The following is a 214,231-nucleotide window of genomic DNA, read 5'->3' on the forward strand; positions in this document are numbered from 1 at the left end:
ACTGATCTGCCACTGCCACTTACTATTGGCTGTGGGGTCGCCCTTGTTTACAACGTGTTTATCACAGTCTTCAGCTGTTACCTCGCTGTGAGTATCCACATCTGCAACCACACGCTTACACGCTCACGCAGTTCTCTGCAGCAAGGACATGTCCTGTATAACCGACGCTATATCAAAGAGTTCATATTTGGCATCTCACAAAATCAAGATTTAAAAAAGCACTATGAAATTGTTGATACACTGTTTTTATTTCAGTGTAAACTCAAGAAGTATGAGCCACCTGAGAACCCCTACATGAACACAAGACCGGGAGGATTCAGACGACACTGACGAGATCAGGATCCAGCAAATATCAGCAATACATGACATCTTCCATTGACTGTTACATTTGTGCCTCGAGTCAGCTGAGCAGTACTGTCCGTCACACCAGATGTATTAAACAGTAATTGTTCTTGTATTTATTGCTGTTGTATATTTATACATGTATATATTTACACTGAAACACTATGACGCCCTGACTTTAATGGAAACCTGTGTTTCATTGATGCAAATATCTATTGTTCGGGAATCTCTTCAATGTGACTTGTGTATGATTTGAATTCATTTAGAGAAAAAATACAATCTTTTTTTGCACAAGACAATGAATGAATGTTCTGTTGTGGCTACAAGTATAGAAGATCCCACTTTATTTTTACTGTCTGTAAATACTGTATCTGTAATTACACTATTGCACTTACTATTAAAAATATATGCAATATCCAATCCTGCACCAGTGTAAAAAGCAACATATATCAATATGATTTGATAGTGACAGCAGAGACAGGAAATGACAGGAAAAAAGAATAGGGTGGTGGGTGGCGATAACCATTGTTCTGCAAAATGTCTAGCGAGATTCACATGCAGGATCTGTACCACTGTGTTTATGTTAACGATAACGTTAACCTTTGTAGTCGATAAAAATCTTAGTTTCACAGAACGACATGTAGCTTACAGTATGTGCACAACGAATGCATTATATCAAATGCTTTAAACTGTATTGTAAGTGCATAGTAGGTAAAACTCCTCAAAATTGTGATCCAACTGAATTCAACTTTGATACAATAATAAAAATCAGATTAAACTAAATGATATTTGATCATTCTTCCATTTTATGTCTTTAATGAAGAGCACTCCCAAGAGACATTCTAAGTTTTGTATTATGTATTACATCAAATGCTTTAAATTGTAATGCAAGTACATAGTTGGTAAAATTGTGACCCAACAGAATAAAATGAAATACAATAATAAAATTCAGATTAAATGTAATAATACTTGATCATCCTTCCATTTTATGTCTTTAATAAACACAGCTCTGCAAAGAGGCATTATACATTTCCAACACTCCTTATAATCTAACATGATGCAATAATGAACAAGTGATCAGCAGATACATTATGCTGACCAGGTATTGTACTAATTTCGAAAGCGCTGAATCCGTTTTCGAGTGTATATCTGATTTTAATAATTTCCCCAAATTCAGAGAGGCAAATAATCTCTTGACCACTGGGCTTTATGATAGGCTGAGAATCAAACCACACCCTTAACCAAATTTTCCAGTTCCACTGCTATTGTACTGTTTTTGCTCGAGTCTCATGCTCATTCGATTTTTTTCCCCTTGATTACACATATTGTGCAAATTGTCTACATTACTTGCAAAATTTGAGCACTTTACGGGCATTTGCAGTCAGCTTGAGGTTTCCTGCCACGTTACTGATGTCACAAAGCTTTTTCCAGAACTCACTCAAGTATAAAGAGACAGGGGGATACCTTCACAGTTATTATTACATGACACAATGATTATCACACTTATTAGAATCTTTATAATATTTATCCCGCTGGGATTCGGTAAGTACCTTCTGGGCTTCAAATATTTATTGTTGTGTCTTTGCTTTTCAGGCACAGATAGTAACAGCTTTACCTCTGTGGGCTGTGTGGAAAGAATAGTATAGTACATTTTATTCATAATTTTATTAATACTTTTTAATAATAAACTTTTTTTTTTTTTAGGATTGTATCTTATATTTTGTTATTTGACAGTTAAGATGTTGCTATTAATGTGCAGCAAAATTAAAGTGGGTCAAACTTTGGCCTATATTTACAACTTCCAACATGCTCCAGATCCTCATTTTCAGCAAGAATTCCTGTTGGAATATAATGAAGTTTAACTTGAACCTTGGAGTGCTTTTGTTCTAAATGTTAATTCAGACTAACACTCTAAACTGCTCTGTACTTTAAAAAAAAAAAGAAGAAGAAAGAATGTTATTAAGTTCAATAATCACCAAAACTTAAAAAAATAAAATTAAAATAAGTGAGTATAATGAGTATTCAGGCTATATCTGATGTTTCATTCATCTTTTGTTTTGTTTCCAGCCCTGCAGGTGTCTCAGCCTTATCGTGTGGTAGGAAAACAGGGAGAGGTCTCACTCCACTGCTCCTTTGGTCCAAAGTCAAGGCTAGAGGAAATGCAGGTTTCTCTGTATAAAGGTTCGCATGGTCGGGAGAGGATCTGCAGCGTTTTTGTCAACCTCTCTGAGCCCTACTTTACAACAGATGGCACAGTTAATTGCAGAGGGAATATTAGCTCTGGAAGAGTGGATATGATCATCAGTGGACTCAGAGGGGAAGACACAGACCTCTATCGTTGTGAGATCGAGATTCTCTTCCCACCTCCGTATGTCAGAGGGGTTGGGAAGGGCACTGTTGTTTACATACAAGGTTAGTCTTGTTTTCAGTCTCTTGCATGTGGTTTTCCAACAGTTTCACCTTTTTTGTACACAGTTGTTGATGTAGACGTCTGCGTCTGTAACGATAAATAATTTTGAATTTTTGTATTAATATTACTAACAGCAGTTATCGAATTAATTAACAAAAAGTGCATTTTAGAAGCCACTTAAAATAAATGAAGTATATGTTATCATAAATCTTTATCTCGATATGTTTTCAACGTACATTTTAATAGCAGATTTTACATCATGTTCACAGAGCCTTAGCCATTGTTCACTGTTTAAGCTCTAGATGGAGCTAGAGAGTAGGCTATTTTATAAATGTGCGAAGAAGGAAATGTTGTGGTCACCCGAAGACACTGGGTGGAAATGGGGCCTCCCCGCACGTTCAAATTTACATCACTTTGTGCTCTACATACATGGAAACTTTGACTTTACGTGTGAATGATGTTTTTCTTTGAAAATGTAGATTTCTTTATGACGCTAGTGTGCTAACGTAAGCTCCTAAAGACAAAAAGGACTGAAAAACAATCACCAAAGATGAGAAGGTAGCACTTAAATGCCACTAGCTTCCTGTTTTCAAAAAGAATAAGGCCCCATCAAAAGTATGATCTTGGTATAAAAAGATTAAAATGAGAAAAATGAATCACATAGCCCTATGTAATGTTTTCAGTGCAATGAAAGGGGTATTTATTGGGTGGGGTAGGGTGCCATCCAGAGGGCAACTTTAGTAATCACTGATTTTCTTTTTTTAGAAACCCCAAACTGCCCCACTGCATCCAGCCTGAGCCAGAGTCAAAGCCAGAGGCAGACATCCGAGCGGGAAGCTGTCAAAGATGATCTGGGCCCTCTTCCACTGCTATATGCCATTCTAATCATCACTTCCTGCAGCTTTATTCTACAGGTGAGAAATATGTCTATTCTAATTATTTTCTTTAAAAGATCAGCATGGCACTAGTAGTCTATATGCTGAGTTTTGAGTTTGAAAATAATGTGAATTGATGTCACTCATATGTCACTCATCTCTATAACACAGATTATCATCTGCAAATGGAGGGCTTCTTCGTCTATGGCACCTATGCTTTCACAAAAAGAGAGCTATATGAAATTCTAGGGGGGCAATCTCCCCATTTACATGTACTCACATGTATTCTCACCTGCATGTACCTGCATGTCATTTTCTCCTGCATGTATTTACATGTAATTTTTTACTGCATGTATTGGCATGTACTCACTGTATTTTACAGTTCCATGTATGTATTCTCACCTGCATGTATTCACATGTATTTACATTACATTTGATCATTGTCTTTTTTGTTTAGTTTTCTTTCATTTTATTAATGAAATAAACATATTTGTTTTAAAACAAAAATAATGTTTGATCTGTTTTCTGATAAAGAATTAGTTCTTATGTCTAGATGGTGTCATGATTTGTTTTCTAAGAATTCCTTGTGGTTATGATGACACTGTCACTGTAAACCCTAACGCTCAAAATAAATAATTGGTTTGAGTAGGACAAACTTAAATTAAACAAATTAGTTCAGTCAAATCAACTGTTATGAGTATTGAGCACTTTCTTTTTCTTTCAAGTTCACAGAACTGATACATTTTAAGTAAACTGAACTGTTTCATTGCTTTGAGTTTTATGAACTTTTTTCTTTTAGTTTAGACGAACTTAAGTTTACACTGATAAAAATGTTCACATTGAGGTTACATGAAAATGTTAAGTTAAATGTATGAATTAGTGTACTTAGACATTTCAAGTTAAGAGCAATTAAAATGTTTGAGTACAAAATAGTTCTACTTCCTTAAACTTTGAATTTCTTAACTTAAACATTTTGAGGCAACTGATTGCCTCAATTTTTTTGAGTTTTACCAACTTGTTCAGGTTTACAGTGTACACCTCATTAGTAAATATACAGTGGCTAAAAAAGTCCACACACCACTGTTGAAATTGATATTTTTTACACATTTAGCGTGATGCTGAAACCAACAAAATTCATGTAACAAACTGAAACTTTGGTTGCACTTTATTTTTCAGTATGTGCACTTTCAATACTTAGTGTACTTACAAAGAAAGTACTGAGTAATTTAAAGCAACTACATGGGTTAAGATTAGATTTAGGGGTAAGTTCAAAACTGGTACTAGTTATTACCCATTATTATAATTACTACAATAAGTTTATAATATGGTTAGTTCCTGTCCTTGATTCTGATTCAATAGCTGTGTTTTATTCACGATAAACTGTTTGTTCTCAGTTGATATTTTTCATTGAAGCTTACTGTATTATGTAGAAGAGTATTGAGAGAAAGAGATCGAGTGAGCGAGTTTATTACCTGCATTCAGATTTAACATTTTCCTTCAGGTCAGTCCTGTGTTATATAAAAAGTCAGTCCAATGTAATAATAAAAAATCTGTTAAAATGTCCGATGTATTATCCTGTCCTTTTAACAGTTAAGGGGTTTTCCCGTGACTGACAGCGCTAGTCAAAGCATTTGTCAGTTGCGTCTTGTTCCATTTTCAATATAAAAGTCTTCGCTACTGACTGACACACTCATAAAGACAGTCTTTGCCACCATCTAATGCCGTAATAATGTAACTGCTGTTGCTGTTCACGGTCAGGGACTATTTTTTCCGGTGGAAGGAAGGCTTCTAGAAAAAGTTTACTTCATGAAAGTTGCACTGATACATATTTCTGGCTTTAATATTTGTATTGTGTGGTAACCGTTTTATAAAAGTAATAAGGTACTCGAGGCTAGTGCTGTATCGTGAATAAGTCACGGCTGAAGGGGTTGCAGGGACTCCGCTTCACGTCGTGACTAACAACGCCCTTCAGCCGTGAATTATTCACGATACAGCAAAGCCTCTCGTACCTTATTGCTTACATATAGTATGTAGATGCGAAATAGGACTGTAAAATAAAGTGCTACTGAAACATTTAAGAAAATGTTTAAGTTACATAAGTGTGCTCACCCTTTTATATGGGGCATATTACTTTGTTTGGAATTAACCAACCGCATTCAAACCTGTACTGAAGTAGTAATTATAATCCTGACATGACTCTTATTCTAGCTGCTGTATTAAAAGCAAAGGGTGCTTCAACCAAGTTTTAGTTGAGGGGTGTGTACATTTGTGCAACCAGGTTATTGTAAGTCTTTAGGTTTTTTTCTTTCTTTTTTCTATTCTATTAATTTGTTACTTGAATTTTGTGAGTTTCAATATGACATGTAAGAAATTATATGACATTTTTTACATCTCAAAGCCCTACAAACTGATCCTCTTTGGAAACCAAAGTAAAATCATATGATGGTAATAATAATAAGTAATGCCACAAATGGTAATGGCTTTATAAGTTAAAATAAGTCAAACATATATGTCAGCCGTCATATCAATCTTTTTTTTTTTTCTCTCTATTTTTCATGTCGCCAAGACATGAAGAGGAAAAAAATGTGACAAAGTCATCACAAACATGTCTCAGCTCTGTAAACCTCAGCTATCCATCACAAAAACAGGACATGAGTACCTGATATCTTGCTGTGCTTTCATATTTGTAAGTGCTTCAACAGGATGTGGAACTGAAAATAGATTGATTTACAAAAAGTCTGTATCACAAACAACCCTCACCACAACTAGGACATTAACATGCTTCATTTATTTGGCTTATAGTGAAGAAAATAAAACCTGCTGAAATCATATATCTATTTGTAAAATCATGTATCTGATGTAAAAATCAGCTTCACACCAATTAGTTGAAGATTTGATCTTGACGTGTAAACAATATAGAGTATATACAGTATGATATATATACAGTGTGTGTGTGTGTGTGTATATATATATATATATATATATATATATATATATATATATATATATATATATATATATATATATATATATATATATATAATCATAGCATATTTCATATGAAACTAAAATGCATTTAAAAGTAAGTGGTTCAGGATTACTTTATTGCTCATTTAGTAAGATGTGGGTTTTTCCTAACATGGTTGTGCATCAAACATTTTCCTTTCAACAACTTCGAATTTCAAGAAAGCTGCCCACTCATTTCCTCACTGACAGACATGTGTCTCGTCTGGGACACCTTAAGCAAGAGGTAAAAACTCAATCACAGTTTTTAAATAATGTCCCATAATATGATTCATTTCACAATAATGAATCTTTGTGTGTTAAATGTTGCTGTTTTCCTTTATCACTTAATCAACTTCTCACACAACAACGAGTGACAAGTATGATGTGGGTGAAATTGATCACTTACCCACATACTTCCTGTGTTTTCTCACTCCAGTAAAAACAAAGTGAAGAGGCTCGGCCACCATCACACTGACAAACTGACGAGGATACGCTAACATGCCTGACAGGTTTACTCTGCTCACTCTCAGCTTTTCTCTGATCCTTCACAACGGTAAGAGTATAACCTTTCTCATGCTGTTGTCAATTACTCTTCTGTTTACATTCATGCCATTATTCTGGTATCCAGCAATAAGTTGGTTTTAACTGGCCATTTTTATGGTAATTTTTGCCTGTCATGTTTATTTAAATCAATAGAAAATATATAGGGTGTATTGAAATGAGACACTGCATTTACATATGGTCATATTCAGATTAATGTAAAAGTCCTGACTGCCAAAACCAGATTAAACCAATGTTCTGGTTTCTGAATATCTGAACAGCTATTATGTCTGTATTCATTATAAAGACCTTGTTCTGAATATCCACCATGGATGAATATTCATTTATACCCACACATGTCCAAATGAAGGTGGGTTATGCTAGATTAGACATTTTGCAGGTTGTCACATTGATGTGTGTAATTAAAATGACATGAATGAGAAATGACATAATAAATAGCAAGAGCATTTCAATACAAGAATAGCAGGTCTTATGTTTATTTAGATTGTCTATACATGAATATTCCCAATAACTGTGGAGCATGTAAATGTCATTTTCAGAATAAAGACTTAAACAATATTGACTTTAATTGGAAAACGATGTGCATGTAAATATTATCAAAGTCAAATAGATTCCTCAAAGTAAAAAAGAAAATATAAAATGTTTGAACTATAAATGAATTAATAAAATCTCTTCTTTGTTACCTCAGTTTGTAGTTGGGAAGTGAGTGAACCTCTCATCCATACGTTAAAAAATGACGATGGCTCAGTCAGTGTCACATGTATGTATTGGGCAAAAGGAGCAACTGGACTGGAAGCCAAGCTGAAAATGAATAATAAATATGTTTGTGAGATTTCGGACAAAGAAGATGGCAAGTGTAAATGGCGGCATGATGGCAACGCATTCACGTTCACCTTGATGAATCCTGAGGCCCTACATACAAATGAATTTTCCTGTGAGATATCCAAAATAGAGCCACTTCCAATCCAAACTTATGCAGGGCCAAAAATGAAGCTTTTCCGAGGTAAGTTCACCCCATTTCAACAACACAGTACAGTAATGTAGCCTATAAACCCAGAAATTATGTATTTAACTGCATATACATTTTTCTTTTTAGTTTGAATTTTTTTTTTTTTTTTTTTTTAATAACCTTTATATAAATAATTTTATTTTAAGGTTGCAGTAATGATTTGCCTTCACCAAAAATCAACTGTTCATGCCCTATCGAGGAACACACACCTAAAGTCAAGACCCCTGAAGACAAGACCCCAAATGAAGACATGTATACCCTTCTCATCTGTGGTCTGATCATAGTGGTGGTGATGCTCTCTATCTACAGCATTATTCTCACTGTATTCTACATCAGGCTGAGGGTAAAACTTATTTACAGAGTTTTTATTTTGTTTGTATGCGTTGTTTTATTGGTGTCTTTAAAGGGATAGTTCACCCAAAAATGAAAATTCTGTCATCATTTACTCACCCTCAGGTTGTTCCAAACCTGTATGAATTTCTTTGTTCTGTTGAACACAAAGGAAGATATTTTGAAGAAATTGGGAATCTGAATAGTTTTGGGGCACCATTGACTTCCATAGTAATTTTTTTTTCTACTATGGAAGTCAATGGTGCCCCAAATTAGATCCCAAATTATATCTTCCTTTGTGTTCAACAGAACAAAGAAATTTTTACAGGTTTGGAACAACTTGAGGGTGAGTAAATGATGACAGAATTTTCATTTTTGGGTGAACTACCCCTTTAACACTAAATATAGGCTATCTTGTTGCATTCATTTATTTTATCTAGAAAGGTTGTGCTATATTGTGATGAAAATGCTACATGTTGCGTTCACACTATGTCGTAATTACCGTAATTTCGAGATGACAACACATGACGTTCAACACTAGGCTTGTTCGAGATGCATCGGCGCTGCGCAGCATATGACATCAAAGTACCGCGAGAGCTATTTTAAAAGCATAAGAAGTCGTTTGCTCTCCAATCGGTCTCGCGACACTTTGATGCCATACGCCGATCGGTCTGCACAGCGCCGATGCATCTCCAAGAAGGTCTAAATGAATCTGCAGTGGGTACGGTAGGTAGTACAGCGGTCCTTTAACATCCATGGAACTTTTCCATTAAAAAAAAAATAGCCTACACCTTTTTTTATTAACATAAGAGCGGGCGTGGCCATTTGTAAATTGAATGTTTCTGGTTTCCCGTATCATCCGTTGTACAAAACAGCTTCTTATACTGCTTGATGTTGCAAATGTAGCCTATTAATTACCATATTATTGTAATGTATTGTCAAATAGCCTATAAACATACTGGTTTGTATCGCAAATAGTTTTACCATACTGTAGGCTACTTTGTTATTCTTCTAGACCAAAGTTCTACGGCGTGCAATGATTTTCAGGGAAACGCACGGCTAAAGTAGTTCTAGCAGGTCTTGACCGCATTACAGTTCCATATCACTTCGCCAAATGATTTCAGTTGTTTCAAAAGGTCCTTACAGCCTACAACCGCAAAAGAACCAAAACCCACAACGAAACCAACCAAGCAAATAAATATAGTAAACAATAGGATGAAAACGACAAATTATTTTGTCAAATTATTGTTGACAAATTGGAAATACACCTTTTTAAAGGGATAGTTCACCCAGAAATTAAAATTGTCACCATTTACTGACCCTCAAGTTGTTTCAGACCTGTATGACTTTATTTCTCCTGCTGAGCACAAAAGAAGATATTCTGAAGAACTTTTGTGTTCAGCAGAAGAAATAAATTCATACAGGTTTGGAAAAACTTGAGGGTCAGTAAATAATTTTTTTGGGGGGTACACTATCTGCTCAAAATGAATATTTTAATGCTGTTTCATATCTTCTGTCGTCAGTTGTTATACTTGTGTTTTGTCCTTTGTGTGCTAACATCACTTTAGTCTCCTGATAAATGGGATTTAAAGGATTAGTTCACCCAAAAATTTCTCTAATTTATTACTCACCCTCATGTCGTTCCACACCCGTAAGACCTTCGTTCATCTTCAGAACACAAATTAAGATATTTTTGATGAAATCCGAGAGGTATATGACTCGCAAAAACAAAACAAAAATAATGACTTTATTCAACAATATCTTCTCTTCTGTGTCATTCTCATTCATTGTTCACGTTCAGTGCTTCCAGGTTCTACGTCAGAACGGCGACTCGTTACTGGCCGGCTCCTGCATCAGCATCACACGGTTGTGCTGCTCATGTGATCAGTATTGGCCAAAGCTGATCACATGAGCAGCACGACCGTCTCGTCGCTTCATAAAATTAAAAATAAAATTGCTTTAAATATAGGCAACTTTATATTGTATATTGCTTTAAATATACAAACAACTGCAGTCACGTCGACTGTTTTAACGATGTCTTTAGTACCTTTCTGGACCTTGAAAGTGGTGGTTAAATTGCTGTTTATGGACGAGTCGTATACCTCTCAGATTTTATCAAAAATATCTTAATTTGTGTTCTGAAGATGAACGAAGGTCTTACGGGTGTGGAAATGACATGAGGGTGAATAATAAACTACAGAATTTTCTTTTTTGGGTAAACTAACCCTTTAATAAAGCTGTCAGCTTAGTATATATTTTTTTTTAAAAATCAATGTAAATTCCTTAATTTGAGATAAAACTGAATTAAATCCCATTCATGCAATGCAAGCATCAAATATGTGTTTTTCTAAGCTTAATACAATTACATTCATATCATGCTGTTAAGCTATTCTGCATTCATATATTGTCCTGTTTTTGTCTTTCTCTCCAGGTTACAAATCCTGAGCCTTCTGACAATCTGACCTATGTGCCGATGCAGGTAAGGGCTTTCTTCTGCCGTGCCAACACTGCAATATGACTGTACTGTACCTGTGGCTGTTTGGCACAATACTTCAAATGCAACTGATTTTACTGTGTTTCAGAGGAATGTAAAACGCCGTGATCCAGACAACACAGAATATGTGGACATGCGTGAAGTGCAGAAACGGGGAGGATCTCACAGAGATATGAACCACAACTCTCATCTGATCATCGTCTGAGCCCATTTCTAGTGGAATCAGTGAGCTCATGCTTTATCTGCTCTAGGACCCACTGCTGGATTAAATATAGTTAAGCTATACACTAAAGAATATTGCAGGACAAAACCATTGCCTTTATACCAGTGCCTGAATCTCTAAATTGCTGCTGCACCCCATTCAACTGCTCCCTCCTATTATACTGTATTGTTGTTCTCTGATGAAGATAATTTCATCTGCTGGCTTGTACACCCTCATGCTGAATTGTAGCTATATGCCAAGCTAAAAGTACATGAAATATAAAGTCTTTAGCTTGGGCATTTTTTATTAACATTTTGATCCCATGGACCAATAATTAATGATAATATCAGTTTTGTTCAATTCAAGGAAGTGCTTAATTGTTCTTTTTTCAAAAATTTTAACTTTTTTTTAGACCATTTGTATTGTTTTTTAAATATGTAACAAAGACTATATTAAACGTTGAATTAAATTTTCTGATTATTTCATGAAGTAAATAAAGAAAATGGCTGGATGGTGAGAAATGATTAATGCGCCAATATCAACACAATATCATACGAATTGTAATGTACTGGAAATCAGTTGTGTTTGCTCTTCAAATGACTCACTACAATTTGTTTCAAACTTTAAAGGGATTGTTCACCCAAAAATGAACATTTTGTCATCACATACTCACCCTCAAGTTGTTACAAACCTGAGTTTCTTTCTTCTGTTGAACACAAAAGAAGATATTTTAAAGAATGTTGGTAACCAGACAGTTGACGGTAGCCTTTGACTTACATAGTAGGAAAAAATGCTATGGAAGTCAATGGCTACTGTCAACTGTCTGGTTACTTTTGTGTTCAACAGAAGAAAGAAAGTTTGAAACAACATGAGGGTGAGTAAATGATGACAAAATTTTCATTTTGGGGTCAACTATCCCTTTAATACACAGAAATATCTCTTACTGGATCTAACAACAACTTACAAATACACACATGCAAGGTCACAATATGAGCATATCTGGTCATAACTCTTAAAAGTGGGAGAAAAACAGATAGCATGACTCTGAATATGTATACTCTTCCTAAAACACCATCTTGTTTATTTCACATTCACCATTCTTGATGGTCAACTGTTTAAAAATGTGCACTTTGGGCACTTATTGTTCCTCATAAATACAAATATATGCGTTTCCTCCACATTTTCAGAATAGATTGCAACAATGCACTGTAGTAAATCATCATATTGTATACAAAATTTGACACAACTCTTTTATACCTAAAGACTATATAAACAATTTTCCAAAATGAAGAATCTCTTGATGATGAACTAAATTTGGTAGCACAATCAAACCTTTGGCACTCTGTGGAACAAACTCAGAGTTACCCGTAAAAACAAGAACAACATTTAGGCCTACGCTTTCGCATCTCACTCTACATAATTTCCATATCATGCAGAAGCTATATGACATATGGACCAAGCAAGTTTGTTGACACAAATTTACAATATCATTCAACCTCAAACCACATCCACTCTCTTCATGTAAACATGCATATTTTTCATCTGTTCTTTCTGTCTGTTTTTGAGGACTGAAGATGCAGATAATTATCAAATATGTAAATCACCCACACACAGTAAAACAAATGAAAAACAGTTACTGTACCACAGTTACCACATACTGTAAAACTGACTTAATGTCCAACGGTTTGTTGAACTTAATTTGTTGAACTTAGTTGAACTAGCATCTTTTCTTTTATTTTACTATAATAATTCTCTTTCTCTAAGTGCAACAATGTTACAAGAAGAGAAGAGAAGTAATATAAATGGGTTTATTTATAAAAGTGACCTAACTTCAAAGAAGATCATAAACTAATCCACATTTGATATGGCAATGTCAAGTTATCTATTCAAATTGTACTACTAAAACCTGTATCATAAACATCAAACTGCTGTGAAACATCCGACTGTTAATGGGGTTCCCCTTTAGCTGTGACATTATCTTGAAGTGACCTTTTGTGTCACACACAAACATAAACATTTAGCAATTTTATTTGCTGCCTTTGTTGTTTGTTGCTGATGACAAAGACAGCAAATAAAATTGTCAAATAAAGCCAGAAAATAGTAGCAATTGCTTAATTTATTCATACTGCAATGCATTCTTGAAGTCAACATAGTAGGCCTGCTTGTGGTTGAGTACGGGTGCTTCTCAAACAGAAGGTTGCATCTTAGTGAGGCTGTGTCCTTCCTAGTCTAGTCCTTCAGAGGCTTGTAGACTAGATTCCTCCTCAGCATTAAACGCTAGAATGAGATGGTCTAAGTGCACAAGGCTATGTTCCCCCACGGTCACAGCACGAAAATACTATTAAAACGTAATTTCAGAAAAATAAACATCTTTATATTAACTGTCTTTCAGTACAGTGAATGACAACCATCTGTGGTTTCCAAATGTCTTACATTATTGGCAGTTTAGTGTTAAAGGGGTGGTATAATGCCATTTTTACAAGATGTAAAATAAGTCTCTGGTGTCCCCAGAGTGTGTATGTGAAGTTTTAGCTCAAAATACCCCACAGATCATTTTTATAGCATGTTAAATTTGTCAATTTTTGAGAGTGAGCAAAAATGCTCAGTTTTTGTGTGTGTCCCTTTAAATGCAAATGAGCTGCTGCTCCTAAGCAGAGGGCGGGGTTTCAAGAGCTTGGCTGTGTCCGAAAACCTAGGTAGCTGTCTTGCTGCCTCTCTGTCTTATAAGAGAATGACTTGTACGGCAGCGTTTGCGCATGAAGGCACCTCACGAAACTGACTTCTGAGGCAGCGTAACAGTTTAATGATCTACAGCAATATAGTGCGAGCTTTGGTGAGAACTAAACAAATATTTAATTATTACAGTAGTAATTTCTCGATAGAAATTATATCAGAATTGAAATATGTTGGTCAAAATCATGCATTTATACACAAACTGAGCAGCAAACGCAACTTTTGGACGCCATCTTTATTTTTCTAGCTCAACTGTCACAGAATGGAAAGCACAGCATTGTGTGATATCAAAGGCAGCTAAGGATACATCTATGCTTACTTCATAAATCGATCAGATTAAGGTATCTCAGGAAACAGGAAGTGAAGCTAACATTGGATTAGGACGTGCCTTGATGCCTTACTACCTTGAAATGTGTCCTCAGAAGGCAGCATTTTCCAGTTTTCGGACGCAGCCCTTGTGTTAGCGCTGATTACCTCACAAAGACTCACTGAAAATGTCAGAAACTGTTTTATGTTCAAACCGGAGTCGGACAATGATGGAGAGACTCAAGAAGAAGTGACAACATGTAGAATGCAACAGAACGTTTCTGAATGGTTAGCTGATGAATTTATGTAGCTGATGTGGAGATAACTATCTTAAAGCTATTGATTGCATATTCTGTCATGATAATCTATAAATCGCTCGTGTGGGAACTGTTGTAAGATCCTACAGAGCCAGAGAATATATGCTGCATGAAGATAGAACAGGTATAGTTTAGTTTAATTACGGTTATAACTTCTGTTGGCGTCTTGCTTTTATGACATGCAATTGCATTTGTGTTACGTAGTGTATTGCGATAACATGGCCTCACCCCTTTGTTGCGTGTTCTCGGGGGCAGGGTTTATGTAAATTTTAGGGTTAGTGATGTCACCAACCTGGGAAGAAGCTCGTTGTAGTCCCTACCAGCCGTTTGTTGTAGTCCTTAAACAGAGAATTCTTTAAAAGAAAATATCTCCCTTTGCTTTGAACTTTGAGCGTCCTAACTTTGCAGATGTTGTTTATGCTCAAACAGCAACATTAGTTAGTTAGTAACACTAACTAAAGTTAAAAAAGTGAAATCATAAAAAAAACACCCCTTTAAGTGATTAATTTACACCAAAAGACAACTCATAATGAACTCAGACAAGCTCAGTGCCCACTCGTTTACCTTTTTCCTGAATTGGAATGTATGCAAAGGATTGTGGTTGTTTTAAGGACGTGAAAGATACACTTGATGCATTCTTCAAAATGAGCTGAATGAAGGAAGCGAAGCAATGGGCCTGTCCTAATACCCACACTTGCGGTCTTGGCCACTTGAGAGCACGTGCACACAACAGGAAGTAAGTGCACAACAGGAAGTACGTGCTCAAGATTGTCCTAAAAAACGGCAAAGCTCAGTGACAGGCACGTGTGGGGGTGGGGTGGGGGGCTTTGGGGTATCAAGCCATTGGCCTTTTTTAAAATGAATCAAAAGAGCCCCTCTTAACATTTACCAAATATAATACTGTGGTTACTTTAAGGTGTCCGTGTCCGTGTTACAATGTAATTATACATTTAAGTACCGAGTAATTAACTATATGTACTTACAATAGGGTTAGGGTTAGAATAAAGGTTAGGTTTAGGGTTAATTGCATGTAATTATGCATAATTTATAGTTAATACGACAGTAACTACATGTAACGTGTAAAAATGACACTGTAAAATAAAGTGTTACCCAAATCGTTTAAAAGTCGAAAAAAAAAAAAATCCTGTTTATTTACGTAGGCTATCTGCCATCAGATAGTAGTTGTTATGGGATTGTGTCTTGCTTCGGACTTGATTGACAGACTGGCATTCTGACACTGCTTGCTTGCTAACCACTATTCACTTATTTTTCTCTTTTTGTCGTATTTGTTTTGCTCACTTTAAAAAATAAAATACAAGAAATATGTAATAGTCCAACATAAAAAGTGACCCCAACACATTTTATTTTGTTTTAAAGGGATATTTCACCCAAAATTTTATTTTTATCCCATGATTTACTCACCCTCAAGTCATTCTAGGTGTACATGACTATCTTTTTTCAGAAGAACACAATTGGAGATATATTCAAAAATATAGGCTACTAGTCATATTCACCTGAATGGCTTGAGAGGGAGTAAATCATGGAATAATTTTCATTTTTGGGTGAACTAACCCTTTAATAGCCTAATGTTTAATAGTCATTATAATTCGGAAAATTCCATTTTTTCAATGGGCCTGAATATTTACTTATTTTTTTAAAGGATTAGTTCACTTTCAAATGAAAATTAGCCCAAGCGACCACCTTCCATATTCAAGTTACGAAGAAAGTGTAAACTGGCGTCACTTCAGTTAAGCTTTTTCCGTAAGTTGAATAGGGAAGGCGTAGGACGTAGTGTAAGCGTTATGAACTGTGAGAGTTTTACACTTTCTTTGTACGTTGAATATGGAAGGCGGTCTGGCCTTTAATTCATAAATATTGTTAAATATGGATATTTTTTTTTACACAAATGCATCGCTTTGCTTCAGAAAGCCTTTATTAACACTCCGGAGCCGTGTGGAGTATGTTTATGATGGATGGATGTGGATGGAGACACTTTCTTCAGCTCATACTAGTTGGTCCCGTTCACTGTTATTATAAAGCTCAGATTCATCAGGATATTTATTATTATAAAATGGTTAGTTCCTGTCCTTGATTCTGATTGGTCAATATTTGTGTTTTATTCACAATAAAACACGTCTATGACCGCTTCACCCAACAGTTCTGTGTATCACTACACAACACCCTTAGCAACCACTTTTAGCAACGTAAACTGTTTGTTCTCATTGATATTGTTCATTGAAGCTTACTGTAATATGTAGAAGAGTATTGTGAGAAAGAGATCAAGTGAGCGAGTTTATTACCTGCATTCAGATTTAGCATTTTCCTTCAGGTCAGTCCTATGTTCATAATAAAAAAATCTGTTTAAATGTCCGATGTATTATCTTGTCCTTTTAACAGTTAAGGGGTTTTCCCATGACTGACAGCCCTAGTCAAAGCATTTGTCAGTTGCGTCTAGTTCCGTGTTCACAACAATTCAGTCTTTTCAATATAAAAGTCTTCACTACTGACTGACACACTCATAAAGACAGTCTTTGCCGCCATCTAATGGCATAATAATGTAACTTCTGTTCCTGTTCACGGTCAGGGACTATTTTTTCCGGCGGAAGGAAGGCTTTTGGTGAAAGTTTAATTCATGAATTTTGCATTGATACATATTTTTGGCTTTAATAATTGTATTGTGTGGTAACTGTTTTATAAAAGCAATAAAGTACTCGAAGCTAGTGCTGTATCGCGAATAAGTCACGGCTGAACTCCACTTCGCATCATGCCTAACAACGCCCTTCAGCCGTGACTTATTCACCATACAGCACAGCCTCTCGTACCTTATTGCTTACACATATCTCTGATTGTGTTCATCAGAAAGAAGAAAGTCATATACATCTAGGATGGCTTGATGGTGAGTAAAGCTTGGGCTAATTTTCATTTGAAAGTGAACTAATCCTTTAAGGCAACGGATTTCCTCTTACTTTTTTATGTAAAGTCAACTAATTTTTCACAATGCATCTTGTGATGGTGTTTCTGCCAACTTACCCTGGTGATGTACATGTGTGCAAAAATGCTATACCCATAAATCATCACTGTTGTGTACGCTTTTATTGAGGGAGCATCATAAAATGCTTCCCACCCACAGAGGGTTAATGTGCTCCTGCTGAACCGGATGTGATTCCTGCTCCGTCTCAGTGTTGTCGTTGCGTGGGCAATGGCGGACGGAGTCTGTGCGTTAGTCTGGTAAACGTAGCCTAAGTTTAGCACAAATATAGGCCCACTCGAATACCAGTCAGTCAATCAGATATTTTAATCGTGTTTTCGACACAGCTTAGATCTGCGCCCATCAGCATGGACGTGAATTTGACCATCTCTCTGATGCGGGGCCAAATGGGCGCTGTCATAGAAAAAGCCGTGAACGTCGCGGTGGAGACCGTGTTAGGAGAGATGATCCGGGTGGTCGGGCTCAAATTTGAGGAGATCAAACGGGAGATGACCGCTAAAGAGAAGGAGAATGAGAACATCAGGAGAATGCTGGAGACGTCCCGCTGTCAGATGAAAACTATGCGCAAGTACATTAGCGTCCTGGCTGCTAAGGACGCCAACCATAGACTGTATCATGGAGATGGAGACATGGCAGCATCCACAGGGGTGCACTGCAGAAGAGTGCCGACGAGCACTGTGTCAGTGTGTGCCAAAGCCCCAAACCCCTGTCCCAGACCGAGGGTCACTGAACCTGCCCCTGTGGCTGGACCCTCATGGGTGAGGCATCAGATGCACATGTCCAAAGAAACGTTAAGAAATGAGAATCACATTGCTGATTTCCATATTGAAGAGATCCATGGATCATCAGCTCATAAAGGTATGAAACGGCCCCTGATGAACATGTATGGGTGATGCAGTACCTTTTCATATTCCCATCATGAATGTCTTAATATATTTTCATTAAAATAACAAAGGTGAAATGGAAATCATGTTTGTTAGTTTTCTTTTATCACAGTATCACAACATATGGCTTATTTCTCAATCATTTCATTACTTTTTTCCTCTCTGATTGAAATGTTTTTTGGGGGGAATATCACTTAAATTTGCACATTTCCCTAAATTTTACTTTCAATCCTGCTACCATTCTGCAGGAAGTGGCAATTTTTGCTGGAGACAACAGTACAAATATCTCTAGTTAGGTATTAGCAATCGATTAGATGACTTTTGGGATGTTTTGTTGTGTTAGTAGGTTTGTCTCACTCTTTAAATATTCTATTATATTGAAATACATTTCACAAATTGGCCTGTTTTCAATATTTCAGCTTTAACTTCAGCTCTTTATTTCTATCCTGTTGGGTTCCATCCTGTTCATTTTCTTGCCATTGTGCAAATAATTTTCATTTCTTAAACTACACTTTCATACACTACAATATTTATAGCAGTAGCCTAATTCCTTAAATTATAACACAAACATACTCTACTCATTTTAAAGAAGTTACAGAGCTGCATAACAGGAATGATCAGTATGATAACATTGTCAGTATTGATACAAAAGAATATCGCTAGCCGCTTATAAGGAAACTTGCACAAAAACAAATGTCCATGAATATGCACGAAGAGCACTAAGGGGGTGTTTACATGAAGGAACCCCTTTTCTACACTACACTTTTATTGTAAGACCTCTTTAAAATACAACACAAACATATTCCTTTTTAAGAAGTCACAGAGCTCAAAAGGTGCTGAATAACAGGAATGACTAATACTGTGTCATTATCCATAATGACTGCAGCAATAGGTGTGGACTGGAGACATGCAGACATTCTCGCTCTGTTGGTATCTTGTTGAAAATTGATGGATTGCAGCCAGACACACTCAACACTGTAAAGTACACTACTACTTCACAAATACAAAATGTACACTGCACAATATATAGAAGTATACTACTGTGTATTTTAATTGTAGATCATTTAGTCAGAACTAGTGGTAGGCTAATGTTTTATTTTTTTAAAGGCCGACACTGATGTTTCGAACAGGGTGTTACATATACTATTTAACAAATGCACATATCATATTCACAAATTATTGAATTTCAATAAACATTTATTGGTTACACTTTATTTTACAGGATGTGTACTTGCAGTGTTGTTACCCAGGAAACTGGTAATACTATAATAAGGTAACTACATGGGTTAAGGTTAGGTTCAGGATTAGTACCTAGATATTAATTGCTATAATAAGCACATAGCATGTACGTGCAGAACAGGACTGTAAAATAAAGTGCTACCCGTTTATTTTATACAATATATAAAAATTCACAACAAAAAGCCACTGCAAGTGAGCTTACATAGTCACCTGGAGAAACATTTTAGAGTGTCATGCTGATTACTGTAATATTAGTGAACAGGACACTGCATAGATTTAAAGTGAGACAAACTAACTATTAATAGAGTTAATAAAGTCTTTTGCTTATGCCTTTTGAAGTTTGTTCTACACCTGAAATAATGTCACTTCTGGAGCACGATGTCATAAAGGAACTAGTCTCACGTCGCCAAACCTTCAGACTGACGGCAGAAGGTCTGGACTCCATTGCAGCTTTCATTGTCTCAGGACTGCCCAGAGGCCATCTGACTGACATGTAAAGAAACAGATAACAGTTTGTTTTGTTCTGCGCCATGTTTAGGGGTGTGTAAATGTAAAGTTGACAAGCCTATGATAGGTGTGCCGTGCACCTAATAATTAATTCAAGAAAGGTTGTGCAAGTTCACTGCATCAGCTGCAATGCAAACTTCACATACTTTTGAAAATTCAACTTTTATCTGATCCTGATAAGCACACATTGTCACAGATGTAAACACGGCGGCTTGCTTTTTTGCATGAGAGGGTTTGGCGTCACGACGGCTTTGTTTTTAGGTGTACTGTTGTACACACGTCTCCTGGAAATCCTGGAGAATTTAACCAATCAGATGCCATTTCATGTGCCATATGCATCAGATGTTCAGCCAATGTCTGAGGCTGAGACTATTAAGAAACATTTGTTAGTTAAAGAGTTAAACAGTTTTGTTAGTAAAAGTTTAACATTATAAAAGGTGAACAATGTTCACTGAATTGTGACAAAAGAAAACATATGATTTCCATCTCAATTAATGTTAGTTTAATAATTAATTAAATATATTATAGTCAGTAATTTTATCCCTTAAAACTCATCGTTGATCACCAAAGTTACATATTTAAATGTTTTTTCCATGCCTTAAAATAGCTTGAATGTAACTACACCCTTGCTTCATTTAATATACGCAGTTCTATGAATATGCAAATGAACCCCGCCTCCACTCACTCACACCAGCTCACAGATCCACTCGTTGACGATCACATGTTGACATGATTGGTTACAAGGTAGATTGTGACCTCAGAAACACCAGCGATTTCAAACCGTGTTTTGGTTCACTGCAGTTTTAAAGAGAAAATACTCAGCAGTGGTGTTGACTTATGAATTTGCACATGGTTTGTCCTAAGGCATATTAAATACACCACAGAGACATATAAAAAAATATTAAAAGCTTGATTTTGACCACAGGGGGACTGCAAAACGATTCTGATGGGGACATGAAAATGTATTTCATTACTTAAATTACCTGAATATATATATCTATCGCTACTTAAAAGTTCAAGGAGAACAGTTCAGGAGTTTTGTAATATGACTTATTTTCAATCAAGCAGTGTGTATTATTATTCTTTCCTAATGTTTTCCCTCAACTCAACAGAAAGTGACTTTTGTTTCCATAGTTGATAACTCGAGCCCTCATCTGGTGGACAGTCAGGGGCTTCTGTCTGAGACCAGCGATCCAATATGGGGTCAAAACCCTCTGGCCTCTGCAGACACTGGGCACACAGACATGCCGGACAGCAGCGTCCTCTCTGCACCCATGATGGCAGAAGAAAGCATGTCGTCCCAGACTACAAACACAGTGGCCTTTGGAGCACCATCGCTTAAGATCAAACAGGAGGAGGCGGAGGTTGAAATTGTCTGCGTGAAGGATGAACCCGCAGAAGCTGGCAGCATATCTAGGCTTGAATATTCCAACCCTGAACTTCACCAGCAAGTGGGGGAACCAGAGCTTGGGGTCTCACTAGATCTACCAGCATCCTTTCAAGCTCTTCAGAGTCCAGGCACTTCAGCAGACCTTGCAATCCCAGCATTCATCAACGTGGACCCAACCACCTGTAAGTATAAAATTAACTTTTTTACACTGGTTTATTTGGGATATTATGAACGTGTAGATAGTAGAGCCTTGTCACCAAGACATGTTTTAACTATTGCATAAAAGACTCACACTTCAATAAGAATAACTTCATTAAAAGCTGTTTTTTTTATTTTAAAATACTGAACAAGGGAATAATAATGTTTCTGTTTGAGTTTTTATAAAGTTTATTTTAATTAACCTGTTTGTTAAAGGGGCTATATGTAAGAATTTTCATATATTAATAGCTTTTTCTATTGCCAATGTGTGAACAGCTTGTAACGAAACTTAAAAAAAACGAGACATTCTCTGACTTTTGGTTGTCCATGAATGCCTGTAGACTAATTTCTATGCGAAGGACTCTGGACAATCCAAAGGATGTGACGTTTACGCGCTCCCAAGAGCCTCTCTTCTGTTCAATGACACATGAAATGAATGCTTATACAATGTTTAGGATAATGGCAAAAGAGCTATTTTTTTTTACTGTAATGTCAATGTGTCATGCAAAGAAAAGGGATTAATAGTCTCTTCAATCTCACATAGCCTGATCTATATAGTCTATAGTGTCAAATATACTGGTGCAAACATCCACATCGCTGTTGTCAGATGCTTTTTCAACTACTGTTTTCTCAACATTCTTGTTGTTTATTTTGTTATTGAGAAAAGTGTGCAGCACATATGTATATATTCATCTAAACATCGCTCTCAGCAGCGCGGACGACTTTGTGAGGTTTGTTAACAATATATTGCTGCAAAGATATTTTCAACTTTTTAACTTCTAAGCGAAGAACTAAAAAAGCCTTGCATATAAGTATATGGGGGCTTAAATCATGTTCAGTCTCTTGTGTGTACAGTGTTGCCATTTGGTTTTAGTTGAAAGTAGCTAAAACTGGTCGCTACATGTGGCTAGATGACGTCATACTGGCGAGTCGACTGGTCTATATTAATATAAATATAGATCAGTGGGCGAGTCACGGAATCTAGATAAGGTTTGTCCAAGAAGTTGCTAAATTTGTCGCTAGGCTATTGAAAGTCTCAAAAGGGGTGGGGAAGATGCTAAATTTAGTGACAAAATCACTAAATTAGCAGCACTATGTGTGTTATGTGTGCATGAGTGTGAGTACAGGCAGTAAGTTGCTGGCTGCAGTTCACTTAATGGCCACAGGTGTCACTAATAACAAGGTTTTCTGATTTCTGCATATAGCCCCTTTAATGAAGCAAGATAAATGCAAACCCAAAAATAAAGATTCTGTCATCAATCACTCACTCTCATGATGTTCCAAACCCATAAGACACAAATGAAGATATTAATGAAATCTGAGAGAAAAATACATACAAACTGAGCAATTTAAATCTAGGTTTTTATACACATAAACATTAATCAGTGAACATACAAATAGAGCTCTCAAATATGCTAAATGGAAGCTCAACCGTACGTATTAAATGCTTAATTATTATTTACCATATAAAAGTGATCATGACCCTTCAGAAGACTTGGATTAAAACACTAGATTCATATAGATTTCTTTTATGATCTATTTATGAACTTTTTGAAGCATCAGAGTTGTGGGTGAATAGTCTTTCAATGGAAGAAATTGAATTAAAATTATCTTCATTTGTGTTCTGAAGATGAACAGAGGTCTTTATTTTACAGCACATGTACTTACAGTGTAGTTACCCAAGAGGGTTTGGAACGACATGACAGAATTTTCATTTTTGGATCAACAAGCTTGTTTTCCAAATTCTTAAATTAAATCACAAGAAATTTGGTCAAACTGATTTTACAAATATAAGTGTTCAAGTGAATGTGCACCAAAAAGGCTTATGAAAATGACAGTGCGCTTGACTTAAAGGTAATCAAGACAAAGCTTTTATAGTTAGTCCACATTGTACACAGGTATTTTTATAAACAGAGTTTTTCCTCCTCCTTTTAAAAAAAACATTGTGTCCACATGAAAACACGCTATGAAGCGCTGTCAAGACCAACAAGTGGTGATATAACCCTAACTGTAAAGCCATGTTGGCCAATCAGAAGCCTGGAAAAAAGGTTATTACCAGTACCAGTTCCAATGTCACAAGCTAAAATCTCCGGTTTTACCATCTACACGACAAAACTGTAATCGGAGTTCCTAAAAATCTTCACCCTGGCTGGAGTTTTCAAGAATGTTGAGTTTCAGTGACCAGACACTGCATTCGCGTGTGGACGAATGGCCAAACCGCATAGAAAAAGCTGCGGTTTTGAAAATACCTGTGTGGACAGGGCGTAACCATGTAGAATTAACCAATACAATTTTGTATACAAGTATTTAGTATACAGATTTTGTACCCACTTTTAAGGAAATGTGCAAAACAATAAACAAATGTACACACACATGCTAGGAAACCACAAGTACATGCACATAATGTTTCCACCTCAGAAAGGAAAGTTTAGACAGTATGTGCTGATTCATGTACACAAATGTTAACAAAAATACACTTAAGCATTTCCCCCAAATTTCTTTAAAGCTATAGTTCACTAAAAAGAAAATAAATTTACTTACTCTCATGCCATTGAACAACTTTTTGACTGTATGACACAAATATCCCCCCCCCCCCCAAAAAAAAAAAAACATTCAGGGAGATATTCATCAATTTTCTGAGAAAATATTTCTGAGAAATAATCTGTTAGTGTGGTTAGAGGTATATTTTTGTTTTTGACACTTGGTTTTGATTCTGTGGTCCAAACCCATTGGCCGCAGACCTCTTTTCACATTGACTCTGAGCTGAGGTCCGTGAGCACTAGCAGCAACCGCTGTTTACCACTGTAGCAAAAAAAGAAGCCACTAAAGATGGAAAGCATGGTTATCATCACATGTACCAATGGTTTGTCACTTTGGTTTTACAATCAAAACTTGCAAACACCTGTTGATATTATGTTGTGAAAGAGATAAGAAGAGTGCAGGTTGCTTTCTGAAGGCAAGCGGTTCATTATCACAACTTACTGTATTCCTTTCACACCAGTTGCAAAGTGTACTGCAATCCACATAAACTGTACCTGTTTTTTCGAGATCAGGATTTTTCAGTTTTGTGGTCCGAATAATTTGGTGTATGGCACTGGTGCCGTTAAAAGCCATTTTTAGATTTACACTGAACTTCAACCCTTGTAACATTTGATCCTGAAACATTTCTGAATGCAATTCAGAATTAGGGTCATTACAGGGTTGAAATGGTCACGATATCTAAATTGTAATGCAACTCGCAACTTGTACATATGATGAGTTCATACATATCAAGTCATGCTGAGTTTAAAAGCATCTATTCATTTGGAATATGGAGAAGCTGAGCAAGTCTTCATATTGGATTCCTTTTTTCAGACACAGTAATGGCAAAAACAGCTGCTGAAAAACAGAGAGCGTACAGGGCGAGAAGGGATGCTGATCCTGCACGCAGGGAAAAGTACCTCAGGACTGAGCGAGAGAGGTGGAGAAGAGATGTTGAGACAGGGAAAAAGAAGAGAATTGGTGACCTGTGTGAGAAGGCTCAGAGATGGAGGCGCAAGCAGTGGAGAGATGCCAAAGAACGACAGAAGAGAAGGAAACCGTTTTTCAAAATGATTGCTTCCCCTCCGGACAGTCCCGAACCCAGTCTGATGGCGTTATTGCAACCCTGAAGAGGACCTCAGAAAGACTGATAAGTCAGGGTCAGGACGTCCCAGGTGCAACCCATCAGGGCCTTACACAGGCCAGCATAGCCTTAAAGCACTTGAGTCCATCAACATTGAGGCTCTATCAGGTGGTAATTCAGGCACCTAGTAAAATGACTTGTGACCAAGTCAATGAGCTGCACAATATTTCAGCTGTAACTGAAAGAGAGGAATGACTGAGATTCTGGGTTATCCAGAAGTGAGTGGGAGATGTGATTATTAACTGAAACCTGTGACATCTTGACATTTAAATTCAAAGATTTGTGGGTCATGCTAAATGAATATGTTACCATTTGTATTACATGTGTTCTGCACTAGGTACTTTGTAATGAGTTGTCAAAATTTAAATAAATGAATGAATGGATGAATGATTGAATCAATTAATGTATATTTGATTAACAGTAGCCACTTCAACCCTGCTATCATTTCCAACCCTGTTGAATTGCATTCAGCCCTGTTACTTTTTTCCATCACTGTGTTTTTGTAATATTCTGTGTATTTAGAGAGTAACTGAAGTAATCAGTAAATTACAATATTTTATTGCTGTAATTTTATTGTAATGCCTGGCAATGGCATTACTGAATATCTTTAGGATACTGAATCATGTGTTGAACTGTAACACACATGACATGAAATAACTAATTTGGGCCAGAGGTGAAAAATAATTCTTCATGAGACCAGCAATGATATTTTTATGCAATAATGAATGTTTATTATTATTTAAATGTTTTATTTAAAAAGGTCAGGTACACAGGGCATCCATTTCTGAGAGTTTTTGTTTACTATTGTAAAACCTTTTACTTTACATTTTTCACAGGCCAGATCTTGGAATATTTTGAAAGCTCCTATATATATATATATATATATATCTTATCTTTTTTAACAGACAGTGAATGAGACAGATTATCCTTTCTAATGAATATTCATGTTAACATTTTGTCATAAAATACACATTTTGTAAGAATTAAATAATTTTTTGGAAGAAACAAACATTTTTCCCCCTTTTGAGGCTGTTCATGTTTTTTACACATCACAAGTCATTCAGTGAAGGGGAATCACAAGAGAAATGCATCAACATGAACAGGTGAGTCTAACTGCTTTACTTGAACTTTAAAGGTCACTGTTTCCCATATTAAGACTTCTAATTACTGCACTGACATTCATGGTTTTTGGATTTGTTTTATTTTTGTACATTTTTAAACATTGTCAGACAGAATAGTGTTTTAAATGTATATTAATACACCGTTTCAAGGTATATTAATATAGGTTTGTATAAAATAATTTTTTTTTGCAAAAGGTAACAGGGCTGATGGTAACAGGGTTGAGTTTCACAGTTTAGTTAGACAGGAAAAGGTCATGACACTAGGTTCTTAGTAGGAGAATTGAGCAACCAGTGTTTACTGTACAAAATGGTAACAGGGTTGAAAATTGGCCCTACTGAGAAGCATAAAAAGGTAAAGTTATATTTAAAAAAAATTACTGCTTGAATGGATGATGTTCCCATATAGATCAAATCCAATAATATAGCATGATTTTGGAGAGAATTATGATGTCAGCAGGGTTGACATGAAACTTGAGGACACAACTTCAAACTAAATCGACATAAAGGCCTAATTCTAGCTTTTACTAATTTATATTTGTTTTGAATCTAATGTGTCTATTTGTTAAGCTTGGAGTTGGAAAGAAAGCTGGTGACTGACAAAAAGACAAAGAACAGACTAGTTTTAATTTTTTTTTGAACATATTTAGTTTTTGAAGTTCGGGTACGTTTTATTCTTACTTTGATTAAATAGTTTGATTGAAGTTGCTTTTTAACATGAATCTAAAAACAGCCAATAATATTTCTTCATGTGTGTTATGTTTTTTCTGAAAAAATGTTAATGCTTGTAAATTTGTTTTTACAGCTATGTCAGATGTGAGTCCGGGGAGTTTTGAAAATAATCAATGTACAGGTAAGTTTAATTCCTTCATTTACAATACATTTACAACAACATTTACAAACTCAATACATTTATAAATGTGACAGTCCCAACTAAATCACCTGTGGTATTGCAGCTGTAGAGAGGGCTATTCTTGAGTCGCAGGGAGAAATGGACTGGAAAATCAACCACCTGACTGCATTAGTTCAGTGTCTCGTGGGGAACAACAGCTTTGAACCCCCACTGCAGATGGAAGAAGAGGATTGTGTCTTGCCTCTGATGTCAATGGAGGATCTTGACCGGTTGGAGCAAAGACTTCTAGACAAAGGAATGATGCAAAAATTGGTAAGATTCTTTGGAATTATGTAAATAAATCAGTGACCAAAATGTCTCATTTTTTTGTGAATTTTATTTACATGCTCTATTCATTCTCTGTTTTAGGTGAACAGATTGTCTGTTAGTGGAGGTCAAACTATGAAAAAGACCATATGGAGAATTTGCAACAAGGTCTTTGCCCTCAACTTGGCCAAACAGCTCAATTGGTGCGGACGTGGAGACAAGCGCGGCATAAGAAAAACAAATATTGGAGCACTAATAATAGGTATGTCCAAAACTAATGGATTTCTTTTATTGATAAAAGTAGTGATATCATAATTACACATCTCAGTCAATTCACATATGAATACATTTCCACTTTTGCTCACTAAAATTTTACAATTGCATACATAAACACTGTTAGATTTGTCTGTTCAGATAAAGTTAAGTAATAAATGAAATAAAAATGTTAGTTTGTTTCTTGGTAAACTAATAACTTTTATCCATTTAACATGCAGCTGCAGCTATGAGGAATAATGTCCTCCTGACTCCCACAGAAGCAGAGGCAGAGAAATGTATCAAAGATTACCTGCGTTTGGCCCCAGGAAGGACATCCTCCTAAACTTTTGTAAAAAATGTCAGTTTTTTTGTATACATTGCTTGTACAAAGAATTACTGTATTGCATACTGTTAAATAAATAATTGAATAACTACTTGATCTATTGTTCAGAACTGAGTAGTTAATTAGGGTTTTTAAAGTGTCTACAGTCGGTGTCCATTTTTTGTATATTAAAAACAGAAAAAAAGAAAAATCAACATCAGGATTAAGTAAAGAATTTTAAAATTGGGTCCCACTTTATGTTAAGTGGCCTTAACTACTATGTACTTACAGTACATTTAAATTAATAATTTGATACAATGCACTTATTGTGTACATGTTTTTAGATTGTATTTGTATTAAAAAATATCTGCAAGTAATTACATCTGTAATTAATTTCTGTAATTACATGTAGAATTGCACTGTTGAATCGAGACAAAAAGCACACACATCATCAGCTCAAAACTGGATGCTCAACCCAAAAAAATTATGAAAAACAGGAAAAAAGTCAGCACACCAAAGCTACTAATTAAGCTGTCTAATTACACTGTTGACCCATCCCTTACACCTTAACCCACCCTTAAACCTACTCAAACCATCAAACCGGTCCCTAACCTAAAAAAAATCTCCCTAAGACTTCCTAGCTCATCCATCCAGATAGCAAAATTCTGTTTTTACTGTTATTTCTATTCCTTATGTTCTATTTTTATTCTTCTTCTTTATGTAAAGCACTTTGAATTACCATTGTGTATGAAATGTGCTATACAAATAAAATTGCCTTGCCTTGCCTAACCTTACCCGTATCCACCTCAATAGCAGAAAAAGTGTTCTGCAATACATAGTAGTTAAGTCCACCTAATATAAAGTGAGACCTAAAATTGTACTGTGGTGTGAAAAGTACACGTATTCCATGTAATCTTTCAAATATTATCATAAAACCCCCTGAAAACTATAAACTACATGTCAGGTTACACAGTAAAACCAAATGCGTTCTAAAAATTGAGCTATCTTGGCCTTTGTGCACCTGAAACTTGCTCAGCAGACATTGATAAGAAGATACTTGAGGTTACCAGTTATCAGGAAACTGACAGGATGTGATGTTGCAGTAAGCAGACAAAACAGTTTTCAGGAGAGGAAAGAGCTGACGTGTAACATTAAAAGCCACATATAGAAGCTGCGTAATGCACGGAATCGCAACTGCTCTGCCAGTTTGTGAGTTTCGTATGAAAATCTTTAAAAGTGATCTTTTGTGCCTCCCTGTGACTCTGCACATGTGATATTGTATTAAAGTGAACACTGCATGTTCATTAATGTGTTAATAATAAGCTAACAAAGGCTTCTGTAATATTTCACATTAGGTTTGTGAGTGTTTGTGTATTTTTTACTTTTTAGTTCTTACTTGAAATCATGTTAGTAGTTTTGAGATGGGCTTCAGTTGGCCTAGGACAAATGTTGAGTACTAAATGCACATATTAACATCATATAAAACTATAAAGGTGTTTTAAACAATAACTTGCTAGCATGCTGCTATTGCTTAAAAATTGTGGCTCAACAGTTGGTGAGGTTAAAAGATTTTTATTAATATATTTAATCTCTTACCTCTCTGCCCATATTTAGATGACGACTCTCCGCTGTCTGTGGCAGGGGTCCAAAAGCAGGTGCGTCCGAGACGCAAGGACCTGAACCTGTATGAAGAGTACAAACGCAGCCGAACTCTGAGTCTGAGAGGTCGTAACACAAACCGAGGGTGTAGTACAAACCGACGGCGTGAGCTGGAGCAGACTCTACCGCAGGCTCTACTTGCAGACCTGGTAAGGGAACGAAGAGAAAAGACTCGCCTTCGAGTGGCCCGCTGGCGTGCCAAACGCAAACTACAAGCCTGTTTGATGGCCTCGCAGGCTGCGCAGTTTAACGGGGCTCCAGTGCAGGGCTCACCTGCCCAGCGGGGCGGCCTGATCTCTAACCGCAGGCGAGGCGGGGCGCCGGCGCAGCGCGGTGGGCTTGGATTGAGAAGGGGACTGTCCGAGACTGGCACATATAACCTGCTGCTGCAGCTCGGACCCAGTCCTTCCCAATCAGCACTGGTACACGGCTTGAATGAGGGTATGATGCCGTCTGGCTCCTCAGCGCTATCACAGAACAGAACTACTGTACCTAGAACAACTTACCAATGATGCAGTGTTTATTTAGTGGTGGAAACTTGTGCTAAGTAATGGTGGAACTTGGGTTTGAAAAAGGTTGACGTCAAATGTTGTTCCTAAAACTATAACCTGCAAACAAAACCCCGATACTGATCAGTGCAAACCTCAATAAATCAATAAATTCAACATGTTCATCTTTAAAATTAATTCAAACTTTGGCTTAGCAAACTTAACCAAACAATTAAATGCTACATAATTAGATTAAGCATTTAACAACTGTGACTGTATAATACAATACATTCTACAATAAACTGTGTTGAATTAATGAAAAAGTACCAAGGTACAAAAAAGTACAAGGATACAAAAATTGCACTCTGCTGCTCTCAATGTTCACTTGAATGTCCTAGTTATTGTTGAAATGTTTTTGACCGCAGTGTTCAGGGTGTTTTTAAATAATAATTTGGTCCATTTGTTACAATATACATGTTCATCGTTGTGGCCTAAATTTAACTATGACGGTTGTTGATCAGAAAATTTGGTATGCCATTGCTTTCTAAATGAGCACACAGTGCAAATGTGCTGTATAAGCAGATTAGGGCGTTTGATTTTGAGCAGGCAAACGTGGTTTAACAGACACTTGTGTAAAAAGTGGTGAATGCTGTTTATAGTTTCGGGAAATGAGTCTCTGTTTTGGTGGCTGATGTAATGGTATGTTTTGGTATGGAATGTTTTACTGATAAAATGTTCAAATATAGTTATCGTAATGGGGAAAACTGTAAAGCACGAGCTGTATCAGATTTGGTATCAATTAACTTACAGCTATCTTAAGTTTTTTTTTTTTTTTTTTTTTTAACCACAGTGTCTTACCAAAAAAAAAGTGCAATAAGGCATTGTGACAGTTGCTTCCATAATTTTGGAGCTTTGAGGACCAACAGCCACATTCAATAACTGAAATACTACATTAACATTTCAAACTTGTTCTTGTCTTTGATTAAGAACTTTATAAAGCTTTTTTATATTGGTAAAGTTTACCAATTCAGTTTAATTGGTATTCTGAGAAGTGACATGGAATTACAATATAAAGGCAATACACAATGTGTTTCACAAAGAAATTTATTTCAACCCTCACAAATTTACATTACATGGACTGATTGGGTTTGCTCTCGCTTGTTTTATGTAATTTACACAAATGTTCATTTTTGAATTCTGTCATTTTGAATGTCACTACATAACCATTTCTAAAGTTTTAAAGCTCTACAGTATAACATTTCATTTTTTTACACTAGGTAGGATGTGATTAAAACATGTTTCCTACAGTTTTCATGTGCTATGTTCAGTGTTATGTTGTTTAACGATTATTAAATGTTTAATGTTGTGTATGTTACATTTGTTGGTGCATATTAAATAAAATATAAGATCTTAAGATAATATAAGATTGTTCCTAAAATCAATCAAGTTACGCTCCTGAGTAATCATCTACCTGCAGAGCAAGTGTTTAAATATGTGCTTCAAGATTTCAATGCATTAAAGCAACAAGAAGTTAAATTTGTGCTGCTCCATTATGTCCAGTGACTTTATATGGGTGTTTAATTACCCATTGACTATCTTACTACTGATCGCCCCTGGTAGGGTGTAGAAGATAAGAACCAGGAACAAGGTCACGATCAACAGCACCAGTCCAGCAATGATGTATTTCTTGTAGTTCCCCCAGATCAGGTGAAAGAAGCACTTGAAAGGATTCATAAACCAGGAGAAGGATGTATCTGGACGACTAGAGAAAAGAGAAATAACTTAAATAATTCACATATACAGTAGAACTACCCACACAACCCAAAACCAAACACAATTTCATTCAAATCAGTTTTTTAATATTTTTCTTATTAAATAGGCCTATATATTCTTAAACTGATTGACAACCCTAGTAATCATTGGAATGAACCCTAGGTATTGAGTGTATTAGTCCCATTACTTTGGTTTCTCTAGAGGCTCTGGCTCTTTTCGTGCACGGCCCACTGGATTTTTCTCTGCCTCTTCAGCGGTCACGAGGTGGAACTCTGCTTCTACCTTCCCCTTATAGATGAAAAACAGTTAAAATGCAATAATAGTTTTACTAGGTCACATGTTTGGGTGTACAGTCCCGTACATACTATTGTTTTGTACAGAACTAATCGTCCTCTTGGAATTATAAGGTTCAATCTGCATTTTGAGCAGTTTTGAGATATTGAGTTTCACAAGTTTTTGCATTCCATTCAATTTTGTAGATAGAACCTTTTTGTTTTTTAAATAAAAAGTCCCAAAATGTACACAACATAAAAAAAAAAAAAAACACACATAATGTAAACAAGTTGTCACACAATAAGAATATGTGAATAACTCAATTTTGACAAATGTCAGATAGAACCTTATAATTACAAGAGGACGAAATCTAAATGGATGATTTAACATGCCTTAATTTGTTCACTTACGTGATTGACTTTGACTAATGTATTTTTAATGCAAAGTTTTGATTGTTCATATGCTTACAAACATGTACAGTTTAATTCACTTTTTTTCTCCACTGAAATAATTTAATTCACATACTGTGAGTTCGGCAGATTTACTGAAGGGCCACCAGCCTTTGGAGCGTTTCTGCTGAAAGATAGAGATGTTCTCTGTGGTTTCTGTCAGCATTTCCATCTTACAAGCTTTAGCTGATTTAGCTCCACGTGGAAACCCATGCAGGTCCAACTCCACTGAGCCTGAGAAAAACATAAACATGACCATCAAGTATTAACAAATGTTGAGCCAAGGTTTTTGTTTGTTTGGTTTTTTTTTTAGGTATAATTTTGTATTTCTGCTATTGTAAGATAGCAGTGCTCTGGCAGCACTGATTTAATCCTATCAGGAGAAACTACAGAGCAGTTCTAGGGAGGATGTGATGCGTTCAGTGCATTCACAAAGTATTCGCAGCGCTTCACTTTTTCCACGTTTTATGTTACAGCCTTTTTCCAAAATGGATTAAATTCATTATTTTCCTCAAAATTCAATAAACCATACCCCATAATAATAATAAAAAAAAAAAATCACATGTACATAAGCAGCCTTTACTCAATACTTCGTTGAAGCACCTTTGGCACCAATTACAGTATTTTTGTGTATGATGCTACAAGCTTGGCACACCTGTTGGCAATTTCTCCCATTCTTCTTTGCAGGACCTCTCAAGCTCCATCAGGTTGGATGAGGAGCGTCGGTGCACAGCCATTTTCAGATCTCTCCAGAGATGTTCAATCGGGTTCAAGTCTCAAGGACATTCACAGAGTTGTCCCATAGCCACTCCTTTGTTATTTTGGCTATGTGCTTAGGGTTGTTGTCCTGTTGGAAGATGAACCTTTGCCCCAGTCTGAGGTCCAGAGCACTCTGGAGCAGGTTTTCATCAAGGATGTCTCTGTACATTGTTGCATTCATCTTTCCCTCGATCCTGACTAGTCTCCCAGTTCCTGTCACTGAAAAACATCCCAACAGCATGATGCTGCCACCACCATGCTTCACTATAGGGATGGTATTGGCCAGGTGATGAGCGGTGCCTGGTTTCCTCCAGACATGATGCTTACTATTCAGGCCAAAGAGTTCAATCTTTGCTTCATCAGACCAGAGAATTTTGTTTCTCATGGTCTGAGAGTCCTCCAGGCAGGCTGTCATGTGCCTTTTACTGAGGAGTGACTTCCGTCTGGCCACTCTACCATACAGGCCCACTACAGGTGAAGTGCTGCAGAGATGGTTGTTCTTCTGGAAGGTTCTCCTCTCTCCACAGAGAAATGCTGGAGCTCTGTCAGAGTGACCATCGGGTTCTTGGTCACCTCCCTGACTAAGGCCCTTCAGTTTGGCCGGGCGGCCCGCTCTAGGAAGAGTCCTGGTGGTTCCAAACTTCTTCCATTTAAGGATGATGGAGGCCACTGTGCTCACTGGGACCTTCAATGCTGCAGAAATTTTTCTGTACCCTTCCCCAGATCTGTGCCTCGATACAATCCTGTCTCAGAGGTCTACAGACAATTCCTTGGACTTCATGGCTAGGTTTGTGCTCTGTCATCCACTGTTAACTGTGGGACCTTATATAGACAGGTTTGTGCCTTTCCAAATCATGTCCAGTCAACTGAATTTACCACAGGTGGACTCCAATCAAGTTGTAGAAACATCTCAAGGATGATCATTGGAAACAGGATGCATCTGAGCTCAATTTTGAGTGTCATAGCAAAGGCTGTGAATACTTATGTACATGATTGTTTTTTTTTTTTTAAATACATTTGCGAAGATTTCAAACAAATTTCTTTTACATTGTCATTATGGGGTATTGTTTGTAGAATTTTGAGGAAAATAATGGATTGAATCCATTTTGGAATAAGGCTGTAATATGTGGAAAAAGTGAAGCGCTGTGAATACTTTCCAGATGCACTGTATAAACAGATGTTAAAGGGTCTTAAACCCAATATTTCTATGATTTTAACAATGTTATGTGTGTTGAACATGACAGAAGACAATGTTACCATCCGTTAGTTTTAATATCTAGGAGAAAACTATAGTAGTCAACATTTGAAGTGGATCAAAAAAGTTAATCAAAATTGTCCTAAGAACTAAGTTGTCCTAAGAAGAAGGTTTTAGGACAACTTTGATAAAAGATTTTGATCCACTTCAAATGTTGACTACTGTAGTTCATTTTAGTCTTTTTTGCGCTATTTTCTACCTCCAGGTTTAAATTCATCTTCAAGTCAATTGTACTGTAGTACGATGATGACTCATCTGTGTCTCATAATTATTCATGAGACTGCGTGTCCTTTTCCTATGAGAAGACGATTTGCTTAATTATTCACAAGAGCACACATTGATTTCCCATGACAGGGGCTTCAAACAGCGAGATCGCAAATAATAAGTGAAAGATGCAGTAATGGGTCAAAATGAGAGACAAAATAGTGTGTGAGTTTCTGCGTCACATATGTTCTCTCAAAACCATGTGTATTTTGTGTTGCATGTAATTGTAAATTGCAGAGTGCATTTGAGAGAGAGATTTCTTACCCAGGAAGTCATCAGAAGAAAGCCTCTCGAAGTCCCACACCTGCATCACAAGGACTGCAGGGATCTTCTGTTCAGTTTTGTCCAAAGAGTAGATGTTTTCTCGCTTTTGAACCACCACCACTTTCTCAGCTGGCAGGTAGTTAAAGGGGAACACAAAGCGCCAATTGAAGTTGCCCTCTCCGGTCAGAGAATTGTAATGGACATCAGTTTCCTGGCCGTCATCTTCAAGACCCTTTAACCACCTGAAGAACACATGAAATTCCTCAGATTTTACTGTTAGTTCTGATGTTGCAGGAAAAATATTCTTAAATCATAATGTTATGTATTAGGAATATTATAAACATACAGTTCCACCTGCAACAGTTCAGTATCTACACTAGAGTTCAAAAGTTTGGGGTTGGTAAAATTTTATATTTTTTTAAAAAGTCTCATGTTCATCAAGGCTGCCGGGTTTTTTAAATCAGAAATACAGTAAAACAGTAATATTACCATTTAAAACAGCTGTTTTCTAAATATTTTTAAAATGTCATTTATTCCTGTGATGTGATTACTTCAGTCACATGATACTTCAGAAACATTTCTTATTATTATCAATGTTGAAAACAGTTATGCTGCTTAATATTTTTTGGCAATCGTGATATTTTTAACGTTCTTTGATGAAGAGAAAGTTCAAAAGAACAACATTTATTTGAAATAGAAATCTTTTTTAACATTATAAATGTTTTAACTGTCACTTAAGATCACTTTATTGCATCATTGCAGATTAAAAGCATTAATTTACTGACCCCTAAACCTTTGAACAGTAGTGCATATTGAAAGACTTTTTCAATATATAAAGAATTAAGCATTTTCAATGATGATTGTAATCTACTAATGTTACCCTTTGACGTAAATGTCACTTGACTGCTGTCCTGTAATGAAGTTGGTGTCCTCTAGTATTACATCTTCAGTGTTCCAGATAATGATTCTCAGTTCATACCTTTATAAAAAAAATTTTTTAAAAAATGATTACACAAACCACTACTAACTTTACTGCACAACCCAGTAAAATGGTTTTATGGATCTTCAGCTCACCCTTTGGGTTTGCGAGGGGAAATGTCCACGGGAGGACCAGGATGAGGCATATCCATTGGAAAAATGTCCACCCACATCTGCAGATGGCCCTGAGGAACATGCAAATGGACAATTATTACAATCACTCCGCCACCTTAAATTGCTTATATATGCATTCTAAATGTATGTATAGTGAATTAAGGTTGCATAAGCCTCTAACACCACACATTACCTGGTCTATTCCTGGTTTGTCTTTGAGGTAGAGTGCACGAGTTTCAATATGCTCTGGGACAAGTTTACAGGCCCCACTGGTCAACTCAGACCACCTGTGCAGCACCTTCAGAGCCAAGTGCTCGAAGGACTCCACCATCTGATCTGTGAAGCAGCAGCAAGCACATTGCTCCTTTAGTTATTAATCAACATCATGATGTAAACCAAAAGAGTGACATACCTTCATCAGCAAATACAGTTTTCCCCGTGAAGACTTTGTTTCCTATGGTAATGTGTCCTGGAGAAAAGTGAGGGTTGTCTAGTCTGTTTTCTTTGCAAAGCTTAATCAACAGGTCCGTTGGCTTGATGCAGTCTCTCCATGCATTATAACCCTCACTAGGTGACATGAGATAATCAATTGATGCATCAAGAGTGGGCATCAAACGAATTTGAGAAGACCGTAAATGTAACAATATAAACACTCACATGGCATATTCAGCAGGCAGACCACAGGTAGCTCGATGCCTGCTGTAAAAACGGTTCTCCAAATCGATCTGTGTTTCTCCAATCAAATCATCACCACCAACAGTGTCATAGTCATAGATGAGAATAGTTAGCAGGGATTCCTTGGGGAAAGTGGCTTGAAATTCAAAGGATCTGAGCAGGAGAGGTAGATTGATAGAGAATGAAACACAATGAAATGAGCAGTTAATAGAATTTCAAAGTGAATTTCTCAATCATTGTGCTTGTTCACCTTCCAAACACTGGGTTGAGCTGCTTTGGGATGTAATTGACTCTGTCTTTGATCTCAGTTTTCCCAAGTTTCAGCACTATGTAAGGGTCTGCTTTGCCATCTGGATCCGCAGGGTGCAGGTTGAAGGCCTTAACAAGCATAAGAGTGTGAAATCACACAATCTTTCAGAAATCATTCTAATATGCTGATTCGGTGCTCAAGAAACATTTATTATTATTATCAATGTTGAAAACACTTTTTTTCAGGATTCTTTGATGAATAGAAAGTTTAAAACAACATCATTTATTTGAAATAGAAATTTAATTTTTATAAATGTCAATTTAATGCATTCTTCCAAAATAAAACTATTAATTTCTTTAAAAAAAAAAAAGAAACAAAAACTCTTGAACAGTAGTGTAAAGCTTATGCTGGTTGACCAGCATTAAAAGCTGAGTTGTTCTCGTCCGAAATCCATGCTGTTACGTTTTTGTTAGTGACACTAGATCCATTGAAATGCATGAACAAATGATAAGTAACAATTACCAAAAATCAACCAATATCAGTTTGCATCAATATTCCTGTATAAAAATGTGAAAGGCACTTACTGCAACTATGTACACACGGATCAGGACGTCTACTGCGGTGTTTGGAGGAATACCCTGGTTTATTTTAAACTGCCCAGAATCCAAATATCCATCCTCTTCCTCTTCATCCGTTTCTGGCATCTTGTACAGACAGAACCTGCCCTGATGGAGCAATCAATTATGATAATTCTGTGACCTGGATCTTAAAAAGCCTCCATGTATGTTATGGTTCTACATGCGAAACCAGTTTACCTTGAACTTCCCGACAAATCTCTCATCAGCAGAGCCGTCCTCCTCATTGGCCTTTCCTCGGTAGAGTTCAAAGGTTTTAACCCAGTCATCAAAAGGCCCAAACTCTGCCTCCAGCTCTTTGTCATACACCTGGAGTGATTAAAAAGTGAGTCTGCACATCTGTTTGATGAATAAATACAAATTTAATATATAGACAGTAATTGCATGTTTCACCTGTAATGTTGCAAGCCTGGGCTGTTCTATAACACTCTTGTAATTCATCTCTTTTTTTTTGTCCTTAAGACCTGATGCTAAAGATACCGCAGAAAATAACAGATCAAAATAACATGCACACAGTCTAACAGACAGTTTTTAAGAGATTAAAAGTAGATTAAAGAAGCAATTAAATATGTTTTTTTCACTTCCACCAAAGAGCAGTTTAAGTGTCTTCAACACCCAAAACAAACCAATCGGCTGACAACTTCCCAATGTACTGTCAATAACAGGAAACATAGGTAGCACTAATGCTTTCAAAGACTGCAAAAATTAGTAAGCTGTTATACACTGCCATTCAAATGTTTGGGGTCAGTATGATTTAAAAAAAAAAAAAAAAAAAAAAAAAAAGAAATTAATACTTTTTCATTATTCATATTAGAATTCATATTAGAAGGATCATGTGACACTGGAGACTGCAGTAATTACTGCTGAAAATTAAGCTTTGCCATCACAGAAATAAATTACATTTTAAAATATATTAAAAGAGAAAACAGTTATTTTAAATGATATTTCATAATATTTACTGTATTGTTGATCAAATGAACACAGCCTTGGTAACCAGAAGAGAATTCTTTCATTAACATTAAAAAATCGTAATGACCCAGCCCCAAACTTTCGAACGGTGGCGTATGTGCACAAAACCCCTAAAAAGGGGTGCAGATCTGGGCACACTGGGATTGCAAAATGTTGTGTGATCTCTTGTAAGCAGCATTTGCTGAAGTTTTAAATGACTATGTGGAAATTTAAATGTTCCATTCACATTTTTATGCTAATGCACAGTTTGCATAGGGAACAAAACATTCTGCAATCCTGTTGACCGCAGCAAGAGAGGAGGACCATGCAATGAACAGTCTCCCAGTCATTCTTACCCAGATTGATCAATCCTTCGGAAATAATGTTCTCCAGAGGAGTTACTGAAATACATCGTAATGTGGGCATGTTTGACTAAAGCTGGAGCATGATGTGACTACATGATCCAGAGGACAAGACTGATTCTGGAATTAACTCAGATATTACTTACCATTTTCAAAGAGCAGTGGAAATGGATTGTTTTCTTTTTGCTTTGCCTAAGAAAGAAGTTGTGTTACAAAACAACTAGTTAGCAAAAACCAAAAAACAAGACAAATAAAACTATCTGCTGCTAACAAACAAGTTTAGAAGCAGACCTGTTGGACCTTCTGCATTGATGCATAGTATTTCGACCACCAATCGATGACGTTATCAGCAGACTCATCGGCCGTGGTGCGTTTCTTCCTTTTAGTAGATCTTCTTTTGCTCTTTTTCGACACCTGGCATTGACGAAGGGTTTTATAGTACATAGTGTTTTTATATGCTTCTACTTGCACATATGTATTTCCAGGAATCAGGGGCATAGATTAAACTGGAGGGAAAAGCTGGAAGTTTGAGTTACATAATTGGTAACATTCACAATCTGATGTTTTCTCAAATGTTTAGTTAATCCAACTAAAAACAAACCTTCTGGTCCTGGAAGTCGGGCTCAGTTTTGGGGGGAGGGTGGATTATGTCCTCCTGCTCTATTTCAATGGCGATCTCCTCGTTTGGCGGTGGCACAACACTTTGCTGCAGAGACAGCAGAGACACTACAGGAGAAAAACAAACCATACTTTTAATTAGATTTAGGCAATCATTTTTATTGATTTTATTGATATTGATTTTATTGATACACTACAAAGCAATCCAGTCGAATGCGTTCAACCACTACTTCTGGAAGTGGTTGAAAGTGGACAAGCTCAAAAAGTTTTAAACCCTGTTTACACCTGTGTTTAGCGCCATCCATTTGCAGGGTTGTGGACTCGAGTCGCATGATTTGGACTTGACTTGGACTCGAGTCTCAAATTTGATGACTTGCGACTCGACTTGACATAATCAAAGATGACTTGCGACTCGACTTAGACTTTGACAACAATGACTCGCGACTTGACTCGGACTTGAGCCCTGTGACTTGGAAAGACTTGACCTACCTTCTAAAACCACAGATCAGAGTTGTAATAATCACTGTAGCACTGTATCATTGACGCATGATCATAGCGCTGATTAACGCTGCTTTCGCATGTTTGGCACTGAGCCAGAGAGCGCTTGATAGTGAGAGTGCGTTCAGCAGCGCGTGTCAGTTGTCATTTATCACACATTCAGACAGTTTTCAACCAAATAATGTTTTTTTTTTTCTTTTTCAGGCATTTAAATGCACAAGTACTAGCAAACCATTTATAATTTGAGAAAAAAAACACACTGATGTCTAAGTAAGTGGAAATAATAAACCTTTCATATATAATTTTGAGACATGTTTTTTTTCCCCCCACAACAAACGCACATTTTAGCCTATAGGTAACTATAAAGTCTTCTCCGTTCACCAGCCACTCACTTTCATGTCTTTCGGGAGAAATGGATGGATTTACGTTTTGTAAATGACAGGCACGTAGCCCCAAAAAGTGTCACGTGACGCTTGATACGTCGCCATGGAAATAGAAATAGAAATGTTCTACAATTACTCATAGACAGTAAAAGACACTCACATTGACTCTCTCTTAGTGTTAAGTACGGTAGCACAGCATTTTTAAATGACTGTCTTCATGAGTTTGTCTGCATCCATGTTGCATGTTTCCTCTCTCATTGATTTTGCCATTGTTAATAGGTTACCAATAAAATAGTTTTTTTTTTCACTGCCTTTTCCTTATTTTTTCACACGTAAGAACAATCCCTAAATTGAACTGAGATAGATGGGTGCCCTTAGTGAAAATTTATCGCAATAAATATGAAATTGAACTGCTAAGTCATGAACATATTTTAAAAGCCTTCCTGATATAAATTAGTATACATTTCATATAGTAATTAACACTGAGACACTAATTTGTGCAAAAAGCACTAATGACTTGTTTAAGACTTGAATCTTAAACTCGAGGACTTGCAACTTGACTTGGACTTGCCTGTCTTGACTCGGGACTTGACTTGGGACTTGAATGCAAAGACTCAAGACTTACTTGTGACTTGCAAAACAATGACTTGGTCCCACCTCTGTCCATTTGTGATCTAATCGACCAAAATGCATCCTAATTCCAGGTGTAAACAGGGCCTAAATTCTGCAGGATTGAGCATCCCTGCCCGAGTCCAATATATACCATATTATATTATGCATTACTGGGGGCTCTGGATCATAATATTTTCCCAAGACATTAAGTATTTGGTACAAGTTGTATAGGTTAGATCGTGTTCGATTTTTTGTTGAAGAAATCTGATGAGACATTAATGAAGAACTGTGGTCTTTGTTTGACTTGTTATTTTTTATTAATTAGGGCTGTTATTGTGACTGTAACTGGGATGTGCGTTACCTGCTATGTTTCTGGCCTCCTGTTGGGGTTGTTGGATCGGTGAAGGGATGTGCTTGAATAACGCCAAGTTGTTGATCATATGACTACCCACAAGTGTGCTCCGTCCAAAGGCCCTCCAGTCTACCACGGTGATGGTAAGAGGAGGGAGGAGGTGTTCGTCTTCAGGCAGCTCCTACAAAACAGCGGCCACAGACATGCTGAGATCAGCAGAACACCAGTGATGAGATCAACAGCGATGAATCACATGAGCAAGGCCATGGGGACGACACCATATATGTCAACATTAAACACAGAACCCTGTTGTTGAAGCAGTTGACTAACCACATCAAAGGCATCCACAAGTATTGTGAAGTTCGGGTTTTTCTTGTAACTCTGTATCACTGAGGAGTTGACGCCTGCTCCTGCGCACTTGATAAAAACTTGAGGCCGATCGACAGATAAGAGCTGAACTTTCTTCAGTTCTCTGAGGCCCCAGAACAAAACCTGCAGTGCACATAAATACAAACTCAACAATACTTGTACTCAAAGTACAGGCAAAACTCAACAATACTTGTACTCAAAGTACAGACAAAACACTTATAGTATACACTGAAAAAAGCTACATTAACATTGTCAAAATGGTAGATCCATGTTACACATACCAAAATTACAAATTTTAAAAACAAGCGTGACACCAAATAATAGTGAGACCTGATACATAGACCAAAGGACTATTTCCAACTATTATCATGCAGTTTAGTCTTGATATTGAGATGCTTTTAAAAGATACAGCAAAGAGGAATACACAACACTTTTGGGAAATGGTAGATGAGTCAAGATTATAGTAGTTTGATACCAGCAGAAAAAGCTGACTACAAAAGTTTTCTGAAGTAGATGTCCCAAGTTGACAAGTGAAAGATGATTTACACAGTGCAGTGTACTGGTGGGAGTTAAACCTGAATTATTTAAATCTGTATGAAACATAAATAAACATAAATAAATAAATAAAATCAATAGTTCATTAATGATTTTCAAGAATAATGATGGGCTAGAAATTCAAATAACAACCACCAATCTCTCTAAAAGAAAACACATATAAAGCATCCATTATCAATGTATGAAATTAAATGGCTGCAAAAATACAAATCTCAAAATCTGTCTCACACTATGAAAAGATATGTAATGTTTCCAATTCACTGCTTGAAATCTATGCATTTTTACAGCTGTCAGCTAAACTAAAGAACAATGCAATGTACTTTAATAAGATTTTCCCTTTGTTTTGCTTTTTTTTTTGTACTTTACATATAAACAGTAAGTTATAGATTTTGCACCTCAATTCTGTACTTGCAGAGCACAGGTCGGATGTATGAAGGTACAGGAATAACCCCTCCATCTGGCTCATCTAAATCAGGGAGTTTGTTCTCTCCTGACTGTGAGATCTACAGCATCATGGGTAAGACAAACAGCAGACACCATATTAGTTTCTGCATTAGATTAGACAAACTTGTAGAGCACATACATAACTTATTATTTTTAAGACTAGACCTGAATGAGTTCAAAGGCTCCCAGTATGTCTCCTCCTGACAGGCCGCCACAGAACAATGGACTGTACTGCAGCTGAGGAGGGGTGTATCGCTCCTCTGACAGTTTGACTACAGGAACAGCCACTGTTGACCCCAGGTACTCTGTACCCTGGAGAGAGCAAACAGGTCACAGCATTTAAGACAGACTGATAAATAATGCAAAATATAAAAGAAATATAGCTACATATCAAGCTTAATTCAATTACAGAACCATTAGAGAAGTGCTACATTTGTGGTCTTAGGTGAATGTGCTTTCCTTACCACTGCATCATCATCATACACTTCAATAACAACTAGCGGGGGCTCCTGGACTATTTCACAAAGCCCTCCATACAGAGACACATTATTTATCAGAATCAGCTGATTCCACGTGGGAGTCAATGTTTGCTTGATGATCTGAAAAATTACAATTCGGACAAATATGAATAACCTTTTCACATTATAAGGTTATTTGTTTTGTGGCAATTTTATCTTTTGTGACTAATTATCCAGAATCAAAGAATATTTGTGAAATAGGTGCTATAAATTTTCTAAAATATTCTTTGACAACAGATTCACTTAACTTACTTTACCTCAAAACCTTGTACTTTTTTTATAGAACATAATATTCTATGTATATAATATTCCATATATGGGTCAGTGACAAATATGGTGCGTTAAGATGAGAAATTCAAAAATCTTTTAAAAACCTGTTTTAAAAGCATGCATCAGGTACGTTAAAATGTATATAGTGTGTCTAAGTTGATTTTATGTTGATAAAAATGACATTTGCACAATTTTTTACTAAAGTTAAAAATGAATGTACCTAAAAATGTCAAATGGTGTAACCGCCAAAGAATGAGAAATATTAAATATTTTATCCACCTAGATGGCATATAAGCTTACTTATAGAAATATATACTTCAATTTAAAATATCAAATGAAAAATAATTTTATTAGAGTTATCTCTAAATGTAAATTTTAATGTGTTTTTGCTATATTTGGTGGGACACATGCTGAAAACACATCTGTTTTCTAAATAATCTTTGACAAATTATGTTAAAATTGTTTAAAATCATTTTATTACACTAAACTAGATGATTACATTTTATTCCACATTAACTTTTCTTTAAATAATTATATTTTTTATGAAAAATACTGGTTATGCCAATTGACACAAACCAGTTACACCACCTGACCATGTTGCTTCTACAGCCAAAGGCCATTGTTTGTTGAACAAATTGATACTGAAAATCAAGCATGACAGTCAGCAAGTTAAGTTAAGTGGTTTCAGTGATGAAAAACAACATCTGGCAACAAGAAATAATCATAGTACTGAACAGTGAAATCATGTCTTATATATTTTACAATTAAAGGGTTAGTTCACCCAAAAATGAAATTTCTCTCATTAATTACTCACCCTCTTGTCATTCCACACCCATAAGACCTTTGTTCATCTTCAGAACACAAATTAAGATAATTTTATCTCCCATAGAAAGCAACGAAATTACCCCTTTCAAGGTCCAGAAAGGTACTAAAGACAGTCGACGTGACTACAGTGGATCAACCTTAATATTATGAACAGACGAGAATACTTTTTGTGTGCAAAAACAAAACAAAAATAGCAACTTTATTAAACTATTTTGTCTCTTCCCTGTCATTCTCCTATGCTGTTGACATGGTAAACACACTGCAGAAACTCCAGGTTTTACGTCAGAACACCAGCTCATTATTGGCCAGGCCCTGCGTCAGTCTCACACGCATGTGCTGTGCTGATCACGTGATCAGCTTTGGCCAATACTGAGCTGGCATTCGGACATAAACAAGGAAGCCTTCACTGTGCTTACTGCGTCAGCTGCGTGAGGATAATGACAGGGAAGAGAAGAGATTGTTGAATAAAGTAATTATTTTTGTTTTGTTTTTGTGCACAAAAAGTATTCTCATCTCTTCATAACATTAAGGTTGAAACACTGCAGTCACGTTGACTGTTTTAACAATGGCTCTACAACCGTTCTGGACCTTGAATGTGGTCATTCCATTGCTTTCTATGGGAGATAAAAAAAAAAGCTCTCAGATTTCATTTAATTTGTGTTCTGAAGATGAACAAAGGTCTTACATGTTTGGAACGACATGAGGGTGAGTAATAAATGACAGAAATTTCATTTTTGGGTGAATTAACCCTTTAAAGAACAATATCTGATAACAAGAAATCATCAAAGTGATGATTTCTTAAGAAAAAAATATCTGATACCAGGATCAAAATTCACTGGTGCTCTGTGATGAGCCACTGTTTCCTTGCTTGAAACTATATCAATTTATCTATTGGGGGAAAAGGGGCTCTGTTATGTCGTTTTAATTATAAAATATTAGAAATTTAATTAATTGTATTTTATAGATGTAAATTGTAGTCTTTGGTTAAATGCACAATATGTAAGACTTTTGGATTAAAATATCCAAAAACCACTTGGACAATTTTATATATTTTGTTGACTTGTGTACTTATATTATGCCAGATGTTTCCAAGCATGTTTAAACCTAGAGAAATAATAACCAGGACACGAGCCGTGTCCATGCGTCGCCTATCAATGAGATCTAGGTCCACCAGGGGTCCTTCTTTGTGATATAATTTCCTGTCACATGGTTTTCTTGCACAATATTAACAAAATGGCTCCTTGAATGGTGATTACACCACCTTGACACTTCAGGAATTTGACTTGACGCCTATGATTCCCCAAATTATTTATAATATTCAGAACAATGGTGTTACATTTATTTTTATTTACTATTAAACTGTTCTAATGTAAGATTATGCCAAACTAGATAATATGGTGTTTTATTGAGAATTTCACCTTTTTTAAACAAGATAAATTATTTGGTACTAAGTTTTTATGGTTACACCACATTGACATTTTTGCAATCAATCCCCAAATATTCTCTCAAAATTTATTAAAACCAGAAATTTTAGACTTGGTCCTCAAAAAAGAGAATGTATGCAAGTAATTTTGCAATTTTTACCCTTTTAAATTTAATTTAAAAAAATGTCACGTCATTGACCCATATATATATATATATATATATATATATATATATATATATATATATATATATATATATATATCCACCTTATTCCTGACGAGTCTGCTATGTTTTGAATTATGGGTGGCACTTCCAGTTTGGGGAACTTCCATTCAAAAAGACTGAAATGAATCATTTCAAATTATAAGGTTGTCCTACAAATAAAGCTTATCTGTCAGTTTGACTGAATGTCAATTTTCCTTTCATGTTTTATTTTCAGACATCATGAGAATAACGTAACGATTGGTATTTTAACATGTGGCAAGAGCTCTTTTCAGTCGCTGCATTCTTTTCCTCATTATTATTTTCTTTTTTCCCTTTGCATTCCGCTGTTATAGTACAAAAAAGGATAACATAATACTGCACATTTGTGGCATGTTCTCCTGATTTAATTTGCAATATATCCCATTAATAATTCACTGGAATGCATGAAGAATCTCTCGATTTTCTCCTCAAATCCTCACGTCTCTTTCCAGGTTTGTTTTTTTTCATAGGTAAATACAATTTATTATCTGTCAAAATGATGGAAATCACTTTGAAATACTAACATGCAATGCTGAAGTTAATGAACATTCTTGATTAAGGCAATGTATGTTACATAATACAGATATATATTACTACAGTAATATTTAACCCGTCCGTTATTGCTGTGGAAAGAATCACGCTTTTGGGATTATTCATGGTCTGTTGAAAGTACCTTGTTGATGCTTTTACACTTTTAAATGTCCTTTTAATGATCGATGGTTGAAGGGTGAGTAGAATAATGTCATCTCATTGTACCCAGTTAAAACAAAATGTATTATTGCATTCATAGAGCAAGCTTTTCACTACTGATTTTTTTTTTTTTTACAGCTTAACGGAAGTCACACCTATAATTCGCGCAAAGCGTAATGGGGTGTAGGAATAAGGTGGATATATATATATATGAAGAGTTTGGTTCCAAAACGCGATAAACGCCATTTTCAAAAAATTGAGTTTCCACCAAAATCAGTATTGTATCTGGTCGGTATTGAAAAGTCATTTATTACTTTTGCGCAAAATGAGATATCCGTCGTGTTATTCTGTCATGTTTTCTCCCTTTCTTCCCAAAACGCGACAAACGCCAGTCTCCTTTTTCTGCAGAACGTGATATATCCACTCTCAACCAATCACAGCGCACCATTCCACACACTGTAAACATTAAAGCCTTTTACAAAAGCCGTTTTTAATACCAATGTACTCGGCAAATGTGTTTATTTAACAGTGCGGTGGCGCCAGATACTCTTTAATCGGTAATGACAAATAATTCATAACATTAACAAGATGACCATTTTGGGAGCGACGGCTGAATGAATTTTTAGTAAAATGGCTGAATATAAGATAAATATTGGCAAAGTTTAGACTCTGTCATATATGTGAATCAACTTACTTTGTTGTGTATTTTCAATTTGAAAAATAACTTTTATATTGATGGATTAATTGCATTTTGGGAAAAAAATAATACGTTTTTATAATAAACTTTTTAAAATCAAAATGTAGATTTGAATTTTTAATGTTTTTATATCCAAAAGATGCTATGTGAAAGTTTGAAACAGAAAATAGGGGTTTTCATCTTGCCAATTTTTTGGTAAAGAAAACACCTTTTTACTCAAAATAATCAAAATGAGTTATTGCGTTTTGGAACCAAACTCTTCATATATATATATATATATATATATATATATATATATATATATATATATATATATATATATATATATATGTATAGCACTTCTGGTTAGATGTTAACTGCATTTCTGTACTTGTACTCTGCACAATAGATCAAATAAACTCATGCTTACACCAGTGTTTTGGCTATAGGACAGAAAAGACACCCAGGCAAAGGGGTCTGAGAGGCCAGTGTTGTCTGCTGCGATGAGACCACGAGCCTGGTACATATGAGCCCTTAGCTGGAACATGTGCTTCTCTGTGTACCAACAACAAACAGGGCCAAACAGCAAGACAACATGCCAATCAATATCTTACAGAGAAAAAGAAACATAGACAAAGAAAAATAACTCTTCCTAGCAACATAGAGCGCTGAGCAATCTTGCCTGTGTAGCGTAAATACTCAGGAGGAGGGCCAGTCCTGTCCTTAGATGAGACGCCTTCCAGTTCAAAGCCTGATGGGAGATCGTTCAGCATGCAGGATGAATCTCTGCAAGTCCCCAGCCACAAGTACACATCAAGTTTAGCCTGGACGGTCCACCCCGGTCCACGCTTCCCTGGAGGCTGAAATACACATTTTTATGAATATGTAATGAATGTTTCCTTTTAAAAGTTACAGGTTAAAGCCAGAGTTTAGCTTTTGATATTAGAGTTCAAACCTTGAGGAACAGAGTCTTGATCTTCCCACAGTCTCGGCCTCTCTGCTCTGGGCTTTCAGAGAACAGCAGGTGACGAGCAGGGATTCTTGCATAAGCCAGACGCTTGTTATTACTGACCAGACACACAAACACATCTGGTAAAGTGTGCTGAGGCTGAGACAGGCAAAAGATGAAGAGTTATATTAGTAATGATGTAGACTTACACTACACATATGACAGTTCAAGGATTTGTATATAACATAATGACACAAAATAACAACCTCTTCCACCAGAAATCTCAGTTTCTTTTTGATTTTCTGGACTTCCAGCAGCATCTCTTTTACAGTCAAAGATCTCCTTTTGGGCTCAAGAAGTCCTCCTGCTACTTCAGTCATACTCTCCTGAAGAGCAGCAAATAAAATATACATACACTACCAGTCAAACATTTTAATACTTATTCTTGACAGAATTTATGTTCTTATGATCTTAAAAATCTTTTTAATTTAAAGACATACACTTAAATGCTTGACACTAGTTTTGCAGACAAATTTATAGTGCACCTACAAATTAATTTCATTACATATTTTTTATACAATTTTGGTGTTTTTGACTAAATAAGGGCTAGATAATGGAGTAATGACAACACAATAGACAACACAATAATTCATAGTCATACAGGATTAATAAAAGACAGAGAGCTCTTCTGAAGTTTTACAAATAGAGGTCTATAAAAAACAGCTTATGAGAGCATGTATAAATGAGACCCACCAGCTCCTGTTTGCACAGAGTGAGCCTCTTTTTGTCCAGTAAGGTCAAGTTGCTTCCCTTCACCTTCTTTTCAGCAAAAGCAATAAACTCTCTGCAAAAAAATGCCGTTAAATTCAGCATAAACATAATTAGGATACAGTTGTGGAATTTCAATAATGTGTGGACATTAGGAAGGAAGAAAGAAAGCCTTTATAAAAAAGGGATAGTTCACCCAAACATTCAAAGTATGTCATTATTTATTCACCCTTATGTTGTTCTGAACATGAATGACTTTCTTTCTTCTGTGGAACACAAAAGAATAATGTTTTCAACTGTTTTTGCATACAATGAAAGTCAATTGGGTCCAAAATTACATTAGACCACATTGACTTTCACTGTATGGACCAAAAAAAGAAAGAACCACAGAAGAAAGAAAGTTATACAGGTTTGGAGCGACATGAGGGTGAGTAAATGATAATGATAGAATTTACATTTTTGGGTGAACTATAATTTTATAGGGCTCATGAGCAACATTTTTTTATTATCTTGTAAAATAAAACACTGTTAACTTTCAAATTTCAGAACTTCTTCCACCTAAACTGACACAACAGTGACATCTACTGGGTGTTCAGAAACTTGGTTCACCATCACATCTATGGTACAATAATGGAAAAAAAAACTTAACTAACATTAAGTGGACCTCAGGTGAAAATAATTATAATAATACATTTCTTTGAGGCCTACTAGATGTAAAGTGTGTAATGGGATCTGCTTTTGTTCTGGTATCACTGATATATATATATATATATATATATATATATATATATATATATATATATATATATATATACATACAGTACAGTTCAAAAGTTTGGAACCACTAAGATTTTAATGTTTTTAAAAGAAGTTTCATCTGCTCACCAAGGCTACATTTATTTAATTAAAAATACAGTAAAAAACAGTAATATTGTGAAATATTATTACAATTTAAAATAACTGTTTTCTATTTGAATATATTTCACAAAGTAATTTATTCCTGTGATGGCAAAGCTGAATTTTCAGCATCATTACTCCAGTCTTCAGTGTCACATGATCCTTCAGAAATCATTCTAATATGCTCATCTGCTGCTCAAGAAACATTTAATGTGTACAATTGTACAAAATATTTGTGTACAATATTTTTTTTCAGGATTATTTGATGAATAGAAAGTTCAAAAGAACAGTGTTTATCTGAAATCTAATCTTTTGTAACATTATAAATGTCTTTACTGCCACTTTTGATTGATTTAATGCATCCTTGCTGAATAAAAGTATTCATTTCTTTAATTTCTTTTCAAAAAAATAAAAATAAAAATTCTTACTGACCCCAAACTTTTGAACGGTAGTGTATAATGCTACAGAAGCTTTGTATTTCAGATAAATGCTGTTCTTTTGAACTTTCTATTCATCAAGGAATCCTGAAAAAAAAGTACACAACTGTTTTCAACATTGAAAATAATCATAAATGTTTATTCAGCAGCAGATCAGCATATTAGAATGATTTCTGAAGGATCATGTGACACTCAAGACTGGAGTAACGATGCTGAAAATTCAGCTTTGCATCACAGGAATAAATTACTTTGTCAAATATATTTAAATAGTACACAGTTATTTTAAATTGTAATAATATTTCACAATATTACTGTTTTTTACTGTATTTTTAATTAAATAAATGTAGCCTTGGTGAGCAGACGAAACTTCTTTTAAAAACATTAAAAATCTTAGTGGTTCCAAACTTTTGAACTGTACTGTATATATACTGTTAATTCCCTTAGGGTCTTTAGACCTACCTGGCATCTTTTCTAAATTCCCGAAGAACATGGTGCATGAGAGACCATGCCTCTGGAGACAACATTTTATCCAATTCTGCCACCTTAGCGATTCCCTCCTCCTGACAAGCATTAATTGAAAATAACCACATGAACTACTAGCTGATCACACAGTAATATAATAAAACAGTCTTGTGTTGAAGGCTCACATACAAACATCAGGGCGATTGTGTCCAGCATGTTGGCATGATGGAGTCGGTAAGCTCGATCCTCCCAGCTGCTATAAACATACACACAGGGCTTTTGTGCTGTGATGGGTAAGTGCATGTAGTGCCTGCACAAAACAAGATTATGGGTCCAGTTTTGCACATGAATAAAGTATTCCCCATTATTTAATGAAGGTATAAACTTGTTTTTTGATCTGAGCACCTCTGTGCATCTCCGAAAAGAGGTCTCTCTGGTGTTGTCGTAGATTTGCACGTCATTGTTTCTGCGGTGTCCAGAAGAGGAGTGGTAAGGGACAAATCTTCAAGCTTTTTCTTCGAAGGAGGCGGTGCAGCACCGTCAATTAAATTCCCAAAGTTACCTGAAAAAAACAAGTACACATTTAAAGGGGTCATATACTATCATATTATAGTTAGTTCTTCAGGTGTTATGTAATAATGACATCTATCATGCCTTCTCAAAATGCTCACTCCTAAAATCATATAACAATATCATAATTTTGACACAATCTGTTTAAAGGTCCCGTTTTTCGTGTTTTTTTGAAGCTTTGATTGTGTTTATAGTGTGCAATATAACATGTGTTCATGTTTCGCGTGTAAAAAAACACAGTATTTTTCACATAATTTACTTATCTGTATACCGCTGTTTCCACTGTCATAAAAACGGGCTGATGACTTCCTTGTTCTATGAAGTCCCTCCTTCAGAAATACGTAACGAGTTCTGATTGTGCCAGCGGTTCCTGTGTTGTGATTCGACAGCAGCTTAGCGAACCTTGCCCGGAAAGGTCACGCCTCTTACCATAACGTGGAGATGCACGCGCTCAGTGTTACTGTAAACATGTCTTTAATTTTACCCTATCAATTTGAGCCGGAATCAGACCCGGTGATTGGACTGCGGGATGAAAATAACAGCGTTTCGACGACATGGCGACAAACACACTCTACAAACGCAACTCTTGTGTATTCCTGTGGGCGGAGGTTAGTCAAAAAACTGTTTTAGTGACGTCATTAAAGAAGGAAGTAGAGGGATGTAGTCCAAACTGGCCGTTCGATGTAGGCGACTTCTGTTAAATAAAATATCTCGCTTGGCATTGAACTTTGAGCTTTAAAATTTTACAGATTTTATTTATACTCTAACAACAACATTACACACTAACTAAAGTTTGAAACATGGGATCACGAAGAACGGGACCTTTAAATGACATTAAGTACGTTCAGTGTGTTTAATGTATTGCTAAGTAATTAATTACTGTAATTTAATTACTTTCTCTTGAAAAAGTAAGAAACGGGATTACTCAACACTTCTGTAATTTAATTTTTTACTTCTGAAGTAATTGCATGAAATATGTTAGACTAGAAGAATTCTATATATTTTGAATTTTTTTTTAATTTAACATCAAAATGTTAATGTTAAAATGTATGTTTTTCATGTAACCTTCTCCCTTTAATAAGTTTGGTCAGTTCAAGAATAAATTATGCAATTTAATATTATTTATTTGAAAGAAATAAAAGAGCAGTTTCATATCTATTCTTGTATTGTTTAACTGGTTGAGGTTGATATGGGATTTAGAAATTAATTAGTAATAAGCAATGCAATACTTTTTAGAGAGTAATTAGTATAGTAATCTAATTACACTGTTGAAGATGTAATTAGTAGCTAACAATACATTTTTTAGAGTAACTTACCCAACACTCAGCACATTATAGTTATTTTTATTTCTAAGTAATTTAACTGCAAAAAATATATTTATCTGTGTCCGACATATTGTGTGCGATCAGGTTACCACAAGATTTAGAACTGACGCTCAAAAAGAGCTGTAACCATCAAGCTCTGTTCAATCCTGTAACCAAGATTATTAAAGGGATAGTTCACCCAAAAATGAAAATTATCCCATTATTTACTCACCCTGAAGTCATCCTAGGTCTTCTTTCAGACGAACACAATTGGAGATATATTTAAAAATATCCTTAGTTCTCCAAGGTTTAAAATGGTTGTGAATGGCTGCCAAAATTTTGAAGACAAAAGAAAAAATGCATCCATCCATAAAAAAATGAATCCATATGACTCCAGGGGGTTAATAAAGGCCTTCTGAAGCAAATCAATGTGTTTGTGTAAGACAAATATCCTTATTTAAAACTTTATAAAGTAAAATAACGAGCTTCTGGCGCGACAGCCATACGCATTCGATGTATGTCCAAAAAGCGTAAACTTCCATGATGTAGTACACAATGCCATGATGTAGTACGCGTTATAGCCATTATAAACCTTGGAGGACTAAGGTTATTTTTAAATATATCTCCGATTGTGTTCGTCTGAAAGAATTTAGTGATATACATCTAGGACAGCTTGAGGGTGAGTAAATCATGGGATAATTTTCATTTTTGGGTGAACTCTCTCTTTAATGAAAACAAAAATTGCTTAAGATTACGCAAACTCCTAACTTCATTACTTTTTCTGGTCATGGTAAGAGTTTCAAACCCTATTTTGAACCTATTTGTGGATAGTGCCTTTTATGTTGTTGAATGTAAATTCTGTCATGTTTACCAATGGTGAACTCAAGGCTGATAGGTCTATCACCGATTCTTCTGTCAATCATGGAAGCCTCGAACACACAGCCAAAGAGCAGGAAGGTTTCCATGTCTTCATCATTAATCTAAATTTAAGTTAAACAATGACTTGGGTAGCTTAAATATAATGGAAAAGTATGTAAAAAGGATGGGGGATAAAAAAAACTGACAGATTAAAGAATGAACACCTTCTGTGTGGGCTCCACTGCCATCACCTCGGGTCCTATAGTTTTGGACTTCTCCTCCTCACCTCCAGCTCCCGTCCCAGTTTTGGGATCTTTCCCCACTGCTTTCCCTCCCTTGGTATCTTTCAGACTGATCTTTGAAAGCAGGGATTTAGATTCAGCACCTCCAGACAGGATGTCCACACCCAGTTCTATGTAAACCCTGCCTCTGTAGGACACCCCCTCTCCAACACCCTCGTTCAGCTCCTGGCTGTCGTCCACCAGTGTGGAATTACGAAGTGAGCCGTAGAGGTTGATCCATGCCGGTCCGAATGTGGGCAGGAAACCTTGAGAAGAGCAATGAACGATGAAAGAGTAGGGTATGTTGTATATTGTTTTTCTAATACAATAACATTCAGACATTTTTAAATGTGACCAAGGTGTCCAAATACTTTTGGTGCCACTTGGCCTATAATTCAAAACTACTACTTCTTTAACAAAGTAATGAAATGGCAAACCGTTGTCTCCATCATTGTCGTTTGAGATGGTGTGCAGATCAATGTAATGAGTCCCAATGGCCACATCATTCATGCTTCCCTCATCCAGAACCCGGATTTTCAGTCTTTGACACAGTGGAGGAAACATCTCCTTAAACACCACCTGCTCGTTCCATACTGGTTCTGCTGTGCTCTTCTGAGTAGACGTCCTGCCCTTTCAATCAGGAAAGAAAACGAGTGTCGTTAAGAGATTTCGGAAGAATCTTACACAGCTCTTGCTATAACCACACTTACCCAGGGAAACAAACAAACAAACAAAAACCAATAAAACCGCCAAAACACAGGTCGTTCACACAGGTCGCGTTCTTGTCTTAAAAAGCGCGCGAAGCCGCCCATCAAACGAAAAAGAACGCAACGCTCGAGACGCGTGACATTTAAACCTTCCAAACTTATTTGACATAACGTCTAATGCCGAAAAAGAACCGACTTGGACTAAGAACTATTTATATATTTATAAGTCATTTATATGTTACATTTTTGTTTTTGTCCTGCTCAAAATGACCTGTTGTTGTATGGAAGAAGATAGGCTACGTAACGATTTCTGATTTTTTGTGGCCTAGGCCTAGGTTTGAAATGACATGAGGACAGTGTACTGTTAGCTAAAACTATTAAAAATCGTTTGAGATAATAAAGAAATAAACCTGAAATAAAATTAAAAGGCTATTAATGAAAAACTTCAACTTAAAAAAAAACCCTTAAACTAGAGTTAGAAATGTTGTCTTGGCAACTAACTGATATAAATATGTTTAAACTAAAGAACTAAAATTACAAAAAAGGAAAAATGAATCTATATAGAAATATTTTAAATAAAAATAAAACGAATAAAAAATGAAAACAATACATAAAATGACTAAAATCATAAATACTAAAATTAAAATGAAAACATTTTATTATGAACTGCCCCTTTAAAGGGCTAGTTCACCCAAAAATGAAAATAATGTCATTTATTACTCACCCTCATGCCGTTCCACACCTGTAAGACCTTCGTTAATCTTCAGAACACAAATTAAGATATTTTAGTTGAAATCCGATGGCTCCGTGAGGCCTGCATAGGGAGCAATGACATTTCCTCTCTCAAGATCCATTAATGTAGTAAAAACATATTTAAATCAGTTCATGTGAGTACAGTTGTTCAATACTAATATTATAAAGACATATGAAAAAAAAAACAAAATAACGACATATATAGTGATGGCCGATTTCAAAACACTGCTTCAGGATGCTTCGGAGCATAATGAATCAGCGTGTCAAATCAGCTATTCGGAGCGCCAAAGTCATGCGATTTCAGCAGTTTGGTGGTTTGACATCTGATCTGAATCATGATTCGATACGCTGATTCATTATGCTCCGAAGCTTCATGAAGCAGTGTTTAGAAATCGACCATCACTAAATAAGTTGTTATTTTGTTTTTTTTGGAGCACCAAAAATATTCTCGTCGCTTTATAATATTAATATTGAACCACTGTACTCACATGAACTGATTTAAATATGTTTTTAGTACCTTTATGGATCTTGAGAGAGGAAAAGTCATTGCTCCCTATGGAGGCCTCACTGAGCCATCGGATTTCAACTAAAATATCTTAATTTGTGTTCTGAAGATGAACGAAGGTCTTACAGGTGAGGAACGGCATGAGGGTAAGTAATAAATGACAGAATTCTCATTTTTGGGTGAACTAACCCTTTAAGTGTGTTTGTTTTGTACCAAGCACTGGATTGTGAGCTTACAACTTGACCGAAGAATGACACCTCTACGTAAGGATCTATGAGGGCTGTCGTGTCTCCAACAAAGGCTTTGGTCACATTAGCCATAATACTGGAGTTTATTCTGGGAAGACCCTCCGCTCGGTACACTATCACGAAAAACCGAGCCCATGGCCGTTCAGGGCTTAAACCTTCGGGAAGCAGGAGGTGCCTGCGAGAGGACAAACATTTTTAACATCATGAGATACATTAGGCACATTCAACATCCAGTCTTTATTATGCCATAAAAAATGATAGATCTTACTTGTCTATCTGTTCCTCTGCATCACTGAACTTCTGGGATGGCAGTGCAACATCTCCCTTTCCTGACACGCTGATATCACACTTTAAGTGCCCTTTCACCCCTGTGCGGATGTCAGCGGGGTCTGTGAGCGTGGCCCACTTATTGATGAACTGATGGCCTGACACAGCAAGGGCACGATTTATTGTTTTACAAGCAGAGTAACCAATAATCCAAATCTGAGACCAGATCTAAAGAAAAGGTGCATTTACCAGGTTGGGAGTAAACCGTCCCGACATCAATCTTGAACGTTCCCACACAGAAGCTCTTCATGATCTTTGAGTGCATAACCTTTGAGAGAAGTACACTAATGTGAGCTCTGCCAGCTTATGCCAAGAAAACCATTTTGTTTACACATGTACTTACTGATAGTTTGATGACTTTGTCAAAAAAGATGTCTTGATTGCAAAAGAAGTCAAACACAAAATACTGTTGGGCATGAGAAGACAATTATTATTATTAAAATTCTTGTCATTAATGCCATTATTTCAGAGAGTGTCCAGTTGGACAGTATGATCACCTCATTGTAAAAGGGAGCGTTGGTTCCTTCTTTCACAGACGTCTGCTTTTTCTCATCTCCAATTTCAATCACGACACTAGGATCTATATTATCCCCGATCAGCTGCCTAGCCTCTGTTATATTGATGGAGATCTTAGGAAGAGCATAACAGGTTTCAGCAATCTTTCATTATTAAGGGTAACAATTTTACCATTTAAAAAAAACTGCAACTTTTACTAAAATTATATTGAATTCTACCTGGAAATGTTGTGGTTTGCTTTCAGCTTCCAAGATCCTGGCCACAGGTTTACACCTTTTAAGTACAAAAAAGTTAAATGAAGATGTCATACATAAACTACAAGAATGAACACTTTACACTGTGCAAAGATTGGAGAGGAAAATAGGAAGTGCCTCTTAGTATTAGCAATCTGTCTGAAGGAAAAGTGTGCCGAGGTGGACTCTTCAGCGAGTTCAGGCTGTGGTACGTCTACCACGTCTGGTTCGCCCGGAATAGTTTCATACTCAGCCTCTAAAATATAAAGATTAAACCAGCTCAGTCAGAATTGTTTTACAGGCATTTTAAACCTTCTGTAGTAGATAAGGATCAGCTGTTATATGTCTGAATTAATGGATTTAAATTGTGTGTCAACAAAAACATGCAGTTAATCCTCATTAAATGTTCTACATCTTTACTTACGTAACATCGTGTTTGCTTTCATGGTCTTACCTAGAGCGCTTTTGTTTGCAATTACAACACCCTTGTGTCCTTTTCTGTGTTTCTTCTTCCCTTTAATTCCAAACTTTTTGCTGCAAAAACACATTGGAATATCAGACCGTCAAAAAGCACTCCTCCCAGTCTAACCATATATAATTTTTTGCCCATTTATGTGACCCTGGACCACAAAACCAGTCATAAGTCGCATGGGTATATTTGTAACAATAGCCAACAATACATTGTACAGGTCAAAATTATCGATTTTTTTTTTTTTCTGCCAAAAATCATTAGGATATTAAATAAAGATCATGTACCATGAAGATATTTTGTAAATGTCCTTGTATTTATTTTTGTGAGCGGATATGCATTGCTAAGGACTTCATTTGGGCAACTTTAAAGGCAATTTTCTCAATATTTTGATTTTTTTGCACCCTCAGATTCCAGATTTTCAAAGAGTTGTTTCTTTGCCAAATATTGTCCTATTAACAAACCATACATCAATGGAAAACTTATTTATTCAGATTTTAGATGATATATAAATCTCAATTTCAATTTTTTTTTTTTTTTGCTTTTGTGGTCCCGGGTCTCGTTTTGTCTCTCTTTCATGCATTTTCCTTATAATAATGAGCCCTAGTAGTTAAAGGGGTAGTTCACCCATAAATGAAGAATGTCAGTAACCAAACAGATCTCATCCCCATTTGACTACCATAGTATTTATTTTTTCTACTTTGATAGTAAATGAGAGGCGATATCTTTTTGGTTACTTACATTCTTCCAAATATCTTCCTTTGTGTTCAACAGAAGAAAGAAATTCATACAGGTTTGGAACTTCTTGAGGGTGAGTAAATGATGACAGAATTGTCATTTTTGGGTGAACTATCCCTTTAAGAACTGGAAATAGCTGTCACCATTGGGCCTATGAGCAAGTTAATTCTAAATTTGTAAGTAGGCCTATTTATGTTGTTTTGGATAGAAGCATTTGCTAAATGACTATTTATTAGACATCAAGGTTTCTCCATTTCTGTCACATGATGGAGTTTGGGCTCTTTGTCACTGTTGCCTTTGGCTTGCTTAGTTGGGGATACTTCATTTGTAACAATATTACTGATTTAACTGCACTCACACTATTAGATGAGAACAAAACCTGAACTGAACTGAGTGACACTATTGTCTTCTGCTTTATAGCTGAATCAGTTTTTTTTTCTTCTAAAACTGATTTATTTTGCAACATCGAAACTATTATTGAACAAAACTGAATCAATATTGGACTCAAGCTGAATAAAAGCACTTTTGCCTTCAGTAAAGCTGCTTATAGCTGCATTAAAGGGGCATTATTTCATAATGAATGAACTTTACAGTTATTGAAGTTAACAAAATAATCACTGAACTGAATTGAGCTGAATAATGACAGAATGATCTTGCTACAGCTGCTTTACAGCAGAATTGGTCTCATAAGTTTGCATTATTAATTCTATTACTTTCCTGTTTATTATTGTGAAGCTGCTTTGAAAATTTCTATTATGTAAAGTGCTATAAAAATAAAGGTGACTTGAGTTGGCATGAAACTACCATTTCATTTATAATGCAATCTGTACTATTCAGAGAACCAATAAACACCTTTTTGAAAAAAGTGCTCCTAAGAGAGCTTACCCATGAGGTGCAGCGCCGTCTTTATCTTGGTCCATTCTTTCAGGAAGAGTTCATTCAAGGGAAAATATCCAACTCAGAAACTGTGACTGTAACCCACTCCATCCAGCGAGACAGTGAGTGCACTTCCTCCCCAGACGTCTGTTTGACTTTCTGTTGCTGAACTATTGCATTACAAACAAGGGTGGAAGATTGTGGCTTGTGTGTTTTTAGGAAACTCAGAGGCCATATACAGCATTTCGTATTTCAGAATTAAATGATTGTCAATACACCAAACACTTTGCAAATAAAGATTTAAATGTTGTATTGTAATGTTTAACATTTTAAATGTATAGTATTACAGTAAAAAAAAAAAAGAAAAAAGAAGAAGAAGTGTGTACTTAAACATTCTCCCTTATCAGAATGAAAATATCACTGAAGCCATAAAACAACATTTGGCACATGGAAGTCGACTGCATCCATACTTTGGTGGTGCCACTTTACAGTCAGTTAATGCATATATCATGAGCTAAAGAAAATCAGCCAATTTGACAGCATTTATTAATCTTTGGTTAATGTTAATTTACATATAAACATAAAGTTGTGCATTGATAGTACCTTAAAGAGATAGTTCACCCTAAAATGAAAATTCTGTCATCATTTACTCCCCCTCAGGTTGTTCCAAAACTGTATGAGTTTCTTCTGCTGAGCACAAAAGAAGATATTTTAAAGAATTTTGGTAACCAGACAGTTGATGGGCTCCATTGACTTCCATATTATTTTTTTTCTCTTCTCCATACTATGGGGAAGTCAACTGTTTGGTTACCCATCTTCTTCAAAATATCTTTTGTGTTCAGCAGAAGAAAGAAACTCATACAGGTGTAGAACAACTTGAGGGTGAGTAAATGACAGAATTTTAATTTTTGGGTGAACTATGTATTACTACAAGAATAGAAATGAACAAAGATTAAGTTTTATTAGTAGCCTACATTGTTACTGTCAGATCATGTTAACTATTACCTTACATAACGTTAACAAACAATAAAGTATTTAGTTTAATTTAGTTTGAACAGCACTCACTTTAAGTGGCAATGTTAGACATTAGTCATTGAAGTAGTTATAATAATTTATGTGACTTAAAACATTCGTTAGCAATTAAGATATTTAATGACAAAGGTGCTAGCTATATACTGAAATAAATGTAAATGTTCAAACTGGTCTGAAACAAAACATTTGATGCAAATTAGGTTGTTAAACTACATAGCAAGTTCTAAGAACTCAACATGACACTGTTTGCTGACAGTGAAAAGCAGGATGTACAAAGATCCTCCTCTGGTAAATATATGCACCAACTCAAACATTTGCCATTACAAGGCTGGATTATTTATTTTATTGTATCAAAATATTCTAAAAATAAAATATTGCAAATAACATTTTTTAAAATATATCAATTAAGCAGATTATATATTATAAGCCTTTGATGCAGTTCAGAAACACTGTTGTAGTATGAAGAATATATTTTTATAATGGCTTTATTCTGTAAGGCAGTTTTATCACTGTTGATTTGTTTCCATGCTGTTGAGCAGTGGCTTTCTAAAAGCCTTAACTTGCCTCAAGTTAAAATTTGTTCTTTTTAACTTTATATTAAGAGTCTTTAACTATTATGTACTAAGATTTAAAGGGGCCTTAGAATTAAATATTGAATTTACCTTGGCATAGTTGAATAACAAGAGTTCAGTACATGGAAAAGACATACAGTGAGTCTCAAACTCCATTGTTTCCTCCTTCTTATATAAATCTCATTTGTTTAAAAGACCTCCGAAGAACAGGCGAATCTCAACATAACACCGACTGTTACAGTCGGGATCATTAATATGTACGCCCCCAATATTTGCATATGCCAGCCCATGTTCAAACATTAGACAAGGGCAGGACGTCTGGATGTGCACAGCAGAACCTATATATCGGTGCATAGTTAATGATGCCCCAAAATAATCTATGGGGTATTTTGAGCTGAAACTTCACAGACACATTCAGGGGACACCTTAGACTTATATTACATCTTTTAAAAAGAAGTTCTAGGGCACCTTTAAATGAATCATTTGATACATCCGACATGTTTTTACACTGTACTTATGTTTTAAAAATACATGTAATTAATTTCTGTAATTACATCTATAATTACACTGTTGGCCCATCTATTGCTTACTTCTTAGCCTACCCGTAAACACCACCAAAAACTGCCCCTAACCTTACCCTATCCCACCTCAATAAAACATGAACACTGTACCTAACAATTATTTTTTATGTAAAGGACCTTTTTGTCTTTAAATATGATCAAAATGGTGGAGAGTGTCTATATCCAGGAGGAAAATATCTTACTTTAGCCACCTTGGTGCATCTGGAACTAAGAATCATGGATTCAATGCAGTCAAAGCCACTTTGAGCAAATCTTTCACCCAGAAAACTTTGACTTTAACAAAATAATATCAAAGTATTATCACTGTATTAAACATGTTTTGTGTGGTAAATTGTGTTATACACCAATTGTGCAATATAACACTGTAAATCCACTATGAGTAAGTCAGCAGGAACACCACAGTGAATTTTATGACTAAATGGCATGATAATCTGTTTATTTACAATGTGAGGATCAGGGGTCAAGACGGTTTATAACAAAAATGTTATAAAAGTTTATCATTATTACATGACAAATGTCTGTAGTTGTATCTAACAATTCAATTGATTATGTGATTGTAATTCTTTAATAAATTATACAAATATAAAATTATTTTTTTTTTCAAAATAAGATTAGACATGTTTAAAAGTGAAATATCAAATCCCAGAGTGCCCGCAACATTAAAAATATTTACACTTTCTGTCTTCAAGCATTCATCTTCAAGGCTCATAGTTTGCTTTGCGACAAAATTCTGGAAAACAAAATTACGTAAGAACAATCATCATTACTTTATTCTTCATTTACAAATGTTCCTGCACTCACAGTAACACATGATCTACACTAATGTCCATGAATGTTTTGGTCACAGTAATAGGAATAATCTTTCTCTTGGGAAACTAATATTTGCAGGCTGTATGAAAGATGTCTCCAAATACCTAAATAGTCAAAGCACTCCACAGCAAACATTATAAATGAAACAACGGATACACTCTCAGAAAAAATGGCACACAAGCTGTCACTGGGATGGTACCCTTTAAAAAGGTACAACACTCTTAAAAATAAAAGCTCTTTATTGGCAACATTCATAGAACATTCAGAAGGGTTGGAGAGTCAGACTGGTTGCTAACCTGAAGGTTGCGGGTTCGATTCTCAATACCAGCAGGAAATGACTGAGGTGCCCTTGAGCAAGGCACCTAACCCCCAGTCGTGTGTGTGTGTGTGTGTGTGTGTGTGTGTTCACTAGTCACCACTCCTAATGTGCGTTCACTAACTTGGATGGGTTAAATACATGGGACAAATTCCGAGTATGGGTTACCATGTTACTTATTAAGAACCTTTCCATTGCACTTTATTTCTTTTAACCCTTGTGCGTCAATTTAAAAAAAGTTACTCTGAGGTCCTTAGAGGACAAAATGTCTGTAAAAAACTCGTAAAAACTTTGAAGCTTTGGAGTACAGACTTAGGTTTGATCTCAATTTAAAGAAGACACTTTGCAGATTATTGATAAACATATGTATATACAAATGTATATTTTATAAAACATGCTGAACTCAAAATCTGCTATAAAATCAAAGCCATCTATCAAATCTAAAGAAGTGTTCAAAATTGACATCAAATTACACGCTCAACACACAAATTACTCTCAAATATCACAAGCACACACACACACAGGTTTGTTTTGCTATCTGAGTGAGGAAATTCCATAGGCGTAATGGTTTTTATACTGTACAAACTGTATATTCTATCCCCCTACACTAACCCTACTCCTAAACCTACCCATCATCGAAAACATTCAGCATTTTTACAATTTTAATAAAACATTGTTTAGTATGCGTTTAAAGCTATTTTAAATGTGAGGACTCATGAAATGTGCTCATATTTCAAGTTTACGTCGTAATACCAGTGTAATACCCATGTCATTATATAAATTTGTGTCCGCATAAAATCACAAAAATCCGCGCACACACACACACACACAAACAAACAAACCACACTTCCATCCATAATACACCCACACAATTTTAGCTGCATAATTTATCCAATTGGCTCGATAATACGCAGAAGCAGAAAACTGGAAATTTATGGAGTATTTGCTTTATAGGCCAAACCTGAGAAAATGCACCATCTGGCAAAAATAGTAAACATTTTAATTTAATTTAATTTAATGTTGAAGACTTGCCAACAGAACAGAATGAAAGCCTATTAACAAAGACTGCATCATTTTATAGTTAAATGGCTTTGGGATTAAAAATTACAGTTTTAATGGGTTTCAATGGGGACATTTTTGTCCTTAAAGGTGATACAGAGGATCTTTTCGTCAACTGAGAAACCAAAGACTGTTAGTGAGTTTTTGAAATGAGCGCATGCGTAAGAACAACCCCCCTCCTTCACAGCTCATTTCGAGGGAACGCCTCCCAAGACTCGTGCACGAGTATTGGAACACGAGTGTTTACCACCGGCATTCGCTGTGTCATGTTAGTGGATTCATTATGTCGAACTCACCACAGTTAACTCATAATCTGCAGTTGTTAATGTTACTCCTGTCTCCTGACAAAAACATTACATGCGGTGCCTGTGGAGTGTGGGAAGTTACTGGAGCACGCAGCCGCGCTCGTCTCTCACAAGGAACGTCATGGCAGTGATTGAAAAGCCAGTGGGCCAATCGTTTACGCGATGATCACGTAAACGATTGGCTGATGTTTTTAAGGCCCTACCTCGTGCACAGATGATGTATATTAATATTATTCCTTTCAGTGCACCTAATAAATAGTCTTTTATCAGTTAGTAAAGACAGTTTCAAGTAATATTGCAAAAATGTATAAAACAAAACATCATCTTTAGCACCTTTAAGGTCTTAAGTGTAAATAATTTGTGTACCTAAATAGATTTATGAAAGGAAATGAGGTTAAAATCTTAAAATTGCAATAAAAATAAATGTTGTATAATAATAATAATAAAATTAAAAAGACAAAAATGTCCTTAAGGACACACAAAGGTTAAAGAACTGTTGACTGAAAGGTTCTTTGGGGAACCAAAAATAGTTCTTCAATGACATCACTGAGAAAACCCCCTTTTGGAAACTTTATTTTTCAGAGTGTAATGTATACCACTTAGGATCTAAAATGTACACTTTAGGTAATAATATGTTCCTTTAAGCTACTAAAATGTACCTTATATTTACACCCTGTAGGTATAAATATAAGGTACAGTGGGTATGGAAAGTATTCAGACCCCTTTAAATTTTTCACTCTTTGTTATATTGCAGCCATTAGCTAAAATCATTTAAGTTCATTTTTTTCCTCATTAATGTACACACAGCACCCCATATTGACAGAAAAACACAGAATTGTTGATATTTTTGCAGATTTATTAAAAAAGAAAAACTGAAATATCACATGGTCCTAAGTATTCAGACCCTTTGCTGTGACACTCATATATTTAACTCAGGTGCTGTCCATTTCTTCTGATCATCCTTGAGATGGTTCTACACCTTCATTTGAGTCCAGATGTGTTTGATTATACTGATTGGACTTGATTAGGAAAGCCACACACCTGTCTATATAAGACCTTACAGCTCACAGTGCATGTCAGAGCAAATGAGAATCATGAGGTCAAATGAACTGCCTGAAGAGCTCAGAGACAGAATTGTGGCAAGGCACAGATCTGGCCAAGGTTACAAAAACATTTCTGCTGTACTTAAGGTTCCTAAGAGCACAGTGGCCTCCATAATCCTTAAATGGAAGACGTTTGGGACGACCAGAAACCTTCCTAGAGCTGGCCGTCCGGCCAAACTGAGCTATCGGGGGAGAAGAGCCTTGGTGAGAGAGGTAAAGAAGTCCACCAACGTTTACCATCCAACCTGACAGAACTGGAGAGGATCTGCAAGGAGGAATGGCAGAGGATCCCCAAATCCAGGTGTGAAAAACTGGTTGCATCTTTCCCAAAAAGACTCATGGCTGTATTAGATCAAAAGGGTGCTTCTACTAAATACTGAGCAAAGGGTCTGAATACTCAGGACCATGTGATATTTCAGTTTTTCTTTTTTAATAAATCTGCAGATTTATTTAAGGGGGTCTGAATACTTTCCGTACCCACTGTACAAATGTGTACCTTTAAACCCACTGACAGCTTTTGTACCATTTTCCTGAGAGTGTACATACTGAGATGTTTGCCGAAATGGAGGGATGTTCATCTGAGAGATGAATAAAGAGAAAAATACAGCACCTCTGCTGACAGCACTCAACAAAAAGGAAAGAAGTCTGGCTACCTGGAAAAAAAGGACTGGAAATGAGGATGATGAGGGAGTCCTTCACTGGCGTTAAGAGAAAAGTGCTTCAACGCCTGCAGGAGTCAAAACCAGTGCCTGAAGCAAATCAGAGAGCGAGACGATTCCCCTCACCACATCCTCTGTGTCCACCAGCACTAGACGGTGTACCTGAAAGAGCATATAGACCTTAATCAGAGTACAGTAGATGCCATATTTTACTTGATGTAATTAAAAACAAGCCATCAGTTCTTGAATACTATAGAAACACCCCTATAAAGTGAGCTGCCATGTTGTCACATGTTACATGGCAACTATTTGTTCTAATACCTCTGCCTCAGCGATGCGATCGATGATGGTTTCAAGGGTTTCGTGAGGGTAACACTTCAGAACCCCCTCAATGCAGCACCAGCGGCCCTGAATGGCCTCCTGCATCGTCATGTTCAGGTTGTTGTAGTTTTTCTGTGCAGCCAAATTCTGTTGAAGAGTCAGGGAAACATGTAAATGCAGAGGTACCTGCTTTGTTTGGTACATCTGAAAGTCATTTGCTGTAACACAATCATGGAAATAAGAGGTGTGGATGAGGGTGTACGTACAATGACATCAAATCTGGAGTAAAGTGCCACCACTTTCCCTACAGAAAATTAAACATCAGAAACCACTCAGAAGTAAAAGACACATGACATATAGTTTTGGTTGAGGAAAAACAAAGCCATACTCAGTACCTTGCTCGCTGATGACAGGCAGGGCAGAGACTCGTCGCTCAACAAATACTGATAAAGCGTCATAAACTGTTTCCGTCACCCTGATAGTTGCGATGCTCTTGAATGTTCCGATTTCCACTTCCTCAATCCGCTTCTGTAAGAATCGAGGCTTGGGGATCATAGAGCCCTGAGATTCATAAAGCAAATATTCAACATTCAGTACAGGGCTATGGTGACAGTCAACATACTGTAATAAGGACCTCATGTTACATATTAAAAGTGACAAAAAAGTGCTCTCATGGCAATTCATAACTTTCATTTTTCATTTTGGCGAATTGGTGGCTAATTCGCTTGAAAGTGCATTGGGTTGAAAGTGCACTCAGTTTGGGTTGAAAGTGCACTCAGTTATGTTTTGTTAGCAAATATTTACTTATGTTCAAACCTAGTGGCGAGTAGGCGGGATTACACAAATTGCAGTCAGCCATGATTACTTATGTCCAATAACAGTGCAGATTTTTGAGAGGTCATCATAATATGTCAGCTCCCATGAGGTGACCAGCTCCATTTAAAATAAAAGTGTGGTAAAATTAGCAAAATTTGCTGGCAAAGCTGCATTGTCTAATGTCAATAGTGTAGTGATGTACGAAGCACCAATCAGTAATTTTATAAAACCAATTAGCTTTCTGTTGGTCAATGTAGTAAATTTGCATGAAAAACTCGAAAATTTAAAACTCGAAAATTTGCTGAATGACAGCTTTTATTGAGCTACTCATATGACTGAAGATAAAAATAACTGAGTGCACCTTTAAAGCAAGGTTATATAAAAAGAACAACATAAAAGCTCTTACAAAGATGTGTAGGAACTTGAGGATACGTTTATGAGTGAGTATGTGGAGGACGTTCCCTGATTCTGGATCTATGACGGGTAGCCTGTGAATCTTGTTCTTCAGTAAAGAATAAATGGCTTCGAAGAGGCTGGCAACAGGAAACATAACTTTCTGTCAATGGAAAGATAAAAGAAAAAGAAAAAGCAAACAAAGTGCTGTAGAGATCCTGGTTTACCTGGAGTCAGGTGTGATGCTGATCAGGGAGTTGAGAGAGTACTGTAGATAGACCTCTGGAAGAGGGAAAACAGAGCTTCAAATTTAAAACATTACAGTGTTTATGGAATTACATATTTATCCTCAAAACTATAAACAATCACCTCTCCATGTTTCAATCTTGTGTTCCTCCAGCTCATAGATCTGAACCTAAACCAGAAAAAGAACATCAATGTTGAAGACAGTTGTGCTGCTTAATTTTTGTGGAAATCATGATACATTTTGTTCGGACTCTTTAATTAATAAAAAGTTCAAAGGAAGAGCTTTTGTCACATTATAAATGATTTTACTGACACTTCTATGAATTTAATGCATCCTTGCTGAATAAAAGAATAGCCATGAAAATACAGTATCTCACAAAAGTGAGTACACCCCTCACATTTCAGCAACCATTTTAGTATATCTTGTCAAGGGACAAAACTATAGAAATGAAAATTGTATATATTTTAGAGTAGTCAATGTGCTGCTTGTATAGCAGTATAGATTTACTGTCCTCTGAAAATAACTTAACATACAGTCATTATTGTCTAAATAGCTGGCAACAAAAGTGAGTACACCCTAAGTGATAACAGCTCTACGTCTTTTAACCATGCAAAGCCACATGTCCTATTCAACATGTTCATGTTTTTGTCTGCTTGACAGGACCATACAAATGTGTGGATCTTGTATTGAGCAGTTAAAATTTGGTGCTTTGAGTACAATCCTCTCATACTAACCACTGGATGTTCAACATGGCACCTCATGGCAAAGAACTCTCTGAGGATTTGAGAATTAGAATTGTTGCTCTCCATAAAGATGGCCTAAGCTATAAGAAGATCGGTAACACCCTGAAACTGAGTTACAGAACAGTGGCCAGGGTCATACAGAGGTCTTCCAAAACGGGCTCCACTCAGAACAGGCCAAAGAAGTTGAATCAAAGAAGTTGAGACCTTGTGCTGTGCGTCAGGTGCAGAAGCTGGCTTCAAAAAACAGATGCATGAGTGCTGCCAGCATTGCTTTAGAGGTTGCAGAAGTGGAAGGTCAGCTTGTCAGTGATCAGACCATACGCCTCACACTGCAACAAGTCGGTTTGCATGGCGGTCGTCCCAGAAGGAAGCCTCTTCTGAAGCTGGCTCACAAGAAAGCCCTCAAACAGTTTGCTGAAGATAACCTGTCCAAGAGCATGAATTACTGGAACCATGTCCTGTGGTCTGATAAGACTAAGATAAACTTGTTTGGCTCAGATCGTGTCCAGCGTGTGTGGCGACGCCCTGGTGAGAAGTACCAAGTACCAAGAATCTTGCCTACAGTCAAGCATGGTGGTGGTAGCATCATGGTCTGGGGCTGCATGATTGCTGCTGGTACTGGGGAGCTCTGCTTCATTGAGGGAAACATGGATTCCAACATGTACTGTGACATTCTGAAGCAGAACATGATGCCCTCCCTTCAGAAACTGGGCTGAACGGCATGATAATGAGCCCAAACACACCGTTAAGATGACAACTGCCTTGTTGAGAAAGCTGAAGGTGAAGGTGATGGAATGGCCAAGTATGTCTCCAGACCTGAACCCTATTGAGCACCTGTGGGGCATCCTCAAGCAGAAGGTGGAGAAGCGCCATGTATCCAGCAGCTCCGTGATGTCATTATGGAGAAGCGGAAGAGGATCCCAGCAACAACCTGTGCAGCTCTGGTGAATTCCATGCCCAGGAGCATTAAGGCAGTGCTAAATAACAATGGTGCTCACACAAAATATTGACACTTTGGACACAGTTTTGACATGTTCACTTAGGGTGTACTGACTTTTGTTGCCAGTTATTTAGACAGTAATGGCTGTAGGTTGAGTTATTTTCAGAGGACAGTAAATCTGTTCTGTTATACAAGCAGCACATTGTCTACTCTAAAGTATATACAATTTTCATTTCTATAGTATTGTTGCTTGAGAACATATAATAAAATGGTTGCTGAAATGTGAGGGGTGTACTCACTTTTGTGAGATACTGAAAAACAAGTTAGATAGTGGTTACCAAGGGAGATTTGTAGTAACGATGGAGAATGTTGATAAAGTCTGTAATGGTGAGCATCCCTGCAAAGACAGAAATAGCACAAGCAGAACATAAACATGAGCACTCAGATTTAAATTAAATTCAAATTCAACAGTTAATTCACAAAGCCGATCTGAATCTGACCAGACAGTAGTGAACTACAAGTTCTTGAGGAAATTATAGCATGAAATTAAAGTATCAAGAGGCTAACATTAGCATAAACATACTAACTCTCACTATGCACTGAAACAGGGACACGTTCCTGCGCCCAAGTGTCCTTTCAGTAGGAGGATATGCTTTCTCATTAGCTTGGCTATTATTACTCCCAGAGAAGGTTCAGGGGATTAGAGCTCTACCCTGCCATTTCCCACCAGATACCACTGACTAGAAGCCACACTAAACTTAGAAGCAGGCAGTAACGGAGAGGACGGGGTGCTGAGTATGATCAATCAAAGCTGTGTCAGCACACATATGTACAGTATGTATACATGATGTATCGTGTACACTACCATTTCAAAAGTTTGGGGTCTTTTAATATTTTTGAAAGAAGTCTCTTGGAGAATGCTCTCCAAGATTGCATTTATTTTATTAAAAATACAGTAAAAACAGTGAAATCGTGAAATTTTATTACAATTTAAAATAGCTATTTTGATGGCAAAGCTGAATTTTCAGCATCATTACTCCAGTCCAGTGCTGCCAATTTAGCGATTTTGTCGCTAGACTTAGCGACTTCCCCGTCCCTTTTGAGACCTTTTTTCAAAAGCCAAGCAACAAATCTAGCAACATCTTTAACAAACCTTATCTAGATTCTGTGACTTGCCCACTGATCTGTATTTTTATTAATGGACCAGTATGACTAGCGACATTTAGTGACCAGTTTTAGCTACTTTTAACTGAAAGCAATTGGCAACACTGCTCCAGTCTTCAGTGTCACATGATCCTTCAGAAATCATTCTAATATGCTGATTTGGTGCCTGATCCCTGTAGAAGCAGAAACTCAAGGTGATGATACACGGGGCAACTTTTTGAGCAATGTTGCTTGGGCACTTTCCCATTTAGAAAGGGCAACAAATTTCGATCTAAAGTATCCAGATAGAAATTGGTTGCCCATTCTCAATGGGAAAGTGAAAAAACATCGTTCGGCAAGACTGCCTGGGAACATTCCTCAAAAAGATGCCCCATGTATAATCACCTTTAGAATGTCAAATGTCATCCACAATCTAAGCATTTTCTATCCTGACTCAAAATCAAATGGATGGTAGAGCTGGGACATAGTGTTTTAATGGGATTGCTGAGTGTTTTAGCATATGTGAAACATGTTTGCATTTCCTAACATGGGTTTAAGATGTTGTAGTGACATTATAAGATTTCAGTAATCTGATGCAGGCTCACAGCTGACCAACCACACTTTAACAGGCTCAGCAGAACCCTAACGTTTGCTTACCTACGAAACACTGCAGCTTGTTGTCCCATAAAGGTGCCGCTCTGACCCCGTTTGCAACCAGTGCAAAGAATGCTTTCTTCACCTGTACACAACAACTCACATATTTCACTGTTTATGCTCTTTGAACATTTCAAACTTGAATATATATGAATATTTTTTATGTAAATCAATCTAAAACACTGTAGTACAGGATCTGACTTCAGCACATAAGCATACCTGCAGTGTTGTGTCAAAGATGACCAGTTTGGAGCTTGTTGGAATGGCATCGTAGCAGCAGTGACTCATGAAGAACTTGGCGTACACGTCTGAGTCAGGGTCTTGGAGAGGCCCTTTAGGAGGGAGACAGAGAGGGAGACCCCTGCGGCAGGTCGGTCAGTCTACAGCTGTGATGGACGACAGTCCTGCTACACTTGTATAATCATATGTACCCTACTGGTCAAACATCACTGCAGTCCAACACTTCCATTTCAAAAACTAACATGTTTAATAGTTTCATTTAGAATGTAATCACACACTTATCAAGGCATAAAATGTCCCCAGTAAAGATTTTTTTTCCCTTTACTGAAGATTATTGGAGCAACACAGTTTTTGAGAAAAGAAATGTGGAAAGAAATTTAAAAATAATGTAAATAAAATACAGCTAGAGGGGCCTTTTACTTCACACTTTGGACAAAAGGCAGCTACAGTGATTTGTGGTAGCAGTGATGGACACTAGGTGTTTTCACACAGTGAACCTGATTTCACCAAGTACAACATGTTCCTGGATTAACATCTTTATTGATCCTGGAACAACATTCCAATCAACCAATCAGATTTGAGGGACAAGTTTACAGTTTATGTCAAGTTTAGGCTTACAACCAGGGTTAGGTGCTTCTACATCAGTGTATATCACCTATCATTTCCCTCTGATTTTAGGGATCAGTTATGGGTAGGGTTAGGTTTAGGGATAGGGTTAGGACTACATTTTCAGAGGGGAATGTTGTTCCAGGATCAACAAAATATGTTGCTCCAGGAACATGTCTGTCTTGGCAAAATCACAGTGACTTTGTTCATGCCATGTTGGAAATACCGTTATTCCAAGATTTCGACTTGTAAAAAGCATTCATGTCTTCGTAGAACTCATGATTACAACTTGTAAACTCAGAATTTTCAGAGAGTTCCGACTTGTATCACATGACCACTGCTCAATCTGACACAATTGGCATTGTTGCCACAGAAACGCATAATTCCAAATCTATGGATGCACATCTCCGGGTAGAATTTTATGTCGTACATAAAATTGTCATAGTTGGTATTGGTGAACAAAAACTACAACAACTATAATTTTTGCATTCGCTTTTGCTCCAAAAGCAAAAGAAATAATCCACTATATCATTTGTATGACTTTCCCAAAAGACTGACTGATTAGGTCAGAATAAATCAGCCATTTTTTTGCAAAGTTTTTAGATTTAGTCTTAAACACCTTGAAGCAGAGCAGTTTACTTTTTACTCAAAAAACTTTGACTTACTATTACAGAAAAAAAAAAAAAACTAATTCAATAATCACATTTAATAGTTTAAAATTAGAAGAAAAAATTCACAAAATATCTGATATTTGAGAGATTAGCATTAGCTACACGTCAACATCATTTTACAAACGATTATATCAAATTAACAAAATAAATTAATAATTGAATAACTCAATAGACGATACAGTAAGTCACTGGACTTGAAAGCAGAATTTCAGAGACTAGCAAAGAAACGCACAGGGTGTACAAAAGATACCGATAGATACCTGTCCTCTTCATAGTGAGTCCCTCATCCTCCACAAAAGGAAACTAAAACAGAGAATACATGGACTTTTACTGTAAGGAAATGTTCAAAAAAGCAGTAAAAAGAAGTGAGGAGGAGATAGCATCACCTTATGTAGTCTATTATTAAATCAAAAATATCAAAAGGAAATGACAGCATCAGGTAGCTGAGTATTTTTTCACCCTGATATTGTTTTGTTTTGGTGGTAATTACTTCAAAAACTGACTAACTGAATAGTAACTGATTATATAACAGTTAGTTACGGTCCTTTAATTTGATTAGCCAGTTAAACCAGTCCAATAGAACTGGGGCTGTTCACTGTTTATATCACTCCGCTTGTCTGTTTGTTCATTCCAGCATTAGTTTTGAGGATTTTTCAGTGACTCTTTATGCAGGTTACATTGTTACACCAGTAGATGGCGACGAGTGACTGTCTTTATGAGTGAGTCATTGAATCATTCAGTTAACTTATTCGTTCAAAAGACTGATTAATTCGGAAATTAGGCACAGCTATGCGATGGTGAATTTAGACACAATCTTTCGAGGTCCTTAGTCTGTTTACTATGCATCACCAACAAAACCATTTCCAAACGAAGCCACAGCGGAGTGGAGTTGAATCTGTATTTTTGAATGAATCACACCGTCTACACCGGACGCGAGCGGCGCGACGTGTCAAAAGGCAATAGAACCCATTATAGTAAGTGATATTGTCCCTGTTCTATTTCTGACGTAGTCCAAGTGCTTTGAAATGTTCAGTTTGTCGCATTCAGTATAGACAGCATTTAGCTATTGCAGCACGACGCGAAGCGCCAATGATCGTGTCCGGTGTAGACACGGTGTGATTCATTAAAAAAAAATACAGATTCAACTCCACTCCGCTGTGGCTTCATTTTGAAATGTTTTTGTTGGTGAAGCATAGTAAACAGACAAAGGACCTTGAAATATTGTGTCTAAATTCACAATCGCAATAATTTTCTCCATATTAGCTGTGGCCTTGTGCCTACAGCCGAATCACATGCATAATGGATCGTGACTGTGATATTGCGGAACTGCTGCACTGTCATTCATTTTCTATACCGAACTGAAATCCTGCCACAGAACCATGCAGAGAAGGGTCTATTATCTTAACATTATGAACAGAAAGATAAAACAGGTAAAAGGTTGCATATAACATCCTCACATGATATATAATTCAACTCTAACCACTTCTCATGCAGACTCATACAGTACAATTGCTCTGATTGTGTATAATGTTTATGCTAAAGCAAAGTCTAAACCTAAACTTTACTAAAATGTTAACATTAGTCTTGTGCTGCCTTGCAATCACTGGTATTTTTTTTTCTTTCAGGAAAAGCTCATGTAGTTAATTATTATTAGAAATAATTATGTTTTCATGCTACATATTACTACCTCACCCTGAACTTGATCTCCACAGAGGCCTTGTCTCCATGCAAAGTTCAGATCTCCAAAAATAACCTCAAACATAAACACAATGTGCAAAGCAACCAGAAAGACTAGTTATTCATATGTTGTCTGTTGAACCCACTAATCCTGGATTGAAAACACTGAAGCAAGCCTGGTAGGCCAGTTTGTTGACTGACTTTAGTTCTTTAAACTTCAGCAAATTTCAAGATAAATGTTGATATACTGTTTTCAAGTTCAAGCTGTCACAACAGTTCCTGGAATAAGATTCACCGCATCAGAAACGTTGCTCTCTGGGTCTTACCTCCATCAGGGGGTCCATGTTCTGGGGTCCCACAGTGAGACAAATGTTTTCAGTGCTTGAGCTGGCCTGACCGGAGCATATTTCAGCTGTGCTCCCGTCCCTACGTGCAGAGCACAATCTAAATCAGGAGAGAAAGCCGGCCCAGGCACGCAGAGGGCTGAACGTGAGACAGGGGGAGGAGAATCACCGATGTTGCGAATGTGAGTGGTTGTGTATTCAAAACACCCCTGTAACAGACCTGGTCTTGGACAGCATAAACAGGACCTCAGTCAAAAGATGTATAAGATGACTCAACATGACCTATTTCAAAATTTAATGGGAATTTAAGACAATTATGACTTGCTAATTTATTAATTCATGTTTAATGGAAGATCAATCAGCTGAAAAGCATACTGTTGACATTAAAGAGCACTGCAAGGCCATGACCTGCAAAGTGATAATAAAAATGTCAAGAGTTGTCTATTTTTGTCTCCTGTGATCTGATGATCACAGTATGTGCCTTTGGACCTTGTGTTCATCATTTCGTTCTTCAAGACTACGTTAGGCCACGGAGCAGGTTTCACTGTCAGTTTTCTTAACTCATTACAGTAGTGTTTTTCTAATAATTGGCAATAATGTAGCAGAAAGTTGAGATAAAATAATTACTAAAGATACACCATGTAACTTCTAGCACTCTAGCGGTTAAAAAATAAAACTGCATGCATCTTGCAGAAGAACATTGTTTTAGCTCTGCTTCTCTGTGTAAATGAATGTGGTTCGGAGCACAGGTGTAAAAGTCTAAAAGATTACATCCTCACAAACCTTATACTGTATATCTTGATTTTGTTACAAATTTACTGTCATATAAAGTAGGCCACAGATTCATGGCTCACGCCTCTTTTATCTCCAGCTTTCCTCAAGAGTTGCAACTTCTGCCCAAATATGCCTCTTTCCAACGATGGACACGATCACTGCCCATAGTATTTAGAATTCAACATCTAAAAGATACTTTGACTGATCTGTGTGAGCACTGTAGTACGCTACCAATGTCAGAGAGACAACTTTGCGTTGCTGAATTAGATCCCAACTCATCTGTTAGCCCAGCTCAACAAGGTTCAGCCCTGCTGCACATTCAAAAGCATTGTGCGTCAGCAGCAACTGGCGCATCATGGACAAAGAGAAAAATGTCTGAACACTTTCGGTCAAAGAGTGTTGCTTCCCTCTCTTCAGAAATGTCAAAGATGAAACGTCTTCAATCTTTACAACCCCTGGTGCTAGCCATGCCTACACCAGTGGATGAGGGTGACTTTCAACTTCCGCATACTATGGATTTTGATGCCCTTTTTTTGTGTGCATCCAATTTGCTTTTTTGGAGAATTGTTGGAACCTGCCAAACAAGCCCCCGACAAGATGTTTTCCCCAGCCTGTCTGCTGCAAGTGACTCGAGCTGTGGGCCCTTTGAAGGGGTGGATTCTGGAATCCACTGCCGCTTCAATATATATCTTTTAAGTTATTAATCAACATTTATATTTCTGTTAAAATATTTGAATGACTTCTTCAATGTATGTTAAAGCATCTATTTTCCTCTGTACCTCTCACTGAGAGAAAAGAACATGTTTTGGGAAAGTTTCCTGCTCAGAGCAGATCTCAGATCAACTTCAGCCTTGAAGAAGCTGTGAATCGTGTATGTGTGCTAAGTGTTTTGTGCAGGTCCCTTTGTACTGGACAACTGGTATTCTGCTTGAGACCAGCAGACACCATGTCATGACCCCAAAAGGACATCCGGTACCTAAATCCAGGGTCCCCCTCGTCATCACCGTGACAAAGGGAGATATGCTTCTTACTATCTGTCCACGGAAAATTTCTAATCTTGTCTATTTTTCTTAGCCAATCAGAATCATTCAACCTGAAGTAATGACGTAGTTAGTTGACTCTGTTAGAGTATAACTGTTATGGAAATGTGATTGTACAGAGAGCGGCCTACGAACTCCTTGTGAGACTTGAAGCTGGCTTCTGCTGATGAAACTGCAAACTATTCTTCATTAAATTTTTCTTCATTTTTTTTTTTTTTTTAAACTCTGACTCTGGGTCTTTATTCAACATATCTGGTTTCAAGGGTCCTAAACTGTTTATCCCCAACACCTTACATTCATCAGGAGTAGGTTCATCCTCTCTAGATGACACATTGTCAGTTCTAAAGGTGGTGGTGGCATATTTGAGCCTTGACAAATAGCTGACTTGGTCAATTCAGACTGTGTTTTTCAGACAAGCTTCTGATGCATTTGTGTTTACAATGCCATCGTTTGAGGATTTCATGACAGAATTCACCAGTGCACTTACAGGTTCAAATGTGCCTAGAAGGAGGTCAAAGACAGCCAGTACTCTAGCTTCAATGTCCGAGGATGATTCCATTGGAATTGGGCACTCAAGATCAAACAGCCAGTAGCAGCATTGGTGATACTGTCTGATAAAGCACTAAGAGGCAATGTCTGCCCAAGTGCACTATCTGGACATAATGGCACATTATTGAAGGCGTCATACGGGTCAGTAGCTTATTTAACTTGAGCAGAGACTACTATCTGCCAGCTGCTTCTTGCCTGTAAGACCACATTAGGGCCGTTGAATGTGGAGCCTTCTGTGCCTCAGTTCATACAGACTGCTCTACTGACTATGGGTCATGTGACTCGTGAGCTTGGGACACTCTCAAAGTCCTCAACACCACACTGCTTCTCAACTTCTGACACCACAATGACATAGAGGGACTGAAGAGCATACTGAAATTAAGGGTAGTGTACCTAGCAGTACAACACTTTGATAAGCAGCTTTGATAAGTTGTCATGTGCTTGTCCGGTCAGACAATACATTGACTGTCTTTCATTTGAATCATCAGGGTGGCACCAGGTCTTTTGCATCTGTACAGCTTACTTGCAAGATCCTCAGATCATTTCTGTACCAGCTGGCTTCAATAAGTGTGGTTCATTTCCCAGGAACGGAAAATCAGTGATGGTTGCTGGGTCCAGGGATATGCTACATGCAGGGGAATGGAGGTTTCACCCGGATGTAGTGGTTGATTTGGCAGCGATTCGGCAAGGCAGAGGTGGACCTATTTGCGTCAGAACTGACCACTCATTGCACTTGGGTGGTTTGCGAGGTCTGAGAAGTCCAGCCCACTGGGACCGGATGCATTAGCCCATGAGTGGCCATGTTGCCTGCTGTATGCATTTCCTCCATTTCCACTGCTCAAACACGGGGTACTTGTAGTGGAAGTCCAGCCCACTGGCCAGGCCATGGTTTCCTTTTCTTCTGAATCTTTTGCAGGGTCAAAAATGGCAGCTTCCCATCAGAAGGAATCTATTCTCTCAGCTGAAGAGGTGTGCTTGGCATCCGGTTCTGGCTCATCTTCAGCTTTGGGTCTGGCCACTGGGCCAGTTCACTGTTATTGTAATTGCAATAACAGTGAAATTGATCAAGAAATTGATACTGTGCTGAAAGTACTGAGTTCCTTACAACATCTATTAGAAAACAACAAAGTGGCAACAAAGTGTATGTTGCAGCCATATCTGCTCATCATGCTCCAGATGATGGTCCTTCTTTGGGATCTAATAACCTTGTTAGTACTTTTCAAACAAGGCATTTAAAGCCTGTTTGTTTTATGTCTTTTCCTGTGTGGGACTTATCTCTTGTACTCAAATTCCTTTGTGCACCACCATTGGGTGTCACGGACAGGTGGGTGGCATTCCTCATGACTGTTGATGACACATACCAACACTAGTGCTTAGCACCATCTCTGGCAGTTAGGAGGAATGAAACAGAATGCTAGTTACGTATGTAACTGATGCACAGTCAAGGCTGGGCACCGAGCTACTGTGGGTTATATCCTTGCGGCTTGGTCTACGTCGTGACGTGACTGTTGTTATTTCATAACTTAACTGGCTGACGCTGTGATAATCCACTTCTGTTGGTCATCCAGAATTCACAGAACTAGAGTTACACACGTAACTAGCATTTTGTTTGTTTGTTTTTACAACAGCTGATGCACCGGAGGTTTGCTGCTTTGCATGGTCAATATTTCTCACCTGTTCTGATGACAAAACTTCCCCCACACTTTACAGGTGCCAGAAAATATAAATAATTATTATAGGTTTAAGAGTATCTAAATAAAGTGAAGACAAGGTTTGGAAAATGCATTCTTTTTGCACTCACTACAAACATTTAGTTATCTTTTAAAGAGTTTTTCCTAGCATCCGACTATTTTTAACCAATAAATTTACATGAGATTTTCAGGTCTAGAAATAACTTGGATAAATGGGGTAGCCTATATTTAACTGTTTTCCCAAGACCATGGGAACCCAAACTCTTAAAAAAAAGGAAAGAAGAAGAAAAAAAAAGAAAAAAAGTTAAAATAAGAAGTTGGAAGTTTGCTGAGGCTCCCAGACCCCTGGTTGAGAACAACTGCTGCACACTATGAGCAATACTAATTGTACCACTTATTACAGAAGTAAACACATTAAGAGCACTCAATAGTAACTACATGCATACCAAAGGGAATCTGCCCCTATGAAACACTATTCCTGTAACCTACACAGGCAGCTGAAATACTGGTCAGCCAAGTAGTTGTTGCATAAAACAGTTGTGATATCCTCAAAATAACCACAAGCACAAGTGTGATCAAGATACACAGATCACTCTTAAAGGGTTAGTTAACCCAAAAATGAAAATATAAAATATAATAAATGCTTTATTCAGCATTGTCTTCTCTTCCTGGGAGAGAAGACAAAGCTGAATAAAGTCGTAGTTTTTGTTATTTTTGGACCAAAATGTATTTTTGATGCTTCAACAAATTCTAACTAACCCACTGATATCACACGGACTACTTTGATGATGTTTTTATTACCTTTCTGGACATGGACAGTCTACCGCACATACATTTTCAATGGAGGGACAGAAAGCTCTCGGACTAAATCTAGAATATCTTAAACTGTGTTCCGAAGATGAACAGAGGTCTTATGGGTTTGGAACGACATGAGGGTGAGTCATTAATGACATAATTTTCATTTTTGGGTGAACTAACCCTTTAATATTCAACTCACTTTTGAGGACCTAATAAAAATAATTATGAAAGAATTAAACAGTCATATTTCAAAGCAATTTTAATTTAAAAACCCTAGCCTGAGCATGTTGTCTCCCTTCAGCCAGGCATGCAAATGTCATTAGAAGACATGAATGTGATTTTTATTTTTACAATAGTATCTCTTTTCCAAACTTCACATTTCATCCCACACATTTAAAATAATCTGCTCTAAAGATGCCTGTACTATACACAGACCTTTGATGTAAACAAAGCCGAATTATGTATAGGCTCATATGGAAACAATTAAAACTCCAAACAGGAAGAGCTCTTTCTTCCTGCCACCCACATGCACTGTGTATATACACCTGTATGTGAGTTCCAGCATCAAAATACGGCTTTTAACACTCATCCATTTGGCCAGTTATTTTATTTAGTCTGTTTTCCAGTCTTCTTTCCCTCCAAATGCTGAAGAACTCTAAGAGATCTGCTAGGAGCTTTAGCTGAGATGTGATGCATACACACAGTTCAGAAGCTCTGAACGTCCAGGGTTGTTGGGGTCTAGCTCAAAGGTCGTCATGTGAAGGCAGGCTGTCACTGACCAGGCTGGAGCTGGAGGTGGGACTGGGGCTCAGGCTAACGGTACTCAGCAAACTCATGTCTGGAAGACTCATAGTGACTGACTGAACCTCGCGATCAGACAAGTCCTCATCTTCAGCATCAGATCTCTGACTGACCAGCACACTGAGAAACAGAGAGAGCGACATGACATAAGAATTAGAGAATAAGGTCATGAGAATAAGGTCAGATATTTGTTGTCAGTGAACGATTGTAGGTGTGTACACATACCTAGATCTAGTCAGCTGAGATCTATGTCCATGATACGACTTGGAAGACCACTATGAATACAAGCACACGTATATAAAAAAAATTATAGTAACTCAATTTAATGATTATATTATCTATATTATCAAGCTTACTAGTAGTTCATTATATTAGGTAAACATGATTTAAAAAAAAAAAAAAAAAAGAAAGAAAGAAAAAAAAGTTTCGGAGTTGATGGGGAGAGCCAAGAAGCATGACTTCAGTTTTTGGAACTATTCAAGCACAGGAAATTGTTAGACATCCTTAATTTCCGAAATACAATTGGAAAGATGGAAAATGTCCACGTCTTGACCCAGTTTTGAATGTAAATCTGGGTATCGTGAGCATAAAAATGGTAGTTAAGGTCAAGAGATCTTAATAGTTGACTGAGTGGGAAAATATAGATGCTAAAAGCCCTGGGGGACACCCGTACTAACAGGACCAACTTCTGATCTGAGGCCATCCATAAAGTGTCCGTTACACCAAAGACAGATTCAAGTCGACTAAGTAATAGAATGTGATCGACAGTATCAAAAGCTGCACATAGGGCCAAGAGAATAAGGACTGACAAAGAGCCAGAGTTGGATGCTAATAAGTCCTTAGCGACTTTAACCAAGGCCGTCTCAGTACTATGCAATTTCCGAAACTCAGACTGATGGGGGTCGAAGAGGTTATTAACCATTAAATGATTGTGCAGTTGGGAAGCAACAATGCAAATTTTTAGCCAAAAACAAAAGTCTAGTTAGTTTTTTTTTTTTTTAGCTAGATTTAAAGACTATAGTTTTTATTTTAATCTCAATTATAATTATAAAAATACATCAAGTTTTACTAAATGAAAATGAGAAATGTTACCTTGTTTCTTTTTTTTAAATTTCATTTAACATTTTATTTCAAGTAATAAAGATCGTTCTGATTTTAGTTAACTTTAATAACCTTGATTCATCACATTACAGGATTTCATGGTTCATAAAGCACTTTTCTATAGGTATTGTATCCAAGACCTTAAATTCCAATAGTGAAGCCGTATATTACAAGAGTCTGTTAAAAAACAGCAGTGCGATTGCACTCTCATCAGTACTTACGTGATGAACAGAATCTGCCAGGTTCCCCAGGTGCACCCTCTTCTCACACAAATCCCTCAGTAGATTGATACCTAAATGAAGTAGGAAAAGAGTCAAAACGGATAGCTACACAAACAGAGACAGAGGTACAGATCACAGCATGGTGCAATGCAGACACACCTTTGCTCCTGCTAAGCCAGTATTTCTGTTCCCATTGGTTGAGGAGGATATTGAGGTAGCGCGGTTGCTCAAAGAAGCGGAGGTACCGAGAGGAAGCATGAGAGGGAAAAACTCGCTCAAAATCTCCTTTACGACTCAACTCGTCCTCACTCTCTGCCAGGACACGCACATCATCAGGTGTCAGCACATCCAAGATTGTGGCAGAGAAATCCTACACACAAAAACATGTTTCATTAAAATTAAGTGACCATCAATGATAAATATATGATAAAGACAGGGTGTGTTGGAGTACCTGGTCCCCAAAGCGCTGGCTCAGATAAAAAGCTCTCTTTACTTTCTCATCAGTCGAAAGGTCTGATCGCCATCTATCTCGCACCACTCCACATAAACTAAATGAAATAGAGTAAAACTTCAATAAGAGGCAAAAAGGAATCATTCCAGAAAATCAAGAAATAAATGAACAATGTTCATTTACACTACCTTTCACAAGTTTGGGGTCAATAAGATTTTTCAAATGTTTTTGAAAGAAGTCTCATGCACACTAAGGCTGCATTTATTGGACCAGATATACAGAAAAAAATACTAATATTGTGAAATATCATTACAATTTCAAATAACCGTATTCTAGTTTAATATATTTTAAAATGTAATTTTTTTTTCTGTGACGGCAAAGCTAAATTTTCAGCATCATTACTCCAGTCTTCAGTGTCATATGATCCTTCCGAAATCATTCTAATATGCCGATTTGCTGCTCAAGAAACATTTCTTATTAGCAATATTGAAAACAGTTGTGCTGCTTAATATTTTTGTAGAAAACGTGATACATTTTTCAGGACTCTTTGATGAATAAAAAGTTTAAACGAACAGCATTTATTTGAAATATAAATCTTTTGTAACATTATAAATGTATTTACTGTCACTTTTGATGAATTTAATGTGTCCTTGCTGACAAATCAAGTAGTAATAAAATAAAAAAAACAAAACAAACAAAAAAAACTAAAACTTTTGAGTGGTAGTGTATAAATATACAGCAATATAAAAGTCAAAATAGATATTTTGAAACACAATGTAAAACCAAAACTGACCTGCTGGTGGAGCTGCTGGCGCTGGAACTGGATGGTGCACTGTCTTCTCTCATTGGCAAGACAAAGCCAGCGAGGTTCAGCAGATCCCGTATCATCTGACCCTTGATGCTGACATCCAGTGGTGTGTTTGAATGCAGGCTACAGAGAGACACAGGAAGAGGAAACATTATTATAACAATATTTGGTACACATGACAGGATTCAGTGGAACACAACAGCTGGGAAAAATAAAATTATGAAACTAAATGAACATCTTTTATGGGGAAAATCCTCTGGTTCAGTGCATTTATGAGCATTACTAGTGACACTACTTGAGAATGTATTACTTAGTGTAAATTCACTTATTACAGTCCATAAGAGTTACACTCCTTTGTGTGCCAAATAAACACTAATAAATAAAGGCTTGACCTAAAGTTGCCTGACAACTATAAATAGCTTCAGCTGTAGGATTTCCTGTATGCTGTACCTGGGTGAGATGTTCACCTCCAGCACCCATGGCTTCAGATTCTCATCCAACATGATGTCAAAGCCAAACAGCTCATGACAGCTATAGGGAGAACGTACATGCATCTTCACCAGAGAGTTCACATAGGGGTCAGACCTGCCAGAGGAAGAGACAATAATACACTTGAGGTTCAGTTCAGAGGAACATAGTGTGCACATACACAAGGACAGACTGCAAATAGAGAACTAGACTAGAAATACAGGACACTTACGCAATGATGGTTTTGATGACCATATCTTTGATTTTCTCCCAGATGAGAGTGGTGTTGATACCCTGAGAGCCCAAGTACTGCCACAGTGCCTTCAAAGCCCTGCATTAAATAAAACCTCAATCATTAGACTGTAGTACAGTTCTTCTAATATTTTACTTATAATGGTTACCATGAGGCCATGAGCTGGTAGCTGATTAATTCACAAAACAACTTACAAGTACACTCTGAATTCTTGTATTAACTCTTTATTCTTACCATTTATGGCCCTGACAGGCCTTGTCATCGCTGTTACTCTGATACTCAGAGTTCTTCTTATTTACACTGTAGTTTGTAAGGTGCATAAACTTGTTGCTGAGGGTCTTCATAGAAGGAGAGTATCTGTATTACATAAAAATCAGAAAAGACCAGTTTAAATGAGCAAACTCAACACATTTGCGAGTTTTTAAATGCTTTGCTGAATGACATATACTCACTTGCAGCTTGCAAAACGTACTAGTCCATCGTTAAAGATGTAAACACGGAGTGGGTCATAAGAAGTCACATACACATAGATGCGTAGATCAAACTTATTCCCACTGATGAGGTAGGGCTTGTGAAGATACCTGCAGAAATACAGACCACATCGTTTAACAGATCAGAAACCGCCCTCAACGAGGAATAAAATATGTTCCAAGGTCTTCCAACTAACTTCTGCACGAGGAGCGGTCTCTTGCGTGGCATTTGGCTCCACTTGTGAATGACCTGAATGCCAATTCCACGAGCAGATGCAGGCTAAATGCGAGAAACGGCAGCACGTCAATGTCAAGAATCTCAGAAAGTAATTTCACAACAACTCTAGTAATGTAACGGTACCGGTTTGACGATCCATTTCTGCTTGCTGCCTCCATCCTCCCAGGCCTTCCTCAGCAGCTTGATATCCTGTGGGAGAATGAAGGAGCGTGGGAAGAAGCCAAACTCTCTTTTGCCAAAGCGTGCCTGCATCTTGGACAGGTTCCTCCAAAGTCGGTCTTTCCGGCCGATCTGAAAGGAGCCTGGAAAGTGGTTCAGCTGCCAAACAGAAATGCATGCTTGTTAATACTCAGCTGACAGGAAGTATTAGGCAATTAGGAAAGGTATCAAAATAATACCAGCAACTTGACAGATCACTTCCAGGTCATTAAATATGAGAAACAACCTTGATGGATTTTTACTACACAATGGTAGTACACAGATGATAAAACACTCAATCTTACCTTCTGAAACTCTCTAATAGCCTTGAACCCTGGTGACTTCATATGGTGACCCCAGCAGCCCAGCCAATCATGACTCTCTAGAATTAAAAGCAGCACATGACACAACAGACTGCAGACTGTAGGTTGGAATACATTACATAACTTTTGCAGTCTGGACGAGCAAGCACCAGCTGCTGAAAATCAGAGCCAGTCTGCAGATTTTGGGCAATCAGAGTTGGCAGATTTCACAGAAAATTGCACACTGTACGATGGGCACAGATTTAGATTTGTTTGTCGTCAGACTATAATTCCAACCAGTCAGAGGATGTTAAACATGTTTGATATTTAGTGAGTTCAGAACACATATTGATTCAATTTGCCATGCATTTTCATACATTTCTTCTCTCATCTAGCTTGATTCATAATCTAGTTGTCAAATAAACCTGGCATTGTATAGTAGTAATATTGTCGGCTCCTTGATGAATGGCTTTGTTCTTCTCTTTTAAGTTTCTTTGGATAAAACCGTCTGCTAAATACATAAATGTAAACGTAATGTCCTAGTAACAAGGTGCATGTTTCTGAGCGAGTTTGTTGTGTTTGGAAGGACATGAAAGTCTGGTAGTGTGTGAGCCGCAGTCATTTAGTGTATGATGCCCAGTTTTTCGTCTGTAATCATTTATAAGAGAATGATGTCTAGCATTTTAAAATCTGTTTAGATTTAAAAAGTCATGTAGTGTATTCCAGCCTTAAAGGGTTAGTTCACCTTGGATTTCATCAACTTGGATTTCATCAAAAAGATGAACAAAGGTCTTATGGGTTTGGAATGACACAAGGGTGCAAACTTAATGATATAAATTTAATTTTTGGGTGAACTAAACCTTTAATGCAAGGAGAAAACTACTCTACTTGAACATCGCTAAAACCAACGTCCCAAAACAGCAGCTGTCAACTCACTTTTGGTAGCTCTGAAGTGTGATCTGGAGATGGTGTTTTTCACCACATTGGGAGTGACTGTAGTTATCTTCCATTTGAGAAGCTTCCTCTGTTCAGCAGGCAACAGCTCCACTGTGAAGTGTGAAGAAAATGTTACAACAGTGTTTAAAACACAAGAACTATTATTTAAAAGAGAAAAATGTGTATTTAATGATCTGTTTATATTGTCAAATTTGTTTCTGACAGTGGTAATTACGAATCCTAATGTAATTTAAATGAAAGATGCATTAAAAGTCAGAGCTTTTGTGTGTGCCAACCTCTTTCATTGGCAGTGCTGAAGTACAGAGTGGAGGGTATGTGAGGGAAGAGACTGAGAACAAGTGCGGGTCTCTCCACCAGATCCCCCTCCGCATCAGGACTAATGGGCTCCTCCACACTAAAGAGAAAAAAGACCCCACAAAAAATATTAGCATTTCAAAACCACTACTTAGAAAGATCTACACATTCCCCAACACTTAACAATACTTAATTTATTAAACATTTCGGCTCATTTAAAGATGCTTTCAGCTGCCAATAATAGTGTAATTACTCAGCTATGTTGAACATATAGAATTACTGAAGAAAAAAAAACCCCAAAAAAACAACTCCATCTGACATATCACAATTGCAATATGATCACAAGATGGGTAAGAATCGCAAATCTTTTTGCAAAATACGCCTAAAGATTCTTGTTCTGTTTTAAGCATTTGTCATAATCCAGTTTCCTCACTTCCAAAAAGAACCTTCACAAATGATATTTAAATCCGACACCCAGACAAACATACAACATAAGTCAACTTAATAAATCAGTGGAAAACGGATTCAGAAAAACAACATAACTCACGTGACAGTCATGTAGAACCGCTGAGGTTGATTCAAAATGGGCCTTTTACGCTCAACATGGGCATTTACTTTGAGTGGGAAAAGCAAAACCAGAATACACCTACTACAAACGAACCCATCAGCGGGACGTCACTTCATGACAATGGCTCCACGGGCCTGACACAATTCACTAGAGACTCATTTTCCTGTTATAGAGGGATAGTTCTACTTCTATCACACAAGAACAATTGTGGGACGTTTCTACAGGCCTCTGGCTTTAAAGCTTTTCTCTGACAGCAACCACTAGAACAAACAAAAACTGTCAGGTCCTCCTCTGTGTGTTGGTCATCACCATGGTAATGTCAGGTGACTAGAAGAGAAACATGTAAAGTCATAAGAAAAAGTATATAAGAGATGTAATCTAGCTTACATAGTCAGCCTTACTTTGCACTCAAAATCTCTGTCCAAAGTAAGCCTTTGGCAGATCACCAGCAACCAGCACAAAGCTGGGATTAGCTAATAGAAAGAGATCTTTGAATCAGCAAAAAGATAAAAAAAAAAAAAGAAAAAAAAGAAAAAAGAGGGGATTTGCCAAATACTGTAGCTGAACTAAACTTCTGATGAAAAACTCAGAAAGACCTCAGTGTTTATAGGGAATATTTTGTGCAAGATGTATCACTCGAATACACCTTTCGTGGTAAAATTCAGCCCCTTGGATTTTATATAGACTATAATGTTCTCACATACACTTGTACCGTTCAAAATTTTGGAGTCAGTAAGATTTATTTTTGAAATAAATTAATAATTTTATTCTAAAATGATGCATTAAATTGGTCAAAAGTGACAGAAAAGACATTTAATGTTACCAAAGACAACTTCTATTTATCAAAAAATATTTAGAATTATTTCTGAAGGATCTTGTTGTGACACTGAAGACTGAATACTGACTGAAGACTGAGAATATATATATCTTTTAAATTGTAATAATGTGTCACAATATTGGTGTTTTTACTGTATTTTTGATCAAATAAATGCAGCCTTGGTGAGCAAAAGAGACTTCTTTAAAAACATTAAAAACCCTTAACGACCCCAAACTTTTGAATGGTATTGAATACATGTGTAAACCACAATGTTATGGAAAATGTATCCTTTATGCTGTTCTTTTTATTTATTTATTTATTTTTTTCAAACTGTAATTTGCTTTCTGCAACAAAAGTCACAAGGTTGAGCCAAAAAAAAAAAAAAAAAACCCTTTTCTTTCTGTTGTCAAGGTCAGCATGTTTTCAAAGAGACTAGGAAGATAGAGAATGTTTTTATGAGAAGACTAGAGTGAGAATAATGATTATGGGATGTAGAGAAGTATTCATGTCTGGAAAAAGGAAATAATAATTTGTTCACTTATGTAATCTTTGTTCTATGATAAATTAATATGCATGACTGTACTAAACATGCATATTAGGCTACCAGGGTTTGTGATTAAAACTTTGCTTAAGTTTTACCATTGAGTGGTCTAATGTCACTTTACAGGTGGGCTTCCACCACAATTTTAAGAGAGTTAAGAAACAATGTAAAACAGTGAGATTCGTCCTTATATTCTGAATATTTTAAAGATAAAAGTCTAATTACTTGGACAAGGCTGCCATAGACGTTGTTGAGGAAACATCACAATCATCTGAGGAGCAAAAGAAATAATTATTTTATATTATATTTGATGAAAACATAGACAATGGCAAAATGTAACATACAAATACATCTTGCTAAAAGAGTTCTGATAACACAGGTTCATGTGTGCTGAGGAAAAAAGCAGTTGTTACCATCATCACTGAAGTCATTCTCCAGCTGATCTGGAAGCTCCTCCTCGTCAACATCTAGTATCATTGCCTGTCTGAAAAGTGAAATACAATGCAGAAATAAAATGGACATCCGACTTGTGACTTTTATGAGGAGCACAATATTTAGGTGCTCCAAAAGTTGAAAAATCTGTTCATTCAAGTTGTTTTTTTAATGACTCAAAAGTTTTATTCAGCAAGGATGAATTAAATTGATCAAAAGTGACAATGAAGACATTTATGTTACAAAAGATTTCCTTTTCAAACATTGTTCTTTCGAACTTTTCAAAGAATCTTGAAGAAGTATATGATTTCCACAGAAATATTAAGCAGCACAACTGTTTTCAAAATTGATAATAATAAATGTTTCTTGAGCAACAAATCAGCATATGATCAGAATGATTTCTGAAGGATCATGTGACACTGAAGACTGGAGTAATGATGCTGAAAATTCAGCTTTGCCATCACAGGAATAAATTACACTTTAAAATATATTTGAAACAGAAAAGTTCTTTTAAATTTTAGTACAATTTCACAATATATCTGTTTTACTGTATTTGTGATCAAATAAATGCAGCCTTGGTGATCAGAAGAAACTTTTTCATGAACATTAAAAAAAATTCGTACATTTACTCGCAAATTTTGAAGAGTACTGTATATATAAATGGTCAATCAATAAATGCACACACCTCTGAATCTCTGGATCATCCTCCTCCTCTCCTTTAAGTGTTATGGGGCTTGTGTCCATCTGAGAGGCTTGACAATTTTCCTCTTTTGTGAGATGAATGGCAGATATCTGATTTGTTACGGTGTAAACAGACGGCGAGTGAGGAGAGGCCATATTGTGGCCAGTCACCTCTGGAATGGCACAATCACCTCCATCTGTCTTACTATCACAAACAACAGCAGAGGGGCACTTCTCATCCATTAAATCAAAACTGAGGGCACCGTTGGTTTCCATGGGTGTAAAACAAGACTCCTTATCTTCATTAATAAGGCAGATACTATCTGTGAGATGTTTAACGTTGCTCAGACCGTTGATGGTCCTGTGTCTTGCATGTACATTGTGTTTTTGCACAGTGGTGGCGGTGAACTCTGCCTCAGAGCTGATTTTTGTCACTCTCTGAGAAGCTTCACCGTGTCCTACGCAGCAATCCAGCTCATCTTCTCTACTGTCTTCAACTACGATCTTCTCAAACTGCCTCAAATCCTTGGCCGCCTGTTTCAAAAGCACATCCGTGCATATCTCTCTCAAAGGCACACTCGGTTGGGGAGGTTTCATTGCATCTGCTTTGAGGCCTCGTGAATATGTTCCATTGCAACCGGTTATGACATTGGCAGGACTGTGCAGGTCATTGGTCTCTTGTTTGGAGTACGAGGGCATTTTGGCATTTGGGGGCCGCATAACTCCATTGCTGGTATCCCTGAGCTTGTTGCTCGTCCAAGGCAAAGACTGATTAGTAGGCATGATTTTCTCAATTACAAACCTTTGAGAAGACGACTTGGGTGGGGAGGGACAGGCAGGACAGACGGACAGCTGAGGCGAAAAGGCCCTTTTTCCTAACAGCCCTGACTTGAACCTAAACGAATCAAGGTTCCAGTGGGGCTGACGGTGGCTATGGCATGCAGCGGGAGCAGCGTTAATATGTGGCAAGCTCTTCGATCTAACACTGTGTGTCCTTAAACCTTTACTAGCACCATTCAAAGAACTCGCGCTTGTGCTCTGTACGCGGCTGACTCTTATGGTAGGCACGTGTGGATAGGCACGCTGTGTGGGGATCCCTGAGACACAGTAGGGTTGATCATACAGCACTCTCACATTCGGCTGAGGCAGCGAATCACCCGCGCCGCCCTGCAATCTCTTTCTTTCAGTGTTGAAGGAGACTCGTGCATTGGGTGAATGGACTACAGCGGACTTGGCTTGGACGATGAGGGCAGGCCGTGATGCCCCATTCCTTATGTCTTCAGCTCCACTGGAGGCCATTAATTGCCATCTCACACCCCCCTGGCATGGGTTCAGGCACACACATAAGTGAAGAACCGAAGGGTAGAGGGGCTACAACAATAAAACAGAGAGAAATTATACCAGTTATTGATTAAATGCTCAATGTGGAGTTTTAACACCATTTTGTGCCTTTCAGCAGGGGCGTAACCACCATAGACATAAGTTATAAGTAACAGATATGACAAAATTGTCCCCCTTAATACATGACATTCTTGATTATACTCTGCTGTTCTCCATTACGCACTGCTCCATTTGGTGTTAGGATTTTTAGACTGGTCTGCCTCAGCAGTCTAACAGTGCTCATCAATTTCAAAATCTTTAAGAAGGCCAATTAAATCAAAGAAGGCAGACCTTACTGTTCACAGAAGACAAATATGAATGTTAAACAATCAAAAATTACATCCAGGCTCAGTTAGGCCTACTTTGACAGCAAGATAATTAACACTTTCAAATGCCCACAAAGCATTTATCAAACTGTATCAAACTGCCAGTCACGTGATTTCAGTAAACTAGGCTTCGTTACGTCATAAGTGTTTCGAAACATTTCGAAATTTCAATGGTTCACATGACTTTGGCAGTTTGATACTCGCTCCGAAACTCTGATTCAAAACAAAAGATTCATAAAGCTTCGAAGCTTCATAAAGCACTGTTTTGAAAATCGCTCATCACTAGATATTGTTGAATAAAGTCATTATTTTGTTTTGTTTTTTGGTGCACAAAAAGTATTCTCGTCGCTTCATTGAACCACTGTACTCACATGAACTGATTTAAATATGTCTTTAGTACCTTTCTGGGCATCTGAAAGTGTTAATTATCTTGCTGTCAATGCAGGCCTCACTGAGCCATCGGATTTTATCAAAAATATCTTAATTTGTGTTCTGAAGATGAACGAAGGTCTTACGGGTCAAAGTCCAAAGTCAACTTTTTTCCGGATTTGCTCTACTCTAAAATATTTAAATATGTTGCCATTTGTGCAGAGAAAAAAACTAAAGCTTGCAGGCCAGTGTGTTATCACCCTCTGCATTTAGGGTTTAATTTACTTTTTTAACATGATTAAGTATAATACTTATTATTATATATAGATAATCACTCAAAAGGTTGGTATCTGACATGCAGATGTCAGTCTGGCCAGAAATCTCTGTAGAATGAATTCTATGAGACAACGTCGTAACCATGTCTTGAACCTTTTTTGGCAGGAGGTGGGTGTAGTTAATGGTCCTTCTTATTTTCAAGAAATAATTTAAAGATTTAAAAGAATAAAGAAAAAAAAAAAAACAGCACTGGATTTATATCCACCAATTACGCATGAACAATCCACATACCAAAGCACCATACTAACACCATGTTTCTGGACATGTACCATGGTATTCTTGAATGTAATGTGGAGTTAATATTAAAGTACACATCTGATACTCTGTTTAGTCTGATAATGAACTATAAAGGCACTAGGGAGGATGGGCACCAATGAAGCCCAACATTTTTGGCAGCTCACAAGATTTTGATACATCCACACAGAAAAGGCTTGATCTTTTCTTTGTCTGAATCCTACGAGACTAGCTAAGACCAACACCTTCCCTCTTTTCAGACATTAAACCCAGCTTCTTATAATCAATATTTTGGTCTTTCACGAAATCTACATACATGAACGTTGCTTTATTGTTGAACGGAGTCAAAGCAGACATACAGTCTGTGTCCTCAAATCCTAGTGATCTGCCTTGCTAGAAAGCGCTTTTAGGCATAACAGCCGTAATAAATAATGCCTATGTAGACAGCGCACTAGATTTTGAGACGCAGCCAAGGCGAGGGTAACTGTTAGCCTGTTAGCTCAGCACACAACAGTCGCCTCACAGCGGGTTAACAACACTTTCTCATGACACACATCACCAGCGTCCTCGTGTACGGGACGAACCAGTTTATTAACGTTTATTACTACTCTCACACACATATATATATTTCAGTAAGAGATAAAAATCGTCTTACCGGCTTGTGTTGACAGGGTAATTTCTAGCGTTGCCTCAAAGTCTCGCGCTCGAGAAGCCCGCCTCGTGTTGTTTTCCCTCGTGCTGCCTGCGCTGCTGCCTGACTGACTGACAGCCACACACACACACACGATATTCAGGCTGACTGTCTCAACCGCTGGTGCTGTTGTTCACCATTAAAAATCGGTTTCTGTAATTGAAATAAAGCTATTAAATGTAAATGTAAACGTATATTAAAAAAAAAAAAAAACTTACAGCGAAAATGAGAAATGTTGCCTTGGTAACTAACTGAAATCAATAAGTTTAAGTAGGCTAGCCTACTAAAACTACTAAAACCGATATTAAAATTAAAGCTATATAGAAATATTAAAAGAAAAACACGAAAAAAAAAAAAAAAACCCCAATAAAATTACTAATTAGATTACGCAAAAATTAAAATGAAAACTGAAGATGAAATAACAAGCTATATACTAAATGCTACTATAATACCGTCCTATGTAAATAATACTAAAATTAGCACTGGTCTGAGCAATAATAAACATTAAAAGTGATTAATATAGTGAGTATACACACAAATAATGTACATAGGCCTATACATTTTCTATATAAATGTTGTGAGGCTCTGACGGGAAACAACTACTCTACAACAAATATAAAGCTCTAAAAAGGAAGAATTTGACCCCAGATAGATATTAAAGAAGCCATTTAACTTACCTTGTACAAATTCACATCTTTAATGACAAAGCTTTTAAGGATATACTAAACTAAATGATCACACTCATAAAACAGAGGACAAAACCGAGCTCCGATGGAAGTTTTCTGTGGTAAAGCCTGAGCCAACTGACTAAACTCATCCAATATCCTGTGCAGTTATTGAAAACTCCTTTACAGAATGAAGTAACCCAGTATCACCATCTCACATGCACTTAAAATTAAATATGCATAGTGACAAACTACCTGCAATTCAAACTCTCAGCAGGTCACCATGATGTTGTGCCCTTAGACACACACACACACACACACACACACACACACACACACACACACACACACACACACACACACACACACTCGGTAAACAAAGCAAAAGCAGTTGCTATAGAACACACATTCGGTTAAACATATATCCTGGTGGCTTTACATCAAGCTCTGCACTTTTTTTAGGCTGAATCAAAGATAAGCTTGTACCCTTTCAGCGACCCTCATGAAATCACAATGCTGTGCTGTCGTGTGAGATTCTTAGGTGAGACAGAGCTTGATCAGATCTTTTCTTCAGTGAGCCCTAGCCTGACATGACACTGGATAGGGTTACATGTGCAGAACTGAAGTTGTGGTTACATTACCATGGAAAGACAGTTCACACCTACTAACTAGGCCACGGCTGAAGTACAGTATTCAGGGGAAAAAAATATCTGAGAATAAATGATAACATAAATGGTTTATTATAATTTAGGTTTTGTTTCAGGTACTAAAAGTCTAGAAATGATGTTCCTGTAATCTGATATTCCTTTTTTTATTTAAAGCAGAAATTTTTTTTAAATCTTCAGTAATCTTAAAGGCTAATTCACACCGCACAGATAAACAAGTTTGTTGGGTTTTGTTGGATCGGTGTCAGCGTTTGTTGGTGATGGTCGGGGTTTGTTTTCACCCGAGTGAACATGTTCATTCAGCTGTGTCTGTTGGGGCAGTGTGAACATGACAGGTATTTTTCATTAAATTCTAAATCTGTGGTCTGTGCGGTATGAATTGCCCTTAAGGCGCAGTGCCAATCTCATAAGTGTAGACTAAAGACTTTCCTAATTAATTGGGATGGGAAAATAGAAGAGTTGTGACCTTACAAGTACAGATGAAAGCAGATTGTGTTTCCAACTAAGTGTAATTAATAGCACAGTGACAGTGGTCTGTAATCATGTCAAGAAACTCTCAGACAATCTGAGAAACTGCACATGCAAGACGTGTCTAACCTATGTCACAAAAGATCTCTTATCTTAATTATTAATTTGCTATGAATCTGCTTGGAAATATCAGGCAGAATGTGGCAAAATAATACAACAGATAAATCAATTATGGTTTAATGTGCAGGAGATCTGAGAAATTAGGCTCTGAATGGTCAGACTTGTGGTCAAGTTGAATGACTGTGTGGACTGTGGAGGCGTACTAATTAACAATAAATAAGAAAACAGCGCCACTCTCTGGTAAAATGCAGTATGGTTTTATCTCTCTTTTATCTATAGTTACAAAAAAAAAAAAAATAAATAATAATAATATTATATATATATATATATATATATATATATATATATATATATATAAAACATTAGACCACCCTGAGAATTATTTTGCCTCTTTCTTTACTCAAGCAAATCAAAAACCCAGAAAAATAACATTTTAAATACAAATTTTCATTATTTGCTAAATTATATCAACTTCATCTATTAGTCAACTATGCAAATAAACTCTATCAGGCTATAAATATGCCAACATACTGAAAAGGGCAAGACTTTTTCACAGCATTGTAATATATATTATATATGGAAATAAAGCTAGCATTTTGTTTCTGCTCTCTCACTATCCCCTCATGCGGCAACACTGTTACCATCACATAGCTTACACTTTAAACCTGCTGGGTTAAAAACAACCCAAGTTGGGTTGAAAATGAACAAACCAAGCGTTTGGGTTGTTTTAACCCAGCATTTGGGTTAAATGTTTGACCCAACATGCTGGGTAGTTTTATTTAACCCAACTATTGTTTAAAAATTACTATATGGCTGTTTAAAATGAACCCAAAATGGATGGAAATTAAAAATTAGACACAAAATTATAAAGGCAGCAATAATAATCAAAAGGTGAACATTTATTAATAAGCAATTTAATAAATGTTTATTGATTAATTATTATTCATTAAACTTGTTAATAAATGTTCATTTATTAAACATATTAATAAATGGTAATTTCCAACATACTCTCCTATTGAGTTAAGTGTCCCATAAAAGCATTTTCTTGTTGTCATTTTTTAGTAAGTTTTTAAACCACTTTATATTATATCATTATCTAGCCATATATAGTCTTAAATAATTATATTAAGCAACCGATAACTAGAAAAAAAATGGATATTTTTGAAAATATGCTATAAATCTAATTTTAAATTTTCTAAGAAGCACCTTTTAGTTTCATAACCTTGTGCACAAGGCTTGCAATATTAAATTAACGTAAAACGACCAAACATGTTATACCTTAACGCACAACTGTAGCTAGCTATATGAACATATGCCCTTCATATATTGCAATTTAACAACACATCATTTGTCTAAAATCATTACCTGACAGGCAGCTCCATCCTCCCTCTCTCTCTCTCCCTCCCTCCTCTGTTTAACAGCATGTCAGAGCCTGTGGGATGGAGTTACTGCACATTACTTTCCATCTGGATGCTGCTCTGAGCAGCTTTAATGAAGACAGCTGCATCTCTCCAAACTTCACAAGACCCCTGAGTTTCCAACAAACACTTCCAGCGGAACAAAGCTCTTTTAAAACTAACTTTGCCCACAACACACAACCTAGGACATCAAAACAGATCTTCGGCATGAAGCTCCAGTGCGTTTCTCTTCTCATCTGCGCTTTACTCATTGGCGAGTGCTGCGGGTCTCGTCTGGACCGCTGGGTCAGAACTGGGCTTCAGTACCTGAAGCTCAACCTGTGCCGGAGGGTCTCCTTACCGGAAAGCGAGTGCAAGAAGATGTCCCACCTGCACCTGAGCGGGGTGGTCGTGTACGTATCCGAGTCTGGTTCGGGGAAGGTGCTCGCGATCCTGCCGGACTCATACTCCAGCGGTGCGCTGCAGTCCAAGCAGAGCGGCTTCACGGTGGACACGAGCGCGGACGATGAGAGCAGGACGAATGAAGAGCTGTACCCCGGCGCGAGCGCGCATGACGCCGTGCTGTTACTGGACCCCAGTCCCGGCGAGAGTTTCGGACACCCGGTCGTTCTGTTCTATGTGGACTTCAACATAACCAAGAAGAAATGTGCTCATATGGACGGCATTTATTTGGGTGAGTGAACTGAATCTGATGGGTCAAACCTGAGATTTAAAATAAGTGCATAGAAAATGTTGCTTTAATGAATAAATTCGAAATGATGTACAAAAATGACCATGAAATCATTTTCGCTAACAAGTTTTGCTTTAGTTCTTAATACTGAACCCAATAAATGAACCCAATTTTCCCATTAGCAAGTTTCAAAACAGTTGCAAGAGAACGAAAAAGTATAAGAAAGCTGCAAACAAATAATTTTTACTCTGATATTGTCAGTGAAAAGAGATTATCAAGGAATAAATGCATAGTTCTTTTAACTTTGTTTAGTTTAAATGTAACAATACTTTGAATTCGAATTAAACAATTGAAGCAATGTGAATGGATCAATGTGACCACTGACATATGAGCCACGATACATAGACCCAAATATGTTTTTATTGAACTCTAAAACATGTTATCATATATAAACTGGAAAGAAAAAGTTCTGTTCATGTGATTTTTGTTACACCAGCCATATGCAAATATAGAAAATTTTGATAACTCTGTGTAAAATACACCAACAAGTTTTACCAGTGTAATTAAATGTGTTAATATTTTGACAGTTCCAAATGACTGTCTATTTGTGGTATTCTGGTGTAAATTATCATTATGGTAAATGTGGTGTTACACATTAACTTCTATCAGGACACCTTACTAATTATAATGAAATTATATGTCATTATAATCAATTACTATAATACCATAATAATGTGTATTTACAGCAGCTAAAATGGCACAAAATAATTACATATAAGTAACAAAGTACTAAGTACTATGATGCATAATATTTATTTACATTTCATACACTGAAATAAAACTCTTAAGGGATGGGCATTGAGGAATAAGAAAAACATCCAGCAGAAGTGAAGCGTCAGAAGCATGCAGACACGCAAACGTCTAGATCAGACTGTGAGTTGGGTAAAAGTCTTCCTCGGTGATTTCAATAGTGAGCATTTTGCTTTATAAAAAGCCAGTTTTTCAGCACTTCAGGGCATAAACAAAGGTCATCTGCCCTGTGACATGAAGTTGTGCGAGTTAGTCTGCACGAAGATCTGCTCTTAGGAAGTCGGGCCACAGACCCCCTGCAGGGAAAGTGGAGGGCAGACGCACGACTGAGCCGAGAGTCATGCATTCACAATAAGAGTGGTCAATAATTCATTCCTGACTGAGAGTTCAGTTCTTAACACTGGGTTCAGTGCCCAGCTGTGCCCTCGGTTCACTATGAAGGGCTCAAGTCAACCCATCACTAAACTTTTGAACATCACTGCTGAAAGAGACAAGAAAAGTTGTTGTGATAAAAGCATATTCTAATACATTTTGTTGACTCTGGGCATCAATGGTTACTCCATTTAACCTTTCCATCGCACAAAAGGTTCTTTATAGTGGATAAAAGGTTCTTTAGCTTATTAAAATGTTCTTCACACTAAGAAAATAAATGGTTCTTTTAACAACTGTTCACTGAAAGTTTCTTTGGGGAACTAAAATGGTTCCTCGATGACATTGCTGTTTATTTTTAAGACTGCAGGGCACAAACAGACTGTTTTAAAGTATGAAGTAAGTATCACATTGACAGCTTATGTACTAATGACATCCAGAACAGTCATTTAATATCTAGACTGGATTGTTTGAATATGATTTAAAATGGGCTTCATATGAAGCTGAAACATTATGCTGGAAGGAAGGACTCAAGAGATATCCATATCCAATCCTAAAATCCAGGCCACTCTTCTGATGATTTTTTGAAGGCAACATAGATGTGTCCTTCTATGAAATCCCATAATCCTCTGTGTTTGGGTTGGCCATTTGTGGATAAATTAAATGGCAAATGAGTGTTCAAAGGAGTACATTTAATAACAAATGATAATTTCATCAAATTATTACTCAATCTGCACTACTGTACAAAACTTTGGGGTTGCAAACTTTGGGGTCTGCATTTATTTGATCTAAAATACAGCAAAACTGTAATATTGTGAACACAATCCTTCAGAAATCATTCTAATATCATTTCTTATTATTATCAATGTTGAAAACAGTTGTGCGACTTAACAGTTTTGTGGAAACAATGTATTATTTTTCTTTCAGGGTTCTTTAGAGAATCTGCCTAAGGGTTTAGACAGACATGGCAATTATGTAAATTTATTTAAATAAACTCACTTAAAGACAATTCTTAAAGGCTAATGTCAGCCTCAAGCCTTCCTCAATCGAAATTGTTTCAAGATATATATTTGGCAACTGAAGACAAAATGAAGCTCAGGAAGGGCAATAATGAGCGGACACATTAGAAATGATAAACAAAAATGCTCTGGTTTACACATGAGCGCAAGGCAGCAAGGCTTGTGTGACTCAGTTCAAATCTGGAACCGTTTTCAAGTCTCGCTGTGTCCAAGCTTGACCATCTCATCTGAAGATGTGGTGATAATCAGAGACTGGAATGGAAGCTGGGTTTAGTTCTGGCCACATTTAAAATCATCCAAAGTCTCTCTGCGTTTTTGTAATGGGCCTCCGGATACAACTGACCACAGAGAGAGACTCATTAGGGCTACTGATGCTGTCTTACCCCACATTCCCGAATCACGGCCAGCCAAGGAAACCTTTCATTATGAGAGGCAATTTTAGTTGTTAAGTGAAATGGATTTATAATGGTTTGTGATTACACCTCCTGCGCTGCTGTCTAATACAGGCTTCCTCAGCGTGAAACTGATCAAAATTGCTTGGCGTCAATAGCCCAAGTGCGGCATGTGCTTGAATGGATAGTTTGGAGTTATGGCAGATTACCGAAGGAATGCAAGCTGCTCTGCCCAGACTGATGCTATGCCTGTTTAAAAGTCATCATTATTGCTTTTCCTGAAAGGACAGTTTCTCTTTGTCACTTTCTCAGGGTAGAAATTAGTATTGCAGGCAGCTCTTTCTTATTAAAGCCAGGTGGGCGATCGCATGACAACGGCAGAGCAATAAACTCTGGACAAATTACGCTGAACGTTCGCATTTATCTAGGTCATGAGGTTTTCACACAAACATCGTGCAAATATTGACACTGGCATGTTCTTGAATGATCACTGAGCAATAAACCAAAAACATCCCTCATTATTAGGGACTGTTGCTTGGATAAATGTTTCAATAACTATCTAGGCCAGGGACTTTTAGACCCCCAAATATGATCATCCTCATGTGAGGGACCCCCAAACTAAAATTTAAAAGGCATCTATCTTGTATAAACACCAAATTCATACACTGAAAAATGTATATTAATTTAGTTTTTTAATAGTATTTCTTTAGACTTTTCCACAGACACCCTGTCAATCCTAGTTTGAAAATCCCAGTTGATCTAGGCGATTATCAGCGGATTGTATTTGTACATTAACTGTTTCATGCAACATATTTACAGGGGAGGAGTGTTTGACGATGGCTGTGAAAACACGCTGCCAGAACCAGCTGAAGCGGAGGAGGAGTCGCAGCGATCGCATAGCGAGCCGAGCGAGAGCCCTCAGGAGTACGGTGTCCAGAACCGGCCGTGTGGAGCACAGCAGCGGACTCTGTGAGATTCACTTTCTCCCCCTGGTTGTGGGTGTGAAAGATAGCAACCGAACACAACGTCTGCGCTGTGTAGGTGAGTCAACAAATTATGAAGTTGAACAGGTTTAATTATCTCTGGAATGTCAATCACAAATTCTAAGATGAAAGATGAAGCAATGGAAGCACAATTATGCCAGTAAAAGTTATGTGTATAGTGAACAGAAGAGAATAAGTGAATCTCCCGCCACTCCACTCCAAAAAATCCACCCTAACAAAAACATCAACCTGACGTCAGCAACGCCCAATTATTCACAGGCAGAGAGCATTTCTGATTGGCAAATGTTTGTTGTTGCCGTCACTGAGACATTTCTTAGAACACCTATTTTAGTGAAGTATGCACTCCCAAAATCATTTTTAAAGGTGTGTCATTTTGGAATTAGTGTGATGAAACACTAATGGCAGTAAAGTGCAGTTATTTCGTAATAGTCCTGTTTAATAATTCCTATAACTGAACATTGTCAATATCTTAATGCAAAAATAATCAGAAAATCGATGAAAGACATATAATATAGTTTATTGTAGCTAGCAGAGTTGAATAACTTTCTAATGGCCACCTAAATAAACTATCTGTTTATTAATAAGGCATGTATATATCTCTTACTTGTTATATTGTGGTTTCGTCTATTGAATGCTCAAATTTCACCGAAAATTGAGACGTCCGATTCTGAGAACAGCTCATATTTCATAATATTTCTGTTTAATAAAAACTATAACTGACTATTGTTAATGTCTAAATAATGCTAAAAGACATTCAGTGTAGTTTAATGTAGCTATAGCAGGGCTGAATAGCTTTTCAACAATGTTCAGGCGTTAATAGTGTTGCCATAAAAATGCATAATTCTGAGTCCAAGTACGCAAAAAGCTCAAGAGTAGAATGTCTGAGTTATCTAGTAATAACAGTAATTCAGCAGCATAAAGGTGTGGTCACATTAGCAATATTTTGATGAAATTTCATGGGCAAAAATGTCCATTGTCTATATCCAATAGTGTCTCAAACCAAGCACACTTGGTGAAACAGAACAAAGTGGCGAATTTGTGCATAATATTAAAGGGTTAGTTTACCCAAAAATGAAAATTCTGTCATTAATTATTCACCCTTATGTTGTTTCAATCCCGTAAAGGACTTTCCTTAATCTTCGGGAATGCAAATTAAGATCTTTTTGATGAAATCTGAGAGCTGTCTGTCCCTCCATACACAGCTACGCAACTACCACTTTGATGCTTCAAAAAGTTCATAAAGAGATCGTAAAACTAATCCAGCAGTTTAGTCCAAATTTTCTGAAGTGACATGATTGCTTTATATGATGAACAGATTGAATTTAGGCTTATATTCACATGTAAACATTCATCAACTCTTATAGATGTGGTAAACAGAAGCTCAAGCACGTCATGCTTGACATGCGAGAACCAATGAGGTTCATTCTCGTGTGTTACGCAGCACGCTTGAGCTTCCGCTTCTGTTTATGTTCGCTGATCAATTTTTATGTGTGAATAAAAGCCTAAATTAAATCTGTTCATCATGAAAAGAGATCAAGTCTCTTCAGAAAATTTGGACTAAACCGCTCAATTCATATGGATCAGCTTTACGATCGCTTTATGAACTTTTTGAAGCGTTTCAATTGCCTAGCTGTCTAGGGAGGGACAGAAAGCTCTCAGATTTAAACAAAAAGATCTTCATTTACATTCCAAAGATGATTACGGGTTTGGAACAACATGAGGGTGAGTAATTAATGACAGAATTTTCATTTTTTGGTGAACTAACCATATGTCATATTTGGGTTGTAAAAATTAAGTTATACTGAAATTCTTCTCTCCTACTTTTTGATGCTGCTCATCTGAAACCTAAAGATAAGTGATGTGGTTGTTGCTGTAGATCACCCAGACTTTGCCAGATGCCCACAGCCTTTGCCACTGACCAGCCCCAGTGCGCCCATATCCAGCTGTGAGCTCAATAAAAACACCCGACGGTGCCATCAGCAACGCCTGGCCACACACCTGTCCTGCCGCCTCTACCAGACCTGTGATCATGCTGTTCTCTTGTCAGGTACAAAAACACTGACTCAAAGAACTCATTTGTATGATCTGACCCTTGATCAGCTTATTGATGTTTGAAATGCTGAACGAATACTTGGACTTATCAGCTGTCTCAGGTATGCAGCTCTTTTGTAACCTTTAACCTGTGCACGTGCAGGTGGCTGGCAGGAGCAGATAACATACCAGCGGCATGCGCAGAACCTGCAGCTCTTCTACCAGATGCTGAGGAACAACGGCTTCCATAAAGACCACATAAAGACATTCTTTGCTGGGAACGGACAGGTAGCAGGTCAGAGGACATTTCAGCTTTTATTGGGATATTGCGCAAAGATAATTCACCCTAATGCTTTACATTCAGATACAATGATTGTTTTTATTTCCACAGCTAAAGAGACAGAGGGGATGTATCCAGCCACAGAGAAAGAGGTGATCAGGAATCACATTTCCTACATCTGCCGAAAGCAGCACTGTGTGGATTCTCTGGTTCTGTACTTGAACAGCCCCACACGCAACGACGGCACCATGCTGCTTTGGGACCGCAATAACAACGGCATTGTGAGTGTGTGCGTCTGATCAGACATTACGATGGTCATGTAGTATAACTAATACTGAACTGGGAATGGATACACTGAAGTTAATGTTCAAACGTCTAATGCCATGGGGAAAAAAAACATGAATACAATCACTATAGAGCATAACAATATCTGCCCAATTTTTACAGTGGCCTCAGTTCCCAAATATTTTTTTTTCTTTTCATTTTGTCTACAGACATTTCAAAGATTTTATTTTTTTTATTAGAAATGATAATTAAAAAAAGTTATATAAAAGCTAGAAAAAAGACTAAATGTACAAGAATTGTGTATGAAACAACAAACTACTCATTCCATGAAGCATTTTGCATGATGTAATCAAATAAAAAACTATGATATAATAGAAAACTTATTATAAAATTATAAATAAATTACGGAAGAGGATTAGGGCCAAGCAATAATAAAAAAATAAAACCATCTCGAGATTAAAGTTGTTAAATTTTGAGAAAAATCTTGTTAAATTTCGAGAAAAAAGTCAAGATAAAATGTTGAGAATAAACTCGTTAAATTTCGAGAAAAAGGTTGAGATAAAATATTGAGAATAAAGTCATTAAATTATGAGAAAAAAGTCGTTAAATTATGAGAACAAATTCGTAATTTAACGACTTTATTCTCATAATTTTGTTTAACGAACAAATTCTCGTAATTTAATGACTTTATTCTCATAATTTAATGACTTTATTCTCAACATTTTATCTCGACTTTTTTCTTGAAATTTAACGACTTTACTCTCGAGATGGTTTTATTTTTTTATTATTGCTTGGCCCTAATCCTCTTCCGTAATAAATACACCTAAAAACTTAGAATGATACAAATACACTACCATTCAAAAGTTATTTATTTATTTATAAATTTTTTGACAGAAATTAATACTTTTATTCAGCAAGGATGCATTAAAATTAGGGATATATCGGCCAATAATCGGTATCGGTCAATAAAAGCAAATTTTCACACTATCAGCCGATAATTTAAAAATAACTGATAGTCATGGCCGATATATCCTGTCAATCAAAAGAGGGCAGGAATATGCACTGCATTTGGGCTTTGTGTAAAGAAAATGCTAAGAAACCAGTTTGATGTTCAATATTAATTGTAATTATATTAATTATAATTCGGAAAGTTAAGAAATATTAATTTAATCTTCAGAATTTAGTTAATGTGTGTTAATATTAATTTAAGTAATGTGTTTGTTTATAACTGATACCAGTTACTCTGAAACAAGTTGATGAAATGGAGAGAATAAAGTTTTTATTTGCATTTCTTTCAAAACATAATAAAAATATAATGATTAAGGTAACACTTCAGTATAGGAAACACATGTAAACTATTAAGTATGACTTTTCCCTTAATAAACTCCTAATTTACTGCTTATTAATAGTTAGTAAGGTAGTTGTTGAGTTTGGGTAGGATTAATAATGTAGAATAAGGTCATGCAGATTAAGGCATTATTATGTGCTTAATATGAATTAATAAATAGACAATATTCTAGTAATATACATGCTAATAAGCAACTAGTTAAAAAACCCTAAAATAAAGGTGTTACCATGATTAATTATTAATTATAAATGAAATTATTATTAATTTAAAAAGGGTATAAAAGGCATAACCCTCAAACTATCGGTATTGTTATTGGCAGATATCACTCTGAATAATCGGCTATCATAGAGAAATTTAGAATTGGTGCATCTCTAATTAAAATCAAATCAAAATGACAGTTTTTCTTTTATATTGTAATCTATTATATTGTGATCTATTTCAAATAAATGCTGTTCTAAAGAAATGTTTCTTGAGCAGCAAATCAGCATAATAGAATGATTTCTGAAGGATCATGTGACACTGAAGACTAGAGTAATGATGCTGAAAATTCAGCTTTGCCATCACAGGAATAAATTACATTTCAAAATATAATAAAATAGAAATAAATAAATACATGCAGCCTTGGTGGTGAGCATGAGACCTTCATGAACATTTAAAAAAAAGAAAAGAAAATTCTAACCAACCCCAAACTTTTTGAGCAGTGGTGTATATGAACAGTTTGATTACATGGATTATGTCATTCGAAAAGTGCTTGGAAACGAGATCCGTTGGCACAAATTCCACATCTGCAGGAAAAGCAGCTTCTCTAAACACAGGATCATTTTCTTCAGGATTATGATTAGTGTAGTTTTTCACTCAGAAATAAGCTATTAAACAACTGTTTAAAAATGAAATTGAAATTACACTGACTTATGGCTTCTACAGAAGCATATATTGGCATATATCAGGTCTGTTTTGAAAGGTCTATACGTTACCATTAAAAATCTATTTCCATTTCTAATGGAGGAAAAAAAATGGGATTTTTTACTTTTAGAACCTCACTGTTGAGCTCTGTAGTGGTTTAAAACCTGGTTGTTTTTTTTTATGAAAATATCTTAGTTCAGTGGATTTCTTGTAACAGGATTGTATTTTCACAGTCAAGCCTACTATGTTATTCTGAAGGTGCTGAGGTAGATTAAATGTGGGCTTACAGGAAGCACAGAGCGGACAGATGAATAAGAAGAGTTTAGGAATCTCTTATCTTCCCGTAAATGAATCCAACGTGTTTCCCCAAGCCCACCACTTCAAAGTGCCCACTAACCAAAGGATAAAAGTATTACGCTATGGAAGTTGACTTCTGGTTGACTCTCATCTGTTCATTTGGTTTCATTTCTTGGAAGGGATGAATATGTAGACACTTTGCACTTTGGTGGTACTTGTCTTACAACAGAGTATTTTTAGTGCTGCTAATGAGAACGCCACCTGTGTAGCAAACGTCCAAGAGGGGATGCTTCAAACCGTATTCCCTTAATGCACATGGACAACCCAGAGCAACTCCTCACTTAAAAAGGAAGACGAGAGAGATTAGATCGAATTTCATAGAGAAATATGGCACAATCTTAAGTCCCCAATCTTATTAAGAAACACAGACAGGTCCTTTTATCAACTCACAATAGACCAGCCATCCAACTCATGTCTCTTTCATCTATCATTAATACAATCATTCCAGAAACTGTGCACACATTTAATTATATTGCTTTTATAAAGTACACTCATGTTGCTTCACTAAAATCCCACAATTCTTTGCAAAAAGGTGGTAAGTAATCCCGGCCATATGTTTAGAGCAGGGCAAACAGAAGGGAGCAGACTGCACAGTAAAGCCCACCCTTCCATGACAATAGGGACAGACTCTCTAGGGACAAAGGCAACAACCTGATCCCCAGACAGGGATGTAGTGACAAAGGGGGGCTTGAGAGAAAAGGACCACACAGGATCAGGGCCACCAGACGCTCGGCTTCCCACAGGAAAGCTGCTCATTTCTTCTTAAAGTAGAAAGAGTTCGGCAAACTGTTCATTTCAACAACTGCCATTAGCATGAATGTCAGGACAAATGAATGTCAGCTCTCCTCTTGAAGTTCCTTACAACAGACCACAGTCATTTTAGTGAAAAAAAAAAAAAAAAACTGAAGGGAAAAAAAATATAAAATGAATGTTAGAATATTCTCTCATATATATTTTATATTATAATTTCATATTAAAGGTGCCGTAGAACGTCTTAAGTCTAAGGTGTCCCCTGAATGTGTCTGAAGTTTCAGCCCAAAATACCCCATAGATTTTTTAATTCATTTTTTTAACTGCGTATTTTGGGGCATCATTAAATATGTGCCGATTTAGGCTGCGGCCCCTTTAAATTCTCGTGCTCTCCGCCCACGGAGCTCGCGTTTGCCTTAAACAGCATGAACAAAGTTCTCACAGCTAATATAACCCTCAAAATTGTTCTTTACAAAGTGTTCGTCATGCAACGTCTAATCGCGTAAGTATGGTATTTATTTGGATGTTTACATTTGATTCTGAATGAGTTTGAGGTTTTGCTCCGTGGCTAAAGCTAACATTACACACTGTTGGAGAGATTTATAAAGAATGAAGTTGTGTTTATGAATTATACAGACTGCAAGTGTTTAAAAAAATGAAAATAACGACAGTCTTTAACCACATTTAACAGTACATTAGCAACATGCTAACAAAACGTTTAGAAAGACAATTTACAAATATCACTAAAAATATCATGTTATCATGGATCATGTCAGTTATTATTGCTCCATCTGCCATTTTTCACTATTGTTCTTGCTTGCTTACCTAGTCTGATGATTCAGCTGTGCACATCCAGACATCCTGCCCTTGTCTAATGCCTGAACATGAGCTGGCATATGCAAATATTGGGGGCGTACATATTAATGATCCCGACTGTTACGTAACAGTCGGTGTTATGTTGAGATTCGCCTGTTCTTCGGAGGTCTTTTAAACAAATCAAATTTACATAAGGAGGAAATGGAGTTTGAGACTCACTGTATGTCATTTCCATGTACTGAACTCTTGTTATTCAGCTATGCCAAGATAAATTCAATTTTTAATTCTAGGGCACCTTTAATATTATTCATAAAATATTTTTTTGTTAATAGTAATATATACTACCATTCAAAATTTTGGGATTAGTAATATATATTTAAGGAATTTTGAGACATTAATACTTTTATTCAGCAAGGATCCATTAAATTGATCAAAAGTGACAGTAATGACATTTCAATGTCAAATAAATGCTGTTCTTTTTAAATTTATCAAAATATGCTAAAAATATTAAGCAGCACAACTGTTTTCAACATTGATAAGAAATTATTCTTGAGCAGCAAATCAGATATTAGAATGATTTCTGAAGGATCATGTGACACTAAAGACTGGAGTAATGATGCTGAAAATTCAGCTTTGCATCACAGGAATGGACTACAACAGAAAACAGCTTTTTTAAATTGTATTTTTTTTTTACAAAATTAAAAGTATATTAACAATATTAAGCCAATAGTAAGTTCAGTCATGCTTTAGATTAGGGTCCAGTTCTCACTATTAACTATCTATTAACTACGACTTTTTTCCCCTCAATAAACTCCTAATTACTGCTTATTAAAAGTTCCTAAAGTAGTTGTTAAGTTTAGGTATGGGGTCGGATTATGGGATGTAGAATATGGTCATGCAGAATAAGGCATTAATGTGCTTTATAAATACTGATAAACAGCCAATATCCTAGTAATATGCATACTAATAAGCAACTAGTTAATAGTGAGAACTGGACCCTAAACTAAAAAGTGTTACTGTAAGTTCTTTTGATCAAATAAATGAAGCCTTGAGCATAAGAGACTTCTTAAAAAAAAAAAAAAAAAAAAGATAAAAAAAATTTGTACCAACCTTAACATTTTGAATGGTAGTGTATTTTATATTATGATATTGCTGTTGCCAAAGTTTTATAAAAGCATGATCCACTCGAGTCCTTGCATTACACTGCTTTTACCTCAAGTTGTGTTTAAGAATAACCCTTACCCTAGTAAAATCAAACGTAATGTACAGACTTTTGTGGATTGCTGCTTTAATAAAGTGCATTAAGGCAAACTATCTATAAAACATGCCATAATGAATGTATGAGAGGAAAGCTTTATATGAAATGTTTTTTTTTCTCCTCCAGGCAGATCTGAAGGAGCGTTACTCTGTGGGGGAACTGTTGGCGGATCTGGCCGGGTGCAGGGCCAGTCGGGTGCTGCTCTTTGTGGAGCAGAGCTACAGCGGGGCCCTCAGCAAGAGACTGATGGGATCTCTCAAACACGTCAATGTGGTGCTGCTGAACGGGCTGCCCTGGGTGCACACAGCTGAGTTCTGGGCCTCTCTGCACCCATCTGATTGCCTCATAGACCACCGCAGTAAGGTGAGACTTTACAAGCCTTTGCACAGCTGTACCTTATGAATCTGAGCTATTTGGATTACTCTCTTTTATCTTTTTTTTTTATCGTACAAAAAAAAGGTATCCACCTTATTTTTAACAACAGAGCAGGCATGACCATCTTGAATGTGTTTGGCTTCCAGTATCATCCACATCCAGTTATTTTAGCTGTACAAAAACAATCCGTTATGCTGCTTGATATTGCAAACTAGTATTTGTTATTATATTAATTATTGTAATCATGAACACGCTGATTTGTAGCGCAAATAGTTTTACAATTTACTGCACTGTTATTCTTCTAGTTATTTACTTATAACTGCTGATGAATGAGCTAACATGAACTAACAGTGAACAGATGCATGTTTATCACGTAACAATAAATATTGATATTAAATGAATGGCTCACTGTTGAATTAACTTCAACTAATGAGACCTTATTGTAAAGCATTACCAGAATTCATATAGCTGCTCTTTTCTTTGTGAAAAGTGAAAGGTGATGGATACTGTCAATCTCCAAAATGACAGACAGAGTAGTTTTATGTTTATGATGACCTACAATCCTACGACTCAGGAACATTATTCTGCCAAGTCTTCTTAAATGTTCTGTTCTGTGGAACAAACCCAAATCCAAAAAAGTCCCTTTTAACTGAAAATGGTCACAAGACAAATGGTTTGGTGTCAATGTGTTATTCTTGTAGTCAACACAACTTTTAGATTTCAGATCTTCTGTGGAATAACAACTTATATTTCTGTCTGTTTTCTATCGTGCCATCGTATGACTTGAAGACTTTAAAGGGTTAGTTCAGCCCAAAATGAAAATTCTGTCATTACTCACCCTCATGCTATTCCAAACTCGTAAGACTTTCATTCATCTTCAGAACACAAATTATGTATTTGATGAAATCTGAGAGCTTTCTGTCCCTCCAAAGACAGCTACACAACTACTACTTTGACACTTCAAAAAGTTCATAAAGAGATCATAAAATTAACCCACATGAATTGAGTGGTTTAGTCCAAATTTTCTGAAAAGACTCGATTGCTTTATATGATGAAGAGATTGAATTTAGGCTTTTATTCACATCGATAGAACCTGCGTAACACAGGAGTATGAACCTTACTGGTTCTCGCACGTCAAGCAAACATGCTTGAGCTTCCGTTTATCACAACTTATGTGTGAGTAGATGAATGTTTACATGTGAATATAAGCCTAAATTCAATGTGTTCATCATATAAAGCGATCGAGTCTCTTAAGAAAATTTGGACTAAACCACTCAATTCATACGGATTAGTTTTACAATCTCTTTATGAACTTTTTGAAGCATCAAAGTGTCAGTTGCGTAGCTGTCTAGGGAGGAACAGAAAGCTCTCAGATTTCATTAAAAAGATCTTAATTTGCATTCCGAAGATGAACGAAAGTCTTACAGGTTTGGAACTACATGAGAGCGAGTAATTAATGACAGAATTTTCATTTTTGTGTGAACAAACCCTTTAAATTGGTTCTCTCTTTGCTTAATCCACCACTAGAGTTCTATGACGCCCCGACTCGGTGATGCTGCTCTGGGTCTGCTGAACGTGACTTTGGCCGGTGCTCCATGCAACTCCACCCCACCCCTCACCGAGGCCGAGATGAGGAAGGAGTACATGGGCTGCCAGAACCTGCCCACAGCACTGTGGTACCAAAAACGGCCCAAGACCGACAACAGCAGGAATTGAGCAAACTGACTGCTTCCAGAATGACTAGAGCCAACGGTTTCCAACACGTAATTCGGACACTCCAGTGGAGTACTTCCGCGGAAAACAAGTACCAACGAGTAGTCCTAGAAGTATGATTTTGTATAATGCACAAACATCAAATCCATGACCAGCCCTTTCCTCTCACAAACACACACACAAAAATGATCTACCTGTGTGTGCGCACTTAATTCACCCTATGATGCACATAGACCCTGACAAGCTGTTGAGGAACGGAGACTACGTAATGTGCGCTTAAGAAGAGACGGTAATGCAGGACAGAGAGAGAAAGCGTCTGACATGTCCTCACTATGAACCTCAGTTCCCCTGCTTGCTGCTCCATAGAAGGCGTCCCGTGGGGAGCATCCCATGCAAACTTCTCCTCTCTCTGCCTGCCGCGGGGGTTCAGCGCAGGGGCATCCGCGCTCCTTTACCAGAGTGCTCATCCGTGGGTCATCGCACAGGGCGCGCCTGGAACTGAACAATGGTGACAAGGCCACTCTGAAACACACCTCACACTCACTTGAACATTTCAGGACAAATCTCCTTGTCCCTCCTTCAGCTCAATAAGGGACAGGGCGGTCCAGCATGATTTAGTAATGAGAAATGTTCCCTCACCACGTCTGGACCCTAGCAGACACTGGGCTCTGCAAGCATGTATTTAAGTCAGACCTCTTTTCCACGCTGAACTAACCACTCTGTCCGCAGTATTCCCTTATCACCGCAAACATTTAAAAGCCAACCACTGATAATGTTGACAGTGACGAGAAGGTATTTCAGGCTCCACGCCAGCTCCTGTGGGAATTCATACACATTCTTCAGAAATGACATACAGTAGGACGACATTTTCAACTCTTGTCAGAAACATACGCTAACATTCAAAAGTTTGGGGTTGATTAGATTTTTAAAAATGTATCTGAAAGAAGTCTCTTATGCTCAGCAAGGCAACATTTATTTGATCAAACAGTAAAAATATGATGATTTGGTGCTCAAGAAACATTTATTATTATCATTAATGTTGAGAACAGTTTATTCAGGATTCTTGGAAAAACAGAACAGCATTGATTTGAAATAGAAATCTTTTGTCACATTATAAATGCCTCTTACTGTCACTTTTGATCAATACAGTATATCCTTACTGAATAACATTTTTACATTCTTTCTTTCAAAAAAAGAAAAGAAAAAAAAAAAAAAGCTGGCCCCAAACGTTTTAACCGACTCCCACATGGCCTCCAATTCCTTATTGCTTTTCCCATTATAATGATGTGAGTGGTTCAAAGCCCCATCAAACCTCAGTGCATCATAATGCAATCATTAACTCTACGTCTAAGCCTATATCATTACAGAGAAATATCTGTTTTTGTATAGTTGTGTTATCCTGTAAATATTTCTGTCATGTTGTACTTAATGAATGAATTTTAATGTCAATTGTCTTAAAGGAATATACATGTCCTTGTCTGTGTTAAACTGTAGCTGGAGTGAAAAGATGTAAATACTCTAAATAAATTAACTTTTGTACATAGTCAGGGTTGTATTTACAAACTTTGTTTTGTATCTTTTGTTTTAAAATTAAGTACTGACCAACTTGTGCACATTCCACATAAAAACAAAACAACAAAAATTCAGCTAATGTTTTCATGAAATGCAGCTACAGAGCCAGACTATTCTTTCCTTTTTTGGTATTCCTGAATATTTCTGCGGTTCATCTAAGTCCCTTCTTGAAAGTGAAATATCTTTCACCTTTTGAAAAGCAATTTATCTTATTAAAATAGTTCAGACTTCAATTCCTTATTCAGTACTTTCAAAAATAGAAACATTTCCAAATTAGGGCTGCAACGATTAATCGTGATTAATCGTTTGCAAAATAAAAGTCTGTGTTTACGTAATATATGTGTGTGTTCTGTGTGTAATAATTATGTATATATAAATACACACACATACAGGTATAAAGTTTAGAAATATATGCATGTATATATATATATATATATATATATATATATATATATATATATATATATATATTTTATATTACATATAAACATAAATATTTGATATATAAATATAACATTTTTCTTAAATATATACATGAATGTGTGTGTATTTATATACACATAATTATTATACACAGAACACACACATATATATATTACGTAAACTCAGACTTTTATTTTGCAAACGCTGAATCGCGATTCCAAATAATATGGAAAAGACATCAAAAAGAAATGTTTACTATATGTCAAACACCCTCTTAAGTTCAGCATGTCATTAATATTAAAATACTACTTTAATGTACAGTAGATGATGAGTATTTTCCATGTTAATTTTTTAAATCCAAAACTATAAATGTGAACAACAGATACGATAGATATGTTATCAAGGGTAAAGAGAAATACATTGTTTATATGGTTTGGTAAAGCATCTACACAGCCTAAATATAGTCTTTTGTTTTAGGAGAAAAAATAATTGGGAACACTTTATTTTACAGTGTACATGCTAGACACATTACATGTTGCTGAAATCAAACAAAGTAAACTGAATGTACAGCGAAATAATGTACATGTATTTCATTAGATGTACTCAGTATGTACTGAGTAAATACAGAGTAACATGAACAATGAAATATAAAGTATGACCAAAAATTCATGTGCCAGCCATTATAATGAAAGAAGCATGACCCTGAGCATGTTACCCACAATTCCCATCTGTAGATCAAGAGATACTTCCATTCCTCCACATTCTACAGCGATAAATATGAGTGTAAACAAAGGAAGTTGTAATATAAAAACACAACGTAACAGAAATGACTGCATATAGTCACGACACGACAGTATTTGTATACTACTGCTGTTTCCTAAACATTAAAGGAATACTTCACCAAAAAATGAAAATTCTGTTATCATTTACCTCTATGAGTCTCTTCTGTGGGAAATAAAAGGAGATATTTTGAGAAATGTCTCAGTGTTTTTTTTTTCCCATACAATGAAAGTCAATAAGGACCAAAAAGGTTACCAACATTCTGCAAAATATCGTCTTTTAACTTTAAGAAATAAAATCATAGAATTTGGAACGACAGTGAATGAGAGTGAGTAAATAATGACAGACATTTCTTTTTGGGTGAACTAACCCTTTAAAACATATTTAGAGGTACTCAATGATTGGTTGATCTTTAAGCAGACCTGTGTAATTGTTCCCTGAGAAACTCTCTTTGTAGTTCATTACTTCTGTGGAGTCTGGTGCCCCTGTGTCTGAGATGAAATTTAGAGCTTGGTAGGGTCTTTTACCATTTTCCTGATCGATTTCACCGTCATCATTCATCATCGCTGCTCCATCAGCTTCAGACGCTCTGCTATGGCTCCTGCGGTTGTTCTTCTGTGGAGACCTCTGACTCTGGGGTTTGCTGCTGTTTTAACCACATAGCAGCATACAGTCCCCCTATGGCCAGCAGCTCCTCATGCCTACAGACAGAGAGCAGTCAGAGACAACATAAGCAGACAGACCACTTCTCTTGTGCAAAAGTGCACAAGAGAAATCGCAACACTAAATATGGTGGCTGTAGAGGCCAATTCACACTGCACTGACAGACGTCGACCAGCGGCAACAGACACTTCATCGGTTTTGTCGGATCAGTGCATTACCATTGTCGTCTTCTGTTGCCATTGGTCAGTTGGTTTTTCGCCAGCTGAACATGGTGAATCGGCATTTGTCAGGTCGTGAAATATCTATACTTTAATGTGGTCAGTGTTAGTCGGTACAGTGTGAATTTGCCTTAGGAAAGGAAGTTACATCTACAATATCGTTAGCCTCATAGCATAATTGCCTAAGTCATTTTTTGGCCAAATTGTGATATCTGCCTTTGAAATATGATCTGGGCAATTATGCTATGAGGCTAACGATATTTAAAAAAAGGGGAGTTAAACTTCAGCACAGCCAACAGTTTTTGATATTTCTGACATTGCTGATTAAAATAGGAGATTTTCTTGACTTTAACCTAGACAGAAAACAGCAGCCCAGGGCAGAGCCAAAATGGCTGCCAAAGTGGACTGGCTCGCCTTAAAAGGACTTTAGAGCAGTTTAACTTCACAGGGGGTCGGGGAAGCCAAATGAAAGCTTCCCTTTGGCTCCAAAAATCACTTAAGGGCAAGGAAACTCTGAAGACCATCTCCATTCTCTTTCTTTTCTTTTCTCTTCTCTTCTCAGATTGCTAAAACAGAGAGTTAGGAGGGTCGGTCTAGGGTCAAGTTTGTTGAGGCATCAATTACTTGGAAGTATGACATCAAAAGTGAAGCAGGCACAGTATGGGGCAATGAGCTCTGGGAATGAGAGTGTGGAAAATGTTCTCATCATAATGGAAGGTCACACCAGAAGTTTTAAACAGATATGAGGAAGCATTCTGTAACAGCAGATTTTTCCCTGTATAAATTAAAACATGGCCAGTTCTTATCCTCCAGGATCCCCACAACTTTTGGTCAAAAAATATAAATCTTTTCAATATATTGCACTTAAAAACATAACATATAACATAAAATAAAACATAACGTAACGTAACAATCTAATATAATGCATGTTTTTTGCTGAGCATAACTAGAATTATTACATGAATTTTCCAGGCCTGGGGAGAGAAAGAAAAAAAAAAAAAAAAAAAAAAAAAACAATTAAAAATTCCCTGATGCTTCTAGCTTTTCGATGACCATGTAAACCCAGAATCCACCATCCTTGTCAAATCTTTTCCCAGAGATTACCCAGACCACAGACGTCTCTTTTCATGAAGCAGCCTGTTAAGGGGCAGCACAAGGTGTATCTATTAAATCCTCTATTCTGAAAGCATTAACCCTTCACCTCCCTGAATGGACATTCCCACCTTGCTCTGTTCCTGTGAATGTGGGTATTCCGATACGCTGTTCCTATGGGTTAAAAGCCTGTGTGGGTCGTGTTTACATCGCAGTGTCAGTCAGGGCTGAATGTGCAAGGTGTGGAGTTACATCCCTGATGGCTGTGTGTGTCTTGTGGACGGTCTGTTGGCTGTAGCTCATATATCAAAGGGCAGAAGTGAAGGACAGTGAGCACAGGGTTAACACCAGGGCTGAACGGCCAAGATGAATGGAGAAACCCATTAGTGTGATGCTCTGTGTGTGTGTGTGTGCAAGTCAGGTTTAAAGGAAGAACTCTCTGTGTGTGCGTGTACCACCTGAGGGCCTGCAGCGAGACAGGACACAGCGATCAGGCAGGGTGTGGACCGCTCGGACACTGAGAGACTATATCCTGTCTCTGGGAAGATGAGGACGCACTCAGACGGCCCTCAGGTTAAGACTACAGATCGACTGATAACAAGAACAGCGCCTCTGGGACACACTCACACACAGATCTTAGGTTTCCCAAGGATGAAGAAGACCCTGTCTGTCCCAACACGTCTTCTATGGTTCACTCTCCACCGAACCAAAGGAATTTCACTCAATCAGGACAGAGAGGGTGTCACATTTCCTCTTTTATACCGCCTGAGATCTGGCCGTTCTGAGGGGGAAAAGGCCAAGCAGGGTGTGTCGTTTGAATCTTTACAGTAGGTTTTTCTCTCTGAAACACAGATGTTGGAGGACTAATACACACACACACACACACACACACACAACTGACCTTCCTCGTTCTGCAATCCGCCCGTCATGAAGAACGAGGATCTGATCGGAGCTGATGATGGTGGATAACCTGAAAATACAAATGAATTTTACTGGATTAAAGAATAAAAATACTAAATCAATCTAACACTTACTTTAAGTTAAATCTTAAAAACACTAATCACACTGTTAAATGTAATCTTTCAGAAACCTCCATACTTTTCCATACTGTACATCATATTGTTGTGATGTCCTAATTTAATTAAAACATTTTATTTTTAATATATTCGCACATATACTATAGACATTTAATATTGGCTGGTTATCAGCCTATATCAGACAATAAATACAAGCTTTTTGGTATCGAACAGAATGTTATTATACATTCCTAATTAATGTCATGTGTGCAAACAACATATTGAGCTGATAGTTGACAGTGAGGATTCAACTGGTGAACTATGAAACCTGTTTTCATACAGGTTTCCGGAAAACAGGCCATGACACACCAAGCCGACAGTCAGCCGATGACGAGCCACCGTTGTCAGCCTAGTTCTGCGGTGTGTTCTGGTGACTGTGCAGGTCATGGGAGATGTTCAACTTGACTTTCATGTTCATCAAAGAGTCTTGCTGTGTGTATTGGTGCATTATCATGCTGATACATGGAAGGCCCTTCAGGGTACAATGTTTGAACCATTAGGTGCACATGGTCCTCCCGAATGTTTTGGTAGTGCTTGGCAGTGATGAGCCCATCAAGCACAGTAGGGAATGCCATGTTATTACAGCCCAAACCATCACTGATCCACCCCTGTGTTTCACTCTGGGCAGCAACAGTCTGGGTGTTAAGCCTCTTTGGGGGTTCTTCACACCGTAACTCCCACGGATGTGGGAAAGACAGTGAAGGTGGACTCAAAGAACAATACATGTTTCACATTGTCCACAGCCCAAGATTTGTACTGCTAGCACCAATGAAACCAACATTTGGCATTGGCACAAGTGACCCAAGGTTTGGCTATAGTAGCCCAACCTTGAATACTGACTTTGTGCAGCTCCCAGAGAACAGTTTTGAACATCCCTTTCAGACAGCTTCCCCTTGCGTCGACAGTTACTCCTGTTGGACTGTGGTTCATCCTATGTCGTGGTATGCTGACATTACCCTGGATACCACAGCTCTCGATACACCACAAAGACTTGCTGTCCTGGTCACAGATGAGCCAGCGAGAGGCGCACCAACAATTTGTCCTTTTTTGAACTCTGAAATGTCTTCCATTATGTTGAGTGGATTGCAATATTTTATGTACAGTTGTGCTATTGCTTTGGTAATTCAACCTTCACATTCTGCTCTAACTGATGAAATGTAAAATCAAAGATTGGCCACCAGGCCATGCATATATAGGCATGAAACCTCCAACACTATACTGGCCGTTTCATTGTCCAACCGCTGTGCATAACATATTTCTGGTCTTTGGCCATAGTGTTTAAAGGTGCCCTAGATTCAAAAATTGAATTTACCTCGGCATAGTTGAATAGCAAGAGTTCAGTACATGGAAATGACATACAGTGAGTCTCAAACTCCATTGTTTCCTCCTTCTTATATAAATCTCATTTGTTTAAAAGACCTCCGAGGAACAGGCTAATCTCAACATAACACCGACTGTTACGTAACAGTCGGGGTCATTAATATGTACGCCCCCAATATTTGCATATGCCAGCCCATGTTCAATGCATTAGACAAGGGCAGGCAGTATTAACGTCTGGATCTGTGCACAGCTGAATCATCAGACTAGGTAAGCAAGCAAGGACAATAGCGAAAAATGGCAGATGGAGTGATAATAACTGACATGATCCATGATATTTTTATTGAGATTTGTAAATTGTCTTTCTAAATGTTTTGTTAGCATGTTACTAATGTACTGTTAAATGTGGTTAAAGTTACCATCGTTTCTTACTGTATTCACGGAGACAAGACTGTCGTTATTTTCATTTTTTAAACACTTGCAGTCTGTATAATTCATAAACACAACTTTTTTCTTTATAAATCTCTCCAACAGTGTGTAATGTAGTTGTGTGAACTTTGTTTATGGTGTTTAAGGCAAGCGCGAGCTCTTGGGGCGTGGAGCATGAGATTTAAAGGGGCCGCGTACCCTGAATTGGCGCATTTATAATGATAGGCAGTTAAAAAAATTTATAAAAAAAAAAAACTATGGTGTATTTTGAGCTGAAACTTCACAGACACATTCAGGGGACACTTAAGACTTATATTACATCTTTTGAAAACATGTTCTTCGGCACCTTTAAGTGGGTGTGAAGCCCGCAAGTGTGTAAAACTTTTGATTACCCAATGAGACACACTCATAGTGTAGTAAAAATGCAAGTAAAGTTTTTATAGAACTTTATTTACACAATTTGATTTTTAATACTTTGCACTTTAAAATGAACTTATAAATGTCTGTTTAGTAGTCCCTACGAAAGAGACAACAATTTAATTGTGGTGCTTCTGATTAAGTGATAAAAAGCAGTTGCAAACATTTTGCAAAATACACACTCATATCTGTAGCAATAAAACACGCAACACTTTACATATTACCAAATTATTTGTAATATCTAATTAAATTTAATGTACACTAAAAAATGTTCCTGGACATCACAATTTCAGAGAACATGAATTCCTGAACATGATGAACGATATGAAATGCTTAGCTTCAAACACCGCTTCAATGTGGCATTAAAGATGTGGATTTAGGGTGTGTTAAGGTCACTGAGCTTTAACATTTATCAGACTGAAGCAATTGTGGGTATTGGGACAGGCCCACTGGAAAGCAAACGTTGTTTTGTTTATGATTTGTTTAGCTACAGTGGCAGCTCTTCCATTATACTTTTTTGAATGAATACAGACTACTGCCACCTAATGGTATGGAGAGTTATGTACTCTTAAGCTGGCACAGAATGTATAGGCTAGTTGGCCACTGACTGTAGTCTTGGCAGTGTGTTTAAGTGCAACTTTTGGGCCTATATGCAGATGACTGCTAGTTTTGTGATGTTGATTTAGTGTCTGTGCCTTTTCATTTTTTTTTTTTTTTTTAGAAAATATGGACTGTCTCACCTCAAACTCAAATCATTGGCTGAGTCAGTATTGCTGTGTCAGGCTAATCAGGATACTCAAAGAAAACAGAGCAATGCTTTGCTTGCTCCACAGAGCCACAATGTTTACAATCTAAAAATAGCTTTCTAGTAGTTGTCTGCATATAAAGTTACATAGGCGAAAGTATTAAGTATTTTAGTATGATAGGAAAAAGTATTTAACATCAAAGACATTAGACTTCACCTTTAACATCAAAGACATTAGACTTCACATTTAAAGGGCACAGACAGGAAACAGGCCACTTACTCTGCCATTAAAGCCTGTTTTTATTCCTGCATCACATCAAAACTTAATCCTTGTTTGCATCCTGTTCACAAAGCAGAGCGATTCAGCTGTCGTTGTACTGTAAACGCATTCCCTAATTTAAAGCAGCATCGGCAGCATCTTTAAGCACTAGATCCCCCTTAATCTAATCCACACACACAGCTTCTTTAATTCACACCCGAAACCTTCTACAGGTCATCCTCTCAGCTGCCCTTCATCTTCAAACAAAGGAGCGGAGACTTCTTTATTGATCGCTAACCCCAGAACCACCACCCCAAAACAGATCAAAGTGACACCACTGTCTCAGAGGCTGGACAGGATCAAAGCTCGCAGACTCTGATCCTGATGTGTTTACAATTTTCTAAAGAGGAAAGCAATGAGAGACAGAGGGAAAAACATTAGAGAGAAGGAAACAGACACGCTGGACGGGCAGAGACACTTTCCGAAAGTGACGGCAGGAGTACGAGAGTGGTGGAATGTGACACAGAAAGACAAGAAAAAAAGGTGACCAGCAGAGAGGAAGCGAGCGAGGCGTTTGAATCAATGTGAAACGTGTTCGCTCTTCTCATAAAACACCAATATAAAATAATTCCACACTAATAACTATCAGGCGCACATGTGTTTTCTGTTGAGGGCACAGCAGACCTTTATCAAACACTATCGTGTGGACTAGAGGTGAAAATTTCTGGAAAAAAAGTTTGGTGCATATTTGTACTGTGGTTCATCTCATGATTAACACAACTTCTGAAAACAAATATATTAAATGTAGACAAATTGTAAAGTGTCCAACTGCAGTTTGAGTAATCAGCACTGAATCACTGAACAATTAGAGAGGATGAGAAGAAAGTACAGTTGGACATACAATTGAATGAATTAGACAACAAACAAAAATGCAAATACAAATGAAATTATACTCAGAGTGTTGTCTGTGTTTGATGATGTTGCAGGGTCTTCCAAATAAATGAATTTTGTCAAGTGAAGAGAACTTCAACAGATATCCTGTGCTCAGGTAGTGGGCAGCAGTGAACACTGCATAGGGACCATGTCAGTTGGAACGCAGCTACAGTCTATGCTGCAATGATGTCAATGAGACGTCCTCTCACAAATGAATTATTAGTGATTGTTACTTAAGTGCGTCATCAGGGACAGTGATTTGTTTCCATCTAATCTTTTTCTCTCCCTCTCTCACAATCTTAAAATATTTGTGATCATCACCATTGCAATCACCATCTTCACTATTGTTATCCACCACAACTGGACAGCACTAAACAGTGTTTAGAGATTGTAAAGAATGTAAAGAGATTTTGTGGTCAGATAACTGAAACCACATCTGAAGGTGGTCAGACACAAATGTGACATCACATCACATCTGTAGTGTGAACACTAATCTATTCTGATGAGTCATGGAAGAGTGAAGGACAGCCCGCTCACCTGTCAACCATCCGCTGCCCTGAACAGATGTTTTAAATGCTGCTATGTGTGGCTTTATATGATAACCATCTGACTGAAATACTGGAGAAGTGCATTGAAAAGACTGAAAAGACTCAAAAGTATGTCTGAAATCAACATGCAGTCACACTGAAGTACACCAGAAATCTCCATAAAAAGGGTTAGTTGACCCAAAAATAAAAAATTCTGTCATTAATTACTCACCCTCATGTCATTCCAAAACCGTAAGACTTTTCATCTTCGGAACACAAATGAAGATCTTTTTGATGAAATCTGAGAGCTTTCTGACCCTCCATAGGCTGCCTTAACAACTAGAAGTTTGAGGCATCAAAAAGTTCATAAAGAGATTGTAAACTAATCCATATGAATTAAGTGGTTGAGTTCAAATTTTCTGAATAGACACGATCACTTTATATGATGAACAGATTTCATTTACATTTACTAGCATATAGACATTGATCAGCGAACATAAACAAAAGCTCAAATGAACCTAAATGAGGCATGTGAACAAACCTCTTCCGGAAGCTCAAATGTGCTGTGTATCACACGAGAATGAACCTCATTGGTTATGCAGCACGTTTGAGCTTCTGGAAGAAGAGGTTTGTTCGCGTGCTTACAAACTATTTCGGAACTTTTTGAAGCGTCAAAGTTCTAGATGTAAAGGCAGTCTATGGAGGGACAGAATGCTTACAGAATTCATCAAAAAGATCTTCATTTGTGTTTCGGTTTGGAATGACATGAGGGCGAGTAATTAATGACAAGTATTTGGGTGAACTAACCCTTTAAGTTGCTTTATTTTTCAATTAAGCCGTTTTCATTTCATTAAAAAAAAGTTATTGCGCGCAAAATTTTTCGAGTTTCAAAGTCGTGGCAACTGCTGTAGAGTAGCTGTACTGTTAAATGTTTCATAAAACCAAGAAAAAAAAATCCAATATATTGTCTTTTATAAGCTGGCAGATATTAAAAAATATTTAATGGACTACTCCACAAACACATAGGTGTGAACTATGAGCTCAGCTAGTATGTCATGTACAGCTTTATCTCATTTGTGAGACAGCTGCTTGGTATTGTTTGGATTATCCTTCATACACCTTTCATTTCTTTGGGCTAGGGTGTTATTCTGAAGACACTGGGTTTAAGGACAAACAGATCAATTTAATTAATGCTAGAGATTCGGCCCAGATGGCCCAACAAAAGCTTTTATCAATACATGATGTTATCTGAGGGATAAAGCCTTGGATTCAGAGAGGTAGACAATATATTTCAGGGCCTGAACATAGTGTATCATCAGGACAGATTTAAAGGTGTGGACACATTAGTGATATTTCAGTGTAATTTTGCAGACAAATTGTCCATCGTCAATAGTGTAGTGATGTATGTAGCAAAGCACTATCAAACCAAGCAGCTTTCTGTTGGTCAATGTGTCCAAGTGACCATCTTGAACCTTTTACGAAATCTGAGTGGGGAACTTTTTTGCCCTCATGCAAATTCCTAATCTCGTGAATTCCTACTGAAATTATGAAATGAAAAATTCACAGAAATGTGATGGTAAATGTGACAGCACCTTATTTCTTATTTCTGATAGAAAGATGACTTCCATTAGTAGTGCAGGTAGTAAAGATAAACAATTACTATAGAGTAAAACCAAACATAAACCAACACGATAACTATTAAAGGTGCTGTAGAACGTCTTTTCAAAAGATGTAATATAAGTCTAAGGTGTCCCCTGAATGTGTCTGAAGTTTCAGCTCAAAACACCCGACAGATTTTTTTAAATACATTTTTTAACTGCCTATTTTGGGGCATCATTAACTATGCGCCGATTCAGGCTGTGCGGCCCCTTTAAATCTCTCACTCCCTACCCTCCCGAGCTCTCGACTATAAGTGCAGTTATACAGTGCATAAACAAAGTTCACACAGCTAATATAACCCTCAAATGGATCTTTACAAGATGTTCATCATTCATGCTGCATGCATGCATCGATTCCTGAGTATGGTATTTATTTGGATGTTTACATTTGATTCTGAATTCTTGAGGCTATATGCTCTGTGGCTAACGGCTAATGCTACACTGTTGGAGAGATTTATAAAGAATGAAGTTGTGTTTATGAATTATACAGACTGCAAGTGTTTAAAAATGAAAATAGCGACGGCTCTTGTCTCCCCGAATACAGTAATAAACGATGGTAACTTTAACCACATTTAACAGTACATTAGCAACATGCTAATGAAACATTTAGAAAGACAATTTACAAATATCACTAAAAATATCATTGATCATGTCAGTTATTATTGCTCCATCTGCCATTTTTCGCTGTTGTCCTTGCTTGCTTACCTAGTCTGATGATTCAGCTGTGCACAGATCCAGACGTTAATACTGGCTGCCCTTGTCTAATGCCTTGAACATGGGCTGGCATATGCAAATATTGGGGGCGTACATATTAATGATCCCGACTGCTATGTAACAGTCGGTGTTATGTTGAGATTAGCCTGTTTTCCGGAGGTCTTTTGAACAAATGAGATTTATATAAGAAGGAGGAAACAATGGTGTTTGAGACTCACTGTATGTCATTTCCATGTACTGAACTGTTGTTATTCAACTATGCCGAGGTAAATTCAATTTTTGATTCTAGGGCACCTTTAAGATAACTTTAATGATAACTATATTAGCATCCACACCAGCATACAACATGTTTCTCTTTACTATGAGCGCAGACTACAATTTTGTCATCTGTTGACAATTAAGAGATCATGCATGCAGGGGTTTGAGGATTTTTGGGGCCCTGGAGAAGTTTTGACATGCCCTGACATTTGTGCTTTTTTCAGTTGTTCATAAACATATTAATGGAAAAAGTGTCATTACACTGTATTCAGCACAAACTAGGCTACAATAATATGTGAGGAACATGTATGTACATGTTTGTGTTTTTGAAGGAATAACGTTTATGCGTGGTTATTGAAAAAACAAAAAACTTAAGTCACTGAAATAAGGCCAAAAAAAGTATATTAAATCTGTGTTCATAAGACTTCTAGGTATTGGAGGTTGTAGACTAGAGTTTTTGCTTCAGAATGAAGTAAAAATTATCCTTCCTACTCCTTCATATAAAACAATAGAGAGATTTAAATTTTCTAAGACACTTTTGGTCAAGAAACACAGTATGCGAGGAGGCGGGAATCCTCATGTATAATGGGTGATTCTCACCTGAGAAGACAAAAGAATTGAATAATAATGACCTGAAATGACTTGCATATTAATGAGGCCTTTCAGTCAGGTAGGCTGTGAAAAAACCCTCTGTGATCATGCTAATAACAGGATTAAAGTCCACTCAGGACAAAAAAAACATGATTTTTGTGATCTCATGCATGCACGTATTATTGTACATGATATGAAGAAAATTTTGTATAGGCCTATGTTAAATTACACTACCAGTCAAAAGATTGAACACATTATAATGCCATTATAATGTTTTTAAAATAAGTCTCAAGTCTCTAACCAAATAATGGTTTTCTATTTTAATATACTTTCAAATATAATGTATTTCTGTGATGCAAAGCGTCTGAACATTCCTACCTCTAGGGCATTTCATATAGGCTACTATATTTGTTATATTATAGAGCCTAAATGTTGATGTGCAGTTGACAAACTATACATCATTAAAAAGATCTAAGACTCAAGCTTCACATTTTGACTCTTAAAATCTTATATTGACCATAATTTCTTAATATGCTTAAAAGCATACACATTTGGAGAAATATTGATGGATTCTCATATGTTTATATCAATTTTCTATACAGAGATAATATTTATTATTCTATATTTATTGTCATTACTATGAGTGCTGGATACTGTGTTTTCATCATTCATACTTGCAGCCGGAGGGCGCTCTGCCCCTTTTGTCCACAAATGCCTCAGTAAAAGAAGAGGAATATCATGTGACAATCAAGGAACTAACAGAGGCAAGAGATCGCTAAATATGGCTATTCAAAACACTTTTGAAGACAATAAATACACGATTGAGATGATGAATGCATGTATTGCCTCTGAATTTGCGTCTGAATGGCACTGGCTCCGTGGGCGTGGCCGCATTAGCGGATAATGAGCTGAATCACGGACTTCTGACATGGCTCTCTTTTCATACAGATTACATAAACACAGAAGGTTTGTTTTCGATTTGACTTACATGTTTTAAAACCTAACATCTTAACGTTTTTTTAGACATAAGTGCAATTTTTTTGTCATTAGTATTCACTAAGTTACAGTTCATTTTCTAAGAACTATCAGATTGGACTTCGTTCAGAGGGAGAGGAGAGATCACGCATCATGTTAGTTTTCTTTATTTTACAAAGAGCACAACATTTTGTTTTTACTCTGAGTGTACACAAATGAAAGAAGATATTCCACAGATTAAAATGGTGTATAACTCTTAATTGTATGTGCAACATTGACGGAGTATTTTGAGTCTCTTTCACACTGATAAGAAAAAACCACGGTGGTATCGCCGGCGATACCTTCAGACCTCAGAGTGTTAAATGCATGATCTCTTAAAGCAAGATGGATTCTGATTGGCTGTCAATGTTTTCATCGTCCATCAGCAGGAAAAAAAATGTTCTGAAAGTGATTTCAGTGATATAGTTTCTATGTGCCGTCATCGTTATAGTTGTTGTTTATCGTTATCATTATAGTTATTGTCCTTAGTGTGAACGGGCCTTAACTAACCAAAACTAAAGTCACTTAACCATGTTGAGAAGAATGTAACAAGTCCCTAGAAGTCAGTATTTTACACCTTTTTTGTAAAAATATTATATCAAAGAAATGTACAGCTTCATGAAGCAGCTAAATGGTTTTAACAGCAATTTAATAACTTTAAGTTATAAGAGACTTGTAGATTGTGAAGCTACAGTTTTAAGTAATTTCCCCAAAGTGACCATCATTTTAAGTTGCATTAGCACTTCTGTTAACAATGTGAATCAAACCTACCTGTGTGCCACGACGAGAGTGGTGTGGTTGGCACACACCTTAGCAAGAGAAGTCTGAATGTTACGCTCTGTTTGACTATCTAAAGCAGATGTGGCCTGAAAGAAAAATTTGCAAAGCAGGATTGAGTACATACCCAAATCATAAATTGTCAAAATTCAAGAGAATCCTTTACTCACTTCATCGAGCAAAATGATGCGAGGGGATTTTAGGATTGTGCGAGCGATGGCCACTCTCTGTTTCTCTCCCCCACTCAACTTCAGACCCCTTTCACCCACTTCAGTCTCATATCCTGTCAATAATAATAAAAGGAATGTTCAGAGAAAAAAAATAACATTTTGTAATCATTTACACACCCTCATGTTATTACAATCCTATATGATTTAATCTTCCAAAATCACTTATTTACACTACCATTCAAATGTTTGGGGTCAGAAAGATTAATACTTTTTTGGAGCAAGGATGGATAAAATTTATCAAAAGTGACAGTAAAGTCATTCATAATGTTTCAAAAGATTTATATTTCAAATAAGTACTGTTTTGCTGTGCTGAACATATATTCTTTTAAGAATCCTGAATAAAAAAAAATCTATCACGGTTTCCACAGCACAACGGTTTTAAACATTGATAATAATAAGAAATGTTTTTGAGCACCAAATCATCAAAAACATTAAAAAGTCTTACAGACCCCAAACTTTTGAATGGTAGTGTATGTATTCCAAGGATGTAGCTATGTTTTGGCTGCATCATAAAACTTCCTGTGTAATGCTGCTACTTTCTGAACAGGCAAAAACTGACTAAAGCTAGCTATGAAAAGTTAGCAGTCCTGTACCATTTGGAAGGGATAATATCTTATTGTGGATATCAGCAGCCATCGCAGCCTCTGCTACTTCCTGGTCACTTGCAGAGATGCGTCCATAGCGAATGTTTTCACGGATGTTGTCATTGAAAAGGACGGTGTCCTGAGGAACTACACCAATGTAGGATCGGAGGGAGCTCTGTCTCACCTGCATGTATGTCAAGAAAGGTACACGTCATTGAAATAAAGAACTTGATAACCAGCTAGAAATTCTTATGTGTTGTTGTACAGTATATGCAAATGATTGAAGCATTTTGTTTAGTCATTTGCCATGTAGTTTTCTAGTTCTTTATTGCCACACAAAGACCATCTAGCTTTACGTAGTCCTACATTATAACAACAGGTGAATCGTGGATAGGTGGGGATCGAACTTTAAAGTATTTCACCACCTGAGGGTTTGGAGGTCTTCACTGCCTTTGAAAGTTAAGGAGCCAGGTGCTGATGGGCTATGAAGGGGTCCCAAGCTCTGAAGATCTGAAACCCCAATTATAAAGCAGGGTGACAATCTTCACATGCTGGCTGTTGTTGGGAGGGGTGCGGCGATAGACCCCTGCCGAGATCCAAAGCCTGGCAAACTCTGTGAGGCAGTGCCAGCTGACATCAAGGGTTTCGAACAGAATAAAGAGGAGCAGAGACAAGACAAAGTAGGTCTGGAATGGGCACAAATTTTAAGGAAGCACTAAGCTGACCCCCTTTCAGCAATTTATCAAGAGTCCCACTGCGGAGATGGTCTATGTCGTTTCCATCTGAATAACATTTTGATATGTTATATGATATACGGTTTTCAAACTTTTCACCACTTTTGATTAAATCAGATCATCCAAATATCATCTCTTTGAGCACAAGCTTATGGACTGCATGAGAAACATATTGCCATATTTTGATTAATACCAATATATATTAAATCCTTTAACTCTTAAATCTCAGTCCATAAATCATTATCAATACGCTAAAAATGGATTGCTAAGTCTAGCGTTTTGAAAAGCTGGCCACTTTTAAAGTCGACTTACTTGGAGGGCAAATACACAATCATATTGTGACTGGTTTCATCATACCTATCCACATATTGCATTGGAGAAGAATGAACGCTGGTCATATAAGCTGCTTTTCCACCGTCGAGCCGAACGGTTCTCATTGCATAACCAATTCCATTCTGTGCCGATCCGGGCCAGCTGGTACGGTTATGGTTTCATTTTCCACTGTGGGGCTGATAACAGCCGCTCTTTGGAATATAATACAAAAGTGTCAGTCATTGCCTTGGTAACGCTGATGATATGAGATGTAAATAACGACCACATTATGGAGGATGATCAGATATTTCTTTCAATTTTATTATTAATTTGTGTTTACGTCGCTCAAATAGAGCGCTTAGCCAGCCACAGAGAAAATGGTAGCCAGGAAACAGACAAGTGACCAATCCTGAGTGGCAATATCACTTCACGGATTCCACCAGCACGATTAAGCACGGTGAGACAACCGTGCCAAGAATTCCGGGCAAAGAACGTTTTGGCACGAGCCGTGCCAAACCAGGCTCAAGTGGAAACACAACTGGAACCGTTCCTTACCATTCTAAGAACCGTTCGGCCCGATGGTGGAAAAGCTGCTATATTAAAGCAGGGGTGTTCAATTAAAGTTTCAAGAAGTCCAGTCTCTGTATTTTCTATCCCACCAGAGGTCCGGACAATATTTTTTTGGAATAGTTATACAATTCCATGTGGACAGCTGTCGTACTTGGCAAAAGAAACAAATTATCCAGAGTGTTCAAAATAGTCATCCAGGATGAGGATATTGGAGCCAAAGTGGTTGTGTCTGAGAATTCTTCTCCAAAAATATTCAAATGTAAAAGCAAAAAAATGGGGCTTTGAAGCCATAACTATTAGAGGGAATGTCAAGGCATCTTATCTGAAGAATGAACAAATGTGCAGACATAAAGTCTCTACAAATCAATATTCAATTAAGGGAGATTATCCATACAGATTAGAGTTTGTGGCAATGAGGTCATAGCACAGGTATCACAAGCCCAATGATTGTCTCAGCTTGACAGTTATGAACTTGTGATAACTATCTGTGTCCTCTCTGTGTCCTAATGTCCCACAAGAGCCTTTAAACTAAAGCTGTTGTCTGAATTTTGAGGCATACAAATTAACCTAAGATGTTTCAAATGATTATGAAAACATTTTGCAATTGTAGTGCGATTCACCTTAACAATGTGAATGCATACAAGTGGAGTTTAGACTTTTAGACAACAAGCAATTAAGCCTAAAAATGACCATCCAATTCAACTCTAATGCTAGTGTCTGCTGTAGTTCACCCTAAACTAAGCCAATTTTTTGATAAAATAAAGCGAGACCCAATGTTTTGATTGATAGGTAGAGAAATCAGCCTATGGTTGTTGCTTTTTATAGTCTATATTTGTGTCTGCATATTAAGCTGGGATAGGAAAATAATTTAACATTTTACAAGGACACACTTCAGCTTTAAATAAGAGATTTAGAGGCTCTGGGGCTTAGAGAAAAGTTTTTTTTTTCTTTTGTACTCAGCTCAGGAAAACTGACCCAACAAAACTCAATGATGTACAAACAGAATCTAACTAACTGCTGTAAGAAAAACTGACCGTAATCTTACCCACAACAAGGGAAACTCAAAATTATTCTTAGATCACATAAAAGAAAAGCCCCCATCTCCGAGCGCCGATAATAACAGAGTGAGAGAGAGAGCAGAGCGTGTGGTGCTCTGGCTGTTCAGTCGACCATTAATCCATGTGGCGAGTGGAACCAGCCTCAGTGTTTTCACTTCAAACGCCTGACGAATTAGATCCCCCTTTGAAGATTGCTTTTTTGTTTTTTCTTTTGTTTATTTTTCGCCTGTTTTTTAGTGTGCTTAATTTGCCGTCTTTCCATTCATTCTTCCCATTCATTTAGCTCTTAAAAAAAGTCAATGTCCTTAATTTATGAACTAATTAACATCAGACTGGGCCGGGTGAGAGAGGGCTTACTGCAGCCATGTGAAACACAAATGGCTTCCCAGATCTTTATGGGAGTGTAGCATCTGTCCCCTCACAATACAACTTTTATCCAAAGAGACGGCACTTTCGCTCTAGTTTCCGGTCCTATTTGCAACAGTATTCTCAATCATTTTGAGAAGACAGAATTCAAATAGTGAAATAAGTTAGCACATTTATGCCACTGAAGTTTTAAAAAAAGTCAGAATCAGAAACAAAACAAAAAAACAAATCAGACAAGATTGGCACAGTTATACATTACAATATTTAGGAAATACTGCACTTTTAGTGAGACTCATAAGAAAAAACATGGATGTCCATTCTCTCAACCAGCATGATTCAGACATTTATTTTCATTAGTCTATGTCATTTAGATATTGACTGCATTTGAGTATCTTTTCCTTCTTGTGATCATAAACGCTACAATGCGAGATTGATTCAGGTTAAAATCAGGTTCCCATCAGTGAGGAACACTGGACTCTCTCTACCGAAAAGACTCATATACAGTAGTATTCAACAGCAGTGACTAGTCAAGTTCTACCACTAGCCTGTGTCAACTAGTCACATATCACATATATTCAGTTGCACTTGTTCTATATGCTGACAGGAGATGCATTTCTCTGTTCACAAAATATGTGTTGGTATATTTGTGAGTCCTGTGTGTAAAAGTCCTATATATTTGGAATTTCAAGATGTAAAAAAGTGAAACTGGAGTGCTCCAGCTGTAAGCAAACTACAGAGTACTTTTAAGAAGTCTTACAAGCCATAACTGTTATTATCCGCTCAGAGAACCTGAAACTAAATGCTGTCCAGAGGTTGCCAGAAAATTACCGTTTTGTACCATTTATAACAAAGCAAGCATCAATGGCGATACGCAAGCTTCCATTGCACAGGACACACTCTTCTATAGTAGGCCACTAGACCGCTAAAGCTGCACTGTTTGTCATTTACATAAGATAAATATTTGTATTTGTCGACTAGTAAAAATCAGTATTCATGGAAGCCCTAATACACCAGGACCTCCATTTCATGTCACTAAATGGTAATAATTCTTAAATAGCACATTGTTTGGATGTTGCCTTTTATTCAAGTTGTTCAAAATAAGAAAAATGAGGCACATATTACTGTTTACTAATGTGCATGTAAAATGCAGTTACAGTGCACCGTGCCATGAATTGGTTGTTTATATAGCGCATTGTTCTGAATATAAGACAATGTTTTTTTCTTGGAAATACATCTGAAAAAATGGGGTCGTCTTATATTCAGGGTCTAGACTTTGTCAACAACACACCTGCAACAATAGGGAACGCTAAATACGCTTAAAAGGACTGTGCCCTCCAGGACTGATAAATGCAGCTAAGTCAAACATCTCTTATTAAATAGCCAAGAAATACAGTGTCAGAGCGTAATGTTAGAAGATGGCGAGTCCAAAAAGTGACCGCTTTGAAAAAAAAAAACGACAGACAAGTGAGTCAGTACGTTGCCAAAAAGCATTAGCATTACGCCACAGAACAAGTCTTGCTTGGCGCTTGCCCTCCAAATTCATGGAGAAACTGCTGTCTTTTCAGCACTACACTGTAAACAAGAATAATCTGGCAAAACTCAAAAAATTGAGGCAGTCGGTTATATAAAAATGTTTAAGTTAAAGCAGAACTAAGTAACTTTTTTTACCTTCATAAATAGTTTTCTAAGTCCTTACGATGGTTAACTGACTTGTAGTGGCGTGTTTGAGGCGAGCACTAACCCCCTCTGGCACGTCTACGCTAAAAAACAGCACTTGCAAGTTGAGCTTCGCCGACCCGACACAATCTCGCCCCATGTTCACGTTCTCGCGAGAGTGACAAAATGCTTTATGGTAATTCAAAAACAATGTATATATTATGACTTTACAAGACAATTTCTAAAATTATCCACCTCCATCGAGATTTCTTGTACTGTATTTGCAAAACTACTGTGCTGGTGAACGTTGTAGTCGTTGTAGTCCAGAGCTGCGCTTGGAGTATTTACGACAGTGCGATTCACTGAAGGAACCTGTAGGGGGAGCTTCGCAAATCTTACTGAGTTCTGCTTTAAGAAATTCAAAGTTTAAGTAAGCAGAACTGGCAGAATTTTATTAGAACATTTTAATTGTTCTTAAATTGAAATATTTGAGTAAACTAATCCATACATTTAACTTAAAATTATCATGTAACCTCAAAGTGAACAATTTTATTACTGTAAACTTAGCCAACTATAACAAGCTAATTTGCTAACATGTTAACAATAGAATGGTATAGCACTTGCTGAATGAGTGAAGTGATATAAAACAATTAAAGAACCCCTGTGGTGAAGATCGTGTTTTTAATGTTGTTTATATGTCAATGTAGTGTTTTTAATATGCTTTAGGACAAACCATGTGCAAATTCATAAGTCAGCACCATTGCTGAGTATTTTATGTTTAAAACAAACATAAAATACAAAAAACAAAACAAAAAAAACCCCCGCGGTTTGAAATCGGTGGTGTTTGTGAAGTCACAGACTACCTTGTAAGCAATCACAACAACGTGCCGGCAGGCTTTAGCATATCATTATATATCATATCATATTAATTAATGACAGAACCGTTGCAAGGGCTGTGCCAAATGTGCGAGCGCAGAGGAGCAACGAAACTGTCAAACACCCATTTCCAGAGGAAAACGGCTGAGCGAGTGGAGGCGGGGCTAATTTGCATATTTATAGATCCGTGTATATTAAATGAGAAAAGGGTGTACAAGCTATTTTAAGGCATGAAGAAATTTTTTTCACTTGATTTTTTTTTTTTTTTTAAATATGTCATTTTGGTGATCAATGAGTTTTAAGGGGAAAAAAATAATTTACTACAGGGGGACTTTAATATACCTGCTCTCAAACCAAGCAGCATGCACCACTTGTCACCATGATGGTAACTCTCCCAAAACCCATATTAACAGAAACTCTTCAAATTAGCATAACAAAACATTAATCACTACTAAATCTCCCACTAAACATTAATCTTACACAATAAACATTATATAACACTTAATTTTAGCATTTACTCTCCCTTTCGAGTACCATGGGCAAAGCTTGCTGGGAAACAGAAAACCATGTCCATTTTTAAGTTTGTCTAATTTAAAAGAAATTAGTTCATAAAACTTAAAGCAATGAAACAGATTAGATATATCAATTCTGCGTACTCGAAAGAAAAAGAAAGTGCTAAATACTCGTAAGTTAATATGACTGAACTAATTTGCTTAATTTAAGTTTGTCCTACTTAAATCAATTCATTATTTTGACCGTTAGGGTTTACAGTGTATGTGACTGGCCTAAGGAAAAAACATTCATATCCCCGGTTGGATAGGTAATGCGGCTCAAACACCGTTTTTTTGTTTTTTTTTGTGACATGCCAGCATCTGTCACTGTACATAAAAGAGGTAAGTCATTGTGAAATCTACTGGAAATGAGAACGACAGGTTATATTTACGGCATGCAATATAGTGTTCATTTCTGAATGTGAATTGGTACATTTTTCCAGTATTTACCATACTTTCAATATAAAAATGAAAAATATGGAATATAAAAATTACTTTCAAATAAAGCATTTTCTTTATAAAAGACAAGTTTTGGTCTGCAACCAGTACAGGTAATAGAGTTCAACTACTTAATGACCACTCAGTGTAGCTAGACACAAAATGGTCTAGTTCAACAATTTTATGATTTGTCCATGCTTGTTTGTGAAACCTTAAGTCAATTGGTTATGTGTTTCACATGGCACAACATGTCTAGACTCTCAGACGAGGAAAACAGGCGTTATCAGATGCTCAAAAATGAGAGAAACCCAAGCAAAACTGTGATTTGCAAAACATAAAGCATGCTAAAATTGAATCCACTTGGTGAGAAGCAGGCACAAGTATTGTTCTGCATATCCCACCAGATGTGCGCACAAATCAGGGCTGCAACCGTTTACTTGAAAGGCACAAGAAAAGGCTGGGAGGGTACTACCCATGTGCGTCTAACCTGGACCAAATGTACGCAAAACATCTTGTTTACACGAACCTCCACATGCTGCTCTGTTTAACACTTCACAGGATTGTTATAGACTCCAGTCTCTTCTCCTCTGAAATCCACTAAGTCATAACTTCAATGAAGCACAGTGCCTCAGAAATGAGGTTCAGCAAGGGCAAGGGGTCGTTCTCTTTCAGTCTCCTTTCCAGCCTTTGTTTCCATCTTCTGTTTCTTCCTACAGTTACATGTTATTATGTTACGTGAAAAGAAGACAACGCCACAGTCAGAAAAATGAATCAAAAAACAGACTCCTGAAACTGGACAATGTCTCTGGCGACCAACTGCCTTCTGTAATCAACCGTGACTGAATCAATAACCTCTTTTTATGAAGTGTTCCATATAGTGGAGTATGACAGAAGCACAGATCCGAGCATGAAGGGTCATCAAAATGTTACTGCTCCAGCAGTAAAATGGATGAATGGAATGGTTTATTTTAAATCAATAAGGCTGGATTCTAGTACTCTAAAACAAGCAGCTTGGTGAAGTGAATGATTACATGTTTTAAAGGATGTTTTTGCTAATTAAACTTTTACACTTTAAAGGTATACATAGTACTTCTGAAGAATATATGTTTACAATGATGTACACTCACATGAGACGAGTTTATATTTAGGTGGCCTAAAAATGGGAGACGCCTTGTTGAAATCACTTGACCAATCTTGTTATTCAATTGACAATTACTACTACTAATTACTACATTTACTACTACAAAAATAATAATATATTCAATTTATAAAGCATTTTCAATCACTGCCCTAGGTGCTTTACAAACCATAAACAAAGGTACAGCTACACAAAACATGCAAACCTAGTGAAGCGATAATAAAAACCACAATGACTTGCAAAGTCTTGCTTTGACACAATCTACACTGTGAAAAGCGCTATATAAATAAAGGTGACTTGACTTGACTTGTATGTACACTACCGTTCAAATAGTTGGGGTCGGTAAGATTTTTAAAAAATGCTTAAAAAGTTTTTTTCCCCCATTACTCTAGTCTTCATTGTCACATGATCCGAAATCATTCTAATGTGCTGATTTGGTGCTTAAGAAATATTTCTTAATGTTATCAATATTGAAAACAGGAAACTGTGATACATTTTTATCAGGATTCTTTGATGAAAAGAAGGTTCAAAAGAACAGCATTTAAGAGATTTAAAAAAAAAAATAAATGTCTTTACTGCCACTTTTGAAAAGTTTAATGCATCCTTGTTGAAAAAATTTAGCAATTTCTTTTTTTTTTAATTCTTACTGACCTCAAACTTTTGAACAGTAGTATAAATCTCATAACCTACGCAAATGACGCAGTTAAAGAAGGATGTCATCTCACAAGGTGTTCTTATAAACACGTGCTAGAACATAATCAACGGAAATTAACCTTCCTCTTCAAGCACATTGTTGGCATGACAGAAACAGGTTTTAAGCATGAGCAGTGCTGTCTGTCAGGTGCATGACGTATGTGTGTGCGTGAGCGCAACAGAACATGTGGCCCGTCAGCTGTCAGTGTGGTGTCTGTGTTTCTCTGCTGTCATCGCTTAGAAGATCAATGAGCCCCAGTGGGCACCCTCCCCCCGACTCCACCCCTCCCTAAATCACGCTGGCAAACAACTTAAATATTCTACCATCAAAAGCCACTTGTAATTCCTTTGAAAAGAAATATTTACAACCCTCAAAGTTTCTTATTCGAAAACGTTAGTCATTTAATAATGCTTTCATAGCTGTTATTAGCGAATTACAATCTTTTCCATTCTCCCTGCCTTGCTCCCAACCACGTTATTTGTTCTCTCCGTCTTGTTTGCGTTTGTTTGTTTTACAAGTCAGGAAACTCAGAGAGAAGGAATGCACTTGTCCATTTATTTCAATGACAACTCTCATGAAGCAACACTCATTCAGCTGTGAAGTTGATGAGAAATAGCTCTGATATTTCCGAGTCATATTTTCCCCTCGTCATCAGACAAGATGAATTCACATCTCACGTGCAGTTCTTACAGACACGAGGGCGTCAATGCTGCATGGAGAAGGTGGAATCATTGACCACTACTAGAATGAAAACAGCCTTGAGGAATCCACACCATCAAAGGCTTTGGGATTCAATTGTTGATCTATTATTTCCGTCAAAGTGCTTACCTGAGAAAATGAGCATGAAGAATGACCAACAGATGTTTCTTGCTAAGAGTTTGCGTGTCTGTATCCTTCGACTGATTTGTTGAATATTACAAGATTGGTTGCACAACTACTTGTATTTTCACTTCTAAAATTACAGGAAATGTATGAAATTCTGACACAATTTTAATGCTTTCTCCTCTATTTTTAAGTGGGCAAGTAAAATTTATTTTCGTAATTGATTAAATGTATAATTTTCTGTCCTGCCCGCACCTGCAAAAGCCTGTAGTAGGAGGTCTAAGTGGATTTTTCGAGCCGTTAGATTTGTCTCGTTCTGGTGTCATAGGTTTTTTTTTTTTCAATCCTCCACACACAGTGCTTCATATCTTGTATGCTGTATGCACAAGGAATGCGTTTTCCAATGCTGTCGCAAACAATCAGAAAACACTGACAACATTTAACGGTAACACTTTACTTGAAGGGGTGTGCATAAGACTGACATGACACCTTCATAATCATGACATGACACACGTCATGAATATGAAGGAGGTTTTATGAATGTTTATGACAACTGTCATTAAGTGTCATTCGCTCAGTCATTTTTAATGCAAAGATGACATTGTTTGAGATGTCCGAGTTATGACAACTTGACATAAACCAATACATCATAACCTGTCAGTGTCTTTGTCATGACAATTTGACATTATTTAGCTTTATGGTTTAACATTACATTAAACTGTCATGTGGTTGGTTTTGACATTGGCTGTCATGAGGCCATTTTAATAGTGTCATGAATATGTATCTTGAGCTCAAGTACAGTGGTACAAATTGAACTTGTCATTAAAATGTCATTAAGTGACAATACTCTGACAAATAATTTTTTAACAGCGTCATGACTATTTTTCATTTCATGTTTTTTTTTTTTGTTTTTGTTTTTTTAAGTTTCCACCAACAGAAGGTCAGATAATAGACAATTTCAAATTTCTTAAAAAAGATGACACTGTTATAAAATAATGGTAACACTTTATTTTAACTAGTCTAACTAGAGTCTTTTAACTAGTTGCTTATTACTATTAGCATTCATATGGCTAAAATATTGGCTATTTATTAGTACTTATAAAGCACATATTAATGCCTTATTCTGCATGACCTTATTCTACATTCTTAATCCTACCCAATACCTAAACTAACAATTAACTATAATAAGCAGTAAATTAAGAGTTTATTGAGGGAAAGGTCATAGTTAATCGTTTATATATGTGTTCCCTATACTGAAGTGTTACCAAAATAATGTAATGTAATGTTAACCCATAAAGCTAAGTAGTTTTTTAAGTTTGATAATTAATCTGCTATGTCATGATTATGACAGGTTATGATGTATTGGTTTATGTCAAGTTGTCGTAACAAAGACATCTCAAACAATGTCATCTTTGCATTAAAAATGACATAATTGAGCGAATGACATTTAATGACAGTTGTCATAAACATGCATAAAACCTCCTTCATATTCATGACACGTGTCATGTCAAGATTATGAAGGTGTCATGTCAGTCTTATGCACACCCCTTCAAGTAAAGTGTTACCCATTTAACTCTGTACCTGTAAATGGTTTATTCTTTGTTGTACGACGAATAACATTCTTTACCTTAAAGGTGCCCTGTGTAAAATTTGGGAGGATCTATGAAAGAAACGCAATAAAATATACATAACTATGATTTCAGTGGTGTATAAAGACCTTACATAATGCACCATAATGTTTTTTTTACTTTATAATGAGGCATTTCTATCTAAATACACCATGGTCCCCCTCCATGTCAAGTCGTCTTTTTGCGCCGACATGTTTCTACAGTAGCCCTAAACGGACAAACTGCTCTACAGAGGGCGTTTCATCACTCTGTTGTTCTTCTTCTAAGAGGCAGCTTGCATCGTCACTACGTTGAATACGTACAAAAAACAAGTAGTAGTAGTAGTCATCTGGTTTATTAGGAGCAGAGAACGTTCTTTGTTAGAAGTAAGAAGAAACCTCATTGCTTGACTGGCTAACGTACTCTCTGCTGTCTCAGATGATGACATCTTTTTCTTGTGTCAGCCAGACGGCCACCGTAGCTTCTCTATTTTGCTTCGAAATGGAGGGGCGAGCTACCGTTGGTTGCAGTTTGCAACCTCACCGGTAGATGCCACCAAAATTTACACACTGCACCTTTAAAAAAAAAAAAATTTGAGTAACTTTTCTTATATTTTTAGACAAATTATATTTTGTTGGAATCCCACAAGTCATTTCTTTCTCCCAAAGAACCTTTGGACCCATCTAACCTCTAGTTAGTGACTATTTTTATTTAGCATTGACTGATGTCTACAAACCTGTTAAAACAGTTTAGGTAAAAAAAAAGGCCATTTTTAGGCATTTACATCAAACTTTATCTGTTTAGACTGCAGTTGCCTTTGGGTGTCATAGTAAAAACGCAAACTTATGTAGGTTTACTCTGTGTGAGACTTCAGCTGTAAATGTTCTTTGTTTTGTGGTCTTCTCGTTTCAACACCTGACCGAACAACCCATCGCACAAAGAACACACATCAAATACATGTATAATCATTCAAACTGAGACGGATTAAGAAAAATCTGATTTGAATCATTTCAAAGCACCTAAAAAACAACATCGATTTCTGATGCCTGTCTGAACAAGTCCCAAGAGACAAAGAGTGCATCTCAGTCTAATAAATATTTCACATTAATGGAATGTTATGTAATTTCATGCAACACACTTCATTTAGTGCAGTACTTGGCGGAAGATCTATTCATTTGCCAGCTCATGCTTTAGGAGTCCAAAGCTGATGTTCCAGTGAGTTTAATGAGTTCAATCTGGCCTGTAGTGAAAGGGATGAGATGCTGAACTGATGACAGCTGCTCTATAAAAGTAAATCTCCCCTCATGCCTGTACTGTGAGAAAGCGATCACTCCCTATGAGTGTACTGGCATGCTGACCTACCTCATGCTTCCTGCTGCGCTCCAAACACATTAACACAACAGGAATGTGTGGCCATCATGTGCAAGTGTGAAGGCGGTTGTTTGAATGCTGGGTTGTGGTTCTAATGGATTTGACATGATACTGGAGAGGCTGTGAATGCGTGTGTAGGAGAGGATGAGAGATAAGACAATTTACTTGTCCTCCCCTTCAATCACCTCTTCTCTCTGCCAGCACAGCTTGTCAGCAGTACTTCCTCCATGTAAATGACAAACCACAGCTTCCAACTCTAAACACTCTCAGCCAATCAATTATTTCAGCTCGCTCTCAAGAGCAGAAGCACACAGGAGGTTGCATAAACCATGTTTTCTGCACTACTATTCAGGTACTTTGTCACTATTAAAGCATCTCCACAAAAGAAATAAAAAATAATATACAAAAGTTCAAAAGTTTGGGGTTAGTACAATTTCTAAAAGAAATTAAAGGGTTAGTTCACCCAAAAATGAAAAGTCTGTCATTAATTACTCACCCTCATGTTGTTCCACAGCCGTAAGACCTTCGTTCATCTTCAGAACACAAATTAAGATATTTTTGATGAAATCTGAGAGGTATATGGCTCGTCCATAGACAACAATATAATCACTAGTGTTGTCAAAAGTACCGGTACTTCGGTACCAAGTCGATACTGAAATTTTGAAAATGTGACGATACCAGAATTTCTGTACTACCGGTAGTACCGAGAATCTGGGTATATTCGGTACCCACTGATAGGGCTGTGCCAGTATTGACTTGAATATGACACAAGTGAAGCACAAAGCTTTGTTTACAGAAGAAATAATAGGTTAGCAATTAAATGTGACATCGGAGCCATGGAAACATTTTGGTTAATGCCGAATAAGAGAGGTGCGTGAGTCCATACATTTAAGCTTCGTATTCTGTTTTCCGAATCGCGATCTGGTCACCTGATTAGCAGAGAATTTAACAATATTCCATTAGTTATTCCACTGAACATGAAATCTTTGTTTATTTTCCCAAATCTTCACTCACGCAGGGGATTATAACGTTTCTTTCGTTCGCATTTAGGCCTATTATAGGCTATTCACATTATTTACTGTGGTAAAGTAGAAAAAACACCGTAGGACAGAAACCTTTTTGCTTGCACGTCAGTTTCTATTTAACATAGTTTGTGCTTGTTATTAGACTTTATAAAGCGCGTCAAGTTTATTTGTATAGCGCGTTTCACACACCAGTGATTTTTACTTTCGTTTTCTCTGGCAGCGCTAAATCAAACATAGCCTGAATGTCTTGCCCCTGCGGAGGATAAAACACGCTCTTCAGACCTTTCACAACAAGTGTCAGTTGCTCGTAACATCAGGAGATAACGAAGATATTATTAAAGAGAAATGGTCTCTTTCCTGCTCGTGTCCCACATCCCTCTCAAAGCGCAGAGCGGCTATATCAAAGTAATAACGGGACTTTGGCTATATATGACGCGTCTTTGTGTGGAAATAAAAAACTAATGCTTTTTGAAATAATATTTAACTTTCTTATTATTTTGGTTACCATTATTTACCGATATTTATTTCATAGTTTTACAGGCTGTAGTGTGTTGTTTCTCTGACGGAATAGCTAAAATAAACACGCACGTCTGTTACCCCTGTTGAAAAAACGAGCATATGCTGGTAAAGTAGGTTTTGAAGCTGGTATGCTGGTTTGAGCTGGTTTATGCTGGTCCAGGACCAGCTTAGGACTAGTATGGACCAGCAGGACCAGTTTAGGACCAGCATTTGACCAGCATACAGCTTCAAAACCTACCTTACCAGCATATGCTGGTTTTTTCAACAGTACACAATGGATGTTTGAGCATTTAATTATTTATTTATTTTTTTTATATTTCAAAATTTATTTCATTGAAGTAGCCTATATATACACACACACAAACACACACACTCCAAATCATATTTAATGTTTTTAAAATAGGCTATATAAAATAGTAAAATAGTTCCAATAGATTTTACTGTGGTACAGAAATTGGTACCGAGAACCGTAAAATTTTCATGGTATCGGTACCGACTACTGGAATTTTGGTACCGTGACAACACTAATAATCACCACTTTCAAGGTTCAGAAAGGTACTAAAGACATTGTTTAAAAAAGTCGACGTGACTGCAGTGGTCCAACCTTAATTTTATGAAGCGACAAGAATACTTTTTGTGCTAAAAAACAAAACAAAAATAATGACTTTATTCAGCAATATCTTCTCTTCCCTGACATTTCCGTGTTTACATCCGAATGCCTTGAGTACATAGTGCATAAGTACATAGTGTATGAGTGCAGAGTAGGGCTGCACGATAATGGTTAAACAGAATAATCGTGATAAATAATCGTGATTATGATTTTGAGCAAAATAATCGTGATTATCAATCAAAAAGGGTAATGTAGTAATGGCCATTTTGCACGTTCTTTACCAACCTACACTTCACACAAAAGGCCTGTAGGTGGCACACCGACTTCATTTAACCAACTATGATAACTTCGTTAGATGGTAAATCAATACAAAACACATGGTTTTGGTGAGCGCTTTGTAACCTGTATTCACATTAGATTTTAAAGCAACACAATTCGTTTGCAAATGAGACAAACCACAGATTCTGATTGCCCTGCAAATTCGTAAAGCAAAGAATGATGCTTTTTGATAGACATATATATATGTCCCTGGCTAGGGACATTCTAAAATGCTTAATGTGAAAACGCTTAACGTGGCTTAATGTACTGAGTTTTTACTTAAGTATTTTTCTGTATAGTATGCTTTATTAGTATAGCGTTTACTAAGTTTGGTCTTTTAATGTCACTGTCTTAGGCATTTTTTTTTTATGAGAGGAAATGCTTCATTAAACATGTTGCATTCATATTCTGGGCTCATCTGCTTTTCTGTACATAGTATGATTTATTAGTATGGTGTTCACTAAGTTTGGTTTGTTAATAACACTGTCTTAGTAAATTAAGCCACGTTAAAGGGATAGTTCACCCAAAAATGAAAATTTGATGTTTATCTGCTTACCCCCAGCGCATCCAAGATGTAGGTGACTTTGTTTCTTCAGTAGAACACAAAAGATGATTTTTAACTGCAACCGCTGAGGTCTGTCAGTGGTATAATGCAAGTCAGCGGGAACTTGGACTATAAGAGTAAATAAAACACGAAACGATCGGTTTGTGCGAGAAACCGAACAGTATTTATATCATTTTTTACCTCTAATACACCACTGTCCAACGGCATTCATCACTCGATTCGTGAGGTCTGATCGCGCTCTGACAGCGGCAGTGATGTCTCGCTCTCATTGAAGTATATGCGCGAGACATCACTGCCGCTGTCAGAGCGCGATCAGACCTCACGATGTCTTAGGACATCAATGTGTCGTCACGAGCCGCAGGGTTTAATTTGGATTTGTCTGTCGTGTTTTATTTACTCTTATAGTCCAAGTTCCCGCTGACTTGCATTATACCACTGACAGACGCAGCGGTTAGAGTTAAAAATCATCATTTGTGTTCTACTGAAGAAACAAAGACACCTACATCTTGGATGCGCTGGGGGTAAGCAGATAAACATCAAATTTTCATTTTTGGGTGAACTATCCCTTTAAGGTTTTTCACGTTAAGCGTTTTAATGTTAAGCGTTTTAGAACGTCCCAGTGGCGATATGATATGATCAACTGATTATCATTAAGAAAACTGGTGAAACCTTTAGGAACTTCAAAAGATAAAACAGCGAAACTCCTAATATTATTTCCAATATCCAATAATTCCAAAAAGCAGAATTTTGCTGTGGAGATCGCTAAACTCCAGTGCACATGTTTGTTTTCAGGTCATCAGCGCTTCTTCTGCATTTAGGAGCGTGTGCACGGAGTTGCCAGATTGCACAGATTAAGTAAAACACCGGCAAGAAAGTATATCCTTTAGGGAAAAGCTCTATTTGGGAGATTTAATCTATTTGCATCTGGCAACCACAAGCATATCCCAAAGAAAAAACACGTTTTCAGGATAAATAACGAGCGGGCTAATATCGTGACGATTATTTGTAATCAATCGAGAGAAGCAGATATCGTTATCGCGATTAAAATACGATTAATCGTGCAGCCCTAGTGCATAGTGCGTCATTTGGGATGCAACTTATGATTGGGAGCCAAGTCATGCTACATAGACCTGCGAGTAAAGGTAACAACCTTCTGTCCTGGATCAGACCAGCAGTCCAAAAGTGAATCTAGCAGTTGTGAGCAGAGACCAGCGCTGTGCAAGAGGCCACCATCTCCCTCAGGACACTGGAGTAAAAGCAGCTTACAGCTCCATATTCATTATTTAAGTCTCTCTCACTATGATTAATTCACAGGGGGCAGGTTTACTTGGAAATAAGAGCGAACAGTAAATCATATTCCCAGAACCTTGTCATGTGTAGTGGAGGTTATATGATCTATGGTTGCATCTTACATCACTGGTGTCACTGCATTGTAGTTAACATTGAGACAGCTTGTATGGTCTGGTATAACATCACCTCAATCAGGCTCCTGTTACACACTGTTCTGGGTTGTACAATCACTAAGCATTTGTATTCCCATGGCTATTCAGAAAGGTAAACTGAAGCCAGGTTTGTGTAAGCAATGGAAATGCTTGAGAGCAAAAGCACTAAAAGTCTTAAAAAGACACTACTAACAACATTATCAATGCTAGCACTGCACTACGATCAACAGTTTGAGATTAAATTGTGACTAGAATGACTAAAGGACAATCTCTTCTCAAGCGGACTGTCTGAAGCAAGCTTGGTAGGAAATTAATTTTTCACATTTTAATGCAAGTTCTTTGTCTTCTCTTCTAACACCAGCACTGTCACTATTTAAACCTTACATTAGAGGTCAGTAGAGATGCAGGTGGGGTCAAGGAAAATTTCTGGTATAATTTTAAAACTTTTTTATAGCTGCAGTCTAGACCTTTATATAAAATATGCAGCTTCTCTTGTGCATGAAATATTAATTGAAATGTAGGCAACAATGCAAGCTGGACGCACTGGTGAACTCAGAGTTATTCACACTAATCTGGTTTGCATATAAAGGTTAAAGGTGCTAAAGAGGATGTTTTGTTTTATACATTTTTGCAATATTACTTGAAACTGTCTTTACTAACTGATAAAAGACTATTTATTAGGTGCACTGAAAGGAATAATATTAATATACATCATCTGTGCATGAGGTAGGGCCTTAAAAACATCAGCCAATCGTTTACGCGATTGGCCCTCTGGCTTGTCAATCACTGCCATGACGTTCCTTGTGAGAGACGAGCGTGGATTGGCCCTCTGGCTTGTCAATCACTGCCGTGACGTTCCTTGTGAGAGACGAGCGCAGCTGCGCTCTCCAGTAACTTTACACACTCCACAGACGCCGCATGCAATGTTTTTGTCAGGAGACAGGAGTAACATCTGCAGATTATGAGTTACCTGCGGTGAGTCCGACATAATGAATCCACTAACACGACACAGCGAGCGAATGCCGGTGGTAAACACTCGTGTTCCAATACTCGTGCACGAGTTTTGGGAGGCGTTCCCTTGAAATGAGCTGTGAAGGAGAGGGGTTATTCTTACGCATGCACTCATTTCAAAAACTCAGTAACAGTCTTTGGTTTCTCAGTCGACGAAAAGATCCTCTTTAGCACCTTTAATGAATACACAGAAGGGCAGATTCATAATTCATTGATTCATTGATTATTTTTACGATGTCTTTAACTTTTTAAAGCTTGAAAATGTTGATTACATAGACTTTCAATCAATGGATTGACAAAAATGATGAGAGAATATTAATAATATCTTCACTTGTGTTTTGAAGATGAACGCAAGTCTTATAGGTTTGGAAAGACATGTAAATAATGACAATTTTCATTTTTGGATGAACCTTTAACCTTAAAGGGGACCTATTATGCCCCATTTTAAAGATGTAAAATAAGTCTCTGATGTCCCCAGAGTGTATATGTGAAGTTTTAGCTCAAAGTACATCACAAAAAATTTTTATGACATGTTAAAATTACCACTTTTTGGGGTTGAGCAAAAACACGCTGTTTCAGCATGTGCCCCTTAAATGCAAATGAGCTGCTGCGCTCGGCCTGAGAGGACGGAGCTTCAAGAGCTTATTCTCCCCAGTTAGAATTCAGTCAGGATGCACTATAATGTCAGAAACTGCGAATATATGCTGCATGGAGATAGAACAGGTATAGTTTAGTTCAATTATGGTTATAAATTATATTGTCTTCTTCCACTACATTAGTACAAGCCTGTTGTACCGGATCCCGTCCAAATGATAGCCAAAACTTTACAGATGAGTTTTATAATGTTTATTGTACTTCACACAAAAGATGAAGCGTCCATTTTCACTTAAGCGCTAGGGATGGGCATTTTTGGCAATTTTTCATTTCGATCATCAATAGGTTTCAAAAACTATTAATCGAGTACTTGGGGGGCGGGGCATGTGCGGGGGGCGGGGCATGGCCTTCATGGAGATAATGCAAATATCTGAAGACTGTTAGAAAAATGAATGCTAAAAATAAAAATATGACATGAAAACCTGTCTATGAACACATGAAAACGTGATTAGAACAGTGTTAGATTGAGTATGATGCAGCAATGTTTTTAATAAGGAAGCATCTAAAAGGAACAGCTGCCTGAGGTGAGTGACACCAATAAACTGAAGCCCGTTCTATGACACATCCTATGATATTAATCAGATAACTTAGATAAATAATATAGACGTAACATTACAACTTGTATCGGCACAAAAGGATGCAAATGCCAGTGAATTTTAAGTTATGAGCGATAGCGACAGTGAAAGAGAGAAAAGAGAGAGAGAGCGCCTTCATGCGCTTTCACGACAGTGCGCTGAATAACGGGTAAGGACAGGATTTACTGTAGATTTCTATAAAGTTCTCATTATAATGCCATGTTTATGCCAGATCTGTGCTAATCACATTATTGATTTCATAATTTGGAAGCCATGTGAATTATGCCATTGAACAAATATGACGAAAAATGCACTGCTGCATTATTATAACATCAGTATTTTAATTTTTTTTAAAGAAACATCTAAAAACAATATGACCATCTCAAATAAATCAGTCAATATCAGGCATTGCATCTGAGCATGAAACTAAACACTGATATGCAGTGCATTCGGCATCTTAATAAATATTGATATCCCGACCCAACGCATCCTTTAGTAGATTAATCAGATGTAGCTATTACAACTTTCATCTGCAAAAGGTTTGCGAAAGTGTAACTCTGATTGTGCTTTAAAAATTGTCACTAATATTTCAGCAATATTTTGGATTCAATTTGCACTTTCTGATTAACCAAAATATTATTTTACAGTATGAAAATCACTGATGATTATTGCTAAATTAATTATGAATAGAATTTAAAGGATATTTTCAGCACAAGATAAAATCTTGGCGCTGCACAGCTTGCACTGAACTGTATTTTCATACATCTTGTCAAAGTGAAACTACACATCACTACGTGACTTCGAGGCCATTCGCTCTCTTCTCACGTCTTTTGACGCGTGCTGTGGAAAGCTAAACAATCGGAGCTCAGGGCGCCACCCAAAGTGCTGCTATAACCAATCAGGAGAAAAAAGAAAAAATACATTTCGATCATCGTTTACATGATCGATCGTCGCTGTCACGGTCGAGTACTCGAGTACTCGGTCGCCGTTGCACATCCCTAGTAAGAGCTTAATAAAACACAGTGCAAGTGTGCATTAAAATATTATCCATAAACTCTCTCTCCTTCCCTTGCATTATCATCAACATACACAGCGAATTACACAGAACCACTCGTTACAATTAACAGTAAACAAATATATACAGACCTTATGCCTTTTCGGGTGGTACTTAAACTGGTAAACTTTATATCCGTAAATCAACTCCGATGAACTGCAATAAAGTGCTCTCACCTTCATTACTGCCGTATCCAGTATCACTCTGGAGACTGTATGCTGGATCATGAACAGTTTACTGATCAATCCTTGAGTAACACATTTTTAGCACAACTTCTGTTTTGTATTGTCCCTTTGTATTGACATTCGTTCACAAAGCAGTCTGGTGTGAAATGATTCACGCAGACATAAACGAATTTTGGTAAAGTTGAGGGAGCATTTTCTTCGAAAACAAAATTATTCCACCTCGTCTTCAGCAATTTCGGGGAGTAAATGGAGAGAGCTATGTGGACTATCCATCCAGCTACAGAACACATAAAACACTTGGGAGACGTTCTCATCAGTGCAGTAATGGCAGACTGTGTAAACACGTTGTGAACTCGCTCAGGGCGGTTCTATGTTAAAACGGCAGTGTCTGTCAACACTCGTGGGCGGGGCTGTGGCTAATGTGACGTCACACTGCCAGGGATCTGGAAACGGCTTGTTCTGAGACACTGCTTATGATTTATGGGGATTAAAAAAAAGGAGTGGTTGGGTTTTCATCATTATAGGGTGGTTGTTTACACACACTGCCAACACACATTTATAGTCAAACACCATGCAAAAGTGAAATTTGCATAATAGGTCCCCAGATCCTGTTATGGTAATTGTACAAATCTTTCTATCCACCTTATTTTGCAACGCAGAAGTAAATGATAAAACTATCTGTGCTATAAAACAGTTTTTATAATTAAAACAATACATTAAAATAATATGGTAAGAAATACCAGTTTGCAATATCAAGCAGCATAACAAGCTGTTTTACACAGCTAAAAATAACTGGAAGCGGATGATAACAGAAGCTTACTTACATAACAAATAAGGTGGATAGAAGCTTATTCACCTGACCGTAAAAATGTCTTTGTTGTCATGTTTCCTGACCTTTGAGATGTCCTGACCATCGATGAGGATGCAGCCTCCTTGCACGTCATAAAAACGGAAAAGCAAGCGGATGATGGTGCTTTTTCCTGATCCGGACAGACCAACCTGTTGAATAAGATATTAGCGGAGGTGATCTTGCACCTTTACACACTTTCTTAATTCTGTAAACGTTTTAGTACACTATATTCACAAATGTACAATTCAAATAACTTTTTACCAGTGCAACTGTCTGACCAGGCATCACTGTGAATGAGACTTCACTGAGAATCTCTTTTCTGTCAGGAAATAAAAAAAACTCAGATTCAAAAGACGTTAGATGTTAAAAGTACTGCTCTTCAGTACCAAGCTGATATTACAAGTTCTTACCAAACATATGTCTTCATCGATATTAGCATGACTCACCCAGCAGTGTAACTAAAGCACACATTCTGGAAATCAACCCTTCCTTCTGTGAACGACAGGTCTCCGGCATTCACATCATCCTTTACCTACAGCAGAGAGGAATCTGGAAGTTAGAAAGTGCAATCTGGGTATGTATTACAGGACACACGTAGACAAGCAGGGCACTGGTTTGGCAGTGAATTAAGCAAACCTGAAGAATGCATTAAAATTGAATCCATGGCAAAAATGTTGAGGCCTCTTTCTGGTCAAGTTCAAGAATCCGTTTGCAAATTCGCTGTGACAGCTTTTGCGAATAAATAAAAAGAAATGTGAAGATCAGATAAGGTTTTAGTAAGATTATTTGCATATGAATGGAATCTAAAGGGACTGGGAGTGTCGAGGAACGACCGGCTGTTGGTTGTGTGACTTTGGGGAGAGGGTTCACAAAGGACGGGGTAACTTGAGTGAGTGCAGGAGGTCATGACAATAAATCAACACTCATTGGCCCACAAGACCAATGCTGGAACATACAGAGGGGCTGCAATGTGGCTTTTAGGAATCGATTAGATGGGCACTTCTTCGGTACAAACTAGCTGACTAGTAAAAGAACTATTTTGAATTGATTTACCTTTCACTTTACTACAAAATGACTCAAAACATCCATCCTTAGTGACTACTCACCTCTTTTTCCTCTGTTAGTAGATCAAACATGCTCTCCATGTCAACAAATGCACTTTGGATCATTCTGTGTAAACACAACAGTGCAATGGAATAAATCAATGTAGAATCAAACTGAAAAGTTTGAAAACTGCCTGAATTATAAATATAATAAGCAAGACAATAAATGAAATCTTATTCATCATAATTTATTAAACTTAATTATGATGGATATTTTGTGATGTAACTAAACGAACATCCAAAACAGTGCTGTGTGCTGGGCTACATGCGCTCATTGTATGTTTGTACATATGCTATTTTGCCAGCTAAGAATTCACAAAGAGCTTATAAAATGTGTAAAGGAGTCAAAACAGCGTCAGGAATTCCTCCATTACACACAAACGAAGATTTGCTGCAACGGGCAGCATTATTCCTTTGAGCATTCGGTCCTTTTTGGGTCACATCTTGTGACACCTGTCCTGTTTTTGGTTTGTTTAGATGTCTTTGGTCCCTGTTGCATTCATATTTCAATTGAAATTGTTTGGAAGCAGACCAAGACCCACCTTTTCAGGGGTCTCGTCCGCTTGTTAGGTGCGCACCAAGGTTCGGATGGCAGCGTTCACGCACATTCAAATGAACCGCACTACTGTTTGCTTTAATCTAAACAAACCTACCAAGTTTGAACACATTATAAGAATCAAAGGGCCGGATTCACAAAACATTTATAGGAATAAAATTGGTCTTGCATAATAAAGTTGAGAATATTTTGTATTACCAAAACATTTCTTAAGATTGTTTTAAAGACAATCCTTAAGAAGAATTTGAATTCCTGAAAAGAATGTTCTTAAAAATAGATAAAGACATAAATAATCAAATCAAAAAAATAAACTCTTAAAGTTATGATAACCTCCAACATATGTAAAATCCCCAAAGATAATGATGAATTTGTTAGGTTTTTCTCTAGCTACATACACAGTATATAATACATATTACTAGAGATGTGCATGAGCAATCTGAAAACCTTAAAATTAAAAACCTTAATGATTGGTCATGTATGTGGGATGTAACTTTTTGCTGAATTGGAAATTCAGTAACAACTCCACAAAAATGATTCCAATTGTTTTCTGTTTTTTTTAATTATTTTATAAATACAACAACTTTTTGGCAGCATTCAGCAGAAATGTGCTCACAGGATGTATTCACTCACACACAGAGATACAAGTGTTTTAGATTGAGTCTTCGGCAAGAACTGCCATAAAATCAGCACCAAAGCCTGTAATTTTCTTCTTAAGAAAAAAAGCTGTTCATAAGAAAACATTTGAGACCTTAATTTTTTTTTTCCAAGAACTGTACTTAGGAACATTCTTAAGAGCTTCTCAGAATTTATATTAAGAAATTTCTTTAAGAAGATTTTCATGAATCTGGCCCCAGAACCTCCTTTTCTAATCTCACCTATAATATGTACCAAACCAGTTGAGTGGAGTGTAGAGCTGGATAATGTAGGTTCCAAAGAGGACATAGTCACCAACCTATGAGAACAACAACAGAGCATGAACAACAAAAATTATGCTCAAGATCAATAAGAACTAGACTTCCAATTTTGTATGAGTGGTGATTACTGTACTTGAAACTTGTCCACTGTAACATAATATGCACAAAGCAGCGATCCGGCCAACAGCCCCAACCCAATGATTACGTTCTGGGTTTGGTTCAGGAGGGCCAGGGAAGCATTGGTCTTCCATTCACATGCCTGAGCAGAAAGAAAATCCAACTCAAGGTCTCTCCAGTCAACTGCTTACAAAGTCTACGTTTAAGTGTTTGCATTACCTGATATTTCAGGATAGCATCCTCAAAGCGCCTGACTTCAAAACCCTCTGAATTATAGTACTTCACCTGAATGGTGAGACACATTTTGTAAAATTGCAAGGTTAACACTGTTAACAACACTCCATGGCCAACCTAGGGCAACTTTGTTATGGCATTTGGTAACGTACAGTTTCAAAGTTGAGAAGTGAGTCCACTGCTTTTGACTTGGCATTATTGTCCTGTGTGTTCATTTCCCGCCTGTACTTGGTTCTCCATTCAGTGATGATGATGGTGAGAGCTGAAATCAAATGTCAAATTGAACTAGACATCAACATGTGCCTGTTGTTGACTGTCAGTTCTTATAAAAATATTAAAACATGCAATAAAAAACAATTTTAGAACGAAATGCACCAATGATTAAAACGTTCATTTATTTTAATACAAATTATGAGAACGCTGCTGTGTACTGACATACACTAATGTTCAAAAGTTTGGAATAAGTGCTTTTTTAAAAGAAAAATTAGTACTTTTTTATTTAGCAAGAATACATTAAATTGATAAAAATTGACAGTACAGACATTTATACTGTTACAAAAGATTTCTATTTCAATTAAATGCTGTTCTTTTGAACTTTCTGTTCATCTAATATTCCAGCAGAAAAAAAGATCACATTTTCCAAAATATAAGCAGCACAACTGCTATAAAACATTAATAATAAGAAATGTAGAATTACTTAATTTGAAGAATCATGTAACACTGAAGACAGGAGTATTTGCTGCTGAAAATTCAGCTTTGCCATCACAAGAATAAATTACATTTTAAAAAATATTAAAATAAAACAGTTTTTATTATTGTAATAATATTTCTGGGGTTTTTCTGCATTATAAAATAAATGCAGCCTAAATGAACAGAAGAGACTTAAAGCATTAAAGAAATCTTACTGACCCCACACTTTCAAATACAAAATTTGTGATTAATCACATTAACAACAAAAATATGACTTTAAAAATAAAAATAAATGACTTAAATTGTTAATATTTTAATCTATTGACATCCATAATATGAACATAAGTATGCTGCTTACAGCACAAATGTAAGTACTGCACTTACTGAGGTAGAGGAACATGCAAATGAAGACAATGAGGCCGAACCAGGCACTGAAGTACGTCACAAAATAGATGATGGCAATGACGATGTCAGCAATAGTGGGTACAATGCTGAACACAATATAGCTGTAACACAAATCAATGAGAAACATTTAAAGATAAAAAACAAAAACAGAGTTTTCCACCATTTTAATACAAAGCATGTCTAACTAACAAAGTTCTTTAAAGAGCAATAGGGTGAAATTGAAAGGACCTTAACAAGTTGTTGACTGAGGAGGTCCCACGGTCAATGCTGCGCAGGACATCTCCTGTGCGGCGGCCCAGGTGCCAGCGCAGAGAGAGGCCATGCAGGTGACCGAAAAGACGGACCTGCACCACACGGCTGGTGTACTGCTGGACACGAGTCCACAGGAAGCTGCGCAAGTTACTGACAAACCCTGACGTCCCTGAGCAAAGATGACAGTTAATGGTTTGTACAGAGTTTAAAATAGTATTGTTTAAAACCAGTTTCATATGCCTCTTCCTTACAATATCAATATGAAGGTCAACCCTCACCTACCCCTCCGCCCTGCAAGAACTTAAGGAGGACGTAAACACAGACCGTGATGGCCAGGGGTCTCCAGCTCTCCATTGCTGACAGCTGGTTCACTGGAATATTATAAATGTAGAAACACAGAGATGATGTGAGTGCATTTACACTTGTGCTGGGCTCAACTGGTAAATGTTCTTGTTTTGAGTCAGGATCAGCTAAAAAAAGAAGAAACTTTTCATACACTACCATTCAAAAGTTTGGGGTCTTCAAATATTTTGAAACAAGTCTTTTATGCTCACCAAGGCTGCATTTATTTGATCAAAAATACAGTAAAAACAGTAATATTGTGAAATATGGGTTACCATTTTCTACTTTAATATATTTTAAAATGTAATTTATTCATGTGATGGTACAGCTGAATTTTCAGCATCATTACTCCAGTTTTCAGTGTCACATGATCCTTCAGGAATATGCTGATTTGCTGCTCAAGAAACATTTCTTATTATTTTCAGTATTGTTTGTAGAGACCTTGATACATTTTTTCAGGATTCTTTGATGAACAAAGTTCAAAAGAACAGCATTTGAAATATATACAAATGTTATAAACGTTTCCACTGTCACTTATGATTGACTTAAAGGGTTAGTCATTAATTACTCACCGTTCCATAAGACGAATGTGTCGTGCTGCTCACGTGATCAGCTTTGGCCAATACTGAGCCGGCATTCGGACGTAAACACGGAAGCCTTCACTGTGCTTACTGCGGCAACTACGCAAGGATAACAACAGGGAAGAGAAGAGATCGTTGAATAAAATCGTTGAACCACTGCAGTCACGTCGACTGTTTTATCAATGTCTTTACTACCTTTCTGGACCTTTAAAGTGGTGGTTATATTGCTGTCTATGGAGGAGTCATATACCTCTCGGATTTCATCAAAAATATCTTAATCTGTGTTCCGAAGATGAACGAAGGACTTACGGGTGTGGAACGACATGAGGGTAATTAAAGGGCTAGTTCACCCAAAAATGAAAATTTGATGTTTATCTGCTTACCCCCAGGGCATCCAAGATGTAGGTGACTTTGTTTCTTCAGTAGAACACAAATGATGATTTTTAACTCCAACCGCTGCGGTCTGTCAGTCAAATAATGGGAGTGAATGGGCTCTGACAACGGCAGTGATGTCTAGCACTCATTGAAGTATAAGCGCGAGACATCACTGCCGTTGTCAGAGCGCGATCAGACCTCACTAACCGAGTGCTGAACGCAGTTGGACATAGTGGTGTATTAGAGGTAAAAAATGATATAAATACTGTTCGATTTCTTGCACAAACCGATCGTTTCGTGTCTTAGGACATCAATGTGTCGTCACAAGCTGCAGGGTTTAATTTGGATTTGTCTAAGCAAGTTTTATTTACTCTTATAGTAGAAGTTCCCATCCACTCCCATTATTTGACTGACATGACGGCAGAGGTTGCAGTTAAAAATCATCATTTGTGTTCTACTGAAGAAACAAAGTCACCTACATCTTGGATGCGCTGGGGGTAAGCAGATAAACATCAAATTTTCATTTTTGGGTGAACTATCCCTTTAACGACAGAATTTTCATTTTTGGGTGAACTAACCCTTTAATGGATTCTTGCTGAATAAAAGTATTAATTTCTTAATAATAAACCCTTAATGACCCCTTTAATTGCATGAATATCCGCACGGCTCTGTATAGGAGGCACAGACTGAGAACACATTTCACTGCTGTGTTTTCCTATTAATGAGTGTGTGCAGAACATCCTCCCTTTAATCACACATAGACAATAAAACTTTAATATCCTGAGTCATGCATAACTACATGACTTCAGTTCAATACACCAAAATTTAACAACCGCCCAAAACTGCCAACTCACCGACCTTTATGTGAATCCACAACAAAAATAACAAAACATCCAAAGGGATGCAGTCTGAGCCAGGAGCCACAGCATAATGTATCTTACAGAGCGAACACATTGGTCCGTCCTGGGAGCTGAGAAAGATCCTCAATGCGATTCATTTACATTCATGGCCGTTTTGATCGTGCACTCGGAATCAAATGAGGAAAGAAAAGATGGAGAGTTGAAGCAAAAAAGAGAGAGAAAAAAAATCAAAACAATACAAGAAAATGCCCATGGCAAAAGCAAAAACTCTCTTCCTCTTTCTTGAGCTGGGGGCGTAGAAATGGATGGTGAGAGAGTTGATTTTTATCCTTGGCATGGGGGCAGAGAGAGCTGCGGACAAAAAGGCCCTTGTACCAGCGTGTTAACTCGGCTAAAAGCCCCTAATGCCCCCTAATCGTGACTGGCAGGGTTGGTGACCTCCCCTATTACCCCTCTCAATCTCTCTTTGCCACACAAAAGCTCACTTTTCTCCCAGCGTGGCTTTCATGTGCCTCCAGATGCAAAGCTGTTACTCGTCTCTGATAATGAAGCACATACACACCACCGACTTCAGGAAGAGATCAAATGAACAGCGTACACTTAAAGAGTGAGGATGATAAGAGAGAATGAATAAATGAATCAAGACAGGGAATTTCAAAAATGGGGGAGAAAGTAAGAAAAAGAAAAAAAAAAAAAAGACAGAAAGAAGGGTGGAAACAAAGTCTTGAGCCACAGAAGAGTTTAGCATAGTTGGGTTTTGTCCCACGTTTCTTTTGTGAAAGTTCGATACTTCTTGGCTTATGTGAACCAAAGGCTTTGACTTCTCTGAGAGGTTTTGGGGGCTGCTCACCCATCCAGCTGGCCCTCAACAAGGGGCTAAGAAAACTGGCAAAGGAGGGGCAATCTGACTTCACAAGCATGCTCCCGCATATACATTCTTGACTTGTTACATATAGTTTTTCATCAACAAATATCTATTTAAGTAATATTTTAATTTGAATTATGTATCTGTTATATACCCTTTTTTAAACCTCAAAAAGGCCTTTCCAATTATTTCTGCAAACAAAAATCAATCATTTATTCATTAATGCACAATATATATATATTATAAATATATATATATTGATCACCTTAAAAGTGCCCAATATTGAGCAGCTCCCACCTTCCCAGGTAACAGGGCAAATGTTAAAAGATGCTGTCCTCTATTGGTCACGTATGGTAATGCAACAAACAGTGAAAGGGTCTTTAGCTATCCATTTTTTTGTTTGTTTGTTTGTTTGTTTGTTTTTTCCACAATTACTAGGATAGATTTCTTAATACTTAGATCATTTTTTCAAAACTCTTCACACAGTGAGCACAACATCAGTCCATGTGGGCTAAAGTGTGGATCATTTATCATTGCTTTGGCACAAAATGCACTCACTAGATCTTTCAAATTACATTAATTATTTTCTCAACTTAAGTTCAAAACCTAGCATAATACAAAATGAGTAAGACAGCAATTTGCTACATTTCTACAGTAATATCATATTGAAATATATTATGAATATTAAAAACTGAAATACTATTAAAAAAATTAGGCTAGATATGGCTGGACACCTGCAAATTTTAGTCTTTCAATTTCATTACCATCCATACAATTGTAAACATTGACCATGTAAGATATACTGCAGTAAATTATAAACAGCAGAGAGATGCAATTACTGTTTAGTAAAGAAATTTTACAAAAGAAAACTACCAGTGTAAAGCTACCTGTTAGTGTTTTTAGGTCATTGTTTTATAAGTGTGTTTGTTCTGTGACATTTGCTAATGTTGTGGAAGAATGAGTTGATTGAAGATATGAAGTGTTTTGGTAGTTGTAGTGCATTTTGGATGTGAAATTAACTGTTGTACCAAGTTGAAAATTGGTTAGAAGAACTGTGTGAAGAGTTTTGAAAACATGACCCATGTATTGAGAAATGAGGCCCTAGAGATTGTTTAAAAAATAAATTCATCTGTAATGTCTGAGCAATGTCATAAATCAACTTGTTAATTTTTTATTAAGGAGCCTTATAAATTATTTTCAAGGGTATTTTTTTTTTTACCTTTATGTGGACATTTTTTTTTTCCAAGTATATAGTATTTTATCCATTTATGTCAATTACTTCAATTGAACCAACTGACTTTTTGTTGAAACGATATATACAAAATGCAAATACAAAAGTAACTGTATCAATACACAAGACAGAAAAATGTGTTCAAATTTGTTTTTTTAATTAACTGGCCGGACACACTGTGTATGTGCTGTTCTTTTGAACTTTCTAAATAAATGGATAAACATTGTATCATGGTTTAAGCCCTAAATCAGCATATTTGAATGATTTCTGAAGGATGTAGACAGAATGTAACATTGAAGACTGGAGTAATGATGCTGAGAATTTAGCTTTCAGGTGGGGCTTTTTTGTCCCTGCTGTGGAATGACTGTATACCACTTACCGATATATATTAGACCTGTATGTATTAAATTGATAGACTTTGATTGGCATAGCCTGAGAGTCTAGTCTCACCGATATTCCTGCTGTAAATGGGTACAAACACATTGATGACGCGCTCAAGAGCCAGCAGCCCAACACACAGAATCACCAGACCCTGCAGCCGCACACTTCCCCGGGGCCACATGAATGGCACCAGCAGACACACTTTTCTCCTGAAGCCCTGCCATGCTGAGCTAGAGATCACCTCCACATTGCCTTGTCTTTCAAGCTTCTGTTGAAGAGTAAAAAAAAGACAAAGACGTTGTAGACAGTGTAATAAAAGGTACTGAGAATAAATAAATAAAAGGTTTCCAGTGATTGTTATTCTTACCTCTACAGTCAGGGCAAATGATGCTTGCTCGGTTCCATTTCCATGTGCATTTCGTTTCGTGCGTCTTTTAGAGTTTGCCATTGTTTGACTTCGTATAAACAATCAAGCTCTCAAAAATACAGTCTGAATGCATTATTCCATCAAGTATACTGCAGTCTACGGATCTGCACTAAAATTAGGCTTTAAAGTGCATTTGTGCGCGTGTACTGATATACTGACCTTACGAATTCAGCTGAAAGGAAAACACTCTCTGCGTATCATATGGGCAGCTTTCACATGACATATAGACGTGTGGTCATGTGGCTCAGATGTTAAATGAAAACGCTGACGCTTTTAAACTCTGAAAAGACTGTTTTCCTCTTTTGGGTGTTGTGAAAGACTAGTTTTCGTTTCGAGCAGCAAATGTTGCTTGCTAGCGGTTTCTAAAACACTATTCCTCCAGAGGGCGCTAGGCGGCTCAGAAAGGCAGATTCTCCGTCGAGTCGCATTCAAATCACACGGCTTTTTTGTTTTATTAAAGTTGTGTGTACTCTACAAAGTTTAATATTTTACATTAATTCTAATTCCACGGATTGGTAACTGAAATATAGATGGAAATGGACCACAGAAATTTCTATAAAATTATATGTAAAAATCATGGTAAAAATGCGTTGCCAAGTAATTAGAAAGGACTGTGATTGGTCCAGTCTCAACAGCGCTGAGAAAAGTAACAAGTATCACATGACAGAGCAGGGCCGCGCCTTCTTTTAATAGCCCTTTTATATTAAGTAAAATTATAAAGCACTTACGTTTTAATGTAGTTAATTACTAAAAGTAAACGTACTGATCGATAAATTCTCGTTTAATTATTATTTTTTATTTCTAATTTTATATGATCCATCCGACTGGTCAAAATACGTGAGGGTTTTATCAAAGACACTCGTATTGTTTTGAATAGGAGAGAGTGCAACGCGCAATATGTCGGAATAAGTCTCGCCTTCTAAATAAGAGCCAATCGCCGACTGGTAAAGTCATCACGACATAAGCAACGGTTTCTATAGACCACTTTGGAGCAGACGTCACAATGACGTCACTTGCAGCTGCGCGCGCATAGTGGTTGCAGAAAAATAGCGGTAGCAATTGGAGGAAAATAAGAGAATAAGAGAAAAATGTTTTGTTGTGCCTCTGGATGTTGGAATCGGAAATCAAAAAATATAGTCTTAATTTTGAAAGAAAACCATCGTTGAAAACGTCCTTTGAAGCTAAACGGAGACGTTTCACAGACTGGACTGATGACACCTGCAAGGATTAGTCTACTATTAAAGCAGGAATTTGATGTAAACAGTAAGTCTACATAATATTCACATATGCAGTTCAGAGGACATACATACATAGCAGTTACAGCATTGAAATAACATTTAAACCTATAACATTTCACATAGATAACTTTTAAACAGTCTATACAATTTTAATTTCACAATTCTGACTTTTTTCTTGCATTTGCGTGTTTATTACTCCCAGTTCGGACTTTATTCCTCGCAATTGTGAGTTTATTTCACAATTCTGAGGGGAAAAAAGTCAGAATTGCGGGATAAATTGCAATTCAGAAAAGACAGAATAACGAGTATATCTCACAATTGTTTTTCTTTGTAAGAAATGTGAGATATAAACTCAGATTTGCGAGAAATAAAAGTCAGAATTGTGAGATATAAACTCGAAATTAACTTTTTATTCTTTTAATTCATGACAAACAAAAACAAAACAAAGTTGTACGCCTCAAGAGACTTATACGCTTTTAGCTTCTCCTGAGTATAGGCTATACACTTAAGGTGTCAATCAGGTAAATATATATCTCTGGCCACTGGATGCTTGGCCATTTCGTTTCATCATTTAACCACTGACAAGGTGCTATGGCAAACGGATCCGTAAGCTGTATCCCACTCGGTAATGTTAATTTTTTTGAAATAACAGTGCTTATCGCTGGGTGAAGCTGCTGTGATATGCCGACAACATTTTAAAAAAAATAACAAATCAAAATATTCTATAATGTTTCTAAATCTTAACTACTTTGAACCGCTTCGTCGTAACTCTCTAGTCGTACTGGTTATCACTCCCGGGTTTTCTGCAACCACGATGCGCGCGCATCCCGAATGTTTACAAACAGTAAATAGGCCTATAGAAACAGTCAGACTCTCGCCTCCGAAATGAGGCTCAAGAGACGCGCATTTAGGTCTGCGCATGCGCATTAGCTTCACCCAGCCTAAAAAAAAAATGTTTTTTTTGTCATGATTCGAGCTTTTGGAAAAACAAATTTTGAGACAGTTGTTGTCAGATTTCACTGGTGATTACAAATATGAAATTTAATCGAAAGCTTGGCAAACAGCTTTAGAGAATTTGATGTTTCCCCATTCAGAGAGATAGGAGTTGCACTTGCATGCCCGAGAGGCGTTTCAAAGATGGCCGCCGAGTGAAATTACTTGTTTTTATCTAGAGAGGTCATCAACAAGCCTGCAGACATTAAATATGTATGGAGTCAAATTAATGCCTTAAAGTTTTGCACAAAAATAAAGTTTTGCAAAACAAAAAAAAGAATTGAGCAATAAAAAAATGTTTTGCAAACAAAAATAAAGAATTGCAAAGGAAAAATAAAGTATTGAGCAGAAAAAAATAAGTTTTGCAAGCAAAAATAATAAATTGCAAAATAAAATAACGTAGTGCAAAAATAAAAATATAATCAATTACAAAAATCAATGACAGCTGTAATCCTATTTTATCTTTGCCACATATTTTTCATGCTCAAACCTACTAAATCATTTGCAATGCTCATTTTATTCTGCGTTTCAGTCAAGCGTGCGCTCACGATACCGGCTTTCGTTTGCGCTGCACTGTTCTGTGCGGTTCTCTTTATGGCACTGGTTTGACGTGGGGGTGGAGTCAAGAAACGGGGGCACGCCCCCGAGAAACACGTCATCGGCAGGAGACGCAGATCGCAACAGAACAGATCAAGCATAGAGACAGAGCGCATTTATTATAATCTGAAAACCATGCCCACCGGGGGAAAAACAATCCAACCGTCTCCATTGACTTTGTAATGCATGAGGCTGCCTCCTTGTCTTTTCTGACTCATTACAAAAAACAGAACAATGCCTAAAAGCTGCTGTGTGACAAGGTGTACAGCTAACAAGCTAAAAAAAACAGAAATAAGTTTTTATAAGCTGTCGACCCCAAAAAACGAATGTTTAAGGACACAAAAGTGGATACAGGCAGTGAGACAGAGCACAACAGGTCATATTACTATAAGAAATGCATTGGAGGGGGTCGTAATTGGCGACAACATATGCTAAACAAACCAACAAAAACAAACCATTCATTATTTTTAACCATGTCAAAGAATTATTTCACCTGTCGCTGATTACGTTCCCCTCCAATGCATTTCGCGGGGGCGTGCCCCCGTTTCTTGACTCCACCCCCACGTCAAACCAGTGCCATAAAGAGAACCGCACAGAACAGTGCAGCGCAAACGAAAGCCGGTATCGTGAGCGCACGCTTGACTGAAACGCAGAATAAAATGAGCATTGCAAATGATTTAGTAGGTTTGAGCATGAAAAATATGTGGCAAAGATAAAATAGGATTACAGCTGTCATTGATTTTTGTAATTGATTATATTTTTATTTTTGCACTACTTTATTTTATTTTGCAATTTATTATTTTTGTTTGCAAAACTTATTTTTTTCTGCTCAATACTTTATTTTTCCTTTGCAATTCTTTAATTTTGTTTGCAAAACATTTTTTTATTGCTCAATTCTTTTTTGTGTTTTGCAAAACTTTATTTTTGTGCAAAACTTTAAGGCATTAATTTGACTCCATAAATATGTATTGGACACTTTTGATTTAATTTGTCAGCTAATAATTTTATTTGCAAGAAAATAAAAATAAAATAAAAAATGTGAAGAAAAAATTGTACATAAGCTATATATATATATATATATATATATATATATATATATATATATATATATATATATATATATATTCACAAGCAAGACTGTCACATTCAGACTCAAAACTGTCAGTATTCATTCATATTCACAAACAATGAAAAAGCTTCTTCACAGTTCACAGGCTGAACTTATGGCCTGGTTAAACAGACAAGGCTCAGATTAAGCCAGGATTAGACCTTAGTTCAATTAGGACATTTAAGTAGCTATAAACATGCCTTAGTTATAAAAAAAAAAAAAAAAAAAAAAACATTACTGGTGTCCATCTTGAGAGAAAACAATGGCACTTGACATATATTAAGATATGTCACTAAAAGATGTTTGTTTACTAAAAGATTCACTCAACACACAGATTCATTCATAAACCAATATTATAGCACAGTTCCTAACAGTGATGCTGGCCTTAAACACCAATACAGTGCATACACACAAATATAAAAAATATATATAACTGTGAATGAAGATGATAATGGTAATATAGAAGCATACAGTACAGCTGCTAATGGACTTACTGATGATATCAAGTGTTGTTTACATTTAAATGAGCCTCAACATTCTCTGTCAGTCCAGCAGCTTGAGTTGATATTTGAAATCAAAACAACTGTTTCTGAAGCCTTGAAGCTACAAGCTCTTCACATTTAATTTGGTAAGTTTCATCAAGTTGTCCAGTTTGGAAAGAGTTTCTCCAGTTATCATCATGAAGCAGCGTCGCCTGAGAAGATCCAGGGCTCTTCCCACACACCTGAGGGGATTCTTGGTGGAGGGCGTCTCTTCCAGTCCAGACCCCTGTGAGCTTTCACAGCTGGCAGCTGTAATCAGGTTGGATCACACTTACAGCTGCATCTCTGGGAAAGCTCAAAGACCCACAGGTTTGGAGGAGCGCTACCTGAAGAACGCTGCTGTCCTTCCTGACATCCGTCCAGCAGCCTCAGTCTCTTCAGTGGACATGTGTCAGCAGGAAGAGCCGGTCTCCATCCACGGCTGCAGCGTGCAGGACTACCAGGACATCTACAGCTCTGCGGTGGAGCCCATGATGAAGACACGCTGCGGTCGCCGCCGTCCCTACAGTCTTGAGCTGGGACTGAAGATCAAGCAGCGGCTGTGGGAGACACTCAAGCGCCCTTCACTGGTGGAGACGGAGCAGCCTGATGGACGCGTCCTGATCACTGAGAGCTTCTCCTCAACCAGCAGAAGCTTCGCTCCTCGAATCCACGTGGACATCAGTGAAGAGCCCCTGCCTGAGGAACCCCGAAGAAAGAAGCCCAGACACTGAGTCATCACAGCGTCACATGGAGCCGGAGGATCACACAGCGGGACCGACGCATGTAAATACTGTATATAGTCAGAGTAAGTTCATAGTTTTATATAGTAAGGTTCATTTTCTATAATAAGTTTTATTTTATATAGTAAGTTTTATTTTCTGGAGTAAGTCTTTAGCACATTGCTGTCTGGTTGTTAGGATGTTTTTGGTGATGGATGTTCTTAGTGTTTTTGCTACAAGGTTGTTGGGATGTTTTGGGTGGTTTCCTGTGTGTCAACAAGGTTTTTTTGTGCGGTTGTTAGCGTGTTTCTTTGCGGTTGCTGGACTCTTCTGAGAGGTTTTTTGTGCGTTGCTCTATGGTTGTTAGGACGTTTTGAGTGGCTGGTTGATATGCGGTTAGGGTAGGTTAGGGTCCCTCACACGGTTTGCAGCTTGACGTGCTGTGAGGGCTTGTGTGCATCAATGATGCTGAGAGCTACGCCACTGGTACTTCACAACTACTGGTAGGGTCACCCATAGTGGACAGGTCTCAGCGGAGATGCCAGACGAAGACAAACCACCTGATTCTGGACAGCAGCAGATTGACCTGATGTTCCTGGCAGAAGATCAGTCTTGATACAACAACAACAACAGCAGAATTACATGAATGGAAGAAAATTCAAACTCATTATGTGTGGAAGTCATCGATGGATTGATGGAAGCAACCGTTCAAAGAGAACAAGGAAACACAGTTTTTAATATTAGTAAAGGCTGCATTCTTTCTTCAGCATTTTTGTAACAGCATTCGGCCAATGAAATATGAGCACTGCTAATTATATTATAATTTTGCATTTTTATATACTTGTGATAAATATCAAATAATTCACTTCTAAACATGATCACGTAAATAAAGGTGAGCAGTGAAAATGATTAAAATATAGTAATTACTATTTATAACAGTAAACACTATCACAGTAATCTGAACCTTATAAACAGACACTTTTCTTTATGCATCAATAATCAAAAATTGCATGTTAAACAAAACCTAGAGCAGTGAGTTGAGTAAAATTAATGTGTCTAATGCTACTTCATGCATTCTGACTTATTTACACAGTTAAAGAGTTGGATTCTCTTGCTAAACATGGCCAAAATTTCAAAAAACAAGTTGGATGTATGATGGAGTATTTATGTGCTAAATACACTCCTTCAGAGTTCGTACAAGTTTCAGAAAATTTTTTTGAGTATGACCCTGTATTATGTAACAAAGGGTGGAATTCCATGTACGGCAATCTTCTTGGCCGATTCTGATTTCTGTTTTTTTGTTAGTGTGATCTACCAATACCGATTTTCTTTCTAAGAACTATAATTGACAACATATAGAAACAAAAATCTACTTTTCTTCAACGCAAAGATTTATTTTCATTAAAAAAAAAAAAAAACACACACAAGTAAAAAGTCAGTTATAAAATATAAACAGCTCAAATAAATGCAATAGAATAAAGAGAGCTATGACACTAAGTTTTTCAGGTTAACTGGGTTTTTATTCAGGTAAGAAATACTACAGAAATTAAAGTAATCAAATGTAAAATAACATATTCAGTGTTATTTTACATTGGTTACCTTAATTTCTGTAGTCTTTATTGTAAATATTAATACAGATCAATTCTTACCATTTAAAGTTAAAAAACATATTCAGTCAAGAGCAGAAATTGTTTTTTTTTTGTCTTTTGTTCTTTGATTAACATGACAGACAGCAGCGGGAATATTGGACTGCTGTCCCTATAAGAGTTTATGAACGGTGTTCAACGGACCCAATACTGTTACACACGACATGGGTTCACTTTCTTAGCTATTTAACCATTCAAAACTGACTGTGTTTATCTGTATACTCGCCAAGATTGCCTGTGCCCCTGGTTTTGACATACTTTTGTATGTATTTGACAGTTTAAGTACAGTAAGCAACTTATTGGGGGCAGTCTTGGCCTAATGGATAGAGAGTCGGACTTGTAACCCAAAAGGTCATGGGTTCGAGTCTCAGGTCCGGCAGGGATTGACGGTGAGGGGACTGAATGTCCAGCGCTCTCTCCACCCTCAATACCACGACTGAGGTGAGACCCTTGAGCAAGGCACCGTACCCCCAACTGCTCCCCAATGGCTGCCCACTGCTCCGGGTGTGTGTTCACTGCTGTGACGTTATTGCCTGTGCCGCTGGTAACAAAGCGGATCGGCTCGGAATCGGTAAGAAGTGAGACTGATCGGCCGATCACCGATCCGGGCCGATCATGGGGGAAATCGGCCGATTCCGATCCTTGGCCGATCGATCGGTGCATCTCTAATGTATGGGCATGGGGCATTATCCCGGAAGAGCGTGCGCCTCATACGTCCTGAAAAGTGAAACTGCGGGCTCTTTGATCGCCCCCTGGTGGCTGGATGCAGTACAGGTCATAAACCTCGTCCTCTTCATGCAAACGAACGGGAATGAGTCAAAACAAAAAAATAAATTACGCTTCAAATAAAATTTTCCGAAAGATGGTTTTGGTCATTTAAGGTAGTTGTTATCACACTGATATATATTTAATTGTTCGTTTTTGTGATAAGTTTGATTTTAGCTAGCAATTTGATGCTATAGAAACGGGGCGTGCCGTCATGATTGACAGTTGTGACTGACAGCTTCTCTGAGGACTGTCGGAGCTTCGAGGGGAGATTGAAGATACATAACGAACTATTAATTTTCGATTTCTGTGTTATTTCACATCAACAAAATGAGTTGCTCAGCAGTAAACTGTACTAACCGACCAACAGGATCTGACGGATCACTGAGCTTTTCTCGGTAACGTTAAATGTGGGCTTTATAAGCTAATTAATAAATGTTATTAGTTAAGATAACACGCCTAACGTTAGCCATGACGGGAAAAAAAGCAGGTGATCGTTATCTGGCAGTTACTAATTATTTTTATGGGTATAAAATAATAATTAGCAGGACAAAACTAATGATAGTCTACTCTAATTACAGCATTCGATCTCCTGTAACGTTAGTTCAACTTGATTTAAAATGGCAGGACCATTTCTGACATTTTAGAGTTGTTTCTAGTGGCATATTATATTGAGTTTATCTACTGAATTTGCCGTTTCAAAAATATTATTGCTCTAGAAACAGTGGAAGCAATGGAAGGAAGCAGCGTTGGGTCGTCCATCTTTTTTTACAGTCTATGGTGCGCACACATCAACCAGAGCGAGAGCACGTGCTTCATTCGCGTTACAGAAGTCGTCGACAGCCCTGCACAGGACTTGCTCAGAAAGATTTATCACTTTGTTTTTTGACCACAAAATCAACAATGTCACCAAAGAAGTGTGTTTTTGGTTGTGAGGGAAAGATAACCTGGCTTCCCAAAAACCCAGCTTTAAGTGAAGCTGAGAGATTTGTGCTCACGCATTACATTGATGAACTCTCGACATTTGTCATTAAAATCAAAAGTTATCCAGGGATAATGCGATGGTGTATTGTGTGTGTTTAAATACATGTTTAGCTGACGCATGCTCGTCTCTCTTTAGCTTCGCCCACGGCACGCCTCCAGGTGCTCGGCTCAAAAAGACTCGGTACAGCGTATCTATCTTTTATAAATCTGATAAAACTAAAGACTTTTTAGAGATATGAAGGATGTACTACTACTCTATAGGTACTTAAGATTAACATGAGATTGATATGTACCTTTAAAAGAAGAAACTTGTCTATGTGTGTAGAAATCATCAGTTTGTGTAGAGCATCACTTACCAGTCATTATTGATGTCATCGGCTGCTGAATGACTGAAGACAATCCACCGGATTCTGGACAGCAACAGATTGGACTGATGTTCCTGGCAGAAGATTAGACAACAATATCAGAATTACCTGAATGGAAGAAACTTCCTCCTGATTATATATGTGGAGCAACTGTTTGAACAGATTGTAGAAACACACAATGGTTTAATATTAGTAAGGGTGTACAAGGCTGCATTCGTTCTTCTAACAGTGTTCATCTAACCAAATTTAAAGTCTGGTAATTCAATGATATTATAATTTCTGAAATATTTGTATGCGTGTGATAAATATTTGATTGCATACATGAGAAAATAATAACACACATTGTACTCAAGTTGTTATTTTTCTGACTTTCATTTATAATATTTGATTATACTTTTACACATTTTTATGAATCAAGATAAAAGGCAATATATAAAGCAGTGGTTCTGAAATATTGTTGTGGACAATGGGGGGTCCTTGAAGTCAAAAAGGTTGCGATCCACTGATTTAAAGGAATCGTTCAACCAACAGAAAAGAAGATAATTTGAAAAATGTGTGTGTGTGTGTTTTATTCTGTCCCTATAAAGTCACTGTGGACTTTCATTGTGTGGACAAAAACAGCTGAAACATTCTTCTAAGAATCTTCTTTAGCGTTCTGCAGGAGAAAGAGAGTCGTACAGGTCCAGAGGTGAGTAAATGAGTATGTAAATGATGACAGAGTTTTCATTTTTAACTGATCTATCCCTTTAATGTCTGTCAGCTTGATTCACAATCTGGATTCAGCACTAAGTTTTGAAAATGATATTGACCTGTAACCTTTCAGGGCGGTGATTTACCAGTTATGAACAGGCTGTACAATAAATAAGCTGTTAAAAAGTTTAGAGGAGGAAACTTGCCTATGTGTGTAGAAATCATCATTGAGGAAAACAAATAAGAGTAGAGTGTAGAACATCACTTACCTGTCATTACTGATGTCAACGGCTGCTACTGAATGACTGAAAACAGCCGTCTAGATGGACAGAGAAAGACACTTTAGACCTTATATATACACACAGAATTATTTTGATAATTAGAAATTTGTATATTAATAAGTAATACTAAATATGACAATTCAATGTGCATTATTTTAAAAATGTTTTCATTGTCTTAGTAATTATAATTACATAAATACAGTTTACTTTACAGCCTGTAGGTGTCAGTCTTGAGCAGCCCGTTATGAAAATCACAAGATAATGAAATAATAGCCTTATATTTTTTAATAATTCATTATTATGTTAAATTATCTTCCTTTAGAGACTGTTATTAGTTTTAGCCTGGTCGAATTAATTGCTACTGTATTCACAATGGCATTTCACAGCGCACAAATTCATACACGTTTGCATTCGCTTCATGATCTTTGCAGATGTAACGTTAAGTTGTAATCTTACGTTTTACCGAATGCTGGCGTTACAGTGATACATTTGGAAAAGATTTGGAAAGCATTATTATTTGTGGTTGATGTTATCAGAAATATAGCCAGATGGGTTAATTGGCGCACAGAGCCATTTCTGTATTTCATTTATTTTCAGAAACTGTGGTTACACCTGCACAATGCAGCATTTTAACTCACCTGATGACTCGAGCTCGAGTCCTGGAGCGATTTCATGACAGACTGGATTTGAATCAACAATATTATTTATAGGCTAACGTTGGGTCTACATTTTTCTCATAAAAAATTGTCAGTCTAATGTCTTGCAGCTATTTTGATATTTTCGTCAACATGTTTAACGTTAATTTACATTAAAAACGTTTAATTGTCGTTTTCATTCATATTCTTCGTCACTTGGAATGAGATAAAACAGGCCTCTAACGAATATTTTCATCAGTAACGTTAATCGAAATGACAACAAGAGAGCTGTGCTCGTAATCGACCCTAATTCACTTTTGCCTACATTACATTACCATATTATCATTTGCTTGTTTTATTACGTAAAGTGCCTTGAGAAGCTACTTTAAATGCGCTATATAAAAATAAAGTTATTATTATTACTCCACTGATTTTGTCCACTTTAAGAGGTGTGAAAACGAGTGATTCGGACACCGAGTGGCCCGGAAAATCAGCCGCTTTTTCATACTTTGTGTCTTGCTGTTTAATAAGCATTTGAAACTTAATAAACTGGCAGCTTCAGTAGAAATGAAAAGAATTATCTTGAACTCTGTCATGTAAACTAACATAAACCTTAATTAAACTATTCAATAATACATTTAAAAAGGAATTTACCTGTGTGATATTACGATGCATGTTCATCAGCGGGCGCCATCTTCTGGCGAGACGCGGAGGCGGGAAATGGACCCTTTTTACATTTCCGGGTTTCTCAGTAGCAAAAGTACACTTGTTATTGCGGTGCATTGTGGGATTGAATAAGTGCAGTGCACTTTATAATGTCCACTATGGTTTTGGACAACACAAATGGCTGTCCCGGGCTGTCCCCTCAAATGCCATATTTGAGGGTATGGGGGGTGATTTCGCCAGTCTTTTTAATACTTTGTATTCGGACATAGGTGTAATATTTTGGCCTTGTTTAGTAGGTAAGTATTTGATTACGGACGCAGCGCAGTTGTACGCTTATATTATCGTGGTGCATTATGGGATGGAATGAGTGCACTCGATATGTCCACTAGTTTGGGAGACCACTACAAATGGCTGTGCCCTCAAATATTGTCCTATTTAAGGGTATATAATTAAAGTGTATTGCAAAATATGCACCTATACAAATATATAGCCTAAGTAGTTTGAAAGAAATAATGTGTATTGATGGCTTTGATAAAGCCATATACCATCTATTAAAACCTCGTAGCTCATTGCAGGTCTGTTTTTAAAGCTTAAGAAGGTATTATTAAAAATCAAATTTCCTTTATTTTGGACAAAAAACTTAAAATTCAAAATGTAACAAGCAATTGTATTTTTTTGAACTATAGGAGAATTATAACGTAGATAATTTTGGGCTTTTGTTTTTCTTCATCATTTTGCATTTAAACTGTGGACAGGAAAGTTTATTAAATGGGCAAAGGCAGTTAAAGCAAATATAACGAAGGTAGGCCTATCTACAGTACTAGGCTATGCTGTGTAATATATAGACATTAAGCAAGATTGTGGAATATAATTTTTCTATAAAAATAAAAAATACGAGCAGATCTGTTGTTTTTGCTTTATTTGGTCAGTACTGGGCATTTACCAAGCTAGAAAAAGTATAAAGGATAAAATATAAATAAAAATGTAAACATCAATATGTACTATGAGCATATGTATTCATTGACAAACAAGATTAATTCAGACTCCAAACAGATTTGTTTAGTAGATTCACAACCAATGAAATGCTTCTACAAGGCCGCTCTCCACTGCTGCTGGCTTGTCTGTGGAGGCAGGAAAAGCCAGGAGTCTTCAGTGAACAAAAGATACAACAAAAGAGTCAGTGCAAGAATTATTTGTTCACTTAAAACATTCATTCAACACACAGATTTGTTAATGAACAACATAGCACACGCACAGTTCCTAACAGTGATGCTGGCCTTAAACACCATACAGTGCATACACACAAATATAAAAAAATATATATAACTGTGAATGAAGATGATAATGATAATATAGAAGCATACAGTACAGCTGCTAATGGACTTACTGATGATATCAAGTGTTGTTTACATTTAAATGAGCCTCAACATTCTCTGTCAGTCCAGCAGCTTGAGTTGATATTTGAAATCAAAACAACTGTTTCTGAAGCCTTGAAGCTACAAGCTCATCACATCTATACAACTTCAAACATTTCATCAAAGTTATTCTTGATTCATCTTTATGGAGCAGCGTCGCCCGAGAAGATCCAGGGCTCTTCCCACACACCTGAGGGGATTCTTGGTGGAGGGCATCTCTTCCAGTCCAGACCCCTGTGAGCTTTCACAGCTGGCAGCTGTAATCAGGTTGGATCACACTTACAGCTGTATCTCTGGGAAAGCTCAAAGACCCACAGGTTTGGAGGAGCGCTACCTGAAGAACGCTGCTGTCCTTCCTGACATCCGTCCAGCAGCCTCAGTGTCTTCAGTGGACGTGTGTCAGCAAGAAGAGCCGGTCTCCATCCACGGCTGCAGCGTGCAGGACTACCAGGACATCTACAGCTCTGTGGTGGAGCCCATGATGAAGACACGCTGCGGTCGCCGCCGTCCCTACAGTCTTGAGCTGGGACTGAAGATCAAGCAGCGGCTGTGGGAGACACTCAAGCGCCCTTCACTGGTGGAGACGGAGCAGCCTGATGGACGCGTCCTGATCACTGAGAGCTTCTTCACAACCAGCAGAAGCTTTGCTCCTCGAATCCACGTGGACATCAGTGAAGAGCCCCTGCCTGAGGAACCCCGAAGAAAGAAGCCCAGACACTGAGTCATCACAGCGTCACATGGAGCCGGAGGGTCACACAGCGGGACCGACACATGTAAATACTGTATATAGTCAGAGTAAGTTTATAGTCTTATAAGGTTAATTTTCTATAGTAAGTTTTATTTTCTGAAGTCTTTTGCACATTGCTGTCTGGTTGTTAGGATGTTTTTGGTGATTGCTGGTGCATTGATATTCGGTTCCCAGGATGTTCTTAGTGTTTTTGCTACGAGGTTGTTGGGATGTTTTGGGTGGTTTCCTGTGTGTTGACAAGGTTTTTTGTGCGGTTGTTAGTGTGTTTCTTTGCGGTTGCTGGACTCTTCTGAGAGGTTTTTTGTGCGTTGCTCTGTGGTTGTTAGGACGTTTTGAGTGGCTGGTTGATATGCGGTTAGGGTAGGTTAGGGTCCCTCACACGGTTTGCAGCTTGACGTGCTGTGAGGGCTTGTGTGCATCAGTGATGCTGAGAGCTACGCCACTGGTACTTCACAACTACTGGTAGGGTCACCCATAGTGGACAGGTCTCAGCGGAGATGCCAGACGAAGACAAACCACCTGATTCTGGACAGCAGCAGATTGACCTGATGTTCCTGGCAGAAGATCAGTCTTGATACAACAACAACAACAGCAGAATTACATGAAAGGAAGAAAATTCAAACTCATTATGTGTGGAAGTCATCGATGGATTGATGGAAGCAACCGTTCAAAGAGAACAAGGTAACACAGTTTTTAATATTAGTAAAGGCTGCATTCTTTCTTCAGCATTTATATATGAGGACTGCTAACTGTGTTATATTATAATTTCCTAAATGCTTGTATACCTCTAAACTCAGACACATGATCACATACAGGTGAGCAGTAAAAACTATTAAAATACAACAATTACTATTTATAACAGATAAACACTATCAGTAATCGAAACATAACTAGCTTAATAAGAAATGCTCTGTAAAAATGTGCGTTAAACATAAAAACGAGTGCTGTCAGTCAAATAAAATATTAATCACAGATTTTTAAAGTACAACAGCTCGTAACTATAATAACCCTGTGTTGTGAATTGCCAGAGCGTTGTTATGTGGTTGCATAAGTGAAGAAATATTAATATACATTTTATTCAAACTGTTTCTTTCTCATTATGTTTCACACCTGATTATAATTTTAATATATGCTTATACATCAGGACAAAAGGCAAGATATGATTATGTGTGATCTTGATTTCCTGAAGGTGAGTTTAAAGAGTGGTCTGCCTTTGAATCACAAACACTGGATTCAACACACAGTTCTGAACATGATATCAACCTGCATTGGTTTGACAACATACAAAATGAATAGGTTGTCAAAGAATGTAGAAGAGAAAACTTGTCCATCAGTGTAGAAATCATCAGGAAAACATCTAACAGTGTAGAGCATCACTTACCTGTCATTACTGATGTCAACGGCTGCTACTGAATGCCATCTAAGTAGAAGGAGAGAGAAAGATACTTTAGAAAACAATAGACTGGAGCTTTAGACTCAACACTGTTTTTAAGCAGTGTAAGTTCATAACAATGGCCTACATGACAGTTATTGCCCATAATATTCAAATAGACAATTGGTCAAAATTTCTATTTGAGAACAACAATCATTTGAGATTGTAATGGTCTGTAAGTAATTTCAGTCACAATCTAAACACATCAGCTCTTGATCACTGAATGTAACACAATGACACTAGTAGCAGCTCCATGATCATCTCTCTGTGTGTGTCCTGCCTATAGAGACAGAGCGACACACGTCATAATCTGAAAACTACGCCCACCGGGGGGGAAACAATCCAACCATCTCCATTGATTTTGTATTGCGTGAGGCTGCCTCCTTGTCATTTCTGACTTATAACAAAAAACAGAACAATGTCTAAAAGCTGCTAAGGTGTACAGCAAACAAGCTAAAAAACCCAGAACCAAAAACCTATACGTTTTTATAAGCTGTCGACCCAAAAAATGTTTAGGGACACAAAAGTGGATACAGGCAATTGAGACAGAGCGCGACATGTCATATTACTATGAGAACTACACCCATTGGAGGGTAACGTAATCAGCGACAGGAAAAATAATATATAAAACTGACATTTGGATATTTGACTTATCAGTGACTAAATGTTTACTGCACACGTAGGCATACTGAGGCATACTGAGTGTCAGGATCCCAAAATTTACCCATTCTTCCTACTGATGCTTCACTTCTTATTGCCTGTATCCACTTTTTTCTCCTTAAAGGCTGGCTTTAACTTTAAGGCAACTTATAAAAACTTAGTTCTGGGTTTTTTAGCTTGTTTGCTGCACACCTTGTCACATAGCAGACAAATTTTAGACCTTGTTCTGTTTTTTGTAATGAGTCAGAAGTGACAAGAAGGCAGCCTCACGCAATACAAAGTTAATGGAGATGGTTAGCATTGTTTTTCACCCCGGCGTGGGCGTGGCCTAAATGTGCTCTGTTCCTAAAGCCAGGCCAATAACAGTTTGGTTTCAGTGAGACTGGAACAAACCTGATCTGAGCACTCTGGAGAAAAAAAAGTACCCTTCTATAATGTACTTAAAGTATACCACTTGTAGTACACTATGGGTTCAAATGTACTATAAATAGTATCTAAATACATTTTTTAAATATAGAGATAGTATATTAAAAGCACATTTAAGTTCATATTTCATGGTGTCTCAAAATAGCACAATTGAGCAGACTTAGATGTTCTTAAGATGATCTTAAGAAGTACTAAAGAAGAATTTTTAGTATATTAAGTACAAAATTAGTGCGCAAAAATAGAGCACTTTAAGTACATTATTGAAATTTACTTTTTTTTTCACCTGGGCATCTTACTGGAGGCTAATATGCTGACTGTGGTTGGGGATAAAGAGATAATCATTTTTTTTTTTAACTGTAAACTCTTACATGTTATGGCAGATAGTACTGGCTCATAAATTACAAGACTAATAAAATTTTGAGAGTCAGTTTTACTGACTGACATATTTCACATCAAATTCAATTATGCCCTTATGAGACCCCAGTGATGTGCTTATTTCATAGTTTGTAGCGCCTCCTCGTGGATGCTAGTCATTAATGCAGCTAGATCTTAGTGGCCTCCTGGGTATTCTACATTTTTTAAAGTCTTTTTTTTAGTTGGGCATTTAATTTGTTGAATTTTTTTTAGTTATAATAGAACGACTAGGTACAAACAGATGACAATAATAATATCTGTAACCTGAAAGTAATTAAGATCCCAATTAAAAATAGCTAAAAAGCAGTGCACAGAATTCTGATGTAGGTGTATGTGAGAAATCAGCTGGAAATGGTGGTGGAGAACATGTGATCTGTACCTCATAATGTCCTGTGCCTTCCACCTGGTCTGCTGTTTATATTGTGAGACTAGACTTCATAAGCCCACTCCATGATTTTAGGACAGATAGAGGTGGTTTCTGTTCTTAGCTGTGAGAGGTGTGAACCAGCAGACAAGAGAAAACACAGAATACTTTCAGTATAAGAGCATTAGAACGTGTCCAGGATGAGTTAAGGCCACACTGCACCATTAGACACAGACCAACACAGACAGTCACCAGATTACAGACCCTTATGGAAAGAAAATATAATTTCCCTATATATGAATGATCAATTTATTATACGATTTAACAGTATACTTGAAAATATACAGAAAAATATATTGTGTAAATATATTACAATATATTGAATAATACATAAGGAATTGCCGCTTTTCATATATTGAAAAATATGTGATAATATATTTACTAATATATCATAATTTTATATTCAGTAATATACTTCATAATATATAGATTATATGTGATCAGATATCGTACTGCATGCATAGTATATTGCAGATATATTTTCTCATGCAGTATAAACACATATATGGTAAAATATATTATGTACCACATTTCTTATATTTTATAATTACTTACATTTTAAATGTTTCATATTTTCAAGTTAGTTAACAAAAGCACATATTGAAAAATATCAGCACTAGTTGGAAATGTATTATGTAATATATCGCATTATATTTTGCAGTATATTCCCATAAATTTTTGTTCCGTAAGGGGACCGTCATTTCTCAGACATTCTAATTCCAATTCAGCATGTTCAGTAGGTGAAAATAAGCTCAGATGCCAACAGACTAAGATAGGGCTAACACACTGATCCTGCCTGTCACCATCTATTGATGCAGTGTGAATTGGCCTTTAGACAATGAAAAAGGAAATATTTTTATTGGTGAATAATAATATATTGATAATGGTATTGTTCCACAACCTACACCTTCTTCTTGCCATAAATGATCATGGATCTTGCATTTGATTATAGCCGCAAAAGTTAAGGGAAAATTAGGCAGATAATTTAGCATCTACAGTGTTAACGTTAGCTGTTTACCATGGTGACAAAGAAAAGCAATGAGTTATACCAGAGCACCTGAAGAAGTCATTTCAGTCACTTGAACATGCCACCTGTTTTGATTCACTGAAACCCAGAAAAGAGAATGCAGCAAGTAGAGGCTTTGTGGACAGTGTCTGGCTGGCTACTTACCTTGCAATGGAGAGAACTTTCAGGTTGAATTCATTACCTCTGCCACTGTCTTAGCAATGGCAATCTATGCCTGCGAGACCTGGAAAAACAGTTTGCATTGCCCACAAGCTGGACGTATTCCACCAGCGGTGTCTCAGATGCATTCTCCACATCACGTACCAGCACAGGGCTAAAAAACCCCACAGATTTTCCGCCATTGTGTCTGAGCGTTGCATCAAACTGTCAGATCACATTCTGCGGCAATCGGAACAATGCCTAGCAAAAACTGCACTGACATGGATGCCGCCCAACGGACGTCGAAGGAGAGGAAGGCCGAAAAAGACCTAGCGAACTACGTTCAAATAGGACTTAAAGCGAGCTGGCGTTAAGTGGGAAGAAGCCGAATCCTATGCAGCCAATCGCAACCAGTAGAATATGCTGGTTGCCCAATGTGCCCTGTAGCACAGACGGACCTAAAGAACAAGAAGCTACCGTAAAGTACAGACGCAGACACTCAAGACCCATGTGGGTTAGGCCACTGAAGATGGTTAACAAGCCAGTAGGTGACTAATCAAGTGGTAGGTCAGTCCAAGGGTTTGACAGTGGCAATCTGAAGGCATATGCAGCTAAACCTTTACAAGACGGCGGACATAGACCGCCTGCCATTCTTGGATGATTATGTGTGTCCAGATGGGCCTTTTATTCTCTGTATAAAATGGTGTCTTGTTGGAATACTCAGCTCAGTACTCAAAGATGCCAACAATATTCTGACATCCACATTAATGTGGAGAAATGACACTGTTGGTATGTTTTAGTGTTAGTGTCAGTGAGTGAGCACAAATAAGAATGCAACAAGAAAAAATGTGGAAAGGTGGGAGATGCTCAGTAATTCTTCAATTATACCGTAATCTTAATGAATAACGAAACAACAGATGTACTTTTGGCTTTGTCTGTTTTTACAAAAGCAGTTTAAGGCCCATTTCTGTTGTGTGCTATTTCAATCCTCGCTCTTTCTTTTCCCACATGGGAGGAAGGAGAAAAGAAAAGCAGCTGCCTTTCCCGAGCCACACAAAAGAGGGGTGAAAAAACTGTGGGGAAAAAGAAAAACTGTGGGTGTTGAGGGTGAGGATGAGTGGAGAGTAGCGGGAGAACAAATCTTATCATTTCCAGCCCACAATGGGCTGGTTTCTATGACAGGACAGTTACAGATCTGTTTTATCTTATCGTGGCTTTGTGTGTGTGGTAATGGCCGTCTGCCTGTCAACTGGTCATTATGAAGGCTTTTGTCCCGTTGAGCGAGCATGTGCTGTCCATCACGCAGCTCATTTCATTCCACTCTTTGTTGTGCGCTCCAGTTCTTATTGCAGTGCCTAGTGGGAAAGCGTGGATCCTGTCTCTCTCCAGTGGTGATTTTCCTCTTTGTAATCCATCTGAACCAGCAAATTGCAATTTTAAGGAGAAGGGAGGGTGAAAAAAAAGTAGGTAAAAATCAATTTAATCCTAGGGAGTTCGACTTGTGCCACCCAGAAAAATGATTGATATTTTCGATTCTGTGCAGGACACAAAAGGGGATCAGGTTTATTTGATCTCAATCACTCCATCTATTCCGAAATAATTTTTTCTCTCTCGCCTTCACATCTGTACTACTGTAAATATTATCTCAAATTCTTACCTCATCCACAGTCATTGGTACAATAGAGACCTTCATGGACTGTTTTTAATTCTGGGAACGTGTTTAGCTGTTCAGCCTACTGCCCAACCACTGCACATACAGGTGTGCCTAAACAGAGAAGAGAAGCCATTTATATCATATATGGCCATATGATTGATGTGTTAAAGTAGTGGTTTTTAAACATAAATGTGAAATTATCCAATATCAACTGATACAGTTAAAAAATAAAGATTAAAAAATTGCCAACAATAGCTGATAATTGTTACGATACCAGATATTTTGCTAAAAAACATGAACATAGGGGTCAACATTATCTTATTTAGTAGGACATAAGTTGACATAAGAACTACAGCTACAGCTACATTAAACTAATCTAATGTCTATGTGTAACATGGTTGTGTTTCATGTGTATTTCTGTTATTTCTCCTGATGGTGTTTCTTGGAAGATTAATAATTAAAGACTGTTTTTGTTATACTCTCCTGACTTGTGCACTCATTGCAACCACCAGTTCGTGACAGAAAACCGGACCGAGAGTACATTTATTTTGCTGCATTTTTCTTTCTTTTTTTTTCTCTCCCCCCCACTAATAGACCTACCTGCCATCCAACTACTCAGCCTGAAGCAGATGGATCATTCACTGTAGGACCATTCGAGGACCATTATAGGACCAACACCATGCTTCACCGCGGGACTGCTTGTGGAGTACTAGGGCATGGAGGAATGCCCCACACACACTCTCACAGCTGAGAGTGAGCTGCAGCTGTCCTCTGCAAATTTTTTATTTTTATGCAGAGGCCAGATTTGGAAGAGGATATTTCCCTGATTCTCCCTTCCTCGCTGGTCCTGCTCAGCTCAAAGTTTCCTGTGCCCTCGCTGGTTCTGCCCAGCTTAAAGATTCCTGTGCCCCCGCTAGTTTTGCCCAGTTCAAAGTATCCTGTGTCTCCAGATTTCCCACCCAGCTTCCCTCTCCCGCCTCCTCTTCAGCCAGTTCCTCTGCCCTGCCTCTGCTTGTTCCCTTCAGCCCCATGGCTCCTCCTCTGACACCGCTCTATTGGATTTGCCTTAGGTCTTCCGGTCTCCAGCTCTGCCCAGTCAAGAGGAATCCCAGGCTCCACATCCAGCTGTCGGTCCCATCACTCCACCTTGGCCTGTCGGCTCTGCCTTGGCTCCTCCCTCCCTTGGCTCCACCTGGGACCATCGTCCTTACGGCTCCACTAGGCTGCCTCGTCCCTCCGGCTCTGCCTTGGTCAGACATCACCCTACCTTCACCACGGACTTATGGGCCTCTACCTCGCTCTTTTGGCTCCATTGGGCTCTGCCTTGGTCCTCAGTCCCACTGGCACCCTGGCTCCACCTCGGACGCTCGTCACTGCGGCTCTGCCTTGGCCTCCAGGACCATCGGTGTCACCCAGTCTCGCTGGCTCTTTGTCTGCGCCCCGTTTCTGTCAGTCGTCAGGAGTCATCAGCCAAGTCTCCACCATGGCTCCTCCCTCTCTCGACTCCGCCGTGGGCAGGGGCGCAGGAGACATTTTCAAAGTGAGGGGGACCAAACTGCGTTGCGGGGGGGGGCTGGGTGTTATGACAACGTGCGGTGCACATATGCATGCGCCGAACGCGTCTTTCCCATGGTCTTTCGGCACTCATGGGCAAAGGAGTTTCTCTGAAAGGCTGGCGCGAGACTGAACGGAACGCGGGAAATGAAGTATACCCGGGCCTTAACCGCTCTAAATTGTAATGGACTGGAGCTCACATTCACATCGGGAACACGGGAGCACCGCGAAGCGACCGCAAAAGGCACTTTCACGATCAAAGTGCACGCCACTGATAAGCATTGTAAATGCAGTATTACAGTATACACATACCAATGAAACGCACAGATCTCCTCTCGTGCGTCCTCCACTGGATGAGGCAATATCACTTTCGTTTCTATTTCAGATATCTCTTTTATAGATGCCATCAATGCTTTTGCCTTTCTAGATGTAATTACCGAAATCAAAACAGTCCATAAACTATGAATCCTCACAAAAACTTCAGTCAAGCCAGCTCGCGCGTCAACCTGAGAGATCAGCCTCCTTACCTTAAAGTGTCAAATTTCTCGGTTTCTGAATGGACGGTTTGGCTTGATTGACAAACGCTAATGTTCGGGCATGATTTATATACCATCAACCTGTCCTAAAACGTTAGCACGCTTTGATCGATGGTTTGGAGATTGTGTGTTTCTCCGTTCGAGAGCGCATTTCCTGTTCACATCCGCGACAAAACAGCTGATTATTTACGAACGGAAGCTCACAGAAACATGAAAATGGTCTCATTTGAAAGAAAATATCCTAAGCTAAAAGATGATATAGTGTGACTAATTGAAGCAGCCCTTATCAAAAGTGCAGGGGTCGACTTCTATCTTTTCAAAACTGCGGGGGTCCTGACCCCCCTGTCCCCCATGCCAACGGCGCCCCTGGCCGTGGGCAATCGTCCTGGCTGTGCTCTGTGCCTGGCTACTCCTGCTCCAGGCTCCACCCATCATCATTGTTGGTTTCTCAATGGTTTCTCCTTCTATCATCTCCTCCAGTGTCCTGCCCTTCGCCAGCTCCCTATGCTCCTCCAAAGCCCCCTCCCTTCCTCCAACCGCGGTTGGACTTGTTATGGCGTGGGAATGTGCCTTCCGGAAGGGGGGACTAATATAACATCTATGTATAATGTGGTTGTATTTCAAGTGGATTTCTGTTATTTTTGCTACATGTTCCATGGAAGATTAATGATTAAAAATAAGTTAAAAAGTTTTTGTTATACTCTCCTGCGTTGTGCACTCATTACAACCACCAGTTCGTGACAACTGCATTGTATGTCTTTTGTTTATTAATCTCACATTATTAACAATAGTCAATTATAGGAATTATTAAGCAGAAATTTTATGAGATAACTACTTTACATTTTAAACCACAACAATTTTGAGTGTTTCTGCATGGTGTTGCAGCGGTCAGGTGGTACAAGACGTCTCAAAATGTTTAGCGTTTACATATTTTTATGAGTTCTACAAGGATGTGAATGTAATTATAGTAATTCCAACGTGGTGTGAACACACCTATGCTCCTTTGAGAAGATCTGATAGAATAGTTTGTGGTCTTATAACAGCAGGATGGGAGAACGTGTGTACAGCCTTGATCCAAACAGAGCTTGGCATTGGGTAGTCCTGCTGGAGCATTTGTGGTTTGTAGACGCAAAAAGCCAGACTTTACCCCCTCTCAGAAAGACCGATCTCTAAACAGCCCAGGATGTTGAGCTCTGCATGATGTCCAATGATCAATAAACCCATTGAGAAAAAGTGAAAGCATTCTTGTCTGCCCTGATTCCTTGTCTTTTATCTGCCTCTGTGGTCTAACCGAAAAAGACATGAACAAGAAGTCTGTCAAGATCAAATCCATATCCCCTTGCATGAAGAAAACAGTCAGCTCAGATGTTTGTTCTTTGGTTCAGCTGCTACACATACACCTAACCTCACATCCTCATCCTGTAGAAAGAGTAGTCTGTCACAGATAACACAGAACACACTCCTGACACCCATTCAGAGTTCACCAGTGCTGTACACAGAACTGGATACGATCTCATCACATCTTGTGGTGTGGCCGAACACAATGGGCCTTCCTGTCAGGAGTCCGTGAACTGTCCTACACGTCCATGCGCAATACAAGCAGATAAGATCTCTTCTTATTAACAGATTCAATTTAAACTGCCTCCGAATGGAGAAAGGAAATGCATCTATCTCAGTCAAATGGTCATTCGGCTGTGATTGCAATCGTACATCTGCAGTGCAATCATCATTGTATAAGACAGAAAATGGCAGCACGGATGTCCAATCTCAGATCACATTAGGTGATAAAAAGTAAACCACCTTTACAAGAGTTGTTAAAAAGATCATTCCATGGACAAAGAGCATTTTCTCTCAAAGGGTTGAATGTTGGCCATGGGGAAAGGGTCTTTATTACCGTCATCTATGCTTATACAATATTTTTCAAGTGTAATTTATTCCTGTGATGGCAGCCACTACTCCAGTCTTCAGTGTCATATGATGCTTCAGAAATCATTCTGATATGCTGATTTGGTACTCAAGAAACATTTATAATTATCAGTGTTTAAATATTTTTGTGGAAAATGTGATACATATTTTCAAAATTCTTTTATGAATAGAAAGTTCACAATTACAGCATTTATTTTAAATAGAAATAAAACATTCTACAAAATAGAATCAATCAATTTAATGCATCCTTGCTGAATACAAGTATTAATTTAAAAAAATACTGACTCCAAACTTTTGAACTGTAGTGCACATTTAACAAAAACTAATCAGGAGGCTGTTTACAAAGTTTTTCCTGATACTGCCAAGAGCAGATGTTCATTCATTAAAATAGAGGTGCATGCGTGAGTCACTGGGGGGCAGTCTAAGTCTATGGATTACACTGTTTGCAAGCCTGTATGTCTTTGAAGTTCAGCAGAAATCAGCACAAAGAGCTCACGGTAAGCTGGGGAAAATGTCAAGCGCTCTCTTGGAACATATTCATTCATGAAATTATACTTGCTTCAGGATTGCTTTAATGACAAAGGAAAAACTCTGTCTGCTGATATTAACCATAGCATCTTAAAACAATGAGTGTTTTTAGAGGGAAAATAGCTGATTATAGCCATAATGACTGTTTGTGAATCAAATGCTTCTCTGAGGAGCTGGAGACAGAGGAATGCTTGGGGGTAATTAATGGAAAGAAAGCATCCAAATTAACTCTATACTCATTCATCATGAGTGTGTCCTTGATCCCAAGTGAGCCATTTGACTCCCTTCAGACCACTGCCTAAGTTAAGGCAAGAAACTTTTGTAGCAAAGGCCAAGAACAACCTCCTGGGCACCAGGAGAACAGAGGAGATGGTGGAAAAGAACTGTGATGTGTTTGTTTATTTGTAAGGGACTTTCAGTCCAATTAATGATTTACTCTGCCTAGCAGACAGCGGCTCAGATTAGGAGCTGTTTCAATAAGCTATGGGCCGAGCACTTCTCCCATAGAAACTGGTATAATATACAGGCTCCTTTCTCATCTGGAAGAGCAGATAGTTTTCATGAGAGATCAACACTGAAGAGAAGAGAAGGAAAACAAAGATGCGGTAACATTTACTGTTGCTCAGCAACTTTCATTTGCAAAATCCAGTCACTTCAGTAGGGATCCATGCAATCAGGAGTTTCGCATGAGGGTGAAATAATTCCCTACAAAGATTTCGCAGTGGGTTCAAATTGGTCACGTGTTGACCAGCTACTTGGTTTGAAAGGGACTTCTTTGTGATCTGTGCTTCATACATCGTTACACTACTGAAAATGGACAACAGGCCTTGTTTTGCTCACAAAAATTTCACTGAATTTCAGTAACTTTTATGGTACTGCACCTTGACAATACAGCAGTTAGGGGCGGTCACACTAGACTTTGAGCATGTGAAATTTCTTTAGACACTGCAACGGTTGTGATATGATGTCATGCTCAGTGCTGTCTTTTTTTAAACATGAATTCAACAAATGACAAATTATCGAGCGCTGCGTTAGTTCAATCAGGCCATGTAGGCATAGTGCTGAGATCTATTCTCCTATTAGACTGGGGACATATATACATTACTGCTCGGTAAGTAATCTCAAACTGCTCACAACCCTCCCTCTCTCCCCACTATAAGCATCAGCATATTACCGTGCACCTTCTGGTTGTCGTCTTCTTTTTTGTTTCAGATTACCAAAGTCCTAGCTGGTATGGACCTCACTGCTGAGAGACACTCATCCTCATAGTCAAGCTACAGTAGACATCCCACTGCCATGTCTACACATTACAACTGTTTCACTTTTAAAGACATTACTAAAGTGTCTTAATCATCTGTGTATTTCCCAAGCTGATGGTTCAATGGGGGGTTAATGCTAAAACTCTTGTATGTTCAATTAATTTCAGAGCAAGAACCCCCATAAGGAACCATACTGCCAAAGATAACTTGTGTTTCAATAAACTCTAAGTAACTTGCCAAAGTGGTCCTGTCTGAAATAATAAAAATATAAAATCTACTCCACTTTCAGAATGAAACAGAAGTTGGGATAGTCTTTTCTTCCCTATTATGACGTACAAAAAAAATGTAGGGCGGGACTTTATTTTGTCCATCGTAAATTGATTGGATTACTGGATGGTTGTGGTTTGCTATTGCTGTGATTTCATGTGAGAGACAGGTTATCCCGCCCTCACACCATTAAACATGGCATCAGAGATGAGATGCAGCTGCAAGAAAGAGGTTATTTTGGTTTAAGATTTTGATTACACATGAATTTAAAAAATAATAATAATTTAAAACAAGCTAAGAGGTCATGCCACGACACATAGATCTTCTACAATATAAATTCGTAGGCTAGAGTTCAACAAAACCTGAACTTTGGAACGCAGTGAAAATCGCACAAACTTGTGTTTCCTGTCTCCCACATTAGCATGTGTATAAATGGAATGGAATGGTGTATAAACGACTAAAGTTCCACAAAAAATGCTATAGTACATTGTGTTTTTAATATGCTGCGATGCTAACACTCATAGTTGTACAATCTCTGGTGGAAAATCTAGTAGCTGTGATTTGGTTTTGACACATGGTAGTTGGCTTCTAGCTGTTATTCGCTAGTTATTAGCTGACTGATCAGCCACCATATTCCAAAAACAAGCTTGACCATTTTAAGCTGGTATGATGAGTAGCTGGTTTGTTCCTGGTTCAGGATGGTCTACCAGCATATGGTCAATCACCAGTTTACACCAGTTATTATCTAAGTTGAATTTTCCAACAGGGATGGCATTCTTCTACATAATGTACTTTGTACCATGTAAATACCATGACACATGAATATGGTAATCATTTAGTATGGCATTACATTTCCAGATGAAATCCAATGGTGTGGAAATAATTAATTTGAGGTCAGACGCTCCTGTCAGTAATGAGTGTATATTTACCGGTTTGGCAGGAATTCATCCCTCTTGAAATTGAGCACTTTGAGAGGTTTTTTTTTTTTTTTTGCGCTCACAGATTAACCGGTCACATTATTTACAGTACAGGTAACACGATGTGCTGAAAAGAAGCTCAGTGCTTTGTTTCCACATGAACTGCCAGCGCTTTCCCACAGGACAGAGTCAGACTCTAGAAGCCGCGTCTTCATTCATGTGTCACCGGTACGTCAGGTTTGGCCACCACCGCGCTGGACTCTGAGGAGAAGACACTGTACCTTTCAAACGCCATCGCGAGCCTCCAGCTGCCTCCACAGCAACCCTGCGCAGCTCCCTGTCAGTCTGCGTGAGTGACAGCCGATCCCCCTGCGCGACGCTGATTGGCAGTACCCGCATGGCTGATGGTGATAAAACTGGCTTGCTGCTGTTTGCTGCCGGTGCGTGCGCCCTTCCCGCTCTTCTGTGCTGTCACTCCGCCCGCCAAGATGACGACGCTATTGAATCCCGCCCGTTAATAACAACAATGCAATACACAGTGGGGCAACTCATCCGCATTTCCCCATCTGTTTATTTATTCGTGGATATCTTTAAAATGCCTGTGATTTTAAAAGTCCAAGGTGACATTTGAGGAGCACATTTCAATATGTCAATACCCATAACTTTGCCATGACAACCCTGAGACAGATTGGCCCTTTGAGCTGCACGTCAGTCTTCATTACTGCCTCTGTACCGAATTTGCTCACATAGGGACAGTGCTTTTATGTGCAGCTGATGTCTGGGCCTTATTTTGGTGGAAAACCTGCACTCTAAAAAAAGATGGTTCTTTAAGTGTTCTTTAAACGTAGTAACAGTTCTATTTGGAACCGTATCGTCCTGAAGAACCCACTATATGCTGAAATGGTTCTTTGTGTTAGAGTTTAGGGTTCTTTATTCCTGCCTTTTTGTTTTTCAAATCTGTAACTGTCAAAGCCACCTCTCTGGAGCTCAGTCATTCAATTACACAGACTGTCTAAACATTCTCAAAATGTAAATTATTTCTTTCTTAAAGGGGTGGTTCATTGCGATTTCACTTTTTTAACTTTAGTTAGTGTGTAATGTTGCTACTTGAGCATAAAAAGTATCTGCAAAGTTACAGCGCTGAAAGTTCAATGCAAGACATTTAACACTTTCAATGCCCAGAAAGCTAAAGACATATTTAAAACAGTTCATGTGACTACAGTGGTTCAACCTTAATGTTATGAAGTGACGAGAATACTTTATGTGCGCCAAACCCCCCCAAAATAATGACTTTTTAAATAATGACTGATGGGTGATTTCAAAACACTGCTTCATGAAGCTTCGAAGCTTTACGAATCTTTTGTTTCAAATTAGTGGTTCGGAGCATGTATCAAACTGCCAAAGTCACGCCCCCCAGTGGTGAACCATTGAAATTTCGAAACACTTATAACAAAGCCTCATTTACTGAAATCACGTGACAGTTTGATACATGCTCCGAACCACTGATTCAAAACAAAAGATTCATAAAGCTTCAAAGCTTCATGAAGCAGTGTTCTGAAATCGGTCATCACTAGATATTGTTGAATAAAGTCGTTATTTTGTTTTTTTGGCGCACAAAAAATATTCTTGTCACTTTATAATATTAAAGTTGAACCACATGAACTGTTTTAAATATGTCTTTAGTAGCTTTCTGGGCATTGAAAGTGTTAATTGTCTTGCTGGCAATGCAGGCCTCACTGAGCCGTTGGATTTTATGAAAAATATTTTAATTTGTGTTCCGAAGATGAACGAAGGTCTTACGGGTGTGGGACGACATGAGGGTGAGTAATTAATGACAGAATTTTTGGGTGAACTAACCCTTTAAAATGTCTATACAATTTGACTTTCAATTTGTAACTGGTTTCCTACCAATCATGTCATTACTCTTTTTAGTTTAACAGAACATTTAAGTTCAGTTCAGTTAATCATAGGCTACTCATCTTCTCTTCTTCTTTTCTTAAGAGTGTGTTAAACACTATAAAAATGTGTTAAACGTAAAGCACTACACCTACTGCACACAATGTCGTGTTCAAGCTACAATTTGGGGTTGGTAAGACTTTTTTTTAAAGAACTTAATACTTTTATATTCAGCACTGACACATTAAATTGATAAAATATGACAGTTTACATTGTTACAAAAGATTGCTTTCAAATAAATGCTTTTCTTTTGAACTTTCTATTCATCAATGAATCCTGGAAAAAAAAAAAGTATTATGATTTTCAAAAAACTATTAAGAAGCAATATTGAGAATATTTCTGTGTGATTTCTTATGGATCGTGACACTGAAGACTGGAGTAATGGCTGCTGAAAATTTTGCTTTGCCATCAGGAATAAATTACATTTTAATATATTAAAATAGAAAACGGTTATTTTAAAATGTAATATTTCACAATATTACCATTTTTCAAAACTGCTTTCAAAAACATCAAAAATTCTTTCAGACCAAAAACTATATTGAATGGTAGTGTATATTGATTCACAACACAGGAAACTAAGAAGCAGAATGAGAAACTGCATTAGAATTCATGTCCTTTAACAATCCCACAGGAAAGAGACACAGCTGTGTCCATGTCTTCCTGTTCTGACTCACTCATTCCCAGCAGGTAATACACAAAAGGAAGTCATACACACCTGAAGTCTGATTAAGTTTTTTTTTTTTTTTTTTTTTGCTCAATTAGTAGAGGCAGGCCTATCTTTAGATCAGAGAGCCGGAAAAAAGAGGATATTCCTACAGCGCTCGTATGATGTCCTTTTCTCTCAGCACCATACTGTAAGCCTACAGCTGCATTTAAGCCACAAAAACAGAAAAACTTCACATGAGACAGACAGGATTTCATTCAGACTTAACTGCCGTTCTAACCGCCCATGAGGCGCTAACAGCAGGACAGTGGCTGTGCTGACGTTTCTATTGTGTTAAAGATAGTTCCCAGCATGCTGCTGCTTTGGAGACAAGCATTCGCCATTCTTCTTTTATCTGTGTTTGGCTCACTCACATCCCCATTTATGTTCCTAACAAATTTGATGTGACATGATTTCTTAAGATTTTTCAATTTGCCATAAAAACTGCTGAAAAGCACCAAAGTGTTTTGGCTCTGAGCAGAGGGTTCTTGCATTACACAGATCCAGGATGAGCTCCCCACATATACTGTACATTCAAGTCCTATATCCGTATGAGGGAATACATCAAAAAGTGCTCTTAGATCAATGTACAACAAAAGGAAAGCTTCTACCCACACCATGCTTTTTACTGGTCTACTCTTCATCTGTGACAAAGTGGTTTCCAGCTTCTGTTTCCATAACAACCATAGTGTCGATTACCTAAAAGACACAGAGATGAGAGGAGCTGCAGCCTTTTTGCAGGACAATTCAACAGTTTAAAATTCACAAGTTCACACTTATTGAATAGTTTAAAATGTTATGCGTATTTGGCATGCTGTCCAAGAGGAGGGCTCCAAGCTCGGAATTTGTTCCAAACCCAGAGTATCCCAGGTTGGGATATGAATAATTATAGGTGAGGAGATGGGGTGGTGGAGGGATGCTGTAAAACTGTCATAGAGGTAAGTCTGCGGTATATATACCTCCTGATAATTGAGTTGATTAATTGAATAAGCTCCTCCTGTGTTAATTAGGTTAATTTTCTGAACGTGCTCCTCCCGAGCTTTGTTAATAAAACCTCATTAGGTGACAGGGCTAATAACACCTCTAGAGACTCAATGAACTTTATCATGTATCTGAGGAGGTTCATCATAGTGCAACACCAATTGGAATTTTATAGAAGCCATTTCTGTGGTGGCCCACACAGTATTTCATCCCCCAAAGATATTACTGTAATATAACTGTATAAAAGAGAGAACTTTTCGTCTTGAGACAGTCAAAATAAGTTTTGTGGGTGATATTATGGTCGGTGTCACCCGCGGCCAGGGTTACTTATAAAAAAGCTGAGACCATGCTCAGCCACAAATGAGATTTAAGCGCACTAAAAATGAAAGAAGACTGAGAGGAATATGACAAACTGAGTACAATACCTTCTGTCTGCTTGCCTTTCCTCAGGCAAGGATTAACCAGCTTTAACAATATCCATATTCCATAATAAAGCCACCTGACTGCAGTGAGGAAGGCAGATCTCTAACCTCTATCTCTCTAATGTCACTCTTCCTCAGGTGCACAGCATGTAGTGAAAAACTATGATTAATTTTAAATTAGATAAGCCCCCCATGGACACACTTATTGACCTTTCTCACTTGTACGTACATTTTCGTTGAATTTTCTCTGAATTGATCGTGAAATGAAAAGCAGGAGTTTTGCTAAAAGAGACATTTTTAGTGCAAAACGTCATGTAAGGGTTACATACAAATAAAGAGTTCAAGAGAGGCCATACATTTTCCCAAGACACAATTCTTCATAGTTCTAAAGAACATGATTATCCTTCTCCCAAAGGATGTGCAGGAAGTTCATGAGGAAAAATAAGTCTGTTTGTTTAGCTGTCAGTGGGGCAATGACATATATTATTGATACAGAAAAGATAAAGAAATTACTTTCGAAGATAAAGAAAAGGAAACATCTAGATTAAAATGTATGTACCAAGTTGTTATATTTTTATTCATTTTGGTTTCATATGGTTTTATATACTTTTATACTACTAGAAATGTTTCAATTAAATGAAAATGCAAAGTATTTATTATATTGTTTTATATCATAAACTATGTTTTTAAAAAAGTTTTTTTAAAAAAAATTTAAACTTACTGTCAAAAGTTTGGGATCGGTAAGATTTTTTATGTTTTTAAAAGAAGTTTTGTCTGCTCACCAAGGCTGCATTTATTTAATTGAAAATACAGTAAAAACAGTAATATTGTGAAATATTATTACAATTTAAAATAACTTTTGAATTTGAATTTGAATATGTTTTACAAAGTAATTTATTCCTGTGATGCAAAGCTGAATTTTCAGCATCATTACTCCAGTCTTCAGTGTCACATGATCCTTCAGAAATCATTCTAATATGCTGATTTGCTGCTCAAGAAACATTTCTGATTATTATCAATGTTGAAAACAGTTGTGTACTTTTTTTTCAGGATTCCTTGATTATTAAAAAGTTCAACAGAACAGCATTTATCTGAAATACAAGGCTTTTGTAACATTATACACTACCATTCAAAAGTTTGGGGTCAGTAAGAATTTTTATTTTTACTTTTTGAAAAGAAATTAAAGAAATTAATACTTTTATTCAGCAAGGATGCATTAAATCGATCAAAAGTGACAGTAACGACATTTATAATGTTACAAAAGATTAGATTTCAAATAAACACTGTTCTTTTGAACTTTCTATTCATCAAAGAATCCTGAAAAAAAAAAAAAATATTGTACACAAATGTTTCTTGAGCAGCAAATCAGCATATTAAAGACTGGAGTAATGATGCTGAAAATTCAGCTTTGCCATCACAGGAATCAATTACTAAAAATATATTCAAATAGAAAAGTCATTTTAAATTGTAATAATATTTCACAATATCACTGTTTTTACTGTATTTTAATTAAATAAATGCAGCCTTGGTGAGCAGACAAAACTTCTTTTAAAACCATTAAAAATCTTACCGATCCCAAACATTTGCACGGTAGTGATGAATTAATTCATGAGTATCACAGTTTTTTTCAGGGCTTTACCACATGACATTTTAGAACCTGAACTACCCTTTTCATGTCATAAAAAGGTCACATTATCTGATATTTTAAGAGACTACTAACATTGACAGTCATTTTTTATTAGAAAAATAAAAGATTAAGGTTCTGTCATGCAACTGCTCATTGACACAAAGGTTGAAGATCCGAACGCAGCATTTATTATAATCCAAAAGCCAGGCAAAAGGTCAAAACACAGGGTTAACAGTCCAAACATGAACAAGGTAAAACCAAGACAGGCAAACAGGGTCAAAACCAAGGCACAGGAAACCATAAGAACGCACAGAAATGCAGTGCTGACACAAACAAGACTTCGCAATGAATGGCTGAGTGAACAGGGTTCATATAGGCTAGGCTAAACAAGGTAATGAGAAACAGCTGTAGACAATTATAGACAATGAGACCAGACAATGAGTTATGGGTAATGTAATCCTTGATGGAGTGAGAACAGTCTGAGGTGGAGCGCCCTCTGGTGGCTCCCAAGGGCCCAATAACTCATGTCAATGACCCTACCACCATAAAACAATCTGAAGCATAATAGGCTTTATTAATATTCCAAAGAACTTCCAATATTTAAGCCAAAATTATATTATTCTGATGCACAAACTTTTTGCTTTTGCATCCTGGTGTCACAGTGTTATGCTACATGCAGTTGTTGGAGGAAGTATGGGAGTGTGCTTATTTTCAATGGCGGTTTCTGTGGAGCTTGACTGCAGAGTCCCAGTTGAATGTTTTGCAGAGCTGCCAGACGTGGCAAGAAGTTGAGTTTCACACATGAACACCATCCAAACAATTAGTCAAGTCCCGTGAGGGTGACATGTTTGTGTTGCATATTGTATGAAAAACAGGATGTCATGTGGTCAGAACTATCATGGGGGTGTTTGTAGTGATCAGAATAATGTCTTTAGGATAAATCACACATTCCATGACAACATTTTTATACTCCAGTGAGAAACAATTCTCTTAAATCCTTCTATGCAGTGTTGGAAAATTCAATACGATCCCAAAACATGACCCAAATCCCTTCATTTTCCAGGACTGTGGATGCTCCAATCCTTAGATTCACCTCTGGGGTACATCCCTAATCTCACCCTGACCATCTGCGAGTGCATGAAACACCTCCATTAGATCTAGTCTGACCATGAGAATGGCAAAACCCCCTGTGAGGGTCCTAATCTTGGGTATTATGTCCAGTCTGGAACATCCTAGTAGACACAATACACCAAACAAAGGGTCAAAATGCTGCAGGCATTTTCTTGAACATCATTCTTTTGAAAAAGTATGTCCACTGGCCTCAGCGATTCTTCATGGGAAACAAATTACCTCAAAATCACAAACATGTCTTCTGGCAGCACGAGTCCTGTCGAGTCAGTTGGTCAAAGACAGACGCATGGAAAGACCACAAAGCATTCTGTCAGAACCGTGCTTTTAATGTAAGGCAGGATCCTTTTTTGATCAGGCCAGCTGCAAAGAATGGTGGTTAGCGGATGGTATGAAAAGGGCAGGTGCGTTGGCAGGCTGGGAAGGACAAGAAGGAGAGGAAAGGAGAGAGAGAGAGAGAGAGAGCAGCTGGGGCTTTCTGTCCGGCCTTATGTGCAGGGCGTGTCTTTGGGAACTGTGAACTAGGCCGCACTAAACAAAACACGCATGAAAAAGTCCCTCTGTTGGCTTCCTCAAAAGTCTTGAAAATCTGTTTTATGAAGAGGAGGTGATCCTTTATCTTTTGTTCCAGGCATCCATAGCAGCGTTTCCATGAACATGAAAATCCCTTTGAGAGAGCACACCATGTAAGGAGTGAGGAGAAAGGGGGGCGGAGACGCTGGAAGCGACAGAGCTGAAGAACTGACATGCCGGAACGGTGAATTATTCCCGCCATCCTGACCGGCCTGAGAAAAGTCTGCTGTCTTCTCTTTCTCTGCCCTTTTATTTTCCATAGACATGTACCAGCCCTCTTTGGCTTGCAGATATAAATATTTAAAAAGCAACTGCTCTGTCTCATCAATCTACGAGTCAGTTGCCATTACAGCGGGCTACATGCGGATTTGTACTCGCTAATGGACACCTAAACAAGGATGATGCTTCAGGGTCTTGTTCTCTGCTTTCCACACATACAATGACACATTCGTGTTCTCAGTCGTGCACGCTGGGTGAACATAAAGACAGTCTGCCCTCAAATTAAGACCTGTAGCTCCATTGCTGTTAATCCTTCCTCCCCCTCAGCGGCATGCGGTGCCAGCGCGCTGTGTAGACCTTAATAAATGTGCCGACGGTGAGCTGCAGTGAAATGTAGAGCTCATAAGAAACCAAAGAGGCTAATAAGTCAGACGCCATGTGGATTTAGTATACAGCGCACGCCGCGATGGGATAGAGCAGCCACATATTAGAAATGCCAAAGAAATTGTTCAAATCCATCAGAGAAAGCGAGAGGAAGTCTGTGAGAATGGAGGAAGAAACAATACATTGGGAATGAGAATCTTAATTTTATTTGATGTAATAAAAATAAAATATCACATGCCTATATGCACATACAGAAAGTCATTATGTTCCCAGTCTAAATTTAAAACAAAGTCACGTAGATTGATATCAGATCGTTGTATTATGATGATACAGATGAGATGTGCTGTGAACGAGGTGGCTGTTAATAGTATTACGGAGAGAGTGAAAGAATGAATCGTGAGGAGAAGCCCTCACACGACTTGAAGTTCAATGAGAAGCACAGCCATAGATTTGTGCCTGCTGCTCTTGCATGGCGGAAGGGCTGAAGGAAACTAATCTTTATGTCCATATTGAGTCTCATGACACAGGACTGACAAGAAAACTATAAATAAATGTCCTCGCAATCATATGAGCAACTACAGGCATCAATGCCATCAATGAAGTAGTTGTAAATTTTTCTGCAATACTCGTATTTATGCAGCATTTCAACAATACATTACATCAACATCACTAGTACTATGATCACAATGTTGTCATAATTGTCTTCATCATCTCTATTATAATTGATATCATCATCATCATCCTCTTTTTTATCATTACATCACCATCATTAAAGGTGGGTCTAATGCTATTTCATGCATTCTGACTTATTTACACTGTTAAAGAGTTGGATTCTCATGCTAAACATGCCAAAAATACTCTTCTGATTTCCTACAGATGTCGGGCAGTTTTTTCCAAGCATGGCCCTTTATTATGGAATAAAGGGCGGAATTCCTTGTACGGGCACTTCTCCGGGAGAGAGCGCATGTAGAAAGCAAGAGAGCAAGAGCAATGTGCTTTACGGAAGTCATCAGCAGCCCTGCACAGGACTTGCTCGAGAAAGATTTGTTGTCTGATAGTTGCAATCACTTTTTTATTGGTTAAAATGAATAGAGAATATCTGTTGTTTTTCCATGACTGCTCGAGCCCTCAGGATCATCGCTTATGGTTTTATAAACAAGGCCCAGTTGGTCGCTGAATTTACAGATCGTTTGAAACTGAAAGATGGAGCGGTCACAGCAATAATGATCCTGGTCATGAGTCAGAACCGCAGGTGGTGAGTAAAACTGCATCAAATGTCTGTTTTGTTGGCAGTCAGTGCGTAAGTGCATATAATGTAAACTACACGAATGTAGTGAATTCATAAATTCATTATTCATCATATATGCTATATTCATTATAGTGATTCAAAAGTTATCCAGGGATAATGCAATGGTGTATTGTGTGTTTAAATACATTTGTTTAGCTGACCATCGATAGCTTGTAGACGATCGCTACACAAAAATTGTGCGTGCTCGTCACTCTTTAGCTCCGCTCACACGGCACGCCTCCAGGAGCTCGGCTGTTTTCGGAAAGACTCGGTATAGTGTATCTGTCTTTTATAAATCTGATAAAACTAAAGACTTTTTGGAGGTATGAAGGATGCACTACTACTCTATAGGTACTCAAAATTAACATGAGATTGGCAGAATCTGTGTGTGTTATGTATCCTTTAACCGCATCATCATTTTCATTGTCATCATTACCATCACTATCATTGTCATATCACCATCACCACATCATCTTAATTATAATAATCTTCATAACATCATCATCATCATCATTATCATCATCATTACCAGCATCCTCATCATTACATAACTATTTTGTCATATCATCATAATTACCATAATCTTCATCATGACATCACCATCAGTGTTACATCACCATTGTTATATATATATAATATATGTTATATATTGTTATATATATTTATGATATATATCATCATCATCATCATTAATAGCATCAGCATCATCGTAATCATTACCATCATCCTCATTATTACCATCACTGTCATTATTGTCATATCTCCATTATCATAATTACCAACATCTTCATCATTACTGCTAACAGCATCATCATTATTGTCATCATTACCTTCCCCATTATTACTATTATCATCATCACATCATTATTATTATCATTACCATATCACTATCATTATTATCATCTCACCATTATCAACATTACATCATCATCATCACTATCATTACATCATCCTCATCATTACCATCACTATCATCATTGCCATCTCACCATCATCAGCATCATTATCTTTACCGCCATCATTACCATCGCGATTATTGTCATCTCACCATCACCACTATCATTATCATGTAATCACTACCGACAAAGCAGTAAATTCAGTTAAATGTCCATTCACACTCTGTACCTGTATCTCACCCAACCATTGGTTTGGTCAGACACCACCGCACTCGTCTGTCTATCAGTCAATTCAGGCTGGATTAAGGATGTACGAAAGAAGGTCAGAGAACACTTTATCTTTCATGTCCAGCTGTATGCCCACCCTTTCGTCCTCTGCTGGTGGGGATTGTTAGTTCTTAGGACCTGTCCACCTGCAATGCTAAATTTTCACCTGCAAAAAAAAAATCCTCACAGGGATGATATTTTGCTAAAACCTCCCTACTTTGCTTGATATATATTTCACACAACACAGACCTGAATGACATTCTGACTCTAAGTGTTGGTTATGGCACAAAACATGACTGTCAAAGGAAAAATCAATTCAAAAGGTTGCGTTTTTTTAACAGGGACACACTCCGCATTCCCAGACATGCCTTGTGCTGTAGAATGTGAATGAGATTTCACATAGTCACCATCTGGTCAACAGGGAGTTCACCGCATTTATTTATTTTTTTGCAGTAAAACAATTCTGTTTTCCTTTTATTTTCCCACCTATTGTCAGAGATGTTCCTCTCACCTCCAGCAAAAATTTCAGAGGGGGCAGTTGCCAGCGGCAACAGACAGGCCTAAAATCACAATTAGATGGCCCTCTCTCTAATCCAGCATTTTCAGGGTTCTCACTCTGCAGCCAGTGTGCTAATGAGAAAAAGTTTTGGGTTATTTTTGTGTGGCTAAAGTCCTCTAAGATCTGACCTCTCTGATCTATGATGACAGGGGCCTAAGAGCAGTGTGAAGAATTTTTAATTTTTCCTTAAAGGTACAGCACACAGGGTGAAATTCACTGAGAAATGTGCCTGTTGTTTTAACACCCAATGCACTAAAGGAATTATGCAATATATATATACACACACACAAAGTTCTGTCATGAAACTCTAGATGCGCAGGCTAATAGGCCCTTAAGTCAACTGCTCGTAATCACATCATTATCTATAGGTCACAGATGATTGACACAGCACGCTTTCAGAAACCCTTCACCTTCCCCAGCTCCACCTGTATAGATCTGCTATGGGTAATTCATGTATGCTATATTGTACAGCAGCAGCATGTCTTACTTGCTCACAGCAGCGTGTTGTGTATGTATTGGCAGTAGCAAGTCCCGTAATTGCTCTGCAGCAACAGCAATAATCATACTATGGCAGAGTACACTGCGTTCCAAATTATTATGCAAGTGACATATCAGTAAGATTTCAGTACAATAAACATTCAGATTTTAGTTTTTCTAAGAAAATAATTGTTTGTTTATTTATCCATGTCTTTTTAGATAACTGGTATCAATCTCAGACAAAATAATTTGCCAGGTCTACTTAGGTAAATGGAAACCCTACTTAGAGGTTGTTCCACATTATTAAGCAATTCACAGTTCTCATGCAATATGGAGAGGAAGAAAGATCTTTCTGAAGATGAAAAGCATGAAATGGTGCAATGTTGTGCAAAAGGCATGAAAACAACTAATATTGTGTGAAAACTGAATGGAGATTATCAAATTATCATAAGATTTGTTAGTGATTTAGAGCACAGCAGAACTCGGTCAGATAAAGGCTTATTAAGGAAAGTTCCTGTCAAAAAAATTAATTGTATTAAAAGGGCAGCTATAATAAAACAAATGTTGAGCAGCAAACAGGTATTTGAAGCTGCTGGTGTCTCTGGAGTCTCAAGAAGCTCTCCATGCAGGCTGGCAGTTGTGCGTAAAGATGCATTTCAGCTATCACTAACCAAACCTCACAAAGAGAAACATTTACAGTGGGTGTAGAAATACATTTTCAAACAGTTTTATTGCTGTGGTGTTTTTTTTGCAGCATGGGATAGTGCATAGTGCATTGCATTTCAGAAGGCACTATCCTCCTTTTTATACCATAGCTGAAAATGGCCAGTTATGCAAAAGTCATTTAAATACCCTCCATCTCACTTCCCAATAATCCAGCCCAAATCATCACACGCCAGCTACTTGCTGACGTCACAGTCTTGTTGGAACGTGGTGGCCATTCACCAACCATCCAGAAATCCATCCATTTAGACCATCCATTGTAGTATGGCATTAGTCAGTAAATAAAACTATTTAAAAATGAGTCTTCATGTATTTCTAAACCCACTGTAAATGTTTCTCTTTGTGAGGTTTGATTAGGGGTGGCTAAAATGCATCTTTACGCACAACTGCCAGCCTGCATGGAGAGCTTCTTGAGACTACACCAGCAGCTTCAAATACCTGTTTGCTGCTCAACACTGGCCTTTTTATAGCTTCCCTTTTAATGCAATTAATTTTTTTGACAGGAACTTTCATTAATAAGCCTTTATCTGACCGAGTTCTGCTGTGCTCTAAATCACTCACAGATCTTATGATAATTTGATAATCTCCATTCAGTTTTCACAAAATATTAGTTGTTTTCATGCCTTTTGCACAACATTGCACCATTTCATCTTCAGAAAGATCTTTCTTCCTCCCTATATTGCATGAGAACCGTGACTTGCTTAATAATGTGGAACAACCTCTAAGTAGGGTTTCCATTGACCTGGCAAATTATTTTGTCTGAGATTGATACCAGTTATCTAAAAAGACATGGATAAATAAACAAACAAACATTTTATTAGAAAAACTAAAATCTGAATGTTTATTGTACTGAAATCTTACTGATATGTCACTTGCATAATAATTTGGAACGCAGTGTATAATGCTCTTCTCCATTATCTGATGAACTAACAATGCCACGATTGTTAAGAAAATGTACCCAAACATCTCTTTTAAATAAAATTCTGTTTACCACCTGCTTTACAAGTCACTGGTCTTTGAAACATCACATGAAAAAGCCTACCCCACAGAGTGTTTAATGGAGTGTCTACAGTACAATTGAGACAAATGAGACGCAAACACACAGACATGCACAGTTGCATGCATGCATACTGTTATCATATCAATATAGCTTTCTATTCATTTAATTGAACTGATTTAGAGAATCCTTCACTGGGCACACAGTGAGAAAATGTGTAATCTCTGGCTGTAGATGCTCACTGAGGTGCCACTCTTTATTAGATGTGTTGGCATTATTGTTGAGACAGTTTAATGGAGCCACCTGTGGGCAGCCCTGACTCATCTCAGTGGAGAGCTAACAAGCCACTATTAACCAGGCTATTCTTCTAATGCTATATTGTCCTGCACAGCATATTAGACCCAGTCCTTTACTAAATGCATAGTAGACAGTTTCTATTAAAATACATTATAATATATATTATATAAATTTTACACTGATGAGTCCAAACATTATGACCAGTCACAGCAGGTGAAGGGAATATCGTTGATCATAACGTTCCTAACAAGGAAACTAAGGTCTGGGTAGATTAGATGGTAAGCAAACAATCAGTTCTCATAATTAGGGTGTTGGATGGGGCAGGAATAAAAATCTGGGTGACTTTAAATATGGCTAGGCAACTCGGTCAGAGTATCAACAAAGGTCAACAGTGGTGACAATTTACCAACAGTGGTCCAAGTTAGGACAAACTAGCGACAATATATTGAGCATCCAAGGCACATTTATGCACAAAGGTAACGAAGACTATCTTGTCTGATCCGAGCCGACAGAACATCTACTGTGCCACAAGTCACACAAAATGTTAATGATGGTTATGGGAGGAATGTGTTACAACACACAGTGCACCGCACTGATGACCCCTGTCCACTGTTGAAAGGGCATATGAGCATCGGAACTGGACCATGGAGCAGTGAAAGAAGGTCTTGTCTGATGAGTCCATTTTCTTTTACATCATGTGGACGTGTGCCCCATTTACCTGGGGAAGTGATGGCACCAGAATGCACTGGGCACTGTCCTGCTTTGAAACCCTGGGTCCGGCCATTCATGTGGGCTTGAATTTGACATGTGCCACCTACATTGTTGCAGACCAGGTGGACCCCTTCATGACAATGGTGTTCCCTGGTGGATGTGACCTCTTTCAGCAGGATAATGCACCCCGCCACACTGCACACATTATTCAGGAATGGTTTGAGGAACATGATGAAGAGTTCTCAGTCCAATTGAGCATTTGTGGGATGTGCTGGACCAACAAGTTCGATCCACAGACTTCACTTGCAACCTACAGGACTTGAAGGATCTGCTGCTAACGTCTTGGTGCCAGATACCACAGCACACCTTTAGGGGTCTTGAGTCCATGACTCTGTGAGTTGGCACAGTTTTGGCAGCATGCGGTGGACCAACAGCATATTAGAAAGGTGGTCAGGGCTGCCGCTATCAGGCCAGAAAGGGGGTGATGTTTTTAGGGGGCTTTTTGGGGGTCCCCTGTAATTTCAACCGAGGGGGACCCCCAACCAAAGTGGGTGGATCTGAAGCACCTGGTGATGATGGCATGCTGGCTGAATCTGTGACAACTGGTCAGAATGTCTGTACTTTCCACTTTTTTTTTTCATGTGGATTATTTTCTTTGTTTACTATACTCTGTTCTATATTTATAAGCAAAAATTATTTACCAATTTTACTTTAATGTTGTAACAGAGACTGACCTCTGCCTGTGGTGACGGTTTGCTGTTTGACAGCTGCTGCTGTTGTTTTGATTTTAATCTCTTGTTACTCGTAATGACCAGCCAGATTGTGTGGTATGATCCTCTTGTCTGGCTGTCTGGGTCAACAGAGCAGTTTGATTTAAAAGATAAAATCCATTTCTATAGCCTGTCTGCCACTGTTGCCAGGCAGGATGGAGCCATTCTGAAGTTACTCAGGCAAGCAAGACTTGAGTCTTTACAGTCAAAAGGTCATAAGTTACCACACACGCTTGGAAGGGATAAATCATACAGTGGTGGTCAGAATTATTGGCATCTTTGGTAAATATGATCAAAAATGACAGTAAAAATAAATCTGCATTGTTTATTCTTTTGATCTTTAATTCATAAAATTAGCAAAAATCTAACCTTTCATTGAAGAAAAATAATTGAAAGTGGGGGGAAAGTCACATTATGAAATAAATGTTTATATCCAAAACACATTGGCCACAAATATTATTGGATTTCTAGCAAAGGCGGTCAGGTTTTGATTTTATTTGTTGATATTTGGTAGAATCCATGATACCATGTATCTGAACAAAGTGTCCAGGACTTCCAGCAGAAAAATAGGCCCACAACATTAAAGATCCAGCAGTATATTTAACCGTGGGCATGGGGTACTTTTTATCCATGTGTGCAACAAACCCATCTGGTGGGTTTGCTGCCAAAAAGCTCTTTTTTTAGTTTCATTTGACCACAGAAGCCGGTCCCGTTGAAGTTCCAGTCGTGTCTGACAACTGAATATGCTGGAGATTGTTTCTGGCTGAGAGCAGAGGATTTTTCTTGAAAACCTTCCGAACAACTTGTGGGGATGTGGGTGCTGTTTGATTTTTTTTTTTTAGGCTTTCTGAGATGTAAGACTCAACTAATCTCTGCAATTCTCCAGCTGTGATCCTTGGAGAGTCTTTGTCCACTCAAACTTTCCTCCTCACCGCACATTAGGACGATTTAGACACACGTCCTCTTCCAGGCAGATTTGTAACATCTTTAGTTAATTGGAACTTCTTAATTATTGCCCTGATAGTGGAAATGGGGATTTTCAGTGCTTTAGCTATTATCTTACAGCCACTTTCTATTTTGTGAAGCTCAAGCAATTTTACTGCACATCAGAACTACAATTGTTCATGATCACCCTGGTGTGCTAAAAAATGGGAATATGAATGGGAATATACTTCAGAGATATTTTACTCATAAAAAATTCTAGGGGTGCCAATAATTGTGGCCAACATGTTTTGGAGAAAAACATTTATTTCATTATGTGATTTTCCCACCACTTTCAATTCTTTTCCTTCAATGAAAGGTTAGATTTTTGCTCATTTTATGAATTAAAGATCAAAAGGATAAACAATGCAGGTTTATTTTAAAGTCATCTTTGATCATATTTACCAAGGGTGCCAATAATTCTGACCACCACTGTATGATTGATCCATTCCAAGCGTGTGTGGTAACTTATGACCTTTTGACTGTAAAGACTCAAGTCTTGCTTGCCTGAGTAACTTCAGAATGGCTCCATCCTGCCTAAGGCAGCTTTAATCACTCAAGAAGGTTTTGAGCTGAAGCCATCTGATGTGTGCCCTCTCACCTACATAAACCATAACTGATGCATTTTTTTCTAGATCATACTTACAAGGATTATGACTAGCACTCTGATCAACATGGTGAACGTAATTTCACCAAGTACAACATATTCCTGAATCAACATCTTTGTTGATCCTGGAACAACATTCTAATCAGATTTGAGGGACAAGTTTACAGTTTATGTCAAGTTTAGGCTTACAACCAGGGTTAGGTGCTTCTACATCAGTGTATATCACCTATCATTTCCCTCTGATTTTAGGGATAAGTTATGGATAGGGTTAGGTTTAGAAGTAGAGATAGGGTTAGAACTAAATTTTAGAACAGGAATGTTGTTCCAGGATCAACAAAATATGTTAATCCATGGCATTGCCATGATTCTAGGGTGTTGTGGGTGGTTGCTTCCTCGCCCCAAGTCAAAAGTGCCAATCGTCTCTATTAAGAATCCCATTGTCATTGAATTTCAGTGGAGAGCTAGTGACGTTTTGCCACACAAGCTACAGCGACCCCTGGCGACAAGGTGAAGCCGTGCCCAGCGGCACAGCAAAATTGAGAATTATTTAACTTAATGCAAATGAAGGATGATTTTCGGGAACGATGACCAATAGGAGTGAACACTGTCAGTGAAGGTCACACATCACCAGTTTCGACTGCAGGCAAGACAGGACATAGAATGAAGTGATTTCTGGAGTGATTTCAATGTTCAATATGATTTCTCTCTAAACACAACAATGGATAAAATAAAATGTTGCATGGCAAAGAAACTGTTGACAGTCTTAGTGAGTTTGATTCATACATTGATAGTTCTTAATTACATGATGCAATGAGCAGTTTAGCACTGATGCCTTTCCTCTACATAATGTTTATTACAAACAAGAATATTTTGAATGACTTTTTGTAATTTTTGGCAGTATGAACGAGTTTAATTAGTAGGCCTATATTGATAGATCATTCATCTGGTTAATGATTCAATGCACTAGCACTTATGTAGTTTATAACAACACTCCATCCCTACTTGACAGTAAGTCTATGGATTTTTTCACCCATTTAATTGCCCACCAAAATCACCGATCATCTAATCACAAATCACAGAACCAATAGCACCACTCTCATCAACAGCTTTGGCTGGTTACCTGCACGTAACTACGCTGTTATGTTTCTTCACTGATGATCATTTAAAAGCAACTCAGTATTCTAACAAGCAACAATTTTCTGCAAAGAAATAGATTTGAAATAAACATTTTTTCTCCACACCTAGTGCCTTCAAAACATACCCAATGCACTAGCAGGGCACAATAGTTATTATTAAAGGTTTTTGGACTCTCAGCCAATCAGCATCATCTGTGGTTATGACTGGTGTTATTTTCCAGTGATTCCAATGTGATCAGTCACATGGCATTTATAGCTCAGGCTCACAAAATGAGTGGTCACAAAGTAAAGATGGCAGCATTGAGTATACTTCTGGTGCTGCATGTGCCAGCCAAGCAACTGCCATTGAGATGAATGGGCATGTTAACGGAAGACAAATCAGTTGGTAATGGCCTGTTACTAACAAGACATCAGCTAGAAACCCTAGCAACCATGTTTCGGTCCTGGTGCTACAGGAAACGCTGAACGACATCTCAGAAGTCCAGCAGCAGTCCAAGATCTCCACATTTCCACATGTTCGTACTGTACTATAGTTTTTTAATGGAAAACCACATCTGTGCGCAATGTGTACGATAAATCACCTTCCTCTCTATCGGAGCCACTGAAGATGGCTTTCACAGACCAGTTGCTGGCATCTGCTCTTACCGTACTGAATGCCCAGGAGTTTAATTAGCATTGGAGCCACCTGGATCTCTCTATGGAGTGAACATCTGAAACAAAAACAAATTCAGGTAGAAAAACAACCTGTTACTGCCTGCTGCTTTATCACACCGGAAAACACAAGAGGGAAGGAGGAAGATTGAGGTGCACATCTGCTAGAGTTTAATAATACCTTTGTTTTACAGGTCTGTTTCAGCAAGCATACACGGCTATAGTGTTCTGTAACACGCGTGCACACACATCTTCCTCCTGCACAGAATGCAAATTAATGGTTATGGTAACAGCAGGTCTGTATAGGTGGAGATGTCTGAGAGAGTTTGTGTGCAGTAGAGGGGCGCGTTAATGTGTGTGTTCACCCCGAGGCTGTGCGTACTGTCATGCATACACTCTTTAAAGCAACACAGAGGAAATTAATGGAGGAAATGAATTATGTCTCAAAACGATCGTCCAGACTTCACATCCAGGTTACCAAAGACTGAGAGAGTCAGTTCATCCCATCTTGAAAAAAAACCCCTCACGTATGTACAGACTGACAGTTAGTATAATAAAAGGAGAGGAGAAATGAGACGGTTCACAGCCTGTAGTTAAGAAGTTGAGGCCATTTTTATGCCACACTGATCTCATTCTCTCTCACTTTCTGATGTGCACAAATTGGATAGGTGTTATAGCACATGTGTGTGAAAACACCTTTCTCTGTCTGTCTCTCCCTTTGCTGATAAGTGTTTGGTGTGTGAATTCACCTGTGGTAAGGCGAAGGCGGTATATTCGGCGAATCAACAGGAAAGTACACTTGTTGAGTGCAAGATGTGTCAAATTTAACCGTGTAGGTAATGAAACCATTGGAGAATATGCAGTGGACCCAAAAAAGTATTTGAACACTTATGCCAAAATAATGCACAAAATGTTGGAGAAAATGTATTAAGAAAATAGATTTTCAACATAATTTAAAATGCTAATTAAATTTACATTTATATATATCTACATTTACATTAGATATGTATCAGTGGCGTGCAGTGGTGTTCTGAAATATTCTGAAACATTTTTTATTCATTTATTTATAAATCAAATGTAAATTCATGTATATTACTCTTAACGTTGTCACATTTTCCTTGTTAAATGAACATTACTTTACATCAAAAAAAAAAAAAAAAAAATGGATGAAAAAATTTAAATGGATGTTCTATTTATTAAAACAAAGTCAGTCTCATCAAGTTAGTTTTTAAGCATTTTTACATTTGTTCCAAAATAATAACTAAAGGCAGTAACAATTTAAACAATATATTTTATTTGTGTATTGATGTTCTTTTTAATAGAAATTAGACTATTTCTTATCATCAGTCATGCTCGGTAAACACTGTCTGTCACAGACACGAAGATGTATCTTTAATTTCACCAAGCTGATTGCACTAAAACCTCCACAGTTATCATGTTTTCAGGTCTTTTCAAGTTTTTGATTTTGACGTGACATTACTGGATGGATCTGGTGAAGCTGTTAGCGATCGAAATACTGATTTTGAAGATGTTGAAAATTGAAAAACTAGCCCATTATTTGCTGAATTTACTGGGAAATGAGCTCTGACGAGGACAGTGATGATGGCATAAAACATCTGCTCAAACGGAGCCCTTTCAAGCTCCAAAAGGTAACAAAATATGCTTTATTTTATTCTTCTGTAATTGTTACTCTAATATCAAAGGAGTTTTATATTATCATGACAGGTAGAGATCCATCAGTGTTAATATAGATCCGGGTCGATAAAGACCCGAATATGTAAGAATGATTGGCGAAACAGTCATGCATTTAAGGGTTAAGGAGAACTGACTTCATACATCCACTAAATCAAAAACTGCCAAAATTACCAAAAAACAAACAACAACAACAAAACTTTAGCATTTGTCATACAATGACATTTATACATTTTGACTGTGACATAAGTGTTCAAATAGTTTTTGGGGGGTCACTGCATGTCATATACTGTAAATGCATAATGGTAAACACTATCAAAGGTTCATAGGTTAGTGTTTATGGTGCATACCTCTGTCTGCGTATGTGTGTGTGGGCTGTAGGCTGAGCAGCTGGGGCCGTCAGTAATTCCTCCTCCTGAGGGGGTTGTTATTCTGCAGTTTATAGGACCATGCAGCGCTCCATTCCCTGGCTGAGACACCACCACAGAGACAGAGGCAGAGATGGAAAGACCACAGAGCTCATATGCCATTCCAGAGCAATCACACACACACACACACACACACACACACACAAACCAGCGTCTTTACTTTGCATACTGGAACTCATGCAACACACACCACCTGCATACACACACATTCACAAGGGCTAAATGAGGGGCTTCAATAGGCTGTGATTGATTAAACATGTCTAGCAGTGCTTACTCACTGAATGAACCTGAGAGGGAAAGTAATGATACCCCTCGATACCCACTGGAGCTGGCTAAGCCGCCCTCTGGGTAACGGTAATGTTTTCCTCTTGTGTTCCCATGGCCTTGCTGAAGCAGTGGAATGTTAAAAATAAGCCCATTAAAAGGTGGGGAAAGTGCTGGGTGAGGGATGGGTTTGTGTGTGTGTACGTGTACTGTGAGGGACAATAAGTAGGTATTCAAACTCTGTTGAACCTTTTGCAGCTGTTTTCATACACACACAGGGCCAAAAACCTGCCATTCTGGTGGCTTTATAACACTGTAAAGGCTTTTTAAAATTCTGCAAACAACCCTGTGAATAAAGATGTGTGTCATTAGCAGAACTAAAGAACTGACAGCACTGTACAACAATAACAATGCATTTAAAAGCATTTATATGCAATGTATACTATAGATTTTGAATGAAATGGATGTACTAGTGTGATCTATTAGTTTAAACGTGCCAATGTGCAATGATTTAAAGGTGCCCAAGAATGCTTTTTCACAAGATGTAATATAAGTCTAAGGTGTCTCCTGAATGTGTCTGTGAAGTTTCAGCTCAAAATACCCCATAGATTTTTTTAAATTAATTTTTTTAACTGCCTATTTTGGGGCAACATTAACTATGCACTGATTTTTTCAACGCGCCGCCCCTTTAATTTGCGTGCTCCCTGCCACACGAGCTCTCGATTATATTACAGCACATTTACAAAGTTCACACAGCTAATATAACCCTCAAATGGATCTTTACAAGATGTTCGTCATGCATGCTGTATGCATGCTTCGAATTATGTGAGTAAAGTATTTATTTTGATGTTTATATTTGATTCTCTATGAATTTGAGGCTGTGCTCCGTGGCTAACGGCTAATGCTACACTGTTGGAGAGATTTATAAAGAATGAAGTTGTGTTTATGAATTATACAGACTGCAAGTGTTTAAAAATGAAAATAGCGACGGCTCTTGTCTCTGTGAATTCAGTAAGAAACGATGGTAACTTTAACCTCATTTAACAGTACATTACCAACATGCTAATGAAACATTTAGATAGACAATTTACAAATCTCACTAAAAATATCATGCTATCATGGATCATGTCAGTTATTATTGCTCCATCTGCCATTTTCGCTGTTGTTCTTGCTTACCTAGTCTGTTGATTCACCTGTGCAGATCCAGACGTTAATACTGGCTGCCCTTGTCTAATGCCTTTCATAATGTTGGGAACATGGGCTGGCATATGCAAATATTGGGGGCGTACACCCCGACTGTTACGTAACAGTCGGTGTTATGTTGAGATCCGCGTGTTTTCCGGAAGTCTTTTAAACAAATGAGATTTACATAAGAAAGAGAAAGCAATGGAGTTTGAAACTCAATGTATGTCTTTTCCATGTACTGAACTCTTGTTATTCAACTATGCCGAGGTAAATTCAAATTTTGAATCTAGGGCACCTTTAATTTAAAATTAAATGTGACATTGCTATTGTAATATCATTCAATAAACAAATAGTTAATACTGACTTACATTTTAGATGTAAATGTAACACAAATCTGTTGCCACAGAAGCTTTAGAATCTTGACGAAGTAGCAGGAAACTGATATTTTTCAACAGCTGTTTTATGGATGCTGCGGATTTGGACAAACTACTCATTTTATGTACTGTTTTCTGCAAACTATAAGAAAGTAGCCTTATTCAGGCACTGAGATTGTCTGTTTTAGGATTGAATGAGTGGAGCCTTTGCAGACACGTCATGCTTGTCACTTGACCCACTGCAGCCACAATAACACTGTATGACAGAATTGACCCTTCGCAAAGACCCACCCCCCCCTAGTTACTGTTGCTTTGTCTGACAAGCCATGGCACTGTCTCGCCACATGCAGTGAAAAATACATCGCAGAGCAAAGATGACACTGACAACACGTCAACAGACCAGAGAGAGCAGGTTACTTATGATATTAAACAAAGTCCCAGCTTTCAAATTGTATAATTTTTTAAGAAATTTGAACAATAAAAACCGTTTTGTGGCTCTTTTAATGTGTCGTGACAGATTGCTGTAGCACCTCGTAAACCGATCATCTCTTCCTGCTAGTTAATTAATAGCATAAAATAAACATGAATGAACATGAGAAGAAATGTTGTTTCAAACGCGGAAAGACATCAGTACACACCATTTTTCAAGTTCAAGCCCACTGAGGTTAGTCTTCTAACTCCTGACTGCTTTGTCGGACAAAATGGCGGATTCGGCGTTATGATTGGTTAGATTGCTTGTCAATCAAACTCCCGCTGAAGGGTCAATTATCACTATTTTTTTTCTTTTTTCTTTAAAGGTGCCCTTGATTCAAAAATTGAATTTACCTCAGCATAGTTAAATAACAAGAGTTCAGTACATGGAAATGACATACAGTGAGTCTCAAACTCCATTGTTTCCTCCTTCTTATATAAATCTCATTCGTTTAAAAGACCTCAGAAGAACAGGCGAATCTCAACATAACACTGACTGTTACGTAACAGTCGGGATCATTAATATGTACGCCCCAATATTTGCATATGAAAGGTCATGTTCAAGGCATTAGACAAGGGCAGCCAGTATTAACGTCTGGATCTGCACAGCCGAATCAACAGACTAGGTAAGCAAGCAAGAAAAACAGTGAAAAATGGCAGATGGAGCAATAATAACTGACATGATTCATGATAACATGATATTTTTAGTGATATTTGTAAATTGTCTTTCTACATGTTTCGTTAGCATGTTGCTAATGTACTGTTAAATGTGGTTAAAGTTACCATCGTTTATTACTGTATTCACGGAGACAAGAGGCGTCGCTATTTTCATTTTTAAACACTTGCAGTCTGTATAACTCATAAACACAACTTCATTCTCTATAAATCTCTCCAACAGTGTGTAATGTTAGCTTTAGCCACGGAGCACTATCAAACTCATTTGTAACCAAATGTAAACATCAAAATAAACACTGTACTTACGCGATTAGACATGCTGCATGATAAACACTTTGTAAAGATCCATTTTGAGGGTTATATTAGATGTTTGAACTTTTTTATGTTGTTTAAGGCAAGCACGAGCAATTAAAGGGCCAGCAGCCCTGAATCGGCTCATTTATAATGATGCCCCAAAATAGGCAGTTAAAAAAATTAAAAATCTATGGGGTATTTTGAGCTGAAACTTCACAGACACATTCAGGGGACCCCTTAGACTTATATTACATCTAGGGCACCTTTAAAATATTCACAAACTTGCTTACCATGTCATCAACTATCTGATATTCCGATCCTCAAATATGTGTGAGTGTGTTTTGTCGTTTAAAAACCTTTATAAATGATCTTTATCTTGATCTATAACGTGAGATGGGCGCTGCTATCTTAGTTTGCTCTGCAGTCCTGTCAGTCAGATTTTACAATATGTGAATTCATCAGTTTCTCCAGAAATATATGCCAGTAAGTGGCTGGTGAACTGGGAGAATAATAGAGTAAACTTTATAGTTACTTAGGCCCATTATGTGTGTCTGAGATGAATAAATGTCGGCAAATTGTATTTGAATGGATTCTTTTGCTGCTTCTGCTGATGTCTGACATCAGTGTGTATTTTATAAACTCTAAATGTATTGTTTTACTGGTGCTTATGTGTATTTAAATGTCTAAAACCTTAAAAAAAAACATTATGTGGCTGAAAACACTGCATAATTATGATATATGACAGAGCTGAGCGTGTCCGTAATGCAGCCAAAGCGCGAAAGCACAATTTGAATCTGGCAGTTATGTGACGTCGCTGAACATTCGAAATCCCATATGTTGATTCATATGATATAGGCCTATGATCATGCCATGTGCCATGTCCATATTTTTTGTTAGCTTTTTAAATCCTGAAATGCCTGCCTATGGAAGCCCGTTTCCACCACTAAAAAAAACAACAACCCTCCACTAAAAAAAAAAAAAGATGAATTGCGACTTTTTATCTCAGAATTCTGAGATATAAAGTCGCAATTGCGAGTTTAAAAGTCAGAATTCTGAGATATAAAGTCGCAATTGCGTGATATAAAGTCAGAATTGCGAGATATAAAGTTGCAATTGCGAGTTATAAAGTCAGAATTCTGAGATATAAAGTCGCAATTGCGAGTTATAAAGTCAGAATTCTGAGATATAGGCCTAAAGTCGCAATTGCGTGATAAAAAGTCAGAATTCTGAGATATAAAGTCGCAATTGCGTGATAAAAAGTCAGAATTCTGGCTTTTTTTTTTTTTTAGTGTCGGAATGTTTCACTCGTTTGAGTCAGTTCTATTCAATGAAACAGTCTGAATCATTGGACATTCATTCTAAACAAAAACAGCAGCACTTAGTAGGCTACCAAAAACTACAATTTATAAGCTCCTTGGGCTCTACAGTGAAAATGTATATACATGAATATACAGTATATCATCAGAACCATGTTTTTTTACTTGTTGGTACCATGGTATTCTTTGAACCACCAAGTAGCCTACCATATAAATACCATGGTACATGAATTTGCTAACTATTAATTACAGCTGCCTATTCTCCTTCATATTTATAAAAAGCTTAATGTAGCAAACATTTGTCATGTAATTTTCTCTGAAGCATTTTTGAGAAGTAGTTGTTATTGTAGCTAGCTTAATTTTTGAGCTTTTTAAAATGACTCTTAGATTGTGTTTCTGCTCAAAATTCAGTTCAACATAATTGTTTTTGTGGAGGCCCCACAACAACATTTTGGATATCTCCCTTAACTGATTTGAAACCTTACAGTTGCTTAGATGTGGACCTGGTGATGTGGCGTAATGAAAATAAAAATTACATTCGGAACACTAGTTTAGCATCAAAATGCATTTTCAAGATATTACCAATCATCGCCCAACACTCAGTTTTGGTATATTATTGAGGACATCTAATAGACTTCCATTGTTTCTATTCCAACTATGAAATAGCAAAGTCTGTTTTTCTCTCGCTTAACAATACACTTCACAATGATAAAAAAAAAAAAAAAACTGCCGTCACTGCTTTAGAGGATCTTTTCTCTCTGTGTGTCATCTGTCAAAAGTTTGCATTTCAAATGACAATTTCTCTGTTGCTTCTGTTTAGGAAATATTTGGCAATCTCACTTTGCAGAGTCAAATATCTGTCTCCTTCCTTCCAGCCATTCTGTATTTACTCTACAATATTCCTTTCTTCCTCTGCTGGAAAAAACTGTCTACCCAGACTCTGATGTCCAATCCAACTATCTCAAGGTAACACTAACAAAATAAAACATCACATTATTGATGCTACAATTAAAAAAACTGATCTAGCAGCCCTTTCCGCTGTCTTTCACTCTCTTATTCACACACTCACACAAACCTTATCATTTCTCCCAGTGAGATGTGAATTTGATTATCGTCTGAATAGATAATAAGCACCAAAGATGATTTATAACGTCATTATCGATGAAGGCATTTTTACAGCATCAATATAATCATATTTCATAAAGTCCATTCCCTCACAACAACCGAACGTCCAACTTTCACCAACAATATTAAATGATCAAAACATCCCGAATAATTATTTTCAAAACAATCACTGTGTGGAAAGCGAGAGAGAAAGCCTTTTTACAGAAATGTAATTTGATTTTGCTGGAGGCAGATGAGTCAGAGGCTTTCGGAGTGCGGCAGGAGAAAGACTGACTGCGAACAGCCTGCAAAAGACATCTCTAATTTTCTGACAGTCATATGACTGGCCATTTTTAACCTGCCTTCACCCCCTCCCACAACTCCTCATTTGCATATAGGGAAATAATAACCGAGACGTGAAACTACAGAACGAATATGACGGGTGGTGTTGATTTCACCTTGGCTATACGAAACTTAATTGCGGCACGAAGGGAAATGTGAGACTTATAAAGGCCCGTCTGATCTCAGCAGCAGTTTGCACGCTGTTGCCAAATACTTCAACGGCGGCAGACAGCGCATCGAGACAAGGCTAACACCAGCTTTCATCAACCCAAACATGCCACTTATGGTGTTTAAACAAGCTTAATGGAAAATAGCATAGGTCCTTCTCCACATGCCCATTTGAAGGGAGATGTTGGTGGGCACTTCGCATTGACAATCTCCCTAAAAGGGGAGGGGGGAGGGCAGTATAGGAAGAAAAAAATGACAGGTTGTTGCTTCGTTTTGTTCAACATGATGGTAAATCTATTGTTAGGTAGATAAAGCTAAACAGTTCTTCAGGGTAGAATAATAACAGCCACTCTCAGCTGGTGATAAACAAGCACGTGCTCACAAAATGAACTCAACGACACCCTTCCTCAAGAAGGTTCTGGAACTTTTTGGTCTTGGAACATGATGAAATAGAAGATCTGAAAGCATGCAGGTGTGGAATCTCTTCACGAAAATATGATACGGTCTGTGGACTTTGCCATCGCATTTTCCAATCCAAATGAATTCAGTGTGGAGAAAGACAATGAGAGTCAGACTTCTTTCTTTTTAAAACCACAAAAAATAAAGAGGCAGAATATTAAATTATACTAGATTAGGGAAAGTTTTTTGATTCTCAGTAAGACAATTTAAATAGAGAAAATATTTCTCATTGTCTGACTGTGTTTTGTGTCAGTCAGGCTCAAAACTGCTGTCACATAAAAGAGATGTTTACCTACAAGATATGGAAAATGATCATTTTCCAAGTTTGACTAACCCTTTGTCAACATATGAAAGGATCCCAGAGTGATTCCATTTCATTAGTTGTATATCCTCTCACATCTATGATGGGAGATCAGGTGAAGTATACCTCACCAAAAAGGGAATATCTGCAGCATATGCAAGTAAATATGAACGCACTTATGCTGACATTGAAGCCAGCAGATTAAGTTTTGTATTCAGATCACCCGAATAGCTTGTGGGCAATAAAAGAGAAGTGCTCCAAACAGATGTGTACTGGGAGAGTCTTATTTGAATGTCTAATATTGATTAAATACACACCAATGGCATGCAGTGCTTATTAGTTTAGTTTTAGAACATTCTGAGAACTTTACACGCATCTTCAACGTATTTCTTAAGTGTTTTAATGCAGATTGTTGCTCCATTATTTGCATTTTTTTTTTTTTGCCGATCCTGAATGATGTATGACTCATGCTGGTCTGTTATTTACGGAAGAGGATTAGGGCCAAGCAATAATAAAAAAATAAAACCATCTCGAGATTAAAGTTGTTAAATTTCGAGAAAAAAGTCAAGATAAAATGTTGAGAATAAACTCGTTAAATTACGAGAAAAAAGTCGTTAAATTACGAGAACACATTAGTTAAATTATGAGAAAAAACTTGTTAAATTTTGAGAAAAAAGTTGAGATAAAATGTTAAATTTGAGAATAAAGTCATTAAATTATGAGAAAAAGTCGTTAAATTAGAGAAAAAATGAGAAAAAAGTCGTTAAATTACGAGAAAAATTACATTTGAGAAAAAGTTGAGAACAAATTAGTTAAATTATGAGAAAAATGAATAAACGTTAAATTACGAGAAAAAATTTCATTTTGAGAAAAAAGTTGAGATAAAATGTTGAGAATAAAGTCATTAAATTATGAGAAAAAAGTTAAATTCATTAAATTATGAGAAAAATGTCGTTAAATTTCGAGAAAAAAGTCAAGATAAAATGTTGAGAATAAACTCATTAAATTACGAGAAAAAACTCGTTACATTTTGAGAAAAAAGTTGAGAATAAACTCGTTAAATTATGAGAATAAAGTCATTAAATTATGAGAAAAATGTCGTTAAATTACGAGAAAAAAGTCGAGATAAAATATTGAGAATAAACTCGTTAAATTACGAGAAAAAACTCGTTACATTTTGAGAAAAAAGTCAAGATAAAATGTTGAGAATGAACTCATTAAATTATGAGAAAAAAGTTGTTAAATTACGAGAACAAATTCATTAAATTAGAAAAAACTCGTTAAATTTTGAGAAAAAAGTCAAGATAAAATGTTGAGAATAAAGTAATTAAATTATGAGAATAAAGTCATTAAATTACGAGAAAAAAGTCGTTAAATTATGAGAACAAATTCGACTTTTTTATTATAATTTAATGACTTTATTCTCAACATTTTATCTCGACTTTTTTCTCGAAATTTAACGAGTTTTTTCTCAAAATTTAACAGCTTTAATCTCGAGATGGTTTTATTTTTTTATTATTGCTTGGCCCTAATCCTCTTCCGTAGTTATTGCAACATTTTCCTGCCCCTTAACATGACTTTGAACAAAACAAACTGTTATTAGTCACTTTACAAGTCAGTCAGTTGGCCTGTTCCTACTTACATACTGTAAGTAGAAAAGTCCCTAGCCAACTGTAGTAGCTATAGTGGCCAGACCTTATTCCCTCTATCTAAAAAGTTTGGCTGATTAAACCATTTTAAGGTTATACGTGTTTTTAATGTATTTCCCATCACTCTCTGAGTGTTCCCAGCAGGCAATTGATGTTGAAATTGACATCAAACATTGATTCAAAAACAAATATGCAGATCATTGACGTCAAAAAGCAAAACTTGATGTCCATTTGACATCCACACACTGATGTCATATTCTCAACCAAAATAATGACACAAAAGTAATAAAATGTTGAAAAGAGTGAAACTTCTTGAGTTCGACACTTTTGACCACTCGGCTGTTCTCACAAACAAACACTTGCACTTCCTCTGCCGAAACCCTGACATTTAGATATTCAGTCTAACGCTCTCCAAAATTAGCTATTTTTGCCATATGAGCTTTCAACCCTGACATGGCACTGTAATGTGGTATTACCATTATTTTGTAATTACAGCAAATGCATTGTAATTACACAGAATTATGGTATCACTATAAATAAAAAAGGATATACTGTACAATAGTATTATTGTACAAGTAGTATTGAATTACAGTTCATTGTAGTAAATTAGCAAATCAGTATCATTTTTGGTAAATGTAATAATCAATCCATTGCTTCCATTTCAGCATGGGTAATGTGAATAAAATTAGAAAACAGTATGAAAGAGTAATTTATTTATCTTTGTTCGTTTAACTATTGAAGTTAAAGTCCACCCACAGCAATTTACAGTTGGGCACATGCACAAACAGCTACACACGGTTCAAAAGAAGATGTTCCATATGGATGCGTTTCGAGGCCTCATTTAAGAAAAAATGCTACATAAACTTAATCAAGCTGACGACGTACGCCAAACATACTAATCATTTATGTCAATCAATATGATGTCAAAAACATGACAATGAATTGATGTAAACTGAATGTCAAACATATTGGCCAACATTAAACCAATTTCAGTGTGGGATTAACTCATTTTCACCCAATTACCTCTGGAAGAAATTGCCATCCAAACTGAATTTAAAATGATGTTATACAGCATTGATCAAGTCTTGACTTGTATTTGACATGAAATTGATATCAAGGTGCCTGCTGGGTTTGACATGGTAATGATATGACAATGTTGATATGTTTGGTCTTGGCAGAATAGATCGGCTATGCTGCTGCTACTGCCTATACATACACGACACGCTGCTGTGAGCAAGTAAGACATGCTGCTGCTGTACAATATAGCATACATGAATTACCATAACAGATTCATACAGGTGGAGCTGGGGAGGGTGGAGGGTGTCTGAAAGTGCTCTGAACTGCTACAGAAAATGCTGACCAGAATTTTAAAGTTAAGCAGTGAGCTCATTGGCTACTGATACAGCAGGAACCAATCAGATGTGCCCTATAGAGAATGAT

The 214,231-nt window shown here is 37.3% G+C and overlaps 9 protein-coding genes across 28 annotated transcripts in view; 4 read left to right on the forward strand and 5 right to left on the reverse strand.

Moving 5' to 3' along the window:
* Window positions 1-4,134, forward strand: part of LOC125270096 (cytotoxic T-lymphocyte protein 4-like) — a 5,170-nt gene extending 1,036 nt beyond the window's left edge. Inside the window, exons 3-7 of the mRNA XM_048193332.1 lie at window positions 1-87; window positions 256-1,884; window positions 2,410-2,754; window positions 3,518-3,666; window positions 3,799-4,134. The exon at window positions 1-87 is cut by the window's left edge and continues 41 nt beyond it. Of these exons, the coding sequence (XP_048049289.1) occupies window positions 1,833-1,884; window positions 2,410-2,754; window positions 3,518-3,666; window positions 3,799-3,876 (624 nt within the window). The 5' untranslated portion in view covers window positions 1-87; window positions 256-1,832 and the 3' untranslated portion in view covers window positions 3,877-4,134. The remainder of the gene's footprint in view (window positions 88-255; window positions 1,885-2,409; window positions 2,755-3,517; window positions 3,667-3,798) is intronic.
* Window positions 4,135-7,054: 2,920 nt separating this feature from the next.
* On the forward strand, window positions 7,055-11,776 carry si:ch211-67e16.3. The gene is made up of 5 exons (XM_048193333.1): window positions 7,055-7,186; window positions 7,883-8,197; window positions 8,350-8,546; window positions 10,965-11,012; window positions 11,116-11,776. Exons 1-5 carry the CDS (start codon window positions 7,132-7,134, stop codon window positions 11,230-11,232), a joined length of 732 nt encoding a protein of 243 aa, XP_048049290.1. The 5' UTR covers window positions 7,055-7,131; the 3' UTR covers window positions 11,233-11,776.
* Window positions 11,777-17,679: 5,903 nt separating this feature from the next.
* On the forward strand, window positions 17,680-31,878 carry si:ch211-67e16.4. 4 transcript variants are annotated; one of them, XM_048193339.1, is made up of 7 exons: window positions 17,680-18,432; window positions 21,339-21,776; window positions 27,380-27,427; window positions 27,531-27,739; window positions 27,836-27,995; window positions 28,228-28,346; window positions 29,925-30,060. In XM_048193339.1, the coding sequence occupies exons 1-6, from the start codon at window positions 17,922-17,924 to the stop codon at window positions 28,329-28,331; spliced, it is 1,470 nt and encodes a 489-aa protein (XP_048049296.1). In that variant the 5' UTR covers window positions 17,680-17,921; the 3' UTR covers window positions 28,332-28,346; window positions 29,925-30,060. The 4 variants fall into 4 exon arrangements, 3 of the variants coding, with proteins under 3 accessions (XP_048049296.1, XP_048049297.1, XP_048049295.1); XM_048193340.1 differs by having other exon boundaries at window positions 28,228-28,337; window positions 29,925-30,053; XR_007185250.1 differs by lacking the exons at window positions 27,836-27,995; window positions 28,228-28,346; window positions 29,925-30,060 and adding an exon at window positions 25,147-26,559 and having other exon boundaries at window positions 17,687-18,432; window positions 27,531-27,616.
* On the reverse strand, window positions 31,544-60,545 carry fer1l6 (fer-1 like family member 6). Of its 4 annotated transcripts, XM_048193334.1 has the most exons (42): window positions 59,842-60,545; window positions 58,204-58,283; window positions 57,888-58,005; window positions 57,735-57,789; window positions 57,498-57,629; window positions 57,344-57,406; window positions 57,190-57,268; window positions 56,942-57,098; window positions 56,662-56,848; window positions 54,898-55,090; window positions 54,404-54,726; window positions 54,193-54,301; window positions 51,853-52,009; window positions 51,637-51,757; window positions 51,445-51,545; window positions 49,637-49,727; window positions 49,150-49,269; window positions 48,890-49,042; window positions 48,617-48,794; window positions 48,365-48,489; window positions 43,752-43,886; window positions 43,453-43,599; window positions 43,239-43,346; window positions 42,250-42,411; window positions 41,929-42,100; window positions 40,058-40,182; window positions 39,748-39,870; window positions 39,603-39,648; window positions 39,451-39,495; window positions 38,540-38,616; window positions 38,327-38,455; window positions 38,096-38,236; window positions 37,512-37,639; window positions 37,244-37,414; window positions 36,999-37,153; window positions 36,780-36,922; window positions 36,569-36,657; window positions 36,375-36,473; window positions 35,495-35,736; window positions 33,029-33,186; window positions 32,418-32,518; window positions 31,544-32,219 (listed from the first exon to the last, which is right to left on the reverse strand). In XM_048193334.1, exons 1-42 carry the CDS (start codon window positions 59,874-59,876, stop codon window positions 32,039-32,041), a joined length of 5,454 nt encoding a protein of 1,817 aa, XP_048049291.1. In that variant the 5' UTR covers window positions 59,877-60,545; the 3' UTR covers window positions 31,544-32,038. The 4 variants fall into 4 exon arrangements, with proteins under 4 accessions (XP_048049291.1, XP_048049292.1, XP_048049294.1 ...); XM_048193335.1 differs by lacking the exon at window positions 39,451-39,495; XM_048193337.1 differs by lacking the exons at window positions 56,942-57,098; window positions 57,190-57,268; window positions 57,344-57,406; ... (3 more) ...; window positions 58,204-58,283; window positions 59,842-60,545 and having other exon boundaries at window positions 54,898-55,085; window positions 56,662-56,780.
* Window positions 60,546-62,419: 1,874 nt separating this feature from the next.
* prkag3b (protein kinase, AMP-activated, gamma 3b non-catalytic subunit) lies at window positions 62,420-75,219 on the reverse strand. Of its 10 annotated transcripts, none has more exons than XM_048193343.1 (13): window positions 75,047-75,219; window positions 73,276-73,346; window positions 71,746-71,887; window positions 71,530-71,611; window positions 70,068-70,126; window positions 68,169-68,214; window positions 68,027-68,081; window positions 67,813-67,939; window positions 66,986-67,151; window positions 66,857-66,894; window positions 66,591-66,737; window positions 66,271-66,431; window positions 62,420-62,755 (listed from the first exon to the last, which is right to left on the reverse strand). In XM_048193343.1, the coding sequence occupies exons 1-12, from the start codon at window positions 75,062-75,064 to the stop codon at window positions 66,315-66,317; spliced, it is 1,068 nt and encodes a 355-aa protein (XP_048049300.1). In that variant the 5' UTR covers window positions 75,065-75,219; the 3' UTR covers window positions 62,420-62,755; window positions 66,271-66,314. The 10 variants fall into 10 exon arrangements, with proteins under 10 accessions (XP_048049300.1, XP_048049299.1, XP_048049301.1 ...); XM_048193342.1 differs by having other exon boundaries at window positions 62,420-62,747; window positions 66,264-66,431; window positions 75,047-75,215; XM_048193344.1 differs by having other exon boundaries at window positions 62,420-62,747; window positions 66,264-66,431; window positions 71,746-71,858; window positions 73,304-73,346; window positions 75,047-75,212.
* Window positions 75,220-80,160: 4,941 nt separating this feature from the next.
* Window positions 80,161-87,160, reverse strand: ttll4 (tubulin tyrosine ligase-like family, member 4). Its single transcript, XM_048193352.1, has 16 exons — window positions 87,026-87,160; window positions 86,460-86,578; window positions 86,164-86,274; window positions 85,231-85,307; window positions 84,851-85,045; window positions 84,687-84,769; window positions 84,472-84,600; window positions 84,254-84,376; window positions 83,999-84,097; window positions 83,749-83,883; window positions 83,284-83,421; window positions 82,491-82,587; window positions 82,199-82,409; window positions 82,040-82,110; window positions 80,943-80,992; window positions 80,161-80,837 (listed from the first exon to the last, which is right to left on the reverse strand). Exons 1-16 carry the CDS (start codon window positions 87,034-87,036, stop codon window positions 80,660-80,662), a joined length of 1,827 nt encoding a protein of 608 aa, XP_048049309.1. The 5' UTR covers window positions 87,037-87,160; the 3' UTR covers window positions 80,161-80,659.
* Window positions 87,161-87,234: 74 nt separating this feature from the next.
* Window positions 87,235-93,685, reverse strand: LOC125270104. The gene is made up of 6 exons (XM_048193353.1): window positions 93,531-93,685; window positions 92,818-93,006; window positions 89,522-90,888; window positions 88,818-88,888; window positions 88,630-88,675; window positions 87,235-87,373 (listed from the first exon to the last, which is right to left on the reverse strand). The coding sequence occupies exons 3-6, from the start codon at window positions 90,814-90,816 to the stop codon at window positions 87,352-87,354; spliced, it is 1,434 nt and encodes a 477-aa protein (XP_048049310.1). The 5' UTR covers window positions 90,817-90,888; window positions 92,818-93,006; window positions 93,531-93,685; the 3' UTR covers window positions 87,235-87,351.
* Window positions 93,686-96,141: 2,456 nt separating this feature from the next.
* Window positions 96,142-112,132, forward strand: si:ch211-67e16.11. The gene is made up of 7 exons (XM_048193357.1): window positions 96,142-96,862; window positions 100,269-100,490; window positions 102,330-102,500; window positions 102,648-102,779; window positions 102,876-103,045; window positions 108,608-108,844; window positions 110,384-112,132. The coding sequence occupies exons 1-7, from the start codon at window positions 96,211-96,213 to the stop codon at window positions 110,570-110,572; spliced, it is 1,773 nt and encodes a 590-aa protein (XP_048049314.1). The 5' UTR covers window positions 96,142-96,210; the 3' UTR covers window positions 110,573-112,132.
* Window positions 96,900-158,135, reverse strand: abcb6b (ATP-binding cassette, sub-family B (MDR/TAP), member 6b). Of its 5 annotated transcripts, XR_007185251.1 has the most exons (20): window positions 157,121-158,135; window positions 156,823-157,021; window positions 152,397-152,489; window positions 152,095-152,287; window positions 151,846-151,967; window positions 150,924-151,033; window positions 150,757-150,822; window positions 150,554-150,679; window positions 150,382-150,458; window positions 148,954-149,017; window positions 148,294-148,379; window positions 148,109-148,166; window positions 147,892-147,996; window positions 126,856-127,030; window positions 126,203-126,315; window positions 126,027-126,121; window positions 116,219-116,287; window positions 113,872-114,045; window positions 111,209-111,385; window positions 110,938-111,067 (listed from the first exon to the last, which is right to left on the reverse strand). XR_007185251.1 is itself a non-coding variant. In XM_048193355.1 (18 exons), the coding sequence occupies exons 1-18, from the start codon at window positions 157,199-157,201 to the stop codon at window positions 113,937-113,939; spliced, it is 1,941 nt and encodes a 646-aa protein (XP_048049312.1). In that variant the 5' UTR covers window positions 157,202-158,133; the 3' UTR covers window positions 113,051-113,936. The 5 variants fall into 5 exon arrangements, 2 of the variants coding, with proteins under 2 accessions (XP_048049312.1, XP_048049313.1); XR_007185253.1 differs by lacking the exons at window positions 110,938-111,067; window positions 111,209-111,385 and adding an exon at window positions 96,900-98,150; XR_007185252.1 differs by lacking the exons at window positions 110,938-111,067; window positions 111,209-111,385 and adding an exon at window positions 104,979-106,514.
* Window positions 158,136-214,231: the final 56,096 nt, after the last annotated feature.

The sequence above is a fragment of the Megalobrama amblycephala genome, linkage group LG6 (assembly GCF_018812025.1).
Source record: "Megalobrama amblycephala isolate DHTTF-2021 linkage group LG6, ASM1881202v1, whole genome shotgun sequence".
NCBI lineage: Eukaryota > Metazoa > Chordata > Actinopteri > Cypriniformes > Xenocyprididae > Megalobrama > Megalobrama amblycephala.

Bases quoted from the DNA above. Each gene is read 5' to 3' on its own strand.
- ttll4 (XM_048193352.1), bottom strand. The intron at 84,770-84,850 runs GTACCGTTACAT...TCTCGCATTTAG, and splicing joins AGAAATGGATCGTCAAACCG to CCTGCATCTGCTCGTGGAAT. The intron at 80,838-80,942 runs GTATGTGTACAC...TCTGTTTCTCAG, and splicing joins TCTCAGCTGACTAGATCTAG to TGTGCTGGTCAGTCAGAGAT.
- si:ch211-67e16.3 (XM_048193333.1), top strand. From the start codon at position 7,132: ATGCCTGACAGGTTTACTCTGCTCACTCTCAGCTTTTCTCTGATCCTT. The intron at 7,187-7,882 runs GTAAGAGTATAA...TTGTTACCTCAG, and splicing joins TTCTCTGATCCTTCACAACG to TTTGTAGTTGGGAAGTGAGT. The intron at 8,547-10,964 runs GTAAAACTTATT...CTTTCTCTCCAG, and splicing joins TATTCTACATCAGGCTGAGG to GTTACAAATCCTGAGCCTTC.
- si:ch211-67e16.4 (XM_048193338.1), top strand. From the start codon at position 17,922: ATGGACGTGAATTTGACCATCTCTCTGATGCGGGGCCAAATGGGCGCT. The intron at 18,433-21,338 runs GTATGAAACGGC...TTGTTTCCATAG, and splicing joins TGGATCATCAGCTCATAAAG to TTGATAACTCGAGCCCTCAT. The intron at 21,777-29,924 runs GTAAGTATAAAA...GCCCATATTTAG, and splicing joins CAACGTGGACCCAACCACCT to ATGACGACTCTCCGCTGTCT.
- LOC125270104 (XM_048193353.1), bottom strand. From the start codon at position 90,816: ATGGCCTCCAGTGGAGCTGAAGACATAAGGAATGGGGCATCACGGCCT. The intron at 88,889-89,521 runs GTGTGTGCATTT...TTCACTTTTCAG, and splicing joins GATGATCCAGAGATTCAGAG to ACAGGCAATGATACTAGATG. The intron at 87,374-88,629 runs GTAATTAGACTT...TTTCTCTTCTAG, and splicing joins TCTATGGCAGCCTTGTCCAA to TCACCTGACATTACCATGGT.
- abcb6b (XM_048193355.1), bottom strand. From the start codon at position 157,201: ATGGCAAACTCTAAAAGACGCACGAAACGAAATGCACATGGAAATGGA. The intron at 147,997-148,108 runs GTAAAAAGTTAT...CTTATTCAACAG, and splicing joins CTGGTCAGACAGTTGCACTG to GTTGGTCTGTCCGGATCAGG. The intron at 126,316-126,855 runs GTACAGGACTGC...TATTATTGACAG, and splicing joins GATATTATCCCTTCCAAATG to GATATGAGACTGAAGTGGGT.
- si:ch211-67e16.11 (XM_048193357.1), top strand. From the start codon at position 96,211: ATGGAGTTACTGCACATTACTTTCCATCTGGATGCTGCTCTGAGCAGC. The intron at 100,491-102,329 runs GTGAGTCAACAA...TTGTTGCTGTAG, and splicing joins ACAACGTCTGCGCTGTGTAG to ATCACCCAGACTTTGCCAGA. The intron at 103,046-108,607 runs GTGAGTGTGTGC...TTTCTCCTCCAG, and splicing joins ACCGCAATAACAACGGCATT to GCAGATCTGAAGGAGCGTTA.
- prkag3b (XM_048193343.1), bottom strand. The intron at 71,888-73,275 runs GTGCGTTTCTTT...GACCTGCCGCAG, and splicing joins CGGTATCTTTTGTACACCCT to GGGTCTCCCTCTCTGTCTCC. The intron at 68,082-68,168 runs GTGATTGTTTAT...TCCCTCTTCCAG, and splicing joins CAAGATTGAAACATGGAGAG to AGGTCTATCTACAGTACTCT.
- fer1l6 (XM_048193334.1), bottom strand. From the start codon at position 59,876: ATGGACCAAGATAAAGACGGCGCTGCACCTCATGG. The intron at 48,490-48,616 runs GCAAGATTGCTC...GTTGGTACACAG, and splicing joins TGAGTATTTACGCTACACAG to AGAAGCACATGTTCCAGCTA. The intron at 39,649-39,747 runs GTCTGCTTCTAA...CTTCTTTCTTAG, and splicing joins CAATGCAGAAGGTCCAACAG to GCAAAGCAAAAAGAAAACAA.